At 32.3% G+C, this 228,599-nt stretch overlaps 2 protein-coding genes, 1 long non-coding RNA gene and 3 other non-coding genes across 10 annotated transcripts; 1 reads left to right on the top strand and 5 right to left on the bottom strand.

Moving 5' to 3' along the window:
* Positions 1-16,874: 16,874 nt before the first annotated feature.
* LOC126888354 (tyrosine-protein kinase transmembrane receptor Ror-like) lies at positions 16,875-223,241 on the bottom strand. Of its 2 annotated transcripts, none has more exons than XM_050656528.1 (19): positions 222,822-223,241; positions 61,267-61,344; positions 60,118-60,290; positions 58,659-58,797; positions 58,506-58,554; positions 53,830-54,138; positions 49,317-49,588; positions 40,948-41,052; positions 38,533-38,677; positions 36,689-36,768; positions 36,516-36,631; positions 34,949-35,147; positions 31,456-31,667; positions 31,299-31,395; positions 30,994-31,129; positions 30,637-30,769; positions 24,353-24,548; positions 20,587-20,770; positions 16,875-18,432 (listed from the first exon to the last, which is right to left on the bottom strand). In XM_050656528.1, exons 1-19 carry the CDS (start codon positions 222,868-222,870, stop codon positions 18,264-18,266), a joined length of 2,841 nt encoding a protein of 946 aa, XP_050512485.1. In that variant the 5' UTR covers positions 222,871-223,241; the 3' UTR covers positions 16,875-18,263. The 2 variants fall into 2 exon arrangements, with proteins under 2 accessions (XP_050512485.1, XP_050512486.1); XM_050656529.1 differs by having other exon boundaries at positions 34,949-35,144.
* On the bottom strand, positions 26,727-26,799 carry Trnak-cuu (transfer RNA lysine (anticodon CUU)). Its single transcript has one exon. It is a non-coding gene; the product is annotated as a tRNA-Lys (tRNA).
* Positions 27,568-27,640, bottom strand: Trnak-cuu (transfer RNA lysine (anticodon CUU)). Its single transcript has one exon. It is a non-coding gene; the product is annotated as a tRNA-Lys (tRNA).
* On the bottom strand, positions 29,949-30,021 carry Trnak-cuu (transfer RNA lysine (anticodon CUU)). The gene has a single exon. It is a non-coding gene; the product is annotated as a tRNA-Lys (tRNA).
* LOC126888355 (uncharacterized) lies at positions 79,573-176,997 on the top strand. Of its 4 annotated transcripts, none has more exons than XM_050656530.1 (11): positions 79,573-79,806; positions 85,254-85,567; positions 102,749-102,769; positions 104,564-104,652; positions 113,975-114,132; positions 131,352-131,715; positions 132,943-133,289; positions 144,479-144,693; positions 150,007-150,389; positions 158,684-159,199; positions 176,383-176,997. In XM_050656530.1, the coding sequence occupies exons 2-11, from the start codon at positions 85,392-85,394 to the stop codon at positions 176,697-176,699; spliced, it is 2,586 nt and encodes an 861-aa protein (XP_050512487.1). In that variant the 5' UTR covers positions 79,573-79,806; positions 85,254-85,391; the 3' UTR covers positions 176,700-176,997. The 4 variants fall into 4 exon arrangements, with proteins under 4 accessions (XP_050512487.1, XP_050512489.1, XP_050512490.1 ...); XM_050656532.1 differs by having other exon boundaries at positions 79,574-79,806; positions 144,491-144,693; XM_050656534.1 differs by having other exon boundaries at positions 79,576-79,806; positions 144,506-144,693; positions 176,383-176,994.
* Positions 125,859-128,217, bottom strand: LOC126888356 (uncharacterized). Its single transcript, XR_007699524.1, has 3 exons — positions 128,073-128,217; positions 127,700-128,012; positions 125,859-126,887 (listed from the first exon to the last, which is right to left on the bottom strand). It is a non-coding gene; the product is annotated as an uncharacterized LOC126888356 (long non-coding RNA).
* Positions 223,242-228,599: the final 5,358 nt, after the last annotated feature.

The raw sequence follows: 228,599 nt of genomic DNA, 5'->3' as shown, positions 1-228,599 counted from the left end.
CACATCTTATGGAAAATATAATGTCACTCAAATTCAATAAAATTTATACGATTAGATTCATTTTAAATTAACGATCAATTCTTATCATTGCGCCAACTCTTAATTATGATTAATTACGGCGCAAATTGCAGTTAAAGTTTATCGAAATCACATTTTTGGAGTCCATAAAATGTTAGTTACAATCATTATTGCTCTGAGTGCTATTCATAACAGCTTAAATCCCGCTGGGCCTAAGCGGATTAGTGAAACTAATCCGCTGATTTATGGAGTACCGAAAATCTGGGTATTTTAAAATATTTTTTCTCTCTCTAACTTATGTACCTACCCATTTGATTTCAGATTTATTTATATCAATTTCTGCTCTTATTTTTGAAAATAGAGAGTTGGCGCAATGATAAGATTTGATCGTTAATTTAAAACGAATCTATTGGTATAAATTTTATTGAATTTGAGTGACATTATATTTTCCATAAGATGTGTGCGATGTCCGTTACAGTAATTTTTGGCGATATGGTATTAAAAAACAAAAAATACAACACTTAAATCACTTAGGGCGAATGATATTTAAAAAAAAACACTCGACACAAAAACCAGGTGATCCAGTGCAAACATAAATAGTTGCTTTTCTTTTATTTTGCCTCCTCCACACTATTCACTCCTTCCTTAGGACTTGTTTTACCTTTTTTGAAGCATCTCCTGTACCGTAATTTGCTTCAATTGTTTTCTCTATTTTTTCCAATTTGTGCTCCCCAAGGTCAATTTTATTTTCAACACCACCCTCTGGCAACATAGTCTCCAAAATTAATAGTAAGAAATTATATAGCGACTTTCCGGCTTACAACATTAATGTACACTTGCTGCAGCACTGGTATAGTTTTGGCGTACGAAGAAATAATTAAATAATTATTGGCGGCGAGAGTGTTAAAAACAGTAAAAATGGCAAAACAGTAGGTCCAGCCTGAATCCCAGTATAAAGCTTAAAATGTATAAAAAAACAGGACACATACCAAAACAATAGATACTCTCTACCTTTTGCGTTATCCCTAAAATTAAAAACACTAAAGGCTGCAGTAAATACAGAACAATACCATTATTAAGTCAAGTTCTTAAATTATTCTTGAAAATAATACATGGTTGTGTAACTAAAAAACTGGAAGAAGGAATAGATGATAGTCATATTGGGTTCAGAAACTGACTAGGAACTATACTACATTTACAATCAAGATGCAGTAGAAATAAACAAACCAAGACACGTTAAATGCACTCCCAAATTATAATTTACAATGTTATTGCATTGTAAATTCCAAATTATGATTTACAATGTGTATACATTGTAAAATATGATACGGGAGTGTTCCTAGTTATTTGCTTGTAATGTGATAGTTCAAAGAGGCATGGATATGAATGTTGAAAAAGCATTTGACAATGTAAGACATGAAAATCGGTCCAAATTCTAAAAATAAAAGAGACTTACGAATATTAAAACTTTACTGGAATCAAAGAGCACAAAATGTAATAGATAATACAAAGAGATATGCAGGGATATGTCTCCGTTATTGTATACTATATGGTTTTTCGAAGTCTATGAAGCATATAAATATATATTTCTGTTGTCTTAGCATTTTTGGACTAGAACTAGTAAACTGAACAGGGCTTCTCTCGTTTCTATGCTGGCTCTGACACCCAAACTGATCGTCTACTATGATTTTTTTACAGATTCGGCTATGTATGAATTTTAATAAGACTTTCCGCATGACACACACTCGTTGCAGTGTTGTGAGTTTGCGGGTCGTGGGATCAATATTGATTCTAGCCAGTATTCAGTGCTTTTCCTGTATCATAAATGTGACTGAATAAAAACAAAAATATTTCTATGTTTTCTTCGCTGATTAATTCTAACGTCTCTGGGTATTATCCATCTGGGGCTGGGCTACAGCTGATGTATAATAAAACTTCAGTTTAATAATAATTTTACATATATTTATAATATAAACTCACACAGACACACAATATATTAACCACTTTAATAAATGTTTTACGATATAAATATTTACCGACATTTACAAAGCCAGTTCTGACGAATTTGATACGAAATATAGTATCAAAGATTCCTACTGGGTGTACCATGCCGATAAACAATAATTATAATAAATAAAAATATATAAAAATGAAAAGAATTTATAGTTCATTTAGGCTTTAGTAAGTATATAAAAATTTGGCATGATCTGACTTCAGTTACAAACTATATACAAAAGTACAAATTGTATAAATTTTTCAAAATTTGTTAAGATGTAGATGTATAATTTAGTAATAGCCTTTTATGAAAAGAGTATCCAAGAATATTATATCTTTAAAAATCGAAAAACTACTAGACCAAGGCTGATCAGTTTTGAGGTGGATGTAAGAGTACTTTTTGATGTAATCAAAAATTCTGATTTTTGCAGAAAAAGTTCTGTAATAACTTCAATAATAATAATTGACTCTCCCTCCCTTTCAAATACTTATTTTTAAATAAAATATTTAAAAATGATTAAAAACAGTTTTTTATTTATTTCCCTCTCTTTGAAATACGTCGGGAATATTAATAAAAAAATTAAAATATTTAAAAATGATTAAAAACTTCCGACTGAACTTAGGACCTTCATAATTCGCCTAGAAAATCTTTATAATATAATAAAACAGTCCACAAAAGTTCATTAAAATCGATTCAATAGATTTTGCATAATAATTTTGCAATCTGAATTAAAAAAAAATGAAATTCTTTAAAATCTTGCACAACAAAAACTGAACCGTATAGAAGCTTGGTATTTTTTAGATATAGAAGAGCACTCCACCTACCCAACGAACTTTAGAGAATTGAAATCTGATTATTTTGGCGGCTTTAGGAATTTTTGGCTTATAAACAAATGAAATATTTCGGTAATTAGTGGTTTAAATTAAATTTATATAACTAAATAATGGAAAAGACTCAGTAGCCGCTTCTTTTAAAAGAAAAAAGTTGAATTACGAGCAGTGATTTCTGAGATACAGCCGGTCAAAGTTGACCGGCATTTGCGGCAAAGTTATAAACAATAGGATGGTAATCTTTGAACCATTACCTGACTCTTGTGATGCTCTTTTGCATAAGATATTCATAACTTACATTATTAAACCTTAAAGTAGTGCTAATCAGCTGCAGATTGAAATTGATACCTCCGTCCATTCAAATCTAGTCTAATACCTCTTTTAGCATAATAGCGAATCATATGGTTCCATTAAACACGACTTGAAGTGTCTTAACTGCTCTAGCTGCCACGGGCAAACGTACAGCCGGTTCCTAAAAAAACTGATACGACTCTTAGTAAGATTTGATCATGTTGAGCAGTGTATTTGATTGATCTGACATTATATTTATTATGACATACAAATAATAAAATAAACAAACAACAAACAACTGATTACATATTATGTTAATTCATAAATTGTACTAATTATTAAGGTCTAAATGTTTATATTATTTTAAATCTATCTAAACTTTTATATTAACTATATAAATGATAGTTTTTACATCAAATAGATCACATAATTATTGTAAACGTGGATTATACAACAAAACAAATTAATATTCAATTCAGCCCTGTAACTTATTAAAATAAATATTATAGAAGTTTTCAGGGACTTTCAGCCCTCGGTAATAATGTAGTCTTTCATTCTGAGTTTAAATTTTTCAAAAATATTTATTAGTTTTCTCAGGATTCGAAGAAAATGAATACAATTAAAATACATTGAGAATTTTGACATGCGTCACAATTTTGCATTAACTCAATGTAAAATTCTAAACTGTTAAATTCCAGCTTCCCTAATTATTTGACATCAAAAGACATTAGAAACTATTTGTAGAGGATTGAAATCTGTATTGAAAACAACTGTTAAAATTGGTCTACGTAATTAAACATATTCAAAAATTTTGTAAAAATGTAATACATTTCAGTTTTCAGCCCAAACTTAGGCCACACACAATGCAATAATGTTCACATTTTTGAACTGTCAATATTTTTATTTTATCATCTATTGTTTAAAAACAATACAGTTGATAAGATACTCTCAGTTGCGGAGAAAGTATTAATAATAAAGATTAATAATAAAGTCTAATAACCGTGGAACAGAATAAGCTATCTGACAAATTTTAAGATTTGGCAGTGACATTGACAGTATGTAAATATTAAGTATTTATCCTTCAAAATACACTGCTCAATTTTCTACAAAATACGCTTCAAGAGTCGTATCAGTTTTTTTTGGAACCAGGTGTACAAATATTCACAGAGCAATATTATTAATCTCTAAGAAGAAAATACTGACACAGCTATTAACTTAAAATTGATTTAAAATTACATGATGAAAATTTGGAGAATAATTTTCAAGATGAAGATTTTGATGACGTAATAGAAGATCCTTCCAATAGGGCTTTTCATTCACAGTCATTTGTTTCGAGCTTGTGTCATGTGTCACATAATATTAATATATCTACGTCATACGTTATTGGTATATACAGTGATACAAACCAAAGACGTATGACGTAGATATATTAATATTATGTGACACATGACAGAAGCTCGAAACAAATGACAATCGATGAAAAGTCCTATTGACAGCGCAAGAAAGATGCTTTCAATATGAAATAAATAATAATTTTTAAACCAATTCTAAAAAGTAAATCTACTAAAAAAATGATATTGTTCTGAAGTTCATTTTGAATGATGGAAAAAAATATAAAAAAAATTTCTTTTCAAAAACATTTATAGCTTACCTAGATTTTTATCTGTGCGGCTGGAAAAAACTCTTTATTTACTGGGACCCTAATAAGGAACATTACATGTTTAAAATTAAATTCTATGTAATAGTACTAAACCTTTTGCTAAAATTAGACTTAGTTCACAATATTCTTGGATAAAATGTTGTATAAAACGTTAAACATTATTCTAAACATTAATATTAGAAATTTCAAGGCTTACTTACGTATAATAAAATTTGGTTTACATGTTATATACAACTTTCCCTTTTCAATTCCTATTATATCATAAAATTAATTTGTTTGAAATGAGTAACTACGTTCAAACCCAAGATAAGCTTGTCATTGGTTAGAAATGACTTTCCAACCAACGACAAGCTGCGACGATACGACACACCCACCGATCAGGCGCCTAAGCTTAGCTTGGGTTTTAACATAGTATAGCAAATAATAATTGATATGATTTATCAACAGTTAACCTTTATTTTGTATATTCGAATGCTCAAATTAGGCTTTAGGAAATATTCCATTAATCGAGATGTTATTTACTCTTTTGTTAAATAAGGTATTTGGTTTCGTTATATACTCGTGAAGTATATTAAATAGGAATATAGTGAATGGTTCAAAGTACTTTTTGACGGCAAAAGACGATTTGTTTCAACTTATGTATATGGACGCCAATCCAATTTCGATGAATAAGGGGGTTGAGCGAAATGTATACAGTAACCGCCACCCTACTAGATACATAGGAACATTGAGCTATTACAGTCCTGGACCTGCAGTGTTTATTTCTATGGCTAGTGACGTTTAGAACTTCAGAAAATGTATAGAAACTGAATATTAACAGAGAAAGTTGACAAACAATAGATCAACTATATTTGACGTTTATAGTTGTCGTTTTGGTAAAGTTGTAAAAATTTTAAAGTATTGTAATAATCTTGGACGGGTCCGGTCCTGGAAATCGAAAGTGAACAACGTGAAAAATTTAGCTCCCATAAAAATCAAAAATTAAGTGGTATAAACAAATAATAAATATTAAAAATAAGATAAATAGTTAGAGGAAAGTGCAGTGTAAGACACAACGCCAAAAGCATTCAGAAAAACTGTAAGTTAATGCATGCCTAGATTAATATTCATAAAATCAAAAATCCAGTACCTAATATTTAAGCATATAATCAAAAACTAATTAAAATAAACCACGAACAAAAAACTTGTCGAGAATAGATTAAGACCAGCCATTTAGCAAAATTAAACATAAAAGTCAGGGACGGCTTTGGAAAATTTAATCAGATGGAAGATAAATTAAAGATGGTAGTAGTGTTTTCTCTGAACCGTCCAGGTGGGGCCAACTTTAAATAAAATAAGGTTACGGGTATAATCCCACACGAATGAACAATAAAAGGAGCAAACCGGAGCATGATAATTCGTTTGACAAAGAGGAAGCATTTAAGAGAAGTAAGCCAACAATAAGAACACCACCCCAAAAAGACGACAAAGAAAAACAAGAAATGGATGAAATTAAGAAAATATTAGCAGAACTGAAGCAGGAGATTAAAACAGAAATAAATAACTTTAAAAAGAGAAATGAAGGAAGAAAATAAGGAGACCAGAAGTGATATAAAGGAACTAAAAGAAGAGATAACACAAAATAATGAAGAAATAAATATTATAAAACTAGAAATCCAAAAAATTAAAAATGAATGGACTAAACAAAGACACGACTTGATAGAAGAAAATGAATTGATTAAAAAAGAAAATAAAAAGATAACAGAAGATATAAAAGAACTCCAACGGGCAATAGAAATAATGGATAAAGACAAAAGGAAATAATTATTAGTGGGTTCGAAGTAGATACTGACGATTCAGCAGCACTGAAAGAAAGAGCAGGAAATATGATTGGAAATCATTTAGGAGTAAATATTAATATTAAAAGAGCATGTAAGATTGGAATTAGAACATGCTTAATAGAACTAGGATACGGAGAAGAAAAAACAGCCATTCTACGAAATAGGAACAAACTAAAGAATGTTGAACCCAAGAAAATATGAATAACACTAATAACAGAGGACCTTACAAAAAAAGAGAGAGAAAAAATGAAATCTCTAAGAGACAAAGCAAGGGAGATGAGAGATAAAGGAAAAACAGTGAAAATTGAGTACAACAAAATTACAGTGGATGGTAAGGAATGGAGATGGAACTACAATGAGGAAAAAGTAGTGGAGGTAGCGAGTCCAAAAAATTAGCAGAGCAACAGAGAAGAGACGAAGTAGAGGCCAGACAGAGATCAGAAAACAAGGAAATTACGAATATACTGGACAGTGAAAATAAAAGTACTTGTTTAGTGATAAGATTAGGTTTAGGAATTCAAATGGTAAACATAATAATAGAAATAGGATGGGTGGTGGAAATATTGGTAGTATAAGTAGTAGTAGTAGTAGTAGTAGTAGTAGTAGTAGTAATAACAATAATGAAAAATCAAATACTAATTTTGTAAATGACGAATCAGAACAAATAGGAATAGGGACATGGAACGTGACCTCTCTAAATGGAAAGGAAATAGATAATATGTAGCTAAACTAAACCCAAATCCGACACCCGAAAGGGTATAAGGAAGGGGAGAAAGAAAGAAAGAAAGTAATAATCTTGGTGTTTGAATAGTTATTTTAAAGCAGAGTAACAATACTATTAATTATTAATGCATTTTTTGTATGAAACAACAACTATTTTGAATAGTTTCTTGACCGTAACATGAGAGGGTTGAAAGTCACATCTGAGAACGGACCGGATATTAGCCCATAAGCATAGCAATTAGGTGCCTACCCATGTATCTAGTAGCGTAAGTAGCGTAGCGATTACTGGATATCACAAAAAATTTTTACTTGATTTGTATAAATGCTGCCATTGTTATTTTGTTCTAGCTGCTGGTGATCTGATAACTTAAAGTAAGAGTAAATAACAATGTTCAATAAATACATCAATTCTAATTAAGTAGCAAATTAAACATAGTACAAATCTTTTACATAATTTAAAAATGTATAATATTTATGTATAACATAAAAAATTTAAAAATATAACAACTAAAAATATACATAAAAATAGCTGCAAATTAATATAGAGATATATATTAATTGTTTAAACCTCTCAGTTGATTTGCTGCCAATTCAAATCTTTGTACAAAAAAAGTATACCAGTATACCTTTTTATCGCATTAATATTTTATGAGCTAAAATGACACACACAAACAATAATTTAGACAAAAAGTAAAAGATTTTAACGAGATATGGATTCAACAAGACTCAGATCAAACTCATTTTGGTGTAAATGTTTGACGTTATTTAGATCAGACATTTCCCGGACGCATCTAAACATTCCGTATATGTATTTAGAACCTAGGAGTTTTCTATTGGTTCGTTGCAGCATGCGGTCATATTTTACCAATGGGCGGCGAGGTTCCAAACGCATATACGGAATGTTATTCGGTGCCAAATTCATATACGGAATGTTAAATATTCGTACACCGAAAAAGATAAGTTTTTATTAGTCTGTTAAAAGGAGATTGACTTTAAAATACTTGTTACTGTATTATTAAATAAAAATAAAACAATTATAGTATTTGGAATGTTATTTGGTGCGAAATTCATATACGGTATGTTAAATATTCGTAGAACAAAAAGACGACTTTATTAAAGCCAGTTAAAATGAGAGTGGTTTTTAATAGTATATTATGCAACGAGCATTTAATGGTGGTCATTATGAAGCGAGTATAAGGGATACGAAACGAGCCGCCTAGCGGCGAATTTCTTAGAGTACGAGCGTCATGATGATAATTAAATGCAAGTTGTATACACGATTTTTTCTATGATGATTCACAAAAAAAATATATGAAAATTTATTAATTTTGTAACGCAAACAAATTAAGTAGTTTGTCAGTCTGAGAGTTGGTTTACATATTGAGAATTGTCAAAGCGTATGTATTTGACTCGCCATTGGTTACTGCGCGTGTGCCACTTTTATCGCGAATGTCATATCGCGATTCTATTGGTTAAAATTTTGTATCTTAATGAAAATCTGTATCATAATGAAGTTCATTATGATACAGGTAGTGACATCATAATTGATATATTATAGTATGAGAATAGAAAAATTATTGTTAATGTATTATTAAAGATCCACAAGGAAAAAGGTTTTCCTGTAGTTGGCAGTATACGTATACCATATAATACAAAAAAAAAACGAAATCCTTTATAAAAGGTCTATATTTAAAATCCCTAAAAAGGGGTACATCACAGAACTAGTTTTCGATTGGTTGACCAATCATCATCAGTGCTTTCCTAAAATGAATATAACCTTTTAAAATGGTGCAAAGATTTTAAAATTTTGACTACGGTTAAAAAAAGTTGTAGGTTATATTCACGTGATCTTACATGCTAACCAAAATATTTGTAATTATGTAATATATTATGTAAATAAAATTTGTAATATTTTGACGGTTAGCATGGTAAGGTCACGTGAGTATAACATACAACTTTTTTTAACGGTAGTCAAAATTTTAAAACCTTTACACCATTTTATAAGGTTATATTCATTTTAGGTAAGCACTGATGATGATTGGTCAACCAATCGAAAACTAGTTCTGTGATGTAGCCCTTTTTAGGGATTTTAAATATAGACCCTTTATAAAGGATTCGTTTTTTGTAATATATGGTATACAGCCAACTACAGGAAAACCTTTTTCCTTGTGGATCTTTAATAATACATTAACAATAATTTTTCTATTCTCATACTATAATATATCAATAGGGCTTTTCATCGATTGTCATTTGTTTCGAGCTTCTGTCATGTGTCACATAATATTAATATATCTACGTCATACGTTTTTGTTTTGTATTATTGATTATTGTATATACCAATAACGTATGTCGTACATATATTAATATTATGTGACACATGACAGAAGTTCGAAATAAATGACTGTGAATGAAAAGCCCTATTATGATGTCACTACCTGTATCATAATGAACTTCATTATGATACAGATTTTCATTAAGATACAGATTTTTAACCAATAGAATCGCGATATGACATTCGCGATAAAGGTGGAACACGCGCAGTAACCAATGGCGACTCAAATTATTATTATTATTATTATTAAATACATACGCTTTGACAGTTCTCAATATGTAAACAAACTGTCAGACTGACAAACTACTTAATTTGTTTGCGTTACAAAATTAATAAATTTGAATTGTTTTTTTTGTGAATGATCATAGAAAAAATTGTGTATACAACTTGCATTTAATTATCATTATGACGCTCGTACTCTATAGGCGAGTATCCCTTATACTCGCTTCATAATGACCATCATTAAATGCTCGTTTTTTTTTGTTTTGTGGCATAGACTTGGGTGTCAATTAGCCAGTCACAACTTGTTTGTTTTCTATTCATTCATAAAGAAGGCAATGAGGTCCTTAGAGTTTCATAGCAAACTCTTCCACAGCTCTCTACTCAGTTCAAAAGCTGCAGTTGGCCTCTATGGACTATCCAAGTTGCTCATCACATTATATTATATTATATTAAAAATTATATTAAATAACTACATTAAATGCTCGTTGCATAATATACTATTAAAAACCAGTCTCATTTCAACTGGCTTTAATAAAAATCGTCTTTATGTTCTACGAATATTTAACACACCGTATATGAATTTCTCACCAAATAACATTCCAAATACTATAATTGTTTTATTTTTATTTAATAATACAGTAATAAGTATTTTAAAATAAATCTCCTTTTAACAGACTCTAATAAAAACTTATCTTTTTCCGTCTACGAATATTTAACATTCCGTATATGAATTTGGCACCGAATAACATTCCGTATATGCGTTTGGAACCTCGCCGCCTATTGGTTAAAATATGACCGCGTGCTGCAACGAGCCAATAGAAAACTCCAAAGGTTCCAAATACATATATGGAATGTTTAGATGCTTCCCGGATGATGTCTTTACCCGTACGTCATCATTTTAAGCATACGAAATAAGTCGGAAATTTACTAAACGCAACAGAAATTGACAGAAAGTGGGTATTATTCCGATAACGGGTTATAGTATAAAATTTGACGTTATCAAATAAATAGAATGTCAAATTTAAGTTTTGCTTTAAAATTTTGGTGCATAATTACAGCTACATTTGAAGCAGCTTAATAATTTTTTTTATTATCATTGATTAATAAATAAATAAACAATTTATACAAAAATATGATAATATATTTTCTTTTTGTTATTTTATTCACTTTGGCGGAACATTAAACACAAGCATTCTTAACTGTGTCAACAATGAGGTTATTTGTACGTTGTCAAAATTTATCGTAAAATAACATAAACTTATCATAAAATTTCTAACTCCAATATAAAATTAGTTGTGAAAACAACAAACTGTTTGTATACTATAAAAAGCTTCAAAATGCAAAAAATTCGACAAAATAACAGCAAAAAATTCAACAAACTGACAGTCACAAAAATAAACAAACCAAAACGTCAGAAATTGTACTTAAAATCTGAAAACGTCCCAAGAGTATTTTTTGTACTCATCTCTTTTCGATGTACTGAGTCTAGATCGTTCGTAAAAATAACATGTGTTTTTACTTAATAACAGACGGCAGCTGGTTTGTCATTAGTTTCATGCGTGGAAGAGAATGATGCTAGATAAAAGATTTGTGTTTTATTTTGCCAGGTATTAATGACGCACGAGTAAAGACTCGCGGACTCAACTGTAGATTAGGTAATATTGAACGGCCTCCTCGTTAGCCCGATTTGAATGTTAAAGTATTTTTGTTAGGAATACTTGAAAAAGATATAAAAATGAATACAAAGAATCAGGATACATTAATTTAACAATGTACTAAACTTTTAATTATTATGTTCAAATTTACTATAACTAATATAAAAACATTTTTAAAAGTAAGCAAATGTTATTGCTGCAGCCGTGTAGCCGTGAGCAAACTGGATTAGCAATGAGTTTTTTTTTTAATTTCTAGTTAATAACTGACGCATGTTTCTTTTTGTACAAAGATCTTCAAGCATTTTTATTACTTTTATGCCATTAATTCATTTTTTAATAAAAAAACGCGATATATTTAAATTTTTAAGTAATTTAGTACAAACATGTACCTTTCTTTAAACTAATATATCACTCAATATATACCAACATAAACAATTTTTTTTATTTCTTTTTGTCTTTTAAAGGAAGTAAAATCGAATATATGTATTAGTAAACTTATAAAATACCTAAATTTTATAAAAAATTTTCTAGCATAGCTAGTAATTGTCACATTCTAAAAATTCGCTTAGAATATCTCACATGTGAGAATCAGATGGGAAATATACGTGGGTGGTTCGATAAGTACTTAGCCTCTCCGCCTGATTGCGCCACTGTCGCAAGAGAAATCTACCATCGTGTAATACATTCTTTAAGACGGCCTATGTCAAAACATCAGCCAAATCGTACTCGTAGTTTTGTTTTGATCACGTGTGTAAGTGGGCGTGTCTGAGAATTTTAGTAAAATGAAAAAAGACCATATCGTTCGGTGATTAAACTCTTGTTTTTGGAAGTAACATCCCTTCGGTGGAATATACAGTGACTCTTCTTTTGATTATGGTGGTACTCCACCCTCAGGAACGTCCCATGTTAGTTGGGGTAGTTACCCCTATGATAGGGTTGATCAAGTAGACACTATTCGCCAAATACTTATTTATTTATAATACTCTAAATACCACAGTAACTGGTTGGTGCGTTTGGAAATCTAACTGTCTAATAATGTATCTGCATCACGAATGATAATTGATAATAGAATGATCCGCGATGTTATTTTGTAACTATAAATAAACTAGAGAAGTGTTGATGTTTTTAATGCTGACTCGGTTTGGCCGTGAATTAAGAATGATATTGAATAGCTGACAAAGCGTTATTGAAACTAGTGCACTCGTGTTGAGCAATCGATGCCACCTCATTATCCAACAACAAACGTGATATTTATTTTGTAAGACATTTAAAAATTAAATGAATATGTGTTGCTCTTATTTTGGATGCTGATAATCCTGTACATGATGGCGACCGTCAAAAGTTGGTTTCGAGTTTGGCGACGAGTTTCAACGTAGTCGCACGTCGGTTTTTGTTAAGTCACATACCATCCATCCATCCAATGGCACTACAGCCCAAATCGAGCCTTGGACTCCTTCAACAAGCTTCTCCAATCATTTCGATTTACCGCTGTTCTTTTCCATGAACGCGTTCCCAGGAAGTTCCTGGCATCCTCATCGACTTCGTCTTCCCATCTCTTTTTAGGTCTTCCAACAGGTCTTCTTCCCTGCATTCCTGCATTCAGCAATTTTCTGGGGATTCTATTCTCATGCATGCGGACCGCGTGCCCTGCCCACCGTAATCGCTGCAGTTTAGTGTATTGTGCTAGAGTTGGTTCGCTATATTCCTCGTATATTTCTCTATTATACCTAATTCGCCAGTTGTTATTTTCCCTTATTGGGCCCAGTATCCTACGTAATACTTTTCTTTCAAACACATCTAATGCATTGGCAGATTTCTGTGTCACCACCCATGTTTCGCAGCCATAACTTACTATCGGCCTGATTATTGTTTTATATACCCGGAGTTTTGTTTTCCGGTGTACGTCTCGCGATTTGAATATGTGGCCCATCGCGAAATAGGCTTTATTTGCCAGCACAAGCCTTCTATTTATTTCCGGTTCTTCTTCATTGCTTGCAACCAGATCCATTCCTAGGTACGTGAATCTATTTACATGTTCTATATCGTCAATAATGTGTTGTTGCGCCGGTCTATTTGATCTGGTTTGTATGAGTACTTTTGTTTTATTTGTATTTATTGCTAGCCCTACTGCTTCTGCACTCTGTTTCAACTCAACGTAGGTTTCTTCCGCTGCATTCATTGTTCTGCTCATTATGTTTATATCATCTGCGTATGCTGCTAATTGGGTAGATTTGTTTGTAAGTATGTTATTTCCGCTCACCGTCAACCGTCTAATTACATATTCAAGAACAAGATTAAAAAGCGTTGGAGCCAGTCCGTCGCCTTGTTTCAGTCCTTGCGTTATCGCAAACGCATCAGTGATCTGTCCTTGAATACAAACCTATGCTTCTGTTTCTGTCATTGTCATTTGCACTAGTCGTATTAATTTTGATGGTATGCCAAACTCTTCCAATATATTAGGTAGAATTGTTCCATCTATTGAATCATAGGCTTGTTTAAAATCTAAGTCACATACAGGTCCCCCGAAAACAGGTACCACGGAGGTAACATTGAAAGAAATCCACGACCTCATATTGGCCGACCACCGACTGAAGGTGCGCGAGATAGCTGAGACAGTACGCATCTTAAAAGATCGCGTGGATAATATCCTGCATGAAATTTTGGGCGTAAGAAAACTGTCGGTGCGATGGGTGCCAGACTACTTTAGATAAGTGCCTGAGGCTGTTTAAGCGTAATCCAAAGGAGTTTCTACGTTGTTTCATAACCGCAGAAGACACATGGTTCTGCTGGAACACACTAGAGACCAAGGAACAGTCGATACAGTGGACGTCACCCCACGAACGTGCTCCGAAGAGGGCGAAGACTGCCCTGTCGGCCGGAAAGGTGATGGCCTCCATTTTCTGTGAGTCAGAAGGTATGATCTATATCAACTTCCTGGAAAAGGGCAAAATTGTGACAGGACTTTTACTATGCATACGAAAAAAGTACTCTTCCAGCGTGATAACGTACCGGCCCACACCTCCGCCGTCGTCGTGGCCAAATTAGTCTACGAGCTGCTGTCCCATCCACCGTATTGTCCAGATTTGGCCCTGTACGACTTCTTTTTGTTTCCAAACTTGGAAAAGTCGCTCGCCGGGCAGAAATATAAGTCGAATAAGGAGTTCATCAAAGAAAAATCAGAAAAAAATCGTTGGAAGCGCTCTCCCAAAGACACAGCACAGACCAATAATTTGTCTTTCCAACGCGGCAATCAGATACGAAATTGTTCCTTTCAAGAGAAGGTTCAACTTTACTAAAGCAAAATGGGAAAAATTCTCTGAAACATTGGATCAAGAAGTTTCCCAGCTAGAACCTTGCCCTGATTCATACGATAAATTTGTAGAAATCGTAAAGCAAGTATCACGGAAATTTATCCCTAGAGGTTGTCGAACTGAGTACATAGCGGGGCTCAATGAAGAATCTAAACCCCTACTTAAAAGATACGAACAGCTATATGAAGAAGACCCTTTCTCGGAAGCGACAATACAGGCTGGGGAGGAAATGTTACATGCGATATCCGCCAACAGAACGGAAAGGTGGTGCAAGCTGGTCACGAGTCTGGACATGAAACAAAACAGCAGACGTGCCTGGAAGCTGATTCGGAATCTTGGCAACGATCCCGCTGCTCCGGCAGTCAACATGACAGAAGTCACACCCGATCAGATAGCCCATCATCTTCTAATGAACGGTAAGACGACATCAAGAAAGAACAAGGTGAGAGCTCAACGGAATATCGACGAAGAAAGAGATGTTCTAGGTACCTCTTTTTGTCTAGAGGAGATGAGAGGCGCGATCCATCAAATGAAAGATAATAAAGCGGCTGGCCTGGACGACATACGAACAGAGCAAATAAAGAACTTTGGACTAAAAACCATAGAGTGGCTCGTAAAAATGATGAATTGCTGCATCCGTACATTACAAATCCCCAAAATCTGGAGAAAAGCTAGAGTGGTAGCCCTCTTAAAACCAGGGAAGGATCCGGCGGATACAAAGAGTTTTAGACCTGTATCTCTCTTGTGCCACCTTTTCAAGGCCTTTGAAAGAATGATACTGAACCGGATCGCAGAATATGTGGAGACTAAAATTATTCCAGAACAAGCAGGATTCAGACCCGGAAAGTGCTGCTGCAGTCAAATTCTTAATCTCACCCAACATATTGAAGATGGTTTTCAACGGAAGGAAATAACAGGAGTAGCGTTCATAGACCTAACTGCCGCCTATGATACAGTTAACCATCAACGGCTACTCGCAAAACTCTACGAAACTACAAAGGACTTCCGACTAACAAGGTTAGTGAAATGTCTCCTCCAGAATAGACGCTTCTACGTAACGCTCCAGTCCAAGAACAGTCGGTGGAGGGACCAAAAAAATGGGCTACCACAGGGAAGTGTCCTCGCGCCGTTTCTATACAACATATACACCAACGACCAACCCATACACCAACAAACAAGGCAATTTATTTACGCTGATGATACAGCGGTGGCAGCTCAGGGAAGAACCTTCAATGAAGTCGAAGTGAAGCTGACAGATGCCCTGGGAGACTTAGCTCTATACTATGATAAAAACCATCTGAAACCCAATCCCACAAAAACCCAGGTATGTGCTTTCCACCTGAGAAACAAGCATGCCCGAAGGTCGCTGGAGGTGGAATGGCGTGGTCAGATGCTGGAACACAACAAGACGCCAAAATACCTTGGCGTCCGTCTGGATAGAACTCTGTCTTACCGATACCACTGTCAAGATGTTAAGAAGAAAGTAAGTGCCAGAAATAATATCATCCGCAAGCTAACTAATACAAAATGGGGAGCACAACCACACACTCTCCGCACTTCTGCCTTGGCATTATGTTTTTCGGCCGCGGAGTTTGGAGCACCAGTATGGGCAAACTCTGCTCACGCAAAGAACGTCGACGTGGCTCTAAATGAAACGGTCCGTATAATATCGGGTTGCCTGAAACCGACACCTATCGAAGAGGTATACCCCATTGCTGGAATTGCTCCACCACCAATCAGGAGAAAGGTCACGTCAGAGGTAGAACGGAAAAAGCAGGAGACGGACCGAAGACACCCCTTATATGACCACCAAACTCAGCCAAGCAGACTAAGATCTCGGAAAAGCTTCCTGAAAACATCAAGATCCATCCCCGAAGCGCCAGAGACGCGCCGAATACACCTATGGCAAGCGTCAACTACTGCGACACATTTTCCTCCCTCGGAGGAAATGGCTGCTGGACACAATTTACCGTATCCGACTTGGAAAGCGCTAAACAGACTAAGAACCGGCGTTTCACGTTGTGCTAGTAACCTGAAAAAATGGGGATACCAGGAGGACGATACCTGCGACTGTGGCGCGGTTCAGACCAGCCGGCATCTACTATCATGCACAGAGATGAGAGAGACCTGCACAGAACAAGACTTAATTATAGCAAATGACAGGGCCATCTATGTGGCCAACCATTGGAAATACAGAATTTAAAGTTGTTGGTGTTCCGGACACGGAAAGTAAGTAAGTATCAAAGAAAAGCTAAAAGGAGACTAGGTTCAGAAATAAATCACCATTTTTCCAAAACGTTTTGTTATTCTTTTAAAGGCGAAATACTTATACAGACCGCCCTAATAAATTGTTTAAACAAAATAAGTTATTTACTCGCACTTCACAGTTTTTGTGAAAACTTAGATGTACTATGGTTTAAAAATCCACAAGAAAAAAAGTTTTCCTGTAGTTGGCTGTATACCATGTGATACAAAAACAATAAATGCTGTATAAAAGGTATATTTAAAAAACCCTCAAAAGGGCCACATCAATTCACATAACTAGTTTTCGACTGGTTTACCAGTCATCATCAGTGCTTACCTAAAATGAATATAACCTGATAAAAAGGGCAAAGATATTGAAATTTTTGACTAGGGTTAAAAAAAAAAAACTATGGTTTGTTTTTTAACCAAGAGGAGTGATTCAAATTTACCGCGCTGTATTGCTTGTTTGTAATGGGTCCAATCGCAGGCAAGTTTACTCCACTGTTATAAAATTTTGACAAAAATGACATTTATCAAATTTTGACACTAGTGACATTTCATAGGTTAATTAAGATATATCGGCGATTTTTGTGTTTTCTGTGTTATTCCTTTAATTTTTAGATTGTTAGTCTGCTTTTATATAAAAAGCTGTTGTTTTTGGAACTCTTTAGCGACGTATTAATTTAATATAATATTTATGGATTACCGTTGAGGGCCGACTAGATCAACCAAAAAAGAAGATATATTTGGTTATTATTCTAGTGACTTTCTTGTGTGTGAATCTGTCTTTTAAGTTTACTCCTCCTGGTTAAAAAATAAACTATAATAATAAACAAGATATAGAATTCGGGGAAAATAAGTGAAGCCAATTTTTATACTTTAGTGCGCATGTCACCCGCTAGGTGGACACAAACAAGGGGGCAAAAAATGTTTGAAATTTCACGTATTTCATGTAATAGTGACATAAAAATTTGTGAGAGTGGTTTTAAGTAAGATAATCTCTTGGCCGAAAGAAAAAAACATAGGGAGTTCGACCGCTAGGTTATTAGTCTTAAAGATTGAAATATTCTGAACCACTAGCTACAATTTTCTACTTTCCAATTTGAAGACAATAAGAAATAAAATAGTTTAACATTTTAAATAACAACAAGAGTGAAATTTTTACAACGTGATTTTAGTTTCAACACCATCACCATTACCACTGCTGCTTACTACAGTGTTTTTGGGGTTAAACCTCTCCAAGGAATCGATGCTCTTCTTTGGACGTTTTTCTTTGCGCATTTCGTTGCTTATAACAGTACTTTGTGTTGTATTGCCCAAACTTGAAGATCTAGCGAATAGACAAAACATTAATATATTAAAAAAAACTTTAACATACAAGGAAAAAAAGTTGTGTTATAATTGGTATAAATTATTTGGTATAAACAATAGGGAACTTGCACATTTTTTTTATTAGATAATAATGTTCAGTTTTGTTTAAAAATGAGATTTCCAAAATTTCACGCTTCAAAAACTCGTAATAACTTAGAAATACATATTTAAAGTCTTCTGCGGTATAAAATAGTTCAAACGGTCCGTGACGTCACATAGTTTTGCATTAGTTTTGATTATGGTTATATTTCGCTATGTCTAGGTACACGCTAACGTGTACGCAAATAAAAAAGTTAGGTAGACGCGAATTAAACTTCATCAAGCCAGTGACGTCATTATTTAGCTTGCGCAATGACTATATATTTTGGTTCATGCTATTCTGATATGTTTAGAAGTATTTGTTTGATAGAAAAATATTTGTTAAGGGAAGGGAAGCAGAACTATTCAGATGTTTCAAACTTCATTGTAATAAATCAATGTATATAATATATAAAAGTATATATTTAGATTAGCAAAATAATTTATTTTGTATTTAGTTGACATGACATGTAGGTACAAAATATTGTTAAAATAATTTTTATGCGTAAGTGATTTATTATAATCAACTATTCTAAATCCAAAATAAGCCAGAATTTACCTAAAAAAATTAGTTTATTAACGTTTCGAGGTCCACATCGGATGTCATTGTCAAAATACAAAAATTAGTCAGATTAAATAAATTATTAGAAAAAATTTTTTACTAAGCAACAACATTTTTGTTTAATTTAATAATATTTTGTATTTTGACAACGACATCCGGTTTAGACGTCGAAACGTTAATAAAATCAATTTTTTAGTTAAATTGTGGCTCAGTTCCTATTTAGAATAGTTGATTACAAAAATGCCACAAGGATGATAGCTTCAGAACAAGTTAATTATTATTGTGAAAACTTTAGGTCTTCCTTTTATTTTAATCTTGGATGGTAATACTATTTCATTTATAACTAAAAAAATATATATTAATTTATAGTCTCTTATCTCTTTCGTACTGTTTTAAAATGTTCTTAAACTCATTAAAAGAACTAAATAATTGTCCACACTCAATAGTTAATTTAAAAACAAACACTAAACAAATAAAAAATAAGAAATCACTGACTCTCTAACTTTTTTATTTGCGTACACGTTAGCGTATACCTACACACAACCTTATATTTAGGTATATTCTTCTTTTCCTTCTTTAGTTTATTGGCCTCCACCTACTTGGGTATTTGGCCAGCTCATCGTCGTGGAATAAGTCAAAAATATTTATATTCTAATGATATTTATCGTATGTCATTGTAATAATATATACCAGTTTGTTAAAATTGGAGTTTTATACTGTTTTTGAAGGAAAGGAACGAAGGTTTACTATTGAAAATAAAACCATTTTGTAAAAGTACGAATTTTTCTATGAATAGTTCAAACGATCAAAAATACTTGTAACGTCACATAAATGTATTTTCTACTGACGTTTATAACGTCTAATTTAAAATTCTGTTTACTTTATTGGAAAAATGTAAATGTAAAACCGAGTGACGTCACGTCGCGTTTTGGGCCACCTGTTTTAATTTGAATTTTTAATCGTCTTTAGGGGCCAAACGAAAGACAAACAAAACTTTTTTATCTTTGATACATGTTTTAAATTATGTTCTGTTGTGATTTATAACATTTTTTTTGGAATTTAAAAATTTATGCAAGTTCCCTATTATCAGAAATTTTATTTCCGGAGAAATAGAACCTCGAATGAGACTAAGTTTCTGGTTACGCCTTCGTGGTTTCTATTACTTGCAAACCAAACGAATGCTGAATAAAAGAAGACACGGGGAGATCTATAATTTGCACCTCACTTCCTGCCTATTCAGAGGGCAAAATTTGGTTGGAATTTCGCTTGAAAGACAAGATCATAAAAGTGAATTATACATTGTAAATTCCCTTATCTTCCTATAGTCTTGGCTTGTATTTTTAGAAACCTCGTAGGTTGTTACCAGAGAAGGTTCTCACTATTTTCAATCTGATGGGATGTAGAATAATATTTTAATGTTGTTTTATGTGTTATTAGATTGAAAACTTAGTCTTTTTCTATGATAATACTTACCGAGACGTCAAACTACTTTGGCTGTCATTTAATCTACTGGAAGTAGGTTTATGGTGATCTCTTTCCCAAGTGAAGGACATCTGATTGTCAATAGTAGGACACGCAGATTGTGAATCTGATGTGTGACTTGATTTCGAACTATGGCTATATTTTTGGGGTGTAGGAGCTGTCTTAAAATATGCCCCTAAAATTTTACACATATTTAATAAATTTTACAAAGATTTCTTGGAGATCAACTAATACAAGACAATACAAATTTTACTTAATCAATTGATTCTTCTTCTTCTTCTTCTGGTTCCTATCCGTCTCGGATGTTGGAAATCATATTGACAATAATAACCTTGCTAGCTGCGGCTCGAAACAGTTTCGTTGAAGTTTTCTTAAGCCATGTTCTCAAATTCCGCAGCCATGATATTCTTCTTCTACCGGGTCCCCGCTTACCTTTGATTTTACCTTGCAATATGGACTGCAGCAGCGAGTAACGGTGCTGATTTCTCATAACGTGTCCCAGATACTGCAGTTTTATACGTTTTATGGTAAACACAATCTCTGATTCCTTCTTCATTCTTTCTAGAACTTCCTTGTTCGTGATCCTTGCTGTCCAATAAATTGATAATACTAATAATTATAAATTCTTACATTTTTATATGGCTGATCTTCTTCACGTGCCTCGTCCGTTCCGAACGTTGGCAATTAACATGGCTATTCTGACTTTGTTTATGACAGATCTGAATAGTTCGTCAGATGATAATCCGAACCATTGCCGAAAGTTTTGGAGCCACGAGTATCTCCTCCTACCTGGACCCCTTCTGCTGTCTATTTTGGCATAATTGGCTGAAGTACTCACTGAAAGTACTAACTTTCATTTCTTTATAGTTATTCCTACCTCTCTCGGCCAGTCTCGACCTAGTGCTCGGTCCAGGTTATAAGTAATACAGGGTGTTTCATTGGGAAACGGAAATACTTTAATGGTGAATAGAGGTCACCGAGCCGGTTCTAAATATAGTACATTTTTTGCCCTACCGACTTTTATAACCGAGTTACAGGGTGTTTTATCGATTTTGCCCATTTCTTTCCTAAGCCATAACTTTAAAACCACCCTGTATACTTTTTTGATATTTGGTACACATATATCTCATTTAAAACCCAAACGACCCACATACTAACCATAAGAAAAATTCAGGTCCGGAGTAACAAAAAATTATAAAGTAATTGTGACATTAAAACAACACCCTGTATATTGAAATTTTGAAAATCGGTTTGCATATTTGAAAAGAGCACAAAAAAGTAGGTTTAATGGTTCGCTTCAATTTTTCGGCCAGACAATTTTATGACTTTCATTTTGAAATTATATTGAATTTTTTAAGAACTTTGACATTAAAAAGCAGATATTATTAACTTTTAGTTATAAACTATTAAAGTTAATGAATAAATACTCATTTTAAAAATAATCAATACTTATTTACCACATTGGAACGACCCAATTACTAATGACAAGAAAAATCCAGGTCCGGATTAAGAAAAAAATATAAAGTAATTGTGACCTTCAAACAACACCCTGTATATTGAAATTTTGAAAATTTGTTTGTGCATTTTAAAAGAGTATAAAAAACTGCGTTAAAGGTGCATGTCAAATTTTTGCGCAGATAATTTAATTACGGCAATTTTGAAATCATATTGATTAATTCTGTCAAGGTCACAAGAAGCTACCAGAAAAATGAAGAACAATCCCAATGTACTTAGAAAATCGATTCGAAATATTTTAAAACGAGCAAGGAAATGCATCGAACAAAATGGCAGACATTTTGAGCAACTGTTATAGTTCAAATATTTTTAATTTATGTTAAATTTTTGAATTGTAACGAATTTTTGTTTTATTAGATATAGCAGTTTTTTATAATTCTTTACTAAATCATTAAAATATCCCAATTCTCGCAATTCTAATTTTTAATGATGTGCATATAGCTACAAATCCAGAGAATATATGAAGCCAGCGTAGTAAATAAGTATTAAGTATTTTTAAAATAAGTATTGATTCATTAACATCAAATTATTATTAAAAGTTAACAATACCTGGTTGTACATCAATTTCAAATTGATGTAATTAAATCAACGGCGAAAAAATTAAAATAAGCCTTTAATCACAGTTTTTAATGCTCTTTTAAAATGCGCAGACAAATTTTTAAAATTTCAAAATACAGGGTGTTGTTTCAAGGTCACAATTACTTTGCATTTTTTTTTCTTAATCCGGACCTGGATTTTTCTTGTCATTAGTAATTGGGTCGTTCCAATGTGGTAAATAAGTATTGATTATTTTTAAAATGAGTATTTTTTCCTTAACTTTAACAATTTATAACTAAAAGTTAATAATATCTGCTTTTTAATGTCAAAGTTCTTAAAAAATTCAATATAATTTCAAAATTAATGTCATAAAATTGTCTGGCCGAAAAATTGAAGCGAACACTTACTTTTTTGTGCTCTTTTCAAATATGCAAACAGATTTTCAAAATTTCAATATACAGAGTGTTGTTTTAAGGTCACAATTACTTTATAATTTTTTGTTAATCCGGACCTGGATTTTTCTTATGGTTAGTATGTCGGTCGTTTGGGTTTTGAATGAGACATATGTGTACCAAATATCAAAAAAATATACAGGGTGGTTCTAAAGTTATGGCTTAGGAAAGAAATGGGCAAAATCGATAAAACACCCTGTAACTCGGTTATAAAAGTCGGTAGGGCAAAAAATGTACTATATCTAGAACCGGCTCGGTGACCTCTATTCACCATTAAAGTATTTCCATTTCCCAATGAAACACCCTGTATACGTCGGTAGACCCACATTTCAAACGCCTCTACTTTCTTTATTAATGTTGTGGTCATTGTCCATGCCTCCACTCCATATAACAAATCCGGAAATACATAACATTTCAGAAGTCGTATTTTGAGAGGTAGGATGAGGCTGTTTGAGGTGAAAATGTGATTCATGCTAGTGAACGACGCTCTTGCTTTTTCTCATCTTATACGTATCTCCTTCGTTTGATCCCAACTTAAATTTATCGTTGTTCCTAAGTAAGTGTACGAATCCACTTTTTCAATTCTTTTATTGTCTAATATCAGTAGTCGTCATGCTATGGTGACAGGTTGTTGGGTTTTGCTTACTAGCATCTATTTGGTTTTTAGGATGTTCAGTTTGAGCCCATATTGTGCACTTGTTCTTTGTATCTTACCCATCAGGCAACTCAGCTCCTCCGTGTTACTCGCGAGAATTAGTGTCGTCCGTATATCTTATGTTATTAATTATTTCTCCATTTATCTTTATGCCCTCTATGCTTTCCTCAAGCGTTGTCTTAAATACTTCTTCCGAGTATTTATTAAAGAGAATAGGAAACAAGATACAGCCCTGCCGTACCCTTTTCTTGATTTCAATTTTATTGGTCAATGTAGGGCCTACTTTCACTTTGGCTGTTTGACTCCAATAGAGACTCGCTTTTGTTCGAATGTCTCTGTAGTAGACTTCAATCTTATAGAGTACTTCAATTAAATGTTCGTGCTTTACATTATCGAATACCTTTGCGTATTTGTGTATATCTCTGCAGCGCTGGATGAGTACCTGCAGATTAAAAATGCTTCTCTTGTGCCAAGAGCCTTACATGTGATTGATCCACTGATCATATACAGGAAACCATTAATTTAGCAACTATAATACCAGATAAATGGAGCACGACAGTCACGTTAACTTAAAGCAACGAGATTGTATAGTACTTACCGTTAGTAGAACCACTTTGCCTCCAGATTTTTAGTCTATGTACAATTTCACTAAAGTTAGGCCTTCGGTTTGATTGCTCTGCCCAACACTCTACCATCAGCGCGTAACAGTAGCTTGGACATGCGTCTGGACAAGGTAGTAACTTTCTTGATCGTATCATGTTGATAACTTCTTGATTATTATAGCCATAATAAGGCTGAAACAAAAACAACAATTTAAATTTTATATGAAATAAAAGAAGATACATTATATTGGGACCGTGCAAGTTCGGCAAAGCGACACCTGGTTTCTACGCTCACCAACATTATTCGCACTTTTAATTATATTGGCCAATTATATTAGTCCTGGTTACTGGATAATTGTCAAGGCCATAGTCCAAAAAAATAATAAAAAGAAAAATACGATTCAGGTTATGTTATTAAAACGTAAAAAATTGTATGTAGTAAATAAAATTAGTTATTAAAATGCAGCACTGCAAAAGCAAAATACAAATAATTAAATTTACCTTTATACAGGGTGTAACGAAAATACAGGTCATAAATTAAACCACATATTCTGAGACCAAAAATAGTTCGAATGAACCTAAATTACCTTAGTACAAATATGCACATAAAAAAAGTTACAGCCCTTTGAAGTTACAAAATGAAAATCTATTTTTTAGAATATATCGAAAACTATTAGAGATTTTTTATTGAAAATGGACATGTGGCATTCTTATGGCAGGAACATCTTAAAAAAGAATTATAGTGAAATTTGTGCACCCCATAAAAATTTTATAGGGGTTTTGTTCCCTTAAACCCCCCCAAACTTTTGTGTACGTTCCAATTAAATTATTATTGTGGTACCATTAGTTAAATTCAATATTTCTAAAACTTTTTTGCCTCTTAGTATTTTTTTGATAAGGCAGCTTTTATCGAGTTGCGGCTTCTTTTTTAATATGTTTACATAAAAATTTTATGGGGGTTTTGTTCCTTTAAACCCCCCAAATGTTTGTGTATGTTTCAATTAAACTTTTAATGCGGTGCCATTAGTTAAACACAGTGTTTTTAAAACTTTTTTGCCTCTTTGTATTTTTTTGAGAAGACACTTTTTATCGAGATATTACTTCTTTTTTAATATGGTTCAAAATATACCTAAAAATGTAAATCATAAATAAATTTTCATATTATTACCAAGGCTCCATAATCGTACTTAGCCATATACAAATATGTGGTGGATTTGACAAATATTCAAAATATCTCGATAAAAACTGACTTATCGACAAAGTACCAAGAGGCAAAAAAGTTTTTAAAATATTGTGTTTAACTAATGTTACTACAATAATAATTAAATTGGAACGTACACAAAAGTTTGGGGGGGTTTAAAGGAACAAAACCCCCATAAAATTTTTATGGGGTGTCCAAATTTCACTATAATTTCTTCTTAAGATACTACTACCATAAGAATGCCACATGTCTATTTTTAATAAAAGATCTCTAATAGTTTTCGATATATTGGAAAAAATCAATTTTCATTTTGTAACTTCAAAGGGCTGTAACTTTTTTTATGTGCACATTTGTACTAAGGTAAGTTAGGTTCAATCGAACTATTTTTGGTCTCAGAATATGTGATTAAATTTATGACCTGTAATTTTTGTTACACCCTGTATAATAATTGCATATCATATCATATCAATATTGTGAGCAACATATAATTTTTCTTCTTCAATGACAGTAGGTATGAAATATACGTCAATTTGACAATTTCAATTGACAATATGAATTATTTAAGAAAGTTGCAAGATTTCTCCGTTATTCTCGCATTTGACAAAAAAGCGTAACGCGGAAACAGCATGGAAACAGTCGATCGGTGATCTATCTCTCTTTTAACGAAACGAGCCCGCGCATGTGACTGACAAAGATGGCTAGACCACTCAATCCTATGTCGACGTTACACCGCGATGCATTGAGTGGCATATCCCTAGCCAAGTCTATTCTCTTACATGTCTCTGATTCTCGCACGATCGTTTCTCGTAACCCCTCCAAGTACTTGCACACCGCGAATAGATAACATAAGCGATATCTTTTAAAATTTTCTCATATTCAGCCAAGTTTAATTTTCAAAATTCTCGCCCCCTTATTTTTATTAAAAAGAAAAATAGTACCCTCTAGCCTACTTCAATTCTATTTTAATAATAAAATCTATGTTCTATTAAAATTTGATGCAAAGAAAAATAGATTACTATGCAATATGCAAAATTAATAATTTTTTTATTAAAATACATATTCACGTGATTTTATACCTTTTATTCTTTCTTTTTAATATCCAATCAAAATTTACTTAAAATTTTAGATTAATTTTTAATTTAGATTCAAAATAAAAAAACAAAAAAGTTCGCCCAACGTGGGGCTCGAACCCACGACCCTGAGATTAAGAGTCTCATGCTCTACCGACTGAGCTAGCCGGGCCTTGATAACGGGGTTAATAAACCACCACATAAATGTGGGTGTAATTTATTTTGTTATAAAAATTATTTCATATGGGCCATTCCACGAACATACGCCTGTTTTGGATTACTTCGACAACGAATATTTTACTGTGCAACATAAGAAGTACGAAAGTAAATGGCACTAATAATTATTCCAATAAACAACAATGTAATTTGCAATTTACTTTCGTTCTTCTTATTTTGCACAGTAAAATATTCGTTGTCGAAGTAATCCAAAACAGGCGTATGTTCGTGGAATAGGGTATACACAATTTTTTGTGGAATTCTTCTTTTACTATATTTTTTTAACCAATTCAATTACAAATTTACAATCAATTATATTTTAATCAGTCTTCCCCTAATAACGGAAGTGATATATTAATTTATTGTAATATTCCAAATCGTAATTTTCACTTAACAAAAATAATGTAACTAATTTTATTAAAGTAGTATTAATTTAAAAGATAAGTGATTTGTTCTACAAAATGTATGCATAACTACAATTTAAATTGGTTTTTTTGAATATATAAAAACAATAGTTTACTAGTATAATGAACAAAAAAAGCAATAGTTTTTTTTAACAGAAATCCAAACTTTATATTGATATTTTTGTCATTATTACAAATAACGTATTTTCTATTTTAATGGGACTATATCCGCATAACACTTATAAGTCCTATTTTTTCGTCATTATTGAAATATGTAATGTCGTTGTGTGTCAAATTGTGTTAAATAAATAAAAATGTTTCGCCCAACGTGGGGCTCGAACCCACGACCCTGAGATTAAGAGTCTCATGCTCTACCGACTGAGCTAGCCGGGCTTATGTTAATCAATTCTGGAAGCAGACGTGGCAACGGCTAGAAATATTGTATTATATTGTGCCTTTGAAAGGGGTGGAATTGTCGAGTTGCGTGAAGCTGCACCAGATCTTTAGGCAGTAACTGCAGTGTCAACAAGCGTTGAGTAAGGAGGATCAAGAATACAAAGAGTTCTGCACGTCACAGAAGGACCACAGAGCGACAAGATTGTCGATTTAGACTTCTGGCTTTAAGAGACAGATTCATTAAGTAGTACTCTAGCCATCGCAAATTAGTGGTTTGAAGGCCATGAAAGGATGGTTGGCATGCGTATGATATATCGCCGAATACAACAGTTTGGCCTTTTTTTCTTATCGCCCACATTGGGTGATACCTCTAATAGCTGAACATCGGTGTAACCGTTTGCTCTGACATAGAGAAAATATTCTATGGGACCGTGAATGGAATCACGTGGTCTTTAGTAATCAATCCCGCCTCTGTCTTCTTGCATGATGATCGGGCAAGAGTGGGAAGGCGACATGGTCAATGACGTGACTAACAATTTGACAAAGAGCCAACTTATGTTTATGAATTTTTATTTCGATCCGAAATGGATACAAGAATTCATAATTTTGTTCTGTTCATGAAAAATGTCTCTAAATGATATACATTTGCTAGCCAAACAGTATGTCGATCGTTGGGCTCCAACAAAGAAGATTTCATAGGAAAATAGTTGCAAGATTGATGCAAAACTGAAGCAAATGGAAATGGATAAGTCCAAACTATAAAAACCAATGACATTATTGTTAAAGACACTGTATTGATAAGATTAGGAATAGTGGTCTGACCACAAAACCCATAATAATGAAGTACAAATAGACATGAGGTGAGGCAAAATAGGGAATAAAGGAATTATAAGGATTAGCAAAAGACAGAAAACCTTGTTTTTTCTTGAAAAAACTTGAAAAAGAAAACATACGCTACATCGCATACGCAACAAAACTAGCGCAGTGGCGGCGACTGGTCTAAAATATTGGGGGTGCACACATAATGTTAACATATAAAAAGACCTTGAGACCCTATTTCCGTAGGTAAAGGTATTTGAGTGTCTTCAAATTGTAAAAATCAAAGGACCTTATTAAAAATTACAATAAATAATGTATTTTATTGACTTAAAATTATAATTTAGTGTTTAAATGTTACAAGCAAGTTTTGTAACGAAAGTCAGTCGACTGTTATTTTTTAGATAAATTATTCACAAACAAATTCAGTAAAATTTGGAATTTCTTGAATCATTTTTTTTATTGAAAACATTGCGAGTGCAGTTAATCGATCCTGGCCCATAGCTATTCTAAGGAAAGTTTTGATACGTTTCAATGCAGAGAGACATCGTTCTGTTTCTGCAGTTGTCACTGGCATCGTAACAAGTACATAATTGGAGAATTCCAATCTGGAATTCCAACTGGATAGTTAAAATCGTATCTTCTATTTTATTCATTATGCTTCCTCTTCTCCAAATATGTGCTTCGCACCTACACAATTTGTAAGTTTTTACACATATCTCCGTTTTAAATAATCATTTATAATCCCGACGTTTGCACTTTGGTACATTCTTAATTAACAAATTTGGTTTCGGCATTTTTAATTTTTCTTCTAAATATAATGAAGAAAATTTAATTGATTTTAAATATTCCACGCTAACATTTACGTCCACAAATCATTCCATTCTTAATATAGTTCCGAAATTCGAACTTCATGAAAGCAAAATTTAAACATACGTTTGCCGTGCACGTTTAAAACACCAAAGATCATGCCATAAGATCACATCCAACTTGTGACATAAGATCACATCCAACTTGTGATCCTATTGCCATCTAAACTTGTGGGCTATAGCGGGTAGCGGGGTGGGTGGTGAGTTGTAATTTGTCGTATGAAAAGTCATTGGTATAGGAACCACTGTGAGAGCGGTGAACGCGGGGTTCTGTCTAAGGCCTCGCATCCGTGAACTTTCTCTTTTGAAATAGAATAAAAATAATTAAATGTTACCTATTAGATACTTATAAACTCCTTGGATCTGTTATTTCGAATTTCAATTACTGTATAGTTAGATTAAAATGTTATTTATAGAATGATAAATATTACATATATGAATGTTGGTGTGAAAATAATTTTGGGGGTTCACGTGCACATGTGCACTTATGGAGAAACCGCCACTGAACTAGCGACAGCATAAAAGAGAACAATACGTTAATTTAAAAGTTGATAAAATGTTTTGATCTGAACAATAACGTACAAAATCAGCAATAACAATTTCTTTTAATAAAAAACTTACGCCCAACGTGGGGCTCGAACCCACGACCCTGAGATTAAGAGTCTCATGCTCTACCGACTGAGCTAGCCGGGCTTATGTTACTCCCAGAAACGGACATATACAAACCAAATCATCATCATTAGCTCGTTTTTTTTAAGTCCGCTAGAGCAGCGGTTCTCAACCTTTTTGAGTGATGTACCACCTACAGTTATTTTTATTATTTTTGGTACCACCTATATTTTTAAATTGTGTTATCAATACTTACTAAGTACTACTATTTTAATTTTTTCTGTGTTTTGTGTACCACCGCCAATAATGATATGTACCACCAGTGGTACATGTACCACATATTGAGAACCTCTGCGCTAGAGGACATAAGTCTCCCCTGTCTGTGCAATATGGATCCAATTTTTCGTTATTTTTCCTTTCCTTACCTGTTTGGTTTATCTGACTTAGGTCTCCATTTCCGATACAGATCAACGAATATACACTTTTAGAACGCTATAAAAATGTCCATAGAACACCATAGATGTAGTAATAATAAGCTAGATTGATAGAATTCGTGGAAAATATTTAGAAAGTGAGGCAGATTTTTAAAGTTTATATGTGTTAATGTGTTTTAAACTCAATAATTGATATAGTGGTGGTCTTTTGAGATACCTACATATACTTGAGGTACTCGAATTATTCAAAAATGAGAAACATTACCTGTAATCCATAACTGTAGATTTCCCACAAAACTACTCCATATGACCATACGTCACTTTCTGTTGTAAATTTACCATACAAAATAGAATCAGGTGGCATCCATCTAACAGGCAAAAGAGATTTGGATTGTACTCTGAAATAAACAAAATGATGTCTATAATTTGTCCTATGGTATCCAAAAATTTTTTTTTGTTTAATGACTAATTAAGTAGTACATACTTGAAATTTTCTTATGCATATAAATAAAGAGGAAACTTTTTTTATTTTTAGTTAAATATGTCATTCTTACATTAATTTTAATCACGGACGACCCCACTTTGTAGGTCTAGGGCTAGGGTTTCAATACAATACACTTACCGATAATAATCGCAACTGTACATATCTCTACTTAATCCAAAATCACTAATTTTAACCACTAAATCTTTGGATACAAGGCAATTCCTAGCTGCTAAGTCTCTATGGACGTAATGATTCGCTGAGAGATACTCCATACCTGAAATAAAAAACCATATTTCAAAGATTCCATCTCTGGAATTTAGATACTACATCCATGCACTTTTTAGAGCAGCAGTAAACAGAATACAAATAGTCATGATAATCGTCAAACTTCGAAAGAAGACGATACTTTAAGAAGAAGACTTTACAAAATATAAAACAATTACCTTGTGCAATTTGAATAGCTACATCTAAAAATTGATTATGTGTCAAACATTTTCCTTCCTCTGGCGAATTTGCTATTAAGAATTCATGTAGATCTCCCTAAAAACAGTTTTCACAAATTAGATGAATTAGGGTGTATTTAACGTCACCATCCATTACCTCTGACATATATTCAAAAAGCATACACATTGGTTCCTGTTTCATCACTACACCCAGCAAACAAATGATATTTGGATGTTTAAGTTCAGATATGAGTTCAATTTCCCGTTGGAAGTCAGCCTGTGTCTTTGCACTTGCGTTTTCTTTAAGGGATTTCACAGCTACAAATATTTTGCCAGTCTTTGTCTTCAATTCTCCTTTGTAAACTTTACCTAGAACAAAAAAAAACAATTAATTTATTAAATATAGCTGTGTTCAACTTTGGATACAATTTTTGAATCTAAACATGATAGAAGACCCAATATTGGTGAGCTTTTATTCCCCTCTACAACAATAAAAAGGTTGCGTTACTGATCAGTGAAAAGTGCATCACAAAATGACATAATTTGGAACTGTCATAATGGACCAACTAGATCCAGACATAAAAATAAAGCCATTTCTTCTTTGCAATAATCATCTCAGTTTAGAACTAAGACAAAGCTATGGTTAAGTACTATGTACGTCTGTATTTTTGTATAGCGCAGAAGTGTGGACACTAAAAGTATCAATCATAAACAGAATCGAAGCATTGGAAATGTGGATTCCTAAATAGACGGATGCTGAAGATACCTTATACAGCAAGAAAAACCAGTGATGAGGAAGTACTAAAGAGGATAAACAAAGATAGAGAACTGCTAAAGACTGTTAAACATTGGAAAATGTGTTATCTGGGACATATAGTGAGGGGAAATCGATATAAAATATTACAACTGATCCTTAAAGGCAAGTTTCTTGGTTAAAAAACATTCGTAAATGGACTCAGGTATCAAATGCAGGACCATTATTCCATATTGCAGAAGATCAAGAAACCTTCGCAATGGTGATCACCAACGTCGGACAATTCTGATATGACACGTGAAGAAAAATAACAATGCAGTGAAGAGATCTATGGGCACAGAAGACTGAGACCCTCGAAACCCTGAAGAAGACACCAAAGAAGATGTCAAAAGCTCGGTGTGAAAGTGTGAAGAAAACTACGCAGTTCAATCCGGAAACCTGATGAGTTTAATTTTAACGATGATGCATAAGGATGCTGAAATAGTTGCTATATGGAGATGGTAGTCCAACTCTGAATCGAATATAAACAAAACCTGCCTTGAACCCTTTTTAATCTTTTTCATTTTACTCAGTTTTTGAGTATTTAGAAACTGTCTTTCGGTCCTTTTCCTAGACGAAGAGAAGGTAAATGCGTGGCCTAAGTGTCCTCTATTTGCTTTCTCCTATTTTCGTCGTCTCTACGTGATTATATATTGTAAAATCCGGAGATATGGGATGCAGCCAGAAAGCAGTTTATTAACGAAAAGTCTTAGATTTAAAATATTGTTTATTATATTTTTATTTCAATTATTCTAATTGTTTAAAAAGTAGTAAACTTTGTATCTGGGGCTTTTCGTTGTTTTCCTCGTAATACGAGAGATGTCGCTGATTTGCGTCTCAAAAGGTGGGTTCATTGCATCGCGATGTTTTGCCTTAAAAGAGGCAGAATGTTTATGTTCCCTTCAGAGTTGTGACTGCATAATCTTCACTGATGATGCATAAGGATGCTGAAATAGTTGCTATATGGAGATGGTAGTCCAACTCTGAATCGAATATAAACAAAACCTGCCTTGAACCCTTTTTAATTTAATTTTAACATTAATCAACGAAAACTTTTCGTTTATAAATTCGCAAAGTCTCTGTGTTATTGCGTTGCCGCTCCTGCAATACTTAGAGCAGATTTATCGATGGATTCCTATGTAGAAATGTCTTCTAAATCCAAATCTGAAAACGGCATTTAGAATCTCTAACCGTCTTCGAGATAATCGACCTCAAAGTCTAAAATATGACGTCACAATCCTTTTATTTTCTGCCGACACACTAAACGTCAGCTGAAATCGTTGCTAGTAAGTAGGCTAGTTTTTTAATCTGAATTTGTTAAGCAAAGCATAGGTTATTTACATTATTTGAGTTTGACACTTCGTGAATGTGAAACTAAATTTTAAATAAAGTATTAATAAAATATCAATAACATTTGATAGTGAATTTAATTATTATATAAAATAAATACGATGTTAAAAAATACAATTTGAGTATATTTTGAAAGCAATAATTTATTAACAATTTTAAAAAGGTTTATACGAGTATACAACCTCCCCTTTAATGGGAGTACCTAACGATAAATGGACTGTTCCATTTGTTATGAAATGAAAATTGTTATTATAGTCGGTTCGCTAAACTCGGACACAACTGGCTAGTGATTTTAGTAGGTAATTTTTTTGTTTTTTGCCAATTTTGCCAAAATTGGCAAGATTACTAATTATTTAGTAATCATTAACTATTTATTAATTATTTTTTTTTGCCAAATTGGTAAAATTACTGACTAAAATCACTAGCCAGTTGTGTCTGAGTTTAGCGAATCGACTACATATATGAAATTTTGTTTGAAATAAAAAATTATGGTCTGATATGTGCAATTACATCCTTCTAATGGAAAAAAATATTTGAAGATTTTTCTCAAATTATGGATACCAACAACATTTTCATTTATAACGCTTTTATTTTTAATTTGACGAAGAAAAGTTATTCTTCATAAAAAGCTCTTCATGGTCTAAGATTTATGATGCAACCATCATATATCAAATTTTATTAAGTTTATACGAGGTACATATATAAAAAATGTGAATTTCGATCAAGAGTATAGTACCTTTATGTTTCACAACATTTAAAATAGAATGATATAATTGCACATTAAAACATAATTTTTAATTCTAAACAACTTTTCATAATAGCAATTTTCAATATTATGAATTAAAATAAGTAAATAAAAAAAGTTTTCGTTATGATAATGACGTAATATAATATAATAATAAGTAAATAAAAAAATTCTATATTATATAAAAATTAATTTTATTAATAATAAATAAATTTAAATTATTTATTTATCATTATTTATTTATTTATATTTGTTTTTAATTTTAATTATATATTTTATTGTTAATAATAGAATTATATATAATTAAATATTTTAATAGAGAATATAATAATCTTATCCTACTAACTTAATAAATGTAATTAATATTTTAACATTTTCAGCTTGTTTTTGCAATAATATTGATTTTAGCTCACTACTAGACCAATGTGCTCAATCGAGCCCATAATGTCAGAAGATCCTTCATTCTAGAGCTACAACTAACACAGCCTACACTGAGGAGCTATAGATACCGGTTCTGCCGTTCCTTTCCTCAGGTATCTGTAACTTCTCAGTGTTGGCTGTTAGTTCTAGCTGTGGAATGCAGGGTCCTCTGACATTATTGGCACAAATGAGCGCAATGCTCTTGTAGTGATCCTTTTTCAAGTTAATTTGCTCCTTCTCCCGCTTGGCTGCACTCTACTAATGACAAAGTTTTTATCGTTGCCTTCTATCTTTTTAACTATTTTTCTTTGTAATCTTCGTTATAAGTATTGTGGTACTTACCAAACGCTCCTTCTCCTAATTCGTCTAAAAATCTAACTTCTTTAAATGTATATTGCGGTACAGATTGAAAACTATTCTTATTGGATCCATGGTGACTCCGTTGAGGAGGAAGATGTGGAGGAAGCAACGAATTCATCTCCATGGGAGCACTAGGACCGGGACTACCGTAAATATTTTTACTCACAGGCGGTAGATCCTTCTAAGCCAAAAACAAATATAAGTAAATATTTCAATTGACGTCACACCAAAATAAAGATCATTTTTAATTTGATACCTGTACAGTGTACAAGTCGGTAGAAATATCTGAAATCGCCAAGGTCAGACCGATCGAAAACTTTGGTTATGCGACGTTGTCAGATCCATTGGGTTTCAAAGGTTTCTCGGTTTTTTATTTATTACTGGTGTAACAAGATTTAAAATCCTAAATTAATCCATTAAGGTACGTATCTATACAAGGGTGATCCGCGCTCGGTGTAGCAGCTCCTCATAGTGGATACGTTGGTGATCGCCGCTCACCCCCTTCAATTTAACCGGTTTGCAAACCATGTAGGGGAGCGCATGTCGTATTTATTTGAGCAGCTACACCGAGCGGGGATCATCCTTATATGGATACGTACCTTTAGATATTTATTTATAAATCAATAAACATTGAGCACACGTTTAATTTCGTAAGTAGGACACATTAGGTGAAGTAAAAAACTCACGCATGCATTTCTGCAAACCTCAGCGAGTTTGTTTATTATATAAAGATAAACATGACACAGTAATGAAAAACATAGACAAACATATTGACATAACGATGTGTTGATAAATAAGGGAACGCGAATAGATTGGGAAGTTAGTTAAGATTGGGGTTTGCTACCATTTAGAGCGAAATGATATAAACATCGTCATCAGCTGAGTACAATCCATATTAATAACAGTATTTAACCAACAATAAAGTACATATGAGTATTTAAGTGTATTCCTGACGACCAACTCCTTACCAAGGGTAATCCACCCTTATTTTATTATATAGATATCCTGCCAGGATCGCCATATAATATACGTTGCCACCCTGGGAGCTAAGGGCGGTCGTACTTCAGGTTCTTTTCAATGTTAAGCAGATAAGGGAGAATAAACTTGGTGTCCGTTGAGTAAAGATGTTTTATTCTCCCTTAACTGCTTAACATTGAAAAGAACCTGAAGAACGACCGCCCTTAGCTCCTAGGGTGGCAATATATATTAGACTAGTTCAAAGTAAAATGTCCGTCTGTTTATTCCTAAGTAACTTTTAAAACACTGTGTAAAATTACACGAGATTTTGCACTTGTCGATTTTACACGATGTGTCCTATTTTTCAAGGCACTTGTAATATTCATATTTATTAAAAATATATTAAATGTATTCTAAATAAACAACTATTCCACGATTTTATCTGATTCCGTGCACAAAATCACTGATTTCGTGCACAATGCAATTTAAATGGATGTTTACTCTTTGCATCAACGCGTTCAAGTCTCCTCTCCTTAATTTGCGTCCTGAGTGACCTTAGCAGTTTAAGATATTTCTATACAGTTGTACTTACATTCTGTAAATTCCTCGTGAGTTTACTTCTTCTGTTGCAATAGCAGTATGTAAAAGCTACCACGACTGCCACGAGAGCCACGATTATACCACCAATATAGGTTCCGAATACGTAAACTACAACAAAAATAGGGGTTTATTGTTTTTGCTAATTTTTTATTGTTTTAGACGTACCGCATTTGGTAACACCGCACACTTCTTTTTTATTTTGTTCTACATAGCAAAACGGTTCTCGCTCCATTTCTCTGGGATTCCTAATAAAAATAAATAAAATTTAAATAATAATAATAAAGCTCTTGGAGCTGATAAGATTAATTATAAAATGCTCGCTAGTTGGTCAGAATCAAGTGTTAGTTATTTATGTACAAAGTCAGTAAAGTTACTCTTTATCGAACGAGTCTGATATTACGAGAAGAGCGAGCGTAGCGAGCGGGGCGAGTAACAGACGAGTTCGATAAAGAGTCTTTACTGACGTGGTGCATACAAAATTTTATCGCCAGCATAATTTGATATTGGTTTTAAAATTTACTTGCAATTTACAATTCAAGAACTGTTTAAATTTTAGACGTAATAATAATTTCATGACAGTGATGACAGATAAGCTTTTCAAGATGGCCTCTTTCGATTGTTAATCGATAGTTGTCAATATTGAACAATTACTCAATCGGTAAAGTAAAATGCCAGCTTTTCGAATATGTGAAAATATTTTTTCTACGGATATTTTTTTATATGAATATAATTACAAAATACTACAGGATTTCACTTTTTGACATAAATGTAATTAATAATATCGCAAATGTACAATATTTTTGAATTTAATGCGTTATTAACTTCCATAAGATAATGTGGCTGAAGTGATACAACGTGTGAAGTGTTGAAAGATATGACTTTATTGTCGTAAAAGTAAATAAATGTTATGTTCATTCAAATAAATAATCGATTACTGCCATCGACCACTTAGCATTCAATCTCGGTTAATCTGATTAAAAATCGCGGCAGGTAAAGTAAAATTCTTATTTCAGTACAATAAACTGTTACTTTACTGCCGCAAATGAGTACAATAATGAATGACTTTGGTGACGGTTGGCGATAAAGAAATTTTTTGCAAAATAATTAATACAACATGGAATCGGGCAGAATTTACAACAAGCTGGAAGGAATATTAATAAAGACCTTAGATTAGAACTGAGAGTAAGAGCTTTGAGATTCTACGTGTTTTCGATACAGCAATATGGACATTGAAAGCAACAACACATAAATAAGCTATAGTCATTTGAAATGCGATGTTACAGAAAAATATTAGAATAGCATGGACACAGAAAAAAACGAACACGGAAGTACTGCGAGAAGTGGACAAACAATACGAAATAATAAACACAATAAAAATAAGAAAGTTACAATATCATGGACACGCAATGAGGGGGACAGCGATATGAAATGCTAAGACTGATAATACAGGGATAGATAAGAGGAGGAATGTGTATAGAAAGGAGAGTCTCGTGATTAAAAATTTTAAGGGACTGGTTTAAACGCAGTTCCATAGATCTCTTCAAAGCAGCGGTAGATAGAGTAAAGAGAGTGATGATGATATCCAACCTCCGATTGAAAACACGGCACTTAAAGAAGAAGAAGGAAGGAATATTCAGCAATCCCAGACTAGTTCATTGGCTCGAAAAAATACCTAAATTGCAGTTTGGTTTCTGAAGAAGATCATTGAAAATATAGGTAATTTAGTAAATAATATAAATATCATTTTTACTCACAACAAATCACTTCTAGCAATTTTTGTAGATATAGAATCAGCCTATGACAATGTAATATTCAACATTCTCTATGAAAAAATGGGAGTCTCTTAAGCTTTCAACTCACGTATCACATTATCATGTTCCGATAGAACAGTGTCAATAAAAATAAATGATTAAACATTGGGCCCTAAAACGACCAATATAGCGTTACCACAAGGGAGTATACTAAGCCCCATGCTAGACAACAATGTGTAACAAATATTAGAAACTTACCTACAATAATTGTGACCGGCAAGTTCTGGGTTATCTGAAGTAGGAACATGAAACTGATGGGCCCATCGCAGGCAAGGTTTGCCGGTAAATGATTTGTCCTGAACTCCTCTGTAAAATTTTCCGGTATCCCAGAAGCATGTCTCTTCTACAAAATGACAGTATAAAGTTAATAAATAAGAATATAATATACTTTTTATTTATAAAAATAATTGTTTGTTTAGAATAACAAAAATGAACAAATAACAAAAAATGAAAATGTGGTGCCACATAAAAATTTGGTTTCTTAATATAGTCCATAAAGCCACTGCGCATCCGCTAGGAAAAATATTCTAATTCGGATTTTTTGCACAATCTTACTCAAAAAGGACTCCTTTTAACAAATTTGCATGTTGCCAGGACCAAAAGGTGGTCAAAAATTTTTTAAACGTTTTTTTTGTTTTTTTCCTAAAATTATTTTTTTGCACGGAAGAAAGTTTTTTTTAGGTTTTTTGGATCATTCCAAACAGAAAAGGTCTTTAGTGACTTTTCTCTAAAAATGATAGGTTTTAACATATAAGCGATTAAAAATTGAAAAATTGCGAAATCGGCCATTTTTAACCCTCAAAAACTATGTGAAAAACTGAAAATTTAAATGTTGCCAAAGTAGGTAGATACTCTTTAAACATCGATTGATAAAATCCCGAAGAGTTTTTTGCAATACAATATTCAAAACTCCTTTGTTTTTTAATTTCTAATCACGCGTGCGCGACACCGTTACATGTGTATACAGTATGGTGCAAATGAAAGGAATAAATTCGTTATTTCGTAAACCGGCGACTTTAAGGAAAAAACCCGAAACAGGTCGATTTTTATTTTTAAGTTATGATATTGTGACATATATGGTATACTAGTGACGTCATCCGTCTGGGCGTGATGACGTAATCGATGATTTTTTTAAATGAGAAAGGGGGTCGTGTGGTAGCTCATCTGAAAGGTTCTTCAATTCTCTATTTAGTAGTATAAACATTTATATAATTATTTATACAGGGTATCCAAAAAATTTTTATTAAATTAAATTATTTGACAAAAAAAGAAGTAGAAGGACACCCTGTATAAATCATTATATAAACGTTTATATTACTGAATAGAAAATTGAAGACCCTTTCAAATGAGCTAGCACACGACCCCTATTCTTATTTAAAAAAATCATCGATTACGTCATCACGCCCAGATGGATGACGTCATTAGTATACCATATATGCCACAATATCATAACTTAAAAATAAAAATCGACCTGTTTCGGGATTTTTCCTTAAAGTCACCGGTTTACGAAATAACGAATTTATTCCTTTCATTTGCACCATACTGTCGATGGAAAATTAGTGTCGCGCACGCTTGATTAGAAATTAAAAAACAAAGGAGTTTTGAACATTGTATTGCAAAAAACTCTTTGGGATTTCATCAATCGATGTTTAAAGAGTATCTACCTACTTTGGCAACATTTAAATTTTCAGTTTTTCACATAGTTTTTGAGGGTTAAAAATGGCCGATTTCGCAATTTTTCAATTTTTAATCGCTTATATGTCAAAAACTATCACTTTTAGAGAAAAGTCACTAAGACCTTTTCTGTTTGGAATGATCCAAAAAACCAAAAAAAACTTTTTTCCATGCAAAAAAAATAATTTTAGGAAAAAAACAAAAAAAAACGTTTAAAAAATTTTTGACCACTTTTTGGTCCTGGCAACATGCAAATTTGTTAAAAGGAGCCCTTTTTGAGTAAGATTGTGCAAAAAATTCGAATTAGAATATTTTTCCTAGCGGATGCGCAGTGGCTTTCTGGACTAATAGGTAAAGGTAACAGTTTAGAACCTCTACTTATTAATTAGAACAGTCGTCAATATGATATTGATGAAATCCTACTAATGGCTCCAATAATGTTATGTTCAAAACAAATTGAGACATCTGTCTAGATAAAACTTATTTCTAGTATCTCATTTATATAGTTTCCTTTATCTTTTCTGACCTTTTTCTTTATTTCTGCTTTGTTTCCCAATTTTTATCTTGTGCCTTCTCCTCTTCCAATCCGTCCTTTTATAAGATTTCTTTCTTTGATTTTCTTTCTTTCTTCTATCAGTTGTAGAGTATCTTTAGATATCTATTTTTTAGTTTTCCTTCCTTTCAATCCGATAATTCCTTTGCGGTTTATATCGTTACTTTTTTAAGTGCTTCCATTTTTCTTCGACTGACTCTCCAGTTTGTTTGCTTTATTCTCAGTTTTTCGGTGAATATATTTCTTATACCTTTCTGTTTTAGGGCATCGACGTTGTAGTTGTCCCTTCCATTGATTTTTTTCTCTGGCTAATTTCATTCTTAGTTTCGCGTATAGAGATGTATTTTTGAATTATATTTGTAATTTATTTATACTGGAATATTTACCTCTGTTTACATTTAGTTCCCCAACTCCTAATGTCAGGCAATGTTTAGAACTGATGTCATTTTCTGAAGGTAACTGCTCGCAAACTTCTAACTCCATAATTTGACCTAGTAAGCAAAGATTTTATTAATATATTGTATAGTAAAAGTATTTAGAAGTAAATTATGCTGCTATTGTGCAGTACTGTACACTACTAAACTCCAACGGCAAAAAAATTAGGAAAATATTTAAAAAATTGAAGAAAAAGATCTTCTGTGTAAAAGGTATATTTATTTGAAAACCGCAATAAAGAGCCACATTAAAAAACAGAACGTTTTCGCTCTAAAGAGAGCATCATCAGTGTTCTAAGCCTAAAATAAGTATAACCATAATTAGTGAAGATAAGAGTAAAAAATTTAAAGGTTGACCAAGATAAAAAATTAGGTTATACTCACAAGCTCTACATGCTAAGCCACCAAAAATACATGGGTTAAAACCCTTAAAATGCCGACTAAAAGCCTTACATTGGCGTGTTATATGTTAAACCCTGGCGATGGGTGAAATTTAAAAAAGATATACCTCAAAGCATCAAATGACTATACCACGAGCATGTGGGTGGTTGAGTTGATTTATCTGTCTTCACAAAGAGAAAGGTGAAAGCCAACTGATGACAGGTGACAGGTGTGAAAGCGTTTCTGACTAATGACAGTACGAGACAGACAGTGTAAAATGAAGTTTTGTGAACTGATATGTAGTTAGGTACACTAGCCACAACAACAAACATCGTGTGCTGGGATTACAAGTATTCCCTATTAACCTAACAAGAATAATATACGGAGTGAAAATAACGTTATTTAAAACGAATTGTCAACGAGGTTCAAATATACAGAGAGGATCTAAATTATGGAATAAATTCATTTTCCAAAATGGACGACTGTAGAGTAAAATCCCGAAACAGGTCGATTTCTATTTTCAAATTAAAATTTTTTGGCATATATTTCATACTAGTGATGTCATCCATCTCAGCGTGGTGACGTAATCCATGATTTTTATAAATGGGGATAGGGGTCGTGTGGCACCTCATTTGAAAGGGTGTTTAATTCTCTATACAGTAATATAAACATTAATATCATTATTTATACAGGGTGGCCAAAATAATAGTTTTTGAATTAAATCAATTGACGAAAAAAGAAGAATGTATGCAATGTATTTAACTCAAAATACATTCTATCGTCGTCAGAAAATAGAAAAAAAAATGTTTATTTGGCAAATAAACATTGCTTTTTGCTTAAATTAAATGTTCAAACTGCCAAAGAGTAGGTGGGAGGCTGTTTGTGATTTAATTTAAGCGAAAAGAAATGTTTATTTGTGAAATAAACATTTTTTTCTATTTACTGACAGCCGTATAATGTATTTTGAGTTAAATAAATTACATACATTCTTCTTTTTGCGTCAATTAATTTAATTCCAAAATTATTTTTTTGGTCACCCTGTATAAATAATGATATTATCGTGTATATTACTGAATAGAGAATTGAACACCCTTTCAAATGAGGTGCCACACGACCCCTATTCCCATTTAAAAAAATCATTGATTACGTCATCACACTCAGATGGATGACGTCACTAGTATGAAATATATGCCAAACAATTGTAATTTAAAAATAAAAATCGACCTGTTTCTGGATTTTTCTCCAAAGTCGTCCATTTTAGAGAAAATGAATTTATTCCATAATAATTTTTATAACTAGTGGCTAGTGTACCTAACTACATATCAGTTCACAAAACTTCATTTTACACTGTCTGTCTCGTACTGTCATTAGTCAGAAACGCTTTCACACCTGTCACCTGTAATCAGTTGGCTTTCACCTTTCTCTTTGTGAAGACAGAGAAATCAACTCAACCACCCACATGCTCGTAGTATAGTCATATGATGCTTTGGGGTATATCTTTTTTAAATTTCACCCATCGCCAGGGTTTAATATATGACACGCCAATGTAAGACTTTTAGTCGGCATTTTAAGGGTTTTAACCCATGTATTTTTGGTGGCTTAGCATGTAGAGCTTGTGAGTATAACCTAATTTTTTATCTTGGTCAACCTTTAAATTTTTTACTCTTGTCTTCACTAATTATGGTTATACTTATTTTAGGCTTAGAACACTGATGATGCTCTCTTTAGAGCGAAAACGTTCTGTTTTTTAATGTGGCCCTTTATTGGGGTTTTCAAATAAATATACCTTTTACCATTGTTTATATAGGGAATAATATATTTTATTAGAGAATAATATTTACCTATATAAACAATGCTTTTACACAGAAGATCTTTTTCTTCAATTTTTGTAATTAATGGTATACAATACAGCCAGCTACAGGAAATTTGTCCTTATGGATTTTAGGAAAATATTAACTTCTACATTATTCATAACAATATCTTTTAATATCTCCTTGACCCATTTACTTTTAATACAATAAATGAATTTACTAGTTTTTTCTTTTATCTTTGAGGAAATGATTTTTCAATACCATTTCTCAATATAGGACGAATAAATACATCTTGACAGTTCTGAGAAATTATGTAGTTAGTTACAAAAAGTTAAAAGGAAGTTATTAATTATTTGTGACTGGTTGTTTAGATAGTTTACGTTTAGATTTCAATTTATACATTCACAATTCGTTAATTATAAATGATCTGTTTGAATTTAGGTTATATACTAGAATTTTATACTTTAGAATACTTTAGGTTATTATGTAGAATGTTATTAGAGTACAAGTCACTATTAAACTTTTATTTATTAGCCCGATCAAAGAACAATATTACCCAAAAAAAAAATTAAATTAAGGACGAAAATTGGGGAGTAGGTACATACATGAAAGTATCTATTATTAAATAAAAACAGTAGAAGAAATTAGGAACGAGAGAGAAATAGAAAATAAAAGACAAAATTCAAAAGCTAATGTAGCTATAGAGACAAAAAATGACTGAAGTATTTCGAAGAAATATATCAAGAAACGGATAAAAAAAGAAAGAGAAACAATAGTGTACATTAAACAAGATTATGAAGAAGAAGAATTGACCTATACAGAAATGAAAGATAAAATATACAAACTAAAAAACGTTAAAACAGCGGGAGACGACGGAATATGTGCAGAACTTATAAAATAAGGAGGGGAGGCACTATAAAGATTTTTGGACTAATACAGAATATATGCAAAAAGGAAATAAGGCCTGAAGAGTGGAAGAAGGGAATTATAGTGACAATTCCAAAAGGAGAAGACCACAGAATATGTAAAAATACCGAGCAATTAATTTACTGAATGTAACATAATAAAGTAATGACTAGTATAATTAGAGACAAACTAACAATATACACAGAACAAAGCATATGAGATTACCAGTACTAGACTTACAAGGGAGTAAAATACCCAATAAAATTATAAGAATGATAGAAATGCCAATGCGAGATTCTTAAGCAACAATTGATACCGGAAGAGAGAAGAGAAAGAACAGAAATAATACAAACAAAAAATTGAGTAAGACAAGGAGATGCCCTCTTAACGGTACTACACTCACCGGCACAAAATTCTGCCACCCAAAATTTTTGATTAAGTTTGAAAACATAACTTTATTATTTGTACTCCGATTTTCAAGATTCTTGCACCAGTTTGTGGGTACATGTATTGATGTCGTTTGTTATTATTCCGGTAACAAAAACTTTTTGAAAATCAATGGGAAAGTCCCCGTAGCTGGCTGTATACCATAGTTAAAAAACCATACAGAAGTAAAAACTTCTTTTGTATATTGGTATAAAAAGTTTTATTAAAAAACATAAAAGTCCTCCAAAAGGATTTGCAAAACGTTTTCAATCTGAATCAGATCATCCTCAGTGCGTTCTGCTTCGTAAAAGAAACTAGCAACTTTTTGAAAAAGGTTACATCGATATTAATGGTTTACATAATAATTAAGTGATATTTGTAGCGACTCCAAGTCGATGTTACAAGATGAAATGTGCTAGGAGTGCTCAAAGGGCAACATGGTTCCCTGCTCGTTAAGAACTTGTGGTTCTTGCCAGTTCAATGGACACCTTTTTCAAAAAGTTGCTAGTTTCTTTTACGAAGCAGAACGCACTGAGGATGATCTGATTCAGATTGAAAACGTTTTGCAAATCCTTTTGGAGGATTTTTATGTTTTTTAATAAAACTTTTTATACCAATATACAAAAGAAGTTTTTACTTCTGTATGGTTTTTTAAAAACTTTTTGCTTAGATGACATTATACGGGGGTGAATGGAAGCGTTGTTTTTTCTTTTAACTTTAGAAAATTCTGTGGCAAAATTGGAGGGCTGATTTTGTTGCATACTCCTTTTGTATTAACCTGGAGGTATTACTAAGGTTTATCTCTTTTCTTGTAAGAGCTGTAAATAGAAACACTGATTTGAAGGTTTATTTAATTAAAAATATCAAACGCACTAAAATTAACAAAACAAAACAATTCAATAGCGGGTATGTCCACTTCTTGCAGCAACGACTGCTCGCAATCTGTTTAGCATCGAATAAAGATGTGTTATCCGTTATCCTTGCCTGGAGAATAGCCTGATATTCCTCTACTAGGGCCATAACTGTACCAAATTTTCTGGAGGTCTAGGATGACGGCGAATAACTTTTTTTAATTCATCTCGTAAATGCTCAATAGGATTGAGATCTGGGCTGCATGCGGGCCATTCTAATCTTATCAATCCAACCTCTATTTTAAGAATCAATCAGTGTTTTTATTTACAAAAAATGGTACAGCTCTTACAAAAAAAGAGATATTCGGATAATTCAAAAAACAAAATTTTAGTGATTCCTCCGGGATAATGTGACAGGACTATGAAATAAGATCAGCTATTCCATTTTTCCACAGAATGTTTTAAAGTTAGGAGAAAATTCAATGCAAAATTTTTTTGTTACCGGAATAATACCAAACGATATCAATACATTCTACAAACTGGTGCAAGAATCTTGAAAATCGGAGCACAAATTTAATAATAAAGATATAAACTGTCATAGTTAATCAAAAATTTTGGGTGGCGGAATTTTGTGCCAGTGAGTGTATATATTCTATCACTAGACAAGATAATAAAAAAGCTGTCAAACGCAGCAACTATAAATAAGAATGCAGTACAAATAATATGATATGCGGACGATATATGAGGCAACAGATAAAAGAGCATTAAATAAAACCTCCCAAGAAATAGAAATTGAATTGCGAGCACTGGAAATAAATCAAACTAAAATAAAATACATGAACGTACCCAAGCAAGAAAAAGAAGACACAATTAACAGAATTGACAATAGATGTACACAACTTCGAAGATGTGGAAACATTCAAATATTTGGAAGTATGAGTCAACAAAAGAAATGAAAGTGTAGATTTTAAAAGAAGAATTCAAGCTGGAAATAAAGCATTCTACAGAAATATAAATGATATGTTTAGAGATAAAGATAAAAAGATAAGTCGAAACACAAAAATGAACAACTAAAAAACGACCATAAGAAAAATGGTGGTATATGCTTTAGAGATACATTTACATTAACGGCAAGAGAAGAAGAACAACCGAAAGTTTGAGAGGAAAATTATGAGAAAAATACTGACACCAAAGAGGGAAAACGAAGAGGATGCAAGACAATAGCTGAATCATGAAATATAACAATGGATGGGCCAAAAGAACATAGTTAGAGCAATAGCACAGAGAATTAGATGGTGTGCACACATATTTAATGAGAAGAGCAATCCGTTAAGAGTTATAACGGAATGGATACCACCAGGTAAAAGAGCCAGAGGCAAACCTAACTGAGATCGAGACAACAGGTGAAAGGAGACTTAAGGAGTATGAAAATTAGAAATATTGCAAGGGCAATCAAAGAGAGAAGAATGGAGAAAAATAGGAAAACCGCGAAGTCACACCAGAAACTGTAAAACAAAACTCAGAATGGGATGATCCCCCATACAAAAAGGATCTTCAAGTGAAAACAGCTTCAGCTTCCTCGGGTCAGTATAGCGCACGCAAACATAACGTGAAAAATTGAAAAAGCCCATACTGTTATATTCTTGTTGCGTTACAAAATTTTTGAAGTTTTTATTTCATTATTACCTAAATCTATTTTATTTATACAGGGTGTTTCATTGGGAAACGGAAAGACTTTAATGGTGAATAGACGTCACCAAGGCGGTTCTAGGTATACTAAATTATTTGCCCTACTGACTTTTATATCCGAGTTACAGGGTGTTTTATCGATTTTGCTCATTTCTTTCCTAAGCCATAACTTTAGAACCACCCTGTATATTTTTTTAATATTTGGTACACATATCTCTCATTCAAAACCCAAACGACCTACATACTAATCACAAGAAAAATTCAGGTCCGTATTAACAAAAAGTTATAAAATAATTGTGACCTTAAAACAACACCCTGTATATTGAAATTTTGAAAATCTGTTTGAATATTTGAAAAGAGCACAAAAAACTAAGTCTAAAAGTTCGCTTCGATTTTTCGGCCAGACAATTTTTTGACTTTAATTTTGAAATTATATTAAATCTTTTTAAGAACTCCACATTAAAAAGCAGGTATTATTAACTTTTAATTATAAATTATTAAATTTATTGAATAAATACTTATTTTAAAATGAATCAATATTTATTTATCACATTGGAAAGACCCAATTATTAATCACAAGAAAAATCCAGGTCCGGATTAACAAAAAAACATAAAGTAATTGTGACCTTGAAACAACACCCTGTATATTGACATTTTCAAAAATTGTTTGCACATTTGAAAAGACCACAAAAATCCGAGGTTATAGATTTACTTTGATTTTTTGTGCAAAAATTTATTAACTTTAATTTTGAAATTAAATATATTCAAATTTTTAAGAACCCTGAAATTAATAAGCAGGTTTTTAAAGCACTTTTATTAATAAATCATTCCAGTTAATGAATAAATACTAATTTTAAAAATAATCAGTTATTATTTACAGCATTAGAAGGACTTACTTACTAATCACAAGAAAAATCCAGGTCCGTATTAACAACAAAATACAAAGTAATTCTGACCTTGAAAAAACACCCTGTATATTGAAATTTTTAAAATACATTTGCACACCTGAAGGGAGCACGAAAAACTAAGTTTAATGTCCCGCTTTATTTTTTGTGCAGACAATTTTGAAATTATATCGAAATTTTTATTATGAGTTCTTAAAAATTTCGACATAATTTCAAAATTAAATTCATTAAATTGTCGGGCCAAAAAATTGAAGCTAACGATTAAACTTAGTTTTTTGTGGTCTTTTCATACCTATGTGCAAACGGATTTTGAAAATTTCAATATACAGGGACTACAGGGTGTTGTTTCAAGGTTATAATTACTTTATATTGTTTTGTTAATCCGGACCTGGATTTTTGTTGTGATTTGTAAGTGTTTCATTCGAATGTCGTAAATAAGTATTGATTATTTTTAAAATGGGTATTTATTTAATAACTTTAATAATTTATTGTTAAAAGTGCTTTAAAAATCTGGTTTTCAATTTCAGTGCTCTTAAAATTATCAATATATTTAATTTCAAAATTTAAGTCATTAAATTTCCTTCACGAAAAATGAAAGCAAACCGATAAACTCAGATTTTTGTGGTCTTTTCAAATGTGCAAACAAATTATGAAAATTTCAATATACAGGGTGTTGTTTCAAGATCACAATTACTTTATTTTTTTGTAAATCCGGACCTGGATTTTTCTTGTGATTAATAATTGGGTCGTTCCAATGTGGTAAATAAGTATTGATTAATTTTAAAATAATTATTTATTCAATAGCTTTAATAATTTATAATTAAAAGTTAATACTACCTTCTTTTTAATGTCAGAGTTCTTAAAAAATTCAATATAATTTTAGAATTAAAGTCATAAAATTGTCTGGCCGAAACATTGAAGCGAACGATTAGACTTAGTTTTTTGTGCTCTCTTCAAATATGCAAAGATATTTTCAGAATTTCAATATACAGGGTGTTGTTTTAAGGTCACAATTACTTTATAATTTTTTGTTAATCCGGACCTGGATTTTTCTTGTGATTAGTATGTCGATCGTTTGGGTTTTGGATTGGACACATGTGTACCAAATATCAAAACAATATACATGGTGGTTCTAAAGTTATGGCTTAGAAAAGAAATTGGCTAAATCGATAAAACACCCTGTAACTCGGTTATAAAAGTAGGTAGGGTAAAAAATAAAGTATACCTAGAACCGCCTCGGTGACCTCTATTCACAATTAAAGTATTTCCGTTTCCCAATGAAACACCCTGTATAAACACATACATATCTCCAAATACGTATTCGATAATTATACAGAGATGAGAATATTTACTTATAACCAGATGCCTCTTCGCAATGCTGTATTCTTTACTGCAAAGTTCATTCTCCAACAGGATACATTCGTCCTTGCATATTCTCCGAAGCGCATTGGTGAGTTTAGCTCGAATGTTTTTGAATTTCTGTTTGTTTTCGCTTCCCAAATGACTCAATTCCTGTAAATGTTGTGTTTGGTATTCGTCGATCTGTTCCCGATCGAGACACAAAGGGAAAGCGGAAAAGCATACGCTTGGTTCGGCGAATTTGTTGCAAATCGGTGATATGTCACTAGAAGAAAAAGAAAACAACTTTATACAATAACACAAATAAAAAATAAAAATAAAAAATACCGTCTTAAAAATATTTAACAAAATGATATCATAAGTTCCCAAGAAACTTCCCAAGGTTTAAGTCGAAATTTAATAAATGTCATCATCATCATCAATGGTGTTATAGCCCTATGAAAGAACCTCGACCTTCCCAAATCTATTACGCCAGTCAGTCCTATCCATTGCCAACTGTTGCCAGTTTGCTGCGCCTATTTTTCTCCCATCCTCATCTACACATCCTTCCATCTGAGTTTTGGCCTACCCCTATTTCTACTTTCCACAGGTTGTGGCATAAGGATTCTTCTAGGAGGGTTGTTCTGCTGTGATCTTGCTAGATGTCCTGCCCATCCTTCCTATTCTTATAAGAGATACTACGTCTTTACCACCAAGTTTGTGTTTATATCTGTGGTATACCTCGTAGTTGTACCTCCTCCTCCAACCACCATTTTGATCCTTCGTTCAAATATAAGTAGAAGGTTTTCATCTACCTTGGAGATAGTCCATGTCTCCGGTCCATGTCAACACTAGTTGTATAAGGGTTTTGTATATGGTTATTTTTGTTTTTTTTAGCTTAAGTTTCTGCTTCTCATATGTCTCATCATCATCAACTAGCCTATATTTGTCCACTGCTGAACGTAGGCCTCCCGTAAAAATTTCCACCTATTTCTATCTTGAGCTTCTTGCATCCAATTTGTGGTGATGCGCTTGATATCATCCGTCCATCTAGTCGGTGGTCGTCCTCTGCTTCGATATGCCTCCTGCCTTGGTCGCCATTCCAGAATCTTTTTGGTCCATCTGTCATCCGTCAGTCTGGCAACATGTCCTGCCCAAGCCCATTTAGCCATGGCTATTCTTTCAACTGCCTCCGTGACTCCTGTTCTTCTTCTTATTTCTAGGTTCGGTACTTTATCTCTCATGGTAATACCTAACATTGATCTTTCCAAAGCGCGTTGTGTAACTCTTATTTTATTTATTGTTCTTTTTGTCAGAGTTAGTGTTTCTGCACCATATGTAAGAACCGGCAAAACACACTGGTCAAAAACCTTTCTTTTCAAACAAACTGGAATATTAGACTTGAAAATGTTATTTAATCTACCGAAGGCAGCCCATGTGAGACCTATCCTTCTTTGTATTTCAGTTGTCTGGTTATCTCGGCCTAAGCGAATCTCATGCCCTAGATATTTGTAAGCTATTACTTGGTCGATGCTATGACTCTCAATCTGAATTTTATCGCTGACTACAAGGTTGGTCATAAATTTTGTCTTTGAGGTGTTAATTTTAAGACCAATTGTTTTTGACACTTTATAGAGCGTGTGCAGCATTTTTGTAGCTTTATCAACTCTATCAGATATTAAAACGATGTCATCGGCAAATCTTAGGTGGTTCAGATCCTCCCCGTTTATATTGATTCCCATATTATCCTCTCCTTCCATTTGCTTGAACATATATTCAAGAACAGCTGTAAACAATTTCGGGGAGATAGTATCACCCTGTCTAATTCCACGTTATATTCTAAATTTCTTGGTATCTTCATGAAGTCGAACACAAGCTGTACCAGTTTCGTAGATACTTTTAATCAAGGCGATATATCGGTAGTCAATGCGGCAGTCCGCCAATGCTCGAAGCATTTTATGATGATCTATAGTATCGAACGCCTTTTCATAATCCACGAATATAAGAAAGATAGGCTTGTTATACTCTGTGCACTTTTCTATTAGCGTTTTTATAACTTGTAGATGATCGTTTGTTCCGTATCTGGAGCGGAACCCAGCCTGTTCACAAGGTTGGTAACTATCCAGTTTGTTCACAAGCCGTTTTGTTATTATCTTCATGAATAGTTTGTATGTATGAGAGAGCAAACTAATAGGTCTGTAGTTCTTCAGATCTGAAATGTCACCTTTTTTTATGCAGATTTATTGCATTATGCCACTGAGAGGGGGTTACGCCTCTTGTCAAACAAACATTGAACATCTTTTTCAACACATTTATTAACGTTTCTCCTCCTTCTTTGATGTGTTCAATGACTATCCCATCTTCTCCAGGTGATTTATTGTTTTTCATCTCCGAGAGAGCTGATTTTATTTCCTCTGTTGTGATATCTGGGATATGTCTGGGATCTCATATGTCTACTCAGTCCAAAATAGCATTTGTTTGCTAGGATTATCCTGCGCTTGATTTCTTCCTTCATGAAGTTCTCCTTGGTGATCAGGGAGCCTGAGTATTTTGTCCACCACTTTAAAGGTAGGGTTATCAACCGTGAATTGGTGTCCTATGTTTCTGGTTCTATTGTTTACTTGCAGGCCCATATTTTTTTAGGCATTTGAGAAAGTGGTATGCATTTCTTCCACCTTGCGTGTTGTGCAGGCAACTAGGTTCACGTCATCTGCATATGGCAAAATTGGGGATGATTTCTTAAAAACAAGTAATTGGACTTCGTAAGTCCTAGGTTTTCACCCAAAGTAATCGAAAGTAGAACGAGAAGACGATATTTGAATTTTACGTGTAACTTTGCGTGGATTGATATACGAATTTACTAATTTTGAGTCATTTTTACGAAACTTTGACATTTGTCACCTCATTTGTCATTCTACCCGGTATAATGGCGGAGGAGTTATATTGGCGGTCGTACGGACCGACAGAAAGATTGCCTAGGTCAAATATCTCACCTTTAGTACCATCCTTGGATTATAAGCTTTCATTTGACACCTCATTTATCATTCTAGCTGGTATAATGATGGAGGAGTTATATTCGTGGTCGGACGGACCGACGGACAGACCGCCTAGGTCAAATATCTCACCTTTAGTACCATCCTTGGATTATCAGCTTTCATTTGACACCTCATTTGTCATTCTACATGGTATAATGACGGAGGCGTTATATTCCCGGTCGTACGGACCGACGGAAAGACAGCCTGGGTCAAATATCTCACCTTTAGTACCATTCTTGGATTATCAGCTTTCATTTGACACCTCATTTGTCATTCTACCTGGTATAATGACGGAGAAGTTATATTCGCGGTCGTACGGACCGACGGAAAGACAGCCTAGGTCAAATATCTCACCTGTAGTACCATTCTTGGATTATAAGCTTTCATTTGACACCTCATTTGTCATTCTACCTGGTATAATGATGGAGGAGTTATATTCGCGGTCGGACAGACCGCCAAGGTCAAATATCTCACCTTTAATACCATCCTTGGATTATCAGCTTTCATTTGACACCTCATTTGTCATTCTAGCTGGTATATTGACGGAGGAGTTGTGATTACAGACAGACGGACGGACAGACGGACGTGGATAATACAAAGTTTTCACATTTTTTCAAAATTGGGTAAAAACAATATTTCCTCTGTTGTCTAGTCGGGCATCTCTGACCGCGTGCGTTTTCGAGAGCTATGTTGAAGAGGAGACACGCCAGTGCATTTCCCTGTCGCAGCCCAACATACGTTTCAAACGCCTGTGATTGTTAGCCCTGTATTTCGGCTTTGCACACAACTTTACGCATTGTAGCCTTAACCAATCTTATCAGTTTATCAGGGATGTCGAAAACATCCATGGCTTTATACAATTTATTTCTTAGGATACTATCGTAGGCCGATTTAAAGTCTACGAAAAGATGGTATGTGTCGATATTGAATTCATTGGTTTTTTCCAGTATTTGCCTTGACACAAAGATCTGATCTGTTGTTGATCGACCAGCCCTAAAACCACTTTTATATTCTCCAAGCAGCTCCTCTGAATGTGCGCTTAGGCGACCATACAAGATACTCGAAAATATTTTGTGGGCTGTATTAAGGAGGGTTATTCCCTATAGTTTCTACATTCCAATTGATCATCTTTTTTGTGTAGCGGGTAAACGATCCAATACACCACTCTTCCGGGATTTGTTCCTCATTCCAAGCTCTCAGTATTATTTTATATATTTGATTACTCAGAGTAGCACCTCCATATTTAATAAGGTCCGCGGGTATACCATCACTTCCTGGAGATTTATTATTTTTTAGGTGATTTATTGCATCCCGTTTGTAATGCATCCCGATACATAAATGTTTCATATAAATCATATTTTAGTGTAAATGGTGTTGTATAAATAAATTAAAAATAAGTGTAAATAAACTAAAATAAAAACTAAATAAATTAGGCGTTTAAGTGTCATTAATAAATTAAGTAAAAACGTCACAATATTATAAAAATACTTACTTTGATTGCGAAATAACCAAAAACGCAGCTTCAAGTTTATCTTCTATATCCTTTTGCGAATACGGAGGCTGCACAAACACAAACTTCCCACTTAATTGTCTTCTACATTTGTGGCCTGTATATAATTGACATAAAGGTTGTGAGCTATTGTAAATTTTCGGAATATTTTCTGTAAATTTTCCATTGGAATCGAGATCAAATTCTATTGGTGTCGAAAATGTTTTTGCTTTGCCTCCGACCGTCGTCAGGAAATCGTTGTTGCTCGCTTTTGCAATACCGTTCGGCAAGAAAGTTGTAATTTCTCCAAAACTAAAATATTAAGACAAAAAATTAAAGTTATGGAAAAAACCAAATGGCAACATAACTTTATAGAAAACTTTATTTATTCACATATTTTTTAAGCAAGTAACTAGTCCGTTCTTTAACGGTAAAATATTGCAAGACCTCTAAATTTTAAAGAACCGCTTGGATTGACATGAAATTTGGCATACACATAGCTAACAAGTCAAACAAAAAAAGTGATATTGTGCCGATATGTGCTCTTGCCCTGGGGGTGGTTTTCACCCCCTCTTGGGGGTGAAAAATATTCGTCCAAAGAAAGTCAGGAAATGGATAAACTGGCTAATTTTAAGTAACTTTTGTTCTATAGAGTTTTTTCACTAAGTCAATACTTTTCGAGTTATTTGGCAGTGAATATGTTCATTTTTTTCAACAAAATAACCACGCTTTTAGACGGTTTTTCGAAAATAACTCAAATATTAAGTATTTTGTCGAAAAACATTCTTTGCAAAAATATAGTCTGTAAAATTTTTTAAAAAATGGTGTATATATCACGTCTCTACACCTAGTAGAAACAGAGTTATAGCTAATGAAAAATAGGTTCATATTCGTCAAATTCCAAATGCAATACTTTAACGTGAAATAACCAAAAATGAAACAAAATTACGGGGAAAACTCATTTCAACTTATTTAAAGTGTTTAAAAAAAGTTCATTTTTGTTTTATAAAAAAAATTTCTAGCATCAAAAGTAAACAAGTTACGCTCAGAATAAAGTTAGTCCCTTTTGGTTTTGGTAAAAAAATCGAGAAAATCACCCCCTAATTAGTATGTATCACGAATGTATGCAACTTTAGAAACACCAAATCTTAATCAATTTTTGTCTAAAAGAAAAATAAAAAAATACATGATATTCAGAAAAGCAAATCTGACTTTTTCTGTTTTTCGAGATTTTTGGTATCTCTAACAATTTTTAAGTTATTTTGAAAAAAAACATATTTTTCAAAATTTCAATTTTTAAAAATTTTACTTTGAAACCAAATTTTTTCAAAAATAAGCACTTTGAATCGATGAAACTTACAGATCATATAAACACAACATAAGTAAAATAATTTGTGGAGAGGTAACGATTAATTTCATTTAAGTTGCTAATTAGGGGGTGGTCTTCCCGATTTTTTTTTTGCAAAAACAAAAGGGACCATTTTTCTTTGAACGTAACTTGCTTAAATTTAATGCTAGAAACTTTTTGTAAAAACAGAAATAAAGCTTTTTTTAAACACTTTAAAAAAGGTATAATGGGTTTTCCCCAAAAAGTGCTTAATTTTTTGGATATTTCACGTCGAAATATTCTATTTTAAATTTGGTGAATATGAATATATTTTTCATTGGCTATAACTCTGGTTCTACGAGATCCAGAGACCTAACGCGTACACCATTTTTTTACTTTTTTATGGGCTATATTTTTGCTAGGAACGTTTTTTTCGGCAAAATACTTACTTTTAGAGTTATTTGCGAAAAACCGTCTAAAGATGTGGTTATTTTGTTGAAAAATGAACATATTCACTCGCAAATAACTCGAAAAATGTTGACTTGGCGAAAAAGTTCTATAGAACAAAAGTTACTTAAAATTAGTCAGTTTACCCATTTCCGGACTTATTTTGGACATATATTTATTGACAGGGCAAAAGCACACATCGGCACAATATCACTTTTTTTCTTTGACATGTAAGCTATACGTATGCCAAATTTCATGTCAATCCAAGCGGTTCTTTAAAATTTAGAGCAAAAACCGTGAAAGAATGGATTAAACTATCTTCCATACGGACACAAAATAAAAGAATTATTGTATTAAAGACAATGAAAAAGCAAGAAAAAGAGCATGGCTATCCTAGCTTTGCTAGACGTATTGAGCCATTTCCTCAGATTTTGAAGCCAAGATACTCTTCTTCTCCCTGGTCTGCTCTTTCCAAATACCTTCCCCTGAATAATGAGTTGCAACAAGCCAGATCTCTGTCCTCATAACATGGGCATTCCAATAAGATATTCTACTTTGTTCTCTTTGATTATGTTAATAGTCTCGCACTCTTTGTCCATTTTATCTCATTTTACCATTTGACCTCAACATTAGTTACACGATCCACTCATGAAATTCTCAAAATGCGTTTGTAACATCACATCTCAAATGCCTCGAGTTTTATTAAAGAAGCTTCGGTAAGTGTCCAGGCCTCTACTTCGTATAATAACGTAGAAAATACGATAAATAATCTGATGGTAGAGATTTTGGTGCCAAGTACTAAATCGAGACTTCTGAAAAGGCTTCAACGTTACGAACGCTCATCTTGCTTTTCCTATGCGTTGTTTTATTTCAGTGAAGTAGTCCCGTTGTCTGTTTATGATGGTACCAAGGTTTGTCTAGCTGTTTAATCTGTCAATTAGTTGTTGGTTAACCAAAAGCCACGTATTTAATATTTCGAGCTTACTGACTACCATGTACCTACTTTGTTTTTTTTTCGGATTGAGATCGTCCATGTTCTCTACTTATATCTGATATGCGCGACATTATTCTTTGTAAACTATCTAAGCTATATACAAAAATCACTACGTCGGCATATCTAATATTGTTTAGACGCACTCCGTTGATTAAATTATCTTTCTGTAGTTCTCCTAGCGCTTGCGCGAAGATATGTTCAAAGTACATATTAAATAACACCAGGGACATAATGCATCCTTGTCTCACTCCTCTATCTATGGAGACTACTTCTGTCAACTGGTCATCAGCACAAGAAAAAGGATAAGAGATAAATACAACAAAGACGAAAAAAAACAGCGTGGGATGATCCTGTCTGACCGATTTGGTTAATACACTAAGGGCCGGTTGTTCGAACGCTAATCAAGAAGATGATTATAATTAAGTCCCCTTAACAACCATCAAATAACAACACCCCTCATTCGTACGTCAATCAGTTGATTGTAATCAGCCCAACAATCGGCCCTAAGGGCTGGTTGTTCGAACGCTAATCAAAAATGGAATCAACTGATCATTATCAAATATTTAATTGCTGTCACCAACTGTCAATGTCAACTATGTTTGGGTTGCTGAAAACATAATTGATTACAATTGTGAGATTTATTAATCAATTATGTTAATAATTATTATGTTAATTAATAATTAATTAATTAATCAATTATGTTAATTATCATAATGATAATTTACATAATTGATTACACTTAACTGATTGACGTACGAATAAGAAGTGTTGTTATTTGATGGTTGTTAAGGGGACTTAAGGGCCGGTTGTTCGAACGCTAATCAAGAAGTTGAATATAATAAAGTCCCCTTAACAACCGTCAAATAACAAAATCCGTTGTTCGTACGCCAATCAGTTGATTGTAATCAATTTTCTTGATGGGAATCATATCGAGATATCAAATACACGTAAAACACTAATCATTCATTGTGAAGCGTTGCATAAACGTCAATCAAATTGACGTTTATGCACAAATAATTAATCAATAACTAATATAATATAATATAATACAATTTAATCAAAAAATAACTAACCAATTAGTGACAATTCAGCAACCTAATCCAAGTTGATTGTAATTAAATATTTGATAACGATCAGTTGATTCCATTTTTGATTAGCGTTCGAACAATCGGCCCTAAATATGAATATCAAAATGGTTTTAGGCCTGGTGGATCAAGAAAGAATTAGGTTTTTCTGCCAAGCGAAATACTAGAAATCCAACGAATTCAATATCGACACTTATCACCTTTTTATAGATTCTAAATCTACTGCCTTCCCTCCTTACGGAGTATTTGGGCGCTCTTGCGTTTCTTGCCAAAAGTAAAATATGATTGATTGGCTGAATCAGGCCATCTTCTGTTTTATTCCTTAGAAATATCCTCTACAAGTATTTTCCATTCCTCTTGTTTCTTGCTCTCTGTTAGACCTCTCTTCATCTGAATCCAGTTCTTTTATGATCTCCTGTTACAGTTCTTCTCCAGTTATTGTCCCGTCTTCCTCTTCTTCTTCTTCTTCCATCTGGTTTGTATTCCAGTGCCTGTCTGGTTATATTATTTTGGCCTATGTCCAATCCATTTCGATTTCCTCCTTTTTATTGTGACACTGTTAGTTTCTCTTGTTTTGTTCTTCTCCATAGTTTTGCGTTTGTTATTTTAACAGGCCAGCATATTTTTATGATTTTTCATAGTTTAGTTGTGTCACTTTAGTTGTTTCTTCCGGTCTCCATAATTCTGCGCCATACTATAATACAGTCTTAATACAGCTGTAAACTATTTTGATTTTGGTTAGTTTTGATATATCGATAGGTATATTAGTTATTTAAAAAATATAAACCGAATTATTCTAAGTATGAAACTATTGAAAATACGTTACCTATCTAAATCTGGATGATCAGTCTTTAAGGGATTAACAATAGTATTACCTAAAAAAACGAAACAATATAATAAATTGTGATAAGACTTAATTTAAGTGAAAATTAAAGGACGTTTTGTTAGAAAAGGTATCTATATACCTTAATATACTCACCATATTTAATTGGTTCAGGATTAACTTCTAAAAAACCTAAGGATCTAATTTTATCCACTCCATTACTTGCTATACATTCTATAAATCCTCTGTCAAAATATTCCACTTTTGATATTCGTAAAATTGACGCATATTTCCCCTTAAAAATATTTAAAAACAGATTAATAACATTACATAGGAACATTAAAAGTAATTACAATTGAGGGGGTTAGAAGTAAAAGGGTTTAAGTGCACTTTTTTTTAAGTTTACTCTAAGTACAGATTCGCATACTTAAATGGTATTAGAACTTGGTGGTAAAACGATTTAAGCATATTTCGCCCTACAGTCGCCATCTGAAAACAATTGCAGTTTGCTTTGGTAGTAAACAGGTTTAACCGTGCGCTTGAACCGTTTTACCACAAAACTATTTTTAGTATTCTGTAAAAACAAATAGTAATAAACGGGTTTAAGTGCGCTTGAACCATTTTACCACAAAACTATTTTTAGTATTCTGTAATGTGAAAACACGTGTTAATAAAGGATTAATTTCAAGTAAATAAATATTAGATTTGTGACCAATTTTGAAGACTAATTAAGTATTATGCAACGTGCCAGTTATAGTTACACTGTGGATAACAGCTGGGACAAAAATGATTAGTAACATGTAGTTAACATCTGCACTTAAACCGTTTTACCAGTAACATTTATCAACACCATGTACCGATTCAAGTACATTTTTTAATAATTGAAAAAAGGAACGATATAGTAAGAGTAATAATATACCCTTATATTTTTATCAATTTATAGTACATTGTACACTAGATATATTTTAGTTTAATGACTTCTAGAATTTATAAAACTCAAACAACTTTGAAGCTGATTATCTCAGAACTATCAAAACTGTACTTAAACTCTTTTACGTCTGGCCCCCTCAATTGTTGTATATGCCTTTCTAGACAATATCGTCATCAGCTATATAACAGGAGAAACCAAAATATGCAATACACAAGAAAACACAGCTTTAAGAAAGAACTTAGAGTACCTACACAAAGTTCTTAGTACTCCACCCTATTGTAAAAAATTTACTACTTACTGAGTCTGATTAAATTTAAAGAGTATTTTTGACAAAACAGCTCTGTAGTAAATACCCTTCTCAATAAATACCCTTTAAATTAAACTAATAAGACAAAAAACTAATTTAACAAAAATATAAAAAGGCGATATAACCTATAAAATATCATCTCATAGTTATTAGTAACCATAAAATAAAATATACATAGAGAAATGTGATCTGAACTGGAGTGACGATCTTAACAAAGAGGATAAAATAATTTGGAATCCATCTGCACTGCATAGACAACCATAAAGGAAACAACTGCAACTCGCTATAAAAATTTAGTAAAAAAGTACAATGGACATTTGACCCGAACTTCCGAGAAGAAAAATCTAGGAAATGAGCACAAATAAAATTATATTTACCTTGTATCTAATTTTAAACCTATCTTTGGTATCCACTGGTATATCATTGTGCCTCCAAGTAAATGTTATTTTAGTGTGATTTGTATCTAAATTTTTTACTTCACAAAAAAACTTGGCCAACTTTCCTCCATCTTGGGTTATATTCCACAGTTCGCTGGTAAAGATAAGAGAACCTGTAAATTAAAGAAAGATACATATATTATATGCCATTGTACAATGAATGAAAGTTTAAAATGAAATTTTAAACCGTTTAGAAATTATCGAGCTCCAAAATTATAATCCACTTAACCATTATCGTGGTTACGACGCTAATCCTAGTTCATTTGCCAGTCATCCCAACATATTGTTTTCAATCTATTCCGAATATAAAAAAATCTAGTGTCCATTCGATGGACACAAAAAATTATAGGTATTGAAAAAAGAGACTAAAATCGAATTTGGCATCATTCAAAAATCGTGACGCGAGTTGTAACCCCGCGGTATACCGTAATATACATACCTATACACTTACTTTAACTTTCTTAGTAAACTAAGTACAGATCTCTAATTATGTATTGATTGACTAGTTTCTATAGGGGTGATTTGTTTAGTTTTTCCGAAAAAATATAGTTTACATTTTTCTATGGCAAAATTAGATATAGATTCAGAATTTTCTATTATTGACTGAGTTCGGGGTGGTTTCAACCGTATAGGTGTTAATTAAATAAAATTAAAAATTAAAATTAAACAAAATTACCTACATAAAATTAAATAAATAAAATTAAATGAAATTAAATAAAATCAAATAAAACTAAATAGAATTATATAAAATTAAATGAACTTAGATAAAATTAAATAAAACTAAATAAAATTGTGTAAAAATTATTCAAAATAAATAAAACGAAATACAAATACATAAAATTAAATTAAATTAAACAAATAGAATCGAATAGAATCGAATCTAAATGAATTGAATACAATCGAATCGAAACGAATTGAATAGAATCGAATTTTATCGAATCTATAAGAAGTATTCACTTCTGTTGGCACTGTGCAAGAGTCACGTTATTTTTTTTATTCTTGTTTAAAATATATGTGAACCTTTTTTAATTGTGATCAACAGGGCATAGTTCGACTCTGCACCTGACTTAAAAATAATTAATGACTTACCGTTTGACGTTGAATTTATGTTGGAAAAATCCTCATAATCCTCGTCGTCGTCTTCATACTCTTGAGATAATGTTATGGCTGCAACAAATAAATTTAGATTACTAGATGAAACCATAATATGGTTACACAACATTTATACAAGAATGCACTCTGCTTTGTTATTACAAGAAAAATTTAGAATTAGTTATTTTTAATTGTAACAAAAAATCTATTAAAAAGTGTGTATAATGATTAAAACTGTTTTTCTATTTTTTTTAAATACTTGGAAATTTTTTTGAAACCGATATGTCAAAACAAAAAATGATAAACTGTAATTTTTAGTACAATTAATTCTGCTTTAATTCTGGTAGGGGAGCCCAAGCGGGGATTTTTGCAGTTACTCGAGCGCGTCAGATTATCATATGGGGAGAAACCTGGTACACTGCAGATGTACCTCTACCATATATTGGCTCTTAACACAAGGGAGTTCGTTAAGGGGGGTCCGAAAAAAGAAATCTATCCTTAAAAAAACTCGAAATTGTCAGATTAAGATAAGGTAAGTTAAGTACATGCAAAAGAGTGTATATTTCAAAAATCTGACGATTTGAGGCGGGCGTAAGGAAATGGGTGAGCCCCAAAATTTCACAAGAAAAAAGCGAATATTTCGCGAAATTAATGACAGATCGAAAAACTAAAAAATATGTGCTCAATATTATTAAAAAATCTATCGAATGATACCAAACACGACTTCCCACGGAGAGGGGTGGGGGGTAAATTTAATATTTTAAATACGAATCCCGCGATATTTCGCGAAATAAACATCAGATCGAAAAACTGTAAAATACACTTGTTCAATATTTTTAAAAAATCTATCGGATGGCACCAAACACAACCCCTCACGGGAGTGGGGTGGGGGGGTACTTTAAAATCTTAAATAGTAGCCCCAATTTTTTATTGCAGATTTGGATTCCTTACGTAAAAATAAGTAACTTTTATTCGAAACATTTTTTCTAATTGTGGATAGATGGCGTTATAATCGGAAAAAACGATTGTTGGAAATGAAAAATTATATTAAAAAATGGCAAGCGCCCACTAAAGTGGAAAACTTTACTTAACTTTTTTTGGTTTTAGGACCTACTCTTCACAACCCAATAGGTCCCCAAAGCGCTCGAGGGACTGCACATTTAGCATACTTTGCTCCCCTACCATTCCTGTTAAAAAAGCTATCCATTGCTACAAATAATAGAACAAGGAAATAGGAAAAATTAGGCAAAAAAAAAGAGTCAGCTGAAAATTTTAAAGAAAGAAAAGGTAATAAAACCAAAAGAGAAATCAGAAAAGACACAACTGAAAAATGTAAAGCACTCAGGGAAAATGGTAAAACAGTAAAAGTAGGTTTTAAAGAAAACGGAGACGAATGGAGATGGGAAAAGAAAAACATTTTTTAAAAAATTTGGATGCAAAAAACGGGCAGTAGCGGAGAAGGAACAGAAGTCGGAAAAAACTGAAACAGTTTGTGGTAAAAAACAAAGAATATGATAAGCAAAACTGACAAAACCCTAGCTATGACAACGGATACGAATAAATTACATAAAATAATGAAAATCATAAAACACATAGACACATCAAGTAAAAAAAGGGGTAAATCATTTGGAAAATTAGAGCGTGGAACATTAAGAGCATAAATGGTAAATAAATAGAACTTATAGATGGTTTGAAGTAGCAGAATTAAGTATACTATAGCATAATCAGAAACCAAGAAAAAAGGACAAGGAATAGTAAAAATGGAAAATAACTATACTTTAAGATAGAGTGGAGTATCAGAAGAAGAAAGAGCAGTTGTAGGTGTAGGTTGTATGTTAACCCTTAACCCTTAAGTACTAACATCTTAAATCAATGACGTAAACACTAACTAACCGCCTGACAGACGAGTTTAACATTTTAGTGATAATTTTTGTTTTTGTTAAATATTTTAATCCAAAAAAATATCTCGATGACTTACTGATAGTATCGATCATCTAAAAAACACAGTAATTAATCTAGTTTTTCTATATTTATTAAAATAAAAAACATTATAACAAGAATGGAAGGATTGTTTGTATACCTTTTTACTCCTGAAAAAAAAGTGTAATAAAAATTAAACAAATTAAAGAATCTTAATAAAAAGTTATAATCGAGTTAAAAAAAAACGCTGGACGGAAGGGCCGCCCGAGAACTTTATCGTACCGATCTATTATCGTTATGGTACTAGATACTGGAATTCTATAAAAATAACAAAGTTACTCGTTATTTTGATATTTTAGAAACACCTACTGTACTTAAAAGTATTTTATGGTTCTACGCTTCATTAATTCCTGCATTTGAGAAAATGTTCGATGCCATATTTCGGGGACACACTATAGATGTGTAGATTATTGCATAAATCAATAGAATATTATAGTCATACTTTCATTTCAAATTAGTTCATTTTTCTGAGAAATTAATAGTTTACAATATTTGCATTTCATTCTATTTCGATTACGCCAGTCAATGCGCGAGATTAAGAACAAGATATTATCTCCAAATTCTATCCTACTGCATGGATTTTAATGAAATTTTGGGAGTAGCCCAATCTTCTAATTCAAAGTCTATCCTATATACTATGGCGCTTTTATCATGGGGGAAGTTCCCACCACTTCTCAGGGGTGAAATATTTTTATTTTCGAATTACATGGAGAAAAAGGAAGATTTTTAAGAAAATTTAAAAATTCATTATATAATTTGATCAAATTTTTTACAAAAACCATTCATTTTAAACCCGTTCAACTTTTTGAAAGTAGAAATAACACTATATATATTAAAAGGTATTGTAGAAGGAAAACAATGCATTTAAATTATGGTGGATGGGGAGTTAAATGTATATACTTTTCATTTTTCCTTAAAGTACATTAGTCATATATTTTTTTTTGCACCATATCTCGCTTAGTTTGTAAGTAACCGACATTTAACGGTGCTCGTTTTAAAGGCCTTTTCAAACACTATAAAAGGTGTTGGTAGCATTATACACCTAAAACCTACCGTTCCTCTGTTATTTCAAGTTGAATACACCAATTTGAGCATGCACCAAAAAACAAACTATTTTCACCTACCATATCTCTATTTGTATTATAAATAGAACATTTACGAAGGAACGAATCTCTTTATTATTTTATATAACAAATCTCTTTATATAACAAATTTTCCACCCCCTTGAAGAAGTGGGAACCGCCCCAAGATAAAAGCGCCATAGTATATAGGGTAGATTTTGTTTCTTGAGCTATTCCCTACTTACTGTGAAAATATCAAGTACATCAATGTAGTAGGATGGAATTCGGAGCCAAATACCCTCATTGACTGCCCTACAATAATGCTTTGCTATGAACGCGTGAGAGAGGACACACATAAGATTATAGCAAAATTTCTATTTACCGTAACTTTTCGAGTTTTTGAGCTACAGCAATGAATTTTATGTCATTGGAAAGGTAATTTTGCATTCTTTCAAAATATGTTAAAATATACAGGGCGTATCTAAAAAAATTAAGATTTTTTATTCATTTCCGGTTCAACCGGAAGCCATATTTTTGGTAAAATTTATTGTGATAATAGATAATAAAGTACCATATATGTCTGCAAAATTTCAAATTTTAGTTTCTATTAAGAAGGAAGTTACGGGCACTCGAATATTTTTTTATAAAAAATTCATAACTCCCCTCCTATGGGGAGTTAAGATATATGACTAATGTCATTCAATTTACTGATAGGATATCAAAAATATATCAAAAAATAAAAAAATTCCTTGGAGCCATTTTTGAGAAAATCTAGTTCAAATTTATGTCAAAATTTGACCCCTTAAATATAGGCAACCCGTAACTTTTTCTGAAAAAATGATAACATCCTTCTTATAGCCCCATCTTTAGGCTATATAACGACTTTTTCAAATTAAACTTATGTTAAACAAGTTTTTAGATAGATAGGGAAATGTATCGGGTGGGCGGTCGGCCATGTTGGCCGCCATTTTGAATTTGGAAATGTCAAATTCCGTATTTTTATTTACCTATCGATGAGCTTACTTTGAGTTGAATTTCATTCATTTCGGTCAAAATTTGCAAAAATGGGCCCTAAATAACCCCCCTATTTCGGCCCCCCTTTGAGAGGTTTTTTTTAAAAGCTTAGTTTCTCGACAAAATTCTCTTAAACTTACTCATACCGAATTTCATCAAAATCGGTCCAGTAGTTTTTGCTGGGCGGTGGCGACATACGTACGTACATACTTCCGACATGTTTTACTTTATCGTACTACATACGCAGTATGAGTATAATAAAGTTATAGGATCGTGCAAAAAAAATTTTTTCAGATTTCACTTTTTTTCGACGTTTTGAGTCCCCCGAGTCTAAAAAGCAAATAAAAAAAACATGTCTGAAGTATGTACGTATGTACGTACGTACGTATGTACGTACGTATGTCGCCACCGCCCAGCAAAAACTACTGGACCGATTTCGATGAAACTCGATATGAGTAAGTTTAAGAGAATTTTGTCGGGAAACTAAGCTTTTGAAAAAAACCTCTCAAAGGGGGGCCGAAATAGGGGGGTTATTTGGGGCCCATTTTTGCAAATTTTGACCGAAACGAATGAAATTTAACTTAAACTTAGCTCATCGATAGGTAAATAGAAATACGGAATTTGACATTTCCAAATCCAAAATGGCGGCCAGCATGGCCGACCGCCCACCCGATACATTTCCCTACCAATCTAAAAACTTGTTTAAGATAAATTTAATTTGAAAAAACATTTATATAGCCTAAAGATGGGGCTATAACAAAAATATTATAGTTTTTCAGAAAAAGTTATGGGTTGCCTATATTTAAGGAGTCAAAATTTGACATAAATTTGAACTAAATTTTCTCAAAAATGACTTCAAATATCAGTAAATTGAATAACATTGGTCAGATTTCTTAACTCCTCATAGGAGGGAAGTTATGAATTTTTATAAAAAAATATTCGAGTGCCCGTAACATAGAAACTAAAATTTGAAATTTGGCAGACATATATAGTACTTTGTTATCTATTAGCACAATAAATTTTACCCACAATATGGCTTCCGGTTTAACCGGAAATGAAAAAAATCTTAATTTTTTACATACGCCCTGTATATTTTTACATATTTTGAAAGAATGTAAAATTATTTTTCCAATGACATAAAACTCGTTGCTGTAACTCAAAAACTCGAAAAGTTACAGAAAATTGAAATTTTGCTAGAATCTTGTGTGTGTCCCCTCTCACGCGATCATAGCAGAGCATTATTATAGGGCAGTCAATGAGGGTATTTGGCTCCGAATTCCATCCTACTACATCGATGTACTTGATATTTTCACAGTAAGTAGGGAATAACTCAAGAAACAAAATCTACCCTATATACTATGGCGCTTTTATCTTGGGGCAATTCCCACCCCTTCAAGGGGGTGGAAAATTTATTGGTCAAAATAAGCATGGAAGTGGCTAGAGAACCTATTTTTAAGCAAAAACTGATCTATACTTTTTTTTTGAGAAGTCAATACTTTTTGAGTTATGCGTAGTTAAAAATTGACCATTTTCATTTAAAAATGACACGTTTTCGGACGGTTTTTTGTGAATACCTTAAAAACTATGCATCAAACTAAAAACACTAAATAAATTTTTTTTTAATTATAAATAACAAAGAGATTCGTTCCTTCGTAAATTTTCTGTTTATAATACAAAAAGAGATATGGTAGGTAAAAAGAGTTTGTTTTTTGGTGCATGCTCAAAGTGCTCATGCTTTTGTAGTGTTTGAAAAGGCCTTTGAAACGAGCACCGTTAAATGTCGGTTACATTCAAACTAAGCGAGATATGGTGCAAAAAAATATATGACTAATGTACTTTAAGGAAAAATGAGAAGTACATACATTTAACCCCTCATTCACCAGAATTTAAATGCATTGTTTTTCTTTTGCAATACCTCTTAATATAGTGTTATTTCTACTTTCAAAAAGTTGGACGGGTGAAAAAAATAAGATCAAATTATAGAGCGCATTTTTAAATTTTCTTAAAATTCTTCCTTTTGCTCCATGCAATTCGAAAATAAAAATATTCTATCCCCGAGAAGTGGTGAGAACCGCCCCCATGATAAAAGCGCCATAGTATATAGGATAGACTTTGAATTAGGAGATTGGGCTTTGGGCTACTCCCAAAATGTCATTACAATCCATGCAGTAAAATGCAAAGATTGTAAACTATTAATTTCTCAGAAAAATGGACTAATTTGAAATGAAAGTATGACTAATATTCTATTGATTTATGCAATAATCTATAGTGTGTCCCCGAACATTTTCTCAAATGCGGGAATTAATGATGCGTAGAACCATAAAATATTTTCAAGTATACAAGGTGTTTCTAAAATATCAAAATAACGAGTAACTTTGTTATTTTTATAGAATGCCAGTATCTAGTACGATAACGATAATAGATCGGTACGATAAAGTTCTCGGGCGGCCCTTCCGTCCAGCGTTTTTTTTATTTGCTTTTTAGACTCAAAACGTCGAAAAAAAGTGAAATCTGAAAAATTTTTTTTGCACGATCCTATAACTTTATCTATTATACTATACTACGTATAGTAGTACGATAAAGTAAAAATGAAAGAGTTAGAAAAATGAAAATAAAAAGGTTTTCAAAAAATGTTAAAACACAAAAAAAACTGACAGGTACTATAGTTAGTACAGTGTATCAATGGTAGTCAGTGGCAACATTTTCATCACAAATTGATTCTACTTCGCTTATTTCTATTTCTAGATTCTACCTCATCAAACCATTTCAAAAGAGTTTCCTCAGGGTCTTTATTCCCTTATTTGATGTTTTTTTGGCGAACTGGGGCACATTATATGTAATGACGAACTGGGCACAAACACTAACCCCGTCTATTAGACGGAAATCACACTTTGAGTCTAAATATCTTTCGAATAACAACCTGCCGCAAATTGCCGAATTCAATACTACTAAAGAACAACCCAACTTGAAAAGTCATAAACGGGTGACCTTCAAAATTTTCTAGGAAGGGAAATATCCCACTTTTGACAAGCGATGCCGTCCGATGCCGTCTGGGTGTTAGTACTTAAGGGTTAAAAGACTAGAAAAACAGGTATACTTCTGGAAACCATGATAAGAGAGAGTACTACCAATAGAAATGAATCATAACGACTGTAGCAATAATAAAATTATTATATTGATATGTACTAAACGAAGATGATAACGCACATAGCAAAGATGAATTAAGGCTGTCAGTGCCAAATTGGCCTAACACAACTCAAAATTTTACCAATATGCTTTTATTTCATTAAAGATATTTCTTATGTAAGCAACCAATGCTTGAGCCACTCTGCATCTGACAAGACTTAGGGTACTAGTACACTTTAGAAGACCAAAAATAAGCATTTTTCAATATTTTTTTCTCAGAACCTTTATTAAAAATGAACATAAACCTTTTTACATACTAATATCTAACTCTTAAAAATACAAAAAATGTATCTTTTTCATTTATGCACATACACTAATATTGTAGAGGGCGCCAAAATCTAGGCCTCGAAAAAAAGTAGTTCCGATGGCGGAGAGTTAATCTCAGGATTGGGATCTCTAAATCAAAAAAATCGTAAGGCATTTGAAAAAGGAAGGTTTCTTACGTGACAATTTACCACCGTTAGTGAAAAATTCCGAAAAAAAAAGATTTTACGGAAAGGATTACACTCCTTATGGAAAAGTGGTCCCGGTCAAATTTGATGAAAGTTTGGTCAATGATACTTCTTGATGTGTAGATTAAAAAAGTCCATGGCACCTGGGTCTGAATAACTACTATTCTCGAGTTACAGCCTTCTGAAGTTATTGGATTCGGGTGCTCGGTTTACGTTAAGTGCACTAATTTACGGTCAAGTGAACGAAAATATTTATTATTAGAAGAGAAACTCATGTTCGTCGTACATACTTGCGTGTTGTATATGAATTTGTGGTCAAAAATAGTTGAATCGTATTTTAGTCTTCAGAAAATCTCCGAAAAGTCTTCAGAAAACTAAAGAAGTGCGGTATAAAATGTGCTGCTATATCGATATAAGCATTATCATGTTTTCATGAATACTTCTCAGTTATGCAATACCAGCAAAACTGCAGTTCGGCTTTATCTTTAGAAAACTACTGAACAGTGGCGGATCTAGGGGGGATAGGGGTAATTCCACCGGTAACATGTTCCAGAATTAATGAAATAACTTTATTTTACGAAAATGAACGAGATGGGGCCATCAAAACACATTTATAACCAAAGAGCGGATAGTGTGACGAAAAGACGTAAGCTCAGAGCACGGGCGCCCATATAAAAATTTTTAGGGGGGTGGCAAACGTGAAGGTGTTGCACATTATATTTTGTATACTTTGAATAACCATATATAATTCAAAGCACCCGAAAAGCCAGGGGGGTCACGGCCCCCCTGCCCATGGGTATGGGCGCCCATGGCCCAGAGTACGATTTAAGGACCAGAGAAGATGGGTTACGGGTGTTAAGAGTACGAAATTGGAAAACCAAGGCGGAGGATAGAATGGAATGGAAGCTGATTCTCGAACAGACCGAGGTCCACCAGGGGTTCTACAGCCAATGATGATGAGCTTTTTAATACAAAATATTATGGAGAATAATTTTGTAGGGTTATTTTTATAACAACTATAATATTCATAATCATGATTTTGCTAACTTTCCTGTTTTCGACTTAGACTACCTAAAAGACCTTACGATTGGGATATATCAAATTAAACTGGCACCAACATACAAGATAAAATAATAAGAGAAAATTATGAAGAGTTTCAAACTGATGAGAATATGGATAAACCGGGATTCATAAGAGTTCGAATATTTAATATTTTCTAGGTTTCGGCAAGCTACAAAACACCAAGTATTCATTTCCTATACGATTGATGAAGATAATGATGAAGATGAGCCTGTAGAAGAACCGATTAACGGGTACTACTGTACCTGTCACTGTCAATCTGGTGCGAGAACTGTAGGTACTTGTGCTTATATCACCAGTGTGTTATGGTTTTTAGGCTTTGCAAGACATCAACCCAATGTTAAGTATCCTGATAGGTCGTTAGTTAACACGACGTATGATGCATCTAACCGAAATCAGCAAAATGTTAACATACGAATAGTCGAAGATGATTTAAACTCGATTTTTTCATAGGCAATTGTAATTAATATTTAACATTTACAAACTACCATTTACTTTGTTTTTTTTGTATTGAAATCAAGTCCATGTTCTCTACCTGTCTTATATCTGATATCCGGGACAAGTTTCATGTCAACTAATGTATTTTTTTATGTTTCAACAATTTTTTCTTTAATTATTCTGGAACATGTTACGAGTGGAATTACCCCCATCCCCCCTAGATCCGCCACTGTTCAGTAGTTTTCTAAAGATAAGGCAGAACTGTAGTTTTGCTGGTATTCCATAATTAAGAAGCATTCATGAAAACATGATAATGCTTATATCGATCTAGCAGCACCTTTTATAGCGCACCTCTTTAGTTTTCTGAAGACTTTTCGGAGGTTTTCTGAAGACTAAAATACGATCTTACGATCCAACTATTTTTGACCACGAATTCATAAACAACACACAAGTATGTATGAAGAACATGAGTTTCTCTTCTTGTAATAATAAATATTTTCGTTCACTTGACCGTAAATTAGTGCACTTAACGTAAACCGAGCACTCGAATCCAACAACTTCAGAAGGCTATAACTCGAGAATAGTAGTTATTCAGACCCAGGTGCCATGGACTTTTTTAATCTACACATCAAGAAGTATCATTGACCAAACTTTCATCAAATTTGACCGGGACCACTTTTCCATACGGAGTGTTGCCTGGTCCTTTGAAAAAAATTTGTGAAAAAATCGCCAGTTTTTCTTCAGTTTTTCATGGTTAAAAATATTTATTTTTTATTTTTTGGTCAAATTGTGGTAAATTGTCACGTAAGAAACCTTCCTCTTTCAAATGCAATACGATTTTTTTGTTTCAGATATCCCAATCCTGAGATTAACTGTCCGCCATCATTTTCGAGGCCTCGATTTTTGCGCCCTCTACAATATTAGTGTACGTGCATAAATGAAAAACGATATATTTTTTGTACTCTCTAAGAATAAGAGAGAAAAAAATTATTGAAAAAAAATTATTATTTTTGGTCTTCTAAAGTGTACTAGTACCTTAAATAACCAGCCGCTTGCTGAGTGGGAAGGGGTGGATGAATACGTATCTAGTTTGTATCAGCTTCTGATTTCCTTTGAAACTTGTCATTTTACCGACAATTGACGGGAAATATCGCGCTGCTCCGCAGGGGTTATAAGTAAAGGGTTCGGTATTAGTCCAAGGATCGTAAATCACAAATTTTGAGAGAAATAACGCTGTTTCACGTTGCGTTGATTCACATCTTCAGTTTTTATCTTTGGCTATTACATACTTCTATTTCGCTTGGCGTGCCACGCCCCGTTACGTTGGATCTCAGCTTAAGATATATTGTATTAATATGAGGAAAGACATATCAACAATTTCGTAATCTTGTGTGAGTCTACAGCAATTTAAACAGAGGGGAAAATATTTTTGGTGTTAAAAAATTCTTTGTAAAAGGTATACATTTTTTTTATTAAAATCCCTTTAAGGGCTACTCAACAGAACGTTTTCGATTTTTAACAAAATCATCATCAGTGTTAAGAACAGGTTAATTGTATTAGAAATAGAAGATAATGTACAAATAAAAGTAAAAACTTTTTATTTTAACCGAACCGTATTATAACAATAATATACAAACAAAGAAATTAAGATGTTTCCTATACAAAATATTCTTACAGACGAAAAATCGAACGCAGAACTAATATACAGTTCTGGCATTCACATCCCTTGTAACATGATACTTTTATGCAATCTTACGTAAGAGGGTATCGGCCTAATGCATTCTGAGAAATGGGCCATCCATGGAGGCTATTCTAACACTTAACAAAAATATATTATAGTTGAACATAAAGTAAATTCCAACAAATTGCAAGCTGAGCCACCAAAGAAATACTAGGGTGAGAACAATATGTTATAATCGCAAACATATTTGTTTAAAATTTCATAGGATGGATAATATTAAATATCATTTATAAAGAATTAGGCCCTTGGGCACAGTATGACTCTCCCATCATGTTGGTTGCTAAGCGAGTAGACATGTTACCAACTAACAGTCGTCATGTAGAGACACATTTACTCGCTTTGCAACCCACGTGATGAGAGAGTCACACTCCAGAGAGTGTCCAGTGTCCAGGGTTGAAAAAAAAACATGTTTTTTTAATTTTATACAAAACACATGTTTTTTTTTGTTTTAAGCGTTTTTTTGTTTTAAACACGTTTTATTTTGTTTTTAAATTTTATGTTTTAAAAAAATAAAACATGTTTAAAACACACGTTTTTTATTTTAAACATTTTTTTTGTTTTAAATATCCATTTTTTACTTTAAGGGCCGGTTGTTCGAACGCTAATCAAAAATAATCATTATCAAATATTTAATTACTGTCAAAACTGTCAATGTCAACTTTGATTTGGTTGCTGAAAACATAATTATTTATTACAATTATGAAATTAGTTAATCAATTATGTTAATAATTGTTATGTTAATTGATTAACTAATCTCATAATTATAATCAATTATGTTTTCAGCAACCCAACCAAAGTTGACATTGACAGTTGGTGACAGTAATTAAATATTTGATAATGATCATTGTTGATTAGCGTTCGAACAACCGGCCCTAAATCTTATGTTTTAAACAAATAAAACGAAGAAAGAAACATTGTTTAAATCACATTTTCTTAAACATAATATTTATAACTTTGATTTTAACTTTTCTTTAATAGATAAGAATATAAGAAAACCAATTCCAATTAGGAGCTATTGTCTGGGGAACCCCAGACTATTTACTATTTATAAATTATCGTTGCAAGTTGGCTATTTATTGTAACAACGCCTACTGTAAGTTGTTTTGTGGTGTTTAGTGTTTTTTTTAAACATGCAAATGGCAAAATTTTGTACACGATACGAAGGAGCTTCAAGGAGCGTATATGGAAATGGCTTTGACCCCGGTTCATTTTTTGGCAAATTTGCTTGATAAGGCTTTAGTGGAAATAAACTTAAAATCCATCTATTATAAGTTATCATCCAGGAGGATTGCCAATTATTATTAATTACCAGGCAAAGTGTACCCTTTAAATCATATACGTTTTCTAAACATTTAATTAAGAATGTAATACCATAGACATGGTGACGTTTTATAAAAAATATAAATACTACAGCATTGGAACTTGCTCAACAGCTCCCACAGCTACTGCATCGTCAGCCAACATAGAAAGACTCTTCTTCTCAACATACGGTTTACCATTCCAAACTACGTAATCGGCTAGGCAATGTCAAAGTTACTAAGTTGGTTTTAATTTTTAAAGAGCTTAATTGCATCAGTGATGACGTGATATCAGATTGATAATTTTAGATTACAAGATTACTATGAACCTGGAACAGCTTTGAGAAATTTATTAACTCTTGTATGCAACATGTTTTAAATATTTTAATTTTTGTTGTTTCGGTTATTAATATATAAACTGTAAATAAACTATAAATAAATAAATAAAAATAGTATGTTAAAAAGTCTGTATAATGTATTTGAGAATTTTTTTCATATTTATTTATTATTCTAATAAAGAAAATGAAAAAAAAAAACGCTTTTTAATTTAATGTTTTATAAGTGTTTTAAACTGTTTTAAACAAAAACTGTTTTGAACATATACACATGTTTAAAACAGTTGTTTAAAACAAAATGTTTAAAACGAAACAACCCTGACTGTGTCCAAGGGCCTAATTCTTTATAAATATTATCCATCTTATGAAATGTTAAGCAAATATACGATTATAATATAATTTGATAACATTTAAAGGGTTTTCACCCTGGTATTTATTTGTTGGCTCAGCTTGCAATTAACCTGTTCTTAACACTGATGACGATTTTGTTAAAAATCGAAAACGTTCTGTTGAGTAGCCCTTAAAGGGATTTTAATAAAAAAAAATATACCTTTTACAAAGAATTTTTCATTAAAATTTTGAGAGGGAAAAGTATTTTTGACGTCGAGAAAAGCAGATAAACCCTCGTTTCCGCTTCAATAAAATTAGAATTTGTATATTTCGAGTTAGAAACAGAAACACTTGGTAATAAAAAGTGTGTAAATATCGCTTTGGTTTTAATTAACTATTGTAATGACCTCCTAAACGACTTTTCAGAACGATTTTTTCAGCTTGTTTACTCTCCATTGTGTAAATATTATCGATCGGTTTCTACAAAAATCTACGCTAAAATTTATCTTTTGCTTTTATGTTGCGTTTAGATTTGCCATAAAGGTTTTTTAGTTAGTATGTAATAAAAATTATTTGATCTATAGTTTTGTTCTAAACACGTCACAACTAAATCTTTGGCATTTCTGAGCAAATTCTATACAAAAAGTAACGCAACGAAATATGAAAACAGTTACTTCTTAATTTATATCCGTTAACGTTCTTCAAAGTGTTGTTTCCATCTTTTAACACGTTCGCTGCGTGTATTTTTTTAAGTACGTCTCCCAGAACCTGAACTAATTTTTGTAATGTAATATAAGTAAATGTCGCCAATAATTAGCGATATGCGTTTAGAACGTGATAACTTTTTGTTTTGTTTCTATGTTTATCTTTTTGAAGTTATACTTCTTTACGGGCGTAATGACGGTGAAATTTTATATGGGAAAACCTAGCGACCGGGCGCATGCGCATTATAACTTTGTTCTGATTGGATGTTCAAATGACATGACAAAAATTATCCAATATGGCAGCTGTGGCACAGCTGTGGGACTGTGTATGGTTTGGTTATTATATTTTTGGACTTATTTACATAGAAGAGATGATTGTTGCATGCCAATGTGAAAGCTCATCAAACTGTGCCTAGTATGAGTGCCGCAGATCTCGCTTATTCAAAGCTAAAGAATCTTTCACTGGTAAGTGTTTTATAAATAGTTGATCAAATTTTGTTATGATATTTGAACATAGCCACTTTGCACGACGCAAGTGATTGCGAAATTTATTAGTCGTTATACGGGCTCCGATACCTACCTTGAACCTACCAAAATACATAAGTAGTATGTAATACTTTTATTTTACACCTTAATATTCACCTAATATATTGTCTTCTTACTCTATGTTTTGTTGTATTTTTTCAATTCTAAATCATTTCAATTCAAAATCAAAATAATTTGATTTACATAAGTTAAAAATGTCAAAAGGTTAATCTGTTTAGTTAGACGATCTTCGCACATAATGACAAGCTGTCTCTGTGGCGAAGTTTTAATGCGGGTGAATCCCAATACAACGCAAATATTAGCCGCGTGGTAAGTTGGTTCGAATCCCAATAGAAACTTTTATTTTTTTATTTTTTTTTTATACATTTTATGATTGTAAGTATATTTATTATATAATTTTATTTTCAGAAAATACGTATTTAGTTAAAAAATTTTCCGACAATTAATGTTCAGAAATCATTTGTGGCATTTTTAATGTGTTTTTTGGCACTGTTTTAATAAAAAATTTTGAGAAGTAGTAAGTATAAATTAATTTAATATTTAAATAAAATATAAATAAAAAGTATATTAATTTCGATTATAATCATATAATCATATAATGGAAGTATAACTTCTTACGTGCGTACACAGTACACACACATTCTTTTTTTCTCTTCTTCTCTTCTGTCTGTAAATCTTACCTTTTATTCTGACCCTACTGTTGAAATCCCCTGCAGTGTATATTTCTCATCTTGCAGCTTCTGTTGCAAACGTTAACCCTCAACCGTTATCAGAACAACAGTGGCCTAACCCACACCCCACAATTTTACCAAAACGTTTTTATTACATTAAAGTTATCCCTTATTTAATTATTTTCAGATGCAGAGTGGCTCAAGCAACCAATGCTTTGGTTTAAGCTTTTTCTTAGTTAGTTTAAAGATTTTTCTACTTCTGCTCCTAAAGCTATTGGTTGGGCATTATTTATTGCCTGTTTCATGTGTTTTTGGTACATCTTTTGAGGTATCTTTGTATAAATCTGAGCAGTAATTTTTCCAGGTTTCTGCAATGCTCTATATGTCGATTTTTACTTCTCCATTATAGTCTTGAATGGTCTCTAACCCAACGGTTTCTCTGTTCCACGCCGAGAATGGTGTAATCTGAACCGAATCACGGCAGGTCATGAAGTATGCAATAAATTACTTAACCAATGGGGCATCGCAGACAGTCCGATATGTGACAGACGTAATGCTGCTGAACAAACAGTACACCATATCACCCAATAATGTTCAGTCACACGATTCGAAGGAAGTTTAATGGAAATTTACGAACTAACTCCTGAGGCAATGGAATGGCTCCATGCTTCATGGTAGCAATATCCGTCTTTAATGTTTCTATCAAGATTCTTTTATAATGTATTGTATTCCTTTTTGTATAATGTTTTAACAATGTGTAAAGTTCATATAAATATGTAGCGACCGTCACCGCTACGGCGAGATATTAGTAATTTATACACTATAGCTTGAATGGCGTATAAGTTCGACCGAAGTTACAATAGTTGGAGGAGGGATAGAAAGGGGCGTAACAGAGGCCCCCGCAGCATGAAGCTTGCGGGGCGGCCCCAATATATCAGGGGCCCCATCTTGTCGTCTACTATATGCAAAAATGTGTTATTGATATATTATTTTACGCATGCATACGCAACGTTTTTAAGCAGTGCCTGGAAATCTTCAAAAACTTCCCTCGAATCGATTTACCAAAGAATGCAGAAAAACTTCCAACAAAATTCGCTTTCGCTTATTCTAAAAACGTTATCGGTGACTAGGTGGGCATCCAGATTTCAAACTCTGCTTGGTGTAAAGCAGGACTACATGAAAATTTTAAAAACACTGTCTAAAATAATATTAACTACCACAGATCGTGAGTAGAGAATGACAACTAATAATTAAAAAAGTAAAATGGAACAGTTTGAATTTGTCTTCGCATTTATTTTACAAAATAGTAGTACTTTTACATAACTCTAAAGAATTTTTGTCAAATATTTAGGCAAAACGATACGTCATTTGTCATTTTGCAAGAATCCAAAGATTTTGCTACTAATTGTGGCTTTCCCTGTACTTTTAAAATCAAAAGGTTTGGTAGAGTTAAGAAATATTTTGATGAATTATTACATATAATCAACGTATCTCAAACCCTGAAGAAATATAATATTATAGATTAGGCGTGTTTTTCGGAAATCTCGATGTAGCATGTAGCCATTGAACAAATCGTCGTCGTCGCGACAAAAGTCACTAAGTCCAAAATAGCAAATATGAGAAAACGAACATTTAGTGGCGTCTGACTGACAACAAAACGGTAATTTTGGACTTATGCATATTCAGTGACTTAGGCAACCATCTCTACGTACTTTCTAGGACTTCGATATTTCTGCAAGAATATGAAAATTGACGTTGTGAATCTATCAGGACACTTAACTCAAATTCAGGAAAAGGGGACTTAGTGAGTTTTGCCGAGACGACGACGAAATTCAAGCTGGATTTATAAGTATGTACAAAGTGAACAACGATTTTAAAGTCTTACATCTTAGAAGTGGATATCTTTTCAAATCGGATTCAGAAGTTTTTGCAGGAGCCAGTAAATTAGTTGCTGCGTACCCGTCAGATTTAAGTAATGAGTTTTTGGAGCAACTGCAATTTGTTAGAAAATCATTAAGGAAACAGTTGTAATCAGCGAACTCAATTTATGATGCAGCCAAAATTATTCTTATAGATTTTCATTGCACTAGTGCTTGCATCTTGCGTACCAGAAGTGTGTCATGCGTACACCTTGTTTTCAACTTCACTTATTATGACCGCTAGTTCAGAGAGATATATTTCTAAACCTAAATTAATAAAACCATATCTTCGTAGTACGATGTCAGAAGCACGGTTATCTTCTCTAGCGCTTATAAGTATTGAAAACGAAGTTGCCCATCAGATAGATATTATTAAAATAATTGTAGATATATTCGCTGATAGTAGTGCACAAAGAAATTTGTTGATCTCAGCATAATACTATGTAATAATGTAATCATTTAAAGAGTGTAAGAGCAAAATTTCGGACTAATGCTTTTTAAATGTATTCATTTTTTTTAATCCTGACAAAACTAATAAAATTTTTGAAAAGTCTAAACGCAAAAAGAAAGATTACATTAACACCGAGGGCTGAAAGTTACTTAGAATAAACAAAAAGTTTCTTTTGAATAAGATATTTGAAATTAAAAATCATACTAAACATTCTCTTTTTTTTCACCCCTGTAACTTATTAAATTAAACATTATAGAAGTTTTCAGGGTTCATATGTAATCTTTCATTCTGCGTTTAAATTTTTCAAAAATACTTACTAGTTTTCTCAGGATTCGAAAAAAATGAAGTTAAAAGCATTGGCACGAAATTTTGCGCCTACGCTCTCAATTTTTGTTCTATTTTATTCTATACCAATAAAGATCAAAAATATAAGTTTTTATAAACAGTGCATAAATACAATAACACATATACGTTTTTGTTACACAAGTCGCATTTAGTAATTTTTTAAAGGGGGCCCATTTCCTATTCTGCGGGGGGGGGGGGGACGGAGTTTGTTACGCCTCTGGGGATAGAGTGTGTATTCGAAGGCCTGAAAATTTACATGTGATGGCTATTTTAAATAAATTGAAGCAAATAAATTAAGCAGGAAATGGAAGAAAAATGTAGATACAGTTCATTGTTGTGTAAAACGAAATATTTTTAGATTCAGTGAGATTAATTCATATTTTTCATTTAAAAGATGTAGTCCAGGCTTATTTATACAAGTCTCCACTTCTGTCAGCACTCCCTCACGTGCCAGTTTTTTAATCTGATCTAATATTTTTTTGTAACCTCCCTCGTATTTTAAACATGCGGTTTCTTAAACCCAAAAATTTTCACACCGCGTAAACGTTAATTGCAACGGATAAAAAATCCGTAACAAATTTTCGCGATTTTCCACAAAAACTTCTCTATTCTCTGATGTAGTAAGAGTGAAAATTTCTAAAAATCCGTTTAGCGCTGGCCGAAAATAACGTCCGATATATTTAGAATCGAGATTTCAAAGATATAAACATATAAGAGTGAGTAATTCAGTTTTTCAGTTCAGTTTTCTTATTTTGCGAAATATACGAAAAGAGCAAGCGATGGACCATCATGAAAACACGCGTGTAGTTTCAAATAAAGTACTAAAGTAAAGTTAAATTATCCCTGGATAAAGTAAAAAATCAAAATTCCTTAACCTAAAAAGTGTATAATAGTGATTTGTGAAAAGTGAAAAAAGTGGAGCAAATTTTAAGTTTGACAGTAGATTATGAAAAATGACAGAAATTTGCTGATTGTGGAAGTATATGGTATTTACCGTATTGTATTACTATGTGACCCCTTTTTATTAACCATAGGACCTGTTTGTATTATTACAAACGTGTGAGTTAAACTTGGTTTTTGTGAATTATTGTTTTATACATAGTCCCACTAAAAAATATATTTTCGGGGTTGCATTTTTCAGAGGAAGCAAGTTTGTTTTTTATGTGTATGGGGGGTTAAAACAAGCTTAAGGTCAAGTTTGTTGGGTCGCTACCCTTGTCCCCCGGATACCATTTTGTAAAAAAGTGGTGAAAAGGGCTTTCGCGTTCAATCTCGTAAACTATCAATTTTATTAGACATTGTTTGTAGCAAATTAAATTGTCTACAACTTTATCCCTAATAATTTTTATCGTAAAATAGAAAATAAAAACAAAAATAACTGAAAACTTTTAAACAAATTTTTTTTGGGCGTTACAACTTTTTTCTGGTCTTTTTACAATAATCTGAGCAATTTTATAGAGGATTTTTCAATGTATAATATTCACTACAAATTTATTTAATTTCATCAATTAATTATTTATCTTGGTTTTACAGCGCTCCAAAATTGACGGGGTTCGTGAATACTCGTAAAAATACGAAAAAACGAACAATTAGGCTCTGTTTTTTATTATAGCCTTTTTGGATTTATATAATTTATTATTTTCTTATATTCTTATGCTATGATTAGTTTACTATGGTCCCTTTACTCCACCACAAAATTTAGAATATCGTTTTCTGTTCTTAAAATAATTTGTAATCAATCTACATTTACGAGAATCCCAATCAGGTAGAAAAGTTGTTATAATTTATCCTAGGAAGTATACTTGCCATCAAATTATTGCAGCAAACCGTATCTTAATCCTATTACAAATTATTTGAATGGCGCCTTTAAATTTCGAGAGGTAAACATACTGAATAGCAGGTATAATAATCAAAGGGACAATAGATTAAAATTTATTAATTTCTACCTGTACCGGAAACTTAACCAAACCATTCAAATACAAATGACTTTGTAATAAGCTTAAGATTGAGGTTTTCTGCAATAATAAGTTGATAGCGGGTATACAGCTGTTTCTTCCACCTCTACTTATTTTTTCAGTTGTGCTACCATATTTCGCCACTGTCATTCCAACGCAAATCTAAAGTTTTTTCCTTTAGAACAGCTATTGTGTCAGAGGTAATGTTGTGTAGGACATGGCTTCCTGTATCACCATAGAGTTCTTTGATGATATTTATAATTTTTTCTGGTATTCGTATTTCCCTTAGTGCTTTCCATTAGGCCAGTGGTGGGCAAAGTACGGCCCGCGGGCCAACGCCGACCCGCGAAAGTATCTAATCCGACCCGCGAAAGTATCTAATCCGGCCCGCGGAAAGTCCATCGACATGGATAGTATACATATACCTTTAACACTTTCTTTCTCCCCTTCCTTGTACCCTATCATGGTTTCGGATTTGGGATCGCTATTTTAATTTACATTCACCCATCTCTTCCATTCTTTTTTGTTTTCTGCCATTATTTTTAATTCCTCGAGTGATTTTCCTTTAACTTTTCCCGCCTCTACTATTTGCTGTATTTATTTCTTTCTTGGTCTGCCTCTTTTTCTTTTAACAATGTTCCTTGCTTCGTGGACTCTTCTCCTAATTCTGTTGGGTTGCATCCTCATCAAATGCCCATACCAATTCATTTGTCTCTTTTTTAGTTTATTCATTATTGGTTCTTGGTTGGCCATTCTCCTAATAGTCTCGTTGCTTAATCTATCCCATTTTGTCTTTCCAACTATTTTCCAACATTTATTCTGCTCTTATGTTTTTCCAGAATTGTCCAGTTTTCACTTGCATAGAGCACAGTCGGTATCATTATTGTGTTATATGTGTTTATTTTAGTCTCTCTTGCAAGTTCTCTTTTCCCCAGTATTGGGGCTAAGGTATAGTATAACTTGTTTGATTTCTTTGCTCTATTTGTTATTTCCCAGTCTATTTTTCCGTCGTTAGTAATGATACTTCCCAGGTATTCGTAAGTTGTAACTATTTCCAGTTCTGAGTTTTTGCATTTTATCTTTATTTCATTATCTTCTTTGCCGTTGATTATCATTATCTTACTTTTTTCCTCGTTTCCATATTTTCATTTTTAGCTCTTCTATTTCAGCTTTAACACTAAATCCATTTTTTCTGTAATTCTGGCCTTCCTCTACAATTTCTTGAACCTTCTGGCCCACCATTAAAAAAGTTTACCCACCACTGCATTAGTCCATATATTGTAGCGTGTCGAAGGCTCTCTTGAACTACACAATGCATATGAATAGTGAAAAGTTGAATTTCAACGACTGTTCTGCGATTACTCTAAGAGTGGTTCTATACTGCCAATCGGTTGTTTCCCCCCAGTTTTCACAATATCTTTTGTCATCCATTTTTGAGAATCTTTATTAGGCCCGCTTTCCATCCTTTGAGAAACAACTCTGGTGGAATATTGTAAGGCCAGGCTGCTTTGTGCGCTTTCAGTTTTTCTATGGCCTGTTCTATATCTTGCGTTGTTGGTTCGTTGGTCCACTTAGTTTGTTGATGTTGGGGTTTATATTTTGGGCTTCTTCTGGTAGTATTGGAACTGTACTTAAAGATTCACTGAAATATTCGTGCCATCTTTTGACTTATTCTTGTGACTTGTGACGATGTAATATTTTTAACTGTATTGCTTTTTACAACTGCTTGATGGGTGGCATAAATCTGTTGTTGGCTAGTTGTTTAGTGATATTATATAATTGTGTCACATTTTGATGTCCACTGGTGAACCACGGTTCTTCAGCAAGATTTTCTGCCCAGTTTCTTTTGTCTTTTTGTGCTGCCTTCTTGACAACTTTATTCGCTTCTCTATAACTTTTTCTACGTCGTTATTTTCCTTCTTCTGTTATGGAATAGAGAATAGTAGTCCGTTCTCTAACGGTAAAATATTGCAAAAGCTCTAAATTTTAAAGAACCGCTTGGATTGACATGTAATTTGGCATACACATAGCTAACAAGTCAAAGAAAAAAAGTGATATTGTGCCGATATGTGCTTTTGCCCCGGGGGTGCTTTTCACCCCCTCTTGGGGGTGAAAAAGTATTCGTTCAAAGTAAGTCCGGAAATTGATAAACTGACTAATTTTAAGTAACTTTTGTTCTATAGAGTTTTTTCACTAAGTCAATACTTTTCGAGTTATTTGCCAGTGAATATGTTCATTTTTTCAACAAAATAACCACGCTTTTAGACGGTTTTTTGGAAATAACTAAAATAGTACGTATTTTGTCGAAAAAACATTCGTAGCAAAAATATAGCCTGTAGTCCTGTAGAAAATTTTAAAAAATAGTGTATATATCACGTTTCTATACCTAGTAGAAGCAGAGTTATAGCTAATGAAAAATAGGTCCATATTCGTCAAATTCCAAATGGAATACTTTAACATGAAATAACCAAAAATGTAGCACATTTCGGGGAAAACTTATTACAACTTATTTAAAGTGTTTAAAAAAAGCTTCATTTTTGTTTTATAAAAAAAATTTCTAGCATCAAAAGTAAACAAGTTACGCTCAAAATAAAATTGGTCCTTTTTTTTTGGTAAAAAAATCGGGAAAATCACCCCTTAATTAGTATCTCAAATGAACTTAATCGTTACGACTTCACAAGTTTATTGACCCGTGTATGTATTGTTTATATGATCTGTAAGTTTCATCGGTTCAAAGTCCTTATTTTTAAAAGGGCTGTAGTTAAACGGGGTTGAACGAGTCACTCATCACGAATGTATGCAAATTTAGAAACACCAAATCTCAATCAATTTTTGTCTAACAGAAAAACAAAAAAATACATGTTTGTTTTTCGAGATTTTTGGTATCTCTAACAATTTTTAAGTTATTTTGAAAAAAAGCATATATTTCAAAATTAAAATTTTAAAAAATTTTACTTTAAAACCAAATTCTTTCCAAAATAAGCACTTTGAATCGATGAAACTTACAGATCATAAAAACACAACATAAGTAAAATAATTTGTGGAGCGGTAACGATTAATTTCATTTAAGTTGCTAATTAGGGGGTGGTCTTCTCGATTTTTTTTTCCAAAACAAAAGCGACCAACTTTACTTTGAGCGTAACTTGCTTAAATTTAATGCTAGAAACTTTTTATAAAAACAAAAATAAAGCTTTTTTTAAACACTTTAAAAAAGTTATAATGGGTTTTTCCCAAAAAGTGCTTAATTTTTTGGATATTTCACTTCGAAGTATTCTATTTGAAATTTGGTGAATATGAATCTATTTTTCATTGGCTATAACTCTGGTTTTACGAGGTCCAGAGACCTAACGCGTACACCATTCTTTTGTACTGTAAAAATGTAGTTATTTTGTTGAAAAATGAACATATTCACTCGAAAATAACTCGAAAAGTGTTGACTTGGCGAAAAAGCTCTATAGAACAAAAGTTACTTAAAATTAGTCAGTTTATCCATTTCCGGACTTATTTTGGACATATATTTTTTCACCCCCAAGAGAGGGTGAAAGTCACCCCCAGGGCAAAAGCACACATCGGCACAATATCACTTTTTTTTCTTTGACATGTAAGCTATGCGTATGCCAAATTTCATGTCACTTCAAGCGGTTCTTTAAAATTTAGAGCAAAAACCGTGAAAGAATGGACTATAGTAGTTCTAGATTAATGTGCAGTTCTACATTAATGTGTTTGTGGAGTTCTATTTTGTTCTATGTTTCTCTGGTAATCCACTCTTTCTTTGGGTATTTCTTTAGGTCCAAAATGTTTTCACTTCTTTCCACAAAGGCACTGCTAATCGTTTCCCAATTTTTGTCGTGCTTTTCGTCTATTTTGACAGTTCTCGTACGAATTTTATTTTTGTCTTGTTACTTTCGCAACGTTGAATTTTTTTCGTATATATGTTTGTTCGGTTCATCCTAATCTTATTTTATGCGTTCTAGTATTTTATCTATTACTGCAACGATTACAATTCAACATAAATACTTCCTTATTTGATTCCGTTCTTCTTACCGAATATTTTTTAACCACTGCACTGGTTTGAATCACACTTAATTCTTTCTTGTTTGAATTAATAATTATTACTTTTAATAACTTTAGAAGCATTTGGCATTTACATTTCTCATTTTTCGATTGTATTTAGGTTCAGGATCATGAAAACTTTTGAACTAAACTCAATTTTTCTAAAAAGTGTTTTCCTAGTGTTGCAAGCGTATATTATTTTTGTCGCCATATTATTTATCTGGATGGAACAACTAGTTCCTCCTCCATTTTTCATTTCAAAGAATTTATAGCTGTTAAAATATACTAAAATGAAGTAATAATGTGGAAATTTATTTTCCGTGAGATTAAAATTCTGAAGGTATTTAATGATCTAAATATGCAATAGTTTTAAAAGAATTTCTATAAAGGAATGACAAATAAAAACACCTATCTTCTATTTTCAGATGGACTTGTAAAAATATTTAGATCAGCTCGAATAAACTCAAATAAACATTCCTATGGAAGACACTTTATATTACTGTGAAAAGTGTTTACAATAAAAAGCGATTTTTCCAAACAATCGATATGTCACTGTCCCGTAGATGCCAATGAAATTTTCCGACGACGTGGAAAAAACTTCACTGGTGCACATCGAAGCTCTCTGGAATTTTCTCATAAGTAATAACTTTGGAAAGCGGCTTTTCGAGATTAAGATGTCACGTCCGATGAATATGTTGAGGACAAGGCGGAAAGATTGTAACGTTAAACCCAATAGACGGTAAGAAAAATTCAGTGTTAAGTATCATTAACTATAAATTAAAAATATCATACGGCTGAACACCATGTAGATTCATATTATAAAGACTAATGTACAGTTTATCACATCGCGATTATTGAACAGTTTTCACTTTTTATTTATTAGTCCGTTCTTTAACGGTAAAATATTGCAAAACCTCTTAAGTTTTAAAGAACCGCTTGGATTGGCATGAAATTTGGCGTACACATAGCTAACAAGTCAAAGAAAAAAAGTGATATTGTGCCGATAAGCTTTTGCCCTGGGGGTGGTTTTCACCCCCTCTTGGGGGTGAAAAAATATTCGTCCAAAGAAAGTCAGGAAATGGATAAACTGGCTAATTTTAAGTAACTTTTCTTCTATAGAGTTTTTTCACTAAGTCAATACTTTTCGAGTTATTTGACAGTGAATATGTTCATTTTTTCAACAAAATAACCACGCTTTTAGACGGTTTTTCGTAAATAACTCAAATAGTAAGTATTTTGTCGAAAAAACATTCTTAACAAAAATATAGCCTGTAACAAATTTTAAAAAACGGTGTATATATCACGTCTCTACACATAGTACAAGCAGAGTTATAGCTAATGAAAAATAGGTTCATATTCGTCAAATTCCAAATGGAATACTTTATCGTGAAATAACCAAAAATAAAGCACATTTCGGGGAAAACTCATTACAACTTATTTAAAGTGTTTAAAAAAAGCTTCATTTTTGTTTTATAAAAAAAATTTCTAGCATCAAAATTAAACAAGTTACGCTCAAAATAAAGTTAGTCCCTTTTGGTTTCGGTAAAAAAATCGAGAAAATCACCCCCTAATTAGTATCTTAAATGAACTTAATCGTTACGACTTCACAAGTTTCTTGACTCGTGTATATATTGTTTATATGATCTGTAAGTTTCATCGGTTCAAAGTCCTTATTATTGAAAGGGCTGTAGTTAAAAGGGGTTGAACGAGTCACTGATCACGAATGTATGCAAATTTAGAAACACCAAATCTTAATCAATTTTTGTCTAACAGAAAAACAAAAAAACACATGATATTCAGAAAAGCAAATCTGACTTTTTTTGTTTTTCGAGATTTTTAGTATCTCTAACAATTTTTAAGTTATTTTAAAAAAAAAAGCATATTTTCAAAATTTAAATTTTAAAAAATTTTACTTTGAAACCAAATTTTTTCAAAAATAAGCACTTTGACTTGATGAAACTTACAGATCATATAAACACAACATAAGTAAAATAATTTGTGGAGCGGTAACGATTAATTTCATTTAAGTTGCTAATTAGGGGATGGTCTTCCCGATTTTTTTTTTGCAAAAACAAGAGGAACCAACTTTATTTTGAGCGTAACCTGCTTAAATTTAATGCTAGAAACTTTTTGTAAAAACAGAAATAAAGCTTTTTTTAAACACTTTAAAAAAGTTATAATGAGTTTTCCCCAAAAAGTTTTTAATTTTTTGGATATTTCACGTCGAAATATTCTATTTGAAATTTGGTGAATATGAATCTATTTTTCATTGGCTATAACTCTGGTTCTACAAGATCCAGAGACCTATCGCGTACACCATTTTTTTATTCCTTTTTTATGTGCTATATTTTTGCTAAGAACGTTTTTTTCGACAAAATATTACTTTTTGAGTTATTTGCGAAAAACCGTCCAAAAATGTGGTTATTTTGTTGAAAAATGAACATATTCACTTGCAAATAACTCGAAAAGTGTCGACTTGGCGAAAAAGCTCTATAGAACAAAAGTTACTTAAAATTAGTCAGTTTACCCATTTCCGGACTTATTTTGGACATATATTTTTTCACCCCCAAGAGGGGGTGAGTCACCCCCAGGGCAAAAGCACACATCGGCACAATATCACTTTTTTTCTTTGAAATGTAAGCTATACGCATGCCAAATTTCATGTCAAATCAAGCGGTTCTTTAAAATTTAGAGCAAAAACCGTGAAAGAATAGACTATATCTAAATATCGGATTTTTACAATTTTTTACGTTCTTTTCTCGCATCAATATTGATGCAGCCGATTTTAGATTTTTTTTCTTCTCATATATTTTATAAGATCATACGTGTAAAGATTTGCTTTTACTGAAATCAAAAATTGATTACAGTTGAGTCCATGGTTATTTACCCATCGTCATCATTTAAAGCTTATAGACTAAGAGCCGCTATAGGTGAAATTTGCTAATCATTTTAGGCACGATAAGACCCTATAACTTAAATAGTAGAACCTAAAAGAAAACGTATGATCACTGTGCCGTCACTTTTCAGTGGCACATGCGTCTACAGTGGCGCATCAAACTTTCCACTTATGGACGGGACACATAAATTAAAAAATACCCCCCCTCATCACCAGAATTTAATTTTTTTCATTTTTTTAAGTTCTATGCGATTAAAAAATAAGACTCCGCGTAATTTTAGCCCACCACCCCTTCCCCCTACCCCCACCATCAAACACTTCATTTTTCGTTTATATTTTTTTTTAGGTGGGATGCAATCAATTTTAAAATTTCAAAAAATTCGTAGGCATAGTTGAAACTTTTACAAAACATGTCTTTTTTTTGTAGATCCATAGGTTGAGTGTACATAACCTCAAAAAAATGTTTTAATTTTTTTTTTTAAAAAGCTTGTAACTTTTTTAACACTACTTATGTTTTTAATTTTTTTCAGATTTTTCCGTAAGGTTTGCCACCTTCAAAAATCCAAAAAACTGTTTTTTATGCGGTTTTTGGGGATTTTCCTAGTTTATAGACTTCAAATAGATCAAATCAATGTTTTCTTTAGATTATATGTTAATTGAAGTAACTATGTCTTTTAGAACATTTAAAAATGGGAGAAACACGTTCAGACCCCCAAAAACCCCATAAAAAATAGTTTTTTGGATTTTTGAAAGTGGCGAACCCTACGGAAAAATCTGAAAAAAATTAAAAACACGGCGTTTGATAAAATACAGAAAATAGAAAAAAAATTAGACCCCAAAAAAAACTTATACGCATTTTTCCAAAAAAAAAATTTTTTTGAGGTTATATACCGGGTGTCCCAATAGAATGGCGCTCGGCCATATCTCAGGAACCGTTTATAGTACAATTTTGGGAAAAAAAATTTATAACAAAAGTTGCCTCGAGAAAAGCCTGGAAATTATTTTCATAATTGTAAGTCCACCGCTAGAGGGCGTAATTGAATATCAAAAATTAAAAATCAAAATTTTACAAAATTTGCCTAATGAAAGGGCACTGGAAATCCGATTATATTATTCTTCATAAAATTCTGCGCATATTTTATTTCACAAGTTTAAGTCTACCTGTGCAAATAAGAGGTGGGGGTGAGTGGGAACCTTGTTATGAAAAAATCGCGTAAGTCCGGTTCTGCTTAATCGATTTTTGCAAACTTGGTCTTGTTGAAAACAGCTCTTTTTCGTCAATGTAATAGTTATAATTTGGAAACAGCCTATTACGTAATATGCCGGCTAGGAGGCGCTATTAATTTTTTTTTAGAAATCTAGTTTTCTTTGGAAAATATTAAATACAAGTATGTATTTTTTTCCTGTATTACAAAATTAGACCAAATTAGCAACAGAATACCGAAAACCGCATGTCTATACCTTTTTTCTATCTCGAAATATCTTAAGAAACGTGTAAATTTTAAACATAACTGTTGCTGTCATATAAGTGGAAATATTTAGAAGCAAGTAGTGTGCTATGGAAAAAAACAAAGAAACATTTTCCAGATGTCACCGTATATAATAAATCAAAACAAAATATGAAAAACTCTACTACTGGGGTGACGTCTTTGGGGATATTTCATTGCATATATTCTAGCCGCAACAGTTGCATTTCTTATGCATTCAAAGAATGTGGCTATCATGTCAAATGCTTCTTAGTTTGTAAGAATCATCTTGAATTTCACTCTTTATAAATTTTATATAAAATTTAATAGAAACAAACCGCAACAAACCATCAATGAACAAATTTTTATGTTTTACTGATTTGACACATAATTTGACACATGATGATTTTTGAAGTTAATACTTCTAATAGTTCTATTTTTTCCATAGCACACTACTTGTTTCCACTTTGACTTCCTAACTTAGTTTACCGGTGACAATAACAGTTATGTATTTATCTTAGTTGGGAATAGGATAATTAATATTAAAATATAATGAAATAAAACTTAAAAATTTGTGTATAAAATCTGACATTTTTACATTTTCTACGATTCATCGAGAGAAATGCAAATGCGCGGAGGCAACAATTCATAAAAATTTACATATTAACGCTATTTTTTTGGTATTATTTTAAGTATTAAAATTAGTGTAATATTTAAATAAAAATAAAATTAAACCGTTTAAAATATATTTATTTCGTTAAAATCATAATAATAGTACAAACACTCTTTTTTTGTTATATTTTATAGTGTTATTTGTCTTATTGTTGTTTTGATTCATTATATACGGTGACCTCTGGACAATGTTCCTTTGTTTTTTCCATAGCACACTACGTGCTTCTATATATTTCCACTTATATGACATTAAAATCATAATAATAGTACAAACACTCTTTTTTGTTATATTTTATAGTGTTATTTGTCTTATTGTTGTTTTGATTCATTATATACGGTGACCTCTGGACAATGTTCCTTTGTTTTTTTCCATAGCATACTACGTGCTTCTATATATTTCCACTTATATGACAGCAACAGGTATGTTTAAAATTTACACGTTTCTTAAGATATCTCGAAATAGAAAAAAGGTATCGGCATGCGGTTTTCGGTACTCTGTTGCTAATTGGGTCTAATTTTGTAATACATGAAAAAAAGTACATACTTGTATTTAATATTTTCCAAAGAAAACTAGATTTCTAAAAAAAAAAATAGCGCCTTCTAGACGGCATATTACGTAATAGGCTGTTTCCAAATGATAACTATTACATTAACAAAAAAGAGTTGTTTTCAACAAGACCAAGTTTGTAAAAATCGATTACGCAGAACCGGACTTAAGCAATTTTTTCATAACAAGGTTCCCACTCACCCCCACCTCTTATTTGCACAGGTAGACTTAAACTTGTGAAATAAAATATGCACAGAATTATATGAAGAATACGATGATTGGATTTCCAGTGCCCTTTCATTAGGCAGATTTTGTAAAATTTCGATTTTTTAATTTTTGATATTCAATTACGCCCTCTAGCGGTGGACTTAAAATTATGAAAATAATTTCCAGGTTTTTCTCGGGGCAACTTTTGTTATAAAAATTTTTTTCCCAAAGCTGTAGTATAAACGGTTCCTGAGATATGGCTGAGAGCCATTCTTATTGGGACACCCGGTACACTCAACCTACGGATCTATAAAAAATAGACATGCTTTGTAAAAGCTTCAACTATGCCTACGAATTTTTTGAAATTTTAAAATTGATTGCATCCCAGCAAAAAAAAACAAAAACGAAAAATGAAGTTTTTGATGGCAGGGGAAGGGGGTGGTGGGTTAAAATTAAGCTGAATCTTATTTCTTTATCACACAGAACCTAAAAAAATAAAAAAATTGAATTCTGGGAGTGAGGAAGGATACCTTTTAATTTATTTATCCCGTCCATAAGTGGAAAGTTTGATGCGCCACTGTCAACGCATGTGCCACTAAAAAGTGACGGCACAGTGTTCATACGCTTTCTTTTAGGTTCTACTATTTAAGTTATAGGGTCTTATCGTGCCTAAAATGATTAGCGTTCACCTATACCGGCTCCTAGTCTATTACGAAATAAATCGGAAATTTACTCAACGCAACAGCAAGTGACAGAAAGTGGTTACTGCTCCGATCACGGATTATATTATAAAATTTGACGTTATCAAATAAATAAGATGTAAAATGTTAGTTTTGATTTAACATTTTAGTGCAGAATTACAGCTAGATACATACATTTGAAATAGCTTAATAAATTCCTTTAATATCATTATTGATTAATAAATAAATAAACAATTTATAAAAGAATATAATTGTCATTTCTTTCACTTTTGCGGAAACTTAAACAAAACCACTCTTTAACTGTGTGAATGAGGTTAAAATCTGAAAAAATCCTTAAGCGTGTTTTTGTACATATCTCTTTTTGATGTACTGAGTCTGCAGTGATACTCAACCTGCGGCCCGCGGGCCGCATGCTGCCCTCTTGCGTTTTTTATGTGGCTCGACGGCTAACTTAAGGGCTCTGTAAACGATCAAATTATTTTGAACTTGATACTTGGTGGTGGCTTTTAGCATTTATTTGCGACATACCAGGAAAACTTGGCGAACTTAATCGTCGTTTAGAAATTAAAAGATAAACATAAAATTATTTCGAAGTTAAAGAATAAAGTCTTCGCTTTCGATGACAAGCTAAAGATGTAGGTACATCGAGGAAATTAATATAAAAAATCTGTATAACTTTTCGACATTGGTAAAAGATCAACAAGATGGAATTGATGTATCTCCAGAAAACTTTGCTACTATTTCTAATTACTTAGTTTTCTTGAGCGATGAATTTCAGGAAAGATTTAATTATTTGCGAAAAATTAGAAAATATTTTATCTTCTATTAGTAGAAAATCCCTGGCACTTAGAAGTAGCCGCTACTACACAATTTGCGGCATTGGGATTTAATAGCGCAAAGTTGTCAGATAAACTAATTGGTTTTAAAGATGATACAAATCTGAAGGCAATTTTTAAAGAAAAAAGAGACGCAAATCAATATTGAGAATTCTGGAAATTAACACCGAATAACTATAAAACTTTCAAAAGTTGCGCTTTTGCTCTTCAAGTTGTTTGCTTGATCATACCTGTGCGAATCTTCATATTCAAAAATGAAATATGAAAAAAAAATTTAAATTGCTGAATAGAGCATTGAATAAACTTTCAAATGAGCTAGCACACGAACTTTATTCTTATTTAAAAAATTCATCGATTACGTCATCACATTCAGATGGATGGATGACGTCAATAGTATAACATATATGTCAAAAAATCATAATTTAAAAATAAAAAACCGACCTGTTTCAGGATTTTTCCTTATAGTCGCCAATTTACGAAAAACGAATTTATTCCTTTCATTTGTATTATATTGTATATTACTTCACCTAGATTGCGGCCCGCAAGCTGTGGCAATAGATACTATGTGGCCCAGGGAAAAAAAGGTTGAGTATCGCTGGTCTAGAGCGTTCATACAAAATAACACGTGTCTTAATGATGCTAGATAAAAAGTATGTGTCTATCTCGGCAGGTATTAATGACGCATGGGTAAAGAACCATGGATTCAACTGTAGATACGTTGGTTTTTACTATTAAAAATAGCAGGGGGGTTTAATACAAATCCTTGAGGGATGCATGATTTCGTCGTTGATATGACACCGTTTGTTTTAACTTTTATACTTATGTTCTCCAGGAAGATTTTGAGTGAAGGCTAGGAATTTGCAATATATTATCCAGTTTTTCAATATTTGTAAGGGACGATTTATTTCTTTAAATAAAAAAAAGCTAATTATTTATGAAATTGGTGTCAATTTGATCGAATTTTATGTTGAACAATATTACAAAACAAAATACTGCTTTTGAATTTCCACCGAATATGGTCAATTTAGTATGTTTCTTTGAAACATCAGCTTCCTCAGAAGAACAATCATATTACATTAAATATTTTTGGCTACAAACAATTTGTAGGTATATACAGGATGTCCCGAAACTCTCTTACCAAAAGGTAGCTGCAGAGAGTAGACGTGAATCTATGTCTCCCTAGAAGCCTTTGTAGATATCTCCTGAAAGTCAATGTTTTCCACATATCTTAAGAATGTTACAACACAAAAGTTCATACAAACTGTACTCGATTAAGCCGGTGGTGGCAAATGAGCCAAACTAAATAAAAGTTCTTTATTGCCACTAAAACAGGGGCAACAGGTATTTTTGGATACAGCAACAGAAAACTTCTATTAACACCAGCGCCAACTAAGAGTTGACTGGTGTCTGAAGGCTAACCCTTATGTGGGTATTGTTTCGAGCAGGGACATATTAGACCAGGGCGCATCTGTAAAAATATTAGTACATTTGGACGTTGAGAGGTGACTCAAATTTTTTTGCAGAAATTGCTTGAAAATAACTCAAATAATAATATTTGAGTTATCCTCCCTCTCAAAAAGGTCCGGAACATTGTTTAAATAATCAAAATGTCAAAAAATTAAGGAAAAATTCGATTTTTTTTTTGGTTTTTTGATTATAACTTTAAAAGTATTCATTTCCGAGAAAAGTTGTACTGACATAAAAGTTGCGCAATTAAATTTCCTACAATATAGAATTGGTTAAAAATTTAAACAATAGTCACCCCTGTTGCAAAATAGCAATAATTGTGAAAAAAAACATACAAAAACAAGTATTCGCATTTTACGTTTTTTCAACCATTTATGCTACACTTAGGACCTTCATATTTCACCCTGAAAAACTTTATGATACAGTAAAACAGTACTATAAATTTCATTAAGATCGGTTCAATAGATTTTGCAAAATAAATTTTGCAATTCAGCTATCGTAAAAAAAATTCATTTTTTCAAAATGTTACAGGACTAAAAATAAAGCAGATAGCAAGTTGAAAATTTTTTTGCATATAGAAGTGTACTGTACCTTTCATTTGCAAAATTAAAATCGATTAACACCACGGCGTCAGGAATTTTTTTAAATAAACATTAATTTTTGGTGCTACGCGCAGGACAGCGGATAGTTTGCTCTGATTGGGCATTCCAATGACCTTTGATAATGATTGATACATTTTAATTTTTATGACATTTCGATATAAATAAATTTGTTTATTGCAAAATAAAAACACATACTCTATCCTTTGAAATAACACTTTTATTAGCAAAAAAATTCTTTGTTCATATATTTTAACTTAAATAATAAAAGTTTATGATTTTTAAACATATGCAATTGTTTAAACAATATTTCACAAACAATAATAAAATTAGTTTGATTTTTGTGGAATTAAAATATTAAAATACAACAAAATATAGAGTAAGAAAATAATATATTAGATAAAGATTGGAAGAAATTTTGGTGGAAATCAACCTGTGTGAATCGAACACCGCTGTCCTGCGCGTAGCACCAAAAATTATTGTTTATTTCAAAAATTTTCTGACGCCGTGGTAATTAATCGATTTTAATTTTGAAAATTGCAAATGAAAGGTACAGTACACTTCTATAAGCAAAAACAATTTCAACTTGCTATCTGCTTTATTTTCACTCCTGTAACATTTTGAAAAAATGAATTTTTCTTGCGAAAGCTGTATTGCAAAATTTATTTTGCAAAATCTATTGAACCGATCTTAATGAAATTTACAGTATTGTTTTACTGTATCATAAAGTTTTTCTTGGTGAAATATGAAGGTCCTAAGTGTAGCATAAATGGTTGAAAAACGTAAAATACGAATACTTGTTTTTGTATGGTTTTTTCGCAATTATTGCTATTTTGCAACTAGGGTGACTATTTTTTTTAAATTTTTAACCAATTCTGTATTGTAGTAAATTGAATTACGCAACTTTTACGTCAGTGCAACTTTTCTAGGAAATTAATACTTTTAAAGGTATAATCAAAAAACGAAGAAAAAAATCGAATTTTTCCTTCAATTTTTGACATTTTGATTATTTAAACAATGTTCCGGATCTTTTTGAGAGGGAGGATAACTCAAATATTATTATTTGATTTATTTTCAAGCAATTTCTGCAAAAAAATTTGAGTCACCTCTCAACGTCCATCTCAAAACAGATGCGTCCTGGACTATATTTATTGTCTCTGAAAACTTAAAACTGTAATCATCGACATTATGTCGTTTATTTTAATACTTTTAAGTACGTAATACTAAATTTAAATCCACCCACTGCTTGGTGAAGAGGTTATATTGCAAGTTCTTCAAACTCCAAACTGAAGATGGTTTGATAAGACCAAAACGTTCGTTTTGAACAAAATCAACCACTGGAATCCATTTGGATGTTCTGATTTAATTTTTAATAAAATATGTACCAATTACAACAGAAGTTTTCACTTTAAGTGGGGTTTTTTTTATCCTTTTTAAGGGTTTTCCAAAAATATAGTGTTCCGTGATGTTCACGGAATCACATAAATAAAATTAGAATAAATGTAAACACAACAAACTGTCTGTCAATAATATTGGGACCGTGCAAGTTCGGCAAAGCGACACCTATTTCTACGCTCTGCAACTTTATTCGCACTTTTAATTATATTGGCCAATTATATTAGTCCTGGTTACTGGATAATTGTCAAGGCCATAGTCCAAAAAAATAATAAGAAGAAAAAATAAGATTCAGGTTATATTATTAAAACGTAAACAATAATTGTATGTAGTAAATAAAATTAGTTATTAAAATGCAGTACTGCAAGCAAAATACAATTAATTAAATTTATCTTTATATAATAATTGCATATCATATCAATATTGTGGAGCAACATATAATTTTTCTTCTTAAATGACAGTAGATATGGAATGTACGTCAATTTGACAATTTCAATTGACAATATGAATTATTTAAGAAAGTTGCAATATTTCTCCGCTATTCGCGCACGATCGTTTCTCAATTTCCTTCCAAGTACTTGCACACCACGAATATGTATTTCTTTCGGTAAAAAGAGCGCGAATATTTCGAAAGAGGGTTTGTTATTCTAGCGAGGGTGTGACCGCACGGAGTGCCTGCTGTGAATCGACTGAACTAGACCACAAACACTAATCTGTCATTATGTGGTGCTACTATATGGCCAAACAGGCGACAATTTATTAGATCTGGTGTTTTAAAAACTGAAAACATTTCTGTGGTTTTTAAGAAGTTGATAGAAACAAGCTGGCTAATCTGGTACCGTAACCTATTATGGAATTTGTGTTTCCTATGAAAAAGCCATTAATTTTATACATTCTGGTTTTGTATATTAGGTGCGAAACACATGTGAATTTTAAATGACTCATATTATTTCGTTTAGAAAGGAAAGTTAATATTTAAAATTAGCAATTAAAAAAATAGTAAAAGGGTAATTGAAGCGTGTCGCCACAGTAGTATTATATTTTTATAGTTTGAATCAAAATTTATAATTTCTACATGGTGTTCAGTGACAAGCTTTAAAACTCACGCGTGCTTTATCATATACCGTTGAATGCATATTTTATAAGATCAAAATCCAAAGACTATTAGCCGGTTTTAAAACAAGCAATTTATTTTTAAAATAGGATATGGCAGAAATCTCGAATATATGAATTTTATGAAAATAAAAGGCAGATACCGAGTACTGTTATTTTTTAAATCTTGCCCAAGTACGTTCGTCCTCAGAGCATCATTAGGGACATCTGAACTAAGTAAAAAAAACCCATTTGTAGAGATAGAAAAAAGTTAGAAAAACTTTGACATGAACTCAAAGCTACGATAAAACTAACAAATAACACACACTGGGCAAAGGACAAACAGATTGAAATTTAAATATTTGTCCAGTGTGTGTTATTTGTTAGTTGTATAGTTAATTTTAAGCACGTCTTAAGTAAATCTACGTTATTGTAAATTTTTTATTATACATCCGCTTTGAGTTCTTGTCAAAGCTTTTCTAACTTTTTTGTATCTCTACAATGGCGTTTTTTGGCTTATTTCAGATGCCCCTGATGACGCTGTGACAGGGAAGGTATACTGGGTCAAGATTAAATAAATTACAGTGCTCGATATCTGCCTTTTATTTCTAAAATTTGTTTTAATTAAAATATTATCTAATGCATTAAAAAAGTTCGCAAATATATTTGTTAATTTTAAGCTTAAAGAGGATGAATCCAACAAACAAATAAACTCAATAAATAACTATCCCAAATATTTAATTTTAACCGTGCTGATATTGATTGAAATTGATTTATATAATTCGGAATGTACTATTTACATTATAATGAAAGCATTAACATATCACCAGCTCATATTTTCATGAAATTTATTTGAAGATATATTTTAAATTAAAACTTTGCATAGCCCAGCTTCCGTTTCAGTTAGAGAGAGATACAAGGTGTATTTGTATTATAAACTGGTAAATATTTGCTTGGGATTATTTAGAACTTATTGATATACACAAATTACTGCCATAGCTTTGTAACAAACATACACGTTGATGTACAATAAACCTACCAATTTTTTGTAGTTCAGTCTCAGTGAAATTTATTGTATTCGATTCGTAAGAGCATCAGGGAACTTTGCAATCTAAAGTGGTGATGTAGAAATGAAAATTGTATTATTTAACAAGGAAATTCGTTTTCCAAAGTGCACTCCGAAGTGATGAAAAATAATAAATTGGTAATTTGTAAATAATTGACGGAAATGAGTTCCATATTACTACTGCGAAAGTAGGCGTTTTTGGGGGCACTGAACACAAATATCATGACGGTGATAGTCTCCTAGGCACCTGGTGCACAAGATGTGCCTCGTCTCCCGAGGTTTTATGAAAATTTTATACAAAATCAGTGCAAACTCATTACTCGGAGGGTTTTTGTGCTCGTTGAACACGAATATCATGTCGGCGATGGTCTTCACGGCACCTGGTGCTCAGGACGAGCCTCCTATCCTGGAGTTTTGTGAAAATTCGATTCAATATCAGTTCAAACTCGTTACTCTCAGGTTTTTGGAATCCCTAAACACGAATATTTGGGAGACGAGGCTCATCCTGGGCACCAGGTGTCTGTATCTGCACTATCGCCGTCATGACATTCGTAATCAGCGACCCCAAAAACCCCCGAGTAGTAATATTGAACTCATTTCCACATTATAAATTCCACAATTTTCATTTCGACATCACCATTTTAGTTCAAAAAATTTCGTAAGGCTGTTACGAATCGAATGCAACAAATGTCATTGAGAACCATCAGACTGCAAAAAATTGGTAAGTTTAGGACTTTTTACTGCTTCATTGCCTCGCATAATGGAGATAATAATTAGAAAATTCAGAAACAGCCTAAATTGTAAAACAATGCAGTTTTTTTAGAAGAATAAAATACAAACTATTTACTTATTAGTCCAAATTTATACTCTGAAAAAATTTTTTTATAGATAATTATTTTTAAACATGTAATTTAAAATATGCATTTGACTTTCGTTGGTTTCTTTGGAATCAAAAATTTTGACCTTTATGAACTTTCCAAGAGAACAAATTAAGTTCAGAGCAGAGTCTATAGATACAGCATCGAACAATTACAACGAAATAATTTGTTGTCTTAACTTTCTGGGGTCCAAGCGAGATTCGAGAGAAAAATATCCAAGTGGGTTCCAATTCTTTTGCATTTTATATCACTATTTTATTTTTTCTTCTTTTTCACATTGCCTTTTTCAACTATTGACTAGTTTAAACGGGGTTGTAGCTTCTCCTCCTTTATCCTTTTTCATTAGTAAGGATGTAGTGGCGTCATGTAATTTGTTTGTCGTTTCTGCCCAATTATCTCTCTCCTGTGCGTGCTGTTTTGCTTCGGAGAATAGATAATGAGTCATGTCCTTTATTTGGTCCGACAAAATCGAACAAAACAGAGAAAGGTGGAAAGAGCTGAGGGAGAACTATGTCCAGCAGTGGACGAGTACGGGTTGATGATAATGATGATGAGTGTTGTGCGATGTGCGGTCCATGTATGCGCAACATTCTACGGTAGACGCATATTTCAAATGAGACTTACACTTCAAATCCCACATCAAATCGACTTTTTTATGGTCCATGTTTCTGAGTGTAATGTCAGTTTTTTGTAATGTCAGTATCCTTCCATATTTTGACCAGTGGTCATTATGACCACTTCGTAACCTGTCATGTTTCTTATCTTTGTTTGGTTGTTTCTATCCCTATCGATGATCATTACTTTGGTTTTTTGTATATTTATTTTCAAAATGACATTCCGTACTCACTATGCCCAGCTTATTCATATTTTTTCTAGTTCTTCTGGTGAATACTATAACATAACGCCGTGTCATCAGCAGATCATAGGTCTTTGATTTTACTTCCTTTTGTAGTTGATCCACCTTACCATTCCTCAAAAATTGGACCCATACTGTGTTAATACGATGGTGTGACGAATAATAATTTAGTAAAAAAGTTCACTGTTAGTATAAAAGGTTCACTTTTTCAATGAATTCCAAAGAAATCGTTAGTTGTCCATAAAAAAGAAAAAAATATTGCATCATAATATACACATTGTAAAGGGTGAAATGATTAAAATATATCATGTTTAATTTACAAATTGTTTTAACAAAATTAGTTTTACAGTAAGCGAACAGTCTTGGAGCTCTTTTTTAATATTACCATTCCCTTTTTGTTGCATTTCTCAATATACTTTTCAGTACCACAGTCACACTTGAATGGCAAATCAGTTTAGATTGTACCGGGTGTCCCAATAAGAATGGCTCTCGGCCATATCTCAGGAACCGTTTATAGTAGAGCTTTGAAATAAAAAATTTTATAACAAAAGTTGCTTCAGAAAAAGCCTGGAAATTATTTTCATAATTGTGGGACCACCGCTAGAGGGCGTAATTGAATATCAAAAATTAAAAAATCTAAATTTTACAAAATTTTCCTAATGAAGGGGCACTGGAAATCCGATCGTCTTATTCTTCATAAAATTCTACGCATATTTGATTTGACAAGTTTAGGTCTACCTTTGGAAATAAGAGGTGGGGGTGAGTGGGAACCTTGTTATGAAAAACTGGCTGTGAGTCCGGTTCTGCTTAATCAAATTTTGCAAACTTGGTCTTGTTGAAGACAGATCTTTTTCGTCAATGTAAAAGTTATGATTTCGAACCAACTTACTGAGTAATATGCCAGCTAGAAGGCGTTATTTAATTTTTTTCAGAAATCTAGTGTTCCTTGGAAAATATTAAATACAAACATGCATTTTTAATACCATATTACAAAATTAGACAAAATTAGCAACAGAACAGCGAAAACCGCATGTTAATACCTTTTTTCTATCTCGAGAGATCTTACAAAACGTGTAAATTTAAAAACATAACTGTTACTGTCACCGGTAAACGAAATTCATTAAAAGTAGTGTGCTATGGAAACAACAAAGAAACATTTTCCATCTGTCAACGTATATTAGGTCTTTTCAACGCTTCTCATTTGTTTCGAGCCTCGTTCATATCTCGTATATTAATATTATACACGGATTATACGGCATATGACAGAGGCTCGAAACAAATGAGAAGCGTTGAAAAGCCCTATTAGAAAGAAATAAAAACAACTATTTAGTGATGACATAAACTTTCAAATTTTGCCCATCATTTTCGTTGCAAACATTTACTCTTTCAAGAGTAGATTGAACAGCAGTCTAAATTTCTGCTCTCGATATGCTTTGAATGGCGTTTAGTATTCTCTAGATAATGTATTCTAGAGTAGTGTATGATGGGCAACAATTTGAATATTTAGGTCGTCACTAAGTGGTTCTTTTTGTTCTGTGTTATATTTAATTTTAATAGTATTGTTTCTCTTTATATTGTTGTTTTAATTAATTATATTTTTATACGTTGACATCTGGAAAATGTTATTTTGTTTTTTTCCACAGCACACTACTTTTCATTAACTTAGTTTACCGGTGATAGTAACAGTTATGTATAAAATTTACACGTTTCTCGAGATATCTTGAGATAGAAAAAAGATATCGACATGCGGTTTTCGCTATTCTATTGCTAATTTAATCTAATTTTATAAAGTAAGATTAAAAATGCATATTTGTATTTAATATTTTCCAAAGAAAACTAGATTTCTGAAAAAAATTAAATAACGCCTCCCAGCTGGCTTATTACTTATTAGGATGGTTCAAAATTATCACGCTTACATTGAAGAAAAAGATATGTCTTCAACAAGACCCAGTTTTCAAAATTTGATTTAGCAGAACCGGACTTACAGCCATTTTTTCATAACAAGGTTGGTTCCCACTCACCCCCACCTCTTATTTGCAAAGGTAGAGTTAAACTTGTTAAATCAAATATGCGCAGAATTTGATGAAGAATACAATAATCGGATTTCCAGTGCCCCTTCATTAGGAAAATTTTGTAAAATTTAGATTTTTTAATTTTTGATATTCAATTACGCCCTCTAGCGGTGGACCCACAATTATGAAAATAATTTCCAGGCTTTTCCTGAGGCAACTTTTGTTATAAAATTTTTTATTTCAAAGCTCTACTATAAACGGTTCCTGAGATATGGCCGAGAGCCATTCTTATTGGGACACCCGGTACATATTATGTTGGCCCTAATTGATGTGGTCGACCTATTCAACAGCATAAATAAAATTAAGGATATCGTATGGACGATGTCTTCTGACCATATCATACAGAAATATAGGGCTTTCAGTTAGACATGTTCCCATGAGAGGAATAGGGCAGAAGAAACACACAACCCTGGCTGCGGGGTTAACAAGTTTTATTTAAAAAATATGTTGGAAGGAAGTATTTACACATGAACTGACAGTATAAGAATACAGTATGATAGGATGCAAAAGTATGGAATAAATTCATAATTTCAGAAACAGACGACTTAACAATATCTTAAAATACATTAATTTTTACTTTTGAATGGCCATCAATTGTTATATGTATATGTGTTGGACAGTACGTCATCAGTGTTGGCAATTAATTTATAATAACTCTTTAGAAATATACAATAAAATTATAAGAAATATTGAAACTGACGACCTTCAGCAACGATGCAATGGGAAACACGAGCAGCATGTGTATTTATTGTAATTCCATTTTACTTAATTAATTCCATAATAATATTTAATAACCACAGTTAACTATGTAGCAATAAATAATCGAATAATACATCGTTGCAAAGCCGATTAGGAGACCTATCAAATGAGGTGTCTCGTGGACTCGGTTTGTATTTAAAAAAATCGTTGATTACGTCATTATCCCAACATTGATAACATAATATCCAACACCTATATAGCAATTTATGGCCATTCAAAAATTTTAATTGACGCGTTTTAAGACTTTTATTAAAGTCGTATGTTTCTGAAATAATGAATGTATTCCATACTTTTGCATCACACTGTATAATCAAAAGCTTCTACAAATAATGATATATTTTACTCGTACCACAGGCTATTAAAAACGGCATTTTTAAATGTATTAACTTAATAATCATTTTTCTATTACAGGGATAATAACAGGGCAACTAGGTAACTTATGTTTTAACAATGTTTGTAACTAATGTTTTTAAAAATCCTTTTGCAAAAGGACTTTTAAAAGAGCTAACTTTACATAAAATTGGCATTCCGTTTTTTTTTTTTATTTTCTCCACCGCACTTGTTTGTTTGAGATTTTTTATTTCCAAAACAAATCTATTATAAATAAATTATTTACGAAGTTAATTGAAGAAGTATATATTATGAATAATAAATATTTATGTTTTAAATTAAAAAGGAACTCAAATATTACTAAAAAAAATCAAAAATAAAAAAATTGTTTAAACTAGTTAGATGGCTTATTTAACAATAACTGATTTATTTAAATAATACATATTCGTAATGTACAAATACTAATTATAAGTAATATAAATTATATAAAAAGAAACGTCAACATCCATCAACAATAACCAAAGACAGTTAATTCATAATAATTTATTATTAAATTATTAAAATAAATAGTAGTAGCAGTGGAGAAATTATTTCGATTAAATTAGCTTGTTTAATTCGTACATTTATTATAATTCATTTAAAAGATTAATATTTTTGACGAAATAGTTTTGTTATAGTTAGGAAATAGCAAAATATTTAGGAAAATATTAATAGTAGATATTTCTGAAAAACTAGCAGAACAAGCTAATCGTTCAGAAATATGATAAACTAGATCTAATCATGCATAAAAATACATTTTTCCCATTGTGATAGATGGCGCTGTAATCGCAGAAAGAGTCAGAAATCAGTAAATAGGGTATCGGAACGCTCCAAACTAATTTCTATGGCACTGAATACAGCTTTTAAGGTAGAAACTGAATCTGCAATAAAAATACGGGGTTTCTATTTAAGATGTTACGTTGCCCCCATCCCACCCCAGGGAGCAGTGGTGAGGAGTCGTGTTTGGTGTCATTCGACAGATTTTAAAAACATATTAAACACATGTTTTTAGGCGAACGTTGTTTATTTGGGGTCCATTAATAGAATTAGGATACCAAATGAGAGAATACGAGAAATGATAGGAGGCATACATACAATAATCGATGACATAAAAACAAAACAACTAATAGGTAAGGCCATGTACAGAGAATACCAGATGACAGGATCCCTAAACCGATTTTGGCGTGGACACCACAAGGGAAAAGGAAAAGAGGAAGGGCGAGAAGAAGCTGGAGGGAGGAAATTGAAATAGAACTAGAGGAAAGAGAAATTCCTCCAGGTCTATAGTTAAACAGAGAAGAATGGCGGTTAGGAGTCGAAAGGCATCGGAGAACGCTGTAAACCGATAGTAGTAGTAGTAGTAATAGAATAGTAATAGAATTCTCTAGTGGGTCATTGACAGGTAGTTAACGTAATAAAAGTTTAATTTTTTAATTTTTTAGTTTTTAGTTTCCTAGTTAGAATAGTAAATTACATAAATGCCACAAAAATAGCTTCAGAACAATAGTAATAATAAGTTTATGTGAAGTTTAGGATAAACTTATGATACCCGTTATTTTTTTTTAATCTAAAAGACATGAACGCTGGCCTTTATATTTAAGACATTTTTTCTGTAATCTGTTATATTTATATGTTTTGCACGAATTAAGAATCTTACGACCTCCAATAATTAGGGTTTAGTGGGACCAAGAACTATTTTGAATGTATGAATTAAACAACATTGAATTTTATAATTAAATATTTTTCTAGCGTGGAGTGTGACAAGCTTAAAATAAAAGAAACTAAAAATGATCTGGCAGCGTTTGAAGTTCAAATATTCTTGATAAATTTAAAATTTAAACGAACGTTTTTTTTCAGGTTGGATCGAAAATCTTCACGGGGAATGATATACGAAAATGAGGAACTTCGACTGAAAACCATTAATATAAACGCTGAAGTTGAAAGTAGTAAGTATGCCTATGATTCCTAATTAACTTTATAATAATTTCCGTAGAAACGTAACAAGAAAAAATATTTTCATGCATATATGTATATCTACTAAATTACCAAATTTGCATAATGTACATTTTTATGCAAGGGCTTGAAAAATAATGAATATGTAATTAAATAATAATTCTGTGTAGCCTATCGTGTATATTTAGTGACAACCAAGAATAGTCCGGGTAGTATGAGCGTACTTACTTACTCCGTGGCGTTAAAACTATTCGTGGGTTTGAGCAGAATCGACAACATGCCCCCACTCTTCTCAGTATTGAGCAACCTCTATCCAATTTTCCACGCCCATAGCTTTCAGGTCTCCTGGTATATTATCTCACCACCGGAGTCGAGGGCGTCCATGTGGTCTTTTTCCAGGTGAGACTTCTTCCCATATCAGCCTGACTATTCTTTTGTTAGAATGTCTTGTGAGGTGTCCTGCCCATTGGAGTCTTCTGGACTTCATTTCTTTTATTATATTGGCGTCTGGATATAGTTTTTCGAGCTCTTTGTTAGTTCTAATCATATATTGTACCGCTGGTGCATCGAGCATAGGCCCTAAGATCGTCCTTAGTATTTTTGTTTCCCAAACACGTAGTCTCTCTTCGTGTGCCTTTGTTATCTTCCACGTTTCATTGCCATATATCGCCACACTAATTAAGAATTGAATGACAATCAAAACATTCTAAATAGGTAAGAATCAAGTATCGTGCAGTGATTGAATTTTTATTTTTGGAAGGTTTAAAAGTAAAGGAAATTTATGAACGAATGATGAAAGTATAAAGTATATAATATATAAGGATTCTTCGCCTTCAATTAGTAAAGTACAAGTAGAAGATGGGCTGGATTTAAAAGTAGTCGATAAGCCTTGAAGACGATCCACGTCAAGGGCGTCCAAAAACAACAACAACAACAACACCAGGAATCGTAGAAAAAATATACGATATGGTATTGGAAAATCGTCAAGTGCCTGAAATGGATTTAGTAAAAGCTCCAGGCATCTCTTTGGGCAGTGTAAGCAATATTTTGAAGTATTGAGTATCAGAAAGCTGCGTTCACAAGCCGCATTCGCTAACAACGGAACAAAAACACATTCGAATGCGACATTCTCAGCAACATTTAGAATTTAGAGCATTTTCGAAAAGATAAAGTAGATTTTGTTCGTCGATTCATCGCTATGGATGATACGCCAGGAAAATAAGGCAAACATTTACCATGTTCGGGACACTTGAGCAGCCAGGTTGCAAATGGGTTTTTTGGGTACTATATACCTAATACATTATAAATACAAAAATGACCGTCACAGTTTGGACAAGAAATTTAGTTATTAACAAATAAGGGAGTATTTTCGTTTAAATCGCTACAGGTAAAAATAGGCTAATTAAATATCTCATTTACTTATATTTTTCTTTTAGTAGATGAGCCAAGGTTTAAAATAGCGTTTTTTGAAATTTGGTCTGATCATTTGTTGCTTCGGATATTGCAAAATAAAACTAAAATTTCGAAAATAAAAAATTTGCTATAACTTTTGCGAAAATTAATTTAAGACTTTCATATTACATGAAAAGTTTAGTCAAAAAGTCCATACAATGCACAACAATTTTTAGGACGTTTCGTCAATTAGTTTAAATTTTATTCAATTTGTTTATCTCAAAGAGCTTTTTTTTCGCAATGTTATTGTTCAGAAAATAATAATGATATAGCAATTCTGTGGAAACAACATGAAAGAAGATGTTTTCAACTCATTTACAAAAAATCATTAAAAGTCCTCTTGATCACTCCAAAAACATTTTACTAAAATAGAGTCATTTTTGGCTTATAAACAATTTGAATAACTTTGATAATATTGACTGTAGGCTAAAACTACAATGGGATTTGAAAAACTGGTATTTTTATACGAATTTTCAAAGAAAAACTTTTCGCCTAGGATAATTACGGTCAAAATTAGCCACTTTTTTATTTAATTGACGGCTACTTTGTTTATAACAATTAAGCAACCTAACTAGAGTTTGAGTAACTTTGAACCTCAAAAGAGTGGTTAATAAAGTTTTAAAAATGGCGTCCTAACGGAATGGATTCGTGGTCGGTGGAGGGGAATTATTAAAATCCATGCACTCAAAAAATGAAACTGATTCTTCAAACATATGCTGCGATTAATATCGCCGGAGCTTGTTGATGGATTTTGATCATAATTTTTTTAATTTGTATGTACTCGTAGTCTTATAGAGTACGTTATGTACACACAACCCCACCTAACATTAAAAAATGTTAATGGAAACTCCCCTTATCACTCAGGGATATGAAAAATAGATTACGACCGATTCTAAGACCTATCGAATATAAATATATAATTTCATAAAAATCGGTCAAGCGGTCTCGGAGGAGCATGGAAACTAACACTGTGACAGGAGAATTTTATAGATGTAAATATATAGATGGCTATTAACAAATAGGGGTTGGTGATAGAAGAGTGAAAATTAAGGGTTGTATGTATTTTTTAATTCTACATCATATAAAATTAAGGTAGATAGTTTTGTCCAAAAAAATAAAAAAAAATGTCAGGGGGCAACCCCCCTTATAACTTATGGGTATAAAAAATAGATTAAATCCTCTTCAACGTCCTACAGGATAAACGTGTAAAATTATATAAAAATCGGCCAAGCCGTTTCGGAGTAGTATGGTAACTAACACTGTGTGTAACTAACACAGGATAATTTGCTGTATATAGAAGTAACTGCGAATTAAATAATAAAAGTAGCTAACTTTGAACCTAATTAAAATAGGCAAACAGTTTTTTTTTTCTAAAAATTCGTATAAAAATACCAGTTTTTGAAATCCTAAAGTAGATTTACTCTATAGTCAATATTAACAAAGTTATTCAAATTGTTTAGAAGCCAAAAATGACTCTATTTTACTAAACTTTTTTCGGAGTGATAAAAACGACTTTTTAATGATTTTTTTCAATACTTTAAAAATATAACTATTATTCTTGCATGTGGTTTCCACAGAATTGCAATGTCATTATTATTTTCTGAACAATAACATTGCGAAAAAAAGCTCTTTGCGATAAACAAATTGAATAAAATTAAATCTAATTGACTAGTCTTAAAATTTCTTGTGCATTATATGGAATGTTTGACTCAACTTTTCGTGCAATATGAAAGTCTTAAGGCCATTTTCGCAAAAGTTATAGCACATTTTTTATTTTTGAAATTTTAGTCTTATTTTGCACTTTCCGAAACAAAAAAAGATCGGACGAAAATTCAAAAAGTGCCATTTTAAACCTTGATTCATCTACAAAAAGAAGAATATTATAAATAAGATATTTAATTACCCTATTTTTACCTGTAGCGATTTAAACGAAAAAACTGCCATTTTTGACACTTATTTGTTAAAAACTAAGTTTTTCGTCCGAACTGTGACGAACATTTTTGTATTTATAATGTATTAGATATATAGTACCCAAAAAATCCATTTGCAACCTGGCTGCTCAAGTGTCCCGACAAAAACCTTATTTCTCTGGACTGTCTACTGTACTTGCAAACTGGTAAAACAATAAATTCTGGATATTATTTTAAACTTTTAGACAACCTGAAGCAAAAAATTCGCGAAAAAGACCCTATCCTATAAAATCTACGAATCCGAGAACTTTTTGACTCCAAATTCACTTCACCTCTGAAAATGCTACAAATAACTTTAATCTATCTAAAAAAACTCACACAAAAAGTTCAACAGTGGTCATGAATATACAACTTAATGGGTACATAAACACATCATTATCACTCATCAAGTCTGTATATATAAAATAAAAATATTTTCGTTTATGTTTGGCTACCTTCCTCGTTTAAAAATTCACGATACTAACGACCCTGACCTATTTCCACATCATGTCGATTCCTTTTGATAAAGATCCAAAACCTGAGATGTTTCTGAATTTGAATGCTGTTTCAACAAGGCGTTAGATGTTCAGTAATTGTTTCGTCGTGCCAAAAAAGATGTTAACAACAGTTTCACTTTTCGGAATACAGGCCAATGTTAATCGGCATTATAATTTTGGTTGTCCAGACATTTTTAAACACATGCCTTAGCATGAACTTTCTGTATCAGAAATTAGGTTAAACAGACAGATCGTTCTACAAATCCAAAAGGAAAAAGAATTTCCTATAGTCGCTAGTCGGCTGTATACCAATAATCACACAAAATTTTTAGTAAAACCCTTTATAAAAGGTATATTTTATTAAAAATCCCTTAAAGCGTTACATCACAGAACGTTTTTGAACTAAAGAGTTCATCATCAGTGCTGCTAACAGGTTTTAAATACTTTACGCCTTTAAATTTTGCCCTTGTTATTTCTATATAGCTTTTAATATGTTGTGTTTGTTCTACGTATTGACTAACCATTGTTTCTAGATATTTGTTGTTGTCTACCTTTTCTATCTGGATATTAATATGGAGTGCCTCGTTGTCTTTTGGATGATTTGTAATGACCATGAATTTTGTTTTCAAAGTTAATTTTAATACCATATATGGTCTTTTCGTTCAACCGTTCCTTATGTTTGTCAGACTTTGTAGATATCAAGTAAATATATGACAGGGTCATCAGCATATCTTATATTATCAAGGATTTCACAATAATCCCATCCTTACTTACACTTTCCAAAAGCTTCTTGGAAGAGGGCTTCTTTATACAGAATGTAACAAAAATACAGGTCATAAATTAAATCACATATTCTGGGACCAAAAATAGTTCGAATGAACCTAACTTACCTTAGTACAAATATGCACATAAAAAAAGTTACAGCCCTTTGAAGTTACAAAATGAAAATCGATTTTTTCGAATATATCGAAAACTATTGGAGATTTTTATTGAAAATGGACATGTGGCATTCTTATGGCAGGAACATCTTAAATAAAAATTATAGTGAAATTTGTGCACCCCATAAAAATTTTATCGGGATTTTGTTCCCTTAAACCCCCCCAAACTTTTGTGTACGTCTCAATTAAATTATTATTGTGGTACCATTAGTTAAATTCAATATTAATAAAACTTTTTTGCCTCTTAATATTTTTTCGATAAGGCAGTTTTTATCGAGTTGAGGCTTATTTTTCAATATGTTTACATAAAAATTTTATGGGGGTTTTGTTCTTTTAAACCCCCCAAATGTTTGTGTACGTTCCAATTAAAATATTACTGCGGTACCATTAGTTAAACACAGTGTTTTTAAAACTTCTTTGCCTCTTTGTATTTTTTCGAAAAGGCACCTTTTATCGAGATGTCACTTCTTTTTTAATATGGTTCAAATTATCCCTAAAAATGTAAATCATAAATAAATGTTCATATTATTACCAAGTCTCCATAATCGTACTTAACCATATACAAATATGTGGTGGATTTGACAAATATTCGAAATATCTCGATAAAAACTGATTTTTCGAAAAAGTACTAAGAGGCAAAAAAGTTTTAAAAACATCGTGTTTAACTAATGGGTACTACAATAATTTAATTGGAACGAACACAAAAGTTTGGGGGGTGGGGGGGTTTAAAAGAACAGAACCCCCATATAATTTTTATGGGATGTCCAAATTTCACTATCATTTTTTCTTAAGATGCTACTGCCATAAGAATGCCACATGTCCATTTTTAATAAAAAATCTGCAATAGTTTTCGGTACATTCGAAAAAATCGATATTCATTTTGTAACTGAAAAGGGCTGTAACTTTTTTTATGTGCACATTTGTACTAAGGTAAGTTAAGTTCAATCGAATTATTTTTGGTCCCAGAATATGTGATTAAATTTATGACCTGTATTTTTGTTACACCCTGTATATACAGCAGTGGTGACAATACACAGCCCTGTCTTACACCCCGAAGAATTTCTTTTTCTTCGGACATTTGATCCTCAATTCTTATTTTGACTTTCTGGTTTCAGTAGAGGTCTGGACAAACTCTGACGTCGCGGCTTTTAATGGTTTTCAGTTTTAAGAATAATTAGTTTATGGTGCTTTACCTTGTCAAATGCTCTTTCGAAATCAATAAAGCATGTCTACATATCTTGGTTCATGTCTAGATTTCTTTGCACAAGCACATTTATATCGAATAAGGCTTCCCTAGTTCCCATGCCGTTTCTAAAGCTTACCTGGTTATCACTATTTCATCATCCAGCTATATGTAAATACTATTGTGGATTACACGTAGAAATACTTTGAAAGCATGCCTCATTAATGCAGTTGTACGGTGTTCTGAGTATTCTTTTGCATTTTGCATCTTAGGAATAATTACGAATGTAAATATTAATAAATCTTTTGGTAAAATACCTGTTTGATAAAAAATATGATCATATAATATATTTTAATACTATCGTTTACAGCGTTCTCCGACGCCTTCCGACTCCTAACCGCCATTTTTCTCTGTTTAACCATAGAACTGGAGGGATTTCTCGTAGTTCTTTTTCAATTCCCTCCCTCAAGCTTCTTCTTGCCCTTCCTCTTTTCCTTCTCCCTTGTGGTGTCCACGTCAAAATCTGTTTAGGGATCCTGTCATCTGGCATTCTCTGTACATGGCCGTACCATATTAGTTGTTTTGTTTTTATGTCATCAATTTATTGACTCCCATCATTTCTCGTATTCTCTTATTTAGTATCCGATCTTTTTTTTGATTTGCCTGCTGTTCTTTTCCAGAACTCCATTTCTGTTCCTAGTAACATTTTCTCCGTTCTTTGTTTCATTGGCCAAACTTCACTGTCATACGTGATTACACTTTTAAGTATGGTATTGTAAAGAGCTAGTTGTTCGGTTTTGATAATGTTTGGTTCAACAGAATGCCGTTCATCATGGATATGGCTTTTCTACCCTGTATCTTTCTGTCTGTTGTAGCAGCATCGAGTGTTCCATTTTGAGTTATCCTCATGACCAGGTACTTGTATTCATCACAGTGCTTAATTTCTACCCCATCGTCTAATGCAATGGACTGTTTTGTTCCTCCAATACACATGGCTTCAGTTTTTTTAATGTTGACTTCGAGACCTCATTTGTTACATTCTTCTATTAGCTTCCGCATCATGTAACTTAAGTCGTCATGATCCTGAGTAATCAGAATTTGGGCATCAGCGAAACATAAAGTGTATAGTGTTGTCTCGTCATTGAGAGGGATTCCCATGCCATTACATTTTCTTTTCCATAACTTAATCCAGTTTTATTTTTTGCAGTCGTTCCATTATACAGACTTTGGACTTTTAAATATGATCATATAGTTCCACTAAAATGTTTGTCATTTCTTCATCGCCCAGTGTAAGAAACTCAATTGGGATTTCATCCGGACCTGTAGCAGTTCTTCCTTCTGCCTGTTTTAATGCGTATTCAAGTTCCCGTTTTAAAATTTTTGGTCCCAATTCCCATTTACTATAGGACACCTAATAAATTTGAAATACTTTTTCATGAAAAAAAATGTGTGTTTGTAAAATACGTTCGAATCACGATCCAGAATCGCCAGATGTTGGCAAAAATCCTAAAATTGAAAAGTACCCGCAAGTTGTTATCTTCTGGTAATTGGTAAATGAGTCAGCGCATGTATGAGCATATCTTTAAAGGTATATACTTACTCTAATGTGATTGAAAAGGTTAGTTTAAAATTGTAATTTGTTTGATCCGGTTAGTGAGATTGTGTGCAAAATATACACACACTAGTGTATTTGATTTAGTGTGTTTATTTCGTTTCTTAAGGTTTGAGTGAATGGTATCTTAAACAGAATGTCTTGCAGACTAAATCAGAATGAATCTTACAGTAAGTTTAACAGATCCTCATACTGTTATCAATATTGTGCTTCTTAAGGTATCAAAAGATAATACAGTATCCGCCAAAATAAACAGTACCGAATATAAAAAAATATAGTTATGAATTCATTTTCATAATACATGTGTTCAAAATGTGCACCATGGCGTTGCAAACAAGTTTCATAACGTTTCTAAACATATTTAAGAAAAGTGGTTGCTACAAATGTTGAAAATAAGTTATTATTCTTTGCCGTAGTTCTTCAACAGTTTCTGGCGGATTTTCCAAGCGAAATATGGAATTCTTCATCATACCCTAAATGTATGCATCAGGTGGTGTTAAATCCGGTGATTGAGGTGTATACCCGAAATCTACAGCTTTACTAGGGGACGCCTTATTAAAATGTGGTTGATATCTAATAAACTAATATTTAGATATTATAATTTACTAAGTTATTTCAAATGTATCTTATTGTGTTCATATTTTAATGAAATTAAAGCGACAATTCGATGAAATAAAATTATTTTGACATAATATTTGAAAGTCAAATCAGTAGACAAAAACAGTGGTTTTGAATCGTCGGCATGGAAACCAAGATCGTCGTCATGCTAACCGATTATGTTGAAAGTTTGGTTTTGACAACCTTGTCAAAGAATTAATTTGTGTATGTATTTTCATATTAATTAAATTAATTGATTAAGATTTGGTCATTTTTTAAAGACTCGTAGAAAAAATATTGTTCCTAACTCTTGCAGAAAGTCCCTTTTCCGCACTCGACTGCTTGCCGAACTCCCGCTTCGCGTCGTTCGGCAAACTGCAGTCGCGTGCGGAAAGTATGACTTTCTGCACTTAGTAGGGAAATAACTATATCGGGCCTAGACTTTACTACGTGAAAGCTGTGAGTCTGGCTTCAATAGGAAATAAGAGAAAGAAATATATCTATATTTGAGGAAAACATAATTTTCACTTCCGTTTGAGTGACCACACTATGCCTTTTGACGAATTCGTATACTTAGAATGCGAGGAAGGCAAGCAAGAAAGGAAAACTGTCATATCTTTCACAAATAAAAAGCAGGAAGTGTCATGATTTAGGGAGGCATTATGATGGGTGACATCTCTCCTTTAATTTCAATCCAACGAACTTTAATAGCAGGCAGGCAGGAACCTGTAGTTACGCTTAGAGGTGCAATGGGAGAAAATATAATTTGCATGCATGATAATGCAGCAGGGTACCTAGAGACTTCCTTGAAATAAAAGATATCACTGTTATGGAGTGGCCGGCTTGGTCTCCCGACCTTAACCCTACAGAGCATTGGTGGGATACGCTTAAAAGAAGAATTACATATTACAGAAAGTAATAAGTTTCAGGTGACTAATTTTATTATACCCCGGCTGGTATACATATCTTGATTGACAAAATACATTTTACAATTTAAAATTACAATATCTATTTGAATTATTTGGAAGCATTTGTTTTTTTACGTAAAAACTGAAATAGACTAAATAACGATCTTACTCATTTTCAGGACAATCTGATATAAAGAAACTGAAGAAAGAAAACGAAATGTTAAAGAAGGGTTTATGGTATCTAAGAGACGAATATGATAAATTGGAAAAATTAATAAAAGACAAAAAGTTGGATTTTTCTTCGTCTTCTACAACAGGATCAACATCTAGTGATTCGGTAAGATTTTTTTTATTTCCCATTATGTACAACGCAAATCCAAAAGACATAAAAAAGATAAAACTAAACTACATAAAACACATGTAAATAACTTAATATGCAGTAAGTTCCCACAATTTTCCTAACTAGCCGGTTTATTGTGTTGAATTTATCTGTCTATGGTGGGGCCACTGATTGCTACAGTATTATAGGGTTCAATATTTGACTGGTGTATAAAGCTAATTTCTTCTAAAATTAAGACCCGTACTCCTTGCTACTTCAGCGTTCATCATAAGAAAATTATGGTACTATACTGTTGGTAAATGGCCAGTCGATTTGTTTTACAGCTCAATCAGAGGTAACGTACTCGGATAAATAAGGATATGTACTCACATATCCTTTTTTGCTAGGCGATTTAAGTGAAGTTCTGTCTTAAGAAAGATGTTTAAGTCAACCTGCTGAAACCACTTCGATGTTCTACCTCTCTCTTTATTATTGTTGGACCGCCATTACAAATTGAGAGTCCAGTATCATTATCATCATCGTTAAACAACTCTTGACTTTGTTTGCTACTCTTTTTTTTTAGTACTGTATTCGCCAAGAATGATTTTAATAACTATTCATATTATCCAACTTAACAAGGAAACCCAAACAGCAGAGATCAAAAAACGGGTTAGACTGGCATGGACGGCATTTGGCAAACTAAGCTGCATCCTTAAAAACAAAAGATATCCACAACATCACTTAAGACCAAGGTATACAATCAAAGCGTACTCTCTGTTCTCACTTATGGTTCCCAAACGTGGACGTTTACCAAAGCACACGTGGACAAAATCATAAAAACGCAAAGAGCAATGGAAAGGCAAATGTTCCTCATAAGACTAATGGATAAAAAGAGAAACGAGTGGATAAGAGAGAAAACCAAAGTTAGGGATGTTACACAGGAAGTAGCAAAATTGAAATGGAGATTTGCCGGACACAATATAAGACACAAAGAAGGCCAATGGAACAAAATTCTTATAAATATGGGACCATGGGAATATAAACAAAGCAGAGGAAGGTACCAAATGAGATGGGCAGATGATATCAAGAAGAAGCACGTTAACTGTAGGTGGATGTCTGTAGCGACAGACAGAGACGAATGTAGAAGGATTGGGGAGGCCTATGTCCAAAGATGGACCGAAGAAGGCTAATTAGATAGATAAATAGATTATTCAATTAAATAATATTATTACATAATTATTGTTGTGACCTGTAACCTGGCCAGTCGTTTAGTCCAACAAAACGAGTGTTTCTCTGTTAGTTTTTAATAAATTGTAATATAAAATACATACCATTTTATAAATAATTGCTAGAAGCCTAGAGAAAGCTGACAACTTACCTGAAACAAAAGAAAATAGAGATTAAATGACAAGAAAAAAAAACTAGTTTTAAATAGGTATTGTATAGCGTATTTATTATATCTACATCTAAATTTGTCGGACTAGGTCAACTTCAAAAGATTTTACGTAAAAACAGAGAGCGAGTTTAATAATACGGTTGTTACAAATATTCGCCGTTGCTGTTTCTCGAATATACCGGGTGTGCCAAAATTAGAGGAACGGTCGAATAGTTCGCGAAATTTACATCGGATCGAAAAACAGCAAAACACGTTTTCAATATTTTTCACAAATTTATTGAACGACACAAAACACGACTCTCAGGTGGTGGAATGGACCTTAATCAAGACAAATATTAATAAACTAGCCCCAAGAGTAAGGGCAATGTCAAGAGCCAATACGACTCTCAGATAAAAGTTAAACGACTGGGTAAAATCAAAAACAAGGATATCGAGGATATCACAACAAAATTTTTTATATTTTTTAATTTTTTATGTTTTTTATTTGGCAACAGCGCTTTCCTGTTAAACTTGACAGTAGCGAAAAAACTAATATATAAGGAAAAATTTGTTAAATTTGTTTGCCACGGTGGGTTATGATGTCAATAAATATATGACGTGCATTCCTAATAGTTTGAATTTTCGTTTATTTCTATTTTATATTTCGTTTCTTTCTTATTTTCCGAATTTTCAAATAATTATTTGTACTTCTTCTTCTTAAGGTGCCTAACCGTTCCGGATGTTGGCGATCAGCATGGCTATCCTAACTTTGCTTGCTGCTATTCGGTTGACGATGCATTAAATCAATCTCTCAGGTTTTGAAGCCAAGCTTCTTGTTCTCTCTGGTCCTCTCTTTCCAAAGACCTTGCCGTAAAGAATGCGTTGCAACAAGCCATATCTCTGTTCGCTTCTAATAACATGGAAAATATATTCTAGTTTGCGCTCTTTGATGATGTTAATTATCTCGCATTTCTTGCCTATTCTACGTAGGATCTCAACATTAGTCACACGATCCACCCACGAAATTCTTAGCATGCATCTGTAACACCACATCTCGAATGCCTCGAGTTTTCTTAAAGAAGCTTCGGAAAGTGTCCAGGCCTCTACTCCGTATAATAACGTAGAAAATACAACCATCTGATGATAAAGATTTTGGCAGCAAGTGGTAAATCGTGACTTCTGAAAAACGACTTTATCGTTGTGAACGGTGATCTCGCCTTTCCTATGCGCTGTTTTATTTCACTTGAGTGGTCCCATTGGCTGTTTATATTACTGCCAGGAACACCACCCAAGTCACAAACTGCGAGAGATGCTAAGGTATGATGAGTTCCACCGATGGAAGCACAAAAGACCGAAACAGCAGATAGTGGAATAAAGTGAACAAAAGTGAAAAGTGATAGTAGTCAGTTCGTAGCTCGAAAACAAGTGTCGAAGACAGCGTTACTCACGAAGATCCAACACCACGATCACCTTCAAGGTAAGACAAGTATAGAAAATTATAGAAGGGCGCAAGCCCCCAAAAAAATATATATAAAAAATAAAAAGGCGTAAGCCCCCCAAAAAAATATAAAAAACCATAAAAACTCGAGCAACAAGTCATTGGGCGGAGCCCAATAGGGCTCAGTACGATGACTTGGGGCCCAAGCAAGCAATTTTTAGTACCGCGGTTAAGTAAGTAAGACGATAAAGGCATAGAGCGCATCACGCTGAGCCTAAGATTTTTGCATTCGATTAGGGTACCACATGGAATCTTATTACCCAGGATTCCATTGTGAAGAGCATTTGGCTACGATAGTTGTGCCCTCATCGCGCATCAGCCTGCTATGGGGGGAAAGGGATGGCCTGGGGCATTGGAGCGAGGTGAGGTGATCCCTGTTTACACTCGGGTCAAAACACCTCGCCCCAATGAATTGTTACACCCGAATGTACTCTTTCGAGAGGGTGGACATTCCCACAGGTCGGGTTGAATCAAATTGCTTGCTTGCTTGAGGTATGTGTAGCTGTCTACCCTGTAAATTGGTTGTTGGTTAACCAAAACCTGTGTATTGTCTACCATGAACTTTGTTTTTTTTTTCTTATTGAGATCAAGTCCTTGTTCTCTACTTATAACAACTGATTATTAATTTGTACTAAATAAAAAAATCCGTTAAGATCACATAAAGAAATTTTACCTTAAATGTGTGTGGTCTATAATTTCTTAGTAGAGATTAATGTTTAATGTGTAAAGCATGTCATAGCAGATGTTAATCTATTATTAGAATTTATGAACAATACCTCAGAGCGAAAGAATAAGAGACCTAATTGTTAGTATCTTTAGTTAAAGAGTCATAATAAATTATATTATTATGAGTGTTCGTGCATGATAAATTAATGTTTCAAATCGTGCATTTCCTGTTATTACGGTCATATACCAAAAATTTAGTATCTGTAATGATTTATGCCAATAGAAATCGTATCGTAATTAAAAACCATATTATTAGGTTCAAAGTTTCTGGCATCTTATTGGGAATATTTTAAGTGTATCTTTAATTTCCACAAGGAAATGAATTTCATGTAGTAGGTTGAATCTCTACAGGAATCAAAAAGCACTAGTGAGGCTGAACAAATCAACGAACACAGAGGAATTTGAAATTTTAAGAGGGGTGCGACAGGGGTTTATTTTGTCTCCTGTGCTGTTCAACCTCTATGTGGAGAATGTTTTTGCAGAGGCATTTGAAGGCTCTGACTGGGGTATAAAGGTCAACGGGTATGTACCTGATAAATAACATTAGTTACGCCGACGCACAGTGGTTCCAAATGCTGAAAACGTAGTCATGAGGCGAAGAAAATGTCCCTATCTAGTGATTTTTATGTTTACATTTGTTTTCTCATACTATTGCAGAGTCGTAATACGCAGGTATAAGGATCAGACTGGATATATTGTGGCTCATAGCTCAGGAACAAGTGAGCCATGTACGAGGGTATTTTGGCCGGCAGAGAAAGTGAAAAAGAACGCGTATATTGAAAACGCTGTAAAACGTTTTATAGTTTATCAATTTTATCGCTGTAAAGCAGATTATTCTTTTTCAAGTATGTAGTAATGTAAGATGTAAGTTAACTTAAAATTTAGTAACAATAAATACCTTAAATTTGTTAATGCATAAATAGTGAAACTATACTTAAAATAATTAAACTTTAATAAAGATACATTCAAAAATACAAAATTCTGCATAATTCTGCGACTAATTTTTATCAATCTTAAAGTATATAGTAAGGAGATACAGAATCACTTTGATTTAGCTGCCTATAACTGCCTATGCATTGCTGGCAGTTGGTTGAATATAAAAGTGGGAAATGAGTCATATTACATGATTCTGGCGATTGTTGAGTATGTATGGGCGGTTGTACATTAGTAATAGTTTCTGGATACTGTACTTCATAAACAAAATGTATTGGTAATCAGCAATTTTAAAAGACCCTTATAATATAAAATTTTAAATAAATATGCGTTTAAAATAAAATTTTCGAATTTCTTTCGGCCATATTGCATCCACCATTTTGTTTTTAAAAAAGTAATGTTAGATTTGTAATCAGGGACCTTAAACTACCAAATTTAATAAAAAAATTGCGTTTTGATTGATATTTTCGATTTCTTTCCGCCATGTTGAATCCGCCATTTTGTTTTTTAGAAAAAATAATGTCAGATTCGTAAGCAGCGATGCCAAAAACCCTTAAAAACGAAAGTAATTCTGAAGTGCATGCACAATAAACGCTTTTAAAGGTTCATGACCACGTTTTCGGCATTTGGAACCACTGTGCGACGGTACCACGATAATCACAGACAACGAACATGTCATGCTAAATAAGATAAATACCACAGGAAAAACATATGGCTTGAAGATAAATGCTAGAAATACTAAATACATGACAATAAGAAAGGACACACTTTTATGAGTACAACTGCAAGTAGATAATGCTCCAATCGAGCAAGTGAAAACATTCAAATACTTGGGAGTGATGGTGAATGACCAATGGAATCCTCAACAAGAAATAAAATGCCGTACCGAATAAGCAAGACAAGCTTTTATTAAATTTAAACCGCTAATTTGTAACCGCAATCTTTCCTTCAATCTCCGTTACAGAATGGTTAAATGCTATGTACTGTCCATATTGTTATACGGCATGGAGACATGGACGTTGAAAATATCTTCCATTAATAAGTTGGAGGCCTTCAAATTGTGGACCTTGCGAAGAATGTTCCCCATACCATGGACAGATAGGGTGAGAAACGAGAAAGTCGTAACAAGAGCAAATACTGAGAGAATTGCTCAACTTGTTCAAAGTACGAAAAATTGGATACCTGGGACATATCCTGAGAGGGAGAAAATACACAATCCCTCAACCAATCATCCAGGGAAAGATTGAGGGCAAGAGAGGAGTAGGTCGCAAACAAATGTCGTGGCTGCGAAATATAAAAAGAACTGGACAGGTAACTAACAGGCGAACTTTTGTATACCGCAAAAGACAGACGTCGGATCTTAAGATAATTCGCCACCGCACTATAGGTGCACGACGCCATAAGAAGGTTGTATACCACGAATCATCAAATTTTTATTACAACAATTCTTTGTAAAAGGTATATGTATTTATTAAAAAAAAAAAGAACTCTGTACGCACGTAAGAAGTTATACAGTAGAACCCCATAAATCCGAACCCCGCTAATCCGAACTTTCGGCAAATCCGAACCAACGGAAAGTGAACAAAATTTAAAAATTCAAAACAAAAAGTTAAAAACATGTTTATTATACAGAATAAGGCCAGAAAATTGAACAATGTAGGATTAAAAGGACTTTGACATTTAAAATTTCTTAAAAATAAATACGTACTTTAATAGTAGTGCATGCTTATAAAGGTTAAACGTAAACCTACTTCGGTTCCCTTAGGCAAGCCGCACACCAACGAAACATGAAACGAAAAACATGAAACGTAAAACACGTTTCATGAAAATTAAACACGGCTAAACACATCTTGAAGTTCGCCTACCAATGAAACGAGTGTGATTCATGCTCATAACACATTTTTATTTTCGGAAAGTTTCATAAATGGCCGGACGTCTATTTGTTTAGCAGTGTTTTATTTCCATGAAACGTAATTTACGTTTCATGTTTCTTTGATGTGCGGCCTGCCTTATAGTCAATTTGAGTCCAAAAATATTGTCCACACTCTTGCGAGAACGTTTTGCAACTCGAAATCAACGACAATGAAAGCTTTGAATTACTAGTTGGTTAAATTTCGGATAATCCGAACTTTTCGGAATCCGAACAGGCTGTCCCCCCAATTAGTTCGGATTTTCGGGGTTCTACTGTACTTCTATTATATGATTTCTTAAAAATAAATATATTTTAAACAGTTTGTTTTCATTTTTTTAAACACCAAACTAATTTTGTGCTTACCGCTTTCAAAAAAATAAAAAAAAGTATAGGATTGCTACGGACTCGAATTCAATACCTCTCGATCGCTGGCCGAATGATATACCAAATACGCTACGAGGACTGTGTCTGTATCGGTTCGGACGTATGTTTGTTCAACAGTAAATGGTTAAATATAATTACTGCGGTCGTAAACATTATTAAATTTATCTGACCTGGCCCATTGTTAAGACCACAGTATATAGGTTTATACAACAATCAGTATAGTCACTTGCCGTGAAGTACGTTATGAAAAAATGTTCCATTTTTCCCACTGCGCATCGAGACCTTGCAGCCGGACGCAAGCGCATAACAGCATGTGTTATACTGCTCAACATTATTTTTGATACACTGCTCGAAAATAAATAGGACAAATTTGAAATAGATTTTTCGAAATAAGGAATACTTTTCTACAATTAACGTTTACGAAGCTCTTGACAATTTATCGATGGTTTCATAAATAATTATTATTATTGTTGTTCTGAAGACTAAGCCCCCTATTCATAGTCGGCACTCAAGTATGAGTCGATGCTTAAGGTCGACCTTGAAAAAATTTGTATACAAATTTGTATAAGAATTTGTTCAAGGTCGACCTTAAGCATCGACTCAGACTTGAGTACCGACTATGAATACGGGCCTAAATATATCAGCTTTAATGGATTCATTGAGATTATGTACCTACTATTTTCAACTAAATAATTTTTTCTATATAAACAAAATTTTGGTCTAACAATGGGCTCTACTTTATCTTCATTGGTCTTCTTCTTCTAATGCCTACTCCACTAATGAAGGTTGGCTATAACCACTGCAAATTAGTTTCATTATTAGCGAATATATTTATGGATTTCTAAAGAAATATTGTTTTCACTGTTTTGAAAAAAATGTGAAAGCGTTGAATTATATACGTCCGTCTGTCCGTAAACACAACTCCTCAGTCATTAAACCAGATAGAATGGCAAATGAGGTGTCGGATGAAAGCTTATAATCCAAGCTTATAGATTCTTGCTTTTGTCTTGTCTTAGGTGTTCGTTCTTCCAGATTGTGTCATTAAGAGATCCCACCGCTTTACTTGCTTTTAAGCTTTGTTGTCGTACTTCCTCTTCAACATCTCCTTAACTGGGTATATCTATTCCTAGATATCTAAACCTTGCTTCCTGCTTTAATATTTTCCCATCAATTTCGATTTTACCTCGTAGTGGGTATTTAGATGTCATACATGTGTTTTTTCTGCTGATATTATCATATTGATATTGTATTTCTTGGCTGTTTTATTGAAGATGTGTGTTAATCTTTGGAGATTGTCTTCTGTCTTGGCGATTAATGCGGCGTCGTTTGCATAACCTAATATTTGGAGTTTTTTGTTCCCCATTCTGTAACCATGATCTTTATATACTAGGGTGGGTCGAAAAACAATAATGTTTCATTTTTTAATCGCTATACCGCGGAAAACTTGCCTTTGGGGTATATAAATAAAATGCAAAGTAAAATAAAGTTATATATTAAACCCCCAGCTAGCGCATCATTCTTAAAATTTAGTTTTTTTCAGAAATCAAGACATTTTTCAATTATTTTTACAATCTTTAGCCAATAATATTTAAACGTGCTATGATGAAAACTGTTTAGTTAATAGTTTAAAAAATAGGAAATAAATTTGAAACAGACAATATCTTTTAATTTGCGGTAGCGCAAAATACTCAAGATTGCTAAAATTCACATATTAGCACCTTAAAAGAAGGTGTGGTCTAGTATGTTGTGTTGAGTGTTAATAGCACAAACCATTTTTTGTTCTTTAACTTTACACCCCATTTAATTGGAACAGAATTATTATAGTGTGTTTAAAGTTATAAAGGATATAAATAAAACAACTTATAATTTGAATAATATGTTTAATTTAAACAAAAAAGAAACCAAATTGTAGCCAAACAATGTCATCAAATTAAATGAAATTCTGACTTTAGGAAGAGTGTTTTACTCATTATTTCTGAGCAGAGCTGCGCCTGCTGTCAAACCTTGGCATCGAAGCTCTGGATGCTACGGCAGATCTTATGAAACCATCTCGTTCCTAACCACTAGGAGGACTAGTTAATCGCAATCTTTTGAGTAAAGATGAATAGTATCTTCTAGACATAAGTTGTGCGATAAAGTCAGGCCCTGAGGACTTATCTGTTCGAGAACCGGGTCCACTTTCCCACTCTCGATGGTTGACTACAGCTAACAGAATTTTGAGACTGTATGTAAGTGTGGAAACGTCTTCAGTTGAACATAAATTGTTAGTATCCTTCATTTTTAAATCAAACATGCCTGTATGGGTCAAAATAAAGTACAGCAAATACATAACAGATGTACCTGAACACGTTTTTGAGACTATCAAATCAACCAGATTTCTACCAGAGAATTTGATTAAAGTAGTTGATTCTGTAATCGAAAGAAATATATTTTTTCCCACCCAGAAAATTTGCTACTGAGGATGATAGTGGATGAAAGGAAACACATAAGAGAATTAGGATTCCGAAGAATAATCAAAGCAAGGATGTTAGCTACAGAACAGAAACAATTAGGGTTTTTCGACCTCCAAAAATCACGTTTCATGCGACTGACTCTACTGAATTATTTGATTGGAACACCACTGAAATTACACCAACATCACTGTTACGGAGAGTCTCTGATGATGAAGTTTGGGCTAAAATCACGCTGGTGAAACACCCGAGGATTGGAACTTTGGAAAATTTCCATGTTATACTCAAGCCGTTGAACGATGCGTCAAGTTAGTGACTGAAACATCTAAAACAGTCGTCGGTGCTAAGTAATGAGATGGTTTCATACGATCTGCCGTAGCATCCAGAGCTTCGATGCCAAAGTTTGACAGCAATCGCAGCTTCAACGTACCCACTCAGAAATAGTAAGTAAAAGACTCTTTCTAAATTTAAAATTTTATTTAATTTGTTGACATTGTTTGGCTATAATTTGGTTTCTTTTTTGTTTCAATTAAACATGTTATTAAAAATATAAGTTGTTTTATTTATATCCTTTATAACTTTAAACACACTATAATAATTCTATTCCAATTAAATGGAGTGTAAAATAAAAGAACAAAAAAGGGATTGTGCTAATAACACCCAACACAACATACTAGACCACGCCTTCTTTTAAGGTGCTAATATGTGAATTTTAACAATTTTTGGGTATTTTGCGCTACCGCAAATTAAAAGATATTGTCTGTTTCAAATTTATTTCCTATTTTTTAAAATATTAACTAAACAGTTTTCACTATAGCACGTTTAAATATTATTGGCTAAAGATTGTAAAAATAATTGAAAAATGTCTTGATTTCTGAAAAAAACTAAATTTTAAGTGTGATGCGCTAGCTGGGTGTTCAATATATAACTTTATTTTATTCTGAATTTTACTTATATACCCCAAAGGCAAGTTTTCCGCGGTATAGCGATTAAAAAATGAAACATTATTGTTTTTCGACCCACTCTATTATATACTGCTTCTATTATTTCGTTCATTATTCATTAAAGAGCAGTGGGCTTAACGGGTTCCCTTGTCTGACTCGGCTTTGTACTGGTATAAACTGTGTTAGTTTTCCATTTATCTTTGCCTGTATTCGATTATGGAAATAGATGTTTTCGATGGTTCGTATAATATTGATTGGCATGTCTCTTCTATACAGTAAGTGTAAGACGTCTTCGACTTGGGAGTCTGCGATCGAAAGCCTTTGTCAGGTAAAACATAGATATGCTGGTTTATTGTACTCGATGGCCTTTTCTGTGATTTGTCTTAGTACAGAAATAAATAGTACAATACTGGCGTCTACGCTACAAACGCATTCAATATGCTAAGGAAAATGTGGTCTTCACATCAGATGACAATTAAAACCGAAAGACTATTCAACAGCAACGTGAAGACTGTATTACTATATGGAGCAGAAACTTGGAAAGTGTCAAGAAAATGTATTAGACAGATGCAGGTATCCATAAATAAATGCCTAAGGAAGATTCTTAACATTTACTGGCGAAACCGTATATCAAACCAAGAGCTATGGACAAGAACTAACCAGAAACCTATGTATAGCTAAGATAATATGCAAAAGGAAATGGAGTTCGATGGAGCACACACTAAGGAGACCTGACACAGACATAGCGAGGCAAGCCCTAGAATATACACCACATGGAAAGAGAAGACCAGTTAGACCCGTAGAAATGTGGAAAAGAAGTGTTGAAAAAGAAATTAATGCTATAGGGCTTTCCATTGATTGTCATTTGCTTCGAGCTGCTGTCATATGTTGTATAATCTGTGTATAATACTAATATACACAGAGATATGTCAACAATAGATCAGGCTAGTCATATGCCACTCAATGCATCGGGGTGTAACGCTGATATCAAGTACGGTGGTCTAGCTATCTTTGTCTGTCGTGCGAGTGTGAGCGTATCTACCAAGAGGTGGAAGTAATGGAACGACAGTTACACAGAGGCGGCAGCCATCATATGCTAGAGAGAGAAAGCTGAGCGCCAGTAGAGAGAGAAAGATAGACCACCGACCCAAACTGTTCCGCGTTACGCTATTTTTCGAACTCGCCCAATCTATTCTGTTATATCTATGAATATACACGGATTATATGGCATATGACAGAAGCTCGAAACAAATGACTGTGAATGAAAAGCCCTATTGGGAAAACCTGGACAGAAATAAAGATCAGTGCAAAGGATAAGACAGAATGGAGGCAGACAGTTGACGCCCTATGCTCCGCATGGAGTGAAGAGGAATAAGTAATTAAGTAAGTACTGGCGTCTACGCAGGATCTTCCGGATCTGAATCCTTGTGAGAAATCTAAAAAACGAAGTACTGATGTCTTGTCAAAAGGGCTAATGAGAAAACTAATAAGAGGACTTTTCTATAGAGGAAAAAAATAATAATACATTCGAATTATAAATTATATTTTGAGAATTTCAATTTTACAATACCAATTTTATTGTTTACAGATATATTCCCTACAAGCATTTCAAATTCATCCTTAAAATAAAGTTTAATAGGTACATAAAATGAACTTATAAATTTCTATTTTGAAAGGGTTGTAGATACCTACTATATACCTACTCAGATCTATACCTACTCAGCATCATATTGAGAAATCACAGAATCGTAAATATACAGTAATGAGCACTCACACTAATAACCGGCAAAATAACGCAAAAGATGGAAAACATATTAACTTGTGAGATAAAAAGAGATGAAACTGGTAGAAGTGGAACTTATCGTTATAAACGAATAAATTAACATAACCTTGGATAAGAGTTTTAACCTGCTAACTCCATTTTTCACTTTGAGTGATATTGGGCTAGTTTCTGGGTCCGTGTATTTTCATACACCACCCCACAAACCCGCCGACACCAATGTAGTTTAGAAATAGCTATCTCTAAACTACAGTGGAACCAGCGGGCTTGTGGGACATGGTATGAAGGTACACAGACCTAGAAACTACCCCAATATCACTCACAGTGAAAAATGAAGTTAGCAGGTTAACACTCTTAGCCGACAATAACATTACATAGTTTCCCACCTTTGTGACAGGAGTATTTTATAAAATTCTCCTGTCACAGTGACAGTTCTCATACTCATCTGATACGTCTAAAGGTGGGAAACTATGTAATGTAATGTTAATTTATATGTTTACATCGATAATTTCTCTCAGTTTCATCTCTTTTTACTTCAGAATGCATCCCATGTTTCCCATCTTTGGCATTATATCCCATATTTTGCCAGTTATTAGCATGCTCATCACTGCATATTGGACTTTTTACACATAGTATCTTAGAATCCCTTGGAAGTAAATAAATCATGTACCTAGTTTTATTTTCATCAATAAATTAATGAAAGTATGACTGATGTTGAAAATTCATTTGACATACTGGCAAATAATTGTAATTCCTTCAGAGGAGATGTCCCTAGAAAGAATAACATATGTTTTATATTAAAATATATCAAAATCATATTGATTAGCAGAATAAATAGAGTTTTTAGGTTTAATTCTCCTCATTCACATAATTTAATACCAGATAATGTCGCCCTACTTCCATATGCTAATGACCTAGTTTTTTATATAACAGCCTAAACCCCATTTTGGACTCCATTCACATTAACCAATATTATCAGATATTCATGAATAGTGTCACCACAATCTTCTTTAACAACATACTATTCTCATAGATCTGGTCGTTATCACAATATAATCCCATATATACCAAAAATTCATGCTCAAGTGAGAAATTGGAAAGCCAAGCAAAGGATAGGAAAGAGTGGAAGCTGATTCTGGAACAGGCCAAGACCCACCATGGGCTGTAGAGTCAATGCTGATACCTAAAAATGAACTCAAATATTTAGTGGTCTTTTTATCCCGCAATCTTAATTAACTAGAATAAGCATATTGAAAATATAATTGGAAAAGCTATTAAAGGCATGGCTGTGCTGCCTAGTAAGACCCATATATATTTTTGAAGCATCTTTATGAAACCAGCACGTAAACAATTATTATAGGTTTAAAAATTAGACTCGCTATGGATAGGGTAGTAAGATGATACAACAAATGCAGAGGTAACTGTCTATATTTGTTATCAATGGTTTCTAGGAACATGGTTTCTCAAAACAGATGTCAATGGTTTTTAGAGTTTAGATAAAGACAGTTATGTACCAAATTCATGAAAAACATTTACACTTTCTCAGAATCATTCAACAATTAATTTGAAACATATACTCATACCTTCAATTATATATGTCATAGATTCCCTTAAGGCACTTTGCCACTGGTTGTAACTTCTCAATAGATGTGCCTACAGAATTACAAAATTATCATTCCAGTTTAAGGAAGAACACACCTTCAACTTGAATGTTTAATCTCAAGACATATTTCGTTTATTTTATTTTGCGTTGTTTTGCAACCCGCTTTTCAGTATTTCTGCAAAGGCCTGCTCCTCAAGATGTAAAGTGCATATTTATAAAAGTTAATGTAACAATATTGAGGACTGTTCATAGAAAGTTTATCACATTGAACAATTTCTTTTCATTCTGCAAACCTAAAACGACAGCACGTCAAAAATGATGTCAATGATATTAAATAGAATTTACGTTCTTACCGATTTTCATCCATGGGCAACAGGAAGAAACTCAAATTTTTATGGTGCCTGGAATTTTGCCACATAAATAAACACACATTGCCTTTGGGTTAAATTCATCATAATCCCAATTCAAAATCACCAACCTTTTTAGAAAACTGGAGAAATATCACAGTAATGCATATTAAATTCGAAGTAAACCAACTTAACAATTGCAAAATATGAGAAAACAATAATAAATAACTCTAAATAAACAACTGTTTGTTTATAAGGTTATGTTTGGAATAAACATACATAAATAAACCAGATCTACTCACTGTTGCCAAATATCACCAATTTAGATAGTTACTTGTGATTAATTGTTTGAATACATTCAATCAATAATTAGAAAATATTATTTTTCAAATTTTATACAAGTGTGTACGTAAAGGATTTTACCATTTATGAATTTAATTTTCGGATTTTTGAAAAAAATCGATAATCATAATTATTTTATTATAATTTTGGAATAATCTTTATCGGAATATTTTAAATCTTGCAACAGCAACATTTTCCTCCTAGTCTACTACGCAGTCTGCTAGGAGTTTCTGCACGCGCAGGAACCGCATAAAAACTAGAGTGAACTAACTGATTCGTATAAGCAAAAAAACTGTGGTTAAGACCCACCCGGAGCGATAAGCAACCGAGGTAGACAGAGTTGGTCTTTTGACAATTACAATAATTACGACTACAAAAACCAAAAAAAATTTGATGTAAAATATTTTGCTTTGCCTTATATACCCGAATAGAAATTAATGTTTTCAAATGAGTTTTAAAATAAATTAAATCTATTTTAATTGCTAAGATTATAGAAAAACAAACATTCAAACATTAATAATAATTTGTGGTTCTGAAAAGAACCGTTTTTTTAATAGTAACATTTGTAGATTTGATGGAAGTATCACTCCACACATAGTTCCGTTTCGCTATCGCTATCCTCATCTAAATTAATTATGATCGGTCCAATTATATTATGATGTACACGAACTTATGAATTTTCTTTACCTATTAAGTGTCGGACTGAATTTCTCCAACTATTTGGAAGAATATCATTGACACATTTTCTTATTAACTCTACAACAGTACTACTTAACGTTGGAGAAATATTTTGTGACCTCACGTTAGACTTCAATTCGTGCCACATATGTTCTATGGGATTAAACATACAATAATAGGGTGGAAGCCGCAGCACTGTATGTCCCATTTCCTCTGCCAATGTATCACAAACATATACTTTTTTTATAGAAAATGCCTTTAAAACTTCTAAAAGCTCTTGTTTGGTATAACATTCTTCAAAATACATATCATTAGTCTCCATGTAATTCTGAATTTCCAATTTAGTGTTATTCGAGTTTGGAGCCTTACTTAGTTAGCGACTGTGATAGCTTGCATTGTCCATTACTATCACGCTATTCTGAGGAATGTTTGGCATAAGATTATTTTTGAACCATTCTTCAAAAAGTTCTGCCGTTGTATCTTCATGGTAGTCGACGCAGGAGTCTTTAATGTTCTTTGCAGAAAGCCACAGGGCATTTGGAACCCAACCATTTTCTGATCCAGCGTGTAAAATCGTTATTCTTTTACCTTTATTTGACGGAGCTTTTGTCTTACATTTACCGGACGGATCGGCAAATCCTTTAGGTCGCGTTGAATGTGTGTCAAACCATGTCTCGTCGAGGTAAATTATCGGACGATTTTCAGAACGGAATTTTCTTATCGAAGTTATATACTCATAACGCCATTTTTGTAATCTATGAGATTCCATAATTACTTGTCTTTTGTCAATTATACGATATCGAAAGCCCATACTTTTCAAAATTGTCCATAAGCTGGTGAGGCTACAGCTTATTTGGGTTTCGTCAACATTGAGCCGTTGCTTCAGAGCTCTTAATGTAGGTATGCGTTGCTCTTCGTACATGGTATAGACTTTTCGACGTATCAAGTCCTTATCGGCTTCGTCCATACATTTGGTGGAACTGAAATCTTTACGTTTTTTTCTTGTTTCTATGGGGTTTGATGTAATTCTTTTTACCGTGGTCAGAGGTCTTTTAAGTAAGGTACTGTATATACTTTTTACAATTTGCTTTGCATCTACAGATAAATGTTTCTTCTTTAGCGGAACACTAGAAGAAGCCCCATTATTACTATCCCACGGACGCCACATAATGATAGAAAACGTAATGAATAAAATGAGTAATACTACTTAACACTTCCCGTGATACATAAAGACTAACAAATTTTATCAAGAAATCGTATTTTAATACTGGTTGGTTTTCAGTTCCATAAACTTATTATATAAATACCTGAAAACCACTTAAAAGGTGATTAAATAGCAACCCCGTCGCGCACTACAATCGAATTCGAAAAACCCTTTTAGCGGTACAGTTTCGTCAATATAAGCCTAATCTGTATTAATGAAATTATAATGAGTTTGGATTGTACGCAATTAAATCAACATTAAGAAATGAAGATTGACAAATTTTACCAGAAAACATATTTAAATTTTATCTGAAACCGGGCCTTTTATACTATTATCGGCTAATCCAGGATGTTTATAGTGGTAACTATTTGATCTTAACCATTTACTGTTTAACATACCATACCTAATGACAATTCACGGTAACAAACAGACAAGTATAATACTAATCTTACTCCTGAGGAAGACAAATCCAAAGACACAAAAATTATAATAAATATATTTACTAAAAACACTAATATATTCTTTTCACACCTTTTCTTGCACTGATATATTTATACATAACTAGAAAGATTCAGCAACTAAACGCCATACGGTCTGTGTGCGCATGCGCGCACTATTATGAAATTTTACTCTCAATCGCGCCTAAAGAAGTATAACTTCAAAAACCCTTTCTTCTGTACCTACTGCTACAAGGTATACATGGTTAAAGCCACTTAATGCTAAAATTCCCAACTAGCGGGTTGCTGGCCCAGAGAGAACATCTCTCCCTCAGTTACTACTTAAGTGATTTTTTTGTTAATTAATTAATTATTGTGTGTGTACGCACGATATCTCCTGCTTTAACGGTATATACCTAAGTAACAAATAAATATTTTTAATTGCATATTTAATTACCAGAATCACCAGCTGCCGCACTATATTTTAAAGCAGAACTGTCAAAACCTTCAAACTGACCGTTGTACTATATTTCTTACCGCAATTATACTTAAGTTTTATTTAATATTTAATTTTACTAGCACATTAATCTGGGAAAATGGTATTGACTTAGTTGTTTATTTTAGGAGAGTTACAGTTCGTACAGCGAAGATGGCGAAGAAGTAGAAACTACCCAAAACATGAAAAACGTCCAACGAACAAATCTAAAAAATCTCCAAGATCAATTCGATCATCTATCCGTGGTAACAGAAGAAACAAGCGCTGAGAATTCAGATCTACACTCCAATAGAGCTTCACTAAACCAAGACCATTGGACCAATTGTGAAGATATCCTCAAACCAGATCAAAGTTACCCAGAGTTTAGATCCCTCGCTAAATCTCCAACTCTTCCAATGTCAGACAACGTTCCAGTCAACTTTTTCTCTCCTATACGATCATCAAAAAGCTACGACGGAATCAAAGAGCAGTGCGACGAAGTCATATACCCAGGTGAGATCTATATTATGTATACGATAGCACTAAAGGCTTTAGAGGCCCATGACTTTTTTTTGAGTGAATTTGATGGCCTTGGCCGAGCCTATTAGCCAGACATTTTGTTATTTTAAAAACAAACAAATTTGATTTTTCAATTAGAGGAATTTTTTCTGTATTTCTAACTCTAAATACATAACAAACTAACATTATTATCTACAATTATTATCTAAATAAAACTCTGTTTTGGTTGTTCATTTTTTTTGTAAATTTTTATTTTTTTTTGTATTTTTTTGTTGCATTTTTTTTATATTGTTAATTTGTTTTTTTTTATTATTTTTTTTATTGTTATTTTTTATAAATTGTTTTTTTTTTACTACGCATTAAAGACATAAAGACGTAAACCCGATTCATCCTCGTCGCGGAGGTTCACATCTTCTTAGTTTTTTTTTCTTTTCTCTTTTTTTGTTCTTTTCTTTTTTCAATTATAATATACAATAATTACTTAAATCTACAGGGTTTAAAACAAAATAACAACAAAACAAACATGTTTGTTTTGTTTTAACAAACATGCCTGCTTTGTTTTAACAAAATTTCTTAAATACAGGGTAAATACAAATAAATAAAATAGAAATAAATAAAATTTGGTAAATAAATAAAATTTCTTAAATACAGGCCCATGACTTAAAAATTCTTTCTTCGTTTTCACTTTTCTTTATGTACTGAGATCTGCTATGGATTGATATGTGATTTTTCTTCACTCCTTCCTGATCTTCATTTTTTTCTGTCCTTCTAGCCCCATTCTTTGCACATTTTTTTCGATCTCTTGCTTCCATCTATTTTCGGTCCTCCTTTTCCTTTTTTTGAGGCTATAGTGTAGTTTTCTCTCCTTTTTGGAGTCCTCATGTTCGGCATCTTTTCTAGGTAACTCTATTTTTGCCTGTTAAATCGTAAAGTGATTCATACCGGAATATGTTTTTGAATTGCGGAGCAATTTACAAAAGAGAAGGGGAACTAACCCTCTGTTATCGATTCTCACTACGCCTACGCTCAAGCACGAAACTGTGCAAAGAGTCGAAGATAGGGATATTCAACATGTTGTATTTCCGGTAATTTTACTCAGATCAATCTGAAATTTTTAGATAGTATTCTTGAAGTTATATACATTCATTTAAAATAATAAAAAAATAGAAAATTTTCAAACCATACTCCCCTAATTGATCCATTATTTTTCTTGAGTTTTAGGTGAAATTTACAATAACCAATTTAGGAATTCCACTGGGAGTATGTTGGATCCCACTGTTGAAATTAACAATGAAATAAATAATGAAAGCAACTATGTCAGCAACAGAATCGTTAAGACTAACGCTACGAATTTTTACCAAAATATGGTGTTAGTGGCAAAAACAGCATCGAGTCCAGAGATCCAAGTATCGGGATTAGAAAAATCGGCCACGGATTTACTGGTTAAATTAGACAATCAAAATTTTAATGATACGCCTCTTGTGTTCAGTAATACTCCAAGTCAAAGTACCTTCTCCAATGGGGGAAACTTGGAAGAGTTGTTGCAAGATATTGAATCAATATCTCAAGTAAGTAAAATACATATTAGTTTACAAATATTGAATACAAGTTTACTTCTCCTTTAATATAAACGCAATAGGGAACTTGCATAAAATTTTAAATTCGAAAAAAATGCTATAAATCTCAACAAAACATACTTAATTTAAGATATATCAAAGAAAAATAGTTATTTTCCTAACAAGTGCAGAAAGTCATACTTTTCCGCACGCGACTGCAGTTTGCCGAACGACGCGAAGCGGGAGTTCGGCAAGCAGTCGAGTGCGGAAAAGAGACTTTCTGCAAGAGTTAGGAACAATATTTTTTCTACGAGTCTTTAAAAAATGACCAAACCTTAATCAATTAATTTAATTAATATGAAACTACATACACAAATTAATTCTTTGACAAGGTTGTCAAAACCAAACTTTCAGCATAATTGGTTAGCATGACGACGATCTTGGTTTCCATGACGACGATTCAAAACCACTGCTATGCTTTTTCTCATGAGGATCTTTCAGTGCGTCACAGTTTTTCGATTTCTTTCTAACGCATTAAATTGCATGTGACAGAAAAAAAACGCACGTCGGTGATTACATTTCGTCGGTGACATTTATAACATTTATTCGGGTTGTCAATAGATGGCGCTATAATCGAAAAAAAAAATTACGAATTATATAATATATCTACGAATATAATCTGTTCAATTTATAAGACTATACAAATCAAAGAAAATACCATTTTATAAATGCAATAAACACAATTGATTTGATTTTATGCTAAATTGCAAATAAAATGTGGCAACTGTCAGATTTAACTAAAATGCCATGTCACTAAAATGTATATTATCACGGACTTACCTTTTTTTCTATCATTTGTGACGCACTGAAAAATTGTCATGAAAAAAAGAAGTATATTGTCTACTGATTTGACTTTCGAATATTATGTCAAAATAATTTTATTTCATCGAATTGTCGCGTTAATTTCATTAAAACAGGAACACAATAAGATACATTTGAAATAAAATAGTAAATAATATCTAAATATTAGCGTTGATTGAAATATTAATATACGTCCAATACCTCAATCAACGATATTAGTTTATTGCATGTATTATAATTATTTTAAGGCAATATTAAAATATCTAAACGCGTGCGGAAAAGTAAAACGCGTGCGGAAAGTAAAACTTTTTAAACTAAAACGCGTGCGCGAAAGTAGACATTTTTGCACGCTCGTAGAAAATAGCTATTTGTATAACAAGGGAGGAAAGTGCAACTTTTCCTCCCGAGAATGAAGTTTACATTGAATGAAGTAATCATTCAAGGGAGGAAAAGGCACTTTACTCCCATGTTATACATATGGTTTTTCCACCTTCGTCAAACTAATATAATAACAAGTCATTTTTCATTTTTACTTAATTTATTTATGTAACTAACCAACAAAATTTATTAAAACTAAAACTAACAAGAAGGTACAATATAACTGTCAACTGTCCAATTATTAATGTAAACATTGTTACATTAAAATAACAATTTACTATTTTTTACCATTCTGCAAAATACAGGGTGTTTTATAAATAAACGTTAAAATGTATAGATACTTACGTAATAGAAAATAGATATTGTACAGGGCGTCAATAAGTTATATTTCATGAATGAAATACCATGACGTCACTTTTACTTTTCCTCCCTAGGGAGGAAAAGTACAACTTTGCTCCCTACAATCAGGTCCGGAAAAGTATACTTTCGGTAGAGGTAGGTGGAAAAAGTAGTTTTTGTCTTTCGTTCGGCACCTAAAGACGATTAAAATCGAGAGAAAATTCAAATTATAGCAGCCAGCCCAAAACGCGCCCTCATTGGTCGTGATGCCATATCATTACAATATTTGAGGTCTGCGCCATTAGTTCATTACGTTTTGATATTCGTTTACTTGTTGTAGTCATTTTATGGTGTATCTCAGTTTTACAAATCTTTAGATAGTTGCTGTGAACTATTGTATTTCATAATATTTGAGTGTTTTTGTTAAGACAATTTTTTTTAAATGACCGAAGACAATTTTTCTAAAGGTAGTATGATAAGTTACCCATTATGAACATAAAACTTTATTATTATGATTAGTTTATTTTAATGTTATAGTAAAAACAGTTCCAGAAAAATATTGTATCATTCAATCTGTAATGTTCTTTTTGTTCAAAATCCACTTGATTTATGTAAAAAAAAAACGATCAAGCAGACAACAGACATTATACCCTATCCCACGAATATACGACTGTATTGGATTATTTCGACAACGAATATTTTATTGTGTAAAATATGAAGAACGAAAATAAATTGCAAATTACATTGCTGTTTATTGGAATAATAGTACATTTTTTCACGGTTTTTGCAGTAAAATTTAAAGAACCGCTTGGATTGACATGAAATTTGGCATATGCATAGCTAACATCTCAAAAAAAAAAGTGATATGGTGCCGATGTGTGCTTTTGCCCTGGGGGTGAGTTTCACCCCATCTCGGGGGTGAAAAAATATATTTCCAAGATAAGTCCAGAAATGGGTAATTTTAAGCAACTTTTGTTCTATAGAGATTTTGCACCAAATCAATACTTTTCGAGTTATTTATTATTATTATTATTATTATTATTATTATACAATAATATCGAGCCAAAGCAGAGCTTATATGGCTCAAAGTAAAAATAATTGTAGGTCTTAAACTAAATAATATAACATAAAACAAATTCTTACAAAATAAAAATTAAATTAAAGTAAATATTCAAAAGAATTGGTTTTCATAAAAGTTGTTACAACAATAGCAAATTAAAAAAGATACAAAAACTAGAAAGTAAGTATACCTAAAAATTACAAATTTTTTTTCTCATAAAAAAAACATAAAATATATCCTTATATTACATACATTATTATACATTTGCAAGTGAATATGTTCATTTTTCAACAAAATAACCACGTTTTTAGACGGTTTTTCGCAAATAAATCAAAATGTAGGCATTTTGTCGAAAAAAAAGAATGTGTGTGTACTTTGTACGCACGTAAGAAGTTATACTTCTACTACATATTATGTGACTTTTAAGACTATACCAAAAATTTAAAAAAATAAAAGAATAAAACGCACACAAACACATTGAAAAATGCCACAAAGAAAAAATGATTTCTGGACGATAATAATTGTTGGCAAAAATTTTAAATACGCATTTGCTGAAAAAAAAAATATATAACAAATATACTTACAATCATAATATGCATAAAAAAATAAAAAAATAAAACTTGCATCGGGAATTGAACCCTTGAATTTCGTGCCGCTTTGACTCGTAATCGAAGCGTAGACTCACTCGTCCAATCGCACATTATTTATCATGTGGAAAAATACGGTAACTGAACGTTTTACTGTTTGACAATTGTTTTGAAAATTATGTAGTTTAAATTTTGTGGAAGAAAATATAAAAATATAACAAAACAGTAAGAAAACAATATATTAGATGAAGATTGGTAGAACTTTTGTTGGTAATCAAATTAAGTATGTAAATCAAAGCATTACGTACCTACTAGATAAATAAATCTACGCCAAAAAATCATAATTTAAAAATAAAAATCGAACCTAATTTGGGATTTCTCTCTAAAATCCGCATTCTTGAGAAAATAAATGTATGTATTTCAACCTAATCCAAATGTATAATTACAATATGATTATAATAAAAACTAGGTACTTACCAAATTAGAATGAGTTTTCCTTGTCAAAAATAGTCCAAAAGTCCAAAAATATAGGTATATGAAAACTATTTAAAAAGGCAGTATAACTATTAACTAACTTTTGTTTGTTGTTTCTTTTCACACAAATTTTAAAACGCAACAACCATAAATAATCTAACTACAGCTGTGCCACAGCCACCATATTGAATAATTTTTGACATGTCATTTGAACATCCAATCAGAACAAAGTTATAATGCGCATGCGCCCGGTCGCTAGGTTTTCCCATATAAAAATTTACCCTCTATCGCCGGTAAAGAAGTATAACTTCAAAAAATTCTTACCAAAACTATAGGCTATAAAAAAGTGAAAAAACTGTGTATATATTAGGTCTCTATACCTAGCAAAAGCAGAATTATAGCTAATGAAAACTAGGTTCATATTCGAAAAATTCCAAATAGAATAATTCAAACTGAAATATCCGAATAATGAAGCATTCTTGGGGAAAACACATTACAACTTTTTTAAAGTGTTTAAAAAAAGCTTTATTTCTGTTTTTATAAAAAAAATTTCTAGCATTAAATGTAACCAAATTACGCTCAAAATAAAGTTGGTCCCTTTTGTTTTGGCAAAAAAAAATCAGAAAGATCACCCCCCAATTAGCATCTTAAATGCAATTAATCGTTATCGCTTCACAAGTTACTTTACTTATGTTGTGTTTATACTGTAAGTTTCATCGATTCAAAGTGCTTATTTTTGAAAAAAATTAGTTTTAAAGTAAAATTTTTTAAAATTTTAATTTTGAAAAAAATGCTTTTTTTCAATATAACTTAAAAATTGTTAGTATGTAATACTAAAAATCTTAAACAGAAAAAAAAGTCGGCTTTACTTTTCTGAATATTTTGTATTTTTTTGTTTTTCTGTAAGACAAAAATTGGTTAAGATTCGGTGTTTCTAAATTTGCATACACTCGTGATACGTGACTCGTTCAATTTCTTTTAACTACAGCTCTTTCAAAAATAAGGACTTTGAACCGATGAAACTTACAGATCATATTTATGATCAATACATACGCGAGTAAAAAACTTGTGAAGTGCTAACAATTAAGTTCATTTGAAATGCTAATTAGGGGGTAATTTTCCCGATTTCTTACCAAAAAAAAGGGACCAACTTTATTTTGAACGTAACTTGTTTACTTTTGGAGCTAAAAATTAAAAAAAAAAAACAAAAATTAGCCTTTTTTAAACACTTTAAAAAAGTTAAAATGATTTTTCCCCAAAAAAGCGTTTTGTTTTTTGGTTATGGCACGTTAAAATATTCGATTTGGAATTTGACGAATATGAACCTATTTTTCATTGGTTATAACTCTGCTTCTACTAGGTATAGTGACCTAATAATATACACCATATTTTTCACCTTTTTACGTGCTATATTTTTGATAAGAATTTTTTATTTCGACCAAATACTTACTTTTTGAGTTATTTGTGAAAAACCGTCCGAAAACGTGGTAATTTTGTAGAAAAATTAACATATTCACTCGCAAATAACTCGAAAAGTATTGACGTGATGAAAAAACTCTATAGAACAAAAGTTTCTTAGAATTAGTCATTTTATTCATTTCCGGACTTATTTCGAACATATATTTTTTCACCCCCAAGAGGGGGTGAAAACCACCCCCAGGGCAAAAGCACACATCGGCACAATATCACTTTTTTTCCTTGACTTGTTAGCTATGTGTATGCCAAATTTCATGTCAATCCAAGCGGTTCTTTAAAATTTAGAGGTTTTGCAATATTTTACCTTTAAAGAACGTACTAGAAATTGAACATTATTATATAATAAAACAAAAATGTGTAAGTTCCCTATTTCGTCATGAAACTCATTTTAATTTTTTGTAGCAGATTCTATCATATTTTCCGGTTATTTCTTGTTTGCAGAAACACTCCAATTAATTAAAAGATATCAAATACAAAGAAAATAAGGGGAGAATATAGAAAGAGTTTTTTGGAAATAAAATTAATTTTTTGTTATCGTAAAAGTTAAATATTTTTCTCACGTATAAGTCAAAGCCCAAAGAGAAAAAGTTTCGTCGGTTAAGGCACGAAAAAATGCCTGAGATTAGAATTTGTCTGACTTCTTGTGACTAAATTGGATCCAACCAAAGCAATTTAGAATTCTGTTGTTGTCGAGTTTCCCCGTTTTCAGGAATCCGTATTGCACTTTCCATTAATATTCTCTTAACAGTGAGTGGAAAGTGAAAACGTACAAAGTCTGGATAAATAATTTGCTTTGGAAATCTGTAATTAAATCTTTCGGAAATTCGATTAGAGTTCAAGCTCTGTAAAGAAACACTTTAAGTGTTCTCGGGTTTCAATTTAATATACAATGTATTATGTATTTGTTCCGGTACTTTATTTAATTTTCCATTTTCAAGTTAATTCGTCACTAACTAGGACATGAACTGAGGATGTTTTCTTTAATAATAATAATCTGAATTAGCAATCAGCGCTTGCGAAACGTGCAGCTTTAAAACTATAAGCGAGACACACAACAACTATACAGTGAGCACGTAAAGGTTGGAATAAATTCATTTTCTCGAGAATCGACAATTTAAAAAAAAAATCCGAAACAAGTCAATTTTTATTTTTAAATTACGACTTTTTGGCATATACAGGGTGCGCCAAACCTCTGGTTTTCTTTGATTACGGCTAAACTATGAGATATACAAAAAAATGATTATAACAAAACTAATGTGTATCAAAGAGGTCTATATTCTAAAATTATTTTCAATTATACAGGGTGAGTCAGAACGACGGTATGAACCAAAGTTGTATTTTTTTAAATGGAACACCCTATATATTAAATCATTTTTGAATATATTATTTAAAAATATGAAAAATTTGTAAAAGGTCTTATAGGTCTAAAGTTAATAATTTTCGAAATATTTACATTTTTATTGAGAAAATGGTAATATTTATAGGGTTGTGGATTATGTTTCCAAGGAAATAAAAATTTAGGTGATAGGTCAAAGTTTTTAAAATATAGTGTTATTTTTAAATAATTTAATATTTTTTACTTTTAGCCATAAAATATACAGTGTGATCACTATTTGCAAATACAAAATTTTCTCATTTTTTTAATGGGACACCCTGTATATTAGTTTTGCGTTTTGTAGTAAATATTACAACGTTTCTTTTGGTATAAGGTTGTATGTACCTAGCATGTTTCGTTTTGTAGATATTTAAAAAAAAACTATAGATTTTACGTTTTTGCGGATTTTTTATTTAAAAATTTTTTTGCAAAAAAAAAATTATAATCTGGTTTTAGAAACATACACTAAAATATAAAATATGAAAATAAAAACGTAATTAAAGATTAAAATAAATCGTATGCTAGTACAATTCAATTGAATTTAATAACTTTAAATTATTTTACAAAAAATATTTTACCATATTAATGAATGCATAAATTAGTTACTAAATTAAATAAACAACCAAATTTTAAATCAACCGTAGTAATTCTTCTACCGCAGCAACTTTCCTGTACCAAATTAATTGTTAGTTATATTGTATTTACGAGTAAGATCAGTTAATAACTTTTTAATTTACCTACATCTTAAGAACGTATAAAGTATGCTTTGAAACAAATGAACGTTATGGAAGTATATTAAGAAGTAAATAGTATCTATGTACCTACTCGTGTCACAAAAGCTGGTAATAATGTCTAATGGTTTCGCCCAAAACAAATGTCATATCCAAAAATTTTTCGGTTAAAAAATTAAAATTTAAAATATAAAAAATTGTTACAAAAATTTCAACTACAAAAGTATTACCAGCTTTTGTGACACCAGTAAATACTATTTATATTAATAAATAATTTGGCTGATACATTTAACATTCAGCTATTTTAAAGCATACTTTATAATAATTTTTATATTCTCAAGATGTATGATGTATGTAAGTAAATTTAAAAGGTAAATTAAAAGTTTAACTAAATACAATTTAACTAACAATTAATTTGGTACAGGAAAGTTGCTGTAGTAGAAAAATTACTACGGTTTTTTTTAGAATTTGGTTGTTTATTTAATTTAGTAACTAATTTATGCATTCATTAAAATGGTAAAATATTTTTTGTAAAATAATTTAAAGTTATTAAATTCAATTGAATTGTACTAGCAATTGTATTTATTTTAATCTTTAATTACGTTTTTATTTTCATATTTTATATTTTAGTGTATGTTTCTAAAACCAGATTATAATTATTTTTTTTGCAAAAAAATTTTTAAATAAAAAATCCGCAAAAACGTAAAATCTATAGTTTTTTTTAAAAATATCTACAAAACGAAACATGCTAGGTACATACAACCTTATACCAAAAGAAAGGTTGTAGTATTTACTACAAAGTGCAAAACTAATATACAGGGTGTCCCATTTAAAAAAAATGAGAAAATTTTGTATTTGCAAATAGTGAACACACTGTATATTTTATGGCTAAAAGTAAAAAATATTAAATTATTTAAAAATAACACTATATTTTAAAAATTTTGACCTACCACTTAAATTTTTATTTCTTTGGAAACATAATCCACAACCCTATAAATATTACCATTTTTTTCAATAAAAATGTAAATATTTCAAAAATTATTAACTTTAGGCATATAAGACCTTATACAAATTTTTCATATTTTTAAATAATATATTCAAAAATGATTTAATATACAGGGTGTTCCATTAAAAAAAATACAACTTCAGTTCATACCGTCGTTCTGACTCACCCTGTATAATCAAAAATAATTTTAGAATATGGACCTCTTTGATACACATTAGTTTTGTCATAAGCATTTTTTTGTATATCTCATAGTTTAGCCGTAATCAAAGAAGACCAGAGGTTTGGCGCACCCTGTATATCATACTAATGACGTCATCCATCTGGGCGTGATGACGTCATCGATGATTTAAATAGGAATAGGGGTCGTGTGATAGCTCATTTGAAAGGTAATTTAATTCTTGATTCAGTAATATAAACATTTACATAATTATGTATACAGGGTGTCTAAAAAAATTTTTTTAATTAAATTTATTGACAAAAAGAAGAATGCATGTAATTTATTTAGTCCAAAAAACATTTTACTGCTCTCAAAAAACAGAAAAAAATGTTTATTTGAAAAATAATCATTGCTTTTTCCTTAAATTAAATGTTCAAACTGTTAAGAGGGAGGTGGGTGGCGGCTTTAATATTGAATTTAAGCAAAAAAACGATATTTATTTGTCAAATAAACATTATTTCCTGTTTTCTGATAGCAGTAAAATGTATTTTGAGTTAAATAAATTACACACATTCTTCTTTTAATGTCAATAAATTTAATTAAAACAATTTTTTTTTTGGACACCCTATATAAATAGTTATGTTAATGTTTATATTACTGAATAGAGAATTGAAATACCTTTCAAATGAGGTATCACACGACCCCTTTTCTCATTTAAAAAAATTGTAGATGAGGTCATCACGCCCATATGGGTGTCGTCACTAGTATGATACATATGTCAAAAAGTCGCAATTTAAAAATAAAAATTGACCTGTTTCGGTATTTTTTTCCAAAATGGTCCATTCTCGAGAAAATGAATTTATTCCAACCTTTACGTACTCACTGTATATAAAATAAGCGAGAGCAGTATTATACCCTCGGAGATCACTGGGAAAATTTACACTCAAAATAACAAACTTCAGTTTGGCAACACTGTGTGAATGTTGATAGAAACATATCCCTTTTAAGATAAACAGAACTGTAATTTAGTGCAGACAAATTAATATATTTTTTTGCCAACAAAAATGAGATTTTTCAACCAAATAATGTTTCAAATATGATGTGCAAAATAATTTTTAATTGGGTTCTGTTAATGAGCTTGCTTTTTTGTCATTAAAGTAGAAAAATTTTTTAATTTAACTCATTAAATCATTATCGTCCAGTTATCGTCTTAATTATTTTAAGTAACTGTACAAATATCCGTCGACTAATTCTGAATGATTAATGGGTTGTTAAAATATTTTATCTGTAGCGGCTTATGGAATGTCTTAAAAATATCTAATTTCATTGATAAAATGCGCATATCCCACCGATCTTCGCTCCGATTCTAACTCTAAACTAATTAATGTGACGCACTGTGGTTCCAAATGCCGAAAACGTGGTCATGAACCTTTAAAAGCGTATATTGTTTATACAATTCGGAATTACTTTCGTTCTTAAGGGTTTTTGGCATCGCTGTTTACGAATCTGACATTATTTCTTTTGAAAAACAAAATGGAGGATCCAGCATGGCGGAAAGAAATTGAAAATATCAATCAAAACGAATTTTTTTTTCAAATTTGGTAGATTAAGGTCGCTGACTACAAATCTAACATTACTTTTTTTAAACAAAATGGCGGATCCTATATGGCTGAAAAAAATTCGAAAATTTTATTTTAAACGCATATTTGTTTAAAATTTAATATTAAAAGGGACATCTGAAATTGCTGATTACCAATGCATTTTCCTTATGAAGTACAATATTCAGAACCTATTACTTATGTACAACCGCCCATACATACTCAACAATCGCCAGAATCATGTAATATGCGTCATTTCCCACTTTTATATTCAAACAACTACCAACAATGCATAGGCAGTTATAGGCAGCTAAACCAAAGTGATTCTGTATCTTCTTACTATATATTTTAAGATTAATAAACATTTTTTGCAGAATTTTGCAGAATTCTGTACTTTCTGGATGGATCTTTACAAAAATTTTATTATTTCAAGTATATTTTCACTATTTATGCAATAACAAAATTAAGGCATTTATTGTTACAAAACCTTAAGTTAACTTACATCTTACATTACTACATACTTTCTTTTTCACTTTCTCTGCCAGTCGAAATAACCTCGGTCATGGCTCACTTGTTCCTGAGCTATGAACCAGAATACATCCAGTCTGATCCTTATACCCGCGTATTTCGACTCTACGATAGCATGAGAAAACAACTGTAAACATGAAAATCGCTGGAGATGGACTTTTGTTCGGTTCATGACCACGTTTTCAGCATTTGGAACCACTGTGTGACGTCCTGACTCGACTAATTCTAACTTAATATTTATTAACTCTAAAACTAATAAATGTGACGACCAGACTGGTCGAATTCTAGATTGATACTGTAAAACTAATAAAAGCGACACTCCGATTAGACGAATTCTAAAACGATATTTTTTTCACTAACACGCGAGAGTTGAAACTCTCAACAAAAGGGCTACTAAAATCCAGCTACTCTGGATCGCAAGTTGATACAGGGGACACCTTCGAAATTTCTATTGGTTAGGTAAAACCACCTTTTGAATGTTTTCTACCCGTGATTTCCTGGGTACAAATTTACTCAATATGTTTTATGACGATAGAAATTATTTTGCAACCAGTGGCGTAGCAACAATAATCGATTACTTTTAAGTTAAAATTATACACTCTTATTTTCTTAGCCTACTAAATTTTAACAGGAAATTTTGAAGATATCAAATTTGCAGAAAGCTGCTCGCCATCCTCCAGCAGAATACGGATATCCAGAAGATAGTTATTATAGACAAGGAGAAAACCTCCAAATCTACAATGGGAAGGAACCGGACGACAGAGCTTTCAAGAGTGAACTGAATGTTGTCTTGGTGCCTAAGCCGATGCCTTTGATAGGGTTAGACAAGTACAAGAACGTTCAAAGGTAATTCCATTTTTTCTATAGCTTTCGTATTGTTTTACGAGAAGTTAAAGTACAATAACTGTAACAATAAAACTCCAACTAACGTTGTTTTAGCTTTACCTAGCTCTAGTCTCAAGTGTAGGTGGGTCTTATCTTAATTGCAAAAGTGAAAAGTGAGTTTTGGCAGGGACAAATAAAAGAGAATATTAACTGATCATATTTATTACATATTAAAAAGGAAATGGAATTTTGATATTAATAAAAATGATAACACAACCTGTCTAAAGCTTTACAAAATTGTCAAAATAATACGTATGGCATTATTGTTGCAAATATTGTTGGATTTCTGTTGCAGCTGAATGTAGTTAGTGTAGTTGTCGGCTTCAGAAACTGCTTGGAATGTGGTTAAATGTGTGCAGCTTTGAGTTCTTCATAGTAGTGGCCATCCTACTTCAGCTGATTATTACTTGTGATACCACATAGTTCGGTGGACAATAAAAACCAAAAAGGTGGAAAAGAAAACACAAGATTAGATTCAACGATATAAAATGAATTTATGGACTAAAACTCAGTTTAAATATATGAAAGATATACACAAAATGATTCCCTTATTTTGTATTGAAGTAAAACTTGATATGAAGGATCAAAGTACCCACAAGTTACGTATCGACAAATAATTTAATATACCTACTGGACCAAGAGCTACGTCGGGAAAACAGTGATTTTAAGACACTTGGTTTTTTAATATATTATTCCCTATGCTTCCTTGAACACTTTACCGGCCATCAGGCTACTGAGACAGGTTGCGTTCATTACTGCGCAGCGCACCTGTACAGGTAAATATATCGAATTTAAAATTATTTTAAGACGAAATTTTTTTTTGCCATTACTTGTAAAACATTTTTAGAAATATGAAATATAATTGCCAGACATTTCTGTGGTTGCTAAATATGCGCCAGACGCTATTTTTTATAAATAATAATTGAAAAATTTAAATCATTTTAGTATGTCTGAAATTTTAATATGTATTATATTATTTACACATAAATAAATGCAAAATTAATTTGCCAGGCATTAATTCGGTTGCATTCACCAGCCAGATGGATTTAAAATCATAAAAATAATGTGTATTTTCAGCAAAACGATCACTGGTTGGGTTAAGAAACTAGACAAACAAAAGATACGACAATTTCGGGGGTGAATGTTGTCCGCACATGTTATTAAGATGGGTCAGTCACAATAAATTCACAGTTTGTTAAAGATTCTTGTCGAGTTTCTATTTAGTGAAAAGTAATTGTGATACAATATAATGGCAAATAAAATACAATGTGTGTTTTGCAAGGAAAAAAACGAGAATGTAATAACTTTTGTGGATGAAATGATGAAAAACTGTTAAAGTGTAAAGACGTTTTGAGTGCGCGTATTAAATACAATTTAAAATATAATAATGTATGTACAGTTACCGGACCAAGTGAATACCACTGATGGATACCATAAAAAATGTTACAATTCTTTTGCAGCCTTAATGGCTAAGTATTGTAACATATCTGACATTAATTCAGTTTTGTCAAATCTTCGTCATACATCAAGTTCTTCGCTGTCAAGTGTGAGTGACACAAGTTATATAATATATATCATATTCATAAATACAAGTATAAATTTTGATACGACTTCAATTTCATTTTATCCTTTTTTTTTCTATGATTATTTAATTTGAAAACATTATTTTAAACAATTTAAATGAAAAAAATGATTCCCAGAATAAAAAATATTATTTTTTATTATGTTGTTGAAAATTTAGACAATAATTTTTATTTATTAATATTTTACATATTTAATTCTGTCATTATTAGCGGGTTGAGATAAATAAAAATTTCTTTAAATACCGTAGGTAGGTAGATTTATTCCCGTCTTTTTCCGCCAGTCTACTCTACCGCTGTCTTTCTGTAATAACTAATATATTACTGGAATACCCTACAACTTTAATTTGATCTGGCTGATGACTGCAACCGAGTTAATGTCTGGCAAATTAATTTTGCATTTATTTATGTGTTAATAATATAATATTAAAATTACAGACATACTAAAATGATGTAAACTTTTCGATTATTATTTATAATAAATAGCGTCTGGCGCGCATTTAGCAACCACAGAAATGTCTGGCAATTATAATTCATGTTTCTAATAATGTTTAAAAAGTAATGACAAAAAAATTTTTCGTCTTAAACTAATTTCAAATATATTTACCTGAATCTTTTGTTTGTCTTATTTCTTAACACAGCCAGCGTACGTTTTGCTGAAAATATAGATAAACGATTTTAAATCCATCTGGCTGGTGACTGCAACCGAGTTAATGTCTGGCAAATTAATTTTGCATTTATTTATGTGTTAATAATATAATATTAAAATTACAGACATACTAAAATTATTTAAATTTTTCTATTATTATTTATAATAAATAGCGTCTGGCGCACATTTAGCAACCACAGAAATGTCTGGCAATTGTAATTAATATTTCTGATAATGTTTAAAAAGTAATGGCAAAAAAATTTTCATCTTAAACTAATTTCAAATATATTTACCTGTATCTTTTGTTTGTCTTATTTCTTAACACAGCCAGCGATCGTTTTGCTGAAAATACACATTATTTTTATGATTTTAAATCCATCTGGCTGGTGAATGCAACCGAATTAATGTCTGGCAAATTAATTTTGCATTTATTTATGTGTTAATAATATAATATTAAAATTTCAGACATACTAAAATGATTTAAATTTTTCTATTAGATATTATTTATAATAAATAGCGTCTGGTGCACATTTAGCAACCACAGAAATGTCTAGCAATTGTAATTCATGTTTCTGATAATGTTTAAAAAGTAATGGCAAAAAAAATTTTCGTCTTAAAATAATTTTAAATTCGATATATTTACCTGTACAGGTCTGCTGCGCGGTAATGAACGCAACCTGTTTCAGTAGCCAGATGGCCGGTAAGGTGTTCGAGGATTCATAGGGAATAATATATTAAATAATCAGCTGTCTTAAAATAGTTGTTCGAAAACGTTGATAGCCATTTAGACTATAGCGTCTGGCACGTATTTAGTAACCACAGAAATGTCTGGCAATTATAATTCATATTTCTAAGAATGTTTAAAAAGTAATGACAAAAAAATTTTTCGTCTTAAACTAATTTCAAATATATTTACCTGAATCTTTTGTTTGTCTTATTTCTTAACACAGCCAGCGTACGTTTTGCTGAAAATATAGATAAACGATTTTAAATCCATCTGGCTGGTGACTGCAACCGAGTTAATGTCTGGCAAATTAATTTTGCATTTATTTATGTGTTAATAATATAATATTAAAATTACAGACATACTAAAATTATTTAAATTTTTCTATTATTATTTATAATAAATAGCGTCTGGCGCACATTTAGCAACCACAGAAATGTCTGGCAATTGTAATTAATATTTCTGATAATGTTTAAAAAGTAATGGCAAAAAAATTTTCATCTTAAACTAATTTCAAATATATTTACCTGTATCTTTTGTTTGTCTTATTTCTTAACACAGCCAGCGATCGTTTTGCTGAAAATACACATTATTTTTATGATTTTAAATCCATCTGGCTGGTGAATGCAACCGAATTAATGTCTGGCAAATTAATTTTGCATTTATTTATGTGTTAATAATATAATATTAAAATTTCAGACATACTAAAATGATTTAAATTTTTCTATTAGATATTATTTATAATAAATAGCGTCTGGTGCACATTTAGCAACCACAGAAATGTCTAGCAATTGTAATTCATGTTTCTGATAATGTTTAAAAAGTAATGGCAAAAAAAATTTTCGTCTTAAAATAATTTTAAATTCGATATATTTACCTGTACAGGTCTGCTGCGCGGTAATGAACGCAACCTGTTTCAGTAGCCAGATGGCCGGTAAGGTGTTCGAGGATTCATAGGGAATAATATATTAAATAATCAGCTGTCTTAAAATAGTTGTTCGAAAACGTTGATAGCCATTTAGACTATAGCGTCTGGCACGTATTTAGTAACCACAGAAATGTCTGGCAATTATAATTCATATTTCTAAGAATGTTTAAAAAGTAATGACAAAAAAATTTTTCGTCTTAAACTAATTTCAAATATATTTACCTGAATCTTTTGTTTGTCTTATTTCTTAACACAGCCAGCGTACGTTTTGCTGAAAATATAGATAAACGATTTTAAATCCATCTGGCTGGTGACTGCAACCGAGTTAATGTCTGGCAAATTAATTTTGCATTTATTTATGTGTTAATAATATAATATTAAAATTACAGACATACTAAAATTATTTAAATTTTTCTATTATTATTTATAATAAATAGCGTCTGGCGCACATTTAGCAACCACAGAAATGTCTGGCAATTGTAATTAATATTTCTGATAATGTTTAAAAAGTAATGGCAAAAAAATTTTCATCTTAAACTAATTTCAAATATATTTACCTGTATCTTTTGTTTGTCTTATTTCTTAACACAGCCAGCGATCGTTTTGCTGAAAATACACATTATTTTTATGATTTTAAATCCATCTGGCTGGTGAATGCAACCGAATTAATGTCTGGCAAATTAATTTTGCATTTATTTATGTGTTAATAATATAATATTAAAATTTCAGACATACTAAAATGATTTAAATTTTTCTATTAGATATTATTTATAATAAATAGCGTCTGGTGCACATTTAGCAACCACAGAAATGTCTAGCAATTGTAATTCATGTTTCTGATAATGTTTAAAAAGTAATGGCAAAAAAAATTTTCGTCTTAAAATAATTTTAAATTCGATATATTTACCTGTACAGGTCTGCTGCGCGGTAATGAACGCAACCTGTTTCAGTAGCCAGATGGCCGGTAAGGTGTTCGAGGATTCATAGGGAATAATATATTAAATAATCAGCTGTCTTAAAATAGTTGTTCGAAAACGTTGATAGCCATTTAGACTATAGCGTCTGGCACGTATTTAGTAACCACAGAAATGTCTGGCAATTATAATTCATATTTCTAAGAATGTTTTACAATGACAAAAAAATTTTTCGTCTTAAAATAATTTTAAATTCGATATATTTTCCTGTACAGGTGCGCTGCGCAGTAATGAACGCAACCTGTCTCAGTAGCCAGATGGCCGGTAAGGTGTTCTAGGATGCATAGGGAATAATATATTAAAGAATCAGCTGTCTTAAAATAGTTGCTCGAAAACGTTGCTAGCTCTTAGACCATACTGTCTCACATTTACCTACTCTCTTTTTGTTTTTATATACATCTTGAAACTTTTTTTTGTAGAAGCATGGAGAATTTGCAGACCAAAATACCAGATGATGCCAACACTCCTCAACTTCACCTAATGTTAAGTCAACCACCAATAATTCCAGTAGATGCAACTAACATAAGCAATAATACTCCATCTGGACTAGGGTCTGCACAAATTCTAGATCCTGGCGTGTTTCAAAATCAGGAAATAGAGCGAAATCCGTTTTTCTTCGGGAACTTTAAAGACAACTACGTGAACGCTGATCACTTTAGTATGAGATATAATCCAGATAATTTCTTGATAACCAATGATAATACTCAAGAGATGGAAACCAACAAATTTAATCCGGAAAACGTGATAAGAAACGATCAACCACAAAATTTTAGAGCCGAGAACAAACAGATTGGAGAAATTGGTAAGTAAAAATACTTCTTAGTCTTTTAAGTGCCGTCTCCCAATCATCATCACTATCTTTATTCTTTCTACCGCTGCTCTGAAGAGTTCTATTGATTTGCATTTAAACCAGTCCCTTAAATTCTTCAACCATGACACTCTCCTTCTTCCTATACTCCTTCCTCCTCTTAGCATTCTCTGTATTATCAATATTAGCATTTCATATCGCTGTCCCATCATTAAGTGTCCCAGATACTGTAATGTTTTTGTTGTGTTTATTATGGTCTGTCTAAGAGCTAGCAACATTTTCGAGAAATCATTTTAAGACGGCTGATTCTTTCAGATATTGTTCCCTATGCTTCCTTGAACACCGTACCGCCCATCTGGCTGCTGATACAGGTTACGTTCATTACTGCGCAGCACACCTGTACAGCTACCCACAAAATCAGGGTGATTGATTAGTGTGAAAAAGCTTAGTAGATCCGCTATAGTAATAGATAGCAATAAAAGTTAATAACAAAAATTGTAGCTAACTTTGCGCTTCACATTACAAAATTAGTTAGAATGTTTGTTTTTGTTTGTTTTTTGTTTTTTTAAATGAAACACCTCATATTTTATTTTATATTCGAAATCTTCTTAACTTCTACATCACAAAAATATAAAGGTTTGTTATGTTATATAGGGTATTTACAAAGTTATAACCAATGTTCTATGAAAATCGTAATAAGTTCAGCTCCCTGTATAAATAAAAATAAGCACAACAGCAATAGTTTATTGGTGCCGTATTTTTTTGTTGATTGCCAAAATTTATAAAAATGGTTGATATTGCTAATTTTCTTTATATCGAATACAGGGTGAGTCAAAACGCAAGTACATTATTTTCACAGTAATTTTAAATAGAACATCCTAATTAATAACTTAACTTAATAACTTAAAACTGACAAAATTTAGGCATAGGGAATATTATACAAATTTTAAAGTACGGTAATGATATTTTTCGATAGTAATATAAAATACAGGGTGTTACATTTAAAATTTCTGAGAAAAGAATGTACTTGCGTTTTGACTCACCCTGTATTCGATATAAGGAAAATTAGCAATATCAACAATTCTTAAAAATTTTCACAATCAACAAAAAAAATATGGCACTAATAAACCATCGCTGTTGTGCTTTTTTTATTTATACAGGGAGCTGAACTTATTACGATTTTCATAAAAAATTGGTTATAACTAGGGAGCGGATTTATATGCGAGCAATTTTGATGAAATATGCGCATACATATGCAGTAAAAAGTTATAAAATATGCGCAAGATATGCACAAAAATTTTAAAAAATGCGCATTTTGAGAAACCAAATATTTATCTACAATAAAATGAATGTATCGATTTTCCACTATCTTCTTGATTTTTTTTATGGTATCGTTGTAAATTTCTGGTACGTAATTTTTTTCAATGAACTTTCATCGTCTCCCCCCTTTTCTTGCAATATATTACCAAAAAACCTTTAATCATAGGATTTTTCAGTTTTTTTAAATCCGACTTAAATTTATATTGCTCATTGGATGAAGTCATCAACGATTGTCTACTGTCAATGGGTAACTGATCAAAACTACTTTCGATTTGCTCATCTTGTATTTTGATTTATGTAGTCCTGTCCCGACGTGTTGTGTAACCGAACATTGTCGCTAAGGTGGTATCTACGGCAATAACACATACTTTTTCAAACTGTTAAAACTTAAAATGTTGAGGAATCAGCCAAATATTATTTATTAAAGAAAAAAGAGGAAGTAAGCAGTCTTAAACTCACCATTCTATTACATGCTTCGCAGAATAATTTCCATTGGTGTAAAAAAACTGGGAATAAACCAGGCTAGAACCTTTCGGCATATTGCACTATTCACAAATAAAAGTACTTAAAAAAAAACTAAACATTCGTATTGACTGACTAAAGGTGACTAATTGTACTGATTTACGAGATCGGATTTAAATCATATATAAATTTCCGTTAGAGAATCGTAAAACGATGTTTAGAGGTGTAAATATTCTCTTAACAATAGGGTATTTAACATCCTACAATCAATTTATGACAGCGCACTAGACGCACATTGTGGGAAAGTGCGGTGTCAAATTATGCATTTTGACCGGATGCGGTGGAAACGCATCCGTTTCCAACGCAACCGGACCTATCTGTCATACTATGCGTTTAGTCTGGTGCAGTTTGTAAGCGCGTGACATTGCCTCAAAACGCATCCGTTTCCAACGCAACCGGACCGACCTGTCACACTATGCGTTTTAACTGGATGCGGTGGAAACGCATCCGGTCAAAACGCCTAATGTGGCATCGCACTAAAGATCAGGAGTTTTCTAAAAAAAACCGAAAAGGTAGTGAATGAGCCGACTTCAGGTAGTTCTCGAAAAAGTTGACAGCATGTGCGGGGGAATATTTTGTGTCGAATTAAAAAATTTTAAAATTTTTTCGCTTGGACAAAAATGTTTTCAAAAAAGGCACATAATATGCAAGTTTGTTTAAAAATATGCAGAATTTGGTAAAGTTCTCAAATATGCGAATAATGCAAGCAATATGCATTTAGCATAAAATCCGCTCCCTAGTTATAAATTGTAAAAGCTCTATATAACATAACAAACCTTTATATTTTTGTGATGAGAAAGTTAAGAGGATTTCGAATATCAAATAAAATATAGGGTGTTCCATTTAAAAAATATATAAGTTTGGTCTGCCACTATGTTATCGAACACCCTGTAACAATCTAACTAATTTCGTAATGTGAAGCTGAAAGTTGGCCACAATTTTTATTATTAACTTTTATTGCTATCTATTACTATAGCGGATCACACTCATCAATCATCCTGTATATTGAGTTTAAATTATTTTAGGACGAAAAGTTTTTTTGTCATTACTTTTTCAACCACAGAAATGTCTGGCAATTACAGTTCATATTTCTAATAATGTTTAAAAAGTAATGACAAAAAATTTTTTCGTCTTACAATAATTTTAAATTCGATATGTTTACCTGTACAAGTGTGCTGCGCAGTAATGAACGCAACCTGTATCAGTAGTCAGATGGCCGGTATGGTGTTCAAGGAAGCATAGGAAACAATATATGAAAGAATCAGCCGTATTAAAATGATTTTTTTCCGACGTTGGTTTCCTCTTGGTCCATTATTTCGCATTATTTGCCCATTTCTAGCAATACTTCCGTGTTCGTTTTCTTCTATGTCCATGCTATTCTAATCAACCTTCTGTAACACCACATTTGAAAGGACTGTATAGCCTATTTATGTGTTCCTGCTTCAGTGTCCAGCTTTCAAGTCCATATTTCATTTTTACAAACGCATTTCTTGTTATTTCTATCCTCGCCCTTATTTCTGTTGTTTGATAATTATTTTCTGATATCCAGGTTCCCCGGTATTTTTTGTGTCCATTTTTTTTAGTGTCCATTTTTTATTAATTTAATGTCCTTTTAATTATATCAAGGATTATTATATTTAATAATCCTTTTTATGTCGATATTTTATCGAGTATAGTATCGATATCGTATCGAAATCAATATCAATACGATATTTTATTAAGAAAGTATTGCCGATATCGATACTCGATACGATACTTCATTGGCATAACCAATACAATACTCAATACTTAAGTATCGATATTGTATCGTATCGTGAAACTCTACTGAATAGTAATAAAGATAACTCCTGTCTAACTCCTCTCCTGATTTCAATTTCTGAACTGGGTTCGTTATCTGTTACAATTTGGTGCCTTTTGATTCCAGTAAAGGTTTGTTATTATTCGTAAGTCCCTTTTGTCTATATTTTTTTGTCTTTAGAATTCGGACTAATTTGTCATGTCTTTATTTTGTCGAACGCTTTTTCAAAATCAATGTAACAAACATGTATAGCCACAGTAATATCCATGCATCTTTGAGCTATCTCATTAAAAGCAAATAGCCTCTGGTTCCTAGTCCGTTTCTGAAACCAAACTAACCATCATCTATTTCTTCTTCCAGTTTTCTATTCATATGACCATTAGGGTGGAACGAAAGGATAGGAAAAAAAATTTTTTCTTTCATGGAACTTTCTAATAGCACTCGAAAGTTGCCTTATCACGTCTACAATAAAACTACAAAATATTTTTGTTCTAGGTTTACATCTTGAGGTGCCGCAGGAGCTTTGAAAAGATAGGTTTTTAACAAAAAATACAGAAAATTTCAAATATTTTTTATATATAACCTGGTGACGTAACTAACATTTCTTAGTCAAATATTGTTTCTAATAATAGTTAACATTGCTATCTGTACACATTGCTATAAGATTTCTTTAGTTACAATATTCATCTTGATACTTAAATAAAATGGTTTTTTGTCTACAACTTGGGCATGATCTTTTGGGAAGAAATCTTTGCTCTACAAAGCGATTTTTGCTTCAAGCCCACAGACACGAAGAGATGACACAGTCACCAGCTTTATGGCTCTTTTCACTGCCTGTGTATGACAGGGAAAACACGAAAAATCCACACACTGTACCTGACAACTAGGGTCTCTTGCTTCACTTATATATTTTTTAAGTCCTCGTCAGTTCTATGTTTTGTCATAGGAGGCTAAGTAATTTTATTCTACCGTCCAGTTAATTGTATCTATATCAATGTAAGTCATTGGCATTTAAGTTAAGCTTCGGAACAACAAACTTCCTTACACCATTTATGAGTTCCGATCTTGCCTTCAAAAGTCGCAGCAGACCTAGCTCCCTTATATGTTTTCTCTTGTCCCATTCCTTTGAATTACTGGATCAATTATTTAGAGATGTTCCTCAAAAAGATAACGTGAAAATTTGATGAGTCTCCATAGATGTTTTGATCCATTTACACAAAATGGTTTCAGTTTGATATGAAACCAGACTGGGACATACACCTTCATCACATACATAGTTACAGTTTTCGGATTATTTGAAGGATTCTCTGTTGCAACATATAACCGAAGAAGGCGATTGGCCAACGTAAGCCATCGTGAATGAGCTAATTTCCCATGGTTTTTTTAAAGAAAGATCAGAAGGATATACACCACTGGAGATTGCTTTGCACATTTCAAGTAAATATTTTTGATCTGTGCTTAGATTATCCTTAATCTCTAGAGTAGGGAGGTTGTTTTGTATGGGAACGAAATTAACCACATGAAGCTGGTTACAGATTTCAAGTTCTTTGCCTAAAAGCCCTCCAAATTCATTAAGGTCTTTAGTTTTTCCATCCAATGTGCAAAACAAATGATGCAAAGGCAATTAATTATTCATTGGTATAGAACAAACAAATTGGCCACTTCAGCGGCTTATTTAGGTTTTCTTCTAAAGAACAATTACACCATTGTTAATGCCGGTGTTAGTGGCAGTTCCACCAAATCCGACAGCTGTTATATTGGAAATATTCAAAAGATTGTCCTCTTGAAAATGATCCATTATCTTTTATAGCTTCACCTGTTCCGGAAGCAGAAGTTATATACCCTAGCAAGGTTGATCCAGGTTCCTCTACTATTGAAATGTGCTCTTCTGCTATAGTCAGAATGTTAAATTGTATTAAGGAATGAAATAAATATTTCCTATTAAATATTTCTTTAAGGAATTCGAGTTTAAACTTAGCCAGTTTTAGTAAAAATAAACAATGGATTGTTGTAAGTTAAAACTAAAATTACCTTGAAAGAGTAGTTTTAGAGTGTGTACTTATCATTTAAAATAGGAATTAAGACATTACAATAGCTATTTTTTACCAAACCAAAATCATCAAAATTTGCAAAATTTAACTAAAAATTCTAACTTTCAACCCTTCTGCGGCACCTCTAAAAATATTTTGTTTGGAACAATATTTTATTTGTGGCTTCACAATGGCTATAGGCAACTTTATATCACTATTACACATTGAAATTATAAAATCATTTTTTTCGTTCCACCCTAATGACCATGTATTATCTTCTACACCGCAGTTTTTAGCGTTTGTATTTTTAGGGGCAGCACAAAAGATGGAGAGTAACCATTGTTTCGGTATGTGTACTGTTTTGTAGACTGTGTTAAACAAGTCTATTATAATGTCTAAGGTTTCATCTTCTTCTTCAGACTGTGTTCGTCCACTGCTGGACATAGGCCTCTTCCATTTGCTTCCATCGATTTCTACTCTTGGCAATTCTCATCCACTGCTTGCCCGCGACTCGTTTGATATCATCTGCCCACCTCTTCTGCGGTCTGCCTACTCCTCGCCTGTTCTCTCTTGGTCTCCAGTTTATTAGTCTCTGTGTCCATTTCTCAGGCAACATGTCCGACCCATTGCCACTTGAGCCTTACTATACGTTCTGCAACATCAGTAATCTTTGTTCTTTCACGAATGTCGATATTTCGAATTCTGTCTCTCAAACTAATTCCTAGCATGACCCTCTCCATCGCTCTTTGGGTTCTACTGAGCTGCTCTAAGGTTTTCTTTGTAAAGGCCATGGTTTCCAGTCCATATGTAGTTACAGGCAAGATACATTTGTCATAAACGTTTTAGACACATTGGTATATCTCTATTCTTCAAGATAAAGCTTAACTTGCCGAAAGCTACCCAAGACAATAATTGTATGCGTCTTTTTATTTCGGCTATTCGGTTTTCTTTGCCGATTTTAATGGTATGTCCAAGATATATAGGGTGAGGCAGATAACTGGCCTATTAGAAATATCTCGAGAACTAAAGGCAACAGAATCATGAAAATTGGAATGAAGGGGTTTTGAAGGATGATCTACTAAATGAAAATATTTTCATTTCTTTTCAACTTCCGGTTATACCGGAAGTTGCTTATAACTTCGTTTTTTTAAATGGGACACCCTGTATATTTTTACATTTTTGGATTCTCTTCGATGTCTTCTTTCTTAAAATATGAGGTTTTGTAATATTATACAGGGTATTTTAAAAGATAATTACGTTTTTTTATTAATTTCGTAGCAACATTCACACCCTGTAGAATTGTAGTAGTTTGACATCTAAAACTCTACTTACGTTCAAATGATTTTTAATATACTCTACTATTGTTAAGAATCATTAGTATAGCTAAATTTTTAATTTTAGTATACAGGGTTGGTCGAAACTCGGAATGAGTATTTTCTGAGTTTTCTTAAATGGAACACCCTGTATTTTAGTATTGTAATGAAATGTTATTTTATGGTACTTTTTAATTTCTTAAGCATTCCCTATACCTAACTGCTTTAATTTGTGAGTTATTGGTGATTCAAGCTAAACATTAATTGCAACAAAAATACGTAAAATTTTATTAGGTTGGCCGTGAAAATACTCAATCCCAAATAATTTTTCAGAAATAAATACATATTAATCCAGACTGGCCCTTAAAATTACCAATAATGGTTTAGCTATCAAAATACCTACGTAGTTAAGATTGTTGGTGCGATTAACAATTAAGCACAAATTAAAGCAGTTAGGTATAGGGAATGCTTAAGAAATAAAAAGTACCATAAAATATCATTTCATTACAATACTAAAATACAGGGTGTTCAATTTAAGAAAACTCAGAAAATACTCATTCCGAGTTTCGACCAACCCTGTATACTAAAATTAAAAATTTAGCTATACTAATGATTCTTTACAATAGTAGAGTATATTAAAAATTATTTGAACGTAAGTAGAGTTTTAGATGTCAAACTACTACAATTCTACAGGGTGTTAATTTTGCTACGAAATTAATAAAAAAACGTAATTATCTTTTAAAATACCCTGTATAATATTACAAAACCTCATATTTTAAGAAAGAAGACATCGAAGAGAATCCAAAAATGTAAAAATATACAGGGTGTCCCATTTAAAAAAAACGAAGTAATAAGCTGCAAAGAGATGAAAATATTTTCATTTAATAGATCATCCTTCAAAACCCCTTTATTCCAATTTTCATGATTCTGTTGCCTTTAGTTCTCGAGATATTTCTAATAGGCCCTTTATTTGCCTCACCCATAGTGGTCTACATTTTCAAGACTGACGTCAATAACAAGATTTAGTTTGTAAATTACTCATTATTTTTGTTTTCATTTTGCATTTTTTTCAAGGTTTCATCATTTATGCGATTTAAGCTTTCTATTAGGATTTGATCTGGACCTACTGCTTTGCCTTTTTTGCTGTTTTTTAATGTCACTTTAATTTGCTTTTTTAATACCTTTAAAACCATATTATCTTCTACTTTTACTTCCATGTGTTCTGTTCTATTGCTTTACATATTGTCTTTGAACAATTTATTCATGTATTCTTTCCATTTCAGTGTATATTTTTTTACATTCCAGATAAATCTAATCAACAAAGTGGTTCAAAAACAAATCTTCTCGACCTGACGTCATCTGAACACGTATCAAGTGAAAACGACGAAAAATTGAAATCTAAAACAGAAAAACAAGAAGAAAAAAATTCCAAAAAGACAGAAGAACCTATACCTAAACCGAAGTCTTCGAAACTGAGTATCAGAAAAAAAGTATCGATACACTTGAAAGGTAAAAAAGAAAAAAACAAATTATCCTACAGTTCCGATTCGTCCATTCCAAAAACTCCAAACGAACGAAGAAGCTCCATTTTGGACGTCAGGTTCAATGATAAAGATAAAATTGTCCATCAGAAAACTCCTAGTCTAGAAACACAAAAATCAATTACTGAAACCAACAATGAACCGAAGACGCCATCTAGTTCGGAAAGCAAGAACAGTAGCGATAAAAAGTCGGATAAGAAAGAAACAGGGAGCGATAAAAAGTCTAGGAAAAGTACTTCTATAAGTCCAGATAGAAAGCATGTTCAGCTGAAAGAAGAAGGTATGAAATATTTTTATATACCACACATATCATTAATTATAACAGAGATATGAGCGAATATTTATCTGCAAGGTTATTCAATGTTTTTATTTTTAATTTCATTAGTCTACAATTTACAGCTACAGTGGAACCTCGATTATCCGTCTCTCTATTAACCGTCACCTCTGTTAACCGTCAGGGTCCATACCTACATAAGTTATATTATTGACTACATAAGTAAAAATTTAGTCATCAATTCATTTTGTTTGAGCATTGCGATAAGCCAAACGAAATTCGTTGAAATGTACACGTGCAGTTATGCCACCACCGCATTTTTTTATTTAAATAATTTTTGTTCCTATTCAGGGCTCTGGATTAAATTTCAATTAAAATATTCTTAGAATCACAAGCCGAAAATAAAAATGCACAGCACAATAATTATTACAGTCAATATCTGTGTGTCACCATAATTAAATTTGACTCAAATTCGAACATTGTATCACTTAGTCGTTTGATCAATTAATTTTTGTTGATGTTCTGTTAACCGTCTTTTCGATTATCCGTCATACCCTTGGTCCGATGCCCTGACGGATAATCGAGGTTCCACTGTATTTGAACACTATTTTAATTCAGTTGCACTAACATTAAAAACATAATTAATTTATATAATACATATTTATTACTTGACAATACAAATTTCTATTTATTTTTAGACTAACTCTCTATGCTATTTCTCGTATTTATATTGTTCTCTTGGCTCCCAGATAAAAGATGTTAGTTTGTTTTGTTCTGCCCCTAGTTTTGTATTAGTTATTCTGTTGGGCCAGTATATTTTCAGGATTTTTCTTATTTATTTTTATTTAGCGTATGGACTTTCTCAGTACGATAAATACACAAATATAATATACATACATATATACATATATACACACATATATACACATATATTATTCAAACACCAAAACATAATGAATGAATCTAAATATTAATGTCCAATTTACATAGCCATTCAATTGCATCTGGGGAGCATTCCACAAAGTCCTGGAGGTTTCCACGGTAGGCCCGATTTAGGCAATCTGAAACACAATGACTTATGGTCTGTCTAAGCGATCCACAATCACACTGTGGACTTTCTGCACGACCCCATTTGAACAGAGAATCAGCACATTTACCATGTCCGGTACGTATGCGATTAAGCCTCGTCCAGGTGGGCCGGGGCGCGAATTTACAAAACCTATACCATTTCAGTCATAGCAGCGACTGAATTCGAATAGGGTTTGTATGCAGAATATTAGTTACATATCCTATACCATTTCAGTCATAGTCTAAGAGCTAGTGAACCTTTTGACTAACGGTCGTCCTGTAAGGCTAAAAATTTGTAGAGTGATAATTCATAGCACACCAAAGCTAAAAACCATGACCTGGCAGGCCTCAGCGGTGCACGTGTATCTACCAGGTGAATCGAAAAGTGCAAATTTAGGGGGTAAAATAAACTTTCTCCTGTAAGGTTTAAATTTAAGTATGTGTTTGAGTAAGTCATTTAGAAGAAATGTGTACAATGACAGGCGATTCTGAAGAGCATAAGACCTTGCCAGGCGAGGGGAAAGATTAGGGGTTTTTCCTAAAATTATTCTTTTTGCATCGAACAAATTTTTTTTAGGCTTTTTGAATCATTCCAAACAGAAAAGGTCCTTAGTTATTTTTCTCTTAAGTTAATAGTTTTTGTTATATAAACGATTGAAAATTTTGAAAATTGCGAAATCGGCCATTTTTAACCCAAATCGGACATTTATCTAAAAATTTCAATATTGGCAAGGTACGCAGATATTCCTTAAACATTGATTGATGAAATCCCGAAGAGTTTTTTGCAATAAAATATCGAAAACCGCTTTGTTTTTTTAATTGCTAATCAAGCGGGCGCTACACTGTAGTATAATTGAGGACGTTTGAGCTTGCATAAATTCATTATCTCGAGAATGGGCAAATTTGAAGAGAAATCCTCAGACAGGTCGATTTTTATTTTTGAATTAGGACTTTTTGGTATATATATAATACTAGTGACGTCATCCATCTGGGCGTGATGACGTAATCGATTATTTTTTTAAATAAGAGTAGGGGTTGTGTGATAGCTCATTTGAAAGGTTATTTAATTCTCTATTCAGTAATATAAACATTAACATAATTATTTATACAGGGTGTACAAAAAAAATTTTTTCTTCTATTTGTCAAATTTAATCAAAGTTAATTTAATAAAAAAAAATTTTTTGTACACCCTGTATAAATAATTATGTTATTGTTTATATTAGTGAATAGAGAATTAAATAACCTTTCAAATGAGCTATCACACAACCCCTACTCTCATTTAAAAAAATCATCGATTACGTCATCACGCTCAGATGGATGACGTCACTAGTATTATATATATGCCAAAAAGTCCTAATTTAAAATAAAAATCGACCTGTCTGAAGATTGCTCTTGAAATTTGCCAATTCTCGAGATAATGAATTTATGCCAACTCAAACGTCCTCACTTATACTACAGTGAAGCGTCCGCTTGATTAGCAATTAAAAAACAAAGGGGTTTCATCAATCAATGTATAAAGAATATCTACCTACCTTGGCAACTTTGAGATTTTTAGATAAATATCCGATTTGGGGTTAAAAATGGTCGATTTCGCAATTTTCAAAATTTTCAATCGCTTATATAACAAAAACTATTAACTTAAAAAAAATCACCAAAGACCTTTTCTGTTTGGAATGATTCAAAAAACTTAAAAAAAATTTGTTCGATGCAAAAAAAAATAAATTTAGGAAAAACCCCTAATCTTTCCCCTCGCCTGGCAAGGTCTTATGCTCTTCAGAATCGCCTGTCATTTTACACATTTCTTTTAAATGACTTACTCAAACACATACTTAAATTTAAACCTTACAGGAGAAAGTTTATTTTACCCCCTAAATTTGCACTTTTCGATTCACCTGGTAGATACACGTGCACCGCTGAGGCCTGCCAGGTCATGGTTTTTAGCTTTGGTGTGCTATGAATTATCACTCTACAAATTTCTAGCCTTACAGGACGACCGTTAGTCAAAAGGTTCACTAGCTCTTAGACTATCATGACAGCGACTGAATTCGAATAGGGTTTGCATGCAGAATATTAGTTACATATCCTATACTGTTTCAGTCATGCAAGTAAAACTAATCAAATATTTACTTAGTGCATTTATTATTATATCATAAACTTTAGATATGTTTTGAAAATTAAAATTAATAATATATATTTCGATATTATTAAAAATTAAAAACAAATGAGTAATTACTAATGTACGAATATATGTATACAGTATGTCCCTGTAAGTTGGAACCATATGGAAAACAGGTCGATTTTTATTTTTAAATTATAATTTTTTTGGCATATATTTCATAGGTACTAGTGACGTCGTCCATCTGAGCGTGATAACGTAATCGATGATTTTTTTTAATAGGAATATGGGTCGTGTGGCACCTCATTTGAAAAGGTGTTTAATTCTCTATTCAGTAATATAAACACAAATATCATAATTTATACAGGGTGGCCAAAAAAACAATTTTTGAATTATATTGATTGACGAAAAAAGAAGAATGTATGCAATTTACTTCAATCAAAATACTTTCTATCGCTGTCAGAAAATAGAAAAAACTGTTTATTTGGCAAATAAACATTGGTTTTTTGCTTAAATTAAATGTTCAAACTGCCAAGAGTTACGCGGGAGGCTGTTTGTGATTTAATTTAAGCAAGGCGGAATGTTTATTTGTGAAATAAACATTTTTTTCTCTATTTATTGATAGCAGTAAAATGTATTTTGAGTTAAATAAATTACATACATTCTTCTTTTTTGCGTCAATTAATTTAATTAAAAAATATTTTTTTGGTCACCTTATATTGGTATACATAATGATATTATTGTTTATATTACTGAACAGAGAATTGAACACACTTTCAAATTAGTTGCCACACGATCCCTATTCCCATTTAACAAAATCATCTATTACGTTATCACGCTTAGATGAATGACGTCACTAGTATGAAATATATGCCAAAAAATTGTAATTTAAAAATAAAATCGACCTGTTTCGGGATTTTTTTCCCAAGTCGTCCATTTTAGATAAAATGAATTTATTCCATAACTTAGCCCCTCTCTGTATAAAGATACTTTACTCTTGACAGAAATTCATATTTTTTGACATCTCTCATATACTATTAATAAAACTTAATATCAGATGATTGCATCTTCGGTTTTAGACCATGCAGAACTTTTTATGAAGAATATCTTTTTTGCGTAAAATCGTTAATAAAAAATTTTTCCATATGGTTCCAACTTACAGGGACATATTGTATATATTCATACATTAGTAATTATTCATTTGTTTTTAATTTTTAATATTATCCAAATATATACTATTCATTTTAATTTTCAAAACATATCTAAATTTTATGATATAATAATAAATCCACTTAGTAAATATTTGATTAGTTTTACGTACATGACTGAAACAGTATAGATATTTGCTCAATAATAATCAAAAATTTCGTTTGCAAATCCTACACCAATACAGTTAATTTCTAGACCGAAATAGTATAGGATATGTAACTAATATTCTGCATACAAACCCTATTCGAATTCAGTCGCTGCCATGACTGAAATGGTATAGGATATGTAACTAATATTCTGCATACAAACCCTATTCGAATTCAGTCGCTGGCATGACTGAAATGGTATAGGTTTTGTAAATTCGCGGCCGGGGCAGACCCGATCCGATGAAACCCTGGGTTGGGGTGGATATCTGAATATAGTCTGCTGCTATTGTTGGCATCCATCTTGTGGACCATTGCCTTTGTATATCATAGGAATCACCAATTGTTCGGGCAGTTCTGATTGGAGGATTTCTAGACCTCAGTCGCTGGTGCTCTTTTGAGATGTCTGGTATGTCTTGATGGATTGGTAATTGTATGTTGGCTACAATTTTCTGATACTCTCTCACTAATGCTGCTGTACGGCGTAGATCTGGTGGGGCAATATTGCTCAAAGTAGGCAGCCATCTCACTGGGGTTGATTTTATTGTTCCAGTGATTAATCTCATGGTTTGATTAAGTTGGACATCGATTTTGTTTGTATGTGCACTATTTAACCATACTGGTGCACAATATTCTGCCACTGAAAAAACCAAAGCTAGAGCAGAGGTCCGAAGAGTATCTGCAGAAGCACCCCAAGTTGTTCCAGCAAGTTTTGTTATTATATTATTTCTTGTTCTCAGTTTACCGGCTGCGTTTGTAAGATGGCTTTTGAAGGTGAGTGTTCTATCAAGTGTGATGCCTAGATATTTGGGGTTGTTGTTATGTTTGATAGCTGCATCATTTAGAGTTACATTGAGGGTATCGCCCGCAAGTTGGTTCGACAGGTGAAAGAGACAGGTTTCAGTTTTGCTTGTGTTAGGACGTAAGCGCCAGTTCTTAAAGTAGTTACTAAGTGTAGTTAGGTCCTCGTTTAGAGCTCGTTCTCCAGCTTCCTTACTATTATCTTGGAAGCCAATGGCCAGGTCGTCTGCATAAGCGAATTTTCTCGATTTTGTTTCAGGTATATCCGCCGTATAAAGGTTAAATAATAAAGGAGCTAGCACTGAGCCTTGAGGTAAGCCGTTGTTAAGTTTTCTAACGCTACTTCGTGCATCATTTATATATACCTGAAACAGTCTGTTAGTTAGTAGATTGTTTATCAGCTGACAAGTTTTGAGACAGGGTATGATTTTCATCAACTTATAAATAAGGCCCTCTCTCCACACAGTGTCATAGGCAGCCGTAAGGTCTATAAATGTTATGGCAGATTTTTCACGTCTTTCAAAGCCAGCTTCGATGAATGTAGTTAAGGACAGCACTTGGTCACAACAGCTTCGTCCTTTTCTAAATCCAGCTTGCTCAATTGGTACAGCGTTCTCAATGGTGTTACATATTCTATTATATAAGAGTCGTTCTAGTAATTTATAACAGCAACTGAGTAAGGCGATAGGCCGGTAACTTTCAGGCAGCTTGTTGTCTTTGCCAGGCTTCTGGATTGCGATAATTTTTGTTCTTTTAAATTCTGGGGGAAGCATAGCTGTAGTCACAATGTCGCTAAAGAATTCTTTGAGCCATTGTCTTGTTTTTGTACCAGTGTGGACTATAAACTCAGGATATATTCCATCGAAACCAGCTGCTTTTCCCGTTTTGGTTTGGTTAAGCGCTTCGTTTATTTCATCCAATGAGAAGGCACGTGAGTATTCTGATGTTGTGGGGGTATTTGATTTAAGTTGTTTAAGAGCTTTTTTTACCATCGATGTATGAGTTTTCTCAGATGGAGCTCGAGAGTTCTCAATTATTCTATTGGCTATCTTATTTGGCTCAATTGTTGATTTGTTTAAGTGTTGTGCTCTGCTTGCTTCGCCCAGTTTGCGGATCAGTCCCCATGCCTTCCGACTGGAACGGGAGAAATCAATATGTTCTACGGTAGATTTCCATTTATTAAGTCTAGTTGAATCCAGTGACTTGAGTAAGTTGTCACCGATTTCGGGATCTTCTGATTTCAAAAATTCTTCATATAGTTTTTGGCTTTCTTCCGTCCAGCCTGGGATGTACTCCTTTCGAAAACCTCGGGGGATATGTTTTTTGGCGATAGAGATAACCATTCCTAAAAAACGGTGGTAATTGTTGGCCTTTGGGTCAATGAAGCGAATGCAGGTGTCCAGCTCTTTGGTGTATTCAGGCCAATTTGCTTTGTTAAAATGCCAACGGGGTCTCGGCGTGGATTCAACGATAGAAATTTGTATGCCTATTTCGATTATGACAGGTCGATGTTGGCTGCGAGGGAAACTAGGCAGTACAGTTCGGGAGCTTGGGAGTGGTTGTAACTGTGAGTTACTCGAAACCCAGCATAGATCAGGGTTGTAGCCTTTGCGCCATCTTCTAGAAAAGAAAGTAGGTTTATCTTTTAGACTATGGATAAGGTGGATATTGTTTTCTTCGGCCCACTCCAGGAGTTTTTCCCCATTTTCATCATTGTTTTCATACCCCCATTTGTTGTGGTGACTGTTAAAGTCCCCTATGTAAACTGTAGGTTGGTTGTCCTCAGTTTTGATTACATCTGTTGGCCATTTAGTTAATGGTGGTTTGTAGATGTTCTTTATGGTTATGTCATTCACTTTTGTAGAGATTATGGATACACTATTTTCGCAGCTGCAGTCCTTCACCTTGGAATTTTGTATACTGTTATTCACGTAAGTTGCAGTTCCGTAAACATTGCTGTAAGTGGCTCCAATCATGCTATATCCCGGAATTTTACCCCTCTTAAGAAGCTCGGTTTCTGATGGTGCGTGAGTTTCTTGAATAGCTATGACGTCAACGTTATTTTCGATTAGTATTTTTGAAAGAAATTCAGATTTTGATCTACTAATTCCCTCTATGTTTATTTGACATATACGGAGGGTTGGTCCGATACGTCTCGTCAAATGGTGTTGATAACACCTTTGTAGTTTTCCATATTCCTATATGGAGATTCCTTTCCTTGCTTTTCTTTATCGTACTGGTTGCCAGGAGAGCTTAGCGGCTAGTTTGGCGTCCAAAAATTGATAGACCATTTAGCGTTACCCAGGGTGCACCACGTGGAGGCGATCTATCATTACACCCCAGGATTTTTCTTAAATATTGGTTTACAAAATTTGTGATTGTTTAGTTCTAGTTGTGTCCTGTTTCAATGTTACTGCTCTACGAAGTAGTATATGTACTTCTAATGCAACTATTAATGATTTTAATTTTTGTTGTTTCCGATATTTCGTTTGTTTGCTAAATTTTATTTAAAGCGTTGAATGCATGTTGAAGCTTTATTACTCTCGTGCTATAATTCTCGAAACTTTATACCTTTTTTGGCATTTTTATTATCAATCCCTTCTTCCACTTCTTCGGTAATTCTTCTATGCAACATTTCTATTGATTGCTGAGTATCTGCTTTTATTAGTTCAATGAATAAATATACAGGGTGTCCCGGAAAATAGTGCGTTCCTTTAAGGTATGGAGAGAATACACAATTTGGAACAAAAAAGTCCAATACCATTTTTTTCTAAAGTTAACCGTTTCCAAAAATAAGTTAACATTGTTTTCCATATACCTGTATTTTAATGTTTGGAAATTTTAATAAACTGGCAACATCGTACGCACTACGACATAATAACATAATAAGAACTCGTTTGTGATTGTGATTAAAAGTATTTAAAATAATCCAACCTAATAGTAGGTAATACTTATGTATTTACTATTTGTTTACTAAAATTATTTACTTTTGAAATGTATTGAAATACCTATTGCATAATTTTAAACGAATTACACATCTTTTAACATAAAAACACATCTTTTAACTGAACTAGTATTATGTATTTAGTAAGGTTTAAATGGGTTGAATGCTGAGTATTGCTGAGGACTTTAACTGAATTACATAGTTTTAATAGTTTACAGTGGAACTTAAATACACCAGATAATGTCTCAGTAATTTGTTTACTTGTGAACTGAAATAACTAAGTTGTACTTACTTGAAAATAATTATTATACCGAATAGATGTTTCAAGTAACCTTTCACAAACACCATTCATAGGTAATAACATAATAGGTAATACACTCACTATTCGAAAACATTTTCGGCATTGACACTAAACAGGATTCTTTAAAACTATCTGTTTACTATCTATCTTCTATCTATTTACATGGGATTGTCTATGCTTAAATTTGCGTACCGCACATAGTTGTCAGATTTAAATTTGAATACCAAAATACATTTTAATTTTTTGGTCAAACGGTTGCATTTAGAAAAAAATGTTATAAGAGTTTTTTGTTCTACATGGTGCCTTCTACCTATACCTTTAAGGAACGCACTATTTTCCGGGACACCCTGTATTGTCGATTCCTGCGGCTTTGCCATTTTCTAGAAGTATTATTGTATTTCCAATCTCTTCCCTTGTAATTTCTCCAACATTAACCTATATCTCTGCCGATTCTACTTCGTCTTCTATGACTTGTGCTATTTCATGTTTGGCACATATTTCTTTGAAATATTCCTTCCATCGTTGTATTATTTCTTTTTATTTTTTATTGTTTTCTAGATGTAAACATTAGTTGACAACGATGTCGTCGTCAGCAATAAACGAGATGGCTATTTGGTTCAGGTTTTAAATATTTTTGGATAACAATTGCTTGTATAATCGCGTAATTATTCATTAATGTAATTAATAGGATTACTTTTTCATTATCTATATATTCAGTGATTACAATATTTTATATACTATTTCTATATAATAATAACTAATAATCGAGAAAAGAGAAAAAGTGATAAAGTGATGTTAATAATATATTGTTATTATAGAACGAATAGATAAATTTTGGACACCTTTAACAACTATCATCATTGTTTACATGCACTGCATGTTTAAATACATATAAATTTATTATAGGTTCGATTAAAAGACAAAAAAGAATAGAACTTATAGAATCATTCATATTTCTCCGCCGCCTACGAAAAGTATAACTCCGAAAAATGTCTTTGATTTTATGATTGTGAAAATTATACTGCCTAATAAATTGTTAGCGAAAAAATTTATTTTTTGAGGAGTTTCGGTAAAAAACTTTATTTCTGTTTGTGGGTCCACGAAAATTATAATTAGTAAAAAGTTCTCAGAAATAATTGTTTTCGTCGGCAAACACAGAAACAAAAAGGGAAATAATTGTTTTCGTCGGCATCTATTGTGAACTAAATATTTTCATTATAAATATTTTGGGAGTTATAATCTTCGCGGACACGCATATAAAAAAAATTGATAGGTACCAGCGATTTATTTCCAAATCATAAAGAATTGCAGAGTTCCAGTTTTTGAACATACGGGACACCCTGTATAAAAACCTTTCTAAAATCCATAAAATAAATACCTACAACTTCATAGAAAAAAGTGTTTTAACTGTTCCAAATGTGCTATTTGTATTGTATTGGTTATTAGTAAGATTCTTTAAGTTTATTACTGCTTTTATGAGTTTCAGTTCAGTTTAAAGTAGTCTAAGCCAAGCCGCACACCAAAGAAACATGAAACGAAAAACATGAAACATGAAACGAAAAACATGTTTCATGAAAAGAAAACACTGCTAAAAACATCTCAAAGTCCGCCTACTAATGAAACGAGTGTGATTCATGCTCATGACACATTTTTATTTTCGGAGAGTCTCATAAATGGCCGGATATATATTTGTTTAGCAGTGGTTTATTTCCATGAAACGTAATTTACGTTTCATGTTTCTTTGATGTGCGGCCGGGCTTAAAGCCGAACTATTAGTTTATTTTGAATTAAAACGTCTAGTCCCCAGTACACCGCCCTTTTTTTTAAATCTACCACTTTCTGAAAATTTTCAGAGTGCAGGTTGCACAGGTTTCCGCACGCCCAACACCTAAACCTGTAGCTCTAGCGCGGTTATGTTTTGTACCACGCTAAAGTGACACCTTGCGGGTATCGGACTCGAAGATCGGACTCTTTTTTATAAAATAAAATTTTTATAAAACATATTTTTTTATAAAAATAATTTAAAGGCGAAGTTTTTCAATCCTAATAGCGACATTAATAATATTGAAAAATATTAAAAATGTTACTAAAAGATTTTTAAATTGAAAAGTTATTGGTCCATTTCCCTGGTGACACCTCTAAGGCTTCTAGAATATGTAAGCCAGATGGATGTTGCAGTGAAGGCAAAATGGAAGGAATTCTACACTATGCAATTCACAACCTCCGTCTGCAGCTTGGTAAGGTTCCAACGGAAAATGGAGCTAGTTAATCTATAGGAGTAATATTAATATACAAATAAAATGTATACCATTTTTATTCAGTTGCAATGTGAAGGCAAAACAATCTTATTTTTCAATTAGAATACGGAGCGCAGTCCAGCACTCTGAATCGACGATTTTCGACTCTTATTGGAGTCTCATCGGAGAGACGTAGGCCTGCTGCTCCATACTCTAAGGGCCAATTTCTCATATCGAGTTCAACTCCAGTTTAACCTGAACTTCTAGTAAACGTCAGTTTAAAGTCAAAATCGTCTTTCTCAATTCCCGTTCAACCGATGGCAGTTTAAACTTGAACGATGCTTGAACGGTGGAATTCGGCCGTTCAAAGATTTCAGAACTCAGTTCAGATGATTTCATGGACTACGCATGCGTTGTATTAACACGAAACGGTGTCATAATATAAATATATCCTATTTTATTATATTAAGCCTAACGATAAACGATAACATTATTTGTGTTTTTATAATATTTATTTATAATTATTAAAATGACTATTTGACTATAAATACTTAAATTTAACTTTATTCAAAAACAGCATAAAAAAGGTAGTTCAAAATGGCGACAGTTTTTACCTTTTGCCATCTATTGGCATTTCTCGAAAGCTGTAGAACGAGCACTGACATGAACGCGCAATGAGAAATGCATTCCAAACAGAACCGGAGATCACCCGTGAACCCGGTTCAACTGAACCATAGATTAACGCAGGTATGAGAAATCGACCCTAAGTGACCAACATCGAGAGTTCATCCCCCACACCGCAACTGACGTGAATGGATTAGGTGACTAGCGTCATCTGGCAATTGAAAGGCAAAGTTTTTCAATCCTAATAGCGACATTAATAATATTGAAAGCTTATTGGTCCATTTCCCTGGTGACACCTCCAAGGCTTCTACAATATGCAAGCCAGGTGGATGCTGCAGTGAAGACAAAAGGGAAGGAATTCTACACTATGCAATTCACAACCCCCGTCTGTAGCTTGGTAAAGTTCCAACGGAAAATGGACCTAGTTACGCTAGTCACCTAATCCATTCACTTCAGTTGCGGTGTGGGGGATGAACTCTCGATGTTGGTCACTTAGAGTATGGAGCAGCAGGCCTACGCCTCTCCTACGATGACTCAAATAAGAGTCGAAAATCGTAGATTCACAGTGCTGGACTGAGCTCTGTATTCTAAGTGAAAAATAAGATTGTTTTGCCTTCGCATTGCAACTGAATAAAAATGATATACATTTTAATTTTTAAAAATAATTTATTTTGTCGTAACGTATAATGTTTTGATTATAAAATTAAAAATTATAGTTTTGCATAACAAAACAACCGCACTAGAGCTACATGTTTTAGGTGTTGTGCGTACGGAAACGCGTCCAACCTTCACTCTGAAGATTTTCAGAAAGTGGTAGACAGAAAGGACGGTCTAATGGGGACTAAAACATTTTTGAATATTTTTAAAGACTTAAAATTGACATTCTAGGCAAAATTCATCTTGTTCGTATAATTTTTAAAGGTTCAGTGACATTTTCGTCTCTGACTGCAATAATTAAGTTTACTTAAATCTAAATGTGTAATAAACAACCATATGAATCTTTGATTAATAAAATACATGGTGTATCCTCGTTGTGTGTGCAATATAATACAAATTAAAAACCCATTAATTTGATAATGAAAAATGCATTACCATTTATTGGTGCTCATTCAATTTGTAATGGATCATGCAACAACGGTTTCAATTGTAACTATGGTTCATTTAATTGCATTGACTAATTTCCAGGAAATTATATAGACAGTACATATTGTGTTTTTATCATGTATTTGTGTGTAGTTAAATCAAAACAACTTTGCTTTTGGTTAAGTTTTATTACTATGTACCTATTTGCTTTGTATAAATAAATGTTGAATCCGGAAGTTGGCATAAAACTTCAGAAAATTACAACTACTAGAAAATCCAGGAAAATAAGGTAGGTGACGACCACCTAGCAAGTCACATCCACGCGCTCATCAGAGACGTATGGCAAGAAGAGAAAATATCCGACGACTGGAAGAAAAGTATAGTATGCCCGATCTATAAAAAAGGAGACAAACTCCAGTGCAAAAACTACCGTGGAATCTCTCTACTATGTACAGCATATAAAGTCCTCGCGTATATTATAAACCAGCGGCTCCAACCACTAGCAGAAAATATTATTGGAGAGTATCAGACGGGCTTCCGACGGGGAAGATCGACACTGGATCAAATATTCACAGTAAAACAGATCTTGAGCAAAGCATGGGAACACGATATTGATGTTCACAACGTGTTTGTAGACTTCAAACAGGCATACGACTCAGTAAAAGGAACAAACTATACTATATATTGGCTGAACTGGCAATACCACACAAGTTAATAAGACTCATTAAAGCCACAATGGATGAAACTCAGGCATGTGTATGTGTACGAATACAAAACCACCGGACAGACTTTTTTAACATTTCGCAGGGACTAAAACAGGGAGATGGGCTGGCCCCAACATTGTTTAACCTGGCACTGGAGTATGCGGTTAGGCAAATGCAAACTGGACGAGGAAATCTACTGACCAACCGAACGGTTCAACTGGCCGCTTATGCTGATGATATTAATATTATGAGTAGAACATCAACAGGAGCACAGGAAACATATGCAGAGTTAAAAACACAAACAAAAATGCTAGGTCTGGAAATTAACACAGAAAAAACAAAAATAATGACTCAGACGAGAAGAAATATAGTCCCAGAAAACATTATACATGAAGATGACATTGAAACGGTTGAAAAGTTTACATACCTGGGAGTAGAAATATATGCCGACGGATCAGAAGATGGAGAAATAAGGAAGAGAATAACGCAGGCAAACAGAGCTTATTTTGCCCTCTTCCATATATTTCGGTCAAAAAGTGTCCACCGAAATACAAAGATGAGAATCTATAAAACCTTAATTCGACCAATAACATGCTATGGCAGTGAAGTCTGGGTGCTGAAAGAAACATCCAAAAACAAACTCGACACATTCGAAAGGAAAGTACTTAGGAGAATACTAGGACCTGTGAGGGAAAACGGAATCTTCAGAAGTCGATACAACAACGAGCTTTATCAACTTTATAAGGAAACGCCCCTGTCAGACTTCATTAGCTTACAAAGATTGCAATGGGCCGGACATGTGATAAGAATGGGAGAGGATAGGCTACCAAAACGAGCACTGAATGCTAGAATGCAAGGAAAGAGACCGGTTGGGAAGCCACGAAAGCGCTGGGAAGACACAGTAAACAGCGACGCACAAGCCCTTTTAGGAGTCCCTGTATGGAGAAGAGCAGCCACAGACAGGCAAGGGTGGAGGCAAAAAATAAAGGAGGCCAAGGCTCAATTTGGGCCGTAGTGCCGTAGAAGAAGAAGAAGAAAATCCAGGAGGAAAATAAAATTTCTGTAGCTGGCTATATACCATTCATCATGGCATCTACACTCCTAGCGGAGTGATTGCCGCCCTCTTTGGGCTCTTCCGATTCATTTGTCGCGATGAGTTAATCCGCATTAACATTTTCGTTTTACAATTGGTTGTGTGACTTGGCATCTTCATCTTCTACAATTTTTCTCCATTCGTTCCTGTTTTTGCTTATGGTTGCCCATTCTCTGACTCCCATCTTCTTAAGGTCCTCCACTATCTGGTTCTCCCATCTAGTTTTGGGTCTTCCTCGTGGTCTGCGTGATACAGGTCTCCATTTGGATATTTTCTTGATGACGGCTTCTGGATTTCTCCTTTCTATATGTCCCATCCATCTGAGTCTCGGTGCCTTGATAAATCTGACGATGTCTTCTCCTTTCAGAAGTTCTCTTACTTCGTGGTTCATGAGTTTTCTAAATTCATTATTACCTAAGTTTAGTGGGCCTGCTATCCTCCGAATTATTTTCCCCTCTAGGATCCTCAATCTTTCTTCCTCTTTCTGTGTGAGACACATTACTTCAGCACCATATGTGATTACAAGTCTAATTGCTGCTTTGTAAATTTTTAGTTTAGTATTCTGAGTAAGCTTCTTATCTTTGAGGAAGTTATTGTATTTCCAATAGGTTCTGTTTCCTGCCTGGTTTATTTCATTAATTGCGATGCTTCTATCATTAGTTCCATTAATTGAGACCCCAATATATTTAAAGTGTTCTACCTTTTCAAATTCATATTCACCAATATTTAAACTTATCACATTAACTGAATTTTTTCTTGAGCATATTAGGTATTTTGTTTTGTTTTGATATATTTCTAAAACCCTTTTAGATGCTTCCTTGCATAACTTCGTAAATTCTTCCTTTAAACTGTTTAGGTTTCTGCTAATTAATGCTATGTTGTTAGCATACGCCACAAGTTGTGACGTCGATGTTATAATAATTGTACCTTTTATTTCTGTAGCTCTTATTGTTCCTTCTATAGAGACATTAAATAGTGACGTTGATACAGGGTCGCCTTGTCGTACTCCAGTTGCTATTTCTATATTGTTAGTGATTCCTTTATCTGTTATTATTGCTGCAGTCGATCCTTCCATTGTCATGTTCATAAGCTTTTTAAGTTTCATTGAGATATCTAGGTTTTTCATGTCTTCTATCAGATCGGGTCTTGTTAAGCTGTCAAAGGCTTGCTTGAAATCTATGAAAAGGATGTGTAAATCGATATCATGTTCGTACCATTTCTCAATTGACTGTGTGATTATGTGCACTGCGTCTATTGTTGACCTTCCCTCTCTAAATCCCTGCTGTAGTCTCATATGCTAGCTTTAATGTATTTTGAGCATCTTTGTCTGATTAATGATGTCATTATTTTGTAGCAGCTGTTTAACAGTGTTACTCCTCTATAGTTGTTGCTTTTTTTGGTGTCCCCTTTCTTCATAATCGGAAATATCCATCCAGGTTTCCATTCTTCGGGCATTCTTTTTTCTTCCCAAATCCTTATTATTAAGTTGTAGTTCCTTTAACTTTCCGTTGTAGTTCTTCTCCGCCTCGTTTTATTAGCTCGTTTGAGATTTCATCAGGGCCTGCAGGTCTCTTTTGTTTTAAATTTCTTATCACACGTAAAAAGTCCTCATATGATGGCTTTTCGATTTCGATTTCATCATCAAGGTATGTTTCTTCTGTATATTCGGGAGAACTTTCTCTCTCGCCTTAAAGAAATCTGCATAGTATTTCTCCCATATTTTGGCATCAATCTTAACTGTTGGTTTCTTCTTGTTTTGTGATTTTATATACATATGTACAGTAGAACTTCGATAATCCGGACGTTCAAAAATCCGGACCGTCAATAATCCGGATTTGTATCTAGCAAAAATATCTGATTCTTTTAAAATAAATTAAGAACTTCGTTGCGAAAATCGAATCTCTACCGCAGTTCACAAATATTTTACACATTTTTTTAAAAGCCCAAATAGTGTCTGATGTTTTTACTGTACACATGGTGCTATTATAAATTAATTACAATACAGTGTTTAAACATAAAAAAATATTTTGATTAATTTCACCTCTAGACACTTTACTATACAAGAGAAAACATAAAATTTTAAAACGTTTGTTGTACTTTAATGTGTATACTAGCCTTTTTTTTTGAGGTAATTTCGATAATCCGGATAATTTGATAATCCGGATGGGGTCCGGTCCCAATTAATCCGGATTATTGACGTTCTACTGTATTTATAAAACTTTACATTATTCTTGTTATTTACTTCCAACTCTTCTATAACTTCATCAATCCATATCTTTTTTTGTTTGTACAGCATTTGTCTGAGTCTTTCTTTTTTTCCTATACTCTTCCAAATCTTCTTCTCTATCTGTTTTCTGCGCTTAACGAATTAAAAAAATTAGCGAGAGAAAAACACGTCTGTTCCCCTAAAGAACGCTACCAGAAGTGAAACTTTTCGTTAAAAAAGTTACTAGTCCGAACCATTTCCAATCATCGTTCTTCTAAAATTCTAAAGCATTGTTTTAACAAAGATTTATTGGAGAAAGTATGTGTTGATTGGACGTTCCGTAATGGAAATTGAAACTTCAAATTTTTAGTTAAAAATGTAACTTCAATTACAATTAATTGTAGCTTAATCCCTTAAGGCACGTATCCACTATGGTCGCGAACCTCTTACGCTCCGCGCTCCCTTCAACTGCTGCAATGGATACGGCATGTGCCGTATATGCATAAACCGTCACCGATTGGAGCGTTGAGGCGGAGCGCGACCCCATTCACTATATGGAGCAGTTGCAGGAGTGCGGAGCGCAAGAGCACAATATTAAATTTTTTTATTTATTTTAAATAGATTAAAGAGCATAATATTAAATTTTTTTACTTATTTTAGGTCAGTCAAAGAAGCATAAAAAGCATCGAAAAGCAGAAAGAAGTCGACAACGACGACACAGCAATGCCGCAGATCAACGGATGATTAGAGAACGTTCCTTCAGCATATGCACAGACCGTTCGAATATATTAGAGCACCGGTTAGGGTTAGGATTCGGTTCCAATCTCTATTTCGACGATTTTTCGGACCGAGAAAGGACAAACAGTCTCAGCAGTTGCGACACGGCGGAACATCGAAGGAAAATGTCGACATTGCCCAATGTAGCGTTAAGCGGAAAAGTGCCTTGGTGCGGATGTTGGGGGAACGGTTGTTTGTGATGATGTGTATCATTATATAAAGCAATAAGAGACTACATAATGTATATTTCACGAATTTGCGACAATATTGTATTTTTACCACACACTCACAGCCAATCGCGCACTCTTCTATACAGCGAGCACGTAAAGATTGGAATAAATTCATTTTCTCGAGAACGGACGATTTTGGAAAAAAATTCTGAAACAGGTCAATTTTTATTTTTAAATTACGACTTCTACGACGTCATCTACGACGTCATCCATCTGAGCGTGATGACGTCATCGATGATTTTTTTAAATGAGAATAGTGGTCGTGTGATAGCTCATTTGAAAGGTAATTCAATTCTTTATTCAGCAATATAAACATTAACATAATTATTTATACAGGGCGTCCAAAAAAATTTTTTTGAATTAAATTTATTAAAATAAAAAGAAGAATGTGTGTAATTTATTTAATTCAAAATTCATTTTACTGCTATCAGAAAACAGGAAAAAATGTTTATTTGGCAGATAAATATTGTTTTTTGCTTAAATTCAATATTAAAGCAGCCACCCACCAGCCTCGTTACAGTTTAAACATTTAATTTAAGCGAAAAGCGAAAAAATTTTCAAATAAACATTTTTTTCTGTTTTCTGATAGCAGCAAAATGTATTTTGAATTAAATAAATTACATACATTCTTCTTTTTATGTCAATAAATTTAATTTAAAACATTTTTTTTGGACACCCTGCCTGTATAAATAATTAAGTTAATGTTTATATTACTGAATAGAGAATTGAATTACCTTTCAAATGAGCTATCACACGACCCCCATTCTCATTTAAAAAATCATCGATGACGTCATCACGCGCAGATGGGTGACGTCACTAGTATGATATATATATACCAAAAAGTCGTAATTTAAAAATAAAAATTGACCGGTTTTGGGATTTTTTTCCAAAATCGTCCATTCTCGAGAAAATGAATTTATTGCAACCTTTACGTGCTCACTGTATAAGAAGCGCGAAATTAAATTAATCTAAAATAAAACAAGTAATTTCTAAATTGATTTTTTTCTGCGTATCTTTTTAGGTCATCTGACCATCTCATCTGTGGTCTTCTCTCTCCCCTTTTTTGGTCCCAAGGGCTCCAGTCCAGTGGGTTATAGCTTCATTACATCTTCAGTCTGTTTGTCTGCTGTTGTGTCCTGCAAATTTCCATTTGACAGGAGCTGCATGTTTGTTTACGTCTTTCACTTTGGTTTTATTTCTGATCCATGTATTTTTCTTTTTATCACTTAGCTTGATACCCAGCATCTGCCTTTCCATTGCCCTTTGAGTCTTGGCCATCTTCTCCACATTTTCCTTTGTGAAGGTCCATGTCTGTGCTCCATATGTAAGTACTGGTAGGACACATTGATCATATACTTTTGTGTGGAGAGATTGGGAGTATTTCTGGTTTTTCATAATATAGCTCATTTTTCCGAATGTCACCCATGCGAGTCTTATTCTCCATTTTATTTCTGCTGATTTTCTTTATTCAGTTTCATTATTTGTCCTAGGTACATGGATATGTTTCATTATGTGACCTAGGTCCTTCGCTTTCTGTAGTGTACTTGTTCCTATTTGCATGGTTTTATTGTCCTCTTCTACGTTTGCCATATAAGTATTTACTATTTGTGTAGTTCATTTTTAGACCTATTTTGTTTGCTTCCTTGCCCAATTGTGTCATCATTTCGTGTCCCATTGTGTAATTCCTCTATTTATTTTTATCGGTTTCGTGTTTTTGTGTGGATGTTTTATTGTGATTGTCGCTTTTTCGTAGACGTTTCTGTGTATCGATAGTCGATCCTTCCATTCGTGAGTCCTAAGTTCGTGGAATATACTATACCTATAAATTATTGTAACTAGTACAATCAAAATATAGTTCCTGTAAGACGAGATTTTTAAATGGTGTTAATTTTTTTATTTGATTGTATTTATTTTTGTGTTTAAATGATACCTAGATATAATGTATATTGATTTTTGAAGATTTTTATAAAACATCAAATACAACTTTTCTAAAAGCCGAAAAATTATTTCATTTTATAAGTCTGGGGAAATTTAACGGGCCCCCGGCCTGGGGGGCATCCTACAGGCTGCGTGCTTAAAAGTGACTAACTTATAAACCCAAATAAAAAAAAACTTTTTAACAAAATTTATAAAAATATAAGAAATTTTATATAAGTGATTAAAATCAATTAAAGTTGATCAAATAGAGTAGCACACAAGTGGTCAATCCTGAATTTTTTAAAACTTGTCAGGGGAAGGCAAAACCCCATTTTGCCGAACTTTGCGAAGTTGAGAGTTTTCAAGATCCGAAAAGTTTGTTGTTCAAATTGAACATATTTTATCGAGCATTAAACTTCTTCTTCTTCACGTGCCGTATTATAATTATCCGATGTTGACGATCACCATTGCTACGGCTTCTGGATCTTCTGCTATATGAAATAATTGTCCTGCATTTGATAACTGAGTCCATTCACGAATGGTTTTTAACCAATAAATTTATTTTTTCCAACACTTCTACGGCCTACGGCCCTCTATTTTGCCCTTAAGGATCAGGTGTAGGATTCTATATCGACTTCCCCTCTCTGTACGTCCTAGATAAGACATTTCCGATGTTTTTTACAGTCTTTGGCAGTTCTCTATCTTTGTTGGCTTCCTCATTAGTTTTTCTTGTTTTCCAAGGTATCTTCAGCATCCGTCTATGAATCCACATTTGCTTTCATTTATATTCTTGCTTGATACTTTTAGTGTCCACACTTCCGCACTATACAAAAGTACAGACCAAATATACCACTTAACCATTCTTTGTTTTAGGCTAAGGCCAGATAAGCGACAATTTACGGCGCTGTAAGAGTGAAGCGCGAAAAATGGGTCCTATCCTGTGTGTCCTATGTCCACTATACTCACAGTGGGACCCATTATCGCGCTTCATTTTACTGCTTTTACAGCGCCGTAAATTAGCCTTAGTTCTAAACTGAAATGATTATTGCAAAGAAATGTCTTAATTTGCCTAAAAATTAGTTGTAAGTCACTGATATTCTGCGTTTTATTTTTATGTCTGGATCTAATTGGTCCGTTGGTCCCAAATATGTAATTTTGTGAACTTTTTCCACTTGGATTCCATTTAATAGAACCTCTGCATATGGATGTATGTTACGATAAAAGATTAAAAAATTTGGTTTTGAATTTATTTTAATGCCAAATTTGGAGACCTTCAATATTTTCTGACATAATTACTTCATCGTCCTCGTATCTAATTACAATAAGTTTCCTGTTGATTTTTATTCCATATGGCTGTCTCTCAAGTGCCTTTTTAAATAACTGGTTCGAGTAAACATTGAACAATGTCGGGGACAAAATGCAACCTTGTCTGACTCCTCATTGTATGGAGATTTCGTCGGTGTAATTATCTCCAATTTTTACGACAGCAGTTTGATTCCAGTACAAATTTTTAATGACGCGAATATCTTTGTCATTTATTCCTATATTTTTTAGCATCTGTATTAATTTTACATACTGTACTTTATCTAGTGCCTTTTCTAAGTCCACGAAGAATGCAAATACATATTTTCTGTCATCTCGGCATTTTTGTAATAGGATATTTAGCGCAAAAAGGGCCTCCCTGGTTTCCATGACATTTCTAAAACTAAATTGTGTATCATTGATAATATCTTCTTTGTATTTGCGTCTAATTCTGTTGTGAAGTATTCTTCACAATGTAAGTCGAGTATTGGACATTATTTATTAATCAATTATATCTCACACTATGAGTCACTAAGGGCCGGTTGTTCGAACGCTAATCAAAAATGGAATCAACTGATCATTATCAAATCTTTAATTGCTGTCACCAACGGTCAATGTCAACTTTGATTGGGTTGCTGAAAACATAATTGATTACAATTATGAGATTAATTGATTAGTTAATCAATTATGTTAATACCTGTTATGTTAATTAATAATTAATAATTAATTAATGAATCAATTATGTTAATTATCATAATGATAATTGACGTAATTGATTACAATCAACTGATTGGCGCACGAACAACGGATTTTGTTATTTGATGATTGTTAAGGGGACTTGATTATAATCAACTTCTTGATTAGCGTTCGAACCACTGTCCTTTAGGATGACAGAATCATCTGTGTATTGTAGGATAAGCATGCTTAGTTGATCAATGATGAACCAATGCTGAAACTCTTTGCTTGAGGACCGTTCCATAAAGACCTTTCGATATTACGTCAAGTAGTTTTCAGCTTTATATAAATAATAATATTTAGTATTGGACAATACACAAAATACGTGCAAATATATAAAACCTAAAATAATTTACGGCCCGATGACTACAGGATCCATTTAAAAGCAGGAAGCGGAACCAGCCCTTGAATAAAGCTTGCTCAAAAACCATTGTATTTCATGCATTTTATAATTCTACCACCATCAGTCGTCGGCTGATGATGTTTACAAAGAGGGTGAAATTTTACACACTCTATTCTATCGATCTGTTTGTTAAGGGGTACGATGGGAGTGTGCCATCAACACAAATATTATTTATCTATAGTGGTATGTCATAAATCAAAACTATTTGTAATTTGACTCATACTAAAAGGGTGTTTTTGAAGGGGTTGCTTACAAGAATAAAATGTGTCAATCTTTTTACTAAATTTTTTATTCACTCCGACAGTTAGTTTAGTCGCTGAAGGTGGATATGAGCTATTACCTCCGATTTCGTTGAACCTCCATCGATTTACATGAAAATTGGTGAGTGGTTAGAGGATATCTCAAGGAACAAAGGTGACATGGTGCCAACTTGCGCTTTAACCCTGGAGGTGGATGTCACCCCTTTTTGTGGGTGAAAATTATTTTATTATAAATAACCCCATAAGTCGATATAGGAACAAATTCTAAGCAAAATTTGTTATATAAAGTTATTAAAATATATCAATACTTTTTGAGTTAATAAAGATCAAAATTTAAATTTTTCGTAAAAAAAGTGCATGTTTTAAACCAATTTTTCATAGATAACTCAAAAACAATAAGTTTTTACAAAAAAGTTATTATTAACAAGTCAACCTAATAAAAAATGAAATAAACTTAACTAAAAGTGAGTTTTACACAACTTTTTAAACATTTGTCAAATTACTTAGAAATATCTATCAAATAAGCCGTCCATCAAGTTGATAGCATTAAAGTTTATGCTTCAAAATTTTTTAAAAATTTATCGTCTAAAAATTTTTCCAAAAAATGTTATTGTTTTTTGATAACTCCCTTAATTTTTACGATATCAGAGTCATCTATAAACCATTTGAAAGTTAATTTCTAGGGCTCTTAAACCACGTTGCACTTAATCTTTTAAACCCCTTACTTTGTTAAATATAAAAGGCTAAATGGCCCCGATTACATGGTTCTCGCAGTAAAATTGAAGCTTTAAACGTTTCTATCTCAGTTATTTTTTACCCTACAGAAATAGTAAAACAAGTAAAATATTTGCTAAGGAAAAAGATAAAAATTGGTTATAATATATCATTGTTTACATAATATTGAGTATTTTTGGAGTTATTATCAAAAGAAAATGAAAATTACGATAGTTTTAAAAATTCTATTTTTTTTAAACTATATCTTTTTTCAAAAATATGCATTCTAAACCTGTCAAAATTGTTGAAATCATTACTTATGATAATATAAAGAAATTCTTCTCGGGATTACTATAAATTTTAATTTTTGTGGAAAAGCCGTATGTTTTATTTTTTACTTTTTCCTAACAAATTCGAAAGGGTTATCTTATTTTCATCATAACTTGCTTAATTTTGATGCTATTAACTTCTTCTGGAGTTCATTTGATAGGTATTTCGAAGTACTTTGACAAGTTTTTAGCAGTTATATGTTATAAAATGCATAGTTTTCGCGTTATTTTAGCTTGAATACTAAGATTTGAGTACTCCGAGTTTTTGCCGAAAAAAATATACATTCAATTACCCGTAACTCACTTTGAATTAACATAAGTATAATTCTTTAAGTAAGGAATGTATTAAATTTTTTATTATCTTCAATTTTGGTAATTATAGCTTTTTGTAAATGCTTATAGTTTTTAAGTTATATAGGTGAAAAACAGCTTTAAAACATGCATTTTTTACGAAAAAATAAAATATTTGATCTTTATTAACTCAAAAAGTGTTGGTTTATTTTAATAACTTTATATAACAAATTTTGCTTAGAATTTATCCCTCTGTCGATTTATGGTATTATCTTTAATACAATAATTTTCACCCCCGAGAAGGGGTGGCATCCACCTTCAGGGTAAAAGCGCAAGTTGGCACCATGTCACCTTTGTTCCTTGAGGTATACTCTAACCACTCACCAATTTTCATAAAAATCGATGGGGATTCAACGAAATCTGAGGTGAACACCTTCAGTGACTCCACTAAGTTTCTTTGTGGAAAATTAACTCATAAAATATTTATAATTAAATATTTTAATTTCTCTTAGAACCTATACCAACAATCAACAAGAGTGGGCGCACCGAAAAAGAGATAGAGCAAAGGATCGTGAAAGGAAAAAGGGTAATTGGATGCCTAAACCCGATGCTATGGTCAAAACAACTATCTAATCAAAGAAAACATCTCATCTTTAACTCCATCTTTAAAAGTATGGTGCTCTATGGATGTGGAACATGACAACTTACGAAATCCCTGGAACGACGCCTACTTGCATTGGAAATGGACTTCTGGAGAAGATCGGCTAGAAAATCAAGGCCTGAAAGAATACAAAATGACCAAATCAGACATATAATAGGAGCCAAGTCAACCATCATAGACGAAATTCAAAGAAGACAACTAATCTGGTATGTAGAAAGAATGGACAAAAAAATGGACAGAAAATGGACAGGCTGCCAAAACAAATTTTTAAACGGACGCCAAGGGAAAGAAGGAAGAGAGGAAGGCCGAATCAATCTTGGCTAGGCGGCATTCAAAATGCAATGTCGGAAAGGAACCGGAAGGCGAAGAACGCTATAAATAACCGAGATAATAATAATAAAAAAATCTATACCCATGTGTAAACCTATTTATTTTGACGTAGCTAGAAAAGTCACCAATTGATACATTGCGAATTTGCAGCTAGACTAGATGATTGGTGACGAGCAGGTCGTGGGATAGAAACTAGCTTTTGAAATTAGTATTTGGTTTAACAGAATAAATTACCGGAGATAAGATAGGATAGGTAGACAGAAAGATATGATAAGATTGCCACAGATAACAAGAATAAAAAAATATGAAAAAAATATTTTTAAGAAACGCTTTTCTTTAGTTACGAGTGACTAAAATTAAACATATTATAAAAAAATCAACTAAAAAGCAAAAAATAAAAAAAATTGAAAAAATCTAACACATTCGTCAAAGAAAAGCGTGGCGCGTCTTCATCGAATAAACGGTTTTCGCCCCACGCTTTTCTTTAACGAATGTGTTAGATTTTTTAAATTTTTTTTATTTTTTGCTTTTTAGTTATTTTTGTGTGTTTAATTTTAGTCACTCATAACTAAAGAAAAGCGTTTCTTAAAAATATTTTTTTTCATATTTTTTTATTTTTTACTTTTTAGTCTTACACTTTTCGACATTAAAATATATTGTCATGTTTATTAAAATATGTATAAAATATATGATGTACAAACATGAGAAGTAGTCGGAATCGGCAAAAAATTTGAAACTTTATTGTTTATTTATGAAGCATAACGTAAAAAGTGAAATTATGTATAGTTCATATAATTAGCTACAATCTGTAAAAGTTTCAAGTTTCTTCATTGTAAAAAACAAGAGAATTTAAGCATTTTCCTTTAAAATCGTTTTTTTATTTAAACAAGTAATAAAAATAAAAAAGTGTTATTGACTATTCGTGTATTGTTCCCGCGAATGCATATGTCTGCAAATTTTTAGTCATTTGCATTGAATAAAAGGCAGTCACATTAACGTCCAAAGATTTGACCCAAACGATTGAACTAAAGAAAAGTGTTTAATTAATTAATACGACAAAACGAATTCTAATGTTAATTGTAGCACAAAACGTCTCTACCGGTGGTTTTTCTAAGACTACGATAAAAACACGAATTTTTTGAATTCGAGTTTTGGTTGAAGTTTTGTTTCGTATCGTATTGAAGTTTGACACGAATAAACGCCCATTTATATATAAACAAATATATGAGCGATCAAAATTTTAAACTTTATTGTTTATTTACGAAGCATAACGTAAACAAATAACGTAAAAAGTGAAATTATGTATAATTCATAATACATATTAGCTACAATCTACATGTCATATTAGAATGTCATTTAAACATAAATAACATAAACGACCTTTATAAGGAATTAAAAGATTTAAAATGTTTTTTCCCAATAAACCTTATACTTTAATATTTACAAATGATATGGAAATTCTTCATCTCATTTATAAACATGTTAAATTATGTAAATACAAGTTGTAAACGTAATATAATAGGCATAATGTGTTAATGTGGTTTGAAAAAATTAAATATATATATATATATATATATATATATATATATATATATATATATATATATATAAAACAAGGCTAAAATATTGGGGTAGCAGCAATCTCAAAGAAAACTCTTTATAATAATTCCAAGCTTTCGAAAATGTTTATTTTCATCATCAGGGAAACTACAATCATAAATAGACAGTATTTAACAAATAGGCTAACTGAAATCAATAATAATTGCTATCTTTGTGTTACCAAAAATTATTATTGATTTCAGTTAGCCTATTTGTTAAATACTGTCTATTTATGATTGTAGTTTCCCTGATGATGAAAATAAACATTTTCGAAAGCTTGGAACTATTATAAAGAGTTTTCTTTGAGATTGCTGCTACCCCAATATTTCAGCCTTGTTTCCTAACTGTTCAGCAAATATTATATACCTGTTATATATATATATATATATATATATATATATATATATATATATAAACACATAATAAAATAATAACAAAAAAATAATAAATAAAAAAATAGAAACAAACATAAAAAAAGAAAAAAAATAGAAACAAACATAAAAAAAAGAAGTGTTTCGCACAAATTAAAATATATATTAAAAAAACAGTAAAATAATTAAAAAAAAACAAAATAAAAAAAAAGCTACACAATGTACCAATGTATCTATAAAAATAATATTGTAGAATGTACTTATGTTTATAAGAAATTTATGACTATGAATCTGCAATCAATCACAAACAAGTCTGGCTAATAGGCTCTGCCAAAGCCATTTAAAAAAAAATATTAGCTACAATCCGTAAAAGTTTCAAGTTTCTACATTGTAAAAAACAAGAGAATTTAAGCATTTTTCATTAAAATCGTTTTTATTTTATTTAAACAATTAATAAACATAATTTTTTTTATTGGCTATTTGTGTATTGTTCCCGCGAATGCATATGTCTGCAAATTTTCATTCATTTGCATTGAAGAAAAGTCAGTCAAATTAACGTCTAAAGATTTGATGCAAACTATTGAACTAAATAAAAGTGTTTAAAAAGATAGAATAAGGGCGCCACCTAACTTTTGTAAATACAACGAAAAAGCTAAGAAACCTTAGCTTTAACACGAAATTACTTTCTGTAAATCAAAAATGTAAAAGCTATGGAAGTTATAAATTGTTGATTAAATCTTGCCAACACACTCTATACAAGTAAATAACAAATGATCACAGCTGATTTTTCTTCATGGCCGAAATATGACTATCAAATTGTTTAAATTTAATATGTAAGTAATTAGGAGACTTGTTGGTACTAAAATGAATAAATACGTCAGTTTGAAACAAAACCCATTTATTTCAACAAATGGTTCAATGGTTGAAATCTACCTATCTATAAGCGAGGTTCCTACAGCCTCTGCCGCTTCTCGCATTTCGACCGCCATCGTTTTCTGTCCATCCATTCGCCTTCTTTGATGGCTCTATCTTTCATTATCTGCCGTAAATTTTCTTCCCAGGCAACTGAAGGCCTTCCCCTTCTTCTTCTCTGTTGTGGTATGTAATTTAAAGCTTTCTTTGGCCATCTATTTTCATTCATTCGTTTCACGTGACCATACCAGACCAATTGTCTCGTTTTAATTCTATCTATACTGGAATATGCAGTATTTGTCCTTTTTCTAATATCTTCATTCCTGATGTGATCTTTTTTGGATATACCACACGCTCTCCTTAGATAATCCATTTCTACTACTTATATTCGTTTTCTTTTTCGTGCTCTGCCAAACTTCTACCTCATAAGTCATTATGGAGTATTTACCAAGGTTCGATAGATTGTCAATTTCGTTTTTTGTCTTACTTTTATCTTTAGACCATAGTAGAGAGCTTAGAATCTTTACCGCTCTTTGCCCTGCTGCATTCTGTTTTCGATGTCTCTTTTAGTAGTGCCTTTTGAATTACTGCTCCTGGTTTAAAAACAAGTCATAGTATAGTAGTTTTATTTAATCGCATAGTAAAAAATTAAAACCTTTTTATATCCTTTGTATACATTCCATAATTAATTACATGTTTTTAGTACTAAGTGGCCAAATTCTCAGCCAGGCATAATTGAGTTATAAGAGAAACATGTCACCACGATTCAAGAGCTTAAATCATGTTTATTTTTGGTCTAAAGGGCACGAATCCAATCAGACCATTGATTAACTGCTCTTTTAAAAGCGAGACGTTAAAAGCATTTTTCGTTTATGTATTCCGTCTTTTTTACGTAATTTTAATTTCATCGTTCAACGGTTAATCCAATCTATATTGGAAAAGAGCTAAATAATTTATTCTACAACTTTATACCCTGCTATAATTCAGCTGAAGTGTTGCATACATTTTTGTTTAGGTGTACACTAACATTAGTGTCGATATTATATTCCAGTCATCAAAGATTCTTCTTCTTCTTGACTGGTTTTACAATTCGGGGTGAGTCTTCGTTGCATCCACTATTCCATTTCTCATTATTGTACCCCAATCCTAGGTAAATCGGCTTTAACATCATCCTTTCCATCTTTTTCTGGAACGGCCTACTGATCTTCTACCGTCTGGTCTCTCAAAAAACACTGTCTTTAACATTCTGTCTTCCTCTGATCTTACCACATGACCAGCCCATCTTATCCGGTTAGCTGTTATATGTCTGATGATGTTTTCAGTGCCATACAGAGTCACCAATTATTCAGCATTACACTTCTCCTGTCAATTAATCTCTTTGAAGACCAAATATCATTCTCAGAACCTTCCTTTCAAGAGATTGGACCTCCTAAATTATACGAACAAGCTAAATTTGGCTGAGAATGTACAATAGAAATAAAAATATTTATTAATCCTTTAACCTGCCACATGCCTTCCCCTGTCAAGATCTGTATATACATATATATAATTAAAAAAATGACATGCAGCAGTCAACGTTGACTTCTTTGACCTAAACCCATGTTGATGCGGGGATATAATATCGAATTTGTCGAGAAAACAAACCATTTTATTATATACAACCTTTTCAAAAATTTTTGATAAAACGCTCAGCACTGCTACCGGTCTATAATTCGAAATTAATCCTGGATATTTTTTTGTGTATAGGAATAACTCTTGCGCTTTTAAGTGCGTCAGGAAATTTGCCATTAGCAACCGATAAATTAATTAAGCAGCTCAAAGGAGCAGAGAGGGAAAATATTCCCGATTTCACGACTTTTGTGGATATATTGTCCAAACCAGTACCTACTGGACTTGTTTTTAAAATTGCGTCTTCAACGTCTTGATATGTAACGGGTGTAAAGAAAAAAGTTTTGTCCGAAATTTTAGAACAAGTACATTTTGTAGATCTCGACAAGTCAAAATATGATTCAAGATTATTTTCAGTTACAGTTGCAAAATATTCAGCAAAAACATTAGCGATATCCTCAGAAGATGTAATATCGCCACCGTCAGAGCTGAGAGTTATATTACATTTTTTTTTGTTTTCCACCTGTTGCTTTATTTACCAAATTCCACGTTGTTTTAGATGTGTTATCTGATTGTATGATAAGCTGTTCATTAAATTGCTTTTTCGCATTTTTAATATGTTTATTATAATTTCTTTTGGCTTCTTTATACACCTTTAGAGAATTATTATCTTGAAGTTTTTTAGATAACCAATATACATTTTTTACATGATGACCGGCTTTCTTTACTTCTGCGGTTACCCATTTATTTTTACGGTTTTTAGTACTACTTCTCCGTGTTTTCACAGGACAATAAACATTCATGTTAAAAGAAATTATATCTACAAACTCCTTCATGGCCAAATTAATGATCAATAGAGGCTTGTACATATGTAAAGGGTAAGGCTTTTATGATCTGGAAACCAGTTAAATGTAACCGAAGCCTGTCGATGAATATTCACAAGAAGATCCTGAAATGTTATGTGTGTTCTATAGTATTGTATGGTTGTGAGACATGGACGTTAAAAACCACAATGCTAGATAAATTAGAAGCATTTGAATTGTGGTGTTATCGACGAATCCTAAAGATATCGTGGGTTTCGTACACTTCCAATGAAGATGTTCTCCAAATGATGAATTCAGAATGTCTGCTCATAAACAGCATAAAGAGGAGAAAAACAGAATACTTCGGCCATATAGTTCGAGGACCTAAATACCATCTGCTTCGCCTATAATACAAGAAAAAGTGGAGAGAAAGAGATGGATTGGCCAAAAGAAACTTTCATGGTTGTCTAATATTAGACAGTGGTATAGTTCTACGGTAGAAGAATTATTTCGCGCAGCAGTCGATAGAGAAAGGTTTCAGAAACTTGTAAACATGATGATGAATACGGACACGGGATCCAAAAAAGAAGATATATGTGAAAGTATTAATGTAATTTCAGAGTTGTGTGGATTGTATGTTTTAGGTTGCTAGTTCAAGTGGAAACTAAAGAGGGATTAAGACAATATTATAAATTTATAAAAAATATTACTTAAGTCACTGCTTCACTACGCACGCTTCGATCAACATTACATACATCTTTACAAAGGTCCTCAGTGTTAAGTAATTCTTAAGCCAACGCTGATTAACAGTTAGTACCTACTTTCATCCCTACCCAAGTACAGACATTATGTCTAGACATTGCAACGGGGGATTCTATCTCTTAACTATTGACCAGCAAAGGCAACAGAAGTGCATGTACATCTATTGTGTTAGCTTTCGAAGGTAACACATCTATCAGTATGCGAATCTTTCTCAGTAAATAATTTAAAAAAAAAACAATTAAACCTCGTATGAGAAGCAACAGCGTGTGAAACTGGCATATGTGGCGTGGGTCAATACGCAAGTGTAAGATTTTTTATAAACTCAATTATAGGCTATTGATTATGTACTATAGAAAGGAACTACAACGTTAACGGGGTTTTATTATTTCATATGGTCAATGAATCTCTATACATGAAAAAACCGCAGAGTGCTACCATTTAAAGGGGTGCGTTTTTGAGAAATTGGTGAATTAGTCCCTGGGCACAGGTTACATTAGGGTGAGTTCTATGCACTTTTGGTACAAACACGTCTACATAAAAATTGTTCCTTGTTAAATTTCCTATCTAAATATAACTTTTTAAAGTCAAAGATACTTTTTTTTTACAAAAATATATTCAAAAGAAAAAGGACAAAGAAACCCAAAAGAAAGAAATTTTGTTTTTTGTCCCATAACTTATGTCCACGGGGATATAGGTATAGATATTGCTTCACAGAAAAATAACTTACATATTTTCTCTTTAAAATGATGGTTGGTAGAGGTCATTAGGATTTACAGTTTTCGAAATATGATTTTTCAAAGTTCGCCACTCACAGCAATTTTGGGCAATTTTCCTTGTTATTTCGCAAATATTGTTCTGTAACATTTTCCTACGTAACTTTAGGTATATGCAATGGTACATGTATAAGGAATAGAAATCAATTACCTTTAAAACGTTCTACTGTATAATGTTGTACGACTTCTTTTAAAGAGGTTATCTTTTTCAAGACTTTATACTTTTAACGAATTTTTATATTTTTTACGATTATTTTATAAATTTCCCATTATAACTGTTTTTTCTACATTTAGGTAGGATTCTAGGATTATTTTTGAATAAGATATGAGAAAAAGAAATAATTTTAAATAATATCTACAGGTAAAGAAATATCAAAGAATCACTCGGTTTCCATTATGTATTTAAATATAGATGATACACCATTTTAAAGAACAGAAAGTAAGCCCTTTTTATTGAGCAATATATAGTATATTCATGTAAAAGAAAAAAAAGTTATAATAAGAAATTTCAAAAATAATCGTAAAAAATGTAAAAAATAATATTTTTTTATATTGGGTTTTATATAATATATAATATATTATATAATATTATATTATATATAGTATATATATTATAATATTATATAATATATAATATATTATATTATAATATTATTTTATTTTTATATGATATTATAAAAAAATCGTTAAAAGTATAAAACCTTTAAAAACCATAAACTCTTTAAAAAAAAAGTCGTACGACGTTATACAGTAGACCATTTTAAAGGTAATTGATTTCTATTCCTATTACGTGTACCATTGCATATACCTAAAGTTACGTAGAAAAAAGTTACAAAACAATATTTGCGAAATAACACGGAAAATTGCCCAAAATTGCTGTGAGTGGCGAACTTTGAAAAATCATATTTCGAAAACTATAAATCCTAATTACCTCTACTAAACAAAATTTTAAAAAAGAAATTTGTAGGTTTTTTTCTGTAAAGCAATGTCTATACCTATATCCTTGTGGACATAAGTTATGGGACAAAAAACAAAATTTCTTTCTTTTGGGTTTCCTTGTGCTTTTTCTTTTGAATATATTTTTGTAAAAAAAAGTATCATTGACTTTAAAAAGTGATATTTAGATAGGAAATTTAACCAGGAACAATTTTTATGTAGATATGTTTGTACCAAAAGTGCATAGAACTCACTCTAATGTAACCTGTGCCCAGGGACTAATTCACCCATTTCTAAAAAACGCACCCCTTTAAATGGTAGCACTCCGCGGTCGTTCATATAGAGATGTTCATTGACCATAAGAAATAATAAAATCCCGTTAACGTTGTAGTTCCTTTTAGCTATCTTATTTTGAATATAATCAATAGCCTATTAGATATCGTGTGTATACCAGACTCCCTCTCCAATCTACCTTGAACCAAAAACGTAATACAGTCCACATAGCTCTGAAATTACATTAATGGTTTCACATAGGTACATGCTCTATTGTACAGAGGTAGAGTAGCATTTTTGTCTCTGACGACTGGACTAATTGGAAAAGACCTAAATAATTTATTCTATAACTTAATACCCTGCTATAATTCAGCTGTTTTGCATACACTTGTTTAAGTACAACTTTAGTAGCATTAGTGTCGATATTATTCCCATTGGGTAATTTGTTTTCACGCCATAGCACACCTTTATGGTGTTAATTATTCAGCGCCCTAGAAGCATTTGTGGCTTTAATGTAAATTGTGTTATTTTAGTGCTCGGTTTTATGCAATTACTACGACAACGTAACATAAAACGAATCTATTCTAGATTATATACACAGGCTGTCCATTTATACTGTCCTACAAAGCAATCACGTGTGTTTTACAATTTAGATCGTTTCCGGTAATCTAAAACCTTCATTTTTAGGAAAAATAGTGGACGAAAAATAGTACATACAGGGGAGCCGGAAGAAAACGAAACAGTGGCCTTATAAGAAACTACGACAACCAACAAGTCAATTTTTTATTAAAGGAGGACACATTTTTCCAGTATTTTCGATTATTTTACTTTCACCTAAGACTTTTAGACTTAAATTGTATTTTTTACTTTTATTTTTTACCGAACCGTACAATAATACAAACAAAGAAATTAAGATGTTTCCTTTACAAAATATTCTAACAGACTAAATACCAAGCCAAACTAAAATACAGTTCTCACATTCACATGTCTTGTAACATGATACTTTTATGCAATTTTAGGCAAGAGTGTATCGAATTAATGGTTCGAAGAAGTAGCCCGCCCATGAAGACTGCATGTGTTTATTCTAACACTAACAAAAATAATAATTTATAGTTGGGTATATAAATTCCAACATTAAATTCTTTCTTCACTCAGCTTTTGTTTTTTAGTCACATCTAAACCAGACTCCAATCAGAGACTGACAGGTTAGGATTAATGCCAGAAGCACAATTATTCGGATTCAGAGCTCAACATTCCAGCTACCTACAAGTACTCAGACTTACAAAGTACATAGCAGCTGGATTCAACGACTAGCAATATACAGGAGCAGTCTTTCTTCTTCTTTTTCATGTGCCATCTCCTCTAAGAAGGTCTGCAACCATCATGACAATTCGCACTTTCGCTACCGCTGCTCTAAAGAGATCAGCAGAAATTCAGTTAAACCAAGCTCTCAACTTGTTTAACCACGAAATGCGTCTTCTTCCACGACTTCTTCTACCCTGTATTCTTCCTTGAATTATTAATTGCAACAAGCTATAACGTTTGCCCCTCATGACACGTCCCAAATATTGCAGTTTTCTAACTTTAATTTTATTTAAAACCACTCTTTCTTTTCCCATTCTTCTCAACACCTAGACATTCGTGACTCTATCTACCTAACTTATTCTTTCTGGATGTAAACAAAACTTTCGAGGAGATGAGATTTCTCTCATCTCCTCGTATCTAAGCGACCGGAGTTTTAGGGTCTTGATAGGACCAGCTCTATTTGAACACGAAGCCCCGAAAGCTGGAGTACCACAGGGGGCGATTTTATCACCCCTTATGTATAGTATATACAGGATATGTTCCAAGAACAACCGGAACACTACTCAGCCTTTACACAGATCAGTGGCGGCCGGTCAGGGTCGGCAGCGCCGACCCACACTTTTATAGACACACTATAGATTTTTTTTAATATTTAATTTAAACAGAGTTGATGATATTTGTTTGTGTGAAATAAAAAAAATATCTGTGAGATAATAGGTACAGACTAAATTTTATTCATGGTTTTTAAAAGAATTTGACCAATCCGAGCGTGAAGTGATCCCTGCGCGTAAAAAGACACTTTTCAAATGATCCCAGAGCAGCCATGCATCCGATTGCGATTGTGTGAATTCTTATTATAAGACCCGTTTCGGCAAGCCGACCCCAGATTGACGATTTACATGTTAAGAATCTACGGAATATTAGTCGATAGGCAACCAATTATACATTTCACCCGTATTCACTTGAATGGCAAGTCCGGCAAATTTCAATCTGCCGATCGGTGATGACGGCAGATGGCAGCAGAGCAGCAAGGCACGTAAAATAGCTATGTAGGTACCTTGCCAGTGCGCGCGGGTTGAAATTATGAAATTAGTAGTTGTACGTCGTTTTTGATACTGTAATTTTTTAATTTCTTCAAGTTGTAAAAAAATAAAAAAAACAAAGATCTCGCATGAGGGTTGAAGCCTTTTAATTAGATGGTATACCTATCTGAGGAGACAAAAAACCTTGCCGATCCTGTCTATAAAGCCACAAGCCGCCACTGACACAGACGACACTGCAATAGTGCAATCGCGGATCTGGAATTCCGGAAAATCAAGAGAAAACCCTATTCAAAAAGTGAAGGGGTAACCCAGAAGAACAGCTAACGGTGCAAGAGAGACCAATCGAACGGCAAAACAAGGATAAATACCTAGGAGTACAAAAAAAATGATTACGTGTATTCTGATATTCCCTATAGTAGAAAGTATTCAAATAGAAACCCTCAAGTTGTGGTTCTAGGGTTGAAGAACATTCAAATTTTAGGTTTATAGCTTTTTATACGATGTATTCTGTTGGTATATAATCAATGCTGGCTTCAATCAAAATGTCACATATTTAATGAATAATAGATTATCTGCATAATGTACATCATATTTTAAATTTTGACTAACATTGGGAGCGAAATATCTTCCAGCTGTTTTAGTCTTGCATTATTTATGGCAAAAACGTGCTGAATATTATGTTTCTAAAGTTGAAACGGTGTAATTCTCTTCTCTTCTAATATTATTATCCTTATGTCCTTGTGGCAGCGGACACGGCTGGTCGTGTGTTACAGAGGGTGTCGCCTTAAAAAATTCTGCACACTTCGTCGATCCTAATAAGCAAAGCGTAACAAATCTGTCTATATACGTCTGCATTACACTACTACTTCATGAAACATACTTTTATGATTATTGTTTTCAAGAATTATTTTTTTAAGTGTTGCTGCATAAGAAAGATTCATTCCCGTTAAGAACTGCATCGTCTCAAAGACTCTACTTTACGATGTTTTTTGTATTTTAAAAATCTGTGAAATGTGTAAATCTAAAGATTCAAATAAAATTGTAGACATCGAAAATTTTTAGAAAGGAAACAAAATAATATACATGTAACTCAAATTAACGACAGGTTGTGAATGAAATAATTATAGATTTCCTTGTCAAGTATTTCACCACTCTATTCTGGTTTATTTTTCCATCTTAAAAAGGACAAAGGATATATATTACGAATTTTAGTTCCTGCCCTATTTTGACTTACGATTCATAGATGGTGCTAGTTGCATCTTTTGTAATCATTTTAATAATTACACCGAAGAGTTGAAAATATTTCATTCCAGTTCAGTGCCTCTACACAGATGCTCTGATGAGAATTAATTGAATTCGAAATACGGATAAGTGTTACCTGCCAAACCCGATTTCAGGACAAACTAGTTTGGCCTAGGCCATTTTTATTTACATTTTATAATATCATCATAATTCACAATTTCATAATATCATATCATTTTAGAAATAGTTATTCTAATTGTAAAAGTGTATTACCAAAGTTTGTGTCGTTTATTTGTTAACAATTATATCTCTGTAAGGAGGTATGCATATCAAAATAAATACAGATTTGAAGTTTTGCAGTCCATTCAGGTCAAAGGTTCACATTTTTTAAGATACTCAACTGAATTTTTTTAATTCTAAAAGCGGCCTACTGCGAATCCAAAAACACGATAAATTACCGATATTTTGCTTTGCATTACAGATATCGGATAAAGTTATTTGAACAAGTTGTTCCAAATATTATTTTAATCCCACATACCAAATTTCATCCCACATTTTTTCATTATTTGTAGTCAGGATCCTAAAATTGCAGAGGAGGCTGCTGGCCGATTAGCCGCCCTTGCCCAATCTCCGTTAAGCGATAATGCAGCTCTAAATAAGGAGACCGGGTCTCCTTAAACTACAATGCTTAAACCAGTGATGTGGGAGGGACCATGCTCCCTCCCACATCACTGGCTTAAACGCTGCTGGGCTGCGCGGAGCATTAGCAAGTGAGATTTTCCGGCCAGCAGCCTCCTCTGCGATTTTAGGATCCTGACTACAAATAATGAAAAAACTAAAAGTGCGAATTTTGTGATGAAATTTGGTATGTGGGGTTAGAATATTATTTGGAATAACTTGTTCAAATAACTTTTTCCGATATCTCTAACGTGAAGCAAAATGGCAAAGTAAACAAAACAGTGTAGCATGTGTAAAAAAATTATGGGGAGGCTAAGCCTCCCTTTCCTCCTCTGACCAGCCGCCACTACGTTGTAGTTCTTTTTCATAACATTGGATAAGTTTATTTTTTTATAAGATATTTTTAAAAATTTTAATGAAAATGGCGCAATGGCGGTTACTGCTTTTAAACAAGGTATGTTATTACACACTTGCTTAAAAGTAGTAAAAGTAGTCAAGCAGTTGCTAGATTAAAAAGCAGTATCTCCATTTTTTCTGTAGGAGACTACTTACTGCCTTTGACTAAGTAATGCCTAACAACAAGTTGAGTTACTGCGATGTTAATAGTCTACCAGACCCGGGAATGAAGGCTTACTGCTTTCTAACTTTGTTAGGTATATTAATAATTGTATAATAACCCATATAAAAGAGCAAACTCGAAAATTGTAAAAATTGGAGATACTGCCTTCTTGCTTAGGACGGCAGTATGAATGTACTGATCATTTAAAATGAAAATGTGTTCTCATGTTCATTATTTGTTCAGTACCACCGAATCAGTTGGACTGCGTCAGCGAAACTGACAAGTGAGAACCCGCCTATAGTGAATAGAAACTGAAGCGAGAGAACATAAATTTTCATGGAACGGAGCTAGATAAAAAAATGTTATTAATTAAAAAATGTTCAAATCAGCGCCAAAACTAGTATGCAATAACAATTTAAGTGTAAACCACATTAAACCAAGGTTTTTCAAGATTTCTGTCAGATAATACTAAAAGTTAAAACCGTTCATAACGATTTCTGACTATGGTGTTATGTTTTCCACCTCAAAATCTATTTTAAAACGACGGTAACCAATTCAAGACATCAGAGGATCAGATCCCACAACAACAATGCGTCCGGTCATTGCATTTTTTCGTCACTTCGCCGACAGCGACAGCTAAAGAAGTTCGCAGCTGCAGCTGAAATTTATCTGAATTCTGAAAACTCGACCGACTGCGTATTTAAAGGTGCATCTCACGAGTTTTATTTTCTCATCTTCAAATAGCACGTCTATTTCCGAATAAAATCCTATTTATTTGAGTTAAACTGCGGCATTTCCGTTAAATTTTGATTTATTTATATTTTTCAATTTATCACGTGAAACTTTTCAGGTCTTCTTCTTCTTCTGTACCAGGTCGGTGTACGTGTACACGGATTGTTTATAGATTCTTGGCTATTTATAAACTGTCATTTCTCGATGATTTATTTCCACTTTTTAATAGATTTCTCCTCAAACTATTTAGTTCGTTGATGGTAAAAGTATACACTTCTCCAAGAAATTAACACACCACCTTAAATATTGGTCATTTTTAATGTCTCGAATTTCTTAAACCTGTTGTCCGATTTAAGTGATTTTTTTAATACAGGGTGATTGATTAGTGGGGGGCTCAATAGATCCGCTACAGTAATAGATAGCAATAAAATTTAATAACAATAAAAAAATATGAAAAAAAATTTTTTAAGAAACGCTTTTCTTTAGTTACGAGTGACTAAAATTAAAAATGTTATAAAAAATCAACTAAAAGGCAAAAAATAAAAAAAATTGAAAAAATCTCACATTCGTCAAAGAAAAGCGTGGCGCGTGTTCATCGAATAAACGGTTTTCGCCCCACGCTTTTCTTTAACGAATGTGTTAGATTTTTTAAATTTTTTTTATGTTTGGCCTTTTAGTTGATTTTTTATAACATTTTTAATTTTAGTCACTCGTAACTAAAGAAAAGCGTTTCTTAAAAAATTTTTTTCATATTTTTTTATTTTTTTCTTTTTAGTCTTACACTTTCCAAACATTAAAATATATCGTCATGTTTATTAAAATATGTATAAAACATATGATGTACTAACATGAAAAGTAGTCGAAATCGGCAAAAAATTTGAAACTTTATTGTTTATTTATGAAGCATAACGTAAACAATTAACGTAAAAAGTGAAATTATGTATAGTTCATATCATTAGCTACAATTCGTAAAAGTTTCAAGTTTTTACATTGTAAAAAACAAGAGAATTTGAGCATTTTCCATTAAAATCGTTTTTTTTTATTTAAACAATTAATAAACATAAAAAATTTTTATTGGTTATTCGTGTATTGTTCCCACGAATGCGTATTCTGCAAATTTTCATTCATTTGCATTGGAGAAAAGGCAGTCAAATTAACGTCTAAAGATTTGACGCAAACTATTGAACTAAATAAAAGCTTTTAATAAAAATTGCAGCCAACTTTAAGCTTCACACTTTAAAATTAATTAGAATGTTACAGGGTGTTCGATAACATCGTGGCAGACCAAACTTATGTTTTTTTTAAATGGAACATCCTATATTTTATCTTACATTCGAAATCTTCTTACTTTCCCAATTACAAAAATATAAAGGTCTGTTATGTTATACGGGGTATTTACAAAGTTATAGCCAATTTTCTCTGAAAATCGTAACAAGTTTAGCTCCCTGTATAAATAAAAATAAGCACAACAGCAATGGTTTATTGATTCCATATTTTTTTATTTATTGTCAAAATTTTTAAAAATGATTGACATTGCTAATTTTCTTTACATCGAATACAGGGTGAGTCCAAACGCAAGTACATTATTTTCTCAGTAATTTTAAATGGAACACCCTATATTTTATATCACTATTGAAAAGTAACATTATCATACTTTAGTTTGTATACAACATTCCTTTTGTCTAAATTTATTAGTTTTCCAGATATTTTCATTTTTCAATGGACCAGTAGCGTGGCCACTTAGATCACGAAAATGTAATAAAATGGACTGATTTTTTTGGGGTTACGTTAAGAATGAAGGTTATAAAATGTCTCCAAAACAAGGGATGAGATGAAAAATAAAATACAAAGTGTATTTCGAAGTGTTAATTTACAAATGCTTCGTAGTGTAAGTAACTAATTCACTCAACTTATTTTGAACACCTTATGTAATTAAATATATAAAATATTTTACTTTAAAGTAGCTTTTAATTTTTTCAAAAATGTATTTTGTGTTCATGTTTTTTTTGTAAAATTTTTTACTGATAAATTATTTTTCGTTCTTTATTTGTTACATTGTTACATTTTCATACAAAACTAGTATTTAATTGTTTTCAGAAAATGTTGTATTTTGTGTTTGTGTTTTTGTTTTTGTAAAATTTATAACTAATAAATTATTTTTCTTTCTTTATTTGTTACATTTACATACAAAAGTAGTTTTTAATTGTTTCAAAAATGTTGTATGTTGTGGTTGTGTTTTTTTTTGAAAATTTATTACTAATAAATTATTTTTCTTTCTATATTTGCTACATTGTTACATTGATTACCAGATTAATAATCAGTAATCTTAAATTATTAGTTTTAAAAAATTCAGTCATGGCTTACTTACAATTTGGAAAGATTTAGTCCTCTAATTAATAATTTGCTCTGAAAAATGAAAATATCTCGAAAACTAATAAATTTAGACATAGGGAATATTATACAAAAATTTAAAGTACGGTAACGGCACTTTTCGATAGTGACATAAAATATAGGGTGTTCCATTTAAAATTACTGAGAAAATAATGTACTTGCATTTTCAGTCACCCTGTAATCGATATACAGAAAATTAGCAATATAAACGATTCTTAAAAATTTTCATAATCAACAAAAAAATATGGCACCAATAAACCATTGCTATTGTGCTTATTTTTATTTATACAGGGAGCTGAACTTGTTACGATTTTCATAGAAAATTGGTTATAACTGTACCCTGTATAACAACAGATTTTTATATTTTTGTAATGGGGAAGTTAAGAAGATTTCGAATATAAGATAAAATATAGGGTGTTCCATTTAAAAAAAAACATAAGTTTGGTCTGCCACGACAAATTATATTCAAACGATTTTTAATATAGTCTGCCATTGTCAATTATTAATAGTATACCGAAATGTTTAATTTTAGTGTTATCGAACACCCTGAACACCCTGTAACATTCTAACTAATTTTGTAATGTGAAGCTCAAAGGAGGATAAAATTTTTGTTATTAACTTTTATTGCTATCTATTACTATAGCGGATCTATTGAGCTTTACCCCACTAATCAATCACCCTGTATGTTATAGCCTTATTCTTTAACAATATCCCTGTATTAATATTGTTGCTAGGCAGGTAAATTGTCATTGTATTATACCGGATGTACCAATCAAACAGTGATTTTTCTCAAAATTCGCGTCACCCTATGGAATATTCTAACATTTATAGAATTCTGAAATTATTAGAACCCAACTGTAGTATCATATTTTCTTAAAACTCTGTTTTTGATTCATTCGATTATGTTGGATAATAAAAAAAGTTAGGTACGTTACCAACTAGCCTTGTTTTTCATCAATACAGGGTGTTCTTAAATAAGAATGGCAAACTTTTGGTAATTCTGCATGAAAAAAATAATGACAGTTTACTTTATAAACGTACTTATGTCCGCAAATGCTGCGTTTCCGATACGGGGTGTTGAAATTTTTCATACAAAGTGACGATTTATTTATTGCTCTAAAACCGGTTGAGATATGCAAATGGAATTTGGTGGGTTCTAATAGTAGTTATTTTGCATTTTTTGACAAACAATTAAGAATCTTATATTTAGCATTGCTGTGCATACGAATATGACCCGTAAGCGCGCCAATGGAAAATATAAAATTCTTAATTGTACCTATGTGAAAAATGCTCAATAACTACCTCTTAAAACCGACTAAATTTCATTTGCATATCTCAACCGGTTTTAGAGCAATAAATAAATCGTCAGTTTGTAAGAAATCCATTTATTATCCAACAAAAGTGAATGAATCAAAAAACAGAATGTTAAGAAAAGCTAAGGCTATTGTTGTCTTTTAATTATAGTATTTTATAAATGCTCGGCTAGAATATTCCACATGGTGTGGTTTGATTGGTACACCCGAAATTCGATATACAATGACAATTTACCTGTCTATCAACAATATTATTACAGCGATATTGTTAAAGAATAAGGCTAAAACATATTAAAAATCACTTAAATTGGACGACTGGTTTAGAAAATTCGAGACATCAAAAATTACCCATTTTTTAAGGTGGTGCGTTAATTTCTTGGAGAAGTGTAGTTATAATATAAAATTCATGTCTAATTAAACTTCTGATTTGTAGAGAATTCATCGTTTAACTTTTTAGCTTCAATTAAAAATTAAAATCGTCACCACATTCCCAGTCGTTCTAGATTACAGTCGCAACTCAAGGGGACGTTGCGTTGCCTCATTAAGTATTAAAATTAAGTTGCACCTTGGGGAATAATGGGGGACCCATTAACTGTGGGAACTAAAATATACATCGTATGTATCTCAACAGCGCCCATTGTCGATAGAATAAATAAAATGGCAAATTCAATTAAAGGAAAAGATGGGAACGTTTTATAGACACATTAATTCGTTGTAAGTGGGGGCGAGGGTGAATAACAAAGACGTGAACGTGGGCATCCGGTCTTCATATGAAACATTTTTGTGATTTATTCCTTAGTATAATCGGCATTACCATAAAGCTACAAGCTTAACATTGGATCAGATTATTAATTTAGTTTTTAAATATTTAAGTATATAACATAAGTATATAAAAGATAAAGTTTTTCAATCCTAATAGCAACATTAATAATATTGAAAAATATTAAAAATATTACTAAAAGATGTTTAAATTGAAAACTTATTTAAGTACAGTAAAACCTCGATAGAACGGACCTCTATTTAACGGACTTCGGATATAACGGACAAAAAATCAGATTAAATGTAAAAAAATTGAATCAAAAAAAATATGAAAAATCGAATTCTAGAAGGAAAAACAACAAGGACAGGATCTCGGCACTGCTTTGAGCTAACGCCGATGGATCTCATGGATTGACTACTATATTGGTAAATCTCGTAAACCTAGTGTTGTCAAAGATATAATCATCAAAAGGCATCATCTGCCCGTTTCATATTATAGCTCTAATAGGGCATGGTTCACCAGAGATATTTTCAAAAATTGATTTTTAAAGGATTTGTACCTGCACAGAGAAAATTTTAAGAGAAGAAACTGGTAATACCTCCTAAAGAGGTGAAATGTTTATTGATTTTAGACAAAGCTCCAGCTAATCCTCCTCAAAGTATTCTAAATTCAGAAGATGGCAACTTTATGTTTTGCCAAAAACTACATCGCTTATTCAATCCACGAATCAGTGAATAATTTTGTCAACCAAATGAGTATACATATTACAGAAAGTTTTTAGATGAAGTAGAAAAGTAAAAAAGTAACGAACAAAACTTTATTCCTTTTTAACTTACAGATTTGTACACTGTATCTAAATAATAGAAATGGAGTCCCTACATAATTAAAAAAAAATTTTTGATTGATTTTAAACCTATTTTTATACAACGGACTTTCGGCTTTAACGGACATCCCGTCCCCCCAATTAGTCCGTTATATCGAGGTTTTACTGTATATATTTTTTCTACGAGCGTGCAAAAATGTCTACTTTCGCGCACGCATTTTAGTTTAGAAAGTTTCACTTTTCCGCACGCGTGTTACTTTTCCGCACGCGGTTTTTACTTTTCCGCACGCGTGTTAATTTAGATATGTTAATATGGCCTTAAAGTAATTATAATACATGCAATAAACTAATATTTAGATATTATTTACTAATTTATTTCAACTTATTGCTTATTGTGTTCCTGTTTTAATGAAATTAACGCGACAATTCGATGAAATAAAATTATTTTGACATAATATTCGAAAGTCAAATCGGTAGACAATAACAGTCGTTTTGAATCATCGTCATGGAAACCAAGATCGTCGTCATGCTAACTAATTATATTGAAAGTTTGGTTTTGACAACCTTGTCAAAGAACTAATTTGTGTATGTATTTTCAGTAGTAATAACCCAAGGACATTGATAATTGTTCGAAAAATTTTTATAACAGATTTCGAAAGCTTGTTGCTTGGAAACAGACCGACGCCGTAGACGGAGGTCTGTTGCCTGTAAGCAACAAGCTTGAGAAAGTTGTTAAAAAATTTTTGAGCATTTATCAATGTTCGAGGGTTATTCGGATAGAAATTTTTTTGCTGGTTATGAAAAAAAAATACAGAGCAGAAACAATTTATTTAAATGTGCAATTAACATACAAATTTTTTACTGTAAACAGTATTCTTTGGTATATTTGATTCGATAATTTCATTAATATTCTCATCAGTATTACAACCAAATCGTGACATTTTGAAATATTGAATATTTGAAACGTCAAAATCGAAATGAAACGAAATGTAGGTATCCATAGCTACATGATTGAGTGAAAACAGCCCATGGGATCTGTTTTCAGTATAATGTTGGTTTTATTGGTTGTATTCAATCAGATGACCACAAATTAATTGATTTCATTGGATTTCTAATTGAGCAAAAAATTTTCACTAGTAATACCACTAGAGGTCAAATTATTTCCGGAAATTTTCTAAAAATATTCATGATCAAAAAAAAATTTCCGGATATTAATTTGATTTCGCGTGGTATTCGGTAAGAAAATTCCACACCAAATTTGCATTTGAAAATCCAAAGCTGCATGAACAGATTAATAGCGCGCCATAGCTTTGTCAGCAATTATTTAGGCTTTCAAATTCGTAATTTCTACTCATTGTAGTTGCATGGGAATACCATTTCAAGATAGAAAATAGTATATTCTTCAATTTTACATAAGTTTTGAGTAACTACAAGTGATAGAAAATGAATCAAAACTAAATTATGTAAACAAATAAAAACCAGTCTGTCAAAAATGTTCTGTTATTGTAAACGTCAAAAAATTTCCACTATAATTCGCTGTTGGGTACCCCACGAGCAAAAAATTTACGATAAAATACCTCCGTTGCCATGGTGATCTGTCAAAATAACGTATTTTGATTGGTTCAAAATTACAGGTATGGAATTTTCATATTAATTAAAGTAATTGAATAAGATTTGGTAATTTTTTAAAGACTCTTAGAAAAAATATTATTCCTAACTCTTGCAGAAAGTCTCTTTTCCGCACTCGACTGCTTGCCGAAGTCCCGCTTCGCGTCGTTCGGCAAACTGCAGTCGCGTGATGAAAAGAATGACTTTCTGCACTTGTTAGGAAAATAACTATTTCAAGCGAAAGTTTTATTGGCAAGGTTGTGGCATCAGTTATTTTGGGATACGCATGGTATAATATTCATCGACTATCTTGAAAAGGGAAAAACCATTAACAGCGACTATTACATTGCGTTATTGGATCGTTTGAAGGACGAAATTGCGAAAAAACGGCCCCATTTGAAAAAAATATAGTGTTATTTCATCAAGACAACACACCGTGTCACAAATTAATGAAAACGATGGCAAAATTTCATGAATTGGGCTTCGAATTGATTCCGCAGCCACCGTATTCACCAGATATGGCTCCCAGCGACTATCACCTGTTCGCTGACCTCAAGAGAATGCTCGCTATAAAGAAATTTAGCACAAATGAAGAGGTAATCGACAAAACTGAGGCCTATTTTAAGGCTATAGAAAAATTGTATTATAAACTGGTATTGAAAAGGTGTATGACCGCTATAATAATCGTTGTATTGCCCTCGAAGGCAACTCGTGGGCGTACTGGGAAAATCCACTAACTCACAAAAGTAAAGTTTTGAGAAAAATGCATATAAACAGTAGTATACCTTATGGCTTACCTCTTAAAAATCGGGTACACTGACTGTTCAAGTTTTGGTACCTGGATATAGTCCAGAAAGCCACTGCGCATCCGCTAGGAAAAATATTCTAATTCGGATTTTTTGTACAATCTTACTCAAAAAGGACTCCTTTTAACAAATTTGCATGTTGCCAGGACCAAAAGGTGGTCAAAAATTTTTTAAACGTTTTTTTTTGTTTTTTTCCTAAAATCATTTTTTGTGCATGGAAAAAGGTTTTTTAGGGTTTTTTGGATCATTCCAAACAGAAAAGGTCTTTAGTGACTTTTCTCTAAAAATGATAGGTTTTGACATATAAGCGATTAAAAATTGAAAAATTGCGAAATCGGCCATTTTTAACCTTCAAAAACTATGTGAAAAACTGAAAATTTGAGTGTTGCCAAGGTAGATAGATATTCTTTAAACATCGATTGATGAAATCCAGAAGAGTTTTTTGTAAAACAATATTCAAAACTTCTTTTTTTTTCACTGCTAATCAAGCGTGCGCGACACAATTTTCCACCGACAGTATGGTGCAAATGAAAGGAATAAATTCGTTTTATTTCGTAAACCGGCGACTTTAAGGAAAAATCCCGAAACAGGTCGATATTTGTTTTTAAGTTTTGATATTGCGGCATATACGGTATACTAGTGACGTCATCCGTCTGGGCGTGATGACGTAATCGATGATTTTTTAAATGAGAATAGGGGTCGTGTGGTAGCTCATTTGAAAGGTTTTTCAATTCTCTATTCAGTAATGTAAACATTTACATAATTATTTATACAGGGTGTCCTTCTACTGCTTTTTTGTCAAATAATTTAATTTAATAAAAATTTTTTGGACACCCTGTACAAATAATTATGTAAATGTTTATATTACTGAATAGAGAATTGAAGAACCTTTCAAATGAACTAGCACACGACCCCTATTCTCATTTAAAAAAATCATCGATTACGTCATCACGTCCAGATGGATGACGTCACTAGTATTCCATATATACCACAATATCATAACTTAAAAATAAAAATCGACCTGTTTCGGGATTTTACCTTAAAGTCGCCGGTTTACGAAATAACGAATTTATTACTTTCATTTGCACCATACTGTCGCGTCGGTGGAAAATAGGGTCGCGCACGCTTGATTAGCAATTAAAAAGCAAAGGAGTTTTGAATATTGTATTGCAAAAAACTCTTAGGGATTTCATCAATCGATGTTTAAAGAATATCTACCTACCTTGGTAACATTCAAATTTTCAGTTTTTCACATAGTTTTTGAGGGTTAAAAATGGCCGATTTCGCAATTTTTCAATTTTTAATCGCTTATATGGCGAAAACTATCATTTTTAGAGAAAAGTTACTAAAGACCTTTTCTATTTGGAATGATCCAAAAAACCTAAAAAAACTTTTTTTCATGCAAAAAAATTAATTTTACGAAAAAAACAAAAAAAAACGTTTAAAAAATTTTTGACCACTTTTTGGTCCTGGCAACATGTAAATTTGTTAAAAGGAGTCCTTTTTGAGTAAGATTGTGCAAAAAATCCGAATTAGAATATTTTTCCTAGCGGATGCGCAGTGGCTTTCTGGACTAATATGATTTTGAAGGATGTTAACCACAGGTGGTGTGCACATACATGTAAATAAAAATATTTGGAAAAACATTATTTTATTCATGAAAACCTAGAAAAAGATGGAGTTAGTTGATTTTCTTTTTCATTGAATGTACCAATTTAAGCACGGTGGATGACGAATTTGGAGATATACGCCAGATATACGGTTTTCCTGTTAACATATTGATGTTTGTGGATTTAATGGTATTAAAATGTCAAAATTGAAAAAAAAAATGGAGTTAGTGGATTTTCCCAGTACGCCCACGAACTACACTCCTGGCCAAAAAAATCGGGACACCTTAAAAATGGGTCATTTTTGATGTCTCGAATCTCCTAAACCTGTTGTCCGATTATAGTGATTTTTTAATTTATAGCCTTATTCTCTATGGATGTAGTAATAGTGTTGCTGAACAGGTAAATGTCATTGTATACCGGGTGTAACAATAATACTGTGTTTTTTCCTGAAAGTTCGCATCACCCTGTGGAATATTCCAGCATTTAAAAAATATTGAAATTAAAGCTCAATTGTAGCGTTAGCCTTTCTGTTTTTTGATTCATTCGCTTATGTTGGATAATAAAAAAGTTAGGCACTTTAACAACTACCCCTGTTTTTCGTCAATACAGGGTGTTTTTAAATAAGTACGGCAAACTTTAAGGGGTAATTCTGCATGATAAAATAATGACAGTTTGCTTTATAAACATACCTACATATGTCCGCAAATGCTTCGTTTCCGAGATAAGAGATGTTGAATTTTTTCTTACAAACTGACGATTTATTTATTGCTCTAAAACCGGTTGAGATATGCAAATGAAATTTGGTAGGTTTTAAGAGGTAGATATTTCACATTTTTTGACATACAACTAAAAATTTTATATTCGCCATTGGCGTGCATAAAGGTAATATGACCGGGTAATATGACCCGTATGCACGCCAATGGTGAATATAAAATACATAATTGTATGTCAAAAAAAAATGCCCAATATCTGCCTCTTAAAACCCATCAAATTTCATTTGCATATCTCAACCGTTTTTAGAGCAATAAATAAATCGTCAGTTTGTAAGAAAAAAGTTAACATCCCGTATCTCGGAAATAAAGCATTTGCGGACATATGTTTATGAATCAAACGGTCATTATTTTTTCATGCAGAATTACCCCTTAAAGTTTGTCGCACTTATTTAGAAACACCATGTATTGATGAAGAGCATGGCTAGTTGTCAAAGTACCTAACTTTCTTATTATCCCACATAAGCGAAAGAATCAAAAAGCAAAATGTTAAGAAAGCCTAAGGCTACAGTAGAGTTTTATATTCAATATGTTTTAAATGCTAGAATATTTCACAGGATGTTACGAACTTTCAGAAAAAATACAGTATTATTGTTACACCCGGTATACAATGACATTTATTTGTTTGGCAACACTATTACTAAATCCATATTCTTAAAGAATAAGGCTATAACATATTAAAAAAAATCACTAAAATCGGACAACAGGTTTAGGAGATTTGAGACATCAAAAATGACCCATTTTTAAGGTGTCCCTATTTTTTTAGCCAGGAGTGTATATTGAGTAATAAAATCAAATGTTATCAAAAACAAATTTCTTTCTAAAAGCCTACGAACTGTTCATCCCAACAATTACAAGCCTATAAAAGGTCTACTTTATTGTATTATACTTATACAACTTTAAGATCACAAACCGGTCTAATTCTAAGAATGATTCCGGACTATAATTTTTGCAACCGCGAACATTCAACATGTAGATATAAACACACATTATTTCCGTCCCGTTTGATTGATAGAACGAAACCTTTCAAACAATTCCGACGACACAGATAACAGAGCTTTCACCTCTATTAGTGATTCCCTTAAGTGGCATTCGAGAAGAGAAGATAGGATATTGAGGTTAGGCTAACCTTTAACTAGTAAACATTCAAACATCACGATCCGCTTTATTATAATAGCAGAGATAACGGCTGATTGAGACGTGCGTGACGTTCTTAAATGCAAAAAAACGCATGATTGTCACATCTACATCTACTACTGCTTAAGATTAATTCGTCGTTTGTGTGGGTAAATGAAAAAGTCAGCAGTCAATTACATGTAACTTCTCTCTTCTCAGAAATGTATAACACTACTTTTATTTTACCTCAGGGCACATAAGGCGATTATTCTAGAATGCTACTTAAAATTATCTAAGGAATACAGTACACAAATACGTCAAAAACGGAAATAAAAAGTCCCAGATGTAAACAATAAAACTATAGCGATACGGTTTAATTACTATTTTTGCTAATTTTATTTTCTTAATTTTTAATAACTTTTCTCAAAACGAAACAACATTAGTCATTTAAAATTCACATGTAATACACAAACCATATGCGAACAAGGGCCGTTGATTTCGAGAAAGAAAATGTATCCCTAAACAGATTGTATAAAATTATTGTTTTTTTTTTTCAAGGAAACACTAATTGATTACGATGCCAGATTTCCACACTCTTCATGTCAACTTCTTAAAATACAAAAAGGTTATCATCTTTAAAAGGCAGATGCAGTAATTTATGGCCCTGTCTGGCCATTATCGCAAAACCGCAAACCAGTTGACATAATAGTTGTTGGTTGGTGGTCCGGCAAGTCAGTCTCTACACAGCATGCGAACAATGTAGTGTACATTCCCTCGCTCGCGCTAACAAACAACCCTCTTTCGAGATATACGCAAAACACGCTTGTTTACCCAAAATTAATAAATATATCACTGTTCGTTGTTACACTTATTTTTTTATTAATTCCGTCAACACACACCACCGGAATAGATTTCAACAATTTAAATATTTGTATTTAAATATTTAAGTGAAGAAGTAACGGAGCGAATACTAGCAGGAACATGAATACTGGAGATATCATAGGCTAATGAAGGACAATAACTTATCCAGAAATACAAAACTGAAAATATACAGAGTTGCAATCACACTATTATTGTTCTGAAGCTATTTCCTTGTGCCATTTTTATAATTAACTATTTAGATGGGAAATAAGTCACAATTAAATTGAAAAAAAAAAATAATTTTATTAACGTTTCGACGCCCGAATCGGTTGTCGTTGTTAAAATACAAAATACTACTACTGTAGTTTGGGCATCGATTTGGGTGTCGAGTTAATAAAATTATTTTTTTTTTCAATTTAATTGTGGCTTATTTCCCATCTAAATAGTTAATTATGACATCAGTAGTTACGTACGCAGTTGAGACAATGTGCATCACAGAAAAGATGAAGAAAAATTGAGAAAATTCGAAAGGAAAATCCTCGGACGGATTATGGATCCGATAAGAATGGAAAACGGAGAAATGAGAAGAAGAATGAACCATGAACTAAGAGACATAATGAAGGGAGAAGATATTGTTAGATTTATTAGAGTGCAGAGACTGATAGACACATAGAGACACATAGACACATAGAGAGAAGGAAAAACAACCTACTGATTAAGAAGCTCACCGGATGGAGGCCAGAAACTGAAAGACCAAAGGGAAGACCCAGAAAGAGATGGAAGGACCAGGTCATAAGATATAGAATCCTGAAAGTGAGAAACTGGAGAAACCTATGAATAGATCGAAATGAGTGGAAGAAAATTGTAACGAAAGTCAAGTCATACAACAAACTTTGACAACACACAAGTGGAATGCGGAGTGATTCCGTAGTAAGCAAGAGTGACCGCAATAAGCGAGTCTCTGATTCCGGGGTCCGGACAAATAATCTCCGGACAAAAAATCCCCACAAATATCCCGGACAAATAATCCCCACAAATTTTTTTGGTCAAAATATCCCCACAAAATATCCCGGACAAAAAGTCTCCAAGAAATATGTGCTGCCAAATAGTTCTCCCGAAATTTTACCAAATTTCGAATTTCAATTCCAAGCCGAAAACTTAAAATTTTACATGTCAAAAAATGTGAGTTTTTTCAAAAATCTTTCATAGCTTCCCGGAAAGAGGCCGGATGGGAGAAGGTCTGGAGAAAATGGGAGTGCGACAAGGGTAAATAGTGACAGGACCCACAATGACAAACATGTAAGGTAATAGTAAACGCGGCAATCGAAGAGTTATAACGACATTGATGATGATGATGATCACTAAATATTCTTGACGTTAAATTTACACAAAGGAACAGGTTTTTTTGCATTATTATCAAGATTATCATTTTCAAGACGAGCAGTTATCATCACGAATACGCAATGTTTTGAACATACTTATTCAAGGCAGATAGTCCGTTCTTTAACGGTAAAATATTGCAAAACCTCTAAATTTTAAATAACCGCTTGGATTGACATGAAATTTGGCATACACATAGCTAACAAGTTAAAGAAAAAAAGTGATATTGTGTCGATATGTGCTTATGCCCTGGGGGTGGTTTTCACCCCCTCTTGGGGGTGAAAAAATGTTCGTCCAAAGAAAGGCAGGAAATGGATAAACTGGCTAATTTTAAGTAACTTTTATTCTATAGAGTTTTTTCACTAAGTCAATACTTTTCGAATTATTTGGCAGGGAATATGTTCATTTTTTCAACAAAATAACCACGCTTTTAGACGGTTTTTCGCAAATAATTCAAATAGTATCTAAGTATTTTGTCGAAAAAGTATTCGTAGCAAAAAAAACCTGTAAAAAATTTTAAAAAATAGTGTATATATCACGTCTCTACACCTAGTAGAAGCAGAGTTATAGCTAATGAAAAATAGGTTCATATTCGTCAAACTCCAAATGGAATATTTTGATGTGAAATAAACAAAAATGAAGCACATTTCGGGGAAAACTCATTACAAATTATTTAAAGCGTTTAAAAAAAGCTTCATTTTTGTTTTATAAAAAAAATTTCTAGCATCAAAATCAAACAAGTTACACTCAAAATAAAGTTAGTCGCTTTTGGTTTTGGTAAAAAAATCGAGAAAATCACCCCCTAATTAGTTCGTTACGACTTCACAAGTTTCTTGACTCGTGTATATATTGTTTATATGATCTGTAAGTTTCATCACCATTTTTTTTTACTTTTTTATAGGCTATATTTTTGCTAAGAACGTTTTTTTCGACAAAATACTTACTTTTTGAGTTATTTACGAAAAACCGTCTAAAATGTGGCTATTTTGTTGAAAAATGAACATATTCACTCGCAAATAACTCGAAAAGTGTTGACTTGGCGAAAAAGTTCTATAGAACAAAAGTTACTTAAAATTAGTCAGTTTACCCATTTCCGGACTTATTTTGGACATATATTTTTTCATCCCCACGAGGGGATGAAATTTACCCCCAGGGCAAAAGCACACATCGGCACAATATCACTTTTTTTCTTTGACAGGTAACCTATGCGTATGCCAAATTTCATGTCAATCCAAGCGGTTCTTTAAAATTTAGAGCAAAAATCCTGAAAGAATGAACTAAGAGCGAGCAAAAGATTTATAGCGAATGATTCAACATGATTCCCACAGCCTTAGCTCATTCCCCATATCTTCCACGATTTAAAAAAAAACTCACACTCTTTTGTCATGTAAAATTTGAAGTTTTCGACATGGTATTGGATTTCAAAATTTAATAATCGAAATTACAATTCATGCTTAATCTTAAGTTTTCGTACCGAAAAGCGGTTTCATGGCAATTGCTATCTATAAGTTTATAAGTCTCATGCACTGAGGCTGGAATAGCTATTTGTATAACAAGGGAGGAAAGTGCTACTTTTCCTCCCGATAATGAACTTTACTGCCCGACGCGTAGCGGAGGGCAGTAATCATTCAAGGGAGGAAAAGGCACTTTACTCCCATGTTATACATATGGTTTTTCCACCTTCCTCAAATAACAAGTCATTTTTTCATTTCTACTTAATTTATTTACGTAACTAACCAACAAAATTTATTAGAACTAAAACAAACAAGTAGGTACAATATAACTGTCAACTGTCAAATATAAGTCAAATTATTAATGTAAACATTGTTAAATCAAAGTAACAATTTACTGTTTTTTACCATTCTACAAAATACAGGGTGTTTTATAAATAAACGCTAAAATGTATAGATACTTACGTAATAGAAAATAGATATTGTACAGGGCGTCCATAAGTTGTATTTCATGAATGAAATACCATGACGTCACTTTTACTTTTCCTCCCTAGGGAGGAAAAGTACAACTTTGCTCCCTAAAATCAGGTCCGGAAAAGTATACTTTCGGTAGAGGTAGGTGGGAAAAACATTTTCGTCGATTGCATTCACGGGAAAACTTTTCGGCACCAAATATTTCTTAGAGATATTTTGTCCGGGATTTATTGTGGGGATTTTTGGCCGGGGATTATTTGCCCTAGTTCCTAATTTTTAGAAACAATACGTTTTTATCTTTACCTGTATTTTATACTGAAACAGTAAATTTGTGGGCACTAAACGGAACCCATCAATGTTCTTTTCTTTATCGCGTCTCGTTATACATTATTACCATCATCCTTTGGGCGGCATATTGTATAAAACCCATTCCGAAAGGATATTGGTGATTTACTCGGTTATCTAAAGATAACGCTAATGGTATCCCGAAAGCACCCCATAAAAATAACCGGCGGCCATGAATCTTCCGCAAGATCACATAAGTCGATGGATTTAGCTCCCGAGTGAACTTTTCATCGATTCCGTCTATAAGTGTGCCAGATGTTCAGACATCACAAGAGGGTCGGTGTTAGTAATCTGTGAACCCGACGATAATTAAATGCGAAAAGAAAACAATCAAGTCTAGTGGTAGTAGATGTGAGATGCGATATGCGAGAAGAGGAAATCCCTAGAGAACGATTTTTACACAACTAGACAACTAGATTTATGAGAGACTTAACATTTTATTATTCGGAAGTTTATTTCATCGTATTAGGGTGTCCACCATTGACATCTATTTCTGAATATCTACACTCCTGGTCAAAAAACCCGGACATTTGCAATCCCCAAGTTTGTCGATATGATTATTGTCTTTCGTTTTTGACATCTGTATTTTTATACACTGCGCGTCAGAGAAAACGGGCCACCCACAAAATGGGTCATTTTTTATTTCTCGAATTTCCTAAAAATGTTGTCCCAGTTAAGTGATTTTTTAGTACGTTTTAGTCTTATTATTTTTTAGTCTTATTCTTTAAAAATATCGCTTTACAAAAAATATTGTTGCTAGACAGGTAAATTGTCATTGTATACCGGGTGTACCAATCAAACTGTGTTTTTTTCTAAAAGTTCGGAACACACTGTGGAATATTCTAGCATTTATAAAATACAGAAATTAAAACCTAACTATAGCCTTAGGTTTTCTTAACATTATGTTTTTGATTCGTCCGCTTGTGTTGGATAATAAAAAAATTAGGTACTTTAGCAACTAGCCATGTTTTTCCTCGATACAGGGTGTTTCTAAATAAGTGCGACATACTTTAAGGTGTAATTCTGCATTAAAAAATAATGACCGTTTGCTTTATAAACATATGTCCGCAAATGCTTCGTTTCCAAGATACGGGATGTTAACTTTTTTCTTACAAACTGACGATTTATTTATTGCTCTAAAACCGGTTGATATGCGCAAATGAAATTATAAGATAGGTTTTACGAGGTACTTATTGTGCAATTTTTGACATAAAATTCTTAATTGTATGTCAACAAATGCGCAACAACTTCCTTTTAGAACCTATAGTCCATTCTTTCACGGTTTTTGCTGTAAATTTTAAAGAACCGCTTGGATTGACATGAAATTTGGCAATCGCATAGCTAACATGTCATAGAAAAAAAGTGATATGGTGCCGATGTGTGCTTTTGCCCTGGGGGTGAGTTTCACCCCATCTCGGGGGTGAAAAAATATATGTTCAAGATAAGTTCCGAAATGGATAAACTGACTAATTTTAAGCAACTTTTGTTTTATAGAGTTTTTTCACCAAATCAATACTTTTCGAGTTATTTGCAAGTGAATATGTTCATTTTTCAACAAAATAACCACGTTTTTAGACGGTTTTTCGCAAATAACTCAAAACGTAAGAATTTTGTTGAAAAAAAATATTCTCAGCAAAATTATAATCTATAAAAAGTGAAAAAAATGGTGTATTAGGTCCCTTTACCTAGCAAAAGCAGAGTTATAGCTAATGGAAAATAGGTTCATATTCGAAAAATTCCAAATAGAATAAATAATTCATTGTGAAATATCCAAATAATGAAGCATTCTTGGGGAAAACACATTACAACTTTTTTAAAGTGTTTAAAAAATCTTTATTTCTGTTTTTATTCAAAAAATTTCTAGCATAAAATGTAAGCAAGTTACGCTCAAAATAAAGTTGGTCCCTTTTGTTTTGGCAAAAAAAATCAGGAAGATCACCCCCCAATTAGTAACAAATGAAATTAATCGTTAACGCTTCACAAGTTACTTTACTTATGTTGTGTTTATATGATATGTAAGTTTCATCGATTCAAAGTGCTTATTTTTGAAAAAAATTTGGTTTAAAAGTAAAATCTTAAAAATTTTAATTTTGAAAAAAATGCTTTTTTTCAAAATAACTTAAAAATTGTTACAGATACCAAAAGTCTTAAACAATAAAAAAGTCGGCTTTACTTTTCTGAATATTTTGTATTTTTTCGTTTTTCTGTAAGACAAAAATTGGTCAAGATTCGGTGTTTCTAAATTTGCATACACTCGTGATAAGTGATTCGTTCAAGCCCTTTAACTACAGCTCTTTCAAAAATAAGGACTTTGAGCCGATGAAACTTACAGATCGTATGATCAATACATACGTGAGTAAAAAACTTGTGAAGTGATAACAATTAAGTTCATTTGAAATGCTAATTAGGGGGTGATTTTCCCGATTTCTTACCAAAAAAAAAGGGACCAACTTTATTTTGAGCGTAACTAGTTTACTTTTTATGCTAATTTTTTTTTAAACAAAAATAAGCATTTTTTAAACACTTTAAAAAAGTTAAAATGAGTTTTCCCCAAAAAAGTGCTTCGTCTTTTGGTTATGGCACGTTAAAATATACGATTTGGAATTTGACGAATATGAACCTATTTTTCATTAGCTATAACTCTGCTTCTACTAGATACAGTGACCTAATATATACACCAAGTTTTCTACTTTTTTACGTGCTATATTTTTGATAAGAATTTTTTTTCCACCAAATACTTACTTTTTGAGTTATTTGCGTAAAACCGTTTGAAAACGTAGTTTATTTTGTAGAAAAATTAACATATTCACTCGCAAATAACTCGAAAAGTATTAACTTATTGAAAAAACTTTATAGTACAAAAGTTGCTTAGAATTAGGCATTTTATCCATTTCCGGACTTAATTCGAACATATATTTTTCACCCCCAAAAGGGGGTGAAACTGACCCCTAGGGCAAAAGCACACATCGGCACAATATCACTTTTTTACTTTGACTTATTAGCTATGTGTATGCCAAATTTCATGTCAATCCAAGCAGTTCTTTAAAATTCAGAGGTTCTGCAATATTTTACCTTCAAAGAACATACTACTAGCAAATTTCATTTGCATATATCAACCGGTTTTAGAGCAATAAATAAATCGTCAGTTTGTAAGAAAAATTTAACATCCCGTATCTCGATAACGAAGCATTTGCAGACATATGTTTATAAAGCAAACGGTCATTATTTTTTAATGCAGAATTACCCCTTAAAGTTTGTCGCACTTTTATTTAAAAACACCATGATTTGATGAAGAACATGGCTATAACTTTTTTAAATCCACGAGGAAAAATTTTTCCTCAAATAAGTATACAAATTTACCTTAAACAAATATACCTTTTATAAAGGATTTTATGATAACTTTTTTATTATCCAACATAAGCGAATGAATAAAAAAATTGAATGTTAAGAAAACCTGAGGCTGTAGTTGGGTTTTAATTTCAGTATTTTATAAATGCTAGAATATTCCACAGGGTGTTGCGAACTTTGAGAAAAAAGCACAGTTTGATTTGTACACCCGGTATACAATGACAATTTACCTGTATAGCAACAATATTATTACAGCGATATTGTTAAAGAATAAGGCTATGTATAACATATTAAAAAATTACAATTAAATCGGACAACAGAATTAGGAGATACGAGACATCAAAAATGACCCATTTTGTGGTGTGCCCGTTTTCTCCGACGCGCAGTGTATAAGATAATTACAACACATGTCTATGTTGATTATTTTAATCAAAACGGTGTACTCGACATTCAACAAAGTAGTATATAAATAGTAACGGATATGCAGTATGGTATTAGGTACAAAGGGGCATTAAAGAACTTAATAACCAATAAACTGCACATATTCTTAGATCTAAAAATAAGAATGTACTGAATTCGGAAGATCATTACCACAATTTATAACAGGAACTATACTTTTCACGCTAAGGTGCCTTTCATAAGTTTCATAGCGACTTTTTATTACCTTTTAGTACAATATAAAACGGGCAACGGTGAGGGAGGTAATATTACATGAGGATAAACATGAGGAACAAACGGAAAACAGATTCAAACCGACTCATTCAATTCCAGTTCAATTTTCCTCTAAGCGTTTAAGGCTTCAAGTTTAAGTCATTTTTAAAAATTCCCAGATGATTTGTTTAGTTTATACTTAGTTTCATCAAGACAAGCTTGATTTTGTGGAAAAGGTATTTATTCTTGCGCCAGAGTTTGCATCAAATACATACTTGCTTTTTGAAGTTTCTAAAAGGTTATGTGAGGGTCAGCTGGTGACAAATCGTTGAAGACCTATTTTGCTTTGTTTTTTTATATGTACCTACATAAATGAAAAAATCATTTTTTGCCTATGAAACGTTTCTTATACATTTTAGAGAAAAAAGGTTCAAATATAAGTTGTAGATCTTAAAAAAATTTCTTAATTTGCGATTTTCTAAATTAAAATAAATAAACAATATTATGTAATAGAAAAAGATTGTATGACTTGTATACACTTCAATACATATAAATCAAAACTGCAACAGGTATATGTTTTCAAAAAAACTAACCTTTTTTTACACACTATCAGTTTTTTGAAAACTTACACATGTTGCCGTTTTGATTTAATAAACAATTCACCGAGACAATTGCAAAAAACAGTAATTTATAAATGTCAATAACTTCTAGGTGTATTTAGAAATAGATTCTTTAAGATTTCTATTAAGTAGATATATTAAAAAAATTTCAACCTTTTCCCAAAATTGCTATTAAAAAACCGTTTGAAAACCGTATGGTTTATAAACATTTATAATAACTTTGATATTTTTTGGCACACGCTTGTAAGTAGGCTCACTGAAAAGGTGGTGAAAAAATACAATCTTAAAAAAAGAACCTCTTAAGATTAATGGGATCAAAGATGACAATTTTTTTCTTTCCACTGTTTATTAACATTAACAGCTGAAAATTTAAAAGATTACAAACGAAGATCTGAATTTTATGATCTATTTTATAGACATATACCAACGAGTTAAAAGATATTTATAACATTGATGGGAGGTACATACTCATAAAATACCACCTATCCAAGCTCCGTTTTTGTTAGAATTGAACTTCAAAATAGACTGTGCTGAAAATTTGCATTATCTCAGTTTTTATAGCATGCAGAAACTTCATTTTTTTTAATTGGTGAAACTCGAGAAAAAAATTGTACTATGCTATTTTCACATGCCGAAAAAATAAAAAAATTCCGGAAAAACCAATTAGTTAAATTTTTCAATAAAAAAGTTGAATTTTACTATTATTTCGTATGCAATATTTAAATAATTAATGTATTAAGATTATTAACACATAAAAAAAAATTTAAAATGATGATTGCTAAAGGTTGTAAAAATTAATTTGTTGCTTTGAAAACTGCAACATATAGGCAAAATCGTTAATTGTTTATAACTATTCTAAAAGTCAATGGTCTGTTATAATTATAACAGTTTGTTATGGCACCCAAAGTTGGGTTTTAGATTGATCCATTCAATTAATTTAAAAAGTATTCTATTTGTTTATCTGAGAGATCTATTTTGCAATATTCAAAGAAGTATGAAGATACAGCAATTCTATGCATACCAAATAAAAGTTTAAGAGTTAAACTATGAACATAATGTACCAAAAAAATTTTAAAAAATCATTTTTATAAAGGTATATTCAAGTGATATGAAAGCAAATTAATACAATAAAATTATTTACCCTCCTCCTATCCCCTTCATCAGCAAAAGTAAGCTAAGCTCTTACTAAACCCCTCTCCAACGTTACGTAAACATTGTTATATGCATTTTTCGTCTTTAATGTATTGTTTTTTTATTGATTCATGAGCTGCAGTTATAATTCGAGTAACAAGAAAATAGATAGAGGACTGTAGTAACGCATATGGTATTCAATTAAACAAACATTACTGACACAGTATTCAACATAGAGTAATGTACAAATATTATAATTTTAAGTAATAATACAAACCAACCAAACTTCTTTTAAAATAGTTGCTATACATATAATTAACAGTCTTGATTGAATCCTTGATTCTTTGAGTGAAGCATTTAAGCATAGAGTTAAATTGACTGGAAGATTGAGAAATTGTCCTTGAACATCCAAAACCAAGTTATCAACTGTTTGTTTTACTTTTACCATCACCAATTACTATAAATATGTGTGAGTAACAATATTTAGAAAAAAAAATAGCTACTGTTGACATAATCACCAACTAGATCCTGGTCTGGCTCCATGTCATCAAAAATAAGCAAAGAAAAGCCCCCCCCCCCCTATAGTACCTATGAACTTACCTAATACTTGGTAGGTAACCAAAAAGGTTAAACAATTAGAAAAACTTTTAAGCTGTTAGTCATAATAGGGATGTTCACAAAAAATTTAATAGTCATTGTAAACATGTAAAACAATTAAGAAACACCCTAGGAATAATTGGCTACAATATTAAGAAAATTAAAAAAGCCTGTCTATGAAAAAACTTCATTAGAAATCTAGCATTATTTTAAATTTCAAGAAAACGCTTCTGACGTCACTAGTCGTATACTCCAGCGCGCACCATGTCCACAGTGGTGTTATTCTTTAGGAACCTAACACCTGTTTGACGTTAGTTTCAGGTCATTTTATTTTGTATTTTGTTCTCTTATTGTTTTATCATGGCTAACGTAGAGTTTTACCGTGAATTTGTTTAGTTCAAAGTGGATACTGTTTCTAAGGACATATTTTGGGTAATACAAATAAATAAATAAAATGAAAGGTTTTAAAATAGCCGATTCGCTTAACCTACCTACTGTACATGTAACAATAGTGTCTGATTTCTTGTCATCTTGTAAAGAAATAAATCAACCACAGAGTAGTGGAATGTTTATTTTAATAAGGTACAGGGGTGAAAAAAAAAAGAGAAAACTAAGAGAAAATTTAGTGTGATTTTTAATTTCAAATATTTCATTCAAAGGAAACTTTTTGTTTATTCTAACGGATTTTCGGCCCTCAGTAATAATGTATAATTCAAATTGTTCAAAAATATTTATTAGTTTTCTCAGGATTCGAAAAAATTAATGCATTTAAATAGCATTTGCCCCAGATTTTGCCCTACTAATTTAAATGATGTCTAGTTTATAGGGTCTGTCGGTAATAAATTACTTTATTACTATGTTATTGGCCACCAAGTCTTTTAAACATCCAAACAAATTGAAAGATCATAAACTAGGTAGGTACACTTTGCGTCAAAAAAACTGGTACAACTCTTATAAGCGAAAATCGTGTTTTTCAAGTTGTGTAAGTTTATCTTGTCACAAGTGTCATTCCAATTTCTAGGGCAACGTTGCCAGTTCAACGAAAATATTATATCAAACTAGGTAAAAACGGGGCTGTGCAACAGACCGCATTTTTTAATATACTAAAAACTAAAATAATTCTAATTTTCCGTCATCTCAATTAAGTATCCATACATTGATTCGTGTTTTATTATAATTTATGAAAATATTTCAATTCAAAAATAATGATAGATAATAAATCTTGACAGGATTTTAAATTATTATGTTTAATGTCAAATCGAGAGGTGTGCACATTAAGTTGTGTAGAATAAATAAAACACACTGGAAAAATTAAAAATTTAATTTGAAATTAATACAAAGTGAATAACTTTTACAGTGAACAAGTGTGTAATTTAAATCTATGTATTACAATTCAAAATATACATTTTAAACGTTATTTTTTTGTATTTAGATTTAGTGCAATTCCGTTATCTCTGTGATGGCAACAACGAAGTGATTGATGAACAATAATTGTCAGTCTGAACACAGGTTTACATTGGGAAAAAAAAGTGTGCCAGTTTTATATGACGCGAAGTGTACCTACTTTTTATTTTTGTAAAAATTTTTCTTGCTAACCCATTTCTTTGCCTGGATATTTAGAAACAGATATTTAGAAGTCCAAAATACGAAGTTTTCGACTGTAGGTATTAAGAATTTTTATAATTTATTTTTTTATAACCAATCTAACTTAAATCTAAAACATATCATAGAATTGGGTAAACATGAGTACTTAATTTAAAAACTCATTTATTTAGGAAAATATCCATAACTTACAATAAAGAAGTGATCTTTGCGAGAGAAAAGCTTTTTCTCTCTCTTTTTTTCTTTAAAAAATTTAAATTAGCTGGAACTGTAATAAAAATCTTGTCAGAATTGTTTTTAGAGGTATTTACACACCAAGGAACAAAACTCCACTTATTTGGTTTCATTTTTACTAATTAAATATGTAAAGAACTGCACACATTCAAATACACTTCGTGAATAAGTATACAAAACAAAACTAGTCGTCGATCAAAGACGATACGACAGCCGACGTCACAGACTGTAGCCTCGCTGCAGGGTACCGTTTTTCTAGCCTCCAAGAAAATCAACATTATGAACTCATTTATCTTAAAAAATATACATTTTTAAACAGTTTTATGATTGCTACTGTTTTATATACCTTATAATCTATTGAATTTAACCTATATTTAAAAATTAGTGAACATCCCTATTAGGTATTATTCGTATTTTGTAATTTGTAAAACTTCAAATTTGTGTAAAAACTATCAGCATCTCGAATATGAAAAAATATTTTATCTATGAACAATAGTTTTATTCCAAATGTTTATTTATAAATCAAAAGTAACTTTTATTTTGCAGAAATGTTTTGTGTTGTAGAAATTCTTTTTCTTTTTCTGATAGGTACATTTTGATAGCTTAACTCTTCAATTTTCATTTGGTATGCATAGAATTACTGTATATTCATTATTTTTTGTTCTCTGGGATAAACAAATAAAATAACTTGATGGATCTTTCTGAAATTTTGAGGGTTTGAAGGACCAGAATACCCAACTTTGGGTGCAATAACAAATATCTATAGAGCGTTTCATGTTAAGAATAGAACATTGTGGAGATAGCCCCATGTATTTCTTATGAACGATAGAAGTGCACCGATGCCACGGCATACTGACTAGAATGAATTGTATATCGGCAGTCGACTATCCACCTGTGCACGAGAGGTTTGACAACACTGATCTCTGTAAGCATAACATTTTATTCTTAACGTGAAACAAAGTATAGGTTGATTTTTTACACTAGTTATAAGCAATTAACCAATTTATCTTATTTTGCAGTTATCGGAACCACAAATAAATTTTACAACTTTTAGCCACCATCATTTTGAAGATTTTTTTTTTATTTAAAAGAGAAAGTTTTGCAATTTTACCTCAAATATTAAGCTTTTTAATGGTAAGAAAACCATTGAAAAAGGGCAATTTTGACACTAAATTGTTAATGATTAAAAAAATATGTTGAAGAAAACATATAGGTTTTCTTCATAATATAGTACCTAAAAAAATTTGCAGATTCCTGGATTTGTCATAATCCTGAAAGAAATCTTATTTCCCCCAGTTAGTTAATGGGTGAAATAAGTGGGACATAAGCAAATAAGTAGCTTTCCAACAATATTCAATTAGGTATGTAATAAATAATAAAATTGACTTTAAAATAAATAATAAAATCAGCAATATATTACAGCTAACTGAGATTATCGAACCAGGAAGCCAATAGAACTATAGAAGCTAATACATATTTTAAAAAATTAAAAAATTGTTTATAGAAAATAATCAACAACCACTTTGAGCAGATAATAAAACTGAAATAAATTTTTATGATCATTATTTGTCTTTACGACAACTAAGTAATTATATTTTTAATTAAATAGACTTATAATTAATATCACTAATTATAATTCGTTATTATGTAGAAAACAACTTACCTAACAAACAAGACAACAACAAAATTATATGGAGCACTGTTTTGTCCATTGTTAAATAACACTTGTGGATACCAAAACCTCATAAAGACAATTTTTTCACTCAATATTACGCACTCATACTCTTCGATTATAGTTCTTGATTAAAGCTTTTTAAATGAAGTATTAAATTACCTAGACACAACAAATTTCAGAGCAAAAGTTCACTTAGTACCGGTTTACGTAAAAAATAGCAGTAATGTGGTCCAGTTCACATTTTTTTAACGTATAATTATGGAAATATTTAGGTTTAAGGGTTTTACTGGGTTAATTCGGGAATTTTAATTAATAAAAACGTAATGTTTTGAGCAGGAACACCACTATCCTTAAATATTTACACAATCATAAACACAAAGCTTGACATTATTAGAATGACAGAAAGAGACGATGACTGATAGATAAAGATATGAACCCAACCTCTCTCCCTTAACCTACCACGATGTAGGCAACACAACATACTTACATCTCGGGACAGAAATTTTAGGGTCTTTATTAAGTTGTTTATAGCCAATGCCACCTATGTAGGAACATTGTCGTGTTTATGCGGATATAATATATTTATTATTAGCAGCTCAGAGGAAAGTGGTATAACTGCATAACGAACTAAAAACTCCCAGTAATACTTACTGAGCCAGTTGTGACGGATTTTTGACAAAATTTTGTTGAAATTTATATATGGGATGCCGAATTGCAATGAAGTTTCTTGTTCCTTTGTAATTAGAAGAATATCATTTCACCAATAATCTTTTTTGAGTTATAACACTTTTCCTCTGAGCGGCTCATTATTTTTTAACGTACAAATTGTCATTATATTCTCCTTCTCATAGGCATCTTTCAGTGCGTCACAGTTTTTCGATTTCGTTCCATAGGCGTAACCAGGGGGGATTTTGGGGGCTGTAACCCCCCATTTGGATGTACTTTGATCTGTATACGCTTAAGACCATTACTATTCCATACCCCCCAGAGACCATCCAGTAGTTGTAACTCCCCTTAGGATCATCCTGGTTACGCTGTTGATTTCGTTCTAAGATTAAATTGGAAGTGACAGAAAAAAAGGTACGTCTGTGATTAAAATCATTTATAACATTTATTGTAGTTGTTGATAGATGGCGCTATAATCGAACAAAAAATTATTTATGTATTATCTATACGACTATAATCTGTACAATTTATAAAACTATACAAATCAAAGAACATAACTTTTTATAAATGAAATAAACACAATCGATTTGTTTTTATACCAAATTACGATTACGATTCTGACAACTGTCAGTTTTAATTAAAATGTCATGCTATGATATGATTCTCTATGTCATGCTATGGTATGATTCTCTACATTAAAATCATATACCTATTACATCATGACACACTGAAAAACTGAGAAGAACTTTTAATTATAGTCGTCATTTGTTTCGAGCTTCTGTCAGATGTTGTATAATCTGTGTATATTATTACTATACACGGATTATACGACATATGTCAGAAGCTCGAAACAAATGACTGTGAATGAAAAGCCCTATAGGTAAATAATCAGTAAATCGGTAAACCTAATTCTTTTTTTTTTCGATTATAGCGCCATCTATCAACAACTGGAATATCTGTTATAAATGTGTATCAGTGGCGGCTTGTCCTATGAGGCAGTGCCTCACCAGTATATCAATCGACTATTTACGTTATTTCGTTGTTTTATAATCAGTTTTTTAAATATAATTTAGCTTTTTGAAATTTCCTAAATACCTTTATTTTTATGAAAAAAAATTAAAATCGGTACAGCCCTGACTCTTTATCTTATCTTATATATCCGTCTTCCACGTGCCATTCCAACTTTCTCAAATCATTACAGTTGAAGCTAGCCTCACACCATCTGCAACAGTATGCGACAACGCCAACAGTAAAACCGGCAAAATTTGAAAAATGTGCCACCGATTCTAGGAACAAAATTCATCCATCCTTGAGGCTTGCCTCCGGCTCCGCGCAACGGAATAGGAATAGCCGAACGGCCTCAGGCTCCTCGGAACGGAATGGGACTAGCCGAACTGAACCGACTAGTACAAGCACAAGTCGATTGTAGATCATAGCTTTCTATGTACGCGCGGTATATACGAATGGCTTATTATATTTTAGAAGTTTATGAATATGTATTTAAAACAGTGTTCATTTTAAATCATTGTTCATCATCATCTAATATATTGTTCTGAAGCTATTTTTTCTTTGTGGCATTTATGTAATTTATTATTCTAAATGAGAAATAAGATTATACAATTTAACTTCAAAAATGATTTTATTAACGTTTCCACTTCCACATCGGACGTTTACATACAAAAGTAGTTTTAAGTGTTTCAAAAATGTTGTATGCTGTGGTTGTGTTTTTTTGTAAATTTTTTTGAAGTTATACTTCTTTACGGGCGTAATGACGGTGAAATTTTATATGGTAAAACCTAGCGACCAGGCGCATGCGCATTATAACTTTGTTCTGATTGGATGTTCAAATGACATGACAAAAATTATCCAATATGGCAGCTGTGGGACCGTGGTTTGGTTATAATGTATGCTTGTTGCGTTTTAAAATTTGTAGGAAGAGAAATAACAAACAAAAAGTTTGTTAATGGTTATACTGCCTTTTTAAATAGTTTTCATATTATATTTTTGGACTTATTTACATAGAAGAGATGATTGTTGCATGCCAATGTGAAAGCTCATCAAACTGTGACTAGTATGCCTGCCGCAGATCTCGCTTATTCAAAGCTAAAGAATCTTTCACTGGTAAGTGTTTTATAAGTTGATCAAATTTTGTTATGATATTTGAACATAGCCACTTTGCACGACGCAAGTGATTGCGAAATTTATTAGTCGTTATACGGGCTCCGATACCTACCTTGAACCTACCAAAATACATAAGTAGTATGTAATACTTTTATTTACATAATTTGATTACCATCAAAATGTCTATCAATATTCACCTAATATATTGTTTTCTTACTCTATGTTTTGTTGTATTTTTTCAATTCTAAATCATTTCAATTCAAAATCAAAATAATTTGATTTACATAAGTTAAAAATGTCAAAAGGTTAATCTGTTTAGTTAGACGATCTTCGCACATAATGACAAGCTGTCTCTGTGGCGAAGTTTTAATGCGAGTGAATCCCAATACAACGCAAATACCAGCCGCGTGGTAAGTTGGTTCGAATCCCAATAGAAACTTTTGTTTTTTTTATTTTTTTTTATACATTTTATGATTGTAAGTATATTTATTATATAATTTTATGTTCAGAAAATACGTATTTAGTTAAAAAAATTTCCGACAATTTTTGTCGGAATTTTTGTGTTTGTGTGTGTTTTATTTTTTATTATTTTAATTTTGGCACTGTTTTAATAAAAATGTTTGAGAAGTAGTAAGTATAAATGAATTTAATATTTAAATAAAATATAAATAAAAAGTATATTAATTTCGTTTATAATCATATAATCATATAATAGAAGAAGATATAATAGAATTATAACTTCTTACGTGCGTACAAAGTACACACACATTCTTTTTTTTAACATACATTCAAATCAGAGTGAGCAAAAGATTTAAGCGAATAATATTGCAACATGATTCCCACAGCCTTAGTTCATTCCCCATATCTTCCACGATTTTTGAAAAAACTCACACTCTTTTGTTATGTAAAACTTGAAGTTTTCAAATGTTGAATGGGTTGCATGTGAGAGTTCATTTTAAATGAAGTAAAAGACAGACGTACTCTCAATCATTTAATTGTGTACTTCCGACGACCGGTTTCGCTCTCTATAGGTTGCAGAGCATCATCAGGTCAACGGTCAATTTGTTGGTTGTCTCTCAACAACTATCTCTTCACCCTCAAGAAATCCCAAATACCATAAACTTGTTTACCTTTGTAACATTCTCCGTCTATTCCACCATATCCCGTTAGCATAACTTAAGTAGAAACATCATGTTATGGAATAATGAGGTTATAGCTCCTTGTATCCGAATCATTTAGTGACTTGTAACCGTTGACCTGATGATGCTCTGCAACCTATAGAGAGCGAAACCGGTCGTCGGAAGTACACAATTAAATGGTTGAGGGTACGTCTGTCTTTAATTTCATTTGAAGTTTTCAATATGGAATTGTAATTCAAAATAACTCTATGCACTGAGGCTGAAAGCATTTGAGTCGATCGCATAATTCACTGGAAAAGTTTTAGAGAACTAATGGACAGCAAATATTTCTTGATGATTTTTTGTCCGGAATTCTTTGTAGGGATATTTTGAATAAAAAATTTTTGTAGATTATTTGTCCGGGGATTATTTGTCTGGGGATTTCTTGTCCAGGGATAATTTGTGAGGATTTTTTGTCCGGGATTATTGGTCCTAGATTAGTCCTAGCGTTATGACGTCACAAAATCAACCTTCTGGCCATTAAAGAGAAGCTAACCATAATAATAAAATTCCTCAGGTGTAGTGTGCCTCACCACCTTATACTATCACGAGCCGCCCTGATGTGTATGTATCACGGACGTGCCTTTTTTTCTGTCACTTGCGTCACACTGAAAAAAGCCTCTGAGAAGAACCATACTACATGAGTCTGGCTATAGTTCTGCCAAACGGAAACGTATTGTTTATTTTCGAGATTACTGTTTAACTTTTTGTTTTCTTTTTATTTATTTATCACCGTTCTAAATTTTTCTCTATATTAGTAATAGTCGCCATGATGTTCAAGCTGTTTATTGTTTAGTCCATAAATCTCCTCAATAGTGAAAAAAACAAACACTTCAATAAAATAACTTTAAACATACGTCCACCGGGATAATAGCCATTTATATAACTTGTAATAACTGAATAAGCACGACAACGCTTCTAGATGACATCGGCTATAAACAAATTGTGAACAGGACCCTAAAACTGCTGTCCCGAGATTCAACCTCACCCTTAACCTACCACGATGTAGGCAACACAACATTCGTTCGGATGATGTTGCCAAACTGCTCAAAATGCAAATAAACTAGCAACAAAACTCTACAGTGTTGCGAAGCAATATTTATATTTCCATTTCAATATTTGAAGTTAACAAATCGAACAGACAATGTGTCCCAACTACAAACTAAAAAGTTTACAATGCCTTTTAATTATTTATTCGAGAAGTTGTTTGATCAATATGAAGATAGGTAGGTACCTAATGAGAAAGTGTTGAAAGAGTCTCGTTTTCTAAAATCAACAAAATGGTAAGTTTATAATTTATTACAAAAAAGGTCTTAAATGATATCCAAAATATAAGTTTAAAGATTCATTTTTATGAGTTCCCCTTATCTTCTTTTCTTGATTTAGTATATTTGTGTTGTTAAGTTTAAAAATAAGATAAATAGTCTACTTCCCTAAGGAACTAAATATTTCAAAACAAAAAAATTGTAAAAAGTTCCAAAATAGGTATAAATACAAATTTTTGAAGAAATGATATGTTTTACCTAATTAATATACAAGAATTAATAATTAAGATAAAACATTGAAATATTATATTGAGTTCTGTGCACGACATTCGTAACATTTTTTTTAGTACCTACACATTTTAAAAGCTTCATTTTGCGTTAAACAACAAGATTATTACTTAAAAGATAAGTATGCTGAAGACATTTTTGTATTAGAACTATATATCTTCATACGCCATCTTCAAAGAGCTGCAACTCTCTTAAATAGCATACCTATTTGAATATATTTACGGAGCAGTCCAATTTTCAGAGAACCT

Source organism: Diabrotica virgifera, chromosome 7, assembly GCF_917563875.1.
Source record: "Diabrotica virgifera virgifera chromosome 7, PGI_DIABVI_V3a".
NCBI classification, from domain to species: Eukaryota; Metazoa; Arthropoda; class Insecta; order Coleoptera; family Chrysomelidae; genus Diabrotica; species Diabrotica virgifera.
The sequence above is the reverse complement of the archived record's forward strand: the minus strand, read 5'-3'. Positions and strand labels throughout refer to the sequence as shown.

Bases quoted from the DNA above. Each gene is read 5' to 3' on its own strand.
- LOC126888355 (XM_050656530.1), top strand. From the start codon at position 85,392: ATGCCAATGAAATTTTCCGACGACGTGGAAAAAACTTCACTGGTGCAC. The intron at 102,770-104,563 runs GTAACTTATGTT...GTTTTTTTTCAG, and splicing joins GATAATAACAGGGCAACTAG to GTTGGATCGAAAATCTTCAC. The intron at 104,653-113,974 runs GTAAGTATGCCT...ACTCATTTTCAG, and splicing joins AAACGCTGAAGTTGAAAGTA to GACAATCTGATATAAAGAAA.
- LOC126888354 (XM_050656528.1), bottom strand. From the start codon at position 222,870: ATGGACAAAACAGTGCTCCATATAATTTTGTTGTTGTCTTGTTTGTTA. The intron at 60,291-61,266 runs GTAAGTCATTAA...TTTAATTTACAG, and splicing joins CATAAATTCAACGTCAAACG to GTTCTCTTATCTTTACCAGC. The intron at 41,053-49,316 runs GTAAATATTCTC...TTTGCTTACTAG, and splicing joins GAAGAGGCATCTGGTTATAA to GTCAAATTATGGAGTTAGAA.